This window comes from Ochotona curzoniae, unplaced genomic scaffold (assembly GCF_017591425.1).
Source record: "Ochotona curzoniae isolate NIBS_2020 unplaced genomic scaffold, NIBS_Ocur_1.0 scaffold_4701, whole genome shotgun sequence".
Taxonomy (NCBI): domain Eukaryota; kingdom Metazoa; phylum Chordata; class Mammalia; order Lagomorpha; family Ochotonidae; genus Ochotona; species Ochotona curzoniae.
The window spans coordinates 58,411,214-58,699,571 of NW_024467122.1; the positions used below are offsets into that span (position 1 = coordinate 58,411,214).

Here is a 288,358-nt window from a genome sequence, read left to right on the forward strand (position 1 = left end):
ATTCCAGTTAGATCTATTGAATTTAGAGTAATACAGTGGGTCAGAATTCACAGCACTCATTCTTGTTTTTACTCAACCTTTTATAGCAGAGGGCTCTTACAAGTTTATTTCCTATGGAATGTCCAAGAAGTTTTAGCATTGTCTTTTATGACAATTAAGAATTAGTGGGAAGCAAGACATTCACGTATTCCCAAGTACCTGGCTGCTCTCTGTATTCTCCCCAGCATCCATTCACTCTTTTGTGCTAGAGTCCCCACTCAGGAACACTCTCAAAACTGATACTTCATCGGTTCTGAGATGGTTGTTACCCTCTAGTTCTAAACCCTGTTTGAAAACACTGGAAAGAAAAGGCAGGAGAAAGTAAGGCGGTGGGGGAAAGGGGTCATGCAGAAAGGGCAGAAGGCCACACCGAACCAAAACCCTTATGAAACCTTACAAACCAGCCAGATGTCCTCTCTAGGCAAGATAACCCTATGGAGGAGGAGTTCTGGAGAACTTAAGGCAGCTCTAGAAGGGGGTGGGGTAAGGGTTAAGGCGGCCCTCACAGCACAGCCTGAGAACAAACTGCAATGCACTTATCCATGAACAGAGGCCGTGGCAACACACAGAGCCTCAAACACACATGCAAACAGCACATCTCCTAGCTCCAAAGTAGACACTCATAGCATGCACACACTGTGGTATCCAGACACACATGGCTTGCACATTGTCTGTGTGCCAGATAGCCCCCAGCAGAGCTCCAGGGGCCTGGGTCCTTTGTGTTGAAGACCTAAATTGGGGACAGTGGCCTCCCCACAGCTTACCTCTGACTGCAGCAGGGATGCCAAGCACCGGGAGGTGGGTGACCTTCATCTTCACTTTGCAGCAGCTTTCACTGCTTCCCGTCTCTCTGGCCTAGCAATCTGCTACTAATGAATGCCATGCTGAAATGCAGAGTCCCAAAGAGCGCTGATTCACCACAAAGCCAGGTCCAGCTATGGCACCGAGTTAGGATTAAAGGGCAAACCACCTGCCAGGGGGCATTTGGTCTTGTTGGTACTCAGCCCTTGCTCAATTCCCTGATGCCCAGCTGGCACTCCATTTAAGGAAAAGGCCGGGGCAATTCCTGGGTAGGAGGAGGGAGAGCATGGGAACCTTATAACTCTCCAAGCCTACTTCCTGGCATCTAACCCCACTTCCCCTGCTTCACTCGGGAGAGCAGAATCATCAGAGTGGGCTGAGGACAAGTCACTGACCTGTCTGTGTCAGGCTATCTGTGAACAATCACGGAAACCATCCTATACCACCCCTGCTGCTGGGAGGAGGAAGTGCGCAAGACAAGAACACATCCAGACCCAGGGCCTGCTTCCGTGCCACCTTCCCCGTGACCTGTCACCTGCACGCTCTAGCTCCTGCCTCATGCCAAGCAGTCAACACTGCCAAGAGGTCCCCTGATTATGCCTCTGGAGGAGCTCTGAACTGGTGCCTTCCTTCACTGGTGCCGGAAGAGAGAGTAAGAGGGGTGAGCGAGAATGTGAGGACTTTCTCGGAGGCTGGCAGGTGCTCATCTTCCTCTAAGGGTTATTAAGAAGATAATTTTTCACCTGCAATCACCACATTAAATTCTGGTAACATATTTTCACAGGCTGCTCTACTATGATTAGTGAAAGATTTGATCTATGTTACACATTACTCACCCAGAAAGGGACAACATTCAAGTGAATGAAATAAATGAAGGCAGTGAAAAAAATGACAAAACAAAATATCCAAAGGGATTCATATGCCTGAATTTCCTATTAGTTGCTTTGGAAAATATTGCTGACGTAAAAAGAAGAGTCAGGGCCATGGGGAGCTCTGCTCGGTGGATTTTAGGCCACGCCCACCTTCTCCCCAGTTCTGGTTAGTCTCTGGCAAGGACAGCCTCAATCTAAGACAAGCCACAAAAAGTGAACCTGATGGTGAGACAGTCTGGGTGTGTGCTGAGGGAAGGGACCAACTGGGAAAGGACAAGAAACACCATGTACAGCTGTGGTGTCCAACACCTCTTCCTCTGAATTCCTATTGGTGTGTCACAGAGAAATGAGGAAAAAAGTTGATTTGTGATAACACTGCAGACCTATTGTAGACAAGGGAGGGCAGCGAGATTTATGCAAACACTGAACCCAGGGAAGGCCAGCACAACCAATTGAGGACCGACCCAACCCATCTGCCTGCAATACACAACAGCAGCCGAGTTGGCAGGGGAAGGGATGGATAATTGGGTGGAGGGAACGGGATAACAGAAAGCCTGGTAGAGATGTGTGTGTGTGAAGCTGGGTGAGAAAGCATGGATGCCAAAGGATGCCCATGTTCTACAGAGTCTTAAAAGTAGAGTCAGAGTCAGGAAAGTAGCGTATGAGGTCATTGATTAGGTCTTGGGGCTGGGGAGGGGGGTCCCTGGTTGTAAGGTGTATTGATCATCATGATGACTAAAAATCCTCAGGTCACAATGAGAAGTTAATTCTGATCCTCATCTGGGAAGGCCCTGCGGGAAGGTGGAAGCCTGGAGCAGCTCTGAGCCACTACTGCTGAAACACAAGTATTGGGGTGACCAGGGGCTCTCAGCCAGGTGTGGGAGAGTGGCTGCAGCTCTGCACAGCAAAGACAGGATGGACGGAGAGGCCCAGGGCAGACAGGCTTCAGGACACGAGCCACCTGGAGTAAGAGGGACAGCTGTAATGGCTTTGGAAATTACCATATGATCCCGAATCCTGGACAAGGTGTTGGAGTGGTGCTGGTGGAGAATGTCTTGCCTCATGGGACTAAGCTGGCCATAGGCCCACTGCCTGTACCAAGGCTGCAGTTCCTCAGACTTGGAGACATTCAGCACTCGCTAAATGGGAGTAAGAGTTCACTGTTCACTGAAAACTACCTTGACAACCAGGAAAAAAAGAGAATCTGATTGAATTAGTAGTGTTTTTTGTTAACATTACAAATAAATAAATGAGGTCAACTGAAGAAAGTAGCACGTGATATAACAAATTAAATGAATTTTCAAGTAATACAAATATAGGTTTTTTATGATGTATGTTCATGACTCATGTACATTAAGAACCTGTGATTTTATGTTTTGTTAAAGGGATGGACAGGCACTGTACACAAGTCCTCCCATCAGAGGAAGGATTTAGTGAGCAACTGCAGCTCTTTTCTCGAGGAGCCAAGCACTCAAGAGAATTCTAAACACGGGAGGGACAGCCAGGTTCAGTTGTCCAACCCTTTTATTTTATAAACAAGGAAACTGAGGTCCAAATAAGTTAGCAGACAATATTTATCATTTAATAACAACCTTTGTCATGGGTGTGAAACTGACTTCCATAAATAATATTGCACATATTTCAATAAGATATGTCATTTTTATAGACCATGTAGCGGTTAGATCATATAAATCTATGCTTGTATTTGAGAATCAGGGTTTCTAGTGAATGCTAAGAATTTGCTTTTTGTACAACCTGAACAGTTTATTGTATAACACTTCTAGAAAAAAAAAAAGAAAAGCATATTTAATTAGAATTTCAGAATGAAACCTTACAGAATCTGGGTCTTACTGAACCAAATCCTCTGTAAAACTCAACAGTCTTGTTATGCTTCTTATTTAAGTCTTCTTAAGCTAATTCTACTACGATGCTCTGTAAAGTATCTAGTGGTATCTGAGGACATTTACAGAAGTTGCAAAGCCTAAAGAAAAAACCTGAATCCTAACTAAATACCTATTATATACCTTCTTTTGCATAATTCATAATCGAAGTTTCAACACTTGAATAATAAAATTCTGATAATTCATTCTTGATAGTGACTGAGATTAAGTCTTAATAAGTCAAAACAGAAAACCCGTCCAGGTTGAAAACATAGAGTGCAGTAATCAGATCTGATAACTGAAGTCACTTCACAAACAACGCAGCCTGATGAGCCTGATGAGCCTGATGCACTGTCCACCCAGGGCAACTAGCAAGCACATCAAGGTAACACATCCGGAGTAAGCCACAACACCAACAATAGCACTCTGCCCACTCCTACCCCTAAATGTCAAGTATTTTGTCATATTAATACATGACATCCAGTGTCTGCTACTTGTGCAGGTCAATCTGTAGAACATTTGCATATAATCCAGTTAAAACTGTGAATTGATGGAATTGTAAACAGTAAAAGATAAGCTTATTATTGTAGCATCTAATATCGCTTACATTTTAAGAAGACAGCATGTAGCAGCAATGTAAAAATGCTCAGTAAACTACAGTACCAATGGACATCTATGTTCTATAGCAAACCAACATTCTTTAATATCTCTATATCATAGCGACATGAATAAGGAAGCTACTTTACCAATGACTTTTCATATTTCCAGTTTACTTTTCTCACCCAGTTTGACGGTATCCACACAGCTGATTTCTAAACTGGTAAGATTTGTATACAATGGCAAGTTTTCTTTCCATTCTCGTGTTCTTGGCTGGTACTTGCCTCTTAACAGCTCATATCTTGAATTCATGCTTTTTAGACCACTTAAGCACACTGTTGAGGATTTCCAATAAATGCTGGCAGCTAAAGACACACTTCTGCCTTCTTTCGTTTCCTTCCTCCCTGTTTCTCTCTTCTTTCCTTCTTCACTCACTCACCTGCACATAAACTCAGGCTACCTAACTGATCAGGGATGGGTGTTGCTCCAAAGGTGACACAATATGCAGGAGCCTAACTTTCTTTGCAGGGTGATGATGACAGTGTTCTAGGGGAGGTTTCCAGTTAACAGCTTCTTGTTCGAGAATCAGTACTTCCTCTTTCACAATGTTACTTGCAGTAGCTGATTGGAACGAACGTGTTCTTATTCCAGACAAGAGATGCGCTGTCCACATTTGCCTGGCCGTCACGTTCAGACACGTGAAATGAAGCCCAGGCCCAGGCTGGCTGGGATTTGGATGGTTTCCAGCGCGAGGGAGGATGGATTGAAGGGGAACGTGACAGGGAAGATGTGTTTAGCATCCATGAGCAGCTGAGGAGAGTCTTTCCTGTCCCGCAAACGCATCTGAGAAGATTAGGAGAGGAAAACGCCAAGAGACCATCAGTTCTCTGCATCTCAAAATTTCTAATGAAAGTTTCTCAACTGATACAGAAAAGTTATCACCTTTATTATAAAATTGCCTCATTTTCCCAACACATTATTATTAAAAAAAAAAACCTAAGCACTGTAAAATAGGTTTAAACAATATAATCCAAGATAGAAACATGTTTTCTTTCAATAAATTAATTGTAAAATGTCCATTCAAAGAACTGATTTGGTGAATCAAAGACAAGGAAAGCCATGGCATGCTTACCTGTATAGTACGAATGAATGACACGGAGACTCTTTCTTCAAACTCATTAACGGGAGTGTACAGATTCAACACTTTGACGATCTGTGAGGAAAGCAATGGTTAACATTTTTGGTATCTTATCAAGTGCACATTGGAAACCTACAATCTGAAAATGCAAAGGACCTGTTTTCTATTCTACCTGGGTGTGTGGTGTGGGGACAGGAACCAGCAGGAGCACAGCTACCCTTGCCATTCGAATTTTCACAGCAAGAATGTACTGGCATATATTTACATGGACTTGGAGAAACATCCAGAAGCACTCTCCCTCACACCCACCCAGTCCCCCAGAGCAGCAGCTGTGTTCAGTGGCCATCCAGCTGTTTCCTAGACATTCTAGGTTGAGTCACTTTAATATACATGGAGTTCACTCTTTTAATACTATTCTAAAATTTACTCTCTTCACATAAAAATATAGCTGGCCATTTAAAAAACAACAGGACTAAGTATCATTTCTTCTTTTCTGGTAACAATTGTATTTTGACAAAAGCTGTTATTATAAATGAATAACGACAAAGCCTTCTAAAGAAATGTTCTGGTTATAAGGGTACGGAGTTCTTTAAAAATGTCAAATTAGTTTATTTTGTAAAATTTTCAAAACTGTTTTCCAATGAAGATGAGTCTTTTCATAGACAAGAAGGAAGTATGGGACAGTAGGCCTGTTTATCAGGTCTCAGTGAGTCAGGGGTCAGCCCGCCATCAAAGGCAATCACTAGAACTCTGTGAAGTATGACTGCTTTATTAAATATAATTTGTTAAGTCAATGAATGATCATTTTATCTCACTCTACAAAATATATGTCTGCGGTAAAGTATATTAAAGTATATTCTTTTAGCGTCTGATAACAGAAAGATTCTCTATAGTCAGGCTATGCCCCAATACAGCCTTATTTTCTACTTGGCAGAAATGGTGGAAACCTTTCAAGTTATCATTCAGTAGCTTGTAATTTCTTTGTTCTTCACAAAAATCATGTAAATATGAATTTAGTAGTAAGAAGTTGTAAATGTAGAGGCCAGCACAATAGCTCAACTGGTTAATCCTTTGCTTTCAAGCACCAGCATCTCATATGGGCTCCAGTTTGTACCAGCTGTTCCACTTCTCATTTAGTTCTCTGGTTATTTCTGGGAAAGCAATAGAGTCTTGGGCCTTAAAATTAAATACATTTTAAACATTTAATAAAAAAATTTAAAAAGAAGAAACTGCAAATATTGACTCCAATTAATTACTGTGTTTTTTTTTGTAAGATGGATTTATTTTTTATTGGAAAGGCAGATTTACAGAGAACAGGAGAGACAGAGAGGAAGATCTTCTGTCTGTTGGTTCACTCCCCAAGTGGCCGCAATGACCAGAGCTGAGCAGATCTGAAGACAGGAGCCAGGAAATTCTTCCTAGTCTCCCATGTGGATGCAGGGTCCCATGGCTTTGGGCCATTCTCCACTGCTTTCCCAGGCCACAAGTAGGAGGCTGGATGAGAAGTGGAGCAGTAGGGACATGAACTGGCACCCATATGGGATCCTAGCAGTTGCAAGGCAAGGAGTTAGCCACTGAGCCACTGCGATGGGCCCCTAACTACTGAGTTTAATTGCATCGTATGAAAATGAAAATTCTTGTGTTATGAGATACCTGAAAGTGTTATATGATGAAAATGAAGAAAGTCCAAGCACTGGCAAAAGAAAATTAAAATAACTAAGAAAAAGCCAAATGGGCAGGTGCATGTCCATAGCTCATCTCATGCTGTTGCTGTTGAGCTCCAATGATCTCCTCGCCCTTTCATTTCCTTAAATCCGATGCCCAGGTACAGGGGACCTGCCCTGAACAGTCACCATCCTTCAACACTTTCTGTAGGCCTCTTAGCACAGAATTTGCTGAAACCTCCATGGTAATCAGCTGGATACAACTGCTTATCTGTCTTCCCTATTAAATAAAAACTCCTGAAAGGGATTTTCCTTACTTATTAAACTCTTTCCACCAGGAGTAAGTATGGTACCTGGAGATGGGTGCTTAATTAGCTATTTTTGAATTGAAGGAATGAAGGTAATCTATCTTTAAACAATCTAAAAAGAAAAAGTCAACCAGTGCCACAGGGCATGGGCAAGTATGCTGTGGCATGTAATACCCTGAGAGCACGGGCTGCTCCCCTCATATCTCCCTCAGCACCTGCAGGCATCCAACAAAGACTTACTGTGTGCTCAGACAACTGCTGTGGCCAGTACCAAAATGTATCAATTCCCGGTAAAAATCTCCTTTCTTCAACGTACATATACACATGAGAGGTCTTGAAAAAGCTCATGGAAAATGCATATTATGAAAACTCTGTGCATGACTTTCAAAATTCCTTTTTAACAAAATAAATGTATCTTTCAACTTTCTTTTCCCTACACTGTTTTTTAATGTTAGACACTCTTTTCTACCATAAGGAAAGTCAGCTCAGACACCACAGCAAGGACCAGACTTATCTGCTTCCCTAGAGCTCATCCTGGAGGAACGTTAAATGACTTCCTAACGGGGAAGGCCACATCACCTGTGCAGTGGTCAAAGCATTGCACATGGAACAAATGGCTTCTGCATCATCGTCTGTCTTCTTTTTCACTTGCAGGAGCTGAGCAGCCTGAATGAGAGGTTCCAGAGTTTCTTTGGCCCCGCTGTTCATCAGATTCTTGTCACGCAGCCATTCTTCCAGTTGACTGACATTGTACCTGTGCCAAGGGAGAGACAGCGATGGAGAGAAGTGGAAGAGAATGCAAATTTACTGCATGTCATCATAAATGTCATAATTTTGTGTGTGTGGCCTTGTCAGTTAAAATGACAGGCAGTATTTTCATTGCTTTTTAAAACTCTCACCAGCTGTGCTTAAAAAGTATCATTATAAATAGTCATGAGATTGAAAAATCATAATTATATAAGATTAAGTGACATGAGAATATAATTCTTATTAATGGAAATAAAAATGGAGTCAATATAGCAAAAGTTGTAGGACTTTCTAATAAACAGGAACATGACATGGCTTTGTCCCCCCTGAAAGCTGACCAGAAAATGAATTTCTCTCAGTTTCAGAGGTCGGCTCATTTTGCTGTGTGGACTTGATCAGCGTTTCAAATCCCTGTCTTCCTGATAGCAAATTCAAAACTGGGTAACTGAACGAACCGCCTCTCTCTCCCACCTCGTATAGTTTGTGCTCAGGCCTCTTTCCAAAGGGCAGAGGCTGGGCAATGGAGACAACGGATGTTCAAGGATAGACATTCAAGGACAGACAGTGGACGGTCAAGGACAAGTGGGAGCCCTTGGAAGAGACTGAGAAGCTCTACCAACCTTGAAGCGTCGGGAAGTAGCCGGCCAAGGGACAGTGGTTCTCAAACCAACACTGACACAATGAACACATGATGAGAACTTAGTAATCGGGCCAGGAGGAGCTGCGACTGTAACTCCACCCTCATAAGCAAAGCTAACGGAGAAAGAGTTCTGCAACCTGAATGGAAGATGTTTTCCACTACTGTCTTCCAATACAGTCTCCAATTTCAAGTTAATTACAGATGATTACATATGGCTTGGCATGAAAATATCTGGAAAGAACACTAAGGTTTCCTGTGATTGAGTACAAAGACTTTGGTAGGAGAAGCCCCTCTCCCCTTGGCAAATGTACCAGCTATTTAAAGGCAACTACTGTCCTCCTTCCCCCCAGAATTCGATCACAGTAAGGAGGTTGTGCTCAAGACCAGTAGGACATAAATGAGTGTGGCTTTTCTTAAAATACAGAGGGGACCTGTTTCAAATGTCAGTGAAAGATAAATTAGATCTTTCGTCATAGGTACAAAAAGCTTATTTTGCTAACAAATGTTTCTAAGATCCAACATTATAATATTTAGTATTTTCTTCTTGTACTCATGCACACACATACACACAGAGCAGGAAAAAGTCGTTAGTCTTCGTGTATTTTTGCATCATCTCTCTCCCTCAAATAAGTCAGCCTCACAGTGAAGCAAGGTTTCCCATCAAGCAATAAGAAGACCCTGCTGGCCAGGCAGAGCCAAGGAGATCTGCAGAAATCTGGTCAGGTAAGAGAGGGTGGCTCCCTGCCAGTTTGCTGCCTGTGGCTTGGCCACGTGGCACCAGATGTCAGGTGTGCGGACTGCAAACAAACCGTGGACTCTCCACAGCTGTCCCAGGGCTGGCCCTGGCTCACCTGATCTGCATGCCTTTACTCCAGGAGCACATGTCCTTTCGCAACAGGAGGTTGTTCAGGGTGATGGCCCCCACGATGTAGAACATCTGCTTGACCACCTGCTTGATCAGCTCTGGGTCCATGCCGTGTTGACACATGACTGAATGGAAGGAGTTGAGCTGCCGGAGAATTGAGTCCAGTGTGTAGGTGCCCTCGTCGGCGATACTGGAGGTTCGTTTTCTCAGCCCCGTGGGCTTCACACCAGACACACCCTGAATGGTTTCATGCTCCAGCATACCTGAGACTGCAGGAACATTTCAACTGTTAGAAGGCAAGGTTTACAAAGAACTTGTTTCCTGTGCACCTGTTCATGTGGGTGCCTATGGGCATGCATGGTACATGACTTCAGTTCAGGAAAAATGATCAGAGTATCAAAATAGAAGGAAAAGAAGTTTTACCAAAAAAGGGGCATCTGGATTTTAAACTTTAATGAAGGAATATTTTTGAATTGCAAAAGCTTATCATGAACTTAAGTAATCCTGAAAATATATTTTTAAACCTAAGAAGCCATGGCTTGGTGATAGCCCAAAGTGTGTGATGTTTTGGGGAGGTTTCTAAGAGAGTTAGGTAGCTGTCAGAGGTAGGATAAACAATAATATCCCAGACATTTCAGCTCCAAAGGTAAACAAACAGTGAGGAAGGCAGGACACTGGGAAGTGGTCATGTGGAAGACTACGGACAAGGCCAGAAGACCAAAGCCCCATCTGGGTCTCCTGTGTGGGTGCTCAGGGGCCCAAGCACGTGGACCATTTACTGCTGTCTTTCCAGGTGCATTACCTGGGAGCTGGATTAAAGTGGAACACCTGAAATTTGAATTGCAAATGGCTGCTTCCCCTGCTGTGTTACACTGTCAAGCCCAACTTAGACTGCTTTAAATTCATAATCTTTTAGGGGGCAGATGAATAATTACTGCTATCTTCTGTGGCTTTCACAGTCTTTCACATCTCTGACTAACTATGGGCCATGAGAGAAAAACAGTCTACTATGAGCTCACAGAGGGGAATGAAGTGGTAGAGTGTGAAAGATGCAGTGGGCAGGGAGAAAGGGCAGCCGGGAATACATCTAGCAGTCCGTTGATAATTTGCTTGAAATAATTATGTTTCCTAACTTAAAAAAACATTTAAAATAAAATCCATGCATTTGGGGTTGGTGAGGTGGCATTGCAAGGTAATCTCCCATGTGGTGCTGACATCCTATATGGGCACTAGTTTCGAGTCCTGGCTGTTCCACTTCCAATCCAGCTTTGCTTATGGCCTGGGAAAGCAGTGGAGGATGGTCCAAGGTCTTGGGCTCCTGCATGGGAGCCCTGGAGAAAGCTCCTGGATTTCCCAGCTTTGAGCAGGCTCAAGTCTGGTAAATACAGCCATTTGGGTATTATACCAGGAGATGAAAATCTTTCTCTCTCCCTCTCTGTAATAATAATTTTCAAGTAAAATGAATAAATCTTTAATCCCATACATTCAAAATTATCAGTCTGCAATTTATACCTGCCTCCTACTTCCTATGCCCACATACTACACATTCTCAAGGAATCGAGGTATCATAATATAGATGATAAACACTATGTGAGGACGTACATACAAATTATGAACTGCCTTTAATGGTTCCACAAGAACCATGAGATGTACAACTCAACATGCAATGCATGAGATGAACCTGTTCTTGTTGCCACAGTATCATCCTAGTCATTCACTGTGGCCTATTAGGCTAAGTGAAAGCCCTCCCCAGGCTCCACGGAAACCATCTGTCACAGTGTCCTAGTCCAGAGTTTAAAGGGTTCCTAAAAACTAGATCATGGCGCCCAGTGGTGTGGCCTAGTGGCTAAAATCCTTGCCTTGAACATGCCAGGATACCATATGGGCGCCGGTTCTATCCCGGCAGCTCCACTTCCTATCCAGCTCCCTGCTTGTGGCCTGGGAAAGCAATTGAGGATGGCCCAAAGCTTTGGGACCCTGCACCTGTGTGGGATACCCGGAAGAAGTTCCTGGATCCTGGCTTTGGATCAGTATAGCATTGGCCGTTGCGTTCACTTGGGGAGTGAATCATCGGACAGAAGATCTTCCTCTCTGTCTCTCCTCCTCTCTGTGTATCTGACTTTCCAGTAAATAATTAAATCTTTAAAAAAAAAAAAAACCAAAACTAGATCATGATGAGACCTCTTGCTGGATCTAAAACATCACTTGGTCACAGGGGAGATGCCCCAAGGACTGGGGAAGGAAACCAGATGCCAGTATTTGGATCCTGAGCAAGCAGTTAGCCAGGGCTGGGTTTCTGGGATCCCTTGATCCCAGTCAGGCTGCTACCCTTACTTCTTGCTTTGTACATGGATAAGTGCCCTGAAACGGGCCTCTGCTGGGCATCTGGCGATGGGCACGTGGCAGAGACAGGTGGGGATGCTCTGGCCTTACCAATCATGGGCTGCAGGATGTTCTCTAACACCCTCACAAGCTGCTGGTAGATCTGAATAGCCAAGTCACTGAGCACCTGCCGATACTCAGCCAAGTCGAAGTTGGTGAGGCAGTGTTCATTTTGGCGGGTTGTGTTGTGCTTCATAAAACCCTGGAATTGGAAAGCAGATGACATGAGACACCTCTCCCATCTCACCAGCTATCTCCAGTTTGGTCTCCATTTTCTCCTCTCCAGGGAGTTTATCCACCCCACCCCATGCCAGGATAGACATTCTTAAATGCTGTTGTGTGTTCCTTGGCTTCTATCTCTTCTATATTCAATGTCTGACTAGCTTCAAGATAGGTAAACATTGCAACCTAGTATCTAAGCTTTACTAATAGCCACAACAATGAGACCATTTGGGGTCATCCAGTAAAGAAAAAACGAAAGGAAGGGAAGGAGGGAAGGAGGGAAGGAGAGAAGGAAGGAAGGAAGGAAGGAGGGAAGGAGGGAAGGAAGGAAGGGGAAGAAAGAAAAAAGAAAGAAAGAAAAGAAAAGATGAGTGTTTTTATTATAAAACAGCAGGTTTACTGTCAAACACTAAATTGTCCAAAGTACTAATCTTGAAATTTCAGTTCATTAAGTATAAACACCGTGCCTAAAAGGGCAATGTACAATCTTCTTTAAATAGACTAATTACTACAGACTTGTAAACAAACAAGCACAACCCTCTTTCTTTCATTATATATTTCATGCTACCTACATTGTGAGTTTTAGTGAAAACTTTTAATAAAAGCTTTCAGAGGCTTTTCTGTTAACACGGAAAGCTAACTGCCAGGCAGGTGCTTATCGCAGGCGTTCTGCATTTTGACATGCTGCCTGCTTGACACTGCTTAATAAAGGCAACTGCTCACTTGATGGATTCTGCCCACAGATGAACATCTGCCTCCTTACAACCCACAATGTCTGAAAGTGGGGACTGACACAATGCAATTACGGTCTTCTAGGGGATTCTGGTCTCTCCATCACACCTTCTTAAGGATCGCGTCTTGCTCATTTTGCAGCTTCCAGCACTGGCCAGGCCAGCATTCTGCCACTGGGGGCTTGGAGAGTGGCACTGACCAGTATCACTGCTTGCCTTCCTGCAGGGCAGCGGCTCAGATCAGCAGACCGTACCCTCAGCTCTGCTCCTATGACCAACGGCACTTGGGAAAACTCACTAACTTCACTGAGCTGCCAGGTCCTTGTATGTAAGACTGAGTTATAATTCCTGCTGCATAGAGATGTAAAAATTAATACTATCATGCCCAGCAAGTGCTGCCTGATGTGTGACTAAGCAGCTCAAAATAGAAATTCATACATTACATATTCTGAAACATACATAAATCTATCAAACAACTAATCACTATGAACAAAAGCAATACAGAATCAAGAGAAATGATGTGATCTTGTATTTTTTTGGTAGTTGCGATACAGTAGCTGAAATTGCTACATTTCTTTTAATAGTCAACCTTCTGATATCAGTGTTTGAAAAGGCCACTTGAACATATTGACAAAAAGTCAGATTTCTAAGTGACTGTTTGTAGGCTGCTGCCTGTCGACTTGGGCTGTGCTGTCTCTCCGAGGGGAGACATCCCTACAGCTCCTCTGGGCGCTGTGTCAGAGGCATGAGTGCTCAACAAAGGGCCACGCCTCTAAGCTACCTCTGAATCTGTGCTTTAAAAATCCTCCTTAAAAAGGCCAGAGAAAATAGAGCTTGCTGGTTTCATAATCAGAGCTTTCTCACCTCTTCTCCGCTGTACTGTTTCAAGCAGTGCAAAAACCGGCATGTGTTAGAGAGCCAGAAGGAGACGGTTTCAAAATCATCACCTCTTTTCTGAAAGAGAGAACAGAAGTCTCAACCTTTTTCTCAGGGAAATGACGACTTGAAAAGGACTGCACAGACTCTAAAAGGCCCATTCTTCCTCCTGGCCGCTGTGAAGACTTCAGGTATAAACCACACGGTCATCTCTCCCCCATCAGTGCGAGCAGCTCTCAACACTGGCTCATGCGCTGTTAGTTGCTTTGTCATGCATCCATTCTCATTAGCAAAGTGTTCTACTCCGTTGATATTAACATAGCTGTCACTTTCAGCAGAAAAACTTCACCAAGACAAAGCTGACCCAAACTCACTCTTGAAGGAGTTAATGAAGGGAACAAGAAACAGATAAAACCACAGATGGGAACAGCAAACATTGTAATGAAGAATGAATCTGAGGCAAGGTAAAGCATCGTGCTCAGCACTCCGATCAGATGGCAAATACTGTAAACTGGAAGATAACATTTCTGAGCAGTGAGCAGAGATGACCAAGAAGTTTGTACTGAGCAGTGGTACAGCCTGCGGTAACCACTGGCCCCTTGGACGGGGGACAAAGGGGATGGAGACAACGCTCATTGCCTCGGAGAGACGCTGGGGTGGGGCATGTTTCCGGGGGGCCAAATGGCAGACCTACGGGAGCACCGGGCATCTGCGAGCTGGGCCACTGGCTTGTTGGGATTCCGGAATTCACAGCGCTACCAGTGTTCGCCTGAAGCTCGCCTACATGGCTGGATGCAGGAAAACCCCAAGTGGTCTACAGTTTATGCCGCAACAAGTGTCCAGCATGAGAGAGCTGGGTTTGAACTTAGAACTCTGTGTGTGTGTGTGTGAGAGAGACCTCCTATTGTAATAATGCTACATCACCACAAAACCCGGGCTCTCAAAGGTTTGGTTCCTTGGTAATGGTTAAGGTAGTGAAAACATGACAAACAATTCTTTTTTTGCATACATTAAATTCACTTCCTTAAGCAAATGCAAAACAGCTCTTAAATTTTTGAGACTATTTTCCCAGGGAGACTTTAAGAAAAAAAAAATCAGAGGCTATCCAATGTATTTTCAGGTGAAACTGGACAACTGCATTCATGTCTGACTCTTCTACTGGGTAACCATCTGAGACTTGGTTGTCATCTTGCAGCTTTAGGAAGGCTGTGGAAAGTAGATACAATTTTATCACACTTCCAAATATAGCAATCATCCTGTGGCTTCAGTAAAAATAGCCACGTCCCTTCCAACAATCCTGATCACAAGTGCGCCTAGTGGAGGCTCCGGCTGTGTTGACCAAGCCAAACAGACTAACAGACTGCGAGGCAGTGCTGGCCTGGGGAGGAGGACCAGTGAGGCCCTGGGCACTGTCTGCATCCTCAGAACAGCTCTGGCCCAGAACTGCTCACTGAGCCTGCATCAGAGGCAGTGCTTCATCAGGCTGATGAAAACCTAAAGAAGAGATTTCATTCCACAATTAATTCAGCATCTGTGCTCACAAGGAGGTTTCAATCTTTACTAAATTATGTTTAAAACAAATCCATTCTACAAACACAGTATCTTCTGGTATGAATGCTAAGGGTGCCCTCTATTCTCAATATAATAAAGAAATCCACATTACTTAAGGGTATTTACTTCTGGTCCAGCTCGGTAGCCTAATGACTAAAGTCCTCGCTTTGTACCCACCAGGATCCCATATGGGCACTGGTACGTGTCCCGGCAGCCCAGCTTCCCACGTAGTTCTCTGCCTTCGGCTTGGGAAAGCCCCAAAGCCTTGGGACCCTGTACCCACATGGACGACCCAAAAGAAACTCCTGGATCTTGGCTTTGGATCAGCACAGTTCTGGCCACTGCAGCCAGTTGGGGAGTGAATCAGCAGATTGAATTTCTTTGTCTCTCCTCCTCTCTGTATATCTGATTTTCCAATTTAAAAAGTTCTTTTAAAAAAAGTATTTATTTCTTTGGAAATTTTAAAAGAGTAAAACTGTTACCTTGGCACATTATGGTGTTTGTGGCTGGAGTTTTTCAAAAGGATATTTTTACTATGAACAAATCATATCTGGCCAAACTGGAATGTTAGTTGTATCTATCATAGGAGAAACAATTTATATGAACTCAAAACTATTTGCCGTCTCTGAATTACTACATAAAAATGAACTAAGAACTTACTCATATATGTCTTTGACTAAACTGCAGATCAAAAAAGCAGTTGCTAAAATCAAAACAGGGCCGCCAGACAAATACATTTCAATTTAAAACAAAGACATGAGACAAACACACATCACTATTACATGGCATCTAAAGGATATTACACTGTAGTACTCATTGCTTTTTATATTTCAATTTACTACAATAATTACTCCAAGTAGATAAATGTCTTCTAACAACCTAGATGAGGGTGAAAACTTCATGATTTGGTTGTTTCTTTGTGTTGATAGTTGTAAGAAGTAGCAAACTTCGTAGTTTAAGTACATTATGGCACTAATATACTAAAATGACATAAGCTATGTTCAGAAGATACTGATGAAGTTTTAAATATTAACTTTTTAGAAGCTCACAGCTTTTATAACCACTGTAGAGTGTAGGGTAACTGTACAATACTCCCTGAGAACCTGCATTTAGCAGAAGTCCTTCTCTTGCGGCTGGAGGAGGAAAGAGGAGTCAGAGCTTACTAGAGGGGAAATGGTACCAAGCTTGATGTGAATGCACTTAGTGACACAAAACTGCACACTTCAAAATGGCTAAAATGGCAAATTTTCTATTATGCATAATGGCTCTTCAAAAAGTTAATGGAAAATGCACATTATGAAAAAGCTACACTTGGACTTTTTGAAGCATCCCATTGCTTTATATCATAATTTTTAAAAATTCACTAAAGACATATTGGATTTTTTTGTAAGATAGCTTTAGGGGCTGGCACGTGGCAGAGTGGGCTAAGTGCCTGCCTGTCACGCTGGCATCCCACATGAGCGCAGTTTGCGTTGTAGTTGCTCCGCTTGTGATCCAGCTCTCTGCTAACGACCTGAGAAAGCAGTCAAATATTTCTTTCTGCCTATTCCTCTCTTTCTGTAACTCTGCCTTTGAAATAAGTAAATCTTAAGAATAAAAAAAAAAGATCATTTTATTTGAAAGGCAGAGAGACAGAAGGCGAGTTATTTTCCAACCACTGCTTCACTCACCAAATGTCTACAACAGCAAGGTTTGGTCCAGGCTCAAGCCAGGAAGCCAGGAGCTTCCTCCTGGCCTCCCACACGGCTGGCAGGGGCCTACGCGCTTGGGTCACCTTTTACTACTTTCCCTCGCTCGTTCACAAGAAGCCACATTAGAAGTGAGGCAGCCAGGACTCAAATTGTCTCTCCAACATGGAATGCCAATGTTGCAGATGGAGCACCACAATGCCAGATCCAGACCCCTCAGACTCGACCAAGTCCCCTCGGCATCCTCCTGAAAGTTCCTGGCATGGTAGACAAGTGGAAGGCAGAGCAGCCGGCTGGAGCACTTCGTCTTAGTTTCTCAAAGAAACACTGGAGTTAAAACGAAGCGTGAGGTTCGCTGTTTCTCTAGAGAGCCTGGAGGAGGATTATGCAAGGTGACTCATGATTGCTAAGTTATGCAGGGTTGCGTTCTGCTCGATTACATAATGCGGCTGCCCTTTCCAAGCCTTTCCTTTCTGTTCAGCATCTGCTTATTGCTTCTCACATGGAACCAGGCATTTTATGTAACAGTACAAATCATGACATGAGCTGAAGTACATGAGAATAAAAGTTTACAGAAAAATGTAATGTTTTAGCATTTTGAAATTATGAACTATGCATTACTGAATGTATTTATCATCTATTTTAACTTCAATATCCTTTTCCTTGCATGTATGCAATTCATGAAATACTTCTAATTTAGCTCTAAGTAAAATCTCAAGGCAGACATGAAGAAATCCAATTTACTCCACAAATAAATATAATTATATAAAAGTAATTTTGCTTATTTTCCAACCTGAGCCCTGTTTTGAAAGTAGGCATGTAAATACGTTGAAAAGAATGTTTCCTTCAAAGAAGGTTTTAAGTTAAGACTGGACAGTAGGGGCTGACATTTGACCTGGTGGTTAAAATGCTATGTGTTACTCCTGCACCCTGTGTCTATGCCTGATTATAGCTGCCTGCTAGTACAGACCCGGGGAGGCAGCAGGCGATGGCTCAAGGACTTAGATGCATGACACTGATGTGGGAGAGCAGGGCTGAGTTCTAGGCTCCTGGCTTCAGTCTGGCTCAGCCCCAGGATTTCAGGAGTAAGTCAGCAGATAGAAGGTCTCTGCTTTAAAAAATTAAAAAAAAGACTAAACAGTGTTTAGAATTAGCACCAACAACACAGCTCAAGTCTAAGGTAGTAACATTTCTCTGGGCAGGTTCTGTCATTAACACTTATCCTGAGAATTCTGCTCAATATGCACTGACCTTCAGCACTTTCTTGATGCTGTTAATTGTTGATGTTAGCAAAGACCTTACTTTCTGATCATCATTTAAGTAGTCAGCATGTCTGACACACATGAACAGGATATATGCTGGCAAGCCCGGAATCAAATTAACTGCTACGCCACGAGGTTTCAGTTCTGGGAAAGAAAAAAAAAAAGGAAAAATCACCTTTTACAATACTGGAAGTCTCTGTGGGGAATGCATTGTGAGCTACAAAAGTATAGTTGTTGTGGAACAGTAATTCAGGGTAAGTAGAACATATAAAAAGGGCATTTTGATGCTTCCTGAAGCGGAGAGATTTTTGAGTGTGGGGACATGTTTGCACAATGAAAACGCCCAGGTTTCCTTGCTGCCCTGTTTTCCTTGAACTCCAGTCTCATGTTTCAGGTGCCTTCCTTATGTGCATCTCTGCTTGGGCACATCCAACTGAGCCTCTCCCAAACCAAATTCTTCAGTTCCCATGGAATCTGCTTTTCTGAGAGCTCTCCCTATCTCAGTCAAGGGTGGCTCCAGTAGTCCAGTTTCTCAATCTTTGGTTCCTTTCTTTTTCTTCTACCACATGTTGAATCCAACAATGGATCCATCTATAAAATACAGCCAGAATCCAACCACCTGCTGCCTGCTCTAGCCAGGATGCTCACTGAGATCGCCATCAACTTCTGCTGCTGCAGCTTCCTAACAGGCCCCTCTCCCCAGCAGCAGTCCTTTCTCCACACAACAACCACAGGTCAATCTTTGGCTGTCAATTGCTGTCATGTGGTTCTGAGAGTCCTCTGAGAGGCTTTTTTTTGGCTCTCATTTATAACATCAGAAACCTTCCGCCTGGTCTTTGTGATCTGTCTCACTGTCTCTCCCACGCCCAGCTCCCCAGCTCACTCTAGTCAAATGGCTCTCCTTCTTTCTCAGGTAACAGCATGACTTGTTCCTTTACTTGCTAGGCTTCTGTCCAATGATCAACTTATCAAACAAAACCCCAAGAATGTCAACCAGGTGTAACTGTCCATCACACTGCTGTCACCTAGACATCTGGAGAGGAATGCTTATGCACAGGCTGGAAGCCAGAATTTTTAGGTTTTCAGCTCATCCTTTCCAGGTGTGTCTTTTCTCTCAGCACCTAGTGCCACCCCCTAAAGAGGCTCCTTGCAGAAGCAGGGGGCCCATTCAACCTCCGCTGAGCTCAGGCTGTTCTGAACTGCTTCTGCCACTCCCTCCTCCTGGTCCTGTGCTTTCCTTCCTCAGCTAAATCTTTTCCTTAATTCTTTTGTTTCTTCCCCATGGCTGAGCTGATATCTGCAATTTACTTAGTTGAAAATCTTTTAAGGAAAGTAAGGGAAAATAGACATTCAGGAGGCAAAATGGCCTAGAACAGGGTGTGTTTGGGGTATCCTTTAAAGCTTCAGAAAAGTGCTAGTCCTAGTACCTACCCTTTTCCCCGTAGACACTGAGATTTAATCCTTTTGGTATTGGGGGGAGACATTAGCACTTCTCAAAGCCTTACAGGAGACCCTAAGAAGCAGTAGGACTGAGGAGTCCGACCTCAGGCATCCTTACACGAGTGCCTTCACTTCAGCTAAGGTAGCACACTGGGACGGGGCCACTACTGGGCCACCACATAGCAGCGCCTTCTGGTGATTGAAGAGCTTAGGTGCTGACTGAGTAGGGTTTTCTATCATTGACACATACATAAGGAAGACCTCTTCTCCCACGCAGAAAATACTTGCCCAGAATCAGATTCTTCACAAGTTTCTGCTCATCCTCCTTCTTGTACTCCAGCATTCCTTGGAAGTCCTTTTCTTTCCTGGGAATGTTGACAGGACGGATGGGCTCATCAATGATCTGTCCTGGAGATATGTTCTCCATCTGGCCCACTTCACGAGAAACCAAAAAGGAGAAGAAAAGGTTTTCCAGAGAAAAAAGATGAGAGGGAGGCCTGATCCCATGACTTTAAGTGATCTTTATGAGAACAGAAGCCGTTGTCTTGGTTGTGCTTGTCCCCTCTTAAAGCATTTTATTCTACTAAAATTAGGTGGCTGGATGGCAAAATTATGTCACTCTAACAACCACCGGTCACTGATTACTATTAACATTAAACAAACTTACCTGATATAAACCTGATAAAGTTTATATTTATAATGAGGCTTATTTTATAATAAGATTAAATGTCCCAAAGCATGCAGTATAACGGTAGCTAATCTATATGAATCACAAATGATATTTAGACTTGAGCTCTATGAATCACATCATTAAAGGCAAATTTTTTACTTTAAATGTATCATTAGTCAGTGCAAATCACACCAAGATTGATAGAATAACAGTGTTTCCTTGTACTAATTAATGTGAAAATATTTCATAAGGCAAAGACCTAATCTCTCCTGACATTCCTTAAACCCACGAGCAGAGAAAACAATCTTATTTTAATATGACGTCTTAAATATTGCTGATTGTTTGTCTTTAACGGAATGACAAAATTCTGAGTGTGAATTTATAATCAGTAAAGTACAATCACCAGATAATAACCCTTTTAGTTGTTAAAAACAGCCACTATTGCAGAGACAACAGCTAGGAAAGAGTAGTGCTAAGAGCAAAAAAAAAAAAAAAGAAATAAAAGTGTTCACTTTCATCTCAAAATTAAAAACTGAATGGGAATTACAGGGAAGAAAGTCAGGGGATCCTGAGTTGCCACAGTAATTGTGCAGGTAAATGCTAGGAAACAGGCATGTTATCCTTCTATTTACAGGAAGGGGGCGCAATTAAGAAATCTATTTCAGAGCAGATTAAGATTTCTGATTGCTGACAAACAGAAGGCAGGTCAATGCAAAAACATTAGAAAGATTTAATGTGGCTGGCTGCATGAGGCATCAGCAATGCTTCCTTGTGTCACTCTGGACAGCTTCCTGTGTTAGTTCTGAGAAGCCTGTTGCATAGGAGGATGTTATCACGGAGAACAGGAATACCTGCTGATGGATGCTGTTGCTTACAAGGCACGGAGCCTGAGCACACACCGTCCACCTTGTGCTGCAGCCTCACACACGGGACTATCGGTGCTGAAAACCTGGCTTAGGTGAGGCCACCACCATCCGTCCACGCTAGGATATCTACAGAGTGATCAGATGGTGATTGGACACATCAGGGCTATGGCCAGCTCTAACAGTCTTGACATGCCTACGCATGGTGCACCCTGAAAGCCTGGGACTAACTGTGCAATACATGCTTTTCTGCAAAAGATTGGGAGACTTAAATAGTTTTGCATTTATTACTATTGGAGTCAACTTAAATCAAGTGCAATGAGGACCACTGCAGCAGATATTGGTCTACACAGCACATGGGCCTGTTCCTGTGAGCGGAGCAATCAAACTCCTGCCACTATAAGCCACAAAAAAAGAGGAGAAACTGGGAGGAGACAAATCTACAAAATTAGGTTTCTCATTATATGCACATGTTTGGACTCCATGTAACCAAAAGAAGACTAGAATATTTTTTTCCTTAAAAGATTTAAATGTTTCTTCGAAAAGCAGAGTGAGAGACAGAGGAAGAGAGCGAGAACGCTTTCATTTGCTGGTTCACATCTCATATCAAACAAGTACGAGAGCCAAGTCTGGACCAGGCCGAAGCCAGGATTCAGGAATTCCTCAGCCTCCCACGTAGAGGATGGGCCCAGGCACCAGGGTCATCTTCCATCATCTCCCTGAGCACATCAGCAAGGGGGGGCTGGATGGGAAGTGGGGCGTCAGGAACTTAGAGGGCATGCTGCATCGCAGCTGGAGGATAAACTTGTTGTACCACAGTGCCGGCTTCCCAAAGAGGAGGTTTCAAACCTACCAAATTTACCAAATTTAAGATGCTATTGCTTGTAAGTACATACCTTTCATACAACACTATCAAAGGGAAAATGCTACCAACGAAACTATAGCCTATCACTTGTAAAATATACTCTAATTTCAGCGATGCACCTCAGGATTTATGAAACATGGTGAATATTTTTTTGCTCAGAGAGCTCATTAAAAAGAAACAACTTGAGTTTCCTTTTACAAAATTTCTAGCAAATATATTTTTCATTCTGTATAAAATGGAGAGACAAAATTTACGACATGCTCAGGAAAAACTTTCTACCTCTGCATTTTCCCTAGAGACTTAAGTCTCTATACAAACTGAGAAGAAATACAGATGTCAGCTCAACAGAATCCTGGTTTGTTTTCCAAAATCACCCACTAATGGAAGTGTCACTTCAACGTAGCATCAAGGAAGTATAGACCTTGAAAGAGATGAGGCAAGTCCATGCTCTGGCTTTCAAAAGCTCAGGGAACCTTGGCAGCTGCTATGAACTGAAACCTTCTGCACAGCACAACAGAGTTAAGAGGTGGAGCATCAGAGGTAGGTGACAAGGCTTTGCAGGCTCTGGCCTCACAACGGGGCGAGTGCATCAGAAAACAGCAAGGGAACTAGCTCATCCTGTTACCTCTAGGTGACTTATGTGACATGGACCTTTATTTTTTGGGGAATAAAGATGCTGACCTGTCCTAGCCCTTCTATTTATCCTGCTGTATCTGTGTTACAGAGAAAGTACTGGCAATTTTATACACTAAAGTGCACAGTGGCCAGCCTCTCATCTTGGAGGCAGAGATGAGGCTCTTAGCAGGTACTGACTCTCTCGGGCCCTCAAGGTTGACTGTCCATTCTCCTGAATGTTGAGAGAGAAACTTCTGTTCTTCATGCACTGCCCAGTGTCAGGCACCTGGCTATGGCAGTACACGTGAGCTGAGTCACTGGTCAAAGTCTGGTAGTCCATCTTACAGACACCTTTGCAGGAAACCTGAAACAATCCATGTTCCTATTTTCTAGGCTCTTAATAGACTTGAAGGGAGAATACTCCCGAACCTTTTTGTCCTGAAAAAATAAAACATACTAGAAAGATGTTTTTAAAATGTCCTTTGCTTACTTTCTTCACCAGGAAGATACTGATCTTAGTTTAACTGAGCAGATAAAAACTGCTCATTAGGATTATTAGAGAAATCCTGTTGGAAAACAGGACACAAAGGAGAGATTGGTGCCCTTGGAAGGACACTGGGTTCTGGTCCTGCCATCTAACTTATTTGCCATCTAATTTATTGAGGTCCTGCATAAGTCATGTATGACTTTTTTTTTTGCTCTTATAAAACACAACTAACTGATTTCTAGAATTTCTTCCCTGTCTAAATGTCTTGCCTATGAGAACTCTTGCACAGCACCCACTCCTGGGTTAAAATTCAAGCACACAGCAGAGCAAATTTTGAAACACTCTCCATTTAGATCTACCATTTCTGCTAAAAATTACACAAGTGTATGTTGGAATTTTTTAACAAGTTTTTGTTAGCTTCCAAAAAAAGTTTCCCTAATTAAATGTAGTCTACAGGAGGATCCAAGGATCATGTTATTTTAAAGCAAAAGATTTTATGTGTGTTGCAATATACTTAAACAACAGCACAAGAAAACTTCTAGCTGTTAGAAGGTGCTTTGTTGTACAAAGTTGCCAGTATTTTTTGTATACCCTAGAGACAACAGGACAAAGAGAAGTGTTAGAACAGATTGGCATCTTTATTTTTTAGAAATAAAGGCAGGGAGCAGAGATAGTACCCTCTGCAAGTGCCTACATCACATAAATGGGTGAAATTGAAAGAGGTTTCAATTGTGAAACTCACAATCATGTATGGAAGGATTATCATAGGAGGGACACTGTACTAGGTGCTGTGAAAATGCAGGGAAGTGAGAGGTGGTTTCCACACTTGGGAAGCTCAGAACCTTAATAACAGTAATTCAAACAAAACTCACAAAAGATGGGAGTCACACTGGCATAGAGAGGGCAGAACTCCAAGATTTGGGTGATCAGGAAAGCTCGCTCTTAAGGACAATATGTGACTTCGGTCTCAAAGAATATGCAAGCTTTGGATAGGAAAAGCAGGGAGACCGAAGAGCAGAGGAGGAGAGGAGAGGAGATTGTTAACCATGGCACAATCTCCTGAACACCCCCAGTGATGGGGAACCTTCAAGCCAAAGAAAAATTATGCAGAATAACGGGGAGTGAATAAAACAGGCTGCTGTGCTTTGTAGGAATCCATCTGGTCAAGGTGATACAGTTCACGGGAGACTGAACGTAATTCAACAGAGCACCTCTAAGATCTCAGGAGCAGCAGATAAAGCATTACTGGAATGAACTTAGAATCTGCCATTAGTCCTGTTCATAGTGAGGTCACTGACACCTGTAACTGTGCCCAGCTTATAGTGAAAACTCCACAAAGACTGAATGAGTAAACACTAATTCCCAAGATGATACAATGACAACTAATATTTAATGGTTTAGCAAGGAGTTTTCTCAACATATATAAATCTGAGATGTTTAAAATATATTATTGCTTTATAATCATAACCCGTGTGTTACTTATGTCTCTTTCCATGTTGTTCTGTGAGCTCTTTGAGAACACAAACTGTGTGTCATCATCACTAATACTACCTGTGACACTAGTGACTAAGGTATATATAACATCCACTATTTGTCAGGAACTATTCTAAATGTATTTTATATGCCACTGCATTTAATCTTTATATGGAATGTCAGATATAACCGTCATTCCCATTTAACAAATGGGAGAATTGAGGAATACAGTTATTGAGTTGCTTGTCCAACATCTTAAAATTAATCAGAAGAGGCAGGATTTCAACCCAAATTAGACTAGTTCTAGGACTCATACTGTTAACACTATATAGGCTTATGATAGTGCCTGGCATACAGGATATACCCATTAGATATTTACTGAATGAATTCTCTCTCTTGGTAGATTATTGTTACCATGAAAAGAATTTCTTTTCCACAGTGGTCACACTTACTGAAACCTATTTAATCATATCTAATATATTTGCATGCAAACTTCTGTGAGGCCAGTAATATCACAGAACAAAATTAAGAATCAGAAACTGTCATGAAAACATATATAAATACCTTCTAGTTCACCAATTTTTTTGGCAAACACTTTCAGTTGTTTTTTCAATTTCCGAACAGTCTTATCCTGTTTTTCAAGTTGTTCCATCAAGTCCTAGAGATTAAAATGAGACATATGACAGATCAAAATAGGTTTTCTGAAATGCACCAAGGGAAAGCAGACACAACATCACAGAAGTAATACTGTTAGTTTTACATAAAAGCTCCAGAAAAGCTTGTTGGTGGAGCCACCACCTGGCTAAAATTGTCAGGCGTGGGAAATGTAGCTACAATAAAAGCCGAATGTTAAATATACCACGAAGTAAATCCCTTACAGGATGATGGACAGCAGGTTCTCTGTGGAGGCTTTTCTAGCAGGCTCCATGTGGGGCAAACAACAGGATACTTATAAAACTTATTGCCTTTTCCCCAGGAGAATGGCTTCTTTTATTTTTAAGAAGATTTTATTTATTTGAAAGGCAGAGTTAGATAGAAAGTAAGAGAGAGAAGAGGAAGAAAAGTGAGAGAGAGAAATCTATTGATTCACTCCCGAAATGGTTACCATGGCTGGAATCAGGCCAGGAGGCCAGAGTTCCATCAGGGTCTCCCATGTGGATGGCAGGGCCCCGAGTACTGGAGCCACCTGCTGTGGCTTTCCCAAGTGCATCAACAAGGAGCTAGATCAGAAGAGAGCAGCTGATACTTTGACAGGTGTTTATATGGGATGTTGGCATCGCAAGAGTAGCTTAACCTGATGTGCCACAATGTCAGCCTGAAATGATTTTTTTCCCTGAAGGTGGACTAGGCAAAACCAAATTCTGATGAAGGCACAAAATGTATGGGGACACTGAAGGGGGACTGGCCTTTGGTGGAGACCAACACTCTATGTGTGAAGGCCTCTGAGACCTTTCTTGGGAGGCTCTGACTTCCTGAAGCCCCAGAAAAGTTAAGCAGTTTGAGACACTAACAAGTTGAAAAATAGTAATGAAGAACAGCAGCAGTCTGCTGTCTTAGCAGGTGGCATGAAACACCCATAAAATTTTGTTGGTGATAAAACTATGTATACATAGAACAAAGAGTGTAATTAGGACTGCTTCACACCAAAGAGGGAAAAAAAGCAGTATTTGGAAAGGGTTGAAAAAAAAACCCCTCTGGTGATGATTGGCTGTCTGATTAATAAAGGGTTCCCTGAAATGTTTAAGACTCAGTCGTTAAGATGAAGATGGACAAGGGCAGACTGAGAAAGGACCTGGAAGAGAGAGGAGCCAGTGATATCTGTGGTTGTTATGCAGGTTGTAGAAAAAGAACATGCCTACAAATATAAATTTTCACTCTCCATTTCAGAGAGTGAAAATGGGGGAAGTGGTGAACTGAGCAGCTTGGATTCATCTCACATTTTGCTTCCATCACACTGTAAGTGGTGTTAATAACAAACTGAACGTGGCCACAGACACAGGACGCTGACAAGGTGACACCAAGGGCACAGCCGTGGGGAGAAACAGGCTTTGTGCAAGTGCTTGGGGAGCAGCAGCAGCAGCGTGCTCTTCAGTTACAAAGGGCTAGAAGGAGCGAGAGACAATTGGCAAGCTCTGTGGTTTTACATACAATCATCCGTTTGTAAAGTGAAATCCGATATGACTGATACTTCTTAGGGTCATCTGCATATAATTCCTCAAAATACTGAAAAAACAGGCACAATGGATGTTTGTTGTTTTTTTTTTCCCCAGTCTTTGAGGGGAATGCCACCTCTCAGTGAAATCAATTTGACAATAGTTCAAAACAACAATATGGAAACTGCATACATCCTAAAGGCTCTCCTCTGCCCAGCAGAGGTGATCCGGACTACATGCACAGACATTCTTGGCATGAGCACGGGGAGCAGGCCGAGGCCAGGAGGCAATCCGTGAGCAGGGAACCAAGCTGTGCACACTGCCCGGAGATGGCTGCCTTTTTGTTCCCAGCCTCCCGTGTACAATGTTCATCATGGCAGCAGTGCTGGGAAGCATAGGGAAGGCGACTTCCACGACAAGGGCAACACTGGCTACTCCGGTGGCCAGGTTGGGCATCAAGAGGCTGGCGAGAGTCTTTCCCCAAAGAGCAGCTCACCTTGCCTGTCCATCAGAGTGGATAAACCACTTCTGTGTTTGTATTGGTGGGTCCAGGAGGGCAGAATTTCAAAGAACACCGAGCCCAGGTCACTGCAGCTTTACTGTTCTGCTCAAGTCTTTCTTAAAGCAATGATTGAGCAAACATGATTTCTAAGACACTACAGCATTATATGCACTTAAATTTACTGATTTACACAGTTAAACACTCACTAGAATCCACCAGCTCAGTTTAGTCTTGATTTAGCTGTGAAGAATTGCCACCCAAGAAATACTGCATGCAAGACTGCCAAGGCAATGCATCGGCCACTTAGTGAAGAACCCCGGGGAACCTGCCACCCGGAAGCATCTTTACGTCACGGTTTCACCTTGTATTTTAAGCTAATCACTCATGAGTAAGGGATTTGTACATAGAGCAATCATTATTTATCATTCAGTGTATTGATTAATTCTTAATCATCAAAGCATTGTTAGTTTAATTTACTGGAGTAATAAAATTATATTTCAAAAATTAGATTCAGAAGATTTCCTCCCAAATTAGTGAGATTTCAGTAAGAGTTCCCCACTCCCACCCCCAATCTGGCATTCCCACCGGTGATCCGCAGGAAATAATTCATTGAAGGCAGTTGCATACAAGATACCAGGAGATGATTTGTAATGTAAATGGTCTTAAGGCAGTAATGGAGGGATGACTGACACTTCCAACCTTCCTAGAAAACTCAATCTTACTACAGGTCATTGAACAAAAATCTTTAAAAAAAAAAAGATAAAGCAGCACTAATCCCAAACAACTTTTCTGAAAAGCTAACAGTACAACATAGATTTTTATATAGTAATATGGAATTAAAACATTTCAATGATTTTTAATATACTTATCAAACTTTTGATTAAAACTGTGCACTAAAATTTAATATAGGACTGTGAAAGAACTGTTTCAAAACTATTTGATAAAAAAAGAAAAAAGAAATCTTAGATTCTATGACAGTACTAGAATCTGGCAAGAGTAAAAAAAAAAAAAACTCCTCCATATTCATCACATAATCTCTGTTCAAAAGAACAAACCAAGTGTGAGCCTGACTTTGCTACTTCTTCCCTCCGACCCGGGAGCTTTACCCAAAGTCAATCAAAATCCTGGGTTGGCTTTTGTCCAGTGTATTCTCTGATCGTGACTCTAGCCCCCTTGTCTGCTGGAGGTGGATGGTATACATGATGGCTTGGGCACCAATGGTGATTATCCGCAGTCTGTAACGACAATCACCTTGTGCTGACAAACCTCTCGGGCAGCCAGAGGACCCGCCAGTGGAGGCAGCAGATTGTGGCACCTGGAATCTGTGAGAACCCCAACATGCTGGCTACCTTCCAGACCTTCAAGGTCGACCTGACAATACTCAGATGCTCAAGAGCCTTCTGTGAGAAGCACAACCTCTCTGTGCCCTTTTCATTTCCAGCAGTATCGTCTTATTTGCCTTACTCTGTCTCTGCTAGAAGAGGTTAACTAACAAGACAGGGTGATGTGGGTTTCCCCCAGAAAGAATAGCTGTGTTGGGTCCAACGGGCACTAGGCTGTACTGCAGGGCCAGGGACAACTCTCCTTACCAGGTTCTCGTTGGTTAGCCGGGTGATCTCGTGCTGCAGGCTGGCCTCAATGCGGGCCTCCGGAGGCAGCTGCAGGTTCTGGGCCAGCAGCTGCTGCTGCCGGTTGTTCTCCTCCTTTAGGCTCTGGATCTCCCCACGCAGGGCCTCCGCCTCGTTCTCGTGGCTCCTCTTTTGCGCCTGGAGCTGGGATTCCAGGAGTCTGCCGAGAAGCCACACAGGTTGGAAGTGGAGAGGATGCCCCGAGGTCCTGTCTAAGAGGGGCAAGGCTTCACCTCTGCAAGCGGATATGCTTTTGCGAATGTGTAGAATGTGTACCTTCTGGGTTGATTAAAAAATCTCAAATAAGGGCTAGTAGTGGAAACCACTGCTTTCACATGTGTGTCTTTCTGAACTGTATAAAGTTCCCAGAGGCACTGAGAAGCTTGGAGTTTTATTTCTTCTGAAAGGTTCACAGAAAATTACTTTCAAAAATCAATTAAAAGACACAGCTCTAATCTGGCATACTGTATTTACACACTAACGTTTCAACTGGCAAAGACTGTTATCTTTGCTGCAGATCAACTCTTCACTACAAAGGGGTGAGATGACCAACTCCCTGTCTAATGAGAGGGGAATGCCACCTCTCAGTGAAATAAATTTGACAATAATTCAAAACAACAATTAGATGTGCCTTTGAACTTTGAGTTACTAATTCCAGGCAGAGGGTGGGACCAGAGTCCCATTTTTACTTCCTATTCTTATCTCTGAATTACAAGCTGGAGAACCACTACAAGATAGAATGGGCTAAATCCAGACAGTTTTTAATTTGCTACATATATTTTAGACTTTTCATTTTCTCTTCTCAACAGCTTACAGAGCAGCAACAGAATCTCAACAAGCCCAGTTTTAGAACTTAACCAACAAAGTGGTTACTGCTTCTCTGACCAAAACACATGGCCAGCTACACCCGGAGAGCAGCCTAGGTCCCCAGTGGCAAGGACACCACAGAGAACGGCCTCCTTCCTTCATTACACACCCCCACTTCTGCACTTACTCCTTTTTCAAATGCAAAGGGAGTGAGGGTTAAAACTGAATGTGAAGAAAGTGAATATTCTAATTCTCTTGGTTGCCAACCACTGCGTCAAACTTATTGAAGCCATTGCGAACTGTTAACAGCAGACTAAAGATAATTCAGCGATCACAAATTTCCAAAGGATTTGAACAAATAATACCCCAAAGTTAATGACAGTGCTTTATGGTTAGAACAAAGCAGAATATGCAGAAGCCCCTGAACAGTAAATTAGGTATTAGTAAAAGTTAATGATGAAAATGAAATTTTCATGATTTTTAAGACACAAATATCACACACCAAATGAGTGACTATGTTAGAAAGTCAGCTGTTTCTTCCCTTTAAACATTTAATTTACTGTTGGCTAATTATCCTGAACTGCACCCATGCAGGGAGCTTTCTGACTTGCTGTTTCACAAATACGAATTCACAATAGAAGCACAGAATGCCTACTCATGGGTTTAACGTTGCTTTGGGCAGTATAATAATGTATAAGACCACAGTCGCATCGCAACAGGCATGCATAACCTGTAAACTGACAAAGTTGCTGTCTTGATTAATAAGTACTAGTCCCTATCACCACCAGTAATCCGTGCTCTTGTTGGAAGGCTGTTTTTCTTTCAACTCCTAGAGAGAGACATTCACAAATATCTGAAGGGAATTCTCGATAGCATCATTCACTTGCAGTGGTGGGAGCCTTTATTCTGCCAAGGGCCATTTGGATATTTGTATCATTTGCAAGTCATACAAAATGATGAACTGGAAAGTGAGCCTGCTCTAGATTGACCGGGTTTCAGGTCTTGCCTGCAGCTGCCTTGGCAGGGCCAGACTAGGTGACTTCATAGGCCTCTGAACCCTACAGCGCTGATGCTCCACGTCCCTGATGTGAGGCGAGCGACTCTCACTTTCATCATCAAATAATTTCTCAGCTTGGTGCAGAAGGTTTTTAAAGTGCTTGGCTGAATATGCTAAGTTTCACTGAAACCAGTTTATCCAGGGAAGATACTTAATGCACAAGAAATGCAAGTGTTAAAGTCAGGAAGCCGGTGTTAGTAAGAAAAACTGCAAATTAACAACATCCCGTGTCAGGAGACAAATATAACCTGTTGGCTTGTTTTAACCCTTCATAAACCAGCCACAGCTCTCCATCCTCATTCAACTCATGGAAATCCATAGCAGACGATCTTCCATGCAAAAGGAACAACAATGCAAAACACAAAGGGATACAGGATGGTAATGAGATGGTGACAATCGAGCAGCACATGTTATTTTAATATCTCATTAAGTGAGTAAGAATATATTAATTACAGATGATTTTAAGACATTACCACAAGAATTATTTTTGGTTTTTTAAATGGTTAACATGAAGCATCACAAGTAAATGAATAGAGATTAAAAAAAATTAAGAACCCACATCTTCAGCTCCTACAAATATAAGAAACGACTGAAAAAGGTGAGAAAGTTCCACTTTATTGTTTTATTCAGCTAGCAGGGTGATTTTATTATACCAGCAACGAGACTAGAGGCTAAGCAGGGTATACACACATAGGATGAACACTTCAGCTACTGTCTTCCTATGATAATCTTCACAATCTCTTTTAAATTGTGCTTTAAGTCTTCTAGGTAGGAATTTGTTTTAGCTTAATAAAAGCTGATATCCCCTTTAAAATTGGCACATAAAACTCTCACAGATGTAACATAAATAAAAACATGTGCAAAGTTCTCAGCACTTATGGCATAATTGTTTAAAGTTTTCTGTGTCGAAAATCAGTTTTAAGGATCAAGTGTTAATTTTAGTGGTTAAGGCACCAGTTAAGGCTCCTAAGCTTTATACCAGAGTATTTGGGTTTGACCCCCAGTTCTGGCTTCAAACTCCAACTCCTTTCTAAAGCAGACCCTTGCAGACAATAGTCATGACTCAAGCAAGTGAGTTCCTGCCACCTGTGTGGCTTTCAGTAGGACTTGATCCTGGATATTGCTGGTAATTTGCTAAATGAATCAGCAGATGGGAGCTCTAGCTCTATGTTTCTCAGATAAATAAGTCAAAATCAATAAAAACAAATAATTGTACTACCTGAAAAAACTAATTTTATTACCTTTGTGTTAAATATATTAATTAACAAACAATGACAAAGTTGGCCTTTCTTTTTCTTCTTCTTCTTTTTTTTTTTTTAACCTAGGACTTAAAAATAATACTTTTTTGGAATACCTGGTAAACGTCAGGACTTTTTCTACCTCCTTTTACTGTGTTCAGTCTCCCAGTAGCCCAATTTCTATCACTTGCCACATTGTGGAGGAAGATACACAGGTTCAGAAGACACCTGCAGAGGGTGGGTGGCTGGCAAGTAGCAGAGCCCACCCAGTGCCAGCTCACTCCACAGGCCAGTTCTCACTCCAGATTCTCCCTCCCTATTTCTACATTTACATAGCACATTTAAGGACTTTCCTTTCTAGTTTTTTTAATCTATCATCTCTCCCTAGAGAGTTCATCTATTACACATTATTTTACTCTAATTACTTTAAAATTTACTTTAGTCCACACATCTCTCCTGACTTGAGACCAATATATGGAACTGCCTAAGGGAATTCTCTCCTTGGATGTCCTCCTGATTTCTTAAACTCAGTCTGTGTAAATTTACTCATGACCCCCACCCAGCACTGTACCACAGCACACCACAGCTCCATGGCTGGAAAACGGCCTTGCCACATCCAACAAGTTTATCAGGAAACTTCCCTGTCCCTTGCAACACACTCAACTCACCGCCAGGCTCACTGGCCTCATCTTCTGACATATCTTTCAAAGTGTTCCATTTCTCTCAATGCAAACAGCCACCAAATAGGCCCAAATTGTCATAATCAGTCACTGGATTACGTGTAGTCACCTCTTAACTGGTCTACATGCCTTCGATAATTGTTCCATGGCAATCTGTTCTCTAATACATCAGGCAGACTAGCTTTCTAAATGTCAACTCTGATCACCTCTTTCTAGTTAAAGCCTTCCAACAGTTCCCACTATTCTTGAAATAAAGTCCAAATCTCCAGTAACTTCAGCCTCTGACATTTTTTTTTTAAGATGTGGTCCAGTATCTGGCATAAAGTGGGCATGGACATCCATGGGCATGTATACAATGACCTGTGGGTCATTGAATACTTGAGTGGACGGACAGTACAACATTCACATAGTTCTTGCTGCACCAACATTTTTTCTTAGATATAAAGGTATGCTTATAGTTTATATTCTTAAACTGAAATTTAAGTTTAACCAAATTATTTTAGAAGTGTTTCTCTATCCTTACCCATAAGAGGGTAGGGAGTACCTTACCTCTATATGGCACTGTTCTTTAATCTGTGAAGTGTTTATACATGCCAATACTGATATGATACATTGATAATGCATCTCTCCAGAATTTTCTTCCTTATCACTTGCCAGGTTGTCTCAAAATGGTCTGGTCTGCAGTTTTGTGAGCTCAATTCATTCGCATTAAGGCTCTGTTGGGAAGGGCTGGGGTAACAGAGCTGAGGGGAAATCCAAATATGAACCCTCATACTGCCCTGCTCAAACTCATTGAACCATTTTAGGGTTACATGGCCAACTCTGAGGCAATTCTAAACACTGCACTTCTCTTCACACTTAATTGCCCCCTACAAAACTTCACAAATAACCATGCGGAGTAACAAATGACAGTGACTATCCAGGGCAGCCCACACTGGATAGATGGGTTTCTTCTCAAGGTCCACCTCAAAGTTAAACTACATACACACCCACTAGCTTCCCTTGATGCAACGAACACTCTCCCTGGTGGCACTCGTCCATAATGCTGCCTTAATACATGAGATTTTAACTGAGACTACATTTGAAATCCTGGATTTTCAATGCATAAACACGTTAGCTTGTTGTACAAAAGCATGGTTCGAAGGCCAAAAAAATCAACACAGCTGTACCACATGCACAAGGGAACTATCAACTTACCTGTTGGTTTCTTTCAAACCAATGTAGGCTTGTGCTATTTCACCTTTATCTTTCATTTTTTGCACATCTTCCAAAAGTATTGTGGAGTCCGTCATTGTATTCTGAAGGGTAAATGATATATTTCACATTAACATCCAATCAAATGCTTTAAACTACATATGATTTCTTTCTTTTCTCCAGTGAGGGAGATTTACGTGCTCTAGGGAGTCACCCCAGGCCCATGTAACTGTGGAGGAAGTTCAAGGTGAAATTATACAAACATATGTGAGTACATGAGGACACTTCAAACTTTTGGAGGCCTTCTGTTTGTCTACAAATGTTTTATATGCAGAGATGTGTGTATACATATATATTTCACATAAAGTATATAGTATGTACTATAGTGATCATAATAGTATCAGGAAAACAACAAACCAACACTTGAACAAAATACATAGAGCTGTTTCTTCTACTATTTTCTCATCAGTTAGAATGAGATAAATGATAAAGGCTTCTAACAAAACACTAAAAATATGATATACAGTACATTTTTAAAAATTAAAGGCCCAGTGCAAAGAAGGTGGTGTTAAGATGATATGTTTTAGCAAAATGTAGGGTTTTTTTTTTCCCCTCACATCTTCAGATATATATAAATGGCAGGGGTTCAGCTTCATGTAAGTATCTACCATCTGCTGTTATTCAAAGCCTTTTTCTGTGATACAGCTTAGCATGCAACATAAGCTTTGGAAACAAACATGTGACAGGTCGGGATTACTAATGTCTGTATAGTTAAAAAGGCCTGTTATGCACATTCTGACTTGCCTGATGTGATTTCAAAATCCTTTTCTACTTAGCCACTATTATGTTGCACCTTTCCGGAGCAGACATGAAGAATCAATGCTCTGTGGTCTTGAAAGGATGATTAGTACGCTCCAAAATCTCACAGCTCATTTTATTCGTGTACATTGTATATACGTGAGCCTCTAGAGCCAGGTCTCACAACACAGCGGACTTAAGAGAATACACTTCAATACAGTGATTGCAGACATGTTCTAGCATGGCTTTGAAACCACAGGCTTAGCAATGTCTGCCCAGATTTCAGTGTGTAAGAAACATTCTTCAAAAATACTCCTTTATATATGCGTTCTTTAATCAGGCTAAATATATAACCTGATATACACTATTAATAAATATAGAGGTTAATTACATTTTAAAGATCTTGTCCATAAATACCACATACATATTTTTTCAAGTATGCTTTCTAAACAGTTAAAACAGATTTCAAAAAAATTTTTTTCTCTGAAAAGAAAAAAAGAACCAATTTTTCTACTCCATAAAGGATCATACTCATTTTTAAAACCCTTATGTAGTACCTTTCAAAGTCTCAAGTAAATAATCCTCGATGTATGCTTTGATATCTAAGACTGACTTATGTGGTTTGAATGTCCATAAAATTAAGCCACTTTATCTAATTATCTGGCCCAAGGGACAGCTGTATGTCTTTAAATGTTGTTGTCCTGGGGTATAAGTAGTGCTCGGTTCCCTTACCCTGTCTGCTCAGGCTAAGGAGTGGGAGCTGCGACATGAGGGTGGCCTCGGCGCAGTAGCAGAAGGCCCTTACTGCTTAGTCTGTCCCCACAAGGCCAGTGACCGGAAGTTCCGAGAGGATAGCACCCTGTGAGGTCAATCCCAGCACTAGCTGTCATGCAACAGGGAGAGTACAGAGCAGTGTGTTCTTCCCAGGCCTCTCCTCATCCTTGCTGAGCCAACAAAGCCACAGATGGAAGAAAAGAGCTCAGCAGCCTATGTGTCTGAGTAGACTCCAAGTCAAGTTTCCCCGACTCCCTGCTTGCGTGTGACCGACCATAACCTATAAAGTGAGTCACAAAGCTGATCCAGAATGGAATCTGTGACAACCACTATTTTCCACTGATTCCAAAAACAGGAAGGAATCAAACAGGAAATTAATCTGTAAACAAATAAAGATCGACTTGATGGATATAAAGTACCAATTGCATATATTTGGGAATACCTGTGTACTAAAGTTAGAAATAAATAGAAGTATTTACTAAAAATCGGAAGAAATCTTATAATTACCTTGTCATCCTGAAAATCAGAAGCCAGCAAGCAAACACACACACAAAAGAAGAAAAAACAATAAACCCTTAGTTCTACAAATCAATTTTTGTAGTCCCTTGCATAACAGGTAAAACTTAATTTAAAAAAAAAACATGAATTGTTCTAAAACTCTGTAAATCACAATACATGACACTGGTATAAAATAGATGCTAATATATATCCTTGTCATAAACCCTTATTAAGAGAAAAAAAAAACTCAAGCTTTTTTGAGTTGTTTGGGTGTCTCTGGCTGTGATATTTCTGGGTTCTTGAGAGAAAATGATCCTCCTGTTAACAAACATGAATAAAGTTTTCATCCCAAGTATGTGGGAGCCCCAGGAATGCCTACTGGTAGGTCTATGCAAGGCCTCCAGAGCCCTCTGGAGGTGGAGCAGATAAACTAGATGGGGCTGGCCCATCCTACCTGAACACTGCCTGCAAAGGAGTTGTAAGAGCTGACCAGTTGCTGAGCAAGACAAACAGCCCCAATGATGTTGGGAAGGCCTCAGTGTCAGGAGAGGACAGGACTGCCCAGGGTAGGCTGAGCTGGGTGAACAAACTTTGGTTAGACAGGGCTAGGCCACTGCAGGTGGGTGAACAGTTGACAAACGTGGCGTGAGGGCTGGGTCAGGCTTTTGATGCTGGTAGCATCATTTTCCTTTTCCATTCTCTTATATTATTCTAAAGTTTCTTGTGAGATTATATTATATCATATATAAATATACAATTACATGTAAATAAATTGTAAAAAGACTAGCAACTTTTCCCAAGGGAATGAGAGACAAGAATCCTGACTTTGGATTCCGTAGATGAGCAGAAACACAGCCTTGTTTCTTTGGCTTCAGGCATGATGGCAGTCTTTGGAATCAATCGAGGACAGGGATGCCTGCTTGGCCAAACCACAGCAGATGGCCTCTTTTCACCCCAGATTTAGTGATTGGTTTTAAAATTTTGAAGCCCGTTTCTTTACATAATCCCACTTGTTACAGGACTTTCCTCTCCCACCCCAGCACAAAATTATTTAGTCAGATATCTTGGATTTGAATTCACTACTTTTCTTTTCAAGATTTATTTATTTATTTGAAGGGTAAAGTGACAGAGAGAGACAGGAGAGAGAAAAACCTTCGATCTCCCATTTGCTGGCTTGCCCCTGAAATGACCACCATAGCTGGGGATGAGCCAGACCAAAGTTAGGAGCCAGGAACTCCATGTAAGTTTTCTAAGTGGGTGGCAGGCACGTAAGTACTTCAGCCACTATCCACTGCCTCCCAGAATGCAATTGCAGGGAGATAGAGCAGAAGTTGAATAGCTGGGAATCAAACTGGCAGTTTGATATTAGATGTAGGGCATTCTAAGCAGCAGCTTAACGAGCTGCACTGAAAACTCATTTTAGAACTGGCTATTTTTCAAAGCAGCGTTGATCCCAGGTGTGAGCTGCCTTAACCAAAACTAACTGTACATTCCAAATAAAGAATCCAAACCACACAGAGAAATAGCATTTCTAAAGGAAGCATACTCATATTTTTCGCAGCATCCAGCTCATTCTGTCATGGACACCTCACATGGTATGTGACCCAGCTGGGGTACTTGATGACTTGGTTCCTATGCCTTTGCTACGCACATGTGGGCAGAGACACAGAGCAGATTTTCAAGCTGATTATTAAGGTTACCTCTGATGGAAAGTGACAAACAGGCCTATTCTCATTAGTACATGGCACTACCAGGTCTCAAAACAGCCTCGGACAGGGAAGACCTCAGTGTGGAAACCCTCACTGCAGAGTCCCCAGTGACAGCCCCTCCCAGTGGGCATGGCTTCCCAGGGGAGCAGGGATCTCCTCCATGCAACTTCCACCCAGTGGTTCATTTCTAGCCTCTTCATATGTTACTTTTCCAGGCTATTTTCAAAAAGTAATTTAAAAGTTGCATTTAATTCCTCCCCAAGCATGACAACTTAAGGCCTTTGTATTAAATAGGATTTTATATCAGATCATAACTTACTATGGCCACATTAATGCAAAAGATTAATTTTTAAAGACTTTGCTCACAAGAGAGCGAGAGATAAAACTTAGGTCATTTAAAATTCATTGCTTTTAAAAATTATTAATTCTCTGAGTAAAAATGCTCATATATATTTGCTTCGTTATAACAGAAAAGAAGAAACAGGGAAGGCCTGGCACAAGATCTCAACTGGCCAATCCTCACCTGCAAGTACCTGCATTCCAAATGGGTGCCAGTTTGAGTCCTGACTGCCCCACTTCCAATCCTAGCTCCCTGCTTTTGGCCTGGGGAAGACCCACAAGTGGGTTCCTGGCTCCTGGCTTTGAATTGGCTCAGCTCCAGCCATTATGGCCATTTGGGGAGTGAACCAATGGATGGAAGATCTTTTTCTCTCTGTCTCCTCTTCTCTCCACAAATCTGCCTTTCCAATAAAAATAAGTCAACTCTTAAAAAAACAGAAGAAGAAGAAGAATTGAGTGTGGTCCCCACACAGCCACTTGAGCCCTGGACACATACTTACCTTGGGTTGGATGGCTTCCTTTTGGCTCACCAGCTGAGACCTCAGGATGAGCACTTCCTCCTTGCGGACATCAAGCTCCTCACTCACAGTGGCCAGCTGCTCCATGAGGACACGGTAAGCAGGTGCACCAGGAGCGGTCACCTCTGGGGCGCTCTTCTCACTAAGGGCCTTGCGTAACTCATTTAGCTCATTTTTCAGTTTTTTGTTTTCTGATTCTAGTTCTTGACGCTGTATGAAGAGATAAGGCAAAGCTCACTGTTGTCATCCTCAGCTTTACGCAGGAATGCTCTTCCCCTAGGCTGGCAGGGAAATTCTGATAGCAAAGATGTTCAGAGCTACAAGGGAATGACTTCCCAGGCCCTACAGCAAGCTCTGCTCACAAATTACTGAAGTCTAGTTTTTCAGCAATCCAGCTTCCACAGTCAAATGTATTCTGGCCTGCCCAGGAATGTTCATAGGTCTGGTGAGGTGAGCCCATCCTCTTGAGTCCAGGTTTTATGGGCACATAAACATGAGGGCAAATAAAAAGATCTATCTGGTTAAAACATCTCCAACAAATTGTGGATCCCTAAAATCTTTAGTAGACCGCTCTTACTTTCTATGTAAAGCAGACCTCTGAGATAAGAATTTAACTTTCAATTTTTTAAAAAAATTACCTTACCATTTAGGCTGATAAAATTCCTTCATGTTTCAATGACAATGCATAATGCAGTTCTCACACTTCCTCCCTGTGTGGCATGCCTGTGAAGTCAGCAGCGAGGCCTTGCTCTGAAGGTGGAAGGAGCGACTGAACACCTCCTTCCCCCAGCAGATGGACACGCACCTCCTTCATCCTCTCCACACTTCCACCAACCACCAGCCACCCTCATGCTGCCAGCTGGCTCTGTCCTCCCCTCATCCTGTTCAAACAACAGCAGTAGGAACCCAGAAAAGAGTGCCAGCGATGCTAAGATCCAGTTATCATAAGATATTGACTGAGAACCACTGAAGTAGATGAGCATTTTAAAGCACTAGGAACCCTATGGTGCCTTCCTTATTTAGCATGTGACGCAAACCTGACGATGATGGACATGACACACACCTGTATAAGGAGCAACTCTTTTATTATTATTTATTTCCAGAGAATCAATCCTGGGCGCCTCTTACCAGACCTATGTGGAATCCTTCCCCTGCTGGTTTAGGAATTATGTAATTCCCCATTCATTAATCTAGTCTTCTGTGACAGTGTGCACTTGGACTCCTACCAACCAGTCGGCATGAATTGCTCTTTTCTGTATTAGAAAACAAATGAATGTCTTTATTGTGATGCCTCAGCTCTGGTATATGTGTGATGTATCCAAACCTTCACTGAGCATCATAATCACCAGTGGTGGGGTCTTGTTACAACACAGATAATTGGTCCCTTCTGCAGATTCTGACTTAATGGGTCCAGGAGCGTGAAGTCTGAAAACCCGCATTTCCAGCAGGTTTGCAGATGATATCTTATAACTGTGAATCTGGCTCATGTACACGACAGAGAATACCTTCACGTGGCTGTTTTTTGAGGGCGTCAAGAGAGGACTCAGAGAGTGGACTTCCACCTCCATGCCCTTGGTCTGTCGCCTCACCCCTAATCGGATTTGGCTTTGTTTTTTAATTTGGAAAGGAGACAGAGAGAGAGAGAGAGAGAGAGAGAGAGAGAGAGAGATTGTGGGTGTGTAGGGAGAGGGTGAGTGAGCTTCCACCTACTGGCTCACTCCCCAAATGCCTGCAAACAGCCAGTGCTAGGAAGGGACACGGCTGGGAAGTAGGAACACAAGCCAGGTTTCCCGTGTGAGTGCCAGGGACTCCCGGGATGTGCATTAGTGGGAAGCTGGTGCTAGGAGCCATAGCTGGGAATTGAGGCTAGGTGCTCCAGTGTGCGATATTTTAACTGCTAGGTGCACACAAGACACCTGTGTTCTAAGTGGCACATGTAGCAGTTGAATGCAGGTAGCCCAGAACCCCTGTCTTTACTACTGCAGTCTCAAATGGCACCTACTTTTCTTGCTCCTGTTTAGACTGAAGTCTAGCTTCTGAGAAACAGAATTTCCGTAATGCCTGAAGAAGGTTTATCTGGGGACTTTTGATCAAACCTCTAGCCCTTAAGGATGTTCTCCGAGACAAAAAAACAAAAAAGCAACTCTGGGCAAGTCTTTTGCCAACGTAAAAGAGTTCAAATCTTGGGCAGAAATTCCCCAGTACCTTGAGTGACTCATATTCCAGTTCTGCACCTCTGACTTGGGGTCTTTCTTCTTCCTGAGGAAAAACATGAAATAAAAATTTTATCTTTTAATTGTCACATGTTCACTTTTAAGAATATGTCCCTGTCCTACAGAAGTTAGCCCTCAGCAGTCTAACCAAACATGGCTTGGCTAAGGTACTTCTGGGCTACATTCTCACTAAAGAAGCCATGGCGGACAGGGAGCCCCAGGCCCGCCTCAGCAGCCGGGTTCACCTCGGGCCAGGAGCGACCACACTGCGCACCTTTGCCTTGCTGCGCAGCACCTGCTCCTCCTTGCGGTCCAGCTCGTCCTGCATCGCCTGCTTCTCCTGCTCCAGCTCCGTGACGCGCTTCTGCAGCTTGAGAAACAATGACATGTCCAGAGGGACCTTCTTCTCACTTGGCTCCTAAACCCCAGGAGGGACACGCACAAGGCAAGGAAAAGATCATGAATAGCTCTGGAGGAAAAGTAATGAAGAATATACATGAAAAAATGCTCATTTCACTAACAACTGCAGAAATGCAAAATAAACAACAGAAAAACACTGCCTCTCTCTTATCAGAGTGACAAAGACTGAAAGATTCACAAGACCCTGTGTGGGCAATCATGTCTCGTGACGTAAGTGGAAATACAAGAAAACTTTCTAAAAAAGCTGTTTCACTGTATTTTTTTTAAAAAATAAATGTATATACCTGCTAACCCAACAAATCTGCATTTAGGAATTAACCCTATAAAAATACTCAGGTAAATATGCAAAACATGTGGGGAAAATGTTTATCGAAGCATTTTTGTAATTTTGCAAAACTTTGACAGGAACTTCAATGCCAGACCAAAAAAAAAAAAAAACCTGTTCAAATTATTGTATTGTCAACCTGAGAAATATTTTACAATTGCTAAAAGATTTACATGAGCAGATAAATATACTTCATCCCAGACAGATGAAGTACTAAATTAACACTGTATATTGTGGTACAGAATATACACTACAATCTAATTTTTGTTTTTTTAAAAAAGGCACATAACGATATGTGACTTCAAAGTTCATACGTAGAATGCGCATACAAAAATCTGAGAGCCCATCAGTGGTTGCCTTGGGGGCTGAGAGATACTTTTTCCTTTGCACATTTCTTTATCTGAATTGTTTACAATAAGCAGACACTAGATTGCAATCACATAGAATGATTTTGGAAAAGGTGAAGAGCCAACAAACACTTATTAAGATCTGCTAGAGGAAAGTGAGAACCCAAAGCAGAGAGCGCCCTTCAACTGAAAGATCCCCTAACAGCATTCAAGGCTTTGCTTTGCTTTTTCTTTTCTTTTTCTTTTTTTTAAACTGGCTATAAAACAGAAGAACTGCTGAGGCTTAACAAAGGCATACTGATTAAAACAGATATGGAAAGAATCAAATATCCTTATGGTACTTCTCAGAGTGTTATAATTGTGCTATCTTGCTTAATTGAGGTTTTAACTTTTAATGAGGTCAGAATGAAAATAACTGCATCATTAGCCTTAATGTAAAGTATATCTGTTGATGGAGAAGATAGAGAGGGAATGGTTAAAATAACATCTAACTACATGAGGCCAAAATACACTACTTCAGTGCTTCGAAAAGCTTATCTTTCCGGCTATTCATAAAACAGGATGCTTAGTTGTGTCTTAGGGACATAGGAGTGGAACAAGCTTTTTAGAAATTCTAGAAAATTGGGCCCAGTGGCGTGGCCTAGCGGCTAAAAGTCCTTGCCTTGAACGCACCGGAATCCCATATGGGCACCGTTTCTAATCCCAGCAGCTCCACTTCCCATCCAGCTCCCTGCTTGTGGCCTGGGAAAGCAGTCGAGGATGGCCCAAAGCCTTGGGCCCTGCACCCATGTGGGATACCCGGAAGAAATTCCTGGATCCTGGCTTCGGATCGGCACAGTACCGGCCGTTGTGGTCACTTGGGGAGTGAATCATCAGACGGAAGATCTTCCTCTCTCTCTCTCTCCTCCTCTCCGTATATCTGACTTTCCAATAAATAAATAAATCTTAAAAAAAAAAGAAATTCTAGAAAATAAGGACAGGCAGGATAAAGAAAAATTTAGGAATAATCTCATATGCAGACAAAACTCCAATTTTATCAGTATTTTTCTCTGCATCTACAGATTTAAAAAATTTGTGTAGTATGTCTTTATAAATTTGATTGCCTTTTAGTCTTAGTGCTACACTATAGTTCTAACTGTATAGTAAGTATAACATCATCTAGCCATTATCTTGCTGATGTATGTTGAGAATGCTTTGCTGTTTTTGCTACTGAATATTGAAATTAATATCCTAGTACATCCATATCTAACATGAACTATTTTAAGTCTCTTACATGGAACCAAAGTACACATTTCCAAATTGAATGGATGCTTGTTTTCATCTCAGCTACTACCTTGTCTGGAATACAAGCAACTGTAGTAATTTGAAAATAAATCAGCTCAGCTGATAGACCCAAAATAGTATTTCACTATTATTTTAGTTTGTATTTCTCTGACTTTTCATAGCATAGAATGAATATTTATTTTGAGGAATTTTGTATTCATTAGCCACTTTTGGTCTTTTTCTGAATTCGGAGTAGTGTCAAGTTCAGTGTTATTCCAAATCTTAAAATAAAACAAAACAAACTAATGGGGAAAAATCAACTAAATTAGAAAGTTGGCATTTATAGGGGGTCAAGGCTATTTGCCCACAAACTAATTATACATGGACTTTGTTAATGTGTAATTTGTAAGATTCAATAGTAAGAAAAGGGTAGCCATATCATCTTTACCATAAAGTCCATCCTGACTCAGAATGAAGACTACGTTGCCACAATGTGAAAATACTATAGAATTTCATTCACATAAAAATTCATTCTTTAGTGCTTGCTTTAGCAGCACATACACTAAAAAAAATCCACTTTTCTGTTTCATATTCACATTTTAGCTTACTTGCAATGTTTAACACTTACCTTATATATTTTTAATATTTGTTCATTTATCAATAATGCATATGTTCTTGAAATTTTAACTATCTTGTATTTTTTATATAACAGAAACCTTTGTCTGACGTATGAATATAATACTTAAGTCATAGTACCTAAAATGTTATGAGTTAGAAATTATTCCTGGGCCTGGTGCTATGGTGTAGTAAGTAAGGAGCTAACTACGGTGTCAGCATCCCATATGGGCACAGGTTCGAGACCTCACTGCTTCACTTCCAACCCAACCCCCTGCTTATGGCCTGGGGAAGCGGCAGAAGGTAGTTCACGTGCTTGGGCCCCTGCATCCATGAGGGAGATTCAGAAGAAGCTCCAGGCTCCTGGCTTCAGACTGGACCACATCTGGCCACTGTGGTCATTTGAGGAGTGAACCAGCAGAATGAACCGCTCGCTGCCTCTGTCTCTCCCTCTATCTCTGTGATTCTGCCTTTCTAAAAAATTAATCTTTTTTTTTTCTAAAAAGATTCTGAAGCAAATTAGCTAAAAACAAACAAAAAGAGAATTATTCCTTTGAACCTTGAATGGCATCTTTAAATTCTTATTAAAAAAGGAATGGGCTATGAACTGATTGCTAAAGAAGAATGAAATTCTATAGGTAGGAATATTAAGACAGAAGAGGGAAGAATACAAAAGATAACTTTTGACAAATGCAAGATATCTTGAGTGACAAAGACTGATCATCATTTCAGAGTGCTCTGAGTGGAGCAAGGACAAGATGGAGCCAATTCTTGTCCTTACTGACACATCTGGTTAAAGAGACCGCTTGTCCACTTTACGTTGCACAAGCGATAAGGACAACTGGACCACCTGCCTCAGGAAAGTTTCTAAAGTTTGGTTTTTGCTTTCCTTCCTTAGTAAGGAAACTAAGTATGGTCAACTAGGGCTTTTGTCACAATAAAGCTCCGAAACTGACCTAAAACAAAAACAAAACAAAATAAAAAAGAAAAACACAACCAGATTCTCAACTGAGAAAAGTCAGAATTATTTGCACAAAATTATCACTGCAGTTTGGCAGTCACTCTGGAATCATTCCTATGAGGAAGTTCCAGAACAAAAGCAGAGTTGGGGTACTCAGCCAAAGGCCGTCAGGAAAGGGGCATGACTAAGCAGGAAGCCGTGGTTCCAGAGCAAAGGAAACCCAGCACACCAACAGGCTGAAGTGTGGGAGGCTGCCAAGCAAGCGGAGCCGGGAGGTGGGCGGGAGGTGAGTTCTCCAGAAACAGCAACGGAGGCACCACGGTGACTCATGAAGGAGGAGCCACAGCTTTGGCGAAGGTAGCAGAACACTGAGTCCTTTGTAAATACCCTAAGTTATCTATTCATTTGAGTGGAGGGAGAGAGGAAAGAGGGCAAGGGGGAAGGAGAAAGGAACGAGAGAGAAATCCTCTACCCACTGGTGCATTCCTGCAGTGCCTACAACGGCTGGAACGGGGTCAGGCCAAAGCCTGCATCCCAGAAACCCAATCCAGGGTTCCCACCTGAATGGCAGAGTACTGAAATCATGGCTTGCTGTATCACAGAGTGTGTGTTAACAGGAAACTGAAATCAGGAACGCAGCCAGTACTTAATTTCAGGCATTCTGACTTGGGATGTGAGTGTACAAAATGACATCTTCGCCACTATGCCAAATACCCACCCCTAATTCCCTTTTTATACCAAACTTTGCTGCCGTTGTATGATTAAAGTTGGAATTCTGTTCCCAAAAATGTCAAAAGAATCCTACCTATTTTAACAACAAAAAAGGTCCATTATTTTCTGATACGATTCTTATAGATTTATTTGAGAATATCACATTTTAGGAGCTAAAATGTCTCCTTGGGTTTGGGAGACACAATCTGTAAACCAGGCAACCTTAACCCAAGCCTCACAAGCAACAGAAATAGAGAGACCCAGCCAGGCACAGTCTTGGGCTGGCACCTCTCTCCTGTCCAGCTTCCCTCTGATAATCCATCTCCCTGTTCCTATTATGACTTAGACAAATATACACTTTTAATCCTGAAAACATCCAGTCAGCAAGTGATCATTAGGAAGCTATTTACTACAGCTGTGACATCTATGCATTGAGCAGTTCCTATGTAATAGACACTGTCCCAACTGTTTACTATGAATTAACTCACTTAACCTCAGAACATAAAACAGCAGAAGCATCTCTACTTCCTAGCTGAGGAGACTGAGGCTAAGCTAATGAACTGATGCAGGGAGGAGAGCGTCTGTGGTCTATCTCACTGTCAAGACAACACTGGCTCCCCCAGACTCAGCCACATTTCGGGCATATGCAGTTAGTTGTAAGGGACTGTTCACTGGCATGACTTGATCTGGCTGCATGACTCACAGCTGGCATGTCGGTGCCCTTAAAGGGTGGCACTTAACATATCAAGTTCTAACATGTAAAGTGCAAGTCATACTTCATTGTCCAAAAAGAGAAGAGGAATGTCCTGGATTTCACACCTCAGGCAGTCAGTTGACACAGTTGGGATATTTGCTGCCTCAGTGAGTACCCAGGTTTGAGCCCTGTGTGCTTGCTTAGTTCCTGCTTCCTGTCCATTCTGGGAAGTAGCAGGTGATGGCTTGAGTAGCTGGGGTCATGTCATCCACACTGGGGACCTGATTTTGAGTTCCTGGCTCCTGGCTTCAGGCTGGCTTGCCTTTACTGGTGTAAACACTTGGGGAGTGAAGCAGCAGATGCGGGCTGTCTGTCTGTGTCCTTCTCTGTGTCTCTTTCAAGCAAATGACATTAATTCATGTTTTAAAATCCCATTCTAGAATTGGGGCCGGGGGGGAGGTGGGTGGGAAGGGAATCCCAGACTCTACAGAATTGTATCATAAAATTAAATTTGAAATAAAAAATTTTTTTAAAATCCAGTTCTATCTGTTAGCTTCAGCAGAAAGCAGATGAGAAATAGAAACAAAAAGCTTATCCTCCAAGTCTATAATAGTCTGGAGGAAATTTGACAGAGAATTTGACAAACACTATTATTAATAAAAATTGGGTAAAGTCCATAAGATATTTTTTTTTAGTTTAAAGATGTGATATCCTCAGTCAAAGCCATTGGCAGCAGACCTCTTTGCCCTGAGCTTATTACAGAACAGGTCTCAGCACACATCTCTTCTTCCTGGTTCCCACCTACCACGTAGGGACTGCTTAAACAGCATCAATTGGAGGGGTCAGTCTGTAAATGTACATCACTCTCTACTGCGAGAGGACACTTCACAAAGACCAACCGGATGCAACACTTCACAAAGCTCCCCTCTCCACGAAAGGCTTCTCTGAAGTCCTGCTTTTGAAATCTTCAAAGCCTAACTCTGCAGTAATCTCCAAAGTCGATGACCAATGGTTCCTCCTGATGCACATGGTTCCTCCCTGAATCTGTGAATTGCCTCGACTACAGTGTGGCAGAACTGACACTGGATAAGTTCTTGGTCCAGCCTGAAGAGGCCTGGCATTGTCTACACTCTCAGACACACTTGCCTGCTGCCGAGGAGACAGATCTCGTGTGAATGCAACTGCAAGACATTCCTACGATAATAAAGACAATTTTCCTCAAAACGAATTGACTGAGTTGGCAGAAACTTTGTATTCTTAAAACTAAGACAAGAAATAAAAGCATCACTCAGTTTTCTTCAACTATTATGCCAGAAGCTGGTTATTTCTAATGTGGCCATTTTCAAAGAATAGAATATAAAAATGGAACAACCTGTGCATGAATTACCTATCACTGAAACTAACATTGTATTCAACCAAATCTGAGAACTGGCCAGAAACAAACTTAAAGTTAACTATTCTTTTAGAGCTATAGTAATGTCTGGTTTTCATCTCATATTTTTGTGGAAGAAAATTATTTTGGTTAAAGACTGACATCAAACTAAGGCATTTTTAACTTTGCTAAACTCTTAGGCATCAATATTTATCATTTCAAAAACAGATGACTTAACTTTTTAGACAATTTACCTCAGTCTGAAGTAAATTCCTAAGAGTATATTTTCAGTACAGATCATGTTAAAGTGTAAAAGGAAACTACAAAAGGCAAATCTCATCATCAAATTTACATTAAAAATATAATTAAAATGCAGTCATTAGCACCACCACTGCTCCTGCCCAGGACCAGACTGCAATGAACTCTCTTAGTCTAGAAGCTCAGCCTTTGCCCCCAGAGGGCCACCTGCTCCAACATCATAACTGATGGGATTTTTTCCAGAAATGTACCCATCAGACTCATTGTATCTTAGCTATTCCTGATTCTTTCCAAAAGTGAAAACAAAATACTATTTCAAAAAATACAATTAAAATGTATTTCAAGAAATGCATGTGGTAATTATGTGTACATCCAGCTCATTAGACATCCATTAATCACTTAAAAGAAAAAACAACTCAAAATAAATGTCATATGCGTGGGAACTTAGACTACTCTGTGATGGAAATGAGTCCTGTCACTAATGCAGGGTCACTTTCTCCTTGTGGTAACAGATCTAACACATACCTCCGTCCTCAGTGGAACGTCTTCAGTTTCTGCAATTTCAGAGCTAAAGGTATACTCGGACTCATTGCTGCTGTGGGTAGAGTCTGTCCTCTTGTGTCCGGGCTTAGGCACATTCTGCAAGGTAGCATTAACGCAGCATCATCAAAGTTGGCACAGCTAATACAGTAGATGTATTGGGTGTAATCCCCAAGCCTGTTGTAGTGATTCCCAAATGAGTGATTCCCGTGTTATCTTGACCGCATTGCCATAAAAGGGTCATCTTTTCAATAAAAGAGAAATATGCACTAGTATAGGGTGACAAGAACCTCTGAAAAGTCGAATGCCCAAATGAAAAGTACCTGTTATTTTAGCTGAGTTCATTCTACACTTTTAGTTCTGAGTATAAAACACAAGAGGAGACCAGCATTCAATCAGTGGCCTTAATGTTATTATTAAACAAAACATCTGAACGCTCACAAAATATATTAAATAGTAAACATCTTCACTGCACTACATAATGATTGGGCACGCATAGGTTTTAGAATATGGCAGAGGGTGAGGGCTCACATAGGTAACTCTAATTTCTATTGCATTTATGCATGAAGTAAATCTATAGAATGAATAGTGTGAAAGGCCAGACAGCATAGGGGAGATTTTTAAAAAGCTGCCTGAGAATCCTATTTAGATCCCTAAGTTATTGATTTAGGGGGTGCTGGTGACATTTTGGGAACATTTGTAGGGTGTGTCAGTGAAATCAGTGTTCAGAAAGCTCAGGTGAAACAGAAAAGTTGGGCAACCACGTCCCCTTTGATTCTGAACTGGAAAGACTGGAAAACAACCTGAAGTAAGGAACAGAAAAGCCGGGTTCATGTTCCCCATTCCTGAGTGCCCCTGCAGAAAAGGTCCCTCACTTTCCTTTCAAAAAACCTCGCTCAGAAAGCCCTCAGAACTTTCCGAACCATCCAGTTTCCTTTACCTCTTCCCCTAGCTGTGTGAAGAGCTGGGAGCCACAAGTCCTTTACCTCTTTCCAACATTCAGGTTTACAGAGCGAAGACTCACTCAGGGATAGATAAAAGCCTCTCAGATCAGCTCACGTGTTATTCCAATATTTAGTCCCAAGCCAGGCCCTGATAATCTGAAATATCCAGAGCCAGGGTTGTACACTAAAGGTAGGAATCACCACATGAAAAAAATCTTCTATTTACAAACAGGGGCCTTCATATTAAAATTCTCAGCCCAAGTCCACAGTGATGTGGGATGGAGTCTATTTATATGCTGGATGCAACATTAAGAAACACATGGTGCATGTAAACACCAGCACAAATATTCTTAATATACTTGTTAAAAATGAGATCCCTGTTTTGCTATATTTACTTATCATGCAACACTGATTACCACAAGGTGGACAGAAGCAATACTACTATATGCTTTTCAATGTAACTTTTTTATACATGGAAGTGCTTAAGGCCTGAGAAGTGAGAAGGATGGCTAGGCATTTCAGCTCTGCCATTTACTTGTCCTTACCCAACGCCTCCTGGCTTCAATTCCACCACTGGAAAGAAAGGGATAATATATAGCTCTAGAATGTACGTGAAGAATCAGCAAGAGTGTGCAAACAGAGCTTGTCTTGTGCCTGGCATATAACAAGCACACGCGTGTAACTGCTAGATCCATGGAGTAACTCAGTTACTTCCTTCTTGGTGATTTTTCAGTTCCCTAAATTCCATTTCCCTGTTATGGCATTCAATAATAAGGATACTTGACTCAATCACCATGTTCTTTTCCAACATCCGCACTTCACTCCTTGCCTGTATTCTGTTCTTTATCTGTATTCCTCTCTCTCTCTCTCTCTCTTTTGTTTTTAACAGTTTCTGTTTTATCACCTTTACACACTAATAACCCCACCGCTACATGCTGAATTCTCTCCTTACTCTGGAATTAATTCATCTTTAGATACTTCTCAGACTTGGATTTCCTTGCATTATTATCCTTTCAATGTTGACGTGAAACACCTTACCTCTTGACCAGTCTCTTCTTCATTAGCTTTGCCCTGTCCACACTACCTGAACAACTGTATGTTTCAAAGAAAAATCCTGCAATATTTCTTGTACTTTGGTCAATATCTCCGGATTTGGTACTTGGTGACACTATTAAATCCCTATGTTCTTTGGTCCATGTGTGGCCATATAAATTCCCATAGATGATGAGAGGCCCTTGTGACAGTCTCTTAGTTCTTTTCGCTAAGGTTTCCTCCATCCTTTGAGGAGTTTACTGCAGAATGCCTTATAGCGCTGGGCTGCAACAGGGAGAGCTCCATTTGCCGAATAGTGTTAATGAAATATTGGCCAAATATCTGTTACTTATAAAGTCCTACTAAACCTTATAATAAGATACTACAATTCATATTCTAAGGTTGTCCTAAATTGTAAATATTTAAAATTTAGAAACATTTAAAGTTTAAATTAGGACCAGCGGCATGGCCTAGTGGCTAAAGTCCTAGCCTTGAATGCGCCAGGCTCCCATATGGGCACCAGTTCTAATACTGGCAGCTCCACTTCCCATCCAGCTCCCTGCTTGTGGCCTGGGAAAGCAGTCGAGGATGGCCCAAAGCCTTGAGACCCTGCAACCTGCATGGGAGACCTGGAAGAAGTTCCTGGCTCCTGGCTTTGGATCGGTGCAGCACTGGCCATGGCAGTCACTTGGGGAGTGAATAGATGGACAAAGATCTTCCTCTCTGTCTTTCCTCTTCTCTGTATATCTGACTTTCCAATAAAAATAAATAAAATTTTTTTAAAAATTTAAATTTAAAATATTTTAGTTCTAAATTGTGAAGTCAGATTTTTTAAATTCATAATAGATATTCTCTGAAAAGACTATGATCTGATGGTAGTTGGAGCTTCCTCATTGGTAGAGACCTAACAAGGGCCGAGTAGGAAGCAAGTTCTCTCTGATCTTCCTTTGTCTACTTTTTTCTTTCTTCGTTCTCTGGGCAATTGGTGACCCAGGAGGAACCACAATGAGTCGTAGGCACATGACGGAGACCAATAAGGGCTGAGAAAAAAAAATCCAGTGGATAATGTTCCCTAGGGCAAAGGTGGGAGCAGAGTGGACAACCGGCAAGGTCTCGGTTAGCAAGGAGCTGCTGGAGGCATGCCAGTCCTGGAGAGATGTCTCCAGAGAGAAGGCTCCCTGGCAGGCTGAAGAGAACAGTGACTTCTCAGATGTCTTTTGCACAGGCTACAAAAGTGACATAAACACTGCACATGCTTGTCTTGCTTGTTTTTATGAGCTTTACAAACACATGCTATTAAAAAATTGAAGGTGTTTAAGCACATTTGGATTATTGCACTTATTAGATCTCAAAATCATTTCTTCTGCAACATCATTTATTAACATCGTGAGTAATTAGCAGTACTGAAACCATTCAGTAGGATAAAAAGTCTAGTTCCAAACTAAGTGAAATAGGTTAACTATACCTGTTGGCCTGGTTATCCAGTAAACAGAGTGAATAAAAATACAGTGTAGGATAGACTTCTTGGGAGAGGGAAGTTAGAGAGAAAACTGACTCTAGAGATAGCTGAGGACACGATGTAAAGCAGGAAGGGTTCAATGTGGGGCCTGATGCAGCACGGCGAACAAGGAAGACAAGCCTGAATAAGGTCCTTCAGATTCATCAACTACAGGCATTTTGGTGAACTGTTCCTGCTCTGTCACACACAAATCAAAGTAGAGCAACGAAGTTTGAAACGATTCAATGTGGGAGTCGCATTTGCTTTTTCACCTCTTTGGACTAGATTTTCTGATCTGCAAAGGGGATGGGAACACTTGTTTTGTGTTACATAATCTCTTTCGACTTTTTAAGTGTCACATTCTGAAGAACTCTGTCAACAGATCCAGAAAGAAGCGAAATTCGAAGCAAACACTCTACTTCACAGATAGGATGTTATCTTACGTTGCATAACAGCGATTCCAGGACATTTCTGGTGTTTGTAGCACGAGTTACCTTTAAAGCTGACAGCTGTGGGGAACAAGAGAGCTGGGGGACTCTTTCCTGATGGTGGGACAAGTAGATCGGGGAGAGGGTGCAGAACTACATCAAACAAAGAGGGACACTGGCAAATGTAGACCAGTACTTGAAGTAGGTAAGATAATTTCTTAAAAACAGAGGCTGAGTTTTATTTCTCTAGGAATATATGTTTGGAATCATACTAAAATGCATTCAAGAAAACATTCAATTATATAAGCACGCACTTTATATGCAAATGTTACAGTAAGTCATTCAACATATAAAATTAAATCCTGATGCACTGACATTGTTCCATTTTAGAGCCCAGCCTTTAGTGTTTTGCTTCACTGACGTACTATGACATATATCTGAGGTTTGCTTTATGGTAATCTGAAGAACTGGATGGGGTGGGCAGTGGGATTGGAGGGATAGCCTCGTTGGCATCTGTGGAGGCGAGCTCCACTATTCTTATTTCTGTATATGTTTAAATTTCTTGCTTTAAAAAAGCAACAGTGTTTGACTCACCACCATCAGGCTCATCTCTTCCTTGAGGTCATCATATCGTTCTTCCAGGCGACTGAATTCATTCAGAAGGTTCTGATATCTCAGCCTTTCATCATTAAGGTCAAGTTCCAGTTGTTTCGTTTCTTCTACTAACTTTTTCTCCATAGTTTCTGAAAGAAAAAGAGACAGAGTGAGAGACAGAGAGAGGAAGGAAGGATGAAAGGAAGAAGAATATATATATTCTTCTATATATATCTATATATTCTTCTTCCTTTCATCTATATATATATAGAGAGAGAGATAGATAGATAGATAGATAGATAGATAGATGAAAGAAGGCTCCATCAAAAGCATAGATAATTAACCTGCCATCCAGTTTTTAGGAGATTTCACTTTCATTGCCACTCTGATTTTAGTGTATGTAGGCCAAATGCGACCAGAGACAGGCCTTTAGCCCAGCAGCTAGGACTCGGGTTAAGGTGTTTCTGTTTCTCACTGGAGTGCTGGGGTTTGATACTCAGCTCTGGCTTCCTGCTAATGTAGACCCTGGAGAGCAGCAGTGATGGCTCAAGCGACTGAGTTCCTCCCATCCAAAAGGGAGATCTGGATTAGATTCCTGGTTCCTACCTCTGGCCTCCAGCCTGGTCTGGGGCCACTAAGGGCATTTGAGGCATAACTGGTCGATGAGGGCTTTTTCTGTCTCACTGCTTTTTAAGGAAAATATTCTCCCCCCCAAAAATGACCACAAGTGATATAATTAATTCATAATAAAAGTCATCCTACTGAATTCTTCCGTGTACCACAGCCTTAATTCCACTGGTTTATATACTGGTTACAGCACATCCGTGGTAAACTTCCATTAGCTACTATCTAATAAGTAGAAGTTTTTGTTCTGATGATAGTCTGTTTTAGGGTCTGTCCAAATCAGTGGGCTCTCTCAAGAAGCCCCATGCCTATCTGGAGAAAGCCTTCAGGCCTGGTCCTCTGTGTGCTGGCTGCTTTGCAGGCACCTTCCCACGTGCTGCGGCAGGAACCTGACTTCCGTGTGTCTGCTTCACTCCTCCCTCCCTGCTATCAGTGGCTTGCACTTGCCTAGTCTATGGTCTGCAGGCTGGAGATTAGCCCCTGACCACAGATGCAAAAAACCTCGAGTCTCATTTTCACTCAGAGAGCCAACCAGTCACACTTACAATATCAGTCTTTCTGCTGCCGTTTTGACCATTACAGTTGGAGGCTATCTTGACCTGTCCCACTGCTTTTATTGCCGCTCCATTTCTTTGTTGGTGAGCCCCAGGGGACAACGGCAGCTCTCTAGTGCCCACCACAGTGTTTCTCTAAAGCAGAGCTTTCATCATTTGTGAATAAATGAATGAAAATATTTACCTCTAAGCCAATCTATAAATTGCTTTTAATTCTCACCAGTTTGCAGAAGCAGCTCCAAGGTCACCAACTAATCTCCCCTAGGCAAATACATTGTTATTTCTTGTTGTTATAGGTCAATTGCAAATAACACTGAATATTTCCTCAAAAGCAGTTTCATCCCATGACACTCTGCACTCAGGCAGCCTTCCTTCTGTATCTCTGGTGACTCAGTTCTTTCCTCTCTTTCAGTTCTCTTTCTGAACTCTTCCCTTCATCTTATTCCTTAGTTATGCTCATGAATTCAACTTTTCTCTCTTTCCCTTACTTTGCCCCTACTCTCTTTCCTTCCCCCTCTAACTGGGAAGAAAGCTGTGTAGGGAAAAGCACAGAGGCTTCTGTTCCCAGTCCTATTGGGCATCTTCAGGCTCATTTTCTCTCTCATCTTTAGCTTGAATTTCCTTTCAGACCATTTAATGTTGAGCTCCTAATTCCCATTCCACACTTCGCACTTGAGGTAGCTCATTGTAGGTGTTGCTTTGGACTGGATTAAGGGACACCTAGACTGCTGGTCAAGTGTCACCTCAGGGTGTGTCTGTGAGGTTTTCTGAGAGGCTGGTATTGAGTCTAAGGACTCAGAGGAGAAGATGCAACATGGTGGGCACCATCCAGTTGGCTGGGCCCTGCTGGTACACTACTGCCGAGCAATGGTGAATCCCTGCTCCCTGTGCAGCAAGAACGCCCTCCTTCTGACTTGGTCCTCAGAACTCCAGTGTCTAGTTTTTGGTACTGAAACGTCCCCAGTGCCTGTCCCAGACTCTCAATTCTTTGGCCTTACAGTTAAGCATTCAGCTTCCTTGGTTTGGGGGCCTTCTGACTTGCACTGAGCCATACTCCTGCTTCCCCCCATCCTCCAGCTTGCAGGCACTTACTGTGGGGCTTCTTAGCTTCTGTAGTCACAGGAGCCAATTCCCTCAGTAATGCCCCTCTCATGCAGCTATATCTATAAATCTGTTTCTGCTTCTCTAAAGAACCCTATCAGCTGATCTCATTAATTTACCTGAGAAACAGGTATTTTCCCCCTCAATTTCCTCAATATTTCTAAGAAACTATCATTATCCTTACACTACATCCTAAAATTTTATAATTTTTTGGTCTTTTCTTTTGGATACCACATTGAAAACAACATTCTGCTGGTTATTTCTATACACAGCTTGGTGCCAATCCCTCCCTTTTATTTCTACCAATAATTGATGCTTAGATCTCTGTCCTATGCCATGTTTAATACAATCAGGGTACCTCACAAAGTTCATGGAAAAAATGGAATTAAAATTTCACTTTGTGCAAAAAGGTTTGTGATTCATCTCTACCTTTTTATAATTCTGATTCTTCACAAACTTTTTGAAGATCCCTTGTATATATGAATTCTTACCATTCTAATCAGCAAATAGAAAAAATGGCCACTTTTAGCTAGTTGCTTTATCAAAAAATTGAGTCTTTAGTCTGACAGCAAAGAATGGTTGATATTAGAATAACATCCACTGCTAACAAAATAAATAAAATAATACACATATTATTCATATTAGCTCAGAAGCTCTTACCAAATCAAATGTTAAATCACACTTACAGAACAAATTAATTTTTTGAAAATTACAGATGATTTTGACTGAATAGTAGTTCATATTTAGAATCAAGAAATCAGGTTTACATCTGGAGATCCTGCCTCTCAGAATTTTGTAAACTTACTGATGACAGCTTCAACATTTTAACAGTTAAGCTCAGAGTAGTGCTGACATTGGCAAAATAATGTAACTTGGAAAACTTGCCGTGGAGGGTAGTTAGGGTGCAGTAACTTTGCTCCAAGGCCTTACCTGTCATCTCTTTAGCCTGTTCCACAATACGGTGGTTGAGGGTCTCTTTTTCCTGCTTCAGCAAAGTATTTTCTTCCTTCAGACTTGATACTAGCTGTAAAATGAAACAACAACCTGACATGGCTGCAATAAAGGGAGCCACCCTACCCTGTGAGGAGGTCACACAGCGCTCACTCCCCACGTTCATCATTTTTGAGCCTCACGCCTCCGCCTGGGTGCGTTCAGGCCTCCTCTGATGCTGGCCCAGTGTCAGCCCCTCCAGAAAGTCTTCCTGCAAACTCCCATCATTAGACATCTTTTCTGTGGGCTATTATAAAACTCTAAAAGGTCATTTTATGTTCCATGTTTTGGAATGACTTCCCAAATAGACTAAAAAGTCCCAGAGGACAAGGGTTGTGGTGGGCTTTGTTTTTCTTTGTGCCTTGAACATTTAACAATTGCCTGGCAGCTCGCTAGCGTTCTCTTTTGAAGCAGTCATAATATCTTCGAACCTCAACATCTGGCGCAAAAGTTATGTGTGTTTGTGATTCAAGTGAAGACATCAAGGAGGTAACGAAGGGCATGAACCCTTTACCACTTTTGAAATCATTAGAATCTTTCAAGGCTACTTTCTGCTATTTGTCTTGAGAAAGGGAAAGTCCCCTTCATTGACTTTTGTAGATTGAAGAATGAATCCACCCTTGAAATGAGCACTGACCTTATGCAACTGCACATTTTTTTAAAGGGGGGGATGGGAAATAAACATACATATAAGCACATCTGTAATCACCATTTTTAAAAAGCAGTGAGTCTTTACTTTTTAGTTCCTTATTGGATCAGAATTCCTAGGAAAGAAGCATCAAAACCAAAGGTAACTGCATGGTACATAATTTACCCAGTTCATCATTAGAATAACTGCGTGCTTGCAATCAATGAAATCTGATCTCCTTTCCCTAAGAATAAGTTCAAGGAATTCTCACAGCAAGTGCTTCAATAATAGAGAGAAAGGTGGTATAGAAGCTTTTTGTTGTGCCAGAGTTCAGAGACAGGGAGAGATGGCACTGAGACAAGGGATCCCCAGAGAAAACGAAAGCAGATACAGCTCTGTGCCACAGTGTCAGTCCAGAAAGTGGACTTGTGACCAGCCCGATCTCATCCCTCCATCCCAACATAGGCTTGACGTCCGCTCTCAGGAGACAGGCTGTTCTCTGCAGGAGCCAAGGGAAGCTGTTCTACATCAGGGCATGCAATTAATCACCTGTGATGCTTTTTCAAAATGTACCTACCTGCCCTAAAACAGTCTTTCTAAAAATTCCCCAGTGGGGCCTGGTGTGATAGCCTAGTGGCTAAAGTCCTCACCTTGCAAATGCTGGGATCCCATATGGATGCTGATTCTAATCCTGATGGCCTCACTTCCCTTCCAGCTCTCTGCTTCTGGCCTGGGAAAGCAGTCAAGGACAGTCCAAAGCCTTGGGAGTCTGCACCCACATGGGAGACCCAGAAGAAGCTCCTGGCTCCTGGCTTTGGATTGGCACAGCTGCAGCTGTTGTAGCTAGTTGGGGAGTGAATCAGTGGATGGAAGATCTTCCTCTCTGTTTCTCCTCCTCTATATATTTGACTGTCCAATAAAAATTAATCCTAAAAAAAAAAAAACAACTCCCCAGCAGTTTCTGACATATATTCTTGGCCAAGAGCCATAGCCCCAGTGTCACTTCTGATCTCCTTGACCAGAATGACAGAAAATGGAACTCTCCGACAACAAAGCTGACTGTAAAGTAGAATGTTTGCATTGATTCATTACTACTCTAATCCAGCAAAAGGATTAATGACAGTGCCTACTACTATCCCTATGAATTACAGAAAACAATGAAATAAAAAAAGAAAAGAAATCTGATTCTGTTCACTAGCCTACCAGACTAGAAAAGCAAGGACTTGGCTTTGAAGAAGAAAGGGGATTGTTCCCACAGAGGTTAGATACTCTATTGATCCAGAATTGAGAAAAGTGTCCATAGCTATGGAGATTCCAAGGAGGAGAGGAGAATCTTAAGCACTCAACAGCATCCTTTTGAATGTATATTTGCATTTTGACAGAATAAACTTGCTATGCCAGAACAACATTACATAGTGGCATTGCTGTTTCCATATGCAGAGTCCAGATCCCCATCCCTCAGGGACATAGGAGGAACTGTTTGCTACAGATTCTGCTTTGCAAGCTGACTGGCTAGGCAATGCTACCTGTCGTTACATAGCTCCTGCTGAGGCTCTCACTGCAAATACTCGGCAGCAGGTAGAGAAACACATCGGTATCCGTGCCAGCAGTTATAGCTGATGTAGTCAATTCAGCTTCAGCTTCTAGAGGGTCATCCCAGTGGAATCTCTGAAAATCACTGACATTTTTCTGGTAAGCCTTAAGTAGATGGACTTTCACAAACATCTGAACAATATATGTTACCACTGCTTGAGAACTTGATGTTATTTGTACTTCATGAGATTCTTATGTAGGTTATATACATTTGAAACACAAAAGCACTGACGGGACTGTATGTATGGTATTTTGGTGGGAGGGGCTCAGGGGAGGAAATGGTTGTATCTGCACAGTAGCCCTTGGCTGAGATTACTGTGCAGACATTTGGACTATTTAACACAACCTTAATTCAGGTTTCCACAAGGATGTACAATCATTATTGACAGTCCATGGCTTCATTTATGTCTTAAGAAAAAGAAGCCTACATGTCATCCAGATTTTATTTAAAGAAAAAGACTGCACAGTTATGTATTATGGTTAGAATGGATGCTCCAAGACTCATGTGTTGGAAACATAGTTTGCAAATCATTATGTTAACAGCATTTGGAGGTGGGATTTGGGGGAGGCAACTGGGTTAGGGGAGCTCTGCTCTCACAAATGGATTAATTTGTTCACTGGGTGGTTGAGGAAGAGTGAGTAGAGTGTTATGGATGCAGCTGGCTCTGGCATGCTGGCTTGGGCTCAAAGGCCCTCAGGGGGACAGTGCCATTGCTCTTGACTTCTCAGCCTGTGGAACAGAGTGGGAAATGTCTAGCCCAGAACCATCTGGTCTGGCCCTGTGGAATCAACTGGAGAGAGGGCATTCGAAATTCAATAAATCCTTAGCAGGCTAACTGTTAAGTTGATAATTTCTTGTGGCTCATGAAGGATGTTATGAATATCCAAATGGCCCTTGGTAGAAAGAAAGGTTTCTCACCTCTGGTCTAGAACCACAAGGTAAATAAATAATTTTTAATTAGTCACGCTGGCATTTTGTTACAGCAATAGAACACACCCCACAGTGGTAGGCATTTGGCCATAATACTATGTTTCAAGCAATGCTTTGACTCTGTTGTTGATCATGTGAGAGAAACACTTGGAAAACACAAGTGAAGAGCAATGAGCCAAGTTAAAAAAAAATCCATTATATCCGCATTTAAAGCAAACACCAAACCTCATGGGTCAGATTAACACGACAGCAACTTTCCTATGCGGAAGACACAGAAGGGGACGTGGACTTTAGCTCCCACCTGTTCAGTTTCTTGCTTGTATTTATCTGCACGCTCCTCAATGGACTTTTTCTCTGATTGAGTCTGTTCCAGATCTTTCCGGAGCTTGGCAATTTCTTCCTGCAGACTAAGAACACGTCCAGTGGCAACCTTGGCTTCCTCCTCACTTAGCTGGAGACGCTCTAAGTCATTCCGTAGTTTCTCAGTCTCAGAGTTGTAGACTCCTTCCAGATTGGTCAGTTTCTCCATGAGACATTTGTAGTCTTTGTTCTTCAAACACAGACATAAGTAATAATAAGTAAATAGACACATAGTTATTATATTCACACTATATCATCACAACATTGACAGAGTTCCCAGCCAACATTTATAATACACTTGGCATGGAAACCAACTCTGAGCTGGGTGAACCAGGTCAAGACGATGCACATTCTCTTTGTGGAAGGTGCACGTGGGGATGTGGACATTAGTCCTTGGCCGCTCAACATGTGTAGTATCAACACCAATGCCTTCTCAGTAATCCCAACAGAAAAGAGAACATCACAGCTAACGTTGGTTTAATTTGCACAATTGTCAGCACAGATGTGATTTGCTTATAATTACAAGGTGAGTTACATAATAAATTCTGAATTTCCTGATTCTTAATCCATAGAAGGAATGCATGTTTTTTAAAAAGTATATCATGTACTAGCTAAATAACATGTGGAAATGAAAAAATGACTTGAAATGTGATCAGTTTCTTATAAATATACAGCTCTACTACCTTAAACCCCTCCTGCTTCATTCAAAGAATTTTCCTGATGAATCTTATTTCGTCCTAACCCAATTTATCTTTGTTCTCTTTTGTATTTATATATTCTTAATCACCTATATATAACTTGCATGTGCTAAAATACTGGTTGGAAACTATCTCTAAGCAATCGGATTTTAATCTCTGCAAATAGACTACAAGTTCCTCAGGTACATGGACATCTTTCAGCTTCTCTGGCCCATTCCCATGCCAAATAACTAATCTGTAAAATGAGCAATATACCATATGCAAATTGATTATTATGGTCAAAGAGCTCTGTAAAGTACAATATAACTGTCAATCAAATTTGTTTGGAGCATTAGTAAACCTGGACTTTCAAAAATAATTTATGCCTTAGTCATTGCAATTGTTATCTAACCTATAAGCTCATCACTACTTGTTCATTGCTGTCATTATTTTACATTTTGCTAAGCCTAACAGGTAGAGTCACAGGGAAACAATACTGAAAGGAATCCCAGAGGATTTCTTCAGGCATGGACAACACTCAGGGCTCCTTTATAACACATACCTGCTCATCAACCTTCCGCTGCAGCTGCATGATCTTGTTCTCCATGCCAATGTGAAGCTTCTTATAGCGCTCCACAGAGCGGGCCTCAATCTTGAGCTTCTTCAGCTCCCTCTTGGCCATCATCCTCCGGAAGCAGCACTGAAGGTAGATAATGGCGCGCATGCTCCTCCTGTAGTGTTTGCGAGCCAGCCAGCCCCGGACCCATTTCTGAATGATGACTGCCTTGTGTTCACGGAGTATCTACAGACAAGGTCATGGCAGATAATGTCAGGACCTGGATCAGACTCAAGGTTAAGCCCCATCAACCTGTCACACTGAGAACCCATATGTTACCTAAAAGGAAAGACATACAAGTTGAGCCAACAGTGTATCAAATAGACTATCACACGGAAATATGGAGGAGTTCATTAATTTAAAGTGCAGCCTGTGGCAGTGAGGTGCGTGATCTGAGCACTTGCAGAACATCACAGTCCTGATTGAGCTCCTTGTCTTATGTCAAGGATGACTACACAACTGAATAAGGCTCAGGGACAGGAAGCTGAACACTCAGACTTGAAGTTCAAGCAGCCAAAGTGGTAAGACTTTCAGCTTTCCTGTTCACTTACTTCTTCCTGGTGATTCCTGACAGTGTTGCATTTCTCAGAGTTTAGCCATATGGAAATAGCTTATAATCAGAGCTTCCATTTTTAATCTAATTTCCATTAGTGATTCAGATAAATTAAAGAACACCAGTTCTCCATTTCAATCCCATGTAGGGTAACACTGGATTTGAACTACAGCTAGAAAGAGCACTAATGAGATGGCTCCTGGCCTGTACTGAGCAAGCCACTTCTACCATGTCTAGTTACAATTGAGAATCTGAGCTGGATAGAGAATCTTAGTGCTAACTCAATGGCCTGGAGACCCAGTTCAGATGTTCCTAAGGAGAGTACTGAGGAAAACAGAAATTAACAATTAGCATATCTGAAAAGCCAAGTTTAAAGTTTTCCCTTCCATGGAACCCTCATGTTTACACAGAAAGAGAATAAGACTATGCAGCAGGCATGACCACTGAGAGCTTGGAGTAGCTATCTTCAAATTATCTTCAAGACTCAGCTATTAAAACCACATTAGTTCTGCAAATTTTTTGGACTAAAATAATTTCCAAGTAATATGTGCAATTACTTAATCTCATTATTCACTTACTACCCGTGATTAGAGACTCACCCCCCAAATCCTGCTATTATTGTTCTTTTAACAGTGACACTACAAAGCTAATGTCCAGGCTCTACTGCTGGATTATAGGGAATATATCTGTAGGATATATTCCCTATAATCTTTTCATCAATTGCCACAGAGGATGAGTAAGATTAATCTGACCCAAAATTTACAAGATCATGTTGATTACTGCTAAACAGAAAACCTGCTTGTCAAAAATGTCTGGAGAAAACCAAATTCGTATTATAATTTATTGCCTCTGTAGTATGGCAAGCTCTTCTAGGATTATTTCCTTGAAAAAGTTACCTACCTGTTGGCTGGTTATTCCACGTGTTCTGAGCTCTCTCTGCTCAAGTGATAATGCGACCACTAACTAACTTAGAAAAAGGGTCTCTGTAGAGAGGGTTGAGTAAAAGACCTTGAGATGGGAGATCACCCTGGAGGACGGACGCGTGTGGGACCTGAATCCTATTGCTCTTACAAGAGACAGACAAGAGAAGAGCAGTCAGGAACACAGAAAGGAAGGTGATGTATGAAGACAGGGGCAGAGGCTGGAGGCATGTGTACGTTGTGTAAGCAAATGCTGGCAGCTGTGAGACTGGAAGAGGCAAGGAGCAGATTCTCCTCTCAAAGCACCACAAGGAGTTCAGCCCTGGGAACACTTTGGTTTTGGCCCAGCGGTGCCTGTGAATTTTTGATCTCCAGAACTATGAGAGAATAAACACCTGTTAAGTCATCAAGCCTGTGCTGGTTTATTACAGAAGCCACAGGAAACTAGGATACACATTCGTTTCTTTGGTTCCAAATTCCTAGCCAGGGGGATAAAAGCATTGTAAATTTCATTTCCCATTCCCTTGCTAATAAATGCATGCATCTTGAAACACATTTTGATTGCTGTTTGTCTCCACATAGCTCCTATATTTATACCAGTCACTGTGGCACTTTGTTTAAATGTGATATTTGTTTAACATTAATGGAATGGCAAAGTGAAGTTGAAAATGATGCCTCACCTTGCGATACCTGTTTCTAGCCAAGTAGCCTCGCCAATAAGACTGAAGCACGACAGTGGCGGCTCGTGTGATCTTGTACCTCCTGCGGACCACATACATGCGCCAGTGCTTCTGGATGGTGATTGCTGCCCTGGTTCTGCGCAAAAACTTGGCATAGCTGATGAGAGAAAACAGGGGCACACTATCAGTCATCGGGGAAAATGCAGTACACATCTGACAGAAACTCAAGACTGGTAATATCCTACAATAATGAGTAGTGTGCCCACTGTGTGATTCTAATCATGTGTCGTTTGCGGAATCAACATTCACAGTTGTACATCAGTTTAGAGTTGTTCCAAGTATCTTTGCATGCCTTACCTCATTTAGCCTTCCCTGACTCTGAAATGTGGGATGGCCAAAGTGAAGTTCATAAAGGTCCATTCTCTCCAGGACAGGTTCGCTTGTGAGGTTTTGGACCTTTTACTTTGCATTTATATACATAGGATTATTTACATAGGATTTATACACACAGAAATCCCCCTACTTACCCTCACAAGCTTTCTTAGATCTTCCCATTACTGGCATACCATATTTTCCCTGAATTTATCTGTTTAATTTTTCATTATTAAGTCATTTCTATTTAAACTCCTAAATTACAATTATCCCAATATTTAATCATACTGAAGCATAATTGTCTTCTAGGCAGTCTCCGTTAGCTGTGTCCCCAAAAACTGCACTATTAAGTGGCTCATATCCATGACTATTTTCCTTGACACATGATTTCATCAAATGCCACACAGAAGTATACAAAAATTCTAAGGACTTATATCAGCAGAAATTAATAATTTTCTTGAGGATGAATCTGTATGTTTCACTAGGCTAAGTGAAATTTGATTCTACTTAACTCTTTTTATGGATTAATGTGGTATCTCCTGAAACCAAGAACAGATGAAGTGCTGCCTTCTCAGGTATGGTGACCATATACCATAGTACTAGGCTGGACAAATAGTTAGCAGGTACCCTACCCCTACAGGCCCAGGAGGAACTGGAGTGGACAGGCGCCCAGGAAACCCACCATCGAGCCTGGAAGCCCCGCACGTATCGCTGCACGGTGATGGCTGCTTTTCGCATGCGCAGGTACTTCTTCCTCAGCAGCCACCCTCGGATGGTTTTCTGGATCCGGATGCAGGCGGCCCTCAGTTTGTCTGCCCTCAGCTTTTCTAGGTAGGCCACTTGACCAGCACGGAAAAAGATCTTTGTCTTACCAAACTGGTATTTGTCCTTGTCCTATTTTTGGAAGAAATTGTAATGCTCAGAAACAATGATCATATAAAGTGAGCAAGAGAAGAGGGAAAAAAAAATCTAAAAGCAGAATCAGTAAAGGGATGAATCTATCAGCTAAAACGTGGGCTATGTCACAAATAACTAATGGAGCCAGATTTTTGATCCAATGCAAGCTGAGAAAATAGAAGGAATTTTAAAGGAAAAATTGAGTTTCAAGAGTTATTTTCCAGAATAATTCTACCTGGAATTATTATCTGAGGCCCAACACTTGGTTGTGGGTTATAGGCAGCTATTACTTGCTCGTTTGTATTTTAAACATCTCAAGGAAATGGAGATGCTGACACGCCCTCTGCCTGCCCAGGGCCGTAAGGGTTACATCAGGCTGTGTGTTCCATGAGAAAGCTGAAGGGACAAAAACACCAGGATGAAGAGTAAGGCAGGAAGAAGTGCACAAGAAATAAAAATTTTAAAAGAGAATAAAAAAACAAAAAGTTCTTGGGTATTCATCTTAAGAACTAAGTCTCTAAACAGCTATCTCTTGGCTTTATCAACAGTATCTGAAAACAAACAAAATTGTGTAAGTATGTGTAAAATACTATACATTTCACACTCTTTGCACAAAAACATAATCCTTTATAGTGCTCAGAGACTTCTGATCAGAAGAAAGGTGAGCAACTAAACATAGATGGACAAACTTCTGGAGTGTTACATTGAGATTCCACTTAAAGCATGCAAGATAAAACCATTCTTATAATAACAAGTGTAATTCATGCCTGAATTACATGCCTCATTCAGGCAAGCCTACATACACACATCACTTCTCCTCTCTGGAATTCTAACCACAAGGAAGACAAAAAACAAAAAAACCCACCTGGGAAAACAGTGGAAGATGGTTCCCTTTGTTCTACATTGCCATGTTGGGAATGAACTAGCAGATGGAAGCTTCTCTCACTTTCTTTCTGTCACTCTGCCTTTCATATATAAATAAACCTTTTTAAAAATTGCAAATCATTAGGCCTGTCCCAGAGCAATTAGAAATTCAGAAGTAGGGGCAGCAGTGGGTGATTTCAGCAGCCCTCATAAAGTCTGAGCACTCCTCAGCCTGCAATACCAGATTCACTCTCAATGCCAACCTGTACTTCCTGACTCACTTCCTACTGTCCCAAACGCAAATCTTATCTTACAAAAATGACTTTCCTGGTTTCTGAGCAACTCCTGCTTTCCTATTTATTCACACCTGGCTCCCTCTTAGAATATTATCCTTCCATTTTATGCTATCTAATCGATTCTTCATACAGTGGCTTTCCCTCTACTGATTCTCTTCTCACTCAGAATTCCATGCGGATACTGAGGTAAATGGCATCTATCTTTGAAGTGCATTACTTTCCAAGGCAGGTTGTGTTATCTGAGAATATCACTTCTTTTCTTACTTACAGGGCATCTGGCCTAGTGTCTTCGCTAAGCAAGTCCTAGGTGCATTTTTGCAGATGATGGTCGCATCCTATATAAAAAAGGTCCAACTCTGGCAGTCTGGGTACAGACCCCACAACTCTGTTTCTTATGCATGGACCATCCTCCTCATTGGTTCTTGCAACCACAGGGAGCTTGATCTCCAAAACAATCCACAGAGGTTGCCAGGGTTTTCAGAGACCAGAACCACTTGACTACTGCCAGTATTTGTACAGAGGTAAGTGAAAATCTCTCTCACCAGGATCAGCTTCTCTAACACATTCTTGCATGTTTGCTTTCTGTCACTCAGCACATCCTTTTGCTTCATTAGGACACGGTAGCGGCTGAAAAATTCTTGGTAGGTCCAACTATGGAAAGAAAAGCACTCATGAGCTTCTTTGAAGAACAGTGAATGTCTCTCGTTGGGGTCCCTCCTCTTCCCACACGCCCTGGCTCACCGTGAAGGGAAGCCTGCTGCGCTGATCCGGATGGTCTCCAGCACCCCACACGCCCTCAGTTGCTGCACTGCCCTTTTCTCATCAAACCTACGGAAAAAAACCAAAGTCAGGAAGGCACCAAGAACCCGCTGTAACCACAACCTGCCCTCTTCCACCAACACTGGAGCTCTTAGTGATCCAAGTAGCTGTGACCGAACAGAAAACTCCACGACAGGGTTGAGAGAGGGCAGCAAGCCACAGAAACAATGAACAGTCGCATTCCCTCCAGTACCGCCAGCCCCTAAGGAAAACCATTAAGTCTGTCAGATAAACAACACGAACTCTCCCTGTACTCTCTCCTCCCTCATATATCACTTTGCCCAACTTCAGAGGTGCTTCAAGTTCATGGGACCAGCAAACACATCTCCTCTGTCTCCAGGCCCTGGAGACTTCACGGACCCAAGGACAAATTTACTATTATCCAGCTATTTTAAAGAGACTGTTGTACTAAGCACAAACAGCATTTACAAGGAAAAGTATTATTATTTTGTACTAAATGTTATATTTATTTCATCCTAGGGCAGAGCTGCAGATCCTGTTCTCCACCGAGGCCATCTGGATATTTACAACATCATCCATGGACCATATAAAATTACCAACTTAAAAATTGGACTGCTACAGATTTCTTGAATTTCAAGTGCCATGGAAAATCAGATTGCCCATTTTAGCAAAAAAGCCTCCTAGGAATATTCACTCCCTCCTCAGAAACGATAACTGCAGCAGGAGAGGTTGGAAAAGGCACAACTTCCTGCATGGTTTCAAGACCTGCAAACTATCAGGCAAGCACTCTGCAGCCCGCTCTGGTTTCAACTAATGCCGTAAGCAACAAAAAGCCCAGAATGTCCTTGAATACAGACAAATTCAAAAAGGAAACAGTACTAGAAACGTTAAATTGACCTCATCTTTTCAAAATCTTGGAATACCACCTACTTTGTTCTTACCGTCCCAAAGGATAAGATAAATGGAAAAAAAATCTATTAACTAGTAACTTCTTTCTATAAGATATGAGGATTTGCCCATTTTTTTTTATGTTGGGCTGACAATCTTTATGACATAAGTAGACTTTTGTGCTCAGTAGAGTTAATAAGTACTTACGTGAATGGGAACTTGAAGTCATTAGGTTTAATACAGCGCACATAGTGAGGGGTGGTGGCATTGAGGGTTTCCATAAGCAGGTGGAGGGAGTTTCGGAACTGCATGAAAAAGAACAAAACAGGGTATCGAGGTTTTGCTGATAGTCATGAATTATACAAACAGTTTAAAATTCTCCCCCTATAAAGCTAATGAGGATGACCCTGGGTTGAAATTTGGCTAAGTTCTACCTTTCTTTGTTTACTCTGTAATACACTTGTTCAAATCCCAACATTTCCCTACTCTTGTTGTTGTTACAGGTTTCTGTATCTCAGTTCTACTATGATTTAAATCAAATGTGAGAACCAAAATAACCTTATTATTTATTATTTTTTAAATTAAAAGCAGAATAACAGGAGAGAGGGAAAGAGGGAAGAGAAAGACGAATGAGGGATCTTCCATCTATTGGCTCACTCTCCAAATGGGCCAGGCTGAAGTCTGGAGTCAGGAACTCCATCTGAGTCTCCTGTATTGGTGTCAGGGGTCCAAATACTCCATCTTCTGCTGTCTTCCTAAGTTCATTATTAGGGAGCTGAATTGCAAGTGGAATTGCACTTGAATCAGCACACCAATACGAAATGACGGCATTTCAAGTGGCATTTTAACCCACGACACCACAACGGCCAGCCCTATAACCTAACATCAACAATATTAAGACCGTTCACATAAGGTGAGAACTTTGTTTTCGATGCTACTTTTAGGAGTATGGAAGTAAATAAGTGAGGACAATCAGTGAAAGCTTACCTGTCCTTTAAGAATATGGGATCAGGACTGAGGGCTGAGGACCTGTGTCAGGTCCTGCTCTAATCTACAGTAAGCACAGGCTCCCATGCACAGGAAGACAAATTGATCGGTACTCAGCCTTTCCTGCAAAGCTCCCACACCCAGTTCAGGTAGTAGGCCTGTTGTGGGTAGTGATTTCCACTCTCCACAGAGCATAGAACATCCAAGAAGGAAAAGGACACTGTACTAGAAGCTGGTGCTCTGGAAAAATACACGCAGAAAGCAAAGATGGCTGTGGTCTGAGAGAAAGGATATACACTAGAACTGAAACGTGAAAAACATCATTTTGGGACAGACTTCAGCACTCATGTCTACAGAATTACGAGGTGAGAGTGCCACATGCGACTCAGTGAAAGCCCTGGTCCTTCGTGGCCTATGGAGGCCACCTGGGAAGCTGAGGAAAGAAGACCTGAGGCGTCAGGTGAGGCCAAGAGGGACTGACGTGGCAGCAGGAGCTCCCTGACTCACCTGGTGCCCCACGGTTTTCTTGTGCTCCTTGGCCGTCTGGCCTGGTCTTCCTTTGGTGGGCTTTGCAGGCGTGCGGGAGAGGGGGACGCGCCCTGAAGAGGTGGCGGAGGTCGGACTGATGGCCTTCTCATCATCTTGAAATAGTTCTGGAAGCATCTTAAACTGAGCCAAACACAGTAAAAAGAAAAAAAGAATTACCCTCTAAACCCAAATGTCACAGTAGACACTACCAAGATTTTCAATAAACAGGGACTCCTTTCCTCAGATAACCTCTGTCATGATCATGATGTTTCAGAAATCATTGTGTTTAAAAGTCAAAAAGATGAGAGAAAGCGGAGATAAATGCTACAAAAATGAAGGAGAGAGAATGCAATAATTTTACAACTATGCTTAAGGGAACCGAATTGAAAACTCTTTACACTGACTTGGAAATCCAAATCCAAGGACACCACTACTGATTTTGACCAGAATTATTTTTACGAATCAAATACTAATTGAAAGTCTTGTCTTCTTGACTGTTTCACAAAATGTTTTATCATCAGAACAGAAAAGCACAGGTCCAAACTTGCAAGTCCTTTACCAAACATCTACTCAGTTGCTTCATTTGTCTGCCCACTGGTGCAGGTGCTGTGCACCAACTCAGAAGTATGACTGACACATCTGGCACAGGAAGACAAATAACGAAGTTCTCTGTTACGTGTGGAAGTTAAATACTGATAGCAGAGAAGTGGAGAACCACCCAGAGCTTACCAGAGGCTGGCAGGCTGTCTGGGGCTGGGTGCTGCTGAGAGCAGGGTACCCAGGTAAACCTGCACTGCAGAAGCAACTCCCAATGTTGTACAGCACAGAGGACTAGCTAAGTTGGCAGCTGCTGAAACATACAAAGCCACTAACCCAGAGGACGTGAATGAATTACACACTGCACATGTGAAATTAAATGGCACATTTTAACCCATAAATATTTACAAGCTACTAAGTGCTAGTTAAAAAGAAAAATATTAAAAGCTGCTGAAAAGCTCCAAAGGAAGAGAGTAATAAATTATTTCTCAGTATTATAAGATTGTCATAATGATTTTAAGAAAAGATGTTGGGGCCCGGCACGGTGGGGCAGTGGTTAAGGTCCTCGCCTTACACGCCCGGGATCCCATATGGGTGCTGGTTCTATCCCGGCAGCTCCGCTTCCCTTCCAGCTCCCTGCCTGTGGCCCGGGAAAGCAGTCGAGGATGGCCCAAAGCTTTGGGACCCTGAACCCATGAGGGAGACCAGGAAGAGGCTCCTGGCTTCGGACCGGCGCAGCACCGGCTGTTGCGCTCACTTGGGGAGTGAATCATCGGAAGGAAGATCTTCCTCTCTGTCTCTCCTCTCTGTATATCCGCCTTTCCAATAAAAAAATAATAAAAATAAATCTTTAAAAAAAAAAAGAAAAGATGTTGGATTGTAGAAAAACATGTAAAAAAGACTGTGGCCTTATTCTATAAGTTTTTATATTTGTTTCTTTTGTAAAGATTTTTAAAATTTATTTTTATTGGAAAGTCAAATCCATAGAAAGGAAGAGAGACAGAGAGGAAGATCTTCCATCCACTGATTCACTCCCAATAAGTGCCTGCAGTGACCAGAGCTAAGCTGATTGAGCTGAGCAGAGCTGAAGCCAGGTGCCAGGAGCCAGGAGCTTCTTCCGGGTCTCCCATGTGGGTGCAGGGTCCCAAGGCTTTGGGCCATCCTCCACTGCCCTCCCAGGCCACAGGCAGGGAGCTGGAGGGGAAACATAGATGCCAGGACATGATCCAGGGTCCATATGGGATCTCAGCATACTCAAGGCAAGCACATTAGCCACTATCACGCAGGGTCCTTTATATTTGTTTCTAAGTGATCTTAATATATGTAAAAGATTCATTTATTTTCATTAGAAAGGCAAATTTATAGAGGAGAGACAGAAAAATCTTCCATGTGCTGGTTTACTTCCCAAATGGCCACAATGGCTAGAGCTGAGCCAATCCAAAGCCAGGACTTAGGAGCCTCTTCCAGGTCTCCCACATGGGTGCAGAGTTTCAAGAATCTGAGACATTCTCTACGGCTTTCCCAGGCCACAAGCAGAGAGTGGAGTGGGAACTAGAACAGTTGGGACACAAACAGGTGCCCATGTGGGATGCCAGAACTGGAAAATGGAGGATTATCCTGTTTGAACCATGGTGCAAGCCCTTCCGAGTGATTTGTAATTTATATAAATCCTATAATCAAGTTGTTATTCTACCAAATTATGAAAGACTATTGAATAAGGTTGCTGTCCCCCATCTCATGGAAATGAAGTTGAGTCTTCCTGTAAGAGTCATTTTGAATTTGTAACTACTAAGAACTTAACTGAAAATGTCAAAATATCTCCAGGAAAAACCCAACTTTCTTAATGAGAGTTCATTCAATGAAACACCAAATTATACAATTTCAGTTGCTATTAAAGTATCTATTAATTCTAAGTGTAAATTTAGAAAATAATTTGTGGTATGTATGCATATTAATAATGGTTGCTAGCTACATATAAATATATTCTTGGAGACAATGAATAAATAAAATATGCTGGCTTTGTTTATTATAAAGAAGAAAATAAATATTTTTTAAATGTATCATATTATACCATTAAGATTGTGTTTAAAAGAAAAAATAAAATTTCCCAATAGATTTGAATACTCAGCATGAAGCACAGATGCTGGCATATGCAGCAACGGGCAATGTACCCACAAATCTTTTTTCTTTTTTAAGATTCATTTTATTTTTATTGGAAAGGCAGATATAGAGAGGAGAGACAGAGAGGAAGATCTTCCTTCCGATGATTCACTCCCCAAGTGACTGCAACAGCCGGTGCTGCACCGATCCGAAGCCAGGAGCCTCTTTCTGGTCTCCCACATATGTGCAGGGTCCCAAAGCTTTGGGCCGTCCTCGACTGCTTTCCCGGGCCACAGACAGGGAGCTGGATGGGAAGTGGGGCTGCGGGATTAGAACCGGCACCCATATGGAATCCCGGGCATGCAAGGCGAGGACCTTAACCACTGCGCCATCGCGCCGGGCCCTGTACCCACAAATCTTACCTGCTATTGTATCATTCTCACCTAAATTGCTCCCTGTACATTCTAGCATGATGGCTCAATGGCTAAATCCTTGCCTTGTAAGTGCCGGGATCCCATAAAGGCACAGATTCATGTCCTGACTACTACATTTTCTATCTTGTCCTCTAATTATCACCTGGAAAAACACAAGGCCTTTGGGACTGCACCCTCATAGCAGACCTGGAAGACGCTTCTGACTCCTGGATTCTGGCTTCGGGTTGGCTCAGCTTGAGCTATTGCAGCCACTTGGGGAGTGAACCAGTGGATGGAAGACCTTTCTCTCTGTCTTTCCTTCTCTGTAACTCTGATCTGCTTTTCCAATAAAAATAAATAAATCTTAAAAAAAATTGCTCACTCGAAACTGGCAACTGTTTAAACTTTGTTTTTCTTTTTTCTATGCGAAATAGTTAGGAGAACTGGGTTCCAGTATCACATTCAACACTTAAATGATAACTATTTAATTGAGTATCTATATAACATCTACCAGAAAGTAACTTAGTTTTCAGAGTTTAGAACAGACACACAGATAAAGACACATACACTTAGCACATGTGTCTTCCTCTAGAGTATAAATTTAAAATTCTGATTGATTTCCTTTAAAAAATACATCTTATTTGTTTTTATTTTATTTGAAAGAGGAGAAAGAAAGATAAAGAGAAATCTCCCAACCCTTGGTTCACTTCCCAAATGCTTCCAACAGCTGAGGCTGTGTCAGGCTGAAGGCAGCAGCCTGGAACCAATCTGAGCTTCCCACGTGGGTGGTGGAGACCCAAGCATTTCAGTTTTTATGTGCTGTGTCCCAGGATTTGCATCAGTAAGAAGGTAAATAATAAGCAGGAACAACCTAAACTTGAACTAGGCACTCTGATTTGGGATGAAGGTGTCTCAAACAATGTCTTAATCTTTGTACCAAACACCTGCTTTCCCCAAAAGTTATATTTTAAATTGTATTAGAAACTGCTTTACAGTATCTTCTTTAGGCCATGTCCCTGAATCCTCACAGGCCATTTATCTCACACCTGTTTTCCATGATCTCGTCTCCTGTCTGTCTCTAAAAGACAATGCCTAAAGACTGACTTGGCTCTATTTTTTTTTTTAATTCTACATGCTCTCTCTAGGCAATCTCATTAGTCTCATTGCTTTAAACACCATCTAGCCAAGACTACCAAACATCCATCACTTGCCTTGGCTTTTCCCAAATCTGCTTTTATTTCCAACATTCTATGTAATGTGCTCACTTATTTCGCCATCCTTTGTAAAATCTGCAATTGAACTTTCCAAATCCGCCCCCTTGCTGTCCGGTGTCAGATCACTTGCCAGCCTTCACCCTAGCAAATAGCACTGTCATTCATCCAGCGCCCAAGGCTAAAATGCAACAGTCATCCTTGGGTCCTTTCTTCCTTCCATTCTCCACACCCAAGCCAACAGGACCTGCTGACACTAACTTGCTGCCATCTCGCCTGCTGCAACCGTGGCATCTCAGTCCGCCATCCTTCCTTGATCACAAATGCTCCATCTCCACCCATGCCAAACCCAGCTCCATCAACACCAATCTTTCCTGACCAGAACACTTGCTAGACTTTCTACTGCACAGGAATAAAATCCACACTCTAAAGTCTGTAAGGCACTCTCTCCATGAAGCAGATTCTGGATACCTGCCCTACACATCCTGTCCATCTACCAGGCTGCACATTAGCCTTCCCTTGGACCTTGATCACAACTCACTTATCAGGTCTCAGTTCTCCCTCTGGATTTCTGTTTCCCACTTGCAGGTTTCATATCAAAGGTCACTTCTTCAGGGAAGCCTTCCTTGATTTATCCTAGCTAATGCTGCAACTTGCCTCTGTTCAACTGGCACATTGTTTTACCTTCTTTGTTTTTAAAATGTATTTACTTAAATGTATTTGTTTTAAAATGCATTTGTTAATTTGAAAGGCAAAGTTACAGATAAGGAGGGAGAAAGGAAGGGAGAGCCATGGAACTATCTGGTGGGTTGTAGCCCAGGTGGGGCTGGACCAGGCTGAAGCCAGCCGAGAAGTCCATCTCAACCTCCCACAGTAGGTGGCAGGACTCAAACATTCAGGGGATCATCACTGCCTTCCCAGGTGCGACTGCAGGGAGCTGAGTCTGAAGTGGCATAGCCTGTGCTCGTATGGGATGCTGGTGTCCTGGGAAGTAGTTCAACCCACTGAGTCCCAGCACCAGGCTATTTTACTTTCTTGATAGCATTTACTACTCTACAATGTCACATCCAAATATTTGATAGATTGCCACCTAACTCCCCATAAACACTGGGACCTCTGTCTATCTCATTTACCATGCTCACCTTGCTAAATCTTCAGTTTTCTTAAATTATTTATTGAAAAATGCATCCATTTCCCACTGAGAGGCCATCCTAATTAAAGGTAGAGAGATTAGTAATAGATAAGTCTGGACAGTCCACCTTGTTCTTTGAACAATATTTTAAACAGTATTTTAAAAACATTTTTAAGAAAACATTTACTTATTTTTATTTGAAAGGCAGATTTTATGGAGAAAGTAGAATATATATATGTATATATGTAAAGATATATACATATATATATTGACAGATAGATAGATCGAGAGATATCTTCTCATTCACTGGTTCACTTCTCAAATGCCACAATGGCCAGAGCTGAGCCAATCTGAAGCCAGGAGCCAGGAGCTTCTTTGGGTCTCCCACACTGCTTCAGGATCCTAAGGACTTGGGCCATCCTCCACTGCTTTCTCTGGCCAGAAGCAGAGAGTTAGATCAGAAGTGGGACAGCCAGGAGATAAACCAGCACCCAAACAGGATGCTTGCATGGCAAGACAAAAGATTAGCCTGCCACAATACAAAGCTAGCCCCTCGTCTCTCTGTTCTTAAGGTAAGGTTCTGAACTACTTTAAGACTGAAGTTTTATGTCTAATAAACAGTGCAAAAAAATATATATCAGAACCCAAGAACAGCTTCAGGAGAATGCGATAAAATCTCATAAACAGTAACATTATTCCCTAAGAGTAAGTGTGTGTGTGTGTGTGTGTGTGTGTGTGTGTGTAGCACTGTTTGAAGGGCTTAGCACACCTATTTAATTTTCACAAACCCCAAAGAGTAGATAATTCTTATGATTCTATTTTATAGATGGGAATTCTGAGAAATAAAATCAGTAGCTGAACTGTGCTTCAGCCAATAGCAATTCAGAAAGTAGGGACTGAAAGTAGAGGGCAGTAGATGCCTGAAGTACAGGCATCCCGTAAGGGCCTTTCCTTGTCTGGGCCTTTTTGCTTCTGATCCCGCCCCCTGCTAATGGCCTAAGAAAGTAGCGGAAGATGACTCAAGTTCCGGGGCCCCTGCACTCATGTAGAAAACCCCAGAAAAGCTCCTGGCTCCTGGTTTCAGATCTGCTCAGTACTGGTCGGTACAGCCATTTGAGGAGTAAATTAACAGACAGATTTCTCTCTTTGTCTCTGCTTCTCTCTGTGAACTTACCCTTCCAATTAAAAAAAAAAGTAGGGATTGAAACTCATCTTAATGGTATTTGGTAGAACTGGTATTTAGTAATACTTAGTGCAGTTATTCCAATTAATAGAGTTTACTTATGTACTTCCTCATGGCAACAAAAGATTTCTTTTATGGTAAAAAAAATCAACATACATATACGCTCTGTTGAATTTATAATTCCATTTCAAGTTGTAAGTTTGGGTAAGGTTGCAAAATTCAAAAAAAGAATGACATAGAACATACATGCAAACAGACCCTATCCTGTGTTACCACATTAAGAAGTCTGTTAAAATATATATAAACATGAACTTTCTAAAACAAGTACTTCCAAGACAACAAATTAATGCTACATCATACTTGCTATCAGACTCCCCTAGCCTGGATTTGTGCAAAGGCTGGGACGGGGAGGCCTGTAAGCTAAATTAGGGGAGCGATACACATTCCCTACTCTGGCTTCACAATGTTAACACAGACTAATGCAGGATTCATCAGAACACAGAGCTGTCTTTGGACCACCAGGGGCCCAGCAGCCAAAGTCACACTGATCGTGGATGCCCGGAGAATGACAGCCTGCCAGGGTTCTGCTTCTGTGAGCTGGCAAACGGGAAGCACACACCATTTTCCCATGGTTTCTATCACTATCCACAACCCAGAATAACTTCAACTGAATAATGCTTAGAGATTGGCACCAGGAGAATTTTCTTCTACGCCTCAATCCCATAAGCTACAAAGTGCTAATGCTCAATGCATGATAGGTGAAGGGGAAACAATTTTTTCCTATAGACATTTTGACTCATTTTCTCAGCTTACAATTGGAATTTGATCTTTATGCAAACTTTACACATTCAAAATAACTGAAAATAAAAGCATTTGTTACAGAAACAAGAGACATATACTATAATGAATATATGTCTACAGGTATTTTCTTATTATTATTACTAGAAAAACAAAGACTGTCAGCCAGGAATCTGGAAGAATCCACAGGAAAGTTTTTAGCTTTTTAAACAAAGATGCATTTATTTGAAAGGCAGTGTGACTGAGAGGGAGAACGCACGTGTGCACTCTCTCCCTTCCTCTGATTCACTCTGCAAATGGTCGCAAGCCCTGCGGGTAATCCAGGGCAAAGCCAGGGGTCAACAACTCCACGTGGGTATGTTATGTGGATGGCAGGCACTCAAGCATTTGAGTTCTAACCTGCTGCTCTCCTGGGACGTTAGCCGGGAGCCTGAATGAAAGCAGAGTACCCAGGAGCTGAATCAGCACTCCCATACATGAGTTGTGGGAATCCCAAGAGGCAGCTTAATCTAACTGTGCCACAATGCCAGCCCCAAGGTTTTACGTTTTTTACTGGACATTTCAATATTCATTTTGTCAACCCACTCCAGGTCTCCCACATTCTTGTTCTCTCCAAAGAAAATGCTCTGGGGCAATGCTTTCATATAAAACTGAAAGATACCGCTGCACAGTGGTAGGGGGTATAGATACTAGGCAAGACAGCCCGGGCCTTCATTTGGCTTGAGCCTTGCCAAGGCATGAAGTGGCTCTGCCTCAGGTGTCTCCTACGTACAGTGAGAGAAATGGAAATACCATCTTATAAGAAGTAGATGAGCTGACATTTATACGGTATTTAGAACAGGACCAGATGTACAGTGAGTATAACCTATCTGATTATTAAAAACTAAATGTAAAATAGAATTTTATCAGAGAAGACATTATTATTGTTAAAAAGCTAAAGCTTAGGTAATTGGCATTTTATTGAGCATATTCCGATTCCAGTAAGTCATCCTTGGTTACCTTGCTCGATTTAAGAACTTTAATTTGTTCTTCAAAAACAGTATCTTTGTTCTTTTCCAGAAAGCCTTCACACTGATATTCCACCTGTAAACACATGGAGAAACTTCCCTTAATCAATAAACTGTTCAACACACGCTATCACTATCAACAACAGAAATATTTACTAGGCTCAGGATGTATGGCTAGCTCTCAGCAAACTGGTGTCTTTAGTCTTCTGGAAGAAACCAGAACCATCCTCGGTAAGTATGTCAATGCTGAAGGAGAACACCCTAGTATCGTTTTCCCTTGGGAACATGGTAGGGCTGATCAAGTGTGCACTACAAGATCCAATTCATGTGCAGGCAGATTCCCAACACACTGACCCCCTTCTCCCATGGTGGCCAGAGACACAACTTCCAAGGCTGATCCAACACACTGCATCTCTAAACTAATTCCTTTACAGAAGAAGTGTTTTCTCTTGAGAGAGAAGAGATTTGAGAAGATGACCAAAAAGAACAAATGTCTGCCTGACACAAAGGCCGAGGAGGAGGTTGGGGAAATATTGCATGATTCAAGGAAGCCATACTGTGTGAGAATGGTTTGTTCCTCTTCCCAAGCTGCAGCAGGATCATTCAAGTACTACTCCATGGGCTCCACAGTCTGCAGCGCAGAACACTTCGGTGTTATTCTGAGGCTTCCCAAAGGCTCACCCAAGAAGTTCTCAATCCCTGAAGCAAACTCAGGGATCCTAAGCCAAAGCCGATCTCATGGCTTCCTTGCAAGATAAATTAGTTTCTCGGCTCCTTATTTTCTAAGTAGATTACAGAACTTGTGAAGTAGCAAGTCAACATGTCTTGTGGGAGGGACCCAATGAATCAGTCCCAAGGTGGCACAAGTCCACACTCTCTGCTGTGAATCCCTTGATTCAGAATACACTATGCTCTCGAACTCAGAATGCATTTCGGATGTCTAGATGCAGCATATGCACACATCATTCTTTAATTCCTCCAGCAGAGTTCAAGGCAGTCATCTGGAGCCAGCACAATAATATTTCTAGACTAAAATAAGTAAATAACAAACCCAATTGGTATAAAAAAGACTATAAATAACATCATGGTGAGTGGAGGTCAAGATCAGGTTTAGCCACTGAATAATTTACGGTTTTTCATTGTCTCAGATTTCACATTTGTAGATAGAACACTATGGGCCCATATTTATTGCATATACAATTCAAATTAGGTTAAAGGAGGAGAGAAACAACAAGCCAACACTGTAAACTGTTCTTCCTTGCAAGGTCCAAAGGATGCAGGCATCAGCAAAGAATAAAAAAATACCTCTCGACTATTGACTTTCCCCCTCATTAACTTAAGTATATAAAAAAAAAAAGACATAGAACTTCTTACTTTGTCAGCAAAATGCTGGATGATGAAAGCTTTATTTGATAGGCGAGGTTTTTCAAAGAGTGCACATTTGTTCAAATGTGTGTTGTACAATTTCTGGGCCCAGGTGTCATCTGTACCTTTAGGCATCTATATTAAGGGAACAAGGGAAGGAAAAAAGAAAAAAGGCAATCATTGAGAAACTTCCAACGTATCAGCTGACAAGAAGCCAGCTTTTTGGTTAACCTAACAACTAGTTATATTCAGCTTAGAAACTCACTTCTTTCACATTTCACACTTTATTTCATACCTACTAAGGAAGGGCATGGTTGAGACTTCCCCAGCGGGCATCCCTGCCCAATCTCACATGACTCAATCTGCCTATCCCACAACTATCAAGCAAATATTTGATCTACATTTGCAACAGAAGCCCCACAGATTACAGATGAAATAGTACAGTTGTCATGTACAGGTTTTTTTTGTTACATTTTTATTTTGAATTTTATGGTACAATTTTGTAGAGACTGAGATTCTGCTCCCCCTCAAATCCTACCCTCGACAGATTTTCCCCATGTTGCTACAATAGTATAGTCCTTCATAAGAAATCATGATTCCATCAGTCTGCTATTTAAGTGTGCCCCGACAGTGCTGGTAGAGACAATGTTAGACAGTCCAGCATTCCACTGTCTACACATTTCCAACAGTTTCATTGGGAGTACATCTTTGATTTGGAAGCAGGGATCCATATTGCATTGTATCCCCACATCTGGATTAAGCCATCACTCACGTATATTTTTAATATTCTGTTCAGTAAAGATATCATTAGCACAGTGAACTATTTCTATAATTCAGAAAGGTGTAAAATGGAGAGTAGTCTCACCATTTCCTCACATCTCATTACCTCCTCCTGTCTTTCAAAATAGGCACAACTGTATTCTCCATGTAGTTCCTCCTGCTCCTAGCATCCCAGGCAGCAGCTTTACCTGCTCCAAAACAACACTGACCCACTACTTCCTACATCTCTCTAAAAACATTCTATCAGTAAAAAATTTACTAAATATAAACAAGTTGATAACAAAAGTGGCTAAAATGGGTAAGTATTGTATCTAATGTCATTTAGGATCAGTTGAGGATGGAAATTTTCTGAGGTTCTGTAGTGATTAGTACGCTAAGTATCCTTTCAGAATGAAAGTCACAGCAATGCCTTCTTATTACCCTGATGATTACACAACAGCGTCTCATGGTGTACAAATACATCTTTACCTGAAGTTAATATATTTGACTGTGATACCTCTATTTTAATAGACAAAGTACTGTAGAAAATCAAACCCACCTTACATTCCTCATCCAGCAGATCTAGAATCCCCATTTTAGACTCTATAAGATTAATACAAGGTTGATTATCATAAAAATCTATGAGTGTCCATGGAATTTGTTCTTTCATATACTCTTCTTGTTCCAACTTGAAGACATGCTAAAATGAGAAAGAAAAAAATCAGTCATTACAAGACTGTTTCATAAAGAATGCAGTTAGGAAACAACATTCACATAAAATACTAAGAGGATTTCGATAAAACTAGAGACAGCCCATGGCTTCTAGCAACAACCCCAGAGGAAAAGGAGGGGATTACATGCAGGGAAAGTAAATAAAAATCAGAGACAGTGAAACCTCAGCTACAGGCAGTTCCTGGCGAACAAGTAAATCAGGGCACAAGCATGTTTTCAGTAACTGATTAAGTAGAACAGTTCGTGATTTCCTGATTATGCATATTCCCAATACTTCAGTGTGTACGTCTGGCTTCTTAACTTTTTACACAGTGCTGCCAAGAGGGACAGGAAAGCTCTACTAAGCTGGTACTCAACAACTAGGTGGAGTAGATGCCTCTACTGAACCACGTGGCACAATATTTTCAGCATAACAAAATAATTAACAGCATTTTTAAAAGGTGCGGCCCATTATTTTGGGATTCCAACCCAGGCAGTTCACCACTGGGGTCTGCACCTGTCATTACCACAATCTTCTGTTGCCCTGTGCTATAATATTTTCTCTCAATTTTCATTAATTAGAAGCTGAAAGAGAGAGAGATCCCTCACCTGCTACTTCATTTTCCAAATGCTCATAATACTCATAGAGTAAAACCAGAACTAAGAATGGAGTTCAAGTGTCCCATTTTAGTTGGCAGGAACCCAACTACCAAGCTATTACCGCTTTGTGGAACCCCGGTTCTCATGTGGGATGCAGGTATTTTTTACCAGTGTCTTCACTGCTAAGTCAAACGGCTGCCCCATTGTCCTGCATAAGCACCTCCAAACTTGCTAATGCCATGATAACTTCCTAAGGTTGTTGATACTACTGCTTCATGAGAGACTCTCAAAGTATTCCTTGTTCTGTAGTCTCAGTGAACGTCTCAGACTGTCAAAAAGAAGGTACGTGAAGTTCTGATTTTGAGTTGTCATCTTACAAATACAGCAAGTAAGGGTGAAGACCATCCTTAACTCCACATACAATGAGCTCCAAACTAACAAACTGAAGGATATACCTGGGCTCAACTCTTCCTATTCCCTTTTCTATGACCTAAAAACTTCACGCTTTGCTCACTCAATTTATCAGCCCCAAATGATCACTATTCCTGAAGAGCAATCCAAGATTGACGAATTCTTCCTAGACTGTAAAATAATTTTCTAATGTTGCACATTTACTGATCAACAGTTTTTCAGGCATTTAGGCTGTTCTGTCACATAATGACTATAATCAGGACTTCATTTCAGGAATCAAGGTTTAAACAAAAGCTAGGAGTTCAAAAGAATAATTTATAGCAGAATATTATTCAACAAACAAAATTCTTACCATATTGAATTGTTGTTGCAGTTTTTCATTTGCATAATTTATGCAAAACTGTTCAAAACTATTTATCTCAAATGTTTCAAACCTGTAATACCAAAAATAAAGAAAATGATTCAGGTTTTAAAATATTTAAAGGGAGCATTTTAGCAAGAAATGGGAAATCCTCCAACACTGGGACTTACTTTCCACCTCCGTGAATACAAATGCCTATGAGTCAGAAACATGGAGTAAGGACTCAGCAGGTGAGCCCCAGCCAGGTGGGAGAAAGATTGCTTTATAAGTCATGTGGGGACATTCTGAGTTTTCAAGAGCTTTCTTACCCCTAAGTGGAAAGCTTCAGAATTATGGTAAAGTCACTGTGCTTAACAGGTTATCTACACACTGTGATACATGCACATAAAGGGAAATAAGAAAAGAAACTTTGCAGGTTCTTTGGAAAAACAAGCATAAAATGAAAAATTAGATATCAGAGAAGCCCAACGTACAGGGAGGCAAACTAGTAAATGGAATTACATTTTCAGAAATCTCAGTAATAATTTACTATATGAAAGTCTAAAGAAATCAATTAGTTTCCACCATCTTAGCAAACTAGCTCAGAATCTGAGCTTTTTTTTTTTTTTTAAATAAAGTCAGATACGGACGGAACCCCGCAGGGGTCTCGGCCACAGTCCCCACCGCAAGGCGGGGTCAGAGACCCCAGCCTTGGGCGGCCAGTGCACCAAGTGGTGCCAGGCTCTGCCTGCTGGCCACCCAGCGGCAAGCTCTGGGGTTTTGATGATATGAAATAGCTGCTTAGGGACACACATAATAAGACCACGTTAGCGTATGAGACACTAATCTGGTGACTCCCGACCCGGGACATGAAATCTTAATGCAAGTGTGTGACTGAGACCAAATGGTTCGGAGTAACAACCTTAGTCCACAAACATGACTGAACACAGGGTGCAGCTCAGGACATGCCAGCTTTGTTTGGGCTCCAACTGGTCCACATTAAAAGCACAGAGTTGAGGCCACTGTGTCCTAAGGCAGGGTTGTGACAGTGGTGGGCTGCGGTCGGTCGATACAGTTTCGTCTCCCTTGGCACAAATGTGGACTGGAAAAAAACGCACCGGGCCCGTCCAGGCCGCAACACCGTCGGCGCTTGGAGTACAGGGTAGATGCGGGCCAGACTAGCTAGGTCCCAACCCAACTGAGCCAGATACCGATCTAGATGGGCGTGGACGACCGTGGCTGCGAAACATCCTACAGCAAGAACCAGAATGGGATGATGCCATTAGGAAAGGTCACTGTTCTGCGAGACAGGAGGCCGACTGGCACATGGACCACTGGCATGCACGAAACCTGGCACATGGAGGGGTTCTGATGGAGGGCCCGGCAACCCTCTGGCAGGACACAGAACCCGAGGTTAGCGCACGAAACAGGGAAGTAACAGCCAAGAGGTCATGGAAAGTGTCCCACTGGCAGCATTTGGCATGGGTTCGGGGCACCCAGGCTAATCCTGTTTCATGTCATCCACTGGTAAATCCGTATGCCAGAACAGAGCCGTGGGTCGAACCAGGTCCGGTCGTGACAAAAGCAACACACAGTTTGGAATGCCAGGTGAGTAGCCCTGAGCCGATGCAGCGGCACACATGAGAACCAGGGAAGGAGAGGCAGAGCTTGACAGGGGACTAAGATGGTTCCCCCTAGCTGAACCGCAAGTTACATTGAGGAACGTGAGCTGGGTAGGGTAGACCAACCAGCAGGACACTGCCCTGCGCAACGCAGTGGACCAGATTGGTGAAAGCCAAGGCTGGGCTGACTATTCCCCCTGGGCAAGCTACAATCAGAGTAGGAGAGGGTTGTTGGGCTTGTCCGGACCTCAGCTGGCGGAAGCTTGGTACAAAGGGTTTAACGTCAAGTTGAACCACAGGCCAACTGGAGAGGGCACAACATGGAATGGGACGACCTGGGAGGGAAATAGTGGGCTCCTCCCTCTTGTCATCACCCTTCCCACGGGAGGGCATGGGAACTAGGACAGGGCTGGGTGGCTAGACAGACCCCCAACAACATCCGTTAGGACCTGGGGGGGGGGGTTGGGATGATGGTTGGATGGAGTAGTTGCAACACCGTTGGCAAGTATATAAACAGAAGGGTATTTGGACAGACCGACTAAAATGCCATACATATTGCAAGCCAGGGTAGGGTGGGCTGGTTGGGGTTACGGTGGGCCGCCCTGACTGGCTCTTGCAGCTCCACTGTATGTGCGAGGCCAAGGGTCCCGGGACCAGCCAGACTACAAGAGGACACGGGTGGAGACAGAACGACCCAGCAACTGCAAACCACCACTGATCGGGGCAATGGACGTGCGGCCCGAGGCTTCTGAACATGAGAATCTGGACTGGGAATACCTCAAAATTGCTTTTGAATCGCCCAGTCAGACACACTTCCAGATCCTAACCAAGAACAGGACAGAACCAGTCAAGCACAACTCAGCTATCTGCTGGCAGCAAAAATTGGCAAATTGAAACTCTATAAAGATGGACTGAGTCAATCAAATGGACTCTTCAACGACCACATGCGGGAGGTGGAGCGGCAGACGGGCAGCGACCCAAGAATGGTGAACTAATTGAACCACCTCAATCGCGTATCGCAGACATGCCTCACATCCGGGACTGAGTGGGTGGGAACTGGGTGGGGCTTCTTCCTCTATATCCCCCTTTAGGCCTTGAACCTTTTTTTACCCCAATTAAATATGTAAAGATTGTCAAAAAAAAAAGTTTGCAGGAGGCAAAAAAGAAAAAAAATAAAGTCAGATACACAGAGAGGAGGAGAGACAGAGAAAATCTTCTGCTGATTCACTCCCCAAGTGACCACAGTGGTTGGAGCTGAGCTGATCCAAAGCCAGGAGCCAGGAGCCTCTTTTGGTCTCCCATACAGGGGCAGGGTCCCAAGGCTTTAGGCCATCCTCAACTGCTTTCCCAGGTCACAAGTAGGGAGTTGGATGGGAAGTGGGGCCACAGAGATTAGAACCAGTGTCCATATGGAATCCTGGCGCATGCAAAGTGAGGACTTTAGCCACTAGGCTACCATGCTGGGCCCAAGCTACTGTTTCTAAGTTTTAAACAACATGCAATTCGAGCACCATCATCAATGCACTCTTGAGTTGTTATAAGGAATTGTTATGGTTAGAGCTTCCCTTCTTATTACCGATAGGAGACAAAAATCAAATGCCCAATGCGTTAGCAGAGAATCTCCATGGAGAAATGCTTTGTGAAAGAACACGAAGCCAAACACACTAACCCGTAAATGTCCAGCACGCCTATGAAGGAGTGCTGCTTGACAGCCGAATGCAGGGCCTGATTGACGTGATCCACAATCCAGTTGAAGAGCTTGGCGTAGATGTGCTTGGCTAAGGCATCGCGGGCGTTTGTCGCCTGAAGCTTGGAGATGGGCTTGATGTACGTCTCTGTGGCGGTAGCCAGCTTACGATGACAGAGCCAGTGACACATCTCCTCGTAGTCCACACCCATGAGATCACAGAAGATGCTGAGCGGTTCATGCTTGGGCTGCCAAAAAAGAAGGGGTTATTTTCTATGACGAGATCAGCTCAGGAAGAATTTCTTAGAAAGTATTAGCAATGAGGTCATGAACAGGGGCTGGCACTGTGGTGCACTGGCTTAAGATGCCACCTGTGATGCCAACATCCCAAATGAACACCAGTTCGAGGCCCAGCTGCTCCACTTCTGATCCAGTCCCCTGCTAATGTGCTTGGAAAAGCAGTGGAAGATAATCTATCTGTTCAGCTCTTTGCCACCCATGTGGTAGACCTGGATGAAGAATCTGGCTCCTGGCTTCAGCTTGGCCAGCTCTGGTTGTTGAAGCTATTTGGAGAATAAACCAGAGGATGAAAACTCTGAGAAAAGCTCTAGGCTCCTCTCCTGGCTTCAGCCTTGTACAGACCAGTCTGTCGGTCATTTGGTGAGTAAACCAACGATGGATGATCCCTTTTTCTGTTTCTCATTTTCTCCTGTAATTCTGCCTTGAGATTAAATTTTAAAAGTAAACGCTAAAAAAAAAAAAAAATTGTACTCTGCCCCTGCCCTTGCCCAGTCATGTGGAAGTGCAGGCCTAATGCATTCAAGAAAAACAGAAACAGTCCTTTTCCCTTGAATCTCCATAAAGATAGTTACAATTCCTTAGGACACACTCATTCACTCAATCAGAAAATCAGTCAACTAGCCACAAATATTGACCAGGTGCCTGTTCTGTGTCAGTACATGACACACACTGTCCCTGTTCTCCGAGAGCTTCCAGTCACTAAAAGCCAAACAACTGCCCCCCAAAGCGTAAAATAGTAGGCAGAAGGGCGCTCTGTTAGGTCCATGTGAGAGGAATGTACTTTATTCATGCAGACGGGGACATTTGCCTCTACACATGCGACTTGAAACCTGAAGCAATGGAAGGTATTAACCGGGTGCAAGGGAGCAGAAAGGGCTTTCCAGGTCAGGGGAAGTGCTGCTAAACATGTTGTGTGGCGAGGAGGAAACCATCAACGGGAGGAGCTGCAGATGAGGGAGGCAGAAAATGTGCCAGAAGAACTCCTGCACGTGGGCGGGGGTGGCACCACGGCTACTCTTCCCTTGAGGCAGAGCTCCGTAACCTGCTACTTCTTTGGGTCACTTCTTGGATTCGTCTCTCCTTCTCTTTTCTTAAGTTTTGTAGTTATTTATTCGAGAGGCAAAGTTACAGAGGGAGAGACATAAGACTTTTTTTTTAAATGATCAGATAGAATGTATTCAAAATATTGTTTGGGTGCTGGTTTGGTGGGTAACTGTAATGACTGATTGTCAGTGGTCATCGATGGGTGATCTTAGGGCACAACAAAGAAATTGCCTTTATTTGTAACCTGTTCTGTTTCTCAAGATGTATTTAATTACTTGATAGGCAAAGAGAGAGAGACACAGAAAGAGAGGGATCTTTCATCCCTTGGTTTATTCCCCCCAAATGGCTGCATAACCAGGGATGGACCAAACTGAAGCCAGGTGTCAGAAACTTTTTGGGGGTCTCCTACATGGATGACAGGGCCCCAAGTACTTGGCCCGTCCTCCACTACTTTCTTGGGCCTTTAGAAGGGGCTAGATTGGAAGGGGAGCAGGCAGAACATGAACCAGCACCTACATGGGATACTGGCTTCACAGGTGACAGTTTTACTTGCTATGGCACAAATGCTAACTTCAGATCTAGAGTTTTCAAATGACCTAAATATTCCAGTATCCCCTAAAATTATATTGAATTTTTGTAGGGCTTTTCTGAGTAGGTGCTTAACAATAATTTGCTTAATTTAATCACTGTTAGTGTTTTGCATTTTCAGCATGTCTGTTTTTCAAGCGTAGCAACTGAATCTGGTAACATTTCTGGGGACAAGGTAGAGCGAACATTGCTGTGTCCAAACAGTAAATGAGGAAGTAAGAACCAAGTAACCAAATTGCAATAAAAAAAAAAGTCACACAAGCCAAATTAGGTCTGGGCTGGCATTAGAACACTGGTTCTAACGCTAATACCTCCTATCTGGACCCTGCTTCTCGCTCCCTCCCTCTAAGTGATCACTTCAGATACAGATCAGCACTGCCACTAACAGCCTGGATCAATTCCCTTAAAGAAGTCACTTTTAACAAAGAAAAGAAAAGAGAGAGAGGTGGGAGGGGGGAAGGGAGAGAGAAAAAAAGGAAGGAAGAAAGGAAGACAGGCAGGCAGAATGAAAGAAAAGAAAGAAGGGAAGAAAAGAAAGGAGGAAGAAAGAAAGAAGATAGCACATACATAAGGGGTCTTTTAAAAAAAATTACAGAAAATGCCTGATTTGAAAAAAATACATGGATTTAAAGAAATTTTAACCAGAATAAACATAATTTAATTCCTGAACTTTCTGGAGCATACTGGACTATTTCTATTTCTCCATAAAATGAATAAAGCACTTATATATGCTAGAGTAGGGGTGGATAGTGAAGGAAGCCAGTCACAAAGGACCACATATTATTTGATTCAGTTTGTGTGACATGTCCAGAACAGGTTCATCTATAGAGGCGAGAAATAGAAACCACTGTTGCTTAGGGCCGGGGCACAGGGAAGCAATAGCTGAAGGGAAAAGAATTTCTTCATGAGATGATGAAAATATTTTAAGTTGAACTATGGAGATGCTTATACCTGTGAATGTATTAAAACATTTAATTATATACTAAATCCATCTATGTATAATAATTTATTACATATAAATTCATTTGTACTATCAATTATATTTCATATATGTAAGATAGTAAAAAACTAATATATCCAGAAAGAAGAGAATAGAATATTTTCTTATAAGAGTAAGGAATCTATTTTTATAAGAGGAATTATAGATCCAGGAAAAAAAAGAAAAAAGAAAACAAGAGTGAGTTAATGCAAGCCATCTAAATTAAGTCTTTTTAGTAACACTAGCATAGGAGCTAGTGCGATGGTGGAGCCGGTTAAGATGCTGCCTGTACTGCTGGCATCCATATGGATGCCGGTTTGAGTTCTCAGATCCCCTACTTCCGGACAAGCTTCCTGAAAATGGTCTGGGAAAGCATCAGAAGTGGCCCAGATGCTCAACCCCTGAAACCAGAGAAGAGGCCCAGATGAAGCTCCCAGCTCCTGGCTTCCACCTGGCTCAGCCCTGGCTGTTGTAGTCATCTAGAGATTGAGCCAGCAGGGGGAAGATCACTTTCTTTCTCTACTTCCTTTCCTCCTCCCCTCCTTCTCTGTAATGAATAGACAGATAATCTTTAAAAAGTCACACAGACATAGCGGTGGGCACTGGTACAGCAATAAGATGTGGCTTAGGATATCTGCATCCCATATTGCTATGCTTGAATTCAATTCCTGATTCTGCTCCCAATCCCAGCCTCTTGCTCATGCATACTCTTGGAGGAAGCAGTGATGGCTCAAGTAATCCCTGCCAACTCAATGTGAAGCTCTTTTTAGCTTCAACCTGGCCGAGCCCCAATGCAGTGGTCATTTAGGGCGTGAGCCAAGGACAGAAGATCTCTGTCTCCCTTCCTCCTCTCTTTCTCTGCCATTCAAATAGTTAAAAGTTTAATATCAAAATGAGTATCTCCATCTACAAAGACTTCACAATCCTAGAGAATAAATGCAAGCAAGGAAGAGTTTCATAGTACGATGGGATTGGAACTACCATAATGGAGATGATATCTAAGAAGACACGTTACCAGATGTGTATGTAACATCTGTTACTAGAAGAGTTGGCCAGAGAAAAGCAGTTAGTCCATCTTAGCAGAATCTACACAACAAAGGGGGCAAGGTAGCTTGGCAAATCAATGGGTTGAATGTGGAGAAGAAATTGTCAGAAATACAAGACTGACAATCTTCCAGGTGTGGAAAAGCACAGAAAGGTATTTGGCCTGTTCCTAAAGACAATGGGGGAGTACTGAAGGACTTAAGCAGGGGCACCACCCTTCACAGCTCTAACTTTTGTGTGCATCAGAGGTTAGAATCCATATTCTTTACTGTCAGTTTAAGATCTTCCTTTGGAAAATATAGCTTTTTGGCAGTCATCTCTCTGATAATGTTAAAATATAATGCTTTTTAGAAAAAAAAAAGTGTAAAAAACTGAAATAGAACGAACTACAGGTATTGAACATACAGGTATTGTGCAGCTGTCTGAATCTCTGGAGGCGAATCCAACATTGCCTAAGTGAAGGATCCCAGCAAGTATTCGGAAAATTCCCATTTGGTAAGATTCACTAATGCCTGCAACAACAGAGCAAATACACAAGCGATTAATTTCAGAATACCAACTAAACAATCTTAGCAGTTTTAAGCATCTTGTCAATTCTTTAATTATTGCCAGATGGTGCACACATTTTAATGTGTCATGGCTAACCACACTTTCATCTTTGTGGACATGAACACATTAGGTCGTTTAGTACCATGATGCATGACAGACCTGGCGTGAGGCCTGGCTCTGCTAACTGCCAGCCATCCCACCTGTGCAAGTGACTTCACTCTCCTATGCTTCCATTTCTTCATTTGAGATATGGAGTTAATGGTGACCACTCTAAACGAAGTTTGTGAGAATCGCATGAGATAACGCAAATACTACTCTTGACATACCATGTGACAGAGGCATGATCATCACCACAGCCAAACCCTGGATTTCAGCACGTTGTAACACTGTCACCATCTCTGCTCGTTGCAGCTGTGCCCTGGCCTCATAAACAGGCATCCACATGGGTCATTTGGGCAGCATTTGAAGAATAAAATAGAATGAGAAACCTGCAGAGCCTAGGCCTTCACCTGATCTGGCTTCATTCTTTCCATAGCATTTCAGAAGAGTAGACTTTCTTACATGGAAATAGTAGTAAAGTTATTTCCAAGTACATATCCTTACAAAGAATAATTAGGAGTCAACCTTATAAGGAATGTTTTTTTCATCTCCGATAATATGGTTTTTGTAAATGCCTAAGTATCTGTCTACAAAGAGACTTAGGTCTAGAAAGAATGTTTTTCAAATGTTGAAATGCATAGAGATCACTAGTAGATCTTGTTAAGATGCAGAGTTTAGGTTTCCAGCAAGCCCCACAGTACCCATGGACCACAGTGGTGATGATCAATGCTTTTAAATTAAATTAATTCATCTGAGAGGACTGCTCAACATTGCAACACATGAATTTGGGCTTGTTAATACTTATATTCTAAGGATTCTTTTAAAAATAATTCACATCTCTTTGGAAGTTGGGAACTACAGTTTCAAAAATTAATACAGTCACAAGTAGATTCAGCAAGAAACAGGAGAGTGATCTCTGAGCTTTTATAAAAATTCTGCCACAAAGTGCATATGACAGACTGCTCTGCCACCCAGCCACGTTGCCTAGCCATAAAAGAACCAAATAAACAGAACAACAGACTCTCTCCTGCCAGGTATGAGCTGCACAAGAACCCATTTCACTTAGGTTTAGAGTCCATAGTTTTGTTAAATTTTAAACAAATAATTACATCTAATCCTACCTCTCCAGATGCCCATAATGTGTTTTAGAACAGCTTTACTCAGGGATAATCACATATAACACAATTCACCATTTTAGTGTGTGATTCAATGACTTTTAGTAAATTTACCATCACAGCAATCTAATTTTAGAACAAGTCAGTGTCCCTGAAAAGATTCCCTGTGGCCATTTACCATGTAAACATTGTCTATAAGGAATACTAGGTCCCCACGCAGTACCCAACACTTCACACAAATCAACTGACGTTCCAAAGAAAGGCTGCCTGAGTCAGAAAGCATTGCTGGTAGGAGCTGGAACGAAATGTCATTACCTAGCAACGTGCAGGCCTGCCTCGTGTGTGCCATCTCCTTGGCATCATCCACTCCTTCTATCACAGGGCTGCCGCCTTGACTGGTATAATGAAAGTTATTTGCATTTCCTGCATTGAGGGAAAAGAAAAGTTTTACAGTCTCCGAAAAATCACTGACTTGTATCCCAATGTCCACTTTCTGAAGCAGTACCAACATAAATGTCCACGGTTTGCAGGTTGAATACCTATGTTTTTCAATTATATTTTATCACTAAACGAGAAGTTAAATAGTGAAGTGGAATGCTGCAGTTTATTTAACTGTGAAATGGACAGGTTCTTTCTAAAGGCTCTGTTAGGATATTTTCCTTAAACATTTTACTCCTCTTGACAGAAACTCTTTATGCAAAAAGGGGTTGTTTTTTTCTTTTTCTTTTTTAATCCAGGCAAAGTTCAAGTACATGCAAAAGTAGAGACTAGTATAACCAAACTCTCTCTAACCATCCGTGTTAAACAAGTATCACCACAAGTCCAAACCTGTCCCATTTATAGCCATTCTGTCTTCCCCACCCCTGCGGCTACACCACCTCGTACACTGCAGGACTTGTACATTTCATGTATCAAGGTTTCAGTATGAAATACACTCCTTTTGAATAAGCAAGTTTGAGAATTCAAACATTAACAGAAGACAACACCAGCAAAATAAAGCTAACCCCAGTTTCATACCTAATCGCAACATTTTAAATTCAGGTATGTTTGCGGAGGCACAAAGTTGATAGAAGATATGATAGTTTCTCTCCTCTTCTGCCTTTGAAATAAGAAGAGTTTTTAATTATGGCATTTTAAAATTCACAAATCTTATCACAAAATAAAAGTTCAATGTGTAGTTATCTCATTTGGTAAGATAGATTGTACTTTCCCAAAGTTCTTAATATTGATGAGTGACTTTATGACTTATAGCTTATGCACATATGTGTAGGTATGTATGTGTTGGTGATATTCAACATATCTACTGCTGATGATTTTTGAACTGGTGAACAACATGGAAACAGCTATAAGATGTGAGTGTTTTGGGAATAATGTAAACCTTTTGCTTTTTTTTTAATACTCAATACTGCTTTCCAATGATACCTCTTAAATTCTTCTTAACAATGCAAATGATAAAGAATAACTATATCTTTGTTTTATTTTACAGTTGACTATCTACTTTTTGTATATGAAATCCACAAAACACTGTATCATATACATCATGATAGCTTATTGCAAAATAAATATTTTATAAAATAGAAAATAAGGCATTTATAATTCTAAAATCACGCCGCAGTCTTTCTCCACATATACCTAAAAAAGCAGTTGCAATAATGTTCAGGATGGGTGCTGTAGTACAATGGATTAAGCCATTGCTTGGGATGCCCACATTCCATACTGGAGTACCAATTCAAACCTTAGATACCCCAGTTGGGATCCAGCTTCCTGCTGATGCATGCTGGAAGGCAGCAGGTAACAGCACAGGTGCTTGGGTTTGTGTCACTCACATGGGACAGCCACACTGGGTTCTAGGTTGCTGGTTTGTCTGACATGACCTGGCCGTGGCTGTTGCAGTTATTTGGGGAGTGAACCAGTGAAACAAACTCTCTTTCTCTCTCTCTCTCTCCTTTAATTTCCTTCTCCTTCTCCCTTAGCTGCTTTGCTTTCAAAGAGATTAAAATAAGCATTTTTGAAGACACTGCTCATATTAAACTAAATTGCAAATTTAGTTTATATATTCTATCATCATATCCTTGAAGTCTGCACTGTTTTTGGTTAGATAAAGAAAAGTATTAATAAAGCTGTCTGTCAGATTTGATGCCTAAAGAGGGCTGATATCTGTCAAAGATAACATATTACAGGAATAGAAGATATTGAACAATTACCAATTTATTAATAATCCAAAGTAACAAGTAATTCAGCACATAGAAATGTAGACAAGCAAGTGGGTATGCACACATGCTCAGGTGTTCTTGTACATAAAGGAAAATATCTTGTACATAAAGGAAAATTTCTGACTATATGATTCATTTCACATAATCAGAAGACTATGTGAAAACCTAAGACCGAGGAACAACTAGAATTGTTTCAGTGTCTCTAGATAAAATAATAAGGATTAGGCCCTACCATTTTGTATTAAGCATCTCTAGCCTTTGGCCAACATACTAGGAACAGCTTTTCCTACCGACTTCATCTTTTCTTGTTTACCAATGAATCAAATCTCTACTGTTGGGATTTGATTTTCTCTCAGGTTTAACTGCACACAGTTTTTCTTCTGGCTATACTACATACTTCAGAAAAAAAAAAAACTACAGAAGTATAACACTGCTCTTTGCGTATCCAGATATTGGAATAACAGTGGCAGATGACTACTGTCTCATTATTTTAATCAAGCACTACATTTGAGGTGGCCAAAACAACTCCAAAAGCAAAGTCAAGGTAGTGGCAGTCTGCTCAAAGCCACAACTTGTGGTATTTCCCAGACACTTTGAAAACAATAATCAAAGACTCTGGCCAATGGAAGCTGTGAACCCACTTCATGGTGCTGTTAAGGGTATCTGACCCTCAGTGCAGTGTACATCCAGTTAAAAGGCCACTGAAACCCCACATCTCAAGCCTGAGGAGTGCAGTGCATCACCAGGGGCTCTATAATGCAAGTTTTCCAATGATAAACCTCTTAGTACGCCTGCTAATGCATAAACGTATCCCAGCTAGTGAGGTAAGTGTATGGTATTTTGTACTTCTACCAAAAAGGACTAGCGGCATTATGTACAAACACAATCCACACTGATGCAGCAGCAGCTGAATGAGGATTCTGACAGCAGTTCACAAGTAGGTTTTGAAGTGTTTTTTTTTTTTAATCTTGGCTATTCCATCTAAATTGTGCCATATTCTGAGTGAGGAGGAGGAAGAAGAGAGGACAAGATATTTTTTTGTTTGTTTACGTTCAAAGCACAATTCACTAAAGGGATAGAGGAATACTTTTTCCATCAACTGGAAAACATGAGAAGCAAGACTAAACTAATAATATCTGAAGTTTTCCAATAAGCACCTGTAGAAAAATGTTATAATTATGAAACCTAACTCAATGCCTAGTCCCAAGGACTGTTAGTCTAGAGGCCATTTCACATGTTCAATCCAGGTGTGGTTAATAGTAGAGAACATACCCAAGGGGATCTGGAACAAAGTGAAAACCAGTAACTGCAATTATATGATAATTTAATACAAGAAGACATGTGTACCTGCCCAGCTTACCTGGAACACCACTCTGGATTTCTCTAAAAGGTAAGTTCTCATATTGGCACCAATAATCCGATATCTCTTGTCAAAACCAATTTCAATATATTTCCCAAAACGACTGCTATTATCATTCCTGGTTGTTTTAGCATTTCCAATTGACTAGGAGGCAAAAGAGAAAGTAAGCTTGTAGAAGTACAATCAATGACATGACACAGAGTTTGGGAAGAAAAAGAACAAAGCAGAATACAATTCCTTGGAACATATTCTTTTAAGAACATAATGAGTTTAACACCGCAAGCACAGGAGTTTGTCTTATCTGCTACACAACTACACAGAAATATTCTCATAGGTATTATTTGTCTTGTTATTTTCACAAAAATTATTTTCAGCAACAGCAAACCTGAGCCCAGCAGATACAACATTTTCACACACCATTTGGCATCTTATCTGGTGCTATTTGGCATCTTATCTGGTGCTATTTGGAGTCCTGGCTACTCTACTTTTGATCCATCTCCCTGCTAATGCACCTTGGAAAGCAAAGGAAGATGACCCAATTTCTCGAGCCTCTGCACCCATGTGAGAGGCTCCTGGCTGTGGTCTGGCCCCTTGCAGCCATTTGAGAAATGAATCAGTGGATGGAAGATCTCTCCCCCTGTTTCACCCCCATGCTCTCTGCCATTCTGTCTTTCAAATAAATAACACATTTAAAAAGATTTATTTACTTTAGAGAAGGAAAGACAGAAAGATCTTCCATCTTAGTTCACTCCCCAAATGGCTACAACTACTGGACCTGAGCTGATCTGAAGTCAGAAGCCAAAACTTCTTCCAGGTCTCCCATACAGATGCATGACCCCAAGGCTTTGGGCCATCCTCAACTGCTTTCCCAGGCCGCAGGCAGGGAGCTGGATGGGAAACAGCAGCTGAGACACAAACCAGCTCTCATCTAGGATCCCAGCGTTTGCAAGGTGAGGATTAGCCAATTAAGCCATCATGCCAGGCTCCAATAAATGAATATTTTAAAAATGTTTGATTCCTTGAAAAAATTAGTGTTTTATGTAAATAAGATGGTTAGCACATATTAGCACTTTTCTGAAATTTTGTTCTGGCATTCAGGATCTCTTTAGCCGGAAGATTGCATCATCTGATTCTGTGGAAACAAGTGTCTAGTGGAACTGCTTATTAGCACATGAATTAGTATTATACAATCAGTTGAAATAGCATTTTCTGAAACCAGAGGAAATAGAATTTGGCTTTGCATTCTGTTATTCACAACTACCTTGGAAAACATCTGTTTCAGGGTGCAGAGAATATAACTTTCTACTAAATTTTTATATATCCTTAAAACTTAAAGTGGCATATATCTTAGTTGTGATTCAGGTAACATACTGCTATACATTTTTCTTTTAATGGAAAGCAAAAAAGATAAGAGTAGTAATATAGCAAGTGTTCACACAATCCATGTATTAAAGTCTGATAAAGTAATTTCATAAAAGATTAATAACTTTCAGGTGGGCAAAGTCTACTCAAGTTAACACAATAAAAATCTAAAAGATAAAATAGTAGTAATGGGGCCTGTGCCATGGTATAGTAGGCTAAACTTCCACCTATGCTGCTGACATCCCACATGGGTGACAGTTTGAGTCCTGGCTGTTCCACTTTCAATCCAGCACCCTGCTTATGGCCTGGGAAAGCAGCAGAAGATGGCTCAAGTTCTTGGACCCCTGCACCCATGTGGGAGACCCAGAAGAAGCTTCTGTCTCCTGGCTTCAGATTGGCTCAGCTCTGGCTATTGAGGCCATTTGGTTAGTAAAGCAGTAGTTGGAAGGCATTCAAATAAAAATAAAATGGGTATTTAAAAAACACAAGAATGAACACATTATATTCTCTGATCAAGCAAAGAAAATGTCTCTTTTATGCAATAGAGGGCAGCTACTCTATTTTGTTTTGTAATTGAACACACTGCTATATTTTAAATTAGTGTTTTTTAAATGATTTTCAAGAACAATAAAGATTATTGGAATCTCTTCCCAGCAAAATTATAGGGCTCTCATATACCCTGAGCTGATTTAACTATTCATTTATATATTTTTATTTTTAATATTATAAATATCATAACAAAGTCTGTATACATCCCCACAATTTTTATGTCTTTTAGAAAATGAAATTAGATACAAACATGGAATTATCTCCCAACACAAGGCACTCTATCAAGAACAGAAGACCATGCAGTAGAAGTAGCAGCAAGAGGGGTATGTGCTAGATGCTGGTCATTGTCTCAGCGCTTTCCTGCCAATAACCAAGCAAGCTGGGGAAGGGCGATCCACAGTTACTTCTACTTCCCACTCAGCCCACCTCCCGGATGCCACCTCTCCTCAACCTCTCAGACTGGAGACAAGAGGGGACAATTTACCAAAACAATACAATTCTGTGAGAAGGGCAGGCAGTAGGCTAGCGTTAAAGTCAATCTTCTCATCACTGAGCAAAAAGTGCTTCTCCATGGAACAGATAAAACAGAAGACTACAAACCTGGGCATCAGAAGAGTCCCTACCACCAATATGCTATCAGTTATGTCTCCAAGAAGCATTTAGTGAACTCAACCACAAATGAACAAGGATGGTTGAGCTCTAGGGTTCAACAGAAGGAAGAAAGATCAGGAAGATGCATGTGGCCCAGCTGTCAGAACACCCACATACCACCAGCAAGTGCCTGGGTCTCATCCCCAGTTCTGCTCTTTACTCCAACTTCTTGCTGTTACGCACACTCTAGGAGGCAGCAAGAATGTCTGAAGGAACTGGGTTCCTGCCATCCACCTGAGAGACCCAGATTGGGTTTCTAGCTGCCAGCTTTGGTTCTGTGAGAGCCACAGTGGGCACTGGGGAGTGAACCAGCAGTACAAGTTAGTTTTTGGATCAGAAGCAGTATAGTTGGGACTCAACACTTTTCACTTCAAAATGGGATGCAGGTGAACCAAGTGGTGGCTACACCACAACACTCAGTCCATAATTAATTAATATTTTTAAATCACCTTACTTTGGGGATGGCATAACGGTATGGCAGGAGCATCTTTGCCAGTGATGCTGGCATCACATAGGAGTGCCAGTTTAGGCATCAACGGTTCCATTTTCTATCCAGCTCTCTGCTAACATGTCTGGGAATTCAGGGGAAGAGGGCCTATGTTTTAGGTCCCTGTCGTCTACTTGGGAGATCTAGTTAAAGTTCCTGGCTCCTTGCTTAGAACTGGACCAGTCCACAGTTGTTGTCACCATTTGCGGAGGGAATCAACAGATGGAAGGTTTCTATCTCTCCCTCTCTCTGTAACTCTGCCTTTCAAACAAATAAACACTTTAAACAATCACATTATTCTAAACAGTGTACCTGACACCAAAAGAAAGTTCTCTAGATGACCAATACCTTTTGTATCTTCCATCCAATTGCTTCTCCTGATTAACAAATACTAAATTCACAAGACACTTTAATGGGATTTTTCATTTCAAACAGTAAGAAACTGCTAAAGAAAGGAAGCTTTGTGATTTTGATCTTACTACTGATTTTAATGAATCATTGCACGAATTACTCTTCTTAATGGAGATAATAATCTTTAACTGCAGTTATTAAAAATAAAAGAACTATTCAGATACACAGTGCCTCCAAACCTTCCCTGTCCCTGTTTTATGGTGAAAATTTCCATGAGAAAAAGGAAATTTGATGGAAATATAACAAAAGTAGTAACTTTTCATACGTTGTTCTTATTTTGGAAAACGAGACCATTTTGAAGAGCAGAAGCTTCCTCTCTAACAGGATAATATGCAAATTCCCCTAACCAGTTAATGACGCAATAAACGTTTCAATAGATTGCCAGAGACTTGGACATTCCAGTTATAAGAAGGGGGAGCTCTGATATGCAGCTGTTTCTGAGGCAGGTCTAAGCTACCAGGCTTCTCAACTGCACCATTCTACACTCAGTTGTTACCTCTGTTTGCTTCTAGGAACTACACTTTTGTCACCATTATTCAGCCCGTATTCCAAACCTGCAAACTGAGATATCCTCTTTCATAGGTGTCAAAAATCATTTTTCAAACTCTTTAGCAGATCCCTTTTTCTTTTTCTGTTTATCCCAGTAATAGAGCAAATTCCTTATAAGTGATTGTTTATAAAGTAACATCTGTGTCCATTCAAAAATTTTTAACCTCATTTCTACTTACAGCTCAAATCTCCATTTGACATTGTGATTAAGATTCTACCTAGGATCGATAGCTTTATTCAAATAAATAAAAATTAAAAAAAAAACTAGTTAGGATGCTTTTCCAAAGACATCATATAATAGGTTATTAAACTTCTGGCATATTCTAAAGGTGCATTCCAGATATAGGTTATCCTCTAGACTTCTTCAAATCCTCTGTATGATGTAGAGCTGGGGGAGGTGAGACTCTCTAATGCCGTTGCATTAAGCCTTTGGGATATTCTAACATCAGGAACTAGAATGGTCTGAACTGTTGCTCAATATCAAGAACACACTGTCATGATTAAAACCAGTACCAACAACGGTAGGAGGCAAAGCCCTGCTTTCTTTCTGACCTCAAACCAAAAGATGCCTCTCAATTAACAGGAACATCCACTATCATATCTGTGATTTAAACTTGTTCAAAATTTTAAAATTTGATTAAGATCTTCACTGTTCTCTTTCAGCACAACCATCTGCTCCTTCCTGACCATGCCATTAAAAAAAAAAAGATTCTCATTTTCTTTCAATAGAACGCTCAGCACAGAATGCCTCTCAACTCCCCCCACCTAGCTTCTGCGGATCCCAAGAATCGCTGTGTTGCTGTAAAAGGCAGCTCTATAGACAAGAGGTCACGGCACTCTCTTGTGAAGTGTCACACACAGCACTGCAAAGCAGGCACAATTACCTCCAGACAGATTATTGCAAAACCACAGGTGCATTATTGTACCACAGGTGCATCAGGCCAGTTTTAACTCCATCTGTGTTTGGATGACAAATAGGGCTTGACGGGGGGAGAAAAGACAGGAATAAAACAATATTCATCTGTGTTGTTAACAAGAAAGTTTCGTTTTTGCATATCCCAACTGATTTCTCTCCATTTAATTAGATGTATTTTCTCTCTATCTAATGAGACTTACTGTAAGACTACCACTTTGGTAAAGTCCTATTAATATACAAATAGTCCTCTAGTTAGAATTCTTAACATCTTCCAGGTCTCCCACAACCAATTTCATTTTGTTTGACACACGCATTTCTACTCTGTTTGTGTATTCAACTTTTGAAAGTGCACCCATGAAGTTCTTTCCCTCTCAGGAATTTTCTCCAAGTTCCTGAATTTGTTATGCTAACCTACAGCTGTTTGATATGTTTGGCAGAAAGAGAAGTTTCTTAAGATCATAGGCTGTTTATAGCTCACATCTGGAAAAATTTTAAACTTAGAGTCAACAAGTTGGATAAGCATTGAGATGTGGGCAAAGGAATAATGAAGATGGTTCATGCTTCGGCATAGTGAATCGATGTTTTGGAAGGAATATAAATGTGAATTCGGGACTGATGGCAGATAAACAAGAAGCACTGACGATACAAGGAGCAGCAGATAGAAAAGCAACTAACAAGGATAGAAAAGCTTTAGAAGATGAGGCACTGCCGCCTGGTATTCAAAGGCAACAATTCAGTTTGTAAGTGAAGAATGCAAGGTTATAGGCTGATTCCTCTCTAGTAGTGCTTTACTCAAAACATCCACTTGAATGAATTTTCATTTTTTCCTAACAAAAAAAGTTTTCTATTCTTAGAGCCCGGGAGACAGATAGCTATCTGATACATGATTTACCAATTAATTTTTTTTTATCTTTCTTAACAAGAGAAATACACTAAGAAGGCCGAGGACGCTGTTTTCTTACCTCCATGATGGGGTTGGAGGCCAAGACCTTCTCTTCCACATTGGCCTCGCTGGCAGAACCACTGACGGTGGCAAAGTAGCGCATGGCGTACTTGGCAGAGACTGTTTTTCCTGCCCCAGACTCTCCGCTGACAATGATGGACTGATTGCGCTCATCTCTGGAAAACAAAGGAGAGTAACTGCTAGTGCTGTGCACTCCGGAATCTGACTCACTACTTCCTTCTGCTCCCATCAGCGAGGCACAGTGCGGCTCTGCTGCTACAAAGATGCAACAATGTGGAAAGCGAAAGAAGAATGAGGCTTCCCACCTACAATAACTACTTGCGAACTAAAAATGAACAGAGAGGAAAAAGGCAAAATCAAGCACTAAATCAAAGAACATCTTATCTAGAGATGAACCTACAATAATGTCTGAAATTTTGGGTGTGTTTATAACTCAAACATATTATTTTATTCCTAAGGACTTACTTGGCTATCTCATGGTACAGCTGTCAACCACATCAGAAGAGAAAGGAGATATTCTTTGGATTGAAACTGACAAAATTACTTGAAGTATTTTAAACTCCCCACTAACAGACCATCTATAAAGTGGTGTCTCCCACAATCTCCAGTTCCTACCAAATACCCTCAGTGCTATAGAAGAAACAGCCCATTTGCAGCTGATTTCATTCAAGCAGATCAGGCACAATTCATGCCTGAAGATGCAGTGTAGGTACAGGGACCACTGTGGGTGCACTTACAGACTTTGCTTCTTAGACCCCAGACTAATATTGGATCTTCAACACATTCACACAATGAGTTAAAAACTCTAAGGAAAATTTCCAAAACTTTCACTTTAATCGTATTTCTTTTTTTTTTTCAAGGTTTATTTATTTTTATTGAAAAGGCGGATATACAGAGAGAAGGAGAGACAGAGAGGAAGATCTTCTGTCCAATGGTTCACTCCCCAAGTGACCACAACAGCCGGAGCTGAGCTGATCCAAAGCCAGGAGCCAGGAACTTCTTCCAGGTCTTCCACATTGGTGCAGGGTCCCAAGTCCTCGACTGCTTTCCCAGGCCATAAGCAGGGAGCTGGATTGGAAGCAGGGCTGCTGGGATTAGAACTGGTGCCCATATAAAATCCTGGCGTGTGCAAGGCAAGGACCTTAACCACTATGCTATCATACCAGGCCCTAATCGTATTTCTAATACCCAGCATTCACTCCACATCCTGACAAATCACAAATGTTTAATCAACATATAATAGTTATACAAGAATAGAACTTTGATAAATCTCTGCTTTGGCTACTAATTCTACTAGGATAGAAGTAGGAAATTTCCTTTTTTTTTCCTTTGAGATAAAATAAGCAGTAACTTTAATTCAGCAGAACAGCTGGACAAGCACATAAAAACAGAATTATCTGTGCCCTAATTTGCAAAGAAAATACATGACTTCAAGGGTAGTTGTGGAACTAGCCCTACAAGGTCACAGATAAGCATTGCAGGAGACGGTCATTCTATTTTTTTTTAAAAGGAGAGTTGCCTAACAAATATTTATTGAACATCTTCTCTGTGCTAAACATTGTGCTAAAAACTACAGATATAAGTGAAATAAGCAGTGATTAATGTCCTTGTTGTGCTTGTTGGTCTATCAGAAGATACAGACCAGTGGAGACAGACCGGTGAACCAGGATTATAATATGTGTGATGGGGCATTTGGAAGAAGAGTGGATTAAGGGGATTCCTAGAAATCTCATCTGATCATGCTAGTAAGAGAAGAAGGAAAAGGGAAGCAGAGAAGGAAGGGAACTTTCCAGCAAAAGCAGATTATAGAAATGAAGGCACAAAATCTTCTTTCTTATAATGTGGGGAAGAACCCCAGCTGTAGGCAATTACCTAGGTTGCCTTGTACCTAGGCAAGAAATTAGAATTTTACCTAACTATCACAGGATGCCATTCCAGAGTTTTACACAGGGAGGAACAAAGCCATCCACTAGTAAAATTGTTCTGGAAGTAATCTGGACATGGATGCAAGAAATCCACATGTAATATTATGAAAATGCAAACAACATTGTAGTTGTCAGCCCTGGGAGAGGGAGATAGATTTGAGACATATCAAAGCAGTACAATCAACAGTACTTGACAATAAATATCCAGAGTACAAACTGAGGACTTCTCTAAAGAAAAATTTCCTTTTTCATTGAGAGTTGTCTTATTTTTCAGTCCCTGAAAAACATAGAGGTACTACCCAGTTCCGTGCCTGATTAAATATATTCACATCAAACTACCAGGGCCACACAGTAGCCTGTTCCTCACTTAGGCTCCTGTATTGCAGGGACAGTTAGCAGGACCAACATGACACTCTAAGAAATGACTATCTCCTATGGAACAAGCTCGCATGTTATTCCTGTTTCTATGGAACACCCTTCAATCTCATGTTTGTATCATCTCTTGTATTTGAGTTTCTACAAGGAACCGCATACTCCCATTGTCACTGTTTGCTCATGGCTAGTTTAAGATAGACCACGTCAGTAAAATAGTTTTCATTATATTGCCAAGGTCTTTTTTAAAAAGTTATTTAAATAACTTAAAGATATATTAAACACCCTAACTTTTCAACACATTAATCAAGGGTCAGTATCAACTGTCTTTGGATTCCCTTCCAGGAAATGGTCAGAGAAAAGAACTTCCCTCATTGCCACCTGATTAATCCATGTCACTACACCCCAGGTGATAACTTGACAAAATTCCCACCCCCACAGCTCTTCCATTAAAAAAATATATTAATGGTAACTGCTATTCTAAACTGTACTGCCTTTGAAAAGCTAGTGTAAGTCCCAAAGACAAACTATTTTATCAAGAAAAAATCTAAACATTTGAGTGTTAATAGTTATTTCTTATAATATGAGGAAGAACCCCAGCTGTAGGCAAGTGTTACACTACACTGTTGAACCTAGGCAAGTTTTACACTGCCTGGGTAAAAAAGTAAGTAATAGTTTGAGGGTATTTGGGGTCTGGCTAATGCCAAGTTTGTGCTAACTATACCAGTGTGGCAGAATAGTTGCCTATTCTATTTATTTGTTTATTTTAAAGATATATGAGGAAGGCAGAGGATGCCACCTTGGTGACCAGGCAGGAGTACTATAGATAGCCCTAGGAAAAGGGTCTGAAGACACACTGAAATGGGAGCAGCTGAAGGCATGTTTGCAGGGAAGTAACAAGATATGTGGTCTGACCTTGAAGACTTCTGTAATCTTCCACAGACTGAGTCCCTGCACTTGCACATGGGCAAGGGAGCTCAGACAGAGGGTTTAGAGCTGGGGGTAGGGAGGTGGAGAACCAGAGGACATGCTAGGCTCAGGCCAAGGCACCCACATGGGAGACATGGGCTGGGCTAAATAACATCACACACTGCCCACTGGCACATGCAAAAACTGGGGATATGCCTGGCTAGCGCAGGCCACAGTATCCACTTACAAATGTGGGAGCAGGAGATGGGCCATGTCAGGCTGGGCCACAGCATCCAAAGGCACATGTGAGATCTGGGGCTGGGAGTAGGCCTGGTAGGGAAACATGGGGAACTCTCCCGCTAGATTGAATCTCTGTTGGTAAGCAAGAAAGCTGGGTTGAGCTGTGGGCTGGGCTGGGACAGTCAACAGCACAAAATGACATGAGCAAGAGCCCAGATGGGACACAGACCAGGTTGAGTTGGATAGTAACATCCACCAGTTCACGAGGTCTGGGGGTGGGTCAAGCCTGGCTAGGCAGCAGCATCCACTGACAAGTGACAGGAGTTGGGCGTCAGTCATGACAGGTCCGAGATCTGGGACTGGGAGTAGGCCTGATAGAAGAACTGGGGACACTCCCTTGCTTGGTTTCAGCTCCTGCTGGTGAACATGAGAACTAGGGCTGGGGATGGGTTAGGCTGGTCAAAGCAGAATCATCAGCCAGCATGTATGTAGGCCAGGTCTGGGGGTGGGTCAGGCTGAGCTAAGCTGCAGTGCCCATGGGTATACACAAGAGCCAGATGAGATATGATGGACTAGGCTGGGTTGCAGCACATACAAAAACTGGGGGTAGGAGGGAGTGGTTGGGGGATTGCCTGATTAGGCTCCAGCACCCGCTGGTGTGTGAGGACTAGGTTTGTGGTGGGCTGGACTGGGTTAGGCCACAGAACCCATCAGTTCACGTGAGCAGTGAGGCCAGGGCAGAAATGACAAGATAGCTGCATTCACCACTATGTGCATTGGCTTGTGCAGGTGATGGAATGAATCTGAGCTTGCACTGGCTGGCACACATGAGAGTCAAGCCTGAAGTTACCCCAGCTGAGATTTCTTGGAGGACACCCCGACTAGACCACTGGACTGAAACTTTGGTCACAGGGAAAAAAACAAGATATGTGGTCTGACTTTGAATTGCATGTGTAAGGACTGGGACTCTTCAGTTGCTGATGCCTGTGCAGTGGGCAACATACCCAGATGCACAACAGGGAACATGACTGCCAGATAATCTAGGCCAGCAAAGGATGCTGAGTGCCTCCTCAGAGGATGGAAAGCAGAACAGGCTGTAACACTCTCCTGGTCAAGCTTTACAAAATATTCCTAGGCCTGTGGATGCACTAAAAGTGCATCTATTGGTCAGCCAATAGATGGAGGAGAGATTTTTTTTTTAACACTGATGCAATGAAATAGACGATGTCTCAGAACTACCAAAGCCACTCAAGTAACATGTTCAAAGTACTCTTCCCCACATCAGGGTCTCTAAGGTGTCATCAAATGACCATTCCCCCATCCCTGGGTGCTTATGGAGTTTGATAGCAAGGAGTAGCTGCCTTCTGTCCCTGCCCCACCCCATCACTCTCTGCAGACACAGAGGAAAAGAATAACTGAAACATTTGTCCTACCCACATTCCTCTATATCTTGACCTCCCTCGCCCTAATTGGAGACCTAGATGGGCATGCATTCCTCTCAACTATGTAAACAATAGTATAAAGAAAAGAAAATGATTGCCACAGTCAGGCAGATGAACATCTCTGTCTCTCACAGTTGCTCCTCATGGATATGTGGTGAGACTACTCAATATTCAGCACAATTATTAACTGTAGCCACTGTGCTACATTTTTGCTCTCCCAAATCTCCTCCTGTTATACCCTTTGAACACCTCTGCATCTCATTCACTCCTTAATCCCTGGGCTACTCTATGAGTTTGATTTTTTCAAATTCTACATATAAGTAGATAATTGAATTGAACAGTTTCAATAAAGCCATAGTAATTACCAATCAAAAAAATATGAGGAAGAAGAAAAAAACCAGAAGTGATAAAACCAAGAACTACTCAAAGCAAATACACATTATTTGTACAATTACACATATATGCGCAATGATATCAAGCACCCAACAGACATATTTTCTTTTCCATGATATACAGATCCTAGATCCATATGATCAGCAATTTTCAAATGTTTTTTTAAGGGATCGTCATTGTATCTTTCACTTCCTTGGCTATCTGGAAGGCAAGTTTTCCTTTTCCTCCAAGCTAGATACAGGTTAAGCTTCCCTAATTCCAAAACCCCAAATCCCAAATGCTGCAAGGAAACTCAAAAAATATCAGAGTTCATAATATTTTTAATTTTTGGATTAGCAATGCTCAATCAGAAACTACACAAACATTCCAAAATCTGAAAAACTAAAAAATCTGACACATTTTCAGCTCTCAAGCATCTGGGATACTTTTATCTGGAGAGTGTTGAAATCTACAAATAAATCCTACTTTTCCATCATGCTCATATAAACCCCTCTGAAGGTTTATTTACTACAATTGATTGTAGTTTTGCACTATATGACTGCTCTGGAACACAGCCTTCTCCTTGTTAAAATTATATGGCACCTAAGCTCCCCTCAATTCCCAAGTACTAGAATCTAAAAGACTCGAAAGACAGAGAATCAAGATGGCAGAATAGGGTAAGGACACGTTTAAACAGATGGAGAAATATTAGCTACTGTAAACCAGAGAGGGCACATTCGAGGAAATAGAAGAGGACAGAACAACAGCAGAGGGGTACCTGGAGACTGACAGACACAAGAAAGCAGCAGACACAATGGTGTGGTGTTGCAGTGACTGATACCCCGGTGACATTCAGCGAGTGGCAATCCAAATTGCACTAGCAACTGAAACTCCACCAGCAACAAGGTGGGAAGGGACTTTCACTGGGAGCTCAGGTGGTGAACCCAGACAAAGAACTGTCCATCCTGCTGGTCTGTTTGATTTGACCAGGAGCAGAAAGAACAGCAGTTCCCAGGCTAGCAGTGCAGGAACAGGGTGGATTTCACAGCCCAGTCTGCTGCCTAGAGCCAAATTAGGTGCTATTTTGTTTAAGGAGGCAAGGGCTATGGACAGTATTGCATATGCACTGAGCTTGGAGTGATCTCATTTCTGGCTCAGCGAACTGCAACAACATAGCATCCTACAGGTTCCATCCAAGACAGGTCCAGGTAGCCCTCATACCTGACACTCAGCAGATTAAAAACTCTAGTAGTGCACATCAGGCGCCACTTTGTACAGTGTGGCAAGGGCTTTGAGACTGTGGGGACACTGCTGAGCTGCACATGTGCTGAGCTGGGAGGGAACTCACTGAGCTCAGTGCATTGCACTGGTCCCACAGGAAAAAAAAAATACCAACTACAGACAGCATTGTGTGGGTCAAATTAGGTCCATGTGGCCCTCAGACCTAACAGCCAACAGGTTCTGGCAAGAGCAGTACCACCAACAACTAGCTATATAGGACACCTGATGTCTCCCTAATCCTGGGACCTGCTCCAACCAGAAGAGGGAAAAAGGTTGTACAGACAATGGTGCAGCCTCAGAACAGTATCACAGAGTGGAGACTGATGATCCAGGAGCTGGGGTTACAGAGACCATGGTGGAAATCTAACATAAGAACCCAGACCTGGAACTTGCTCAAGGGAGTGGCACAAGTGACTACAAACAAAGAGCTGTATACCAACTGTATCTCCCATTTTCTTGATGTCCTCCTCAGTGAACTCTGAGGTTGGCAAAGGGTTTTGCTCCTTTGCAAAGGAATCTTCAGTAATATCTATTGTGCCTCTGTCTCTTCTTTTGGTCTTGGTCATTATACTTCTGGTTATCAGTCTTCTCCTTGGGGCAGATTTCTAAGCTGTGTCACCCACAGGTCTACAGAAGATGAAAGATCTTCCTCTTTGTCCTTCTCTCTGTATATCTGACTTTCCAACAAAAATAAGTAAATATTAAACAAATAGCAAAAATACCTTATAAAATAAATATAATGAAATCTGTAACAAGCGTTTAAATTTTATGTGGTCACAGAAAGAAAAAAATGGGACAAAAAAAGTAGGAGGCAGATGGAAGTGGGGAGCTAAAAACTGAAACAGAATGGAGAAGGAGGACATTTATGTATCAAAAAAAAAGAAGAAGCAGGCAGGTGTGTTCTCAGTCTGCCCTGTCCATTGTGCCCCCTGCCTGCCTGAGTGGCCAGTGGGGGAGTCAGTGCAAAAAGGAGACCCACACACACCTTCCCAAATGTGGCCAGACCATACGGCACACTACACAGATACATGAACATGCAGAGCAAGTTGACTGCTCCTAGGAGAGAAACAAACCCTTTGTATTTAGGATGGGAAACAGGAGATGACCCAAGGCTGGGAAGAAGAGGGTACTAGGTGTGTGTGGATCAGAGAGTCACTGTGACTGCCTCCCTAGATTATGAGTGGAGTGCCACTGAGCACTCAGCCGTCTTAGGTCACATGCAGCTCTTGTCTTTGTCATGGAACTTCTAGCTGGGAATGTAAGGAATGGCCTCCTCCCGTAGCTACCTGGGTGCATGGTTTGGTGCCTCCAGAGACAGAAACATGAATCCATACGAGGCTTCTCCTGTTATTCCACTTCACTCTGCACAACCACCTACTCCAGTTGAACGTGCTAGGCCATTCAGCTTTGCTTCTGATACCTGTTCCTCTTCCCTTACTCCGTGTGAATGTGTGACTACCTAAGCAATGGGCCGGAAACCTCAAACCACTCAACAGATTTTGCTTTCTTTTTGGAGTAAAGATTCAGTTTCAGGCTTTTGAGATCTAGCTTTTCAAGGAGTATGCAGTCAAATATCAACAGCAAAAATGATGCCTTGACTCTAGAAAAGAACTGGTGCAGGGGAAGTGGAGCCTGCAAGAATCTCTATCTGGATGAAAAACATGCCAGTTATACATTAAACATTCTTGCAGCTGCACTGCAAAGCCACAGCAGAGCTTCAGGTGCCTCTGAGGGCTGACTCACTCCTCAGTGCTGAGAGAGAAGATCTTGCATTAAGTAAAAAGTCCTACACAAAGTTCAAGTGGGGACAGTAGTGAGTCTGCGTCCAGCAGCATCACCCTAGCACCTCCTTAAACTCTAGGCTGCTTTTCATTGTAATGCTGGATACCACAGTTACCTGTCCCTGATCATCAGGGCCCAGTGAAGCCTTCTTTGTGCACCTAGATCACTCTTCTTTCCATTCTGTGGTTTTTCTAAGGATTTTCAGGACTTACATAATTTCATAACTATCTTAACTTCAACACTTCCTAAATTTTAAGAACTCTAATCAAAAGTTTAAAATCAAAGGTGTTGCTTGTTGACTTCACACCCAACAAAAGCCCAGCCATCATGACAAATCCCTGAATGTCCCCTTAAAAAACAACACTGGCCACTGTAGCCATAGTATCTCCTTTATTTTGATGCTTCGCTTTTCTCTGCTGATGCTGCTTCCCTAGCTTTTCCTCTGTCAGCCCCTTCTCACTCCTCTGAACACTTGCACAGTGAGTTGCTGGGAGAAAGTATTCCTTCCTCCCCTGGTACCACATACGAGGTTCAAGTTTTCTTACTGTAATAAGAGCCCTTTATGCTGAGCTATCTCTAAAACAATAAGAGTATGATAAAAAAAAAAGAGTAAAAAAAAAACAGCAAAACTATCACAGATAAGTATTTCATGGTTTCAGGTGAATATCACAATTCATTTTCTCGTACTTATGTGAGAGGCAGCTTCAGATCATTACATACATGGAAATAATCGCTTCTTATTTCTTGAAATTTGATAAGTGAAAAATCACAGGTGCTTTGGGGCATTCATGTCCTTACATTACAAGAACCTTCTTCCTATTATGAGGATATAGACAGCACCTTAAAGAGCTGACAAGAACAAGTTACGGAGCAGAAATTCTCCACCCCTCATCAAGAATAGGCTGAACCACAGATTTTTTTTTTTAAGATTTTATTTTATTTTTTATTAGAAAGGCAGATTTACAGAGAGAAGGACAGACAGAGAAAAAGACTTTCCATCTGCTGGCTCACTTCCCAGCTGGCCACCACGGCCAGGAGCTAAGCCAATCCAAAGATAGGAGCCAAAAGCTTCTTTAGGGTCTCCTATGAGGGTGCAGGATCCCAAGGCTTTGGGTCATCCTCTACTGCTTTCCCAAGCCACAAGCAGGGAGCTGGAAGGGAAGTGGAGCAACTGGGACATGAACCATTGCACATACAGGATCCTGGTGCATTCAAGGCAAGGACTTTAGCCACCAGGCTACCGTACAGGGCCCAGAACCACAAATTTACCATTTCTGGACTGGCTAGTCCTTCAAAGGGCACCACGGTGAATACTGAGCTCTACGGAATAGAGATGAGCTATTCAGAGTGGATTCATCAATGACTGTCCCAGAGATAGCAAGGTGAAAAAGCTCCACCTACCATACTTCTCCCCTTTTCCCTTTATCCCCTCCTGAGTTCCTCTCTCCCTCCCTCCATTCTTTGTTCAACAAACAAATAATAAGAAACAACAACATGCTCACTACTTTATGCAGATAAAAGATTCTGGCGTCATTGTCCGTTGAGGGAGACTAAAAAGTGCAAACTTAAACTCCAGATGTAGTGATTAAAATGCAGCTTAGGATACGTATAACCTATGACAGAGTGCCTGATTTAGATCCCAGCTACTCTGCCTCTGATTCCTGATCATGTATAACCTGGGTGGCAGCAGGAGAAGGCTCGAGGACTTAGGCTCCAGCCACCCAATGCGAGACAAGGACTAAGCACACAGCTTCATTGTTCTGAGCTTTGGGAGAGTGAACTAGTGGGTGACAGATCTTTGTCAGTCTGACTGTATATGTTTTTATCTTTTTTGTTCCTACATAATTAGTAAATGATTCATTAAGAATACACCAGGGCGCAACTGTTATAGAAGTGGTCTACTCAAGAGACCACTGAAGTGGGTAGGATCGAGTTGGACTACAACACCCATTGGTTCATGAGGAAGACGGGGCTGGAAACCGAACGGACCCAGCGAGCGCAACGACCAGCATGTGCATAAGCTAACTGATGTGACAAACGGTGTTGGAGTCTGTACTAGCAAACTCACGAAAGAATCAGATCTGGGATCATCTCAGATGAAGTTTCTTTGGATATCTCTCCAACTGAACTGCTGATCTAGGAACCCCAATCATCAAGAGACTGTCAGCCAGTGGACTCTGAATAGGTTTCATTGCGGTTGGGACGGTGAGATTAGCAACAATCCAGAACTGATGAACTATCAAAACTATTTGAGCAGGACCCTCGGAACGCACCTCATGTTTGGGAACGGGGATGGGTGGGAGGTTGGGTGGGGCTTTTCCCTTTGTTACTCCCCTAACCCCAGCTACAGGGAAAAATGATTATATTAGTGTGGAAACAATGTTACTACCCACTTTCACCCTGTAGCCCTTGACCCTTTGTACCCCAATCAACTAAGATTATTAAAATTAAAAAAGAGAGAGAGAGAGAGACCATAAAAGCATTCAAGAACAAGAACCCAGAAGGAACTACAAGGGGAGATAACAAGAAAGGCTTTCTAGGGCAAGGGATGACTGAATTAACTCATTTATGATAATGTGGAGAAAATCAGGCTGTGTGGAAAGAGGAAATGGGAATTAAACTACGCAGACACCTAAAGCCAGGCCTGGGCCAGGGGTGAGAGGAATCATTCAAAAACAGAATATTCAGGGGACCCAATACAATGGTTCAATTGGCTAATCCTCCTCCTTCAAGTACTGGGATCCCATATGGGTGCTGGTTTTTGTCCCAGCTGTTTCACTTCCCATCCATCTCCCTGCTTGTGGCCTGAGAAAACACAGAGGATGACCCAAAGCCTCGGGACCATGTACACCATGTGGGAGACCCAGAAGAGACCCCTGGCTCCTGGCTTCAAATCAGCTCAGCTCTGGCCGTTGTGTCTTGGGGAGTTAACCAACAGACAGATTTTCTGCTCTGTCCCTCCTTCTCTCTGTAAATCTGACTTTTCAATAAGAATAAATAAATATTTTTTTTTTAAAAAAAAGAACATTTAGTATGGGTTGACAGAGAGAGGTATTAAACTTTACTCTAACGCCCGGCACAGCTAAAGTCCTTTCCTTGAACGCACAGGATCCCATACAGTCGCTGTTTCTAATCCCAGCAGCCCTGTTTCCCATCCAGCTCTTTGCTTGCGGGCTGAGAAAGCAGTTGAGGATGGCCCAAAGCCTTGGGACCCTACAACCATGTGGGAAACCTGCAGATACTAGAGGACAGCAATGCTGGCTCAAGTAAGTGGGTCCTTGCCAGCCACATGCAGCACGGGTATTACTCCTCTAGCTCCTGGCTCCAGCCCAGCCCAGACAGTTATTCAGGGAGAGTAAACCAGTAGATGGAAATTCTGACTCTACCTCCGCCTCTTAGATAAAATTTTAAGGTGCAGACACAAAAGCAGGCAATATTAATTGAAGGAACAAATCTATTAGAATAGATCCAGACAACTGAAAGGTTAAAAAAAAAAAACCTAAATGACAAAAGAAAAAAGGCCTTAAAGTCTCAGAACCAGCTTCTAACCTCAGCCCCTGCATGCCATCAACTGGCATCTGGCATCAACAAGTCAATGTCTGCAATTTTCTCATCTGTGAGGCAGTTGTGATGTCTGTTCCAGGAATATAATGAGGATTAGAGATAACGTGCTTGATATCACATGGACACTTAAATATCTAAATATGGTAGTCATCAATTATGGATTCCGGTTACTGCTACTGTCACTGGACAAAAATCCCGCTCAGAAGACTTTCCAGTATTAGCTGTGCCTCGAGGACAGATGTCTAAAGTGCCATTCAAATCACGAAGATCTAGAGTGGAACTCCACTCACTGCCCACCTCCCCCATGCCACACACACCTTCCTGCTCCTCCCGCAACAGTCTCTAGATCGGTAAATGGCAATTCCAACCTGCTAGGTGTTCAGACCAAATTCATGCTGTTGTCGTCAACTCTCTTTCATCTCTCATAAGCCGACTAGGCAAGACTTCACCAATTCGTTTCTTCTTTTCTTTCTCCTTCTTTCCTTCTTTCTTCTTCTCTCTTTTTTCTTTCTCACTCTCTCCCTCTCTTTCATTTATTCTTCTTAAGTTCCGTAGGTTCACATATTTTTCCTTCCACCCTCCCCAATTACCTTCCCCATCACTGCTTTTCCCTGTATAATTATAATGTATACTCTTTCTAAACTCTGCTAACAATGCCTGCTGGTATGCATGTGGGAGCTGGACCGGGAGCAGAGCAGCTGGTGCTCAAACCAGCACTCTCACATGGGACCTGGTATTGCATGTGGTGGCTTAACACATTGTGCCACAATACCAGTCCATGTTTTACTTGTTTTTATAGTTCACCAAGCCTCGTTCAGGGAGCAGGAATTTTTGTCATAACTGTTCACTACTGTTTCCTCTGCAGGGAATACTGCCTGCCATTTGGATGTGCTCAATAGGTCTCTACTGGTCTAATGATGAGTTTGGCCTTCCCTGAATACACAAGGAGACCTCTAGGAACAGCGGCAACATGAAACACCAGAATTCACACCTGGTAAAGATGGCAGCTGAAAAGAGACAAAGGGCCAAAAAGTGACCCTGTAGCTTAGATGTCTACCTATAAACCTAGGCAGGCATGGTCTGCTCAGCTGCTATGGCAAGTTTTATGAGGACATTTATTCATAAATGGTAAATAAACCAGTAAGTTGAAGCATTCTTTAAAACTGCCTTTTAAAAAAGCAAAGATAAAAAGATAAAAATGCTGGGCCCGGCGCGGTGGCGCAAATGGTTAAGTCCTCGCCTTGCACGCCCGGGATCCCATATGGGCGCCGGTTCTAATCCCGGCAGCCCCGCTTCCCTTCCAGCTCCCTGCCTGTGGCCTGGGAAGGCAGTTGAGGACGGCCCAAAGCTTTGGGACCCTGCACCCGCGTGGGAGACCCGGAAGAGGCTCCTGGCTTCGGATCGGCATAGTATCGACCCGTTGCGGCTCACTTGGGGAGTGAATCATCGGATGGAAGATCTTCCTCTCTGTATCTCCTCTCTGTATATCCGCCTTTCCAATAAAAAAATAATAAAAATAAATCTTTAAAAAAAAAAAAAAAAAAAAGATAAAAATGCTTTCAGTTAAGAAACACATTGTATGATAGTCACAGGCATAAAAGCAACAGAGGTTGGATCCAGAAAACTAAATAAATCTAAGAGTAAAATGCCAGAAATTTTCAAAGAATAAATCTGATACCATTTAAAGATACCAATGACAAAGACTGTAAAAGCTAAATATTTAATATTTTCAAAGCAATACACATTTTTTCCTGAGATCATTTTTAGTATTTACAAGTCCCTTTGAAGCTGGCGCAATGGCTCAACTGGCTAATCCTCTGCCTCCAAGTGCTGATATTCCTTATGGGCACTGTTTCATGTCCTGGCTCCTCCACTTCTATCCAGATCCCTGCTTGTAGCCTGGGAAAGTAGCAGAGGATGGCCCAAAGCCTTGGGATCCTGTGCCTACATGGGAAATCTGGAAGAAATTATGCTGGTTCACTCCCCAAATGGCCACAACAGCCACAGCTGAGGCAATCTGAAGCCAGGAGCCAGGAGCTGTTTCTGGGTTTCTTAAAATGGGAGGATTAACCAAGCAAGCCTCAGTGCTGCACTCCAAATAAATAAATCTTTAAAAACGAATTCCATAGCTGAATTTGGTAATTTGGCATATTATGTAAAGCTAAACTATGTTTAGTCATTTTATATTCAATATATCAATTTTTTAAAAATTTATTTATTTTTATTGGAAAGTCACATATACAGAGAGGAGGAGAGACAGAAAGGAAGATCTCCTGTCCGATGGTTCATCCCCAAGTAAGCGCAACGGCTGGAGCTGAGCCAATCCAAAGCCAGGAGCCAGGAACCTCTTTCAGGTCTCCCATGTAGGTGCAGAGTTCCAAGGTTTTGGGCCATCCTCTACTGCTTTCCCAGGCCACAAGCAGGAAACTGAATGGGAAGCGGGGCCGCTGAGATTAGAACCGGCATCCATATGGAATCCCAGTGCGTGCAAGGCTAGAACTTTAGCCACTAGGCTACTACATCAGGCCCAATATATCAATATTTTATAGTATCAGATTAACTGAATTTGATCATTGACCTTCTTGGATAAGAGCGCTATTTGTGATTTGTACAATAAAGACTAAAAATAATGCCAAACTATAGGTTGCCTTCAGGATAAAATTAGCTAATACATTGCAAATCATCAACTAATGCCTTGCAGAGTGAGTATATACTGTTAGCTGCTACTACAAGTATTAGCATTAATATAGTTTCACTATTTAAAAGGGTCAGAATGACTTCTATGGGCTCAGTCATTTGGAACAGTTCTAAAATTCTGTCATATGCTGGTATAACCAACATACACCAGACACACACACACACACTCATACACACTCTCTCTCTCTCTCTCTCTCTCTCTCCTTAGTGGTAAACAATGTCATATTTACAATGAACTGAGTCCTGGTTTGTAGTCTGGAGAACTATATATATTATTTTTCTACGTATTCCAAGGTTCAAATTATATTGTATTATACTAGATTTTCTTATACTGAGAGCATAATCTGGGAGCGGGCATTTCGGCAGTGAGGAATGCTGCTTGGAACACTCCCTACCAGAGCAGCTGGGTTGCAGTCCCTGGAGTCCAGCCACTGTCTCCACTGCTGCTTCCTGTTAGCGCACACCCTGGGAGGCAGCAAGCGATGGGCTCCTGCCATCCAAGCTAGAGGCCTGCACGGAGGTCAGGGCTCCTGGCTGGGGCTTGCTCTAAATACCATAGGAACTTGGGGAGTGATCCAGTAGAGGACCAGAGGTCTCTGAATGTCAATCTTTCTAATGAATAAAATGAGTATAATCTAATTTTACAAGTATTTCTTTTTCTTCCTTTCTTCACCATTGCAACGTCTATGTCCGTGGTTAACATCAGACACAGTTTGAAGATGCTGCTCAACATCACCGGTGTCCTCTGAAATCTGCCATGGCAATATAAACTTTGCTTAAAAGTTCACTCTCTCAGAAATAAAATTTAAAAATGCGAAAAAAAAAGATTTAAAAAAAAAAGAAAGAAAATTCACTCCCTAGCATGCAAACTGGGTTGAGTCTGTCACTCATCAGCTGAGGAACACCTGGCCACACCATTAAACCCTGCCTCTCTCATTTGAAAAATGCAACATTCGTCCTTGCCTTATCACAGGATCACAATGAGATTCCAAACGCAGTTCTTAAAAGCTATATGCCCTTTAATAAATGTGAGGTTATTTCAATATTTAATAGTAATTTAGGCAATCTGAAACAAATTGGTCAAGATTGTTTATTTACTCATGACTCACAATTGGCCACTCACTCTAAAATATCCGAGAAGGCATGATTGCATCTTACAAGAGCCATAGAGTAACAATGACAGCTGACAGCTTCTACTCACCTGGCCATTTGTTTGTAAGCTTCTTCAGCTACTGCAAAGATATGTGGGTCCATATCTCCCATGTTCTGACCGCTGTATGCGTTAATGATATCTTCTCCATAAATGGGCAGTTGTTCATAGGGATTTATAGCTACTAGTACGATACCTGGAAGAAGGAACCAAAGCAATTATTTATTTGTTTGTTTGCTTGTTTATGAAATTCTAATGGGCACTCAAAGCTCGTGAAGTCAGCCAGTAAACATCAAAATAAATAAATATTAAACCAACAAGGTGCTAAGATATAGCCCAGCCTTTGTTTCTGAACCCATTAGATACCATCTGGAAACTGGACCAGAGGGTGGGTAACTGGCCTCGTTTGGATAGCCACCTCCAGCTCCTTCCTGACTCTAGCTTCTTGCTGTTGTGGTCCTTGGGAGGAGGTGGCAAGTGATTGGGTCTGTCACCCACACTGAGACCCTGACTGCTGCTTAGGCCTCAGCCTACCCCAGACATTACCTGCATTCGGGGAGTCAATCAGCAGATAGGAGTGCTATAAAAACTACAAATACTTTTTATAATATTTAATTGAAAAATTCCACTTCTCCCTATAGAATTATACCATAAAATTCAAAAGAAAAGAAAAAGCCCACTTCTAGAAATTCATTCAAATGTATCAATCAGACATTCTTACAAAGGGCTTCTTTTTCAAGATAGTTATCATAAAGGTGTAAGTGGAAATAAACTAAAACTATAATAAAAACAAAATAATTGAGTACAATTTGTTATACTCAAAACAAATTATTTGTTGTAACCATGAATTATGTTTTTAGGGTACAAGAGGTGATATGGAAAAATACAATACAAAACTATATACAGAGGCCCCAGCATTTTGGTGCAGTGAGTAAATTTGCCAGTTGCAATGCCAGCTTCCTGTATCAGAATGCCAGTTTCAGTCCCAGCTATTCCATTTCTGATCCAGCCTCCTGATGATGCAACTGGAAAGGCAGCAGATGATGACCCAGTTACTTGGTTCCTGCTATGTATCTGGTAGAAGACCCAGAGTTCATGGCTCCTGGCTTCAGCCTTGTCCCCACCTGGTTTGTTACAGCCCTTTGGGGAGTGAGTCAGGAGACATAGATCTCCCTCTTTCTCTCTCTCTCTCTCTGGTGCTCTGCCTTTCAAACAGATAAATAGATAAATATATTTTAAAAAACCTCTACCACAACTATAAATACACTGCTTCCAATTTCACATATATTTATAATGCTCTCACTCATGTCCACAGAAAAATAGAAATACAGAATACTGGTAAATTTCCAGAGGTAAATTAAAGTTACTATTCTTCATTTTTTTATACTTTTTTCCTAATTCCTAAAAGTTTTAAAGTGCATATCTGATAACACAAGTTCAACAAATATTGACTCAGTTTCAACCGAGTCCATCAGAGGCTGACTCCTTGGGCAGTAGGTTTCTGATGAATCTGATGTGTGGCTTCCATGGAGCTAGGGGAGCAGGAGGCACAAGGCAGGCCCGGTTCTTTTTATTCTGAATAAAATTATATAAGTTCCAACCTTCACACAGCTTCAAATCCAACTTGGCCTGTTTGTTTCAACAACACATACACCACATTCCCACAGCTGTAGCCCCTGGAGGAGAGTCCACAGCCCTCAGAGAGCAGGACATACTTACCACAATATGTATAAATAAGCTTGGAATCAATGAAGCGGACTCGGAGGTTGTGGAGCACAGCAGGCTCGTGCAGGTAGCTGAGGGCTGTGAGGTCATTCTCACCCACAAGGATGTCAGGGTTCCGTAAGTGAGGCAGCTCCTTTGTCTTCGGATCTAGATGGTATTCCAAATCCTGGAAACACACAAGATGCAATATCTGGATAAGTCGCACCAATGAATGTGAAAGAGGTCCATTAAGTTTGCAGATTTCCTTTTCCTGATTAAATCTATTCTCTTGGCACCTTCCATTATCACAGAAACTGTTGGAAATAGCAAGCATTAAGGAAGAGTTTTCTTTTTTCAAGAGCCACATTAACTTGTATTATCAATGCTTGCTCATATAGTTTGAGAAATTCAAGACTAGAGCTATTTTACCTATCAACTGGACCACAAATTTAATCTTTTACCTAAGCTAAGTGACAAACAATATAAAATAATGGTCAAGAACTTGGTTCTGTGGTCAGTGCTGTGGCACAGTAGGTAAAGTTACTGCTTGTGACACCAATATCCTTTATGGTGCCAGCTAAAATCCCAGATGCTCTACTTTTGATCCAGTTCCCTGCTTATATGTCTAGGAAAGCAGCAGAGAAATGCCCAAGAGGCTGGGCCCCTGCACTCATGTAGGAGACCTGGATGAAGTTCCTGGCTCCCGGTTTAGGCCTGGCCCAGCCCAGGCTGTTACGGCCATTAAAGGAATAGAAAAGCAGATAGATCTCTCAATCTAGTTCGATCTCTCCTCCCATTCCCCCCGCCTTTCAAATAAATAAGTATTGTGGGAGAGAAAGAGAATGAGTGCTTGGTTCTATGGTAAAACTGACCTAAGTTCAAATCATGACACTAGTTCCTACTTTTTACGGGGTTTGGGGTATGATATCTAAACTAAGTCTCTCATTTATAAAATAAGTATAACAGAAACTGCTTAAAAGAGTTGTGGTGATGAGTAAATGAGATGCTTGGCCTGTGCTAAGGACCAGAAACGCCTGACCCTTGGCAGGCTAAGGACTGAAATAACCTACAACACCACACGTGTGTGCAGACATGCACATGATATGCAGATATGTGCTTTCTTGGAAAAGACAGTCCACAGGTTTTGTTAGATGTTGCTGAACTATCTAGCCTCCAAGATTAAAAAGCACTGTGCATTTTCAAGTCCTGGGCATACAACTCTATGACACAGCCAATCATAGAAACTGTTGGCCAAGTATCTACAAGGTACAGATAACAAAGGACAATAGATACATGTATTTTTAATTTTCATTCACAGTTCCTTCTTATAACCCCACCTCCAAGGCAGGATATACAAACTGGATCTCTTTTTGACTTCCCCAAGGCAAGTCAAGATGCTTCTCCTATTCCAGAGGCATTCTGCCACCTCATGTCTCTCAGCCGTGCAGAGAGACCTAGAACACGGACTCCAAAACCTCGCTGGGTCTCTTTATCTGTTTATTACCAAGGATGCCTAGGAAGTGATGTCTTCATAGGCAGAACAGGAAGGTTCCTGGAGGGTGGCCCACCTAGAAAGGGTGTGGTAGATCTGAGCTCCTTCTATGCATCTCTCGCTCTGGATTCCTTGCAATAGCCTATATAACAAAGCAGGAAGTAGCAAGTGTGTCTGTGGATTTCATGAGCTGCTCAAGGCCCTTAAGGGTAGCCACACTGATAGTTAACTGTGCAGTCAGCTCCAGGCAGACAGTGTCAGAACCGAGCTGGTTAGAGGACACCATCTGGGGCCTGTCAGAGACCAGTTGCTTCCTTGCTGGTGGGGAGAAAGTCCCACATTTTCTGCAATCACAGAAGTCATCTTGTGCTGATTGTTGTGTGGGAGCACAGGAGGGGGAAAATGGTTTATTTTTCATGTGGAACAAGTGGAAAGGAAAAGTATGCCAATTAATTATAGGGAGGGGCAATTTTCTTCAAAGCCAGTGTTATCCATGCTAAAGATACATGGTAGCCTATCAATGTGTGCACCAAGCAGGCTGTTCGGGCTGAATGGTGCTGAAGGCGAGAGGCTGGCGGTCTGCTCGCTGCCACTTCCCTCTGCCTGTTTACCAGGTGCAACATCTGTCCCCAGGGCAGGCTGCTCCCTGTGCTGGTCCCACCAATATACAGCTGCTTGTTCCCTTGCTGTCTGCCAGCTGAACACCTTCCCTGCACTTTCTTTGCAATCCTTACTGCGTTCTCCCTTTTGTGCTCCTCTATAATGTTGAGCACTTGGAATGCTCACATAGCATTAGAAAGGGGTGGCAGTGCGCCTCAAGGAATATAGTCGTTAGAGATGTCCAGAGCTTTCATGGATGTTAGCCAGGTCACTCCAGAGGAGCAGAGCTGTTATCAATTTGACTGATAAAATAATGAGGGTAATAAAGAATAAAATATATACTCATGTGATCGCTTATGACATACTGACTGAATCAAATGGGGAGGAGGGACAGACAGCACTTCCATAGAGATTAATTCTAATTAATAAATGGAGAAGGAAGGAAGGATGGAAGTAGAGGCACATCTTGGAACATAACAATGATACCTAGCTCAGGTAAGACACAGCAAAAGACACTAAGATTAGTAGGCAAAGCTCAAGAGAAAAAAACGGGAAATACCGTGCAGCCTCAAAGTATGTCCTGAAAACAATGATACTCATTCATTACAAAGGAAAAAATAGTAACTAGTAACTCTACAGCATGTAGATACAAGATTGCATGGCAGGCAGTAAGGAGATGCATCACATCACCTAGAGGAAACAGCACAATGGGTATTGCTGCGGCCACTTGGAAAATGAACCAGTGGACAGGTCTTTCTCTCTGTATCTGCTTTTCCAACAAAAAGTGCATTTGTTGAACTATAACATACATCTTTCTAAATCTACTCCAGTCAACTTGTTATATTCATTATCTCCATTACATATCTCGATCTTCACAGAGTCTACCCCCTTTTCTTTGTCAGCCCAAATTTCATTTTGCTTTGAAGATCCAGCCAAAACCCATTCTCCACCTTGAAGCCTTCCCTGACAAGGCAGGTCATGATATTTCTCCTGGTTGGGATCCTAAAGTCCTAACCATTATTACAGTACAGCACAGTGGTTATGACCTGAGATAATACACTTTTGTCTTCAAATAATAAACTTAGTCTTTAATGCCTATTAACCCCAAGTAACTTACTGCAACTCATTGAGCCTCAGTTTCTTCATCTGCCAGATGGGAAGAACATCCCGACAGAAAGTCACTTGGCACATGGTACTCATGTTAACTGTTAAAAGACAGTTACTCATGTGGAAGCTAATCATATACATAGTTATTGAAAAATTCAGACTCCTGAGGTTGAACTAATAATCTCTATCTCATTCATTATATTTAGCTTCTCATGTATTTATTTATATCCAGCTTTCCTGAATATACTATATGTCCTTGAAAGGAAATTAAGGTTGCAAAAGTTTTAGTGAAAAGAGGGTGATATCACCCTGGTACACGCAATAGAGAATGAAAGGGAGAGAACTCTGACAGACTCACTTAACACTGTGAATGAGGACAGAAGCGCAGGGATACAACTGGCTTCAAGTTTTTCTGGTCACTAATAAAGTACCTCATACCATAGCAGCAAAGATCCAATCCTGATCAGACAGCTGTTTTACAAGATGTCTTCTTGGCTGACATGAAAGGATTTTAAAACTAGCCCAAACTAAATTCAATGAAACATGCATATTTTTAACAAGCATTAGAAAAATATATAAATCTGATAAGTACAATAAATTCACAGGTCAAGAAAATGGAGTTTTAGAGTACTGCTATTCTCACTAACTTATGTCACTGATTATTTAAAACCATATGTTCTGGGCCTGGCAGCGTGGCCTAGCGGCTAAAGTCCTCGCCTTGAACGCCCCGGGATCCCATATGGGTGCCGGTTCTAATCCCAGCAGCTCCACTTCCCATACAGCTCCCTGCAAACAAACAAACAAAAAAAACCCCATATGTTCTCTCTAATATAAGGAAACCATCATGCAAATTGGAAAGCTTAGTGATGGAGTAATGGAAACTACCATGTCCAGATGTGAAGACACAATGCAGCATGCATCCCTACTGCCAAATTAAAGATGGACTCCCAATGAAAGTGTTGGACAGATCTACACAATGGGATGATGGACTGTCTGACATTTTACCAGCAATGTTGGGGCACACTTAAATAGCAAACTGATGGAATCGTAACTCCTTATGAAGGAATATACTGTTGTGACAATAAAGGGAAAATCAGTCTGGGGGTGGGAATTGTGGGGAGGGGAAATCCCAGATTATAAGAATTGTACCATAAAATTCAAAATTTAAAATAAAAATAGAAAAAAAAACACTTTGAGCTTGCTGATTTTGTAAATTTAGAAAAGAAAAACACTACATTAGTTCAGAATTTAGCATTGAATGGGGAAAGTTAGACCAGCAACTTACACTTTTGAATTCTTCCTGTTTTTGACAAATGACAGCAAATAAAAGTGGAATGTTTACCTTTCCTTCCTCGAGGTGAAGCAGCAGGACTTTATCGCCTGGCTTGTAATCTTTGAGCAGCTCTGCTGACTTCCAAACTTCCTCTGGATCAGGGATCCAAACCCTGGCAAACTAGAAGACCAAAGAGAGAAAAAAAAGCAACTACTTTACAAAGATACATGGCATGATTTTAATTAAAAAAAAATTGAACAATGTACAAGTTACTTTTCAAATTAGTAGACAAAATTTCCTCTAGTCCCAGTAGCACCACCATCCCCTGGTTACATAAAAACTATGTTGTGAAAAAAAATAGTTACAGTTAAAACTTGACTCTGCTTTATATAGCAAATGCCACTAAAAGTGTAATTTTAGGTTAACGTATACATATGAAATCTATTTTTGAAGCTCCGCTTTGAGGGCTCTGCTAGCTTTAGCAGCACAGCCATCTTTTAGCCAGGGTTTACAATGTGACTTTTTTATTGTGGTTTTTATCCTATGCTCTATGTAGGTTCAGTCTGCCCTTTCCCATCCTTCCTACCTCTAAGCTGGAATCCTAACGCATAGGCCCCATTTCAGTTCTTTGGGAACACAAGTTCTTTCCTGTCACTAGAGTTTGGCCTGCAATGCACTTCTCCCGGGAATTCTGATGTCTGTCTTTTGTATATCGGATTTTAGCTCAGACAGATGTCTGCACACAGGCCTTTCAATTTTTTTTTTTTAAGATTTATTCATTTTTATTGCAAAGTCAGATATACAGAGAGGAGGAGAGACAGAGAGGAAGATCTTCCGTCTGACGATTCACTCCCCAAGTGAGCGCAATGGCCGGTGCTGCGCCAATCCAAAGCCGTGAACCTGGAACCTCTTCCGGGTCTCTCATGCGGGTGCAGGGTCCCAAAGCTTTCGGCCATCCTCAACTGCTTTCCCGGGCTTTTTTAGATCCTTCAAACCATGGTCACCCTGAGCTTCCATCCCTGCTTTGTTTCTTACTCTCTTCACATCTCTTATTACTATATAAAATTGCCTAGCTTTATGTTGTTTGCTTTGTTATTATCTTTCTTCCCCCACTAGACCATAAGCTCCACGTCTGTGTTGTTGAACACTCTACCGACTATTGTCTTCTGTAGGACAGTATTACTAATACCATGCATTAAATGTTATTCCCCAAGGAACCCAATCTGTAACATAAATACCTGTACACAGTACTAAAATATTACTCATTTCATATACTTTGCTATGTTTCAACTGCTCCTATCCTAAAGTTCACTTTATTATACTCTGGTTTCTCCTCAGATCGTATAAATCTTTCGCCTTTTACTAAAGTTCACTTTATAAAACCAACATTTTTTTGTGACTTTCTCTGGAAGGATTTGCTGTTTCCAGAAAAGATCTACAAATATAACAGATTCAGAGCTATGAAATGACCTATTAACCATGCTAGTAAAAACTCAAAAAAGTAACATGGATCCAAATGAGGTTGTAGAAATATGAACACATCAGGGCCCGGCACCATGGCCTAGCGGCTAAAGTATTCATCTTGAACGTGCCAGGATCCCGTATGGGCACCACTTCTAGTCCTGGCAGCTGTACTTCCCATCCAGCTCCCTGCTTGTGGCCTGGGAAAGCAGTTGAGGACGGCCCAAAGCTTTGGGACCCTGTACCCATGTGGGAGACCTGGAGGAAGTTCCTGGCTCCTGGTTTCGGATCAGCGCAGCTCTGGCCATTGCAGTCAGTTGGGGAGTGAATAATCAGAGGATTTTCCTGTCTGTGTCTCCTCCTCTCTATATGTATCTCTGACTTTGCAGTAAAAGTAAATAAATCTTAAAAAAAAAAAAAAAGAAAGAAAGAAATATGAACAACTCTCCCTAAACAAGAGACTTCATTTAAATTTTTTTTTTAAGATTTGTTTATTTTTATTGGAAAAGCAGATTTACAGAGAGGAGAGACAGATCTTGCATCCACTGGTTCATTCTCCACGTGGTTGCAATGGCTGAAACTGAGCTAATCTGAAGCCTGGAGCCAGGAGTTTCTTCCAGGATTCCTACATGGGTGCAGGGTCCCAAGACTTTAGGCCTTTCTCTATTGCTTTCCCAGGCTGCAAGCAGGGAGCTAGATGAAAAGTGGAAGAGCTGGGACTTGAACTGGTGCTTACATGGCACTTGAAGTTGGAGAACTAGTTAGTTGAGCCATTGTGCCACACCAACAGGAGAGTTTAACTCTAGGAAGACGTGCCCTTGTGTTCAGTGTTAGTAGCAAGCCCCAGCTCAGACCTCCAGCAGTACTTCGCAATGAGCAGGTACTTAGCCAACAGCTCCATTTCAAAAGGTTAGAAGTTAACAACACTTACAGGTAAGTGGAGAAGGGTTAAGGCCCTCACATTCACCTGAGGCTTGATGTTTAAACACTGCATACCATGCTGATAACCAACTTCCGCTTTTCTTAGCTCTATCTCTTGAGAAAACAGCCAAGGAGATACAGGCCAGAAACCACCCTATTTACCACTGCCTTTGTGTAGTTCTTTTCCACCTTAGCTGATGGGATCTGTGAATTTGCAGAAACAACTGGGGCAATTTTGGAGTACTTGCCTGTTGGAATCTCAGCTAGATAAACCCCTTCTATCCCATCTCCCATTCTTCCTCAGGTCCCAAGGCAAATGCACACAGCAGCCAAGGGAAGAAGATTATCAGAGTGTGGTCACATCAGTGCACTGACTGGGACAGAGAGGCAAGAACCCCACAGTGAGAATCAGGCAGAAACCAGAAACAAGAGTGGACACTTGTCCCTACACCTACTGAGGGCCTTCCTGGTACAACAGGTCAGTTAGGAAAAGATAACCTTGGCCTAAGCGAGTAAGACTTGACAAAGCCTTAGCAAGACAGAGTCCCATGCTGTTATAACTCTGGAACAAAGAATTACACTTTCTTATAAGGCTTTCCATTCCTTATTAAAAAAAAAAAGTTGATTAATTGATTTTTTTAAAGGACAGTTACAGAGAGTGAGGAAGGGATAGCAAACAGAGAGGGATCTTTCATCTGCTGATTCACTCCTCAAATGGCTGCAATAGTCAGGCAGGGCTATGCAGGAGCCAGGAGCTTCCATCAGGTCTACATGGGTGCAGGGGCCTGTGTACCTGGGCCATCCTCTGCTGCTTTCCCAGGTAAGGAGCTGGACTGGAAGTGGATCATCCTGGGACTCAGCCCAAAACGGGAGGTTCAGTCACAGACAGTGGCTTAACCCCTGTAGTACAATACCCTCCCAACTATTCCCAACTCCCTCTTTCCCACTCACAGAACTCTATCTGCTGAATATTCTCACACATTTAGGAAACTTCGGATCTGTTTTAGCTGCTTATGGATGTATCTGTCTCACTATATACTCTCTTTCATAGCAATCTCTCACCCCTCTAAGATTATCAAGTTCTCTGTCCATAGTTGGTTGTGCAGAATGCTTTATTTACATCTGAAGGGAAGGAAGAAAAGGGGAGGGGAGATAAGGGAAGGGAAAAAGAAGGAAATGAATGGAAGGGATGCAGATGGGAGGAAAAGGGGGAGGGGAGAGAAGGGAAGGGGAAAGAAGGGAGATGAGAACATTTGGATGAAAGGGAGCAAAGCGAATTCTACAGGCTGAGCTCAGGGTTTTCCCTGGAGCCACACCAGGGTTTAGGGCCACAAAGCGTGGTTGGCATGGAGCATGAGTCAGAGACTTGGAGAAGAAAGATTCATGAAGTAGTAAGCTAAGAGTGAAAAAAAAAAAAAGGTGTTGGAACTGGCAGGAGAAGGAAAAACAAGGTTTGGGATCTGAGGTTGTGTGATTCATGCCAACACACATACACACCCACACACACCAAAGAAGAATTAAGGAAGGAAAAACCCTTAAAACAGGTAAAATAAAAACACATATCAAAGTAAAGACAAAAGGGAGATGAGCTACATTTTATAATAGTTACACTCAGAGAAAATAATGCTAGCCCAGATTTCAGTTTCATGATAGTTTGCAAGGAAAACAAAAGGCATCTGCCCTTACACAGTACACTCTCCTGAGGCCTGCCTGGCAGTGATGAGGTGGTTCTGATAGTGACAGCATGAGCACTGAAAAGCACTGGCCAGCGCAGGGTACCACATGGGCATCAGCCCAGCCCAGGACAGACAGCCCTCCACCCTTCTCAGGGGTTACACACACCCTGAACACACACAGAGGCACAGTCTCTTCCTCCTTCTGCCCTACCTCAATGACAACACTGAAGAGGTCCTTCATTACCGGAGATGACTCATGGCAAGCTTTGCTAACTTGCATTTGATCGGTCCAGGAACGCTGAGGCGTGGGCACCCAGAGCCGCTGTTGGTGTTGCCACAGACATTTCTGGAACCAGATGACCTCACTCACAGAGTAAACCGACCAGTCCTCGAAACTCAAGAATCCGAGACACGTAATTCTCTCTTCTCTCCCAAAGTTCCATATCCGGGTACCGGATTCCCTTTTCACATAGCACAGATGTGTAGCTTTCCTAGAGTCCCTTTATCTCACAAGCATCCTGGTGATTTAAAATCTGCCTGTGTTCCTCTTTCAGATCCTATTATGAACATTTACAAAAATGAATGCTTTGTGTGGCAATTAAACCTCTTAGAAAATCTGGGTATCTTGGAATACGAGCTGAGGTTAGACAGGAATCTCGAATGATCATCAATCCCTCCTCCGATACTGGACTAAACATTCATATCCCATGGGGCTATTAATTCACAGAAGTGTTTTTCTAAAATGTATTTTTTATTTATTTAAAAGTCAGAGTAACACAGAGGGAGGTGAGGGAGAGAGAGAGAGAGAGAGAGAGAGAGAGAGAGAGAAAGGGGGGGGGAGGGGAGAGAGAATCTCATCCGCTGCTTTACTCTTCAGATGACCACATAGTCAGTGCTAGACCAGACAGGAGCCAGGAGCTTCTCCTGGGTCTCCCACATGGGTGGCAGTGATCCAAGGACCTAGGCCATCTTTTGTTGCCTTTCCCGGCACACGAGCAGAACTCTAAGCCAGGAATGGAACGGTTGGACTTGAATTAGCCCCCTAACAGGAATACCATTGTTACAGGCAATGGCTTAATCTGATATACCATAACACCCCTTTAATGGGCTTTTCAGATCAAAGAAACAAATATTATAGAAAATAAGAAATATAAAAGAACTGTCACTTCTAGCAGGTTTGATTTCATTTTTAAAAAGCTGCTATGACGGTGCTGGTGCAGGGCTTAATAGGGGATTCCTCCTCCTGCCAGCTTCAGCATTCTATATGGCTTTGTGTCCCAGCTGCTCCACTTCCCATCCAGCTCCCTGCTTGTGGCCTGGGAAGGCAGTCAAGGATGGCCCAAAGCTTTGGGACCCCTGCACCCGTGCGGGAGACCCAGAGGAAGTTCCTGGCTCCTGGCTTTGGATCAGCGCAGCATTGGTTGTTGTGGTCACTTGGGAAGTGAATCACTGGACAGAAGATCTTCCTTTCTGTCTCACCTTTTCTCTCTGTATATCTGACTTTGCAATAAAAATAAATAAATCTTTTTTAAAAAAGAATGACAATATTATAGAATGCTAGGATACTAATGGCATTAACTCATGTGTGCCTGTGTGTATATATGCCATCGTATGCATAGGACATTGGCCAATGTGACATACTTCCACAAATCACACACAATACCTAAAGAAGTGGCTTTTATGACCTGCTCGACAATTTAGCAGAATGTGTAAAATAATTCAAAGGATCACAAAGCATGTTTGACAGCATGTGGCCAGTTTTACACAACATGGCTCGTTCTGACATCACTGTGGTTCCTGCTGAGATATCAGGGCTTTTTCTGCCAAAGCTGCTACCATCTTAGCAGCAGGCCCAGGGGTATTTATACTTTCTCTTCCTCTCAGTGGTTCTTCGTTACATCATTTTAGGTATGTTAAGCAGATGTATCTTTTGAAAACCAACTCATTTACGAGATTTTCTTGTCTTTGTTGACAAATTTGTGAATAATTCATGCCTTCTGACACACACACATCAATTATTTAAGTGAGCAAAGACCAACACCATTTTCAACCTTTAACGGAAGTAGAATACTTGAAAACGAACCCAACATGTTTCTCACACCACACTGAAACTATTTTAGGTATGCAACACCTCTGGTTGAAGTACCATTCTTTCTTTTTTCCATTGTTAAACTTTGTCAAGTGATTCTTATGTGTTATAGTCTGTCCCAACAATAATATGTTTATTATCCAACCATTTTACAAAGAGAAATTTATTACTGACTGGTATTGAATCTGCAACCACATGACATAATTGTTTTTCATCAATATTGTCAGTTTCAGAGGATACTTGTTTAGTTTGCTTTCCTTCATGGAAAACACGGTACATGTGGCCTGGAATTCAGTATTTTGAAGGTGTGCCAACAAATCATAACCAATAAACAGACTGTCAAACAACTCAGCTGTGTCACTGTGGATTCAGAATTCTTATTCCCTAGCATGCAACTAGTCAACAAATAACTACAAGTGGCAACATGTTATCAGGGCAGGACATGTATACAGTATACATTGTCCCCGAATCCTACATATAGGATAACTATTTAAGAATATTGATAGGGCCCAGTGTAGTAGCCTAGTGGCTGAAGTTCTCGCCAGGACTTCATATGCTAGGATCCCATATGGGTGCCTATTTGTGTTCCAGCTGCTACACTTCCCACCCATCTTTCTGACTGTGGACTGGGAAAGCAGCTGAGGACAGCCCAAAGCCTTGTGACCTGCAAGTGAGACCTGGAAGAAGCTTCTGGCTCCTGGCTTTGGATCAGCTCATCGCCAGTTGTGGCCACTTGGGGAGTGAACCAATGGACGGAAGATCTTTCTCTCTGTATCTCCTTCTTTCTATGTAAATCTGCCTTTCCAGTAAAAATAAATAAATTTTTCTTTAAAAAAAGAACATTGGTAATTTGAAATACAGTACATTCATCAAAACAAAATGACAATGTAGTTCTGGGTAGTACTTTCACAAATACAATTCTTATACTACATACCAGTCACATAATAATCTTTTGATCAGCTGAACATTTAGTAAAAATAAATTTTATAAAAAAGTAAAAAGTAAATTTTATAAAAAGTAAATTTTAGTAAAAGTAAAGTTTATACCATTTCCACAATGAATTTAAAAATATTGGGCCTTATACAATGACTCAATTGGCTAATCCTTCCCCTTCAAGAACCAGCATCGCATATGGGTGCTGCTTTGTGTCCTGGCCGCTCCACTTTCTATCCAGCTCCCTGCTTATGGCCTGGGAAAGTAGTCGAGGACATGCCAAGGCCTTGGGACCCTGCACCTGTGTGGGAGACCTGGAAAAACTCCTGGCTCCTGGTTTCAGATTAGCTCAGCTCTGGCCATTGTGGCCATTTGGAGAGTGAACCAGCAGACAGTACATCTTTCTCTCAGTTATCTCCTTCTCTGTAAATCTGCATTTCCAAAAATAAACAAATAAATAAATCTTTTAAAAATAAATATTTTTCAAAACTTTAGTCATTCATCTACACCCTTCTTAAAAGAACATAATTCCAAACAACATTTATTTCAAAGTCATTATGTAAGTGGTATATTTGTTACATACTTTACGCTTTTACAAATGTCCTATATAGAGATGGTAGGACATAATATAGTTAATTATCTACAAGCATTAATGAGAAACAGTCCCCCAGCCCCCAGCTTAAAAATACAAGGTTGAGCTGCCCAAATGGAACAGCATTTCACAATAGGAGGCTGCTTTGAAGATGAGGAGCAGAACATGCGTAGACATGAAATGCCTCAAGGTTAGCAAAACGTATTCATGTTTACATCTGACATGCTACCTACCCCTTTGTCCATAACTTGGACAGACTTTTGATCAACAGAAACCTCATAAAACTTGTTCAAACAAAACCTACAATTCCAACTTCGTAGTGTTATTATGTTAAAGTACATATACAGATTAACCTGCTAATAGAGGACTCTGTGCTTATTTGAAATACTGAAGCACAACTAGATACATGCTAAGTAGCAAGGAAGAAAATGTCCCCAAAGTTAGCCTAAAGAAAGGCCACCATGGGGCTCTGCACGATGGCGCAGTGGTTAAGGTCCTCGCCCCGGCAGCTCCGCTTCCCATCCAGCTCCCTGCTTGTGGCCTGGGAAAGCAGTCGAGGACGGCCCAAAGCTTTGGGACCCTGCACCAACAAAGGAGACCTGGAAGAGGCTCCTGGCTTCGGATTGGCTCAGCTCCAGCCGTTGCGGCCGCCTGGGGAGTGAATCATCGGATGGAAGATCTTCCTCTCTGTCTCTCCTCTCTGTATATCCGCCTTTCCAATAAAAATAAAAAATAAATATTAAAAGAAAAAAGAAAGAAAGGCCACCACGGAAGAATGGTGTTAGACCATGGGTTGGCTATGCTGGCATTGCAGTCATGGAGAGATAATTACTACAGAACCAAGTAACAGAAGTAATTAGATACTGAAGCTATTAAATTATGACTCAGCAATTTTCAAACCTCCAGAAAAATCAAGAGTCTATCTACTCTGCTTCTCTCAGCTACAACAGCCATCAAGAGGTAACTGGTATGATGGAATGGACAGAAAGCACCCCAGCTGATGGTCCCGAGTTCTCAGTAGAACTGGGAGGAACTGACAGGGCTAAGGGGATCCTAACAGGAAGACCACAAATGATTGCCAGTCTATTTTAGGCTGTAAAAATAATCCAACTCACAAACTACATAGAGGACATCTGTTGTTGAGCAAGAGTTGCTTCAGTTGTGACTGTAGGGAGAGAATTCTGAAAGAGACATACAGCACAAGCAAGCAGAGGTCCTAAAGAAACCCTGCCTCAGTCTTTTGGACGGATGTTGAGGTTCCATTCCGGAAGCGGCTTGACCACAGCCTTCCAGCAGCTCAAATAAATTCCTCCACATATCATTTCATTTTACCTTGTAGTGATGGTGGAAGGACAACATTCTATTTCATTAGCATTTTAGCATGGAAAAGAAGTTCTCTGCTTTACTAACTTGCTCTGTGGTCTTCATAAAAGCTGATGACTTACTTTCTGTATCTGGGATGACTAGTTCCCACTGTGTAGGGAGAACTCCTTTTCACTTAATTTGTAATTACATCTTTGAAGTCTAAAAGGATGCTCCTGAATTCCTACTTAGATAGTAAATTCAAGTTGCCCTCTTCAGGTGCACCAGAACTTTCTAAACTATTATCACATAACAACTTCATTCTTCATCACTGAAGATTATATTTAATTTCACTAAACTTCAAATTTCTGTACTTACAAGTAAACCGATGAATACAGAATATGCAGACAAGATTAAGACACGGACTTTGGAGGCAGACACATACAGCAGCTTCAATATTTCCCATCTGTGTAACCTTAAACAAATCATCCAATGTCCTTCCTCAGGGTCCTCACCTATGAAACTAGTTGTTACTAATATCTACCCCAATAGAACGATGTGTAGGACAATGGGATAAAGCTAAAAAACCTTTACATTATGTCACCATCCCAACTGCACAACAAACTCACACTGAAGCATTTCACTGTATTTCATCCGAGTTCCTCCACTCTATACTAGAATACTAGAATATACTCTATACAGAATACTCTATACTATGGAATCCTGCCCTTCCCTGGGTTTAAAACCATCTTGCTAGATGGTTGTTGCCTGAGTCCTGGCTCTGCCTGGCTTCTACATTTCTGGAACATGCCAGGTTCTTTGAGATTGCAAGGTCACTGACGCATCTTCTGCCTAACAACGTCCTTCTCTCATTGCCTCACTCTTCTTAGGATTCAATCCCTCTCACTCTTCAAGGCTCAGTTTAGATCTCTCCTTCTCAGAGAAGTTCTCCCTGACTACACTATAGAACATTTTCTTTACTTGGGAGTACCTGTCTTCCCAAGTAGTCCAAAGGCCTGTAAAAGTAGAGACCACCACTAACTGCAGAGCCTAGAACGTCTTTGGTGAGTAGTAGGTATTCAATAATTATGTGTGGAATTGAATGAAGTACTTACATTATTTTGCCTGAAAAAAAAAATGGCTATGACCAAAATGTGAAAAACCTCCTCTGCTATGGGAGGCAGTTTTGCCTTTATAACTACAGAAGGTAAAGAGCATGCTAAGGGTTTTGAGTAGGGCAAGGAATGATCGGATGTTTCTAATGCCCTAGTTTTAAATGCAGTCTTTCAATCACCATCAAAAGCACATCAGGAACAAGTCTTGCTTGTGATGAGTTGTTCGTCCCCAGTGCTGTGTATAATTCTGTCATTACCATTTTATCTGGAGGCAGGGCTTATCTATTATGCACATAATACTTTCATTCATATTAGGCAAATGCAGAGAGCACTGAAGGGGAGGCGGCAGGAGGGATGGGCAAGTGGGGTTGCCTCACTGATGACGGGAGCCAGAAGATTCTTGTCCTGGAAACAAAAGCCCTGGGAGTAGGGTGACTGAGAAGTCAAGTAAGCAAAAGAATCCCATTGGCTTGATTCTAATGGAAATGGCAAACTTCGGACTTCTGGCTTCTTTCTGATTGGCCCCTTCCCTTTCTTACGGTGGCCTTTTAGCTGAATTTTAGCTGGGAAACCAGCTTTCAAAATCAACCTAGGACTATTATTTGGAAGAAAAGACTGCCCCAAAGGTTTTTAAGCAAAATGAAAACTTCCTGGTGACAATATATATCCTAAAAACAAAGTCAAAATATAAATTGACCAAGAAATATATTTTTAAAAGCAAATTGCCTTATTGTTTAAAGAACTCTTACAAGTTATTAAGAAAAAGATAAACTCAGAAGCAAATGGGCAAACAGAAAAAATTAGGCTACTAACAGAAACGCTATTACAAAACAAAATCAGAAAAGATACTGAACCTCACTAACAATTACAAACATATTAAAACATAATGTTAAAATTTTACATATTGGAATTTAAAAATCCTAAAAGACTGAAAATACTGTGTTGGGAAGAAAGCAGACATTTTCATATGTTGGTGACCAGATAGAAGAAATCACTTTTTAAAACAATTCGGCAATTTTTTAAGAGTTATTTATTTTTATTGGAAAGGCAGATCTACAGAAAGATTTTCCATCCACTGATTCACTCCCCAAATAGCTGCAATGGCCAGAGCCGAACTGAGCCAGGAACCAGGAGCCGGGAGCATCTTCTGGATCTCCAACATTGGTATGCAGAGTTCCAAGACTTTGGGCCATCCTCTGCTGGTTTCCTAGCCCATATGTAGGGAGCTGAATGGGAAGTGAAGCAGCATCCATATGGGATCCAGTGCTTGCAAGGAGGGGATAAGCCAATTAAGCCATTATACCAGGCCCAACAATTTGGCAATTTTGTCCAAAACATAAAAATGAATTACTTCAATGAAATATATCAAGCTAGGGGAAAGTCACTTTCAAATTTGTCCTTTAGGTGTTTCCATATTTTATATCATTTGATGATTATTATTTTATAATAAAGAGTTTTAAAACTGTTTCTACTTGATTCAGAAATTCCATATCTAGAAATTTTTCCCATAATTTACTCAAAAATAAATTTTTCCAAAATGTACAGAATTGTTTATAAAAGTAAAGAAATGCACAGAGATTAACATAACAATATGTTAACACATACTTAATTGTGGTTTATCTCTACAATGAAATACTAGCAAACAAATGGATCTGCATTTACTGATATAGAAAATGCTATTGGTCACAAACAGTGATTCAAGAGTTGCAAGGCATCAATTCATTATTATTTAATTTATTGGTAATACATATTTATGCAGCCATATGATACAGTGGCTTAGAATTCACGGGTTATCATTTGAGGTTTCTTTGTGGACATAAGCCCATCACATTCATGTGCCGATTTTTTTCACCCAGGCATAATGAATCACAGCTCTGAGACCTCTCTGGGAGGAGGCCAGAGCCGGAGCACGGGCCTGGCCCGGGACTCCATGTCCATATAACTGTGCTCTCCTCCACCAGTGTGTACAAATGCACTCTTGAAGAGCAGGAAATGTCTCACTGTGGAAGACAGCTGTGAAAGTAAGCCACCTATCTGCGCCCTACACAGGTGAACCCTACATAGAGAGAGGTCTCTGTGTGATTGTTTTAATACTGCTTCCTCTCCCCCAAGCCCCACATCCTCTCCCAGGATCACATCATACACCTTAAATACATACAACTGCTATTTGTCAACTATATAGCATTAAAGTCTAATAAGATATTGCTTCCTTTAATTTTGTATAGCACATCTATTTGCTTCTTCATGTGTGACTAAATACTAAACACCAAAGAAACTTGATGGCTAAGCAACTATGAAGTGTTAAACTAAAACCCAAAGAATCTATTGTCTACAATTTGATTTGCACATACTCAGCTTTTAACTCACCCAGGAAACATCTGTAGAACTCAGGAAAACCCCTGCTGCAATTCTCACCATTGTTAAGAAAGTATGAAGTCTCAGAATCCAAAGGGTGCTCACAGAAGATCTGCCCTAAACACCTCACTGGCAAGGACACCAGAGCTCCAAGAGCAAACCTGGCTGGGAGTAGACCATACACCAGAACCAGGACACCCTGAGGCCTGAGGCCTCCTCTGGATCCCTTAACCCTGCAAAATTAAGCCTGTGGGATCTGTGAGCCTATTTGTACAGCTGCATTCATGACAAGAGAAAGCAAAATCTGGCCTCAACTGAAATTCCATCTCATTTTTGCACAGCTTGGTTTCTCACAGTCTGTTCTCCTAAACAGAGATAGCAGGTGGTACAAGGAGGAGGCCCACAAGCATCATCTCCTGCCTTCAGCCTTTACTTACCAGCAGGATCAAAATCTGCAGAGCTATGAAGTGTCAAACCATAGTTTCCTTTACAAAATGGCTAACTCTATTTACATGTGTGTAGTTATTCACTAAACAAATATTTACTGTGTATCTGGTCTACCAAGTGCAAGTCTAGCTTCTAAGCTGTAACATCTGCATGGTGGTTGGGCTTACAGTTGGGTTCCATTACACCCATCCACTCACAGTACTAGTGGACCAGTTGGGCCCATGGTATTTGGTCATGCCTTAAATTACACTGTATATACCCACAATATTGCCTCTTCATAATCATGTCTACTAATTGGCTTTGGGAGTTAGGACTATCATTTGGCACAAGTACATCTATGCACATTACCAAAATCCTAATCAGCCTTGTATAGTAAAAACCAGGTGGTGTGCCTGTGATTCTGACATATTGCTGTGCAGATGCTAGGGCTGTCCTTGCTAGGGATTGGAGTAAATAATCTTCAAGAATGAAAATGAAAACAGTGCTCAGTGTAGTCACAGACTGCCTAAAGAATCTACAAGATTGTGTACTTTGTATCCCAACTGATTCTGTTTGGATTCACAAGCACTTATGGTGTATACAGTCTATTCTATGTACTAAGAGCTACATAGACAAAAAGGAGTAAGATGTGGTCCCTCTCTTCAAAGGCCTGTTAATGAGACGGACACAGGGACACAGCTGGTACTGCCAACATGATGAAGTGTCATGGAGGAGCCAGGTACAAGGTGCCATGGGAGCCCAGAGGAAATAAGCTCCTTTCAGTCTGGGCAAAGAGATCGGAGAACACAGTGGCTTCCTGGAAGAGAGGTTACGTGGATTGGAGCTAGAAGCATGAACAGGCGTTAGCCAGACAACAGACAATGCCTGTTCAGTAAGTGAAAGCATTAAAGGTGCACAGATATAACTTAGGATAAAATAACAAGTGTGAAAAATAACAAGTAATTAAGAATCTGTAGCAAGGAATGAAAGGAAGCCAGAGAGATTCTCAAAGCTCAGATGATGAAAGGCCCAGAAAATACTAGATCATAAACACGCATTGGTAAAAGAATTAGCTAGAGCTTTCATGAAGGAAAAAGAATAATCAAATGGCTATATATTTGAGGCATATTTTCTGTGTTAATTTTGCTACTAGGAAATATAATGCATCAGATGAGATTGGGCACGTTCAGGGTGGTATGGCCGTAGACTGTAATGGAGACAATCATATCCAGTAACATGTTATTTAACCTCATGATGTTTTTAATTTTTTTTTCTCCCTGTTGTTGATTTTGTATTGTGGCTTTTCATTTAAGGAGACATATAGTAACTGTGTAAAGGAGACTATCATATCTAGTAGCATGCTAGTTAAATTCGTGGTGTTGCAAATTCATATTTTTCTTCCTGTTATAAATTTTGTATTGTAACTTTTCATTGAAGAGGATGTATAATAACTGTGTAAAGGAGACTATCATATCCAGATGTGAGGATACAATGCAGTATGCATCTCTACTTCCAGACAAAGATGGACTCCCAATGAAACTGTTCACTATATCTTGACAATAGAATGCTGGACTCTCTGCCATTGTCCATACCCACAATGATGGACATATGACTGTGTACAAAGAAATATACTTGAGTAATGTCATGGGGGAACTCAGTGAAGGGGGGAAGGAATTGGGAAGGGAATAAAGGAAATCCCAGGACCTATGGAACTGTATCATGAGATGATAATAATAAAAACAAGTTTAAAAAAATATGTATATAAAATGCATCAGTAGTTACGAGAACATGAGTGGGTCAGCAAGAACATAGCTCACTCAGCATGATACTTGGTCACTGAGGCATAAAAAAGAGGAAGGAGATGCTTGTGTCTGATATTCTGGTGACCACAAGAGTAAGAGGAGCTGCAGAGTGATGTCTGTACAGAAGACACAGGTTGAAGACAGGAGAATCAGGGCCTGTGACCTGGAGAACTTCCTGGACATTACAGCATCGCTTCTTTCTCCCACTGGCCTAGATACCATCAAGCATCTGTGTGACTCCATCCTTCCTCGTGGCATCACTGAAAGAAATCTTGAACTGGGGTGGAGTAGAGCTTTATATTGCTCGTTGACTGCTTTGTGGTGGGCAGGAGTCTTTTGCAACTCCCCAGAAGGGAAGCAGACACCCAGAGCAGGAAGAAAGAGGAGTCAGCAGGACTCAGCCTAACAGCTCCATGTTGAACAAGATGAAACACAGGAGTATTGGGTGAGGGTAGGTTTTCTCCAAGTGGAAGAAAACAGATGCCGAGAGGTTAATGAGGGAGGCAGACATCCTAACAACTAGCTATAAATTCTAAGAACTTTTCATCACACTCACATAAAAGCCAACAAGGTGAAATTTATCCTTTTGATAGTCCCTTCCATTGATTTTGTTTGTGGTGCATTTTTTTTTTCATAAACAAGGAGACAGTGGGAGATAGCATCAGTAAATAGGAATTCTCAACAGTTTTCCACTCAAAATTGCTATAAACCTTAAAGCATTCTAAAAAAAAAAAAAAACAAAAACAAAAAAAAAAAACACCTATTTTTTAAGAAGTTAAAAAGAAAACTGGTCTATTAGGACACATAGTAGCCCAAGACAGCCCAAGCATGAGGCTCATGTCCCTCATCCATTGGCCCTACATGGTGACTCTGGCCCCCCTGTGACCTTAGGCCACCTAGCTGTTCTTATCTCTTCTGGGTGTTCAAGGGCTCCATGCTGCAAGACTCCATGACCCTCCTCGTACTCACTCAGATGAAGGCTGAGCAGGGCTCTATCAAGAAAATGCCAAAGAAATAAGCAAATGAGAAGACAAACCCCACAGAGGACAAAGACAAAGTGTTGGTTCAAAAGAAGGCCAGCCATCTCAGGAAAAGGGATTTGTGGCCTTTCTGATGGACCATTGCTAAAAGAAGTCATCACTGTCCGTGTGTCCACACTGTTGTTCTCTGGTTTATCTGTTCTATAGCCCTCAGCTGAAATTCACAAACACAGTATCTGAATGGCTCAGTTAAATACTGCCTCTGTGCCCTTTTGAAATCAAGCCACATCACAAGGCTGTTTGCTCAACTGCAAGCAAGCTGTGCTTGGGTCAGAGCCTCCCCTGGCCCAGTCAGCATGGCTTTCATCCAGACAGCCTTGTTAATTTGCTTTCTCAGCAAAGGTCCTAGGTAAGGGAAGTATAGTTATACAGCTCCTCTTAGAATGGACTAGGGTGTGGCAAACACTAAGGGTTTGTTTATGATACATTGATGGTGGCAATGTCTCAGCAGCTACCGGAATAGGGAATGGAAAAACTGACATCTGGGTAGTAGTGGAGACTGAGTAACAGAAAACGATGACTAGAAGGCTTTAGCAACCAGGACACACCTAAACATTCCTGAAAACCTTTTTTGGAAATGAATCTTCCATCCCATTCATTCCAAACCCGTAATTTAGAGACGCATCTGACCCACTCCCCAACATTTGAGGGAAACAGCAAGTAAGGTTTTAATAAGAAAAGAGTGACAAGGATTTGGACCGATGATTCATCCACAAACTAAACTTTTCCTTAGCTTATGGCTTTGTTTACATCCTTACAGACCTAACTACAGTTCTTGTATTTCTATTATCATAACACAGAGATTTGGAAAAAGCAGATCTATATAGCTGATTCTACAGTGCAGAGCTGAATAATTACAACCCCAATCCTTGCTTTGGCAGAGTTAATTCCTTCTCAAAGCCAGTGCAAGCGGCTCCCCTCAGTCAGGAAAGCCTGCAGCAGCTGTGGCTCTGGAGCCTCCTCAGGAGGTGAAACAGGAAGGAGGCCACTTTTTTCTCTCCTTTGAACCACTTATTAGTGGACACTAATGGCTGTGCCTTGACTCCATAAGTGAGCCAGGAAAAAGGAAACCATGCAGCCTTGCCTCAAGACAGGGATTGGATTCATCTGCTGAATGATGAGCACACCAACAGAATGTACAACATTCTATGACCGTCATAATTACCTGGCCATTACACAGAGATGCCTGGCTGTATAACATACATTACCTCTCCCTAAAAAGTACGCTCTGATTCAAATGCAAAGAAGTAGAACTTGGGAGGCTCTAACTAGTTGGTAGCCATGGTAGAAAATGAAACACGCACTTCCCTTTCTTTCTAGAGAGAGTGTGAATCTGTTCCAGCAGCTGAGGAGGGTGGAGTAGATATTCGGTATGAAGACATCTTGTTCTCCTATTCCTTTTTATTATCAGAAAATGACGGGACAAAAGGAAGAACTCCTCAAACTTAAAAGAGGGAAAATCAACCAGATTTGATCTCTGTTTCACTCTTTACATGACTTTACAAATCTAAGTACTCCAAAGTAATAAAATCCTAAGGAGTACAGAGTACACATTATATTCCTAAATTAGCAAAAACAATTTAGAAACAGAACCAAAAAATGTGGGAATGTATTTGCTTATTTGCTTCAAAAACTTTGATTTCTATATTGTCAGTTTTTTTCACTGAATAAATGGTCTGCTTTTTTGAGTTATAAAAAGCAGAGGCAGAGTTAAATAATTACAAACTTTTTTTTTTTATAGCTAGGAAGTACCCAGTTCCAGTCAGTCTTCAACTGACAGTTGAATGTCACTGAAGTTTTTAACATTTTAAATTACCTCATTCACTACTAATGATCTTTAAACAACAGAACACTCATCTTTTAAAAGGAATAAAGAGCTTACCACGTGAAAAAGAAAGTCAGGTGATGAATCATTTCTGACATCAAAAAAGATGTTTTAGGGTATTGGATGTCCGAGAACATATTCACAAAACACTGTTGGTTCAAGAGGGACAATTAGACTACTAGCAAGTTCAGGTCTTCGGTCACATGAGTTAAGTAGGCTGTTTAGAAGAAGTCAGTTGATCTTGCCATGAGACCTTTGATTAGATCATGAGATACTGGATTCTAAAATAACAAAGTCTCTTTAGAAAATCTTCTACCCTAGCAGGACTAACTACTGTTATTGAAATTCAATGAAAAGAATGGCATAAATCTGCTAAATCATAATTTTTCTTCAGTTTTTGCATTTGTTAAGGAACTTGTCACCTGGATACTAAACTATGCTTGTCTCTACTACACTAATGTAAACTAACACATCATAGCAAGGGAAAAGAATGAAATGTAGGTGGCCCCCAGAACTTTAATAGAAAAAAAACAAGAAAAAATGACAAAATATTATGCTTTTTTAGTATTACAATATCAGATAATTGAGATTCTTACTTTTTTTTATTTAAGAACAAGCAAACCAAATTTACTTGTCTATGCATAACATAGTTCCTGTGAAAAGACTATGTAAATTTTATTAAGTTCCTTGAAAGGTAAATACAGAGAGAGAGAGAGACATCTCCCATCCACTGGTTCCTTCCCCAAATGCCTGCAACATCCAGGGCTGAGCCAGACAGAAGCCAGAAACCAGGCCTCCCAGTGCATGGCAGAGACTCTTGCACTTGAGTCTACTGCCTCGCAGGGAACTTGTTAGCAGGAAGCTGGAATCTGAAATGAAACAAGAAACTAAACCTAGGCACAAGCATAAGAGATACAGGCATCCGAAGTGGCGCCTTATCCTCTATGCAAAACCCACAACACTATGATAAAAATTTTTTAAAGATTTATTTGATTTCATTGGAAAGGCAGATTTTCAGAGAGGAGATATAGAGAGAAAGATCTGGCATCCACTGGTTCACTCCCCAAGAGGAGACAACAGATAGAGCTCTGCCAATTCGAAGGCAGGAACCATGAGCGTCTTCCATGGGCGCAGGGACTCAAGGCTTTGGGGCGACCTCCACTGCTTTCCCAGGCAACAAGGAGGGAGCTGGAAGGGAAGTGGAGCAGGTGGGACACAAAGCATCATCCATATGGGATACAATTGCTCATAAGGTTATGATATAGCCACAGAGCCATTGTACCGTTGCCCTATGTTCAATTTTTTGGCCTAAATCCTACAGATGATTTCAGGAACCTTGCATTAGCAACTATCTAAAATTATTTTAAGGTGCTAATTATCACATATACTTGTGAGAAAAGAATTCAATCAGCATTTACATGACAAATTGCTTTTCATTTACTTGAATTTGTTTGAATCACATTCCTCCTCAATACTCTTCCTGTTTTTAAATCAAGTTAAAACTCAATAGGTTTTCATTGAAATCCTTTCATGAACAAGGCTCTGTATAAAATGGGGGCCCAGGTGGAGCAAGGAGGATGCTAGCATGGACTGTTCTCTGCTGGCCAGCTCCAGGCCTCTCTTCCTTATCTGTGCCAGCCAGCTCGCTCAGCAGTATGTTTCCATCCCAACAGTACCACCACTAAAGACAGACGTCTTCTTTCACAGACAAAAATCTACAGTGAGTTACTGGGTACAGCCAGGATACCACCAAGCACCGCCTCGTCTTGTTCTCATGTTCATTCTTTCTCTACTACATTACACCTTTCTCATTTAAACCTCAACTCAGAGAAGCCAAAAGGTTTACTTTTTTCACATTTTGAAGGACAATGGACCCATCACCAATCTCTGAAAATCACTCTTTCAGTTGAAAACAAACATTTTTTGGCAGATTTTGATTCTTAATTATTATTGATTGATTGATTATTGGAATGTCAGATTTAGAGAGAGAAGGAAAGACAGAGAAAGATCTTCCATCTGCTGGCTCACTCCCTAAGTGGCCGCAACAGCCAGAGCTGAGCTGATTCAAAGCCAGGAGCCTCTTTCAGGTCTCCCACACAGGTGTAGAATCCCAAGGCTTAGGGCCGTCCTCTACTGCTTTCCCAGGCCACAAGCAGGGAGCTGGATGGGAGTGGAACAGCCAGGACACAAACTGGTGCACATATGGGATCCCCCCCACCTCCGGCGCATGCAAAGCAAGGACTTTAGCCACCAGGTTATGGTGCCAAGCTCTTACAGATTTCATTCTCAAAGAGTCACTTAGGTAATATTTTTTCAGAGAGGAGGAAATAAAAGGAAATGACAAGGAAAGGGAGGAAAAATAAGAATGGCACTACCAATAAAAATGACATTACACTTTCTCTGTTGTTGTTCCACTGAAAAGCTAAGAGGAATGGGGCATTTAAAGGACCTCTGTCAAACCCACTGGCTGTATCAATACTTCTAGTCCAGATGGACAAAGACATGCACAGCCTGTAAGCACAGGGGTGAAGTGCAGAGCTCAGTTTGTAATTTTTTAAATTTATTTATTTTTATTGGAAAGTCAGATTTACAGAGAGAAGGAGAGACAGAAAGATCTTCCACCCATTGGTTCATTCCCCACCCAGAGGTAAGCCCATCTGAGGCCAGAGCCAGGGGCGTCTTCCAGGTCCCACATTGGGTACAGGGTCCCAAGACCCTGGACCGTCCTCGACTGCCTTCCCAGGCCACAAGCCAGGAGCTGGGTGGAAAGTAGGGCAGCTGGGACACGAACTGGCACCTATAGGGAATCCCAGTATATGCAAGGTGAGGACTTTAGCCACTAGGCTACTGCACCTGGTAGCCATAGTTCAGTTTGAAATGTCAGAATGGGGAGTGGGCTTCCTATGAAAGTAATGAATCAGCATTTATGTTATGTAGTAATGCTTCTTAAACACAGAGGACAAGTATTTCATATAACCCAAAACTATTTACCCAAGGTGCATATGGACCAGAGTGTCAGAATGCCTTTTACCCTGATTCTTTCGTAGTTCCAGTTTTACGTCATCTCTGATCCTCATTCTTGGCATCCTGAAGACATAATCTGACTATACTTACAAGACTTCCTAGCATCCCTTCCCTCCAGTCTCTCCACATTACCAAACTGCTGTATTTTATTTATTTATTTTTGTAATCTTACATAGTTAATTACGGTACAAAGGGTCAAGGGCTACAGGAAAGTGGGTAAGACCATTGTTTCCACACTAGTATCATCATTTCCCCCCCCCCTCCCGTATCTGGGGTCAGGGGAGAAACAAAGGGAGAAGCCCCACCCGGCCTCCCACCCATCCCAGGTCCCTGATGTGGGGCAGGCTCCGAGGGTCCTGCTCAAGCAGCCAAACAGCCTGCCGAAATCACTTAGGTCTCTGTAGTCTACCCTGCAGGTTCTAACAATACCAGATTATCAGCTGGATAAGACCATAAATACAAGAAGGAAATGTACTAACTCCAGATGTGGCTTCTAGCTATCTCTCATTTTGAAGTTGATGTATTTGTGAAGGCTTAACATCTACACAGAACTTCCTTAGCAAAGGTATCTGTACTTTATTGAACTCTTAACAAATTCTCCAGGGAAAAAAAAATTAAAGGATTGAAAAGATTATGGATCTGACGGGTGCCCCAATAGGCAGTATCCACCAGGACACAAAAGGCAAAAGGAAGGAGTTTTAAAAAAAGGGGGGAGCTTAATTGTGTTGTCTTTCCTCTGAGTTTTTGTTCTGAGCAGTTCATATATATAAATATGCACTAGATATCTGTTAAGACTGAGTTCTTAGAAACCACACTCTAACATGGAGGGTTGTAAAGTAGTACATGTTTTCCCACAAGAGCAAGGTTATAATTTAGGTTTGGATTCCTGAGGCATAGGAAGTATACGGGCATGATCAAAGAAATGCTATAAAGCAAATACATAAAATTATAAGACTCTAGAGCAATTTCAGATTTCAGAATTATGGTGCTGGTCTTGATCCTATAGTTTCAAACAATAAGAACTGATTACACAAGCACTCTACTAGAGTTCACAAAAAGCATACTCATATCCATGTTTGCTCTAGAAACCAGCATGTCACATTAAACATGCAACTGTGAATGAAGTGATAAAATGGGATTTACATTAAAATACTTCAGAAAGAAAAAAGGTGAGAGACTAGATGAAGATGTGCTGGACTCTTTTACTTTTCTTTTTACTTTGTATATTTGTGACACTTCTCATAAGAAGTTGTCATAGTTGAGCCCCATGCAGTAGATCAGTGGCTAAATCCTCATCTTGCATGTGCTATAATACAATATGGGCACCAGCTTGTATCCTGGCTGTTTTACTTCCCATCCAACTCCCTGCTTGGGCCTGGGGAAGCAGTCGGGGATGGCCCAAAGCCTTGGGACGCTGTATCCTCGTGGGAAATCTGGAAGAAGTTCCTGGGATCAAACAGGCTCAGCTCCAGTCACTGCAGCCTCTTGGGGTGTGAACCAATGGGTGGAAGAGCTTTCTCTCTCCTTCTCTCTGTAAATCTGCCTTTCCAATAAAAACAATAATAGTAATAATAAAAAGAAGTCAAAATTCTCAAGTTTTGTAATAAAAGCTGAACTAAAATGCATAAAGAATACTTAATAATTAATACATATGCAACAATTTCCTTTACTTCAACTGTTAGAAAAACTCTTTGAAGATGAAAACACCAGAAAGATGAGCTGGATCAGTAACAACTGCCCATTGCATTAAAGCAAGATGTTCATAGCAAGTAGCTAGCAACAGCATAGCTGCCTCCAGAGCCCTTCCCCACCTTCTAGACGGTATGTTCATGCATTATTAAGTCAAAACGTACAAATATAACTGCAAGGAATAAAAATAGACTCCTACCTAAAACCACATACAAAGACTAATTAAAAAATATATCAGAGATCAACAAGTAAGGGCTAAAACTGTAAGACACTTAGGGGAAATGCTTTATACATTTCCTAGATGTGACACCAAAAGCACAGGTAACAAATAAAAAGATAAATTGGGCTGCATTCGTATAGACATTTCTACAAAGAAGACTTAAAATGACCAATAAGCACATAAAAAGATGCTCAACTTCACTGCAAATCAAATTCATAATGAGATAACATTTCACTCCCATGAGGATGGAAAACAACAAAGTAGTTTCTCAGAAGACTAAAGGGGTGAGTATTGTAGGGCAGCATGTTAAGCAATTACTTGCATCTCACACTGGAGCACTAGTTCAAATCCAGGCTATTCTGCTTCCAATCCAGTTTTTTGCTATCATGTGTTGGAAAATAATAAATTATGTCCCAAGTATTTGGGGCCACTTATGTGGGAGACCAGAATGGAGCTCCTGGCTGCTTACTTCAGACTGGCCCAGAACCAGCTGTTGGGACCATTTGGGGAATAAACCAATAAATGGAAAACGAATCTCTCTCTCTCTCTCTAATTATTACCCTGTCTTTAAGAAACAGAGACAGAAAACTACCACATCACCCAGAAATCCTCCTTTTGAATAAAACTACTCTGTAAGATTAAGAAACATGAACTAACTAAAACCTTTATATTTTACCTTATAAAACAAGAAATTTTGTTGAGAAACCCCCATTCCCGAAGCTGGCTAAAACTCATCAGAATCGTGTAACGCCGTGCTGTGACTGCTGGGTGAATTTAATGTTTTGAGTCCAAAACCTCATCCACTGAACATTCTAAGACTGTCAGTTGTTGAACATACAATGAATGTGTGAAGAGACTAAAAACTTCCATGTTGGTCAGTTAATCAACTCTCACATTTGATATCCACATCCCCTTTTCCCTTCCTAATCAGTGTCTGTTGCAAAAGCTATTCAAAGAGTCCAGTTTGAGCACTACTCTTGGCTCCTTAGCCAGCTGCCTTGTGATAAATTTCATCCCTGCAATAAACTGTGGCTTTAGACAGACTCATATTGACCTAGTAACATGGTATAGACACAACATAAATGACACCTGCATTGGAACCCATGTTGACAAAAGCATTAGTTTACAGTTAGCAAAGAGAGGAAGTAACCCTCATGCCTGTTGTTGCATTAAGGAATTAAATAATATGTTGTGTACCTATACAAAGGAGTATCATTCAGCCTTACAAAGGAAAGACATGACACAGGCAACAACAGAATGCACCTTGATATCATGCGAAGTGGTGTCAGCCAGTGAAGGAAAGAAAAATCCTATATATTTCCTTCTGTACAAAGTATTTATAACCATCAAATTAATACAGACAAAAAGTAGAAAGTGGTTTTGAGGCTGTGGTGACTGAAGGGTGGGATATGGAGAGAAGTTGTTTAATGAATACAAAGTTTTGGAAGATGAGTAAAGTTCTGTCTCTGAATAATGGTGACAGCTGTGCAACAGTGTGAATGCTGAACTGTATGCTGAAAATCATAAATGTGTTATGAGTATGTTCCCAAATGTTTATTAATCACCTAGCAACTGCAAAGGGGCACAACTGCAAAGCTGATAACCATATTGGACGTTTGCTGTTCGATTATTCCTATAAAATTGAATAAAGAGGAGCTTAGTAACACTAATCCAAATGAGTTATTGAGGTACTGAAAGATTTTATTGTATAATAAATTCATGCATGCCAGGGTCTAGAGTTTCCAATACAGTATAGTTTTCTATTAGTAAGCTTTCAATCTTAAAAATTAAGACAGACTTAGAAAAAAATCTCATGTACTTGGCACCTATATTATACTATCTATCTGATCATCATGGTCTGTACCAACCCCAGGTAATTAAAGCCAGTTTTTGTTCGGGAACTCTGCCAGGGTCAGTATCCAAAAGGCAGCTAGTGAACACTAACGTGTTTGATTGGATTCTCTCAAGAACTATGAGTCAGGTTCCAAGTGTTAGAAGATCCAGTCTCACACTAATGAGAACAAACGCCTTTCACCTAAACATCTCAATGCAGTTGGCAAACGTTAATCACGCGGAAAATAAGTCATATCCTCAGGGCACATGAAGGTACTGAGCTTCAAACTCACCCAGGAAACCTCTAGGTTCAACCACCACCTGATAGAGCAACATATTAAAATGCACCATGACAAAATGAGAACAAAAGAAAACAAGAACTACACCATGGTCATATCAGCAAAATCAGACTGTGGGAAAAATTAGCAGGTTTCTTTAATAAAATAAAGACAAAAGAAGTATTAACCAATTTCGGTATCTGAATCTTGATCCATTCTTTTAAAAATGACATTTGTAATGTAACATATAATTGAAACACTAATTTGATATTTTATGAATTTTTTTTTAAAGTCAGAGTTACAGAGAAAGAGATGGGAGAGACAGAGAAAGAGCTCTTCCCATCTGCTGGTTCACTTCCCAAATGGTCACAGCAGCCAGAGTTGGGCTGGTCAGAAACCAGGAGCCAGGAGCTTTTTCCAGGTCTCCCACGTGGGTGCAGGGACCCAAGCACTTGGGCCATCCTCACTGCCTCCCGCGGAGCACCAGCAGGAGCCACACCTGAAGTGGAGGCAGCCGCATCTGGGACTTGAATCAGTACCCATAAGGATGTCAGTACTACAGGCAGCAGCCCTACCCACAGCACCACAGCACTGAACCCAGCATGATAATTTTATCCTTTTCTCTGTTTGAGTAAGTGCCTCTGTTAGATGCTGTACTAGGGGTTCCAAGATCACTCCTAGCTTTGGTGATTTGGCAGGAGAGTTCACAAGACTCAACAGGCCGAGACCTGATACTAGAAATGCATGCACAAAAAAACCAGCAAACACAAAAGAGAAATGGGACAAAGTCTAGATGAAATAAGGTACAAACTTCCAAATATTTTCACCCAGTGAAGTCGTATATGAGATAGGCTTAAACTTTGCCTGTAGTGAGTTGGAGCAATTCTGTCTATCAGAGAAGTTTAGAAGAACTCCAGTATGCAAAAGTTTCACTGGGAGTTGGTTACAGAGGCATATCCTGTTTAGCATACACTGAAAGAAAACAGGTAGTAGGGCCCAGCCTTATGGCAAAGCATGTTAAACCACCACCTATGGCACCAGCACCCCATTGGTCACCAGTTTCTGTTCTGGCAGCTCCACTTCCCAGCCATTTCTTGCTAATCACCCGGGAAACACAATGGAAGATGGCCCAAGTGCTTGGGCCCCTGCCACCCAGGTGGGAACCCCGGATAAAGCTCCTGGCTCCCGGCTTCTGCCTGGCTCAGCCCTGGCAATTGCAAGCATCTGGGAAATGAACGAGTGGGTTGAAGCTCTCTCTCTATCTTTATCTGTCTGTAATTCCAACTTGTAATTTTAAAAATCTTCAAAAAGAAAGCAGGAAATGAGCATAAACCATTTTGTTTGTACATCAAACAGGCACAGAGCCCCAAGCAATCAGGGTGGTGAGAACTCTCCCCAAATTCGAGTTTCCAGACACCAGCCAAGGTCCAACCTTATAAACAGGCCTGCCTTGTGCCTTTCTTCTGCACACCTACCTAAATATTCACGATAAAATGACAGTCCGGATTTGCCTCAAAATCATGAGTGGGTGAAAGTTGACGAGGGTATAAATGACTTAAGACTCACCACAAGCTGATATTGCTGAAGTTAGAGTGTGCGTATATGGATCTTACCATGGTTCTTCCTACTTTGTACATGATTTAGAGTTTTCCATGAGAGAGAGTTGTGTTTGTCTTCAACCATCAAAGGAAAATCAGAATGAGAGCTTAGGCTATGACTCGACAGGGGCTAGAAGCTAATGAGAATGACAGCTAGGGCTTATAGAACCCATGGGTTGGCAGCAAGGTCTGAGGGAAGAAAGGATATCTCAGGCTACTGCAAATAAAGCTTTGAGCCTCTCTGGGAAACACAGAGGGAAAAGGTAGCCGTTTGTCCAGGGCAAATTGTATCTCGAAACCAGAAGTTGAAAGTAATTGAATTAGGATCACAGATTAAGTGGCTGGAGAAATGATTTTTAATATTGCAAATCAGACTTACTATCCTTTGACTCATTAATTGCTGAGCTATAAAGTAATTATGCAGCCACTTTTTCCCATTGCACATTAACAAAGAAAGCAGAATATTCCATTCCCAAATGTGTTCTTCCACGCCAGTACATGCACACACAGTAGCCTTAACACGAGCGAACCCCTGAGATCCGGTTCTACGCAGAGATACTGAGCGCCAGAGAGATGCTAGTCACTAGTCACAGAGATACTAGTCACTGCTGCACAGCATCCCAGACACCATCAACCACAGATGTGCTTACAGGGAGTACACAGAACTGAAGCACATGGGAGAAATACAGGCAAAAGTACGTCCTTCTGGCTAAAACTACAATCTGTATTTAATACTATATTGAGAGACAGATATAATGCAATGTTCTAGCTTATATCAGGGAAAGGCAAAACAAAACAAAAAACTAAAAGCCCATGAGTGAACTACTAGCATAGTAAGCTTTTACTGCTCGGCCCCTCACTCTAACACTGCACAATAAAACAGCTCAATCTGCTGGGGAAAATAAGGAAGGGCCAGACCTCACCAGCAACACAGATGCACACATCTTCCCTTAAACACATAACAAATGCACCATGTTTGTCACCATGTTTGTTTTTTTTGTTCCAAAGAAAGCATGAATGACTCCTCATCAATAAAACATTCCCTACCAGTGGGAATGGCTTTTTATTAATGTATTCACACTTTCTCATCCCATGTGACAAAAAAAAAAAAAAAAAACATAAGATACTATCTAAGGGGTCCAGCACAATGGCTCAATCATTAAATAACCACCTTGCAAGAGCCAGAATCCCATATGGGCACCAGTTTGTGTCCTGGCTGCTCCACTTCCCATCCAGCTCCCTACTTGTGGCCTGGGGAAGCAGTGGAGGACAGCCCAAAGCCTTGGGATCCAGCACCTATGTGGGAGACCCAGAAGAAGCTCCTGGCTCTGGATCAGTTCAGCTCCAGCCACTGCGGCCACTTGGAAGTGAAACAGAGAATGTAAAATATTTCTGTCTCTCCTTCTCTCTGTAAATCTGATCTGCCTTTACAATAAAAATAAATAAATCTTAAGAAAAAAAAAAAGATGCTAGCTCAGGCAAGACTGGCAGCAGAGCCTGAAAGCTTGTCAGTCCCTCTCAGTTCTCACCTCTCCTTTTGTGCATATCTGCATCTTCTGAGCACACAGCTCCTGGGCTTTCATTTTGTATGGTCTAACCACTGGAAGTGAATTTCCTCCTCCAAGAAAAGTCCTACAAATTGGACACAGAATGGCCAAGTAGTCGCCTCTGGCCTAGACACTTGTGGATGAAGTAAGAAAGGATGCCACGATATACAAAATGGTTAGGGATTAAAGGCTGTTCATTTTAATCTAGGAAGACTTTTCTTCCAAAAAGTATCCGCTGCAGAGACTGTGAAAGTACAGCAAAAGAATGAGAGCTTATGGTGTAATAATGAAGGAGTTCCTCCCAAAATTTTGGCAAGAGTTATTTTTTTTCTTTTTATTGCAAAGTTAGATATACAGAGAAAAGGAGAGAGAGAGGAAGATCTTCCATCCATTGATTTACTTCCCAGGCAGCTGCAATGGCCAGAGCTAAGCTGATCCAAAGCTAGAAACCATGAACTTCTTCCAGATCTCCCATGCAGGTACAGGGTCCCAAGGCTTTGGGCCGTCCTCAACTGCTTTCCTAGGCCACAAGCAGGGAGCTAGATAGAAATCAAGGCTGCCAGGATTAGAACCAGGGTCCATATGGGATCCCAGTGCATGCAAGGTGAGGACTTTAGCCGCTACGCTACCACGCTGGGCCTGACTAGAGCTAATTTAGTACATGGGCAAACATCACGTAACAACTCAGCACGTGAGGCTTCATTTAACTACTGACCACCCAGCATTCAGAACAGTTTAAATCATACCAATACACATTTTGAGGAAAACACAGCTCCTCACTCAATCAACCACCCCATGAGGATCTGTGAGATTGGAAAGTTCCTCCGAGTTGCCCTGAGTTGGCACAAGGAGGCTGCATCCATCACTCATTCGACCCGGATTACCTGAAAGAGGGCATGATTTTGAGTGAGATAGCTTTTTTAAACTGCTGAATTTCCAGTAATCTTGCAGCTGTCAGGAGGGAGCGGACAAACCCTTATGAAGGCAGCATATTATTTACAGCAGAGCTCATAACCGAAAATCACCATTGGCTACCTTTTGAAGATTATTTTTTCCTTTGATTTATTTTCTCCACTAGAGCTTCTGTGCTTTCCAATTTAAATACATATATGTATACCTTATTTTTACCAATACATTTTATAAATATTTACACTGAATATATTTATAATTGAAATTCAAATTTGCTTGAAAGGAGAAACAACTAATATATAGAAAATTCAGTGATGGAAAATTATATGTACAACTAAGGTTTGGTTATTTTAAATTTTTAAACAAATTCAAATTTATTTCTAATAACTGCAATTATAAAAATGCAGAAATAATGTTTTTAAAGATTCATTTATTCTTAATTGAAAGGCGGAATTACAGAAAGAGGAAGATAGACAGATCTTTCATCCACTGGTTCACTTCCCAAATAGCCACAGCAGCCTGAGCTGAGCTAATCCTAGATGATCTAAAACCAGGAGCCAGAAGTTCTTCTGTGTCTCCCATGTGAGCGCAAGGGCCGAAGGACTTCGAGCCATCATCTGCTGTCTTCCTAGGCCACTAGCAGGGAGGAGATTCAAAAGTAGAGCAGCCGGAACTCGAACTCATGCTGAGAGGAGAAGAACTAGCCTACTACCTCACTATGTCAGTTCCCAAACAACTTTGTAATAAACATAGGTGGGAATAATAGCGAAAATTTGAGTTTTACTTTGTATATCAAAAACATACACAAAATTGTAGAAATGAGAAACTAAAAGGGACCAATTACTTTTCCAAGCACACAGAGTCAGGTGGTAACATAGGAAGTAATATAAATATTAAGGTAAACATAGGAAGTAATATAAATATTAAATAGCTAACACCCTCAAAATGTGAAATGCCAAAGCATTAGGACGTGAGAGTGGCATGGTGACTCAACAGGCTAATTCTTTGCCTGGTGGCACCATCATCCCACACGGGCACCAGTTTGTCCAGCCGTTCCACTCCCCATCCAGCTTGCTGCATATGGCCTGGGAAGCAGCAGGGGATGGCCCAAAGCCTAGGACTCTGCACTCATGATGGAGACCCATAAGAAGCTCCTGGCTCTCTGCTTTGATCAGCTCAGCTCTGGTAAGGGACAGCCGTTTGGGGAGTGAAAGAGCAAATGGAAGATCTTATCTATCTCTCCTTCTTTATATAGAAAGCTTGCCTTTCAAATAAATTAATTTTTAAAAATAATAGAACAAATTAATTTCTGTTAAAAGTAGAAAGCAATATAAAATTTACCTACAGACATAGACATTTATTAGGTTACACATCTTAAAAATGACTGGAAGGGGGCCTGGCTGCAGTAGCCTAGTGGCTGAGGTCTTCCCCTTGCATGCACTGGAGTCCTATGTGGACACCGATTCTAATCCTGGGAGCCCTGCTTCCCATCCAGCTCTCTGCTTGTGGCCTGGGAAAGCAGTCAAGTATGGACTGAAAGTCTTGGACCCAGCACCCATGAGGGAGACCCAGAAGAGGCTCCTGGCTCTTGGCTTTCGATTACCTCAGCTCTGGCCATTACAGCCAACTGGGAAGTGAATCAATGGGCAGAAGATCTTCCTCTCTGTCTCTCCTTCTCTCTGTATATCTGAATTTCTAATAAAATAAATAAACAAATCCTTAAAAATTTCACTGGAAGGGGCCCGGCAGCGTGGCCCAGCAGCTAAAGTCCTTGCCTTGAACGCGCCAGGATCCCATATGGGCGCTGGTTCTAATCCCAGCAGCTCCACTTCCCATTCAGTTCCCTGCTTGTGGCCTGGGAAAGCAGCTGAGGATGGCCCAAAGCCTTGGGACCCTGCACCCGTGTGGGACACCCAGAAGAAGTTCCTGGATCCTGGCTTCGCATCGGCCGTTGCGGTCACTGTGGGAGTGAATTATTGGACAGAAGATCTTCCTCTCTGTCTCTCCTCCTCTCTGTATATCTGACTTTGTAATAAAAATAAATAAATCTTAAAAAAAAATTTCCTGGAAGGATACCTGAAGTAAAATTTTCATATAGTGTTACTTTACCTAACAGAAATCTTCCTCAAAATGACTTAAAAGGAAGTTTATATTAAACCATCTCAATAATTTCTGCATCTAAATAAAACAATGACTAAAACAGCTATAAAATAACTCCAGATTTCTGCTTCTAGATGTGCTTCAGTAACCTGTATCTGATCAACTTTCTCACCAAGAACTATGAAAGCCAGAATAAAATGTCAAAAAAAAAAAAAACCCTACCATAACCAACAGATTGAAGACTTTCAAGAGTAGCCAAGAATCACAACCTGAGGGGAAAAATCCCCAAGAGAAGCCTGCAGAGGTGGCCCTGCCTTTGCTTGCATTTCCTGCTGAGGCCTTCTGCCCACTCCCCTCCTGGGATGCAGAGGCCGAGTGGATTATCAGCCCAGGATCGTGTACTCTCAGTGGTCTAAGAAGACAAAACCCCGCAGCACCAGGAGCCCTGAATGCCAGGCAAGAGGAGTCCAGACCTCAGAGTAAAAGAAATGGATTTAGTTGTCCTGAATCTGCCCTTCAAGCATCTGTGCTAGTTCCTAAACTCTAGATGTTCGGGGAAAGCGGTTAAGAAGCCAAGCAGAAAGCAAGTACTAAGAAGCTGACGGACTAAGTAGAGATTGTGGCCATGTCACTGCACAAAAGCTAAACTCACAGCCGGCAAGAATGCTGGTGAATATGCTCCAGCCTCTCAATTGGTATCCCTAAAATATTAAGATGCTAAAACAGAGGGTTGGAAGATACTACACAACAGCCTAAGTTGCTGTCTGGGAAGCCCACATCCCATATCAAGAGTTTCCAGCTCAAGTCCCAGCTACTCTGCTTCCTATCCAGCTTCCTGCTAGTGCCTCCTGAGAGGCAGCAGGTGATCAAGCCCTTGCCACCAACATGGGAGACCTAGAGTTCCTGGCTTCAGCACAGCCCTGACTATGGACATCCAGGAGATGAACCAGCAAATTAAAGATGTGTGTGTGTGTGTGTGTGTGTGTGTGTGTGTGTGTGCGCCTTTCAAGAAGATGAGAATAAATGAACATTTAAAAAAAAAAAAAGATTAAGGCTAAGCAGGAAAGAGCTGCTACAAAGCCTGAAGTACAGTGAAGAATCACAGTCCCTCAGGCACTGCCGGAAGAAAATAAAATCATATTTAGAAAAAGATATCATCCAGAGCCTCTATAACTTTATATTCAAATAGGATGTGCTCCACCCAATCAAAATTCAGCAGGCTAGGAAGAGACGCAAACCAAAATCCAAGATAAAATTTTGAGTTCCTGATAGACTTTTGTATTATTAATACTTCGTCAGATTCGTAGATTAAAATTTCTTTTCTTTTTCTCCAATTCTATCAGTTGTATCTTTACTCCACTGATTATTTCCTTTTCTATGCAGGAGCTTCTGTGTTTGAAATAAATCCCAATTCTCTATTTTGCATTTGTGCTTTTGGGGGCTTAGCCAGGAAATTACCGACTACACTGGTGTCTTAAATGTTTCTGTTGCCCATGTTTTCACAGTTTCAAGTCCTACATTTGACTCTTTGATAAATCTTGAGTTGATATGGTGGGAGGTATGGATTTAGTTTCATTCTTCCACAGATTCATCTCCAGTTTGCTATAAAGGCTAGCCTTTCTCCAATATATATAATTGACACCTTGATCAAAAATTAGTTGGTTGTATGTTCAAGGCTAATTTCTGGGTTTTCTATTTTGTTCTACATGAGACAGTAATAATAGGGAAAGCTGGGTGTGGTTTTTATTGTAATAAATCTATCATGCCACTATATATTAGTAACAACAGGGAAGTTGGGTGTGTGGCATATGGGAACTCTGCATTGATATTTAGTAAACTTAAAACTATTCTGAAATAAAAAGCTTACTTTAAAAATCTGCATACCATATGATCCAGCAATAGCACTCCTAGGAATATATCCAAAACACCTGTATCATGAGAAACCAACATGCACCCCTATGTTCATAGCAGCACAATCAGTAATTGTAAAAACATGGAAGCAACCAAAATGCCATCAGTAGAAGACTGGATAAGAAAGCTATGGTTCATCTACTCCATGGAATACTACTCAGCTATTAAAAAAAACAAAATGCAGTTCTTTATGGCCAAATGGGCCCAACTGGAAACCATAATGCTAAGGGAAATGAGCCAATCCCAAAAGGTTAGATACCACGTTTGCCTTAATTTAAGATGAAATGATGTCAATATGAAAAATAGTGCCTGTAAAATGTAATATGATCTCAACCTCAAGCAGCCTATCTCACATGCAATCAGATATTGTGAAGTAACCAACGAACCAACAATCAATGTGAGCCAGACTGTTTATGATCTACATCAAAGGACTGTAAAACCTAATATACTTTTAATTCCCTACGTTATTCCGTAATGGGGTGGGAGAGTTCCATCACCCTAGAAGGTGTGAGGAAGATGTGAAATATTAGTTATTCTTCACTAGGGCATTGAGGATTTATCTGCACTCCCCTTCTAAAACTGTTCCGCAACTAAACTGTTGACATATGTCTTGTTGGAGTGATAAGCCAGTCTAGACTACCCGAAAAAACAGCCAGATTCAGCAAAATTATGCTCCAATGCTATAAAAGGTTAAATATTATAATGAAAATAGACACAAGACAGCTGAACAGTAATCTATACCTATTTCAAGATGTATAGAACCCGTTGTATATAAACTAAAATTGAAATGCCAATGAAGTAGTCACAGGATGTGGTTAAGAACTTGCATTTATTTTTAACATACTGGTTACTCAATACTATGTCAATTAATCCCATAATGTTACAAATTGTTGCTGATGTCATGTTGGAGCTTTTAATTGATCAGGATGATACTCTGCTGGCTCTACCTTCAGACCAGAGAAGGTCTCCCTAAAAAGCTGTTGAACTTATCTGGACAATAGATGCTGGACTCTATACTTGGTATATGCTTGCAATGAAGGAATCTCAACTGACCTTGCACTGTGGTTATGCAACAAGGTGGAGGAATCCACCATGGGGGGAGGGCTAGGGGAGGGGTAGGGAAATCCCAGTGCCTATAAAACTGTCACATAATGCAGTATGTAATTAATTAAATTTTAAAAATGGAAAAAAATAAATAGACCATAGATAAGGATCTGCATGTGATCTAGATACTAGAGAGATCAAAATAACTATGATTAATATACTAAAAATAGGCAAGTATTTTAATAATCTTGTCATACAAGCTGAGTATTTTTTTTAAAAGCAGGCAAAGGAGTGAGAGCACAGGGGTTAGGTTACCAGTCAGGAGGCCTGCAATGCCGGCATCCCATCCTGGAGCATCGGCGCGAGTTCTAATCCAGCTTACTCTCAGTGCACCTAGGAGAGCAGCCAAGACAGCCCATGGACATGGGGACCCGGATGGAGCTACCAGCCCCAGCTGTTGCAACCATTTGGGGAGTAAACCAATGGATGGAAGTAAACCAATGTCTCTTACTCTCTGTTTCTCCTTCAAACAAACTAAACACTAGAAAGAAAGAAAAACAAATATAAAAGATCCAATGCCTTCTGAGTGTCAGCAAATGATAAAATTTAAGAATAATTTGGAAATGCCATAATGCCATAATGCCATCTCCTGAGATGACAAAATTTTCTTAATTTCCCTAACTACCCTTGCCCAAAAAGCTTCTCTGTAATTTTTCAGCTGTATTTCCCTAACTACCCTTGCCCAAAAAGCTTCTCTGTAATTTTTCAGCTGTATTTCCTCATCTAACTGTAACTGAAATGTTCACATCAAATTTCCAAACATCTTACTATTATACAGTGTAAAAAGTAATATGACCAGAATAAACATACAGTTGATATGGCTTTACCATAAGCTTCACACCAGAGTTAGGAAACCAATAGAAAGAGAACCCCCAAAATTCTGCATGGAATTTTTCTAGGTCTTCAAAATGCTGGCACTATTTTTCCCTTGTCTTTTTCATATTTTGTTTTCTTCTCCCTCCCCTCCCCCACCAAGATTCAAGAACACACAGGTACCAAAGAAACAATCCTGGCTGGGAGACTGGTGTGGCCTCCTCACACTCATCCTTTAACCGAAGCGTTCCACCCACTCACTCTTACTCACACCCAGTGTTGCCTGTATTACCGAATCTTCAGGCCTTGCCTGGGACATTCAGGTTTCTAGGCCTGAGTGACTACACTTCTCAGGAAACAGGCAAAGGACCCAGAAATTATGACTAGGACTGGGCTATTAGATATTAGTAGTCATGTTGTATAATGCCCAGATCATAGCTAGAATTAATCTTTCACTTCTGCATGCTGTTATATTCCCATGTTATCTGTACACTGAACAAATCCTCTACGTTGGCACTTCATTTGCATTAAAGCCGCATGCTTTGTTACCACGAACGGAAAGGTCGGATTAGGTGGATTCAACCATGACTCATTTAATTGTGTATTTAACAAGAAGTCCAGAGGACGCAATATCAGGGTCATGCTAACAGCTCACTAACATCTTTAAGACCCCGGACTCTATCTTCCTGTTCTACCACATTAGCTTAAAAAGATTTTTTGCTTTTTCATTCTCAGACTTGTTTCATGATGCAAATTAGCTATGACAACTCCATACATCATATACCATATTTAGGGCTGGAAGGAAAAAGGGGGCATACATTCAGACTGTTCCCATCTTTCTGTTCTTTTATCAGAGATGGGTTTGCTTTTTCCTAAAAAAAAAAAAAAAGGCCCTTCAGAATATTTCTGGTTATATTCCATTGGCCAGCACTGATTCGTCTAGCTTGGCCTACCTGCAGGAACATTAGAAAATGATATATTCGGCTGTCAAACCCTTATAGTGGCAAGAGAACAAGGGTTAAGACAGGCCTTGGGGATTCAAGCAGCAGTTTATGATACATCTATATTATGCATACAAAGTTAGTTATGCTAGTTAATTATAATCAGTTATAGATATAGAACTTCTAAAAAAAAATCCTAGGTTAGTACAGTTCCCTTTACAAGACAAAAATTTGTTAAACTGTTAAAAATGCTGATAGGCCCAGCGTGGTGGCCTAACGGCTAAAATCCTCGCCTTGAACACACTGGGATCCCATATGGGAGTTGGTTCTAATCCTGACGGCTACTCTTCCCATCCAGCTCCCTGCTTGTGGCCTGGGAAAGCAGTCGAGGACGACCCAAAACCTTGGGACCCTGCACCCAAGTGAGAGACCCGGAAGTTCCTGGTTCCTGGTTTCAGAATGACGCAACACTGGCCATGTGGTCACCTGAAGAGTGAATCACTGGACAAAAGATCTTCCACTCTGTCTCTCCTCCTCTCTATATATCTGACTTTCCAATAAAAAAAAATAAATCTTTTTTAAAAAATAAAATTAAGGGCCCCGGCGCGGTGGCGCAGTGGTTAAGGTCCTTGCCTTGCACGCCTGGGATCCCATATGGGAGTTGGTTCTAATCCCGGCAGCCCCGCTTCCCTTCCAGCTCCCTGCCTGTGGCCCAGGAAGGCAGTGGAGGACGGCCCAAGGCTTTGGGACCCTGCACCCGCATGGGAGACCCGGAAGAGGCTCCTGGCTTCGGATCAGCATAGCATCGGCCGTTGCGGCTCACTTGGGGAGTGAATCATCGGACGGGAAGATCTTCCTCTCTGTCTCTCCTCTCTGTATATCCACCTTTCCAATAAAAATAAAATAAATCTTTAAAAAAAAATTAAAGTGCTGATGACAGGACCCTATGTCAGATGGTGCTGAAGTGCTAAGCTGATAGATTATAAATGACAGTGTATCTCCATCCAAGTCTCTGACCTGGAATGAAGACAATATTGTACTAGTGTACAAAACTGACACCCTGAAACCTTCCAAACACTTTAAGGATGTGACAAGTGAAAATTAGGAAACACAATTTTTAAAAATAAACCAATTTTTATGAATTATTTTAAAAAGTCAAGATAATCTTAAGCATTAGTGTGAATGGACTCCAGAATTATGGATCCGGTTCCAAGCTTTACACATATGCGCACACACACACACACACACACACACACACACACACACACACAGAGTGCTCTCCCCTGTCCCAGCCCAGGTAGGCAGGTTAAGTCACTGACTTACTCATGGTCACAGAAGGAAAAACTCAACCTAAATTCTAGAGGTCATGCTTTTTTTTTAAAGATTTATTTATTATCCTTATTGAAAAGGCAGACTGAGAGAATGGAATACACAGAGAAAGATCTTCCATCTACTGGCTCACTCCCCAAGTGGCCACAATGGCCAAAGCTGAGCCAATCCAAAGGCAGAAGCCTGGAGATTCTTCCGGGTCTCCCACAAACAGGTGCAGAGTCCCAAGACTTTGGGCCATCCTTGACTGCCTTCCCAGGCCACAAGCAGGGAGCTGGATGGAAGTGAAACATCTGGGACATGAACCAGCAACCATATGGGATCCTGGAAGATGCAAGGCAAGGATTTAGCCACTAGGCTATCATGCCAGCCCCGGGCTCATGTTCTTAATCATATCCTATTATACTTTATTATTTCAATAATTCTCATTGGTATATCCAAGTCATTTCACACAATTTTTATTAATCATTCAGATTCTTAAAATTTTACTTTTAAAAAACTTGAAAATACTCTGGATTGACCTTTGGCCTAGTGGTTAAGATGCATCCATCCCACTGCAATTGATTCCATTGGTTCCAGCTTCTGAGTTTAGCTTGCTACCAAGATAGCCCTGGGAGGTAGTAGCTGATGGCACAGGCAGTTTTGGATTGAGTGTTGTTTCTGGCACTAGTTCTGCTTTGCCCTTTGCTCTAACTATAGGGTGCAAACTGGTAGATGGGAATGTACTCTGGCTTTTTCTCTCTCTTAAAGATTTATTTTATTTTTAATTTGAAACACAGAATTACAGAGAGAAGGAAGAGTCTTAGAGGCCTTCCATCCACTGTTTCAACCCCCAAATGGCTGTAATAGCTGGAGCTGAGCCAGAAGCTTCTTCTGGGTCTTCCACATGGGGATAGGGACCAAAGGACTGATCCATCTTCTGCTGTTTTCCCAGGCGCAATAACACGGAGCTGGATCAGAAGTGGAACAGCTAGGACTGGAACCAGTATCTATACAGGATATCACAGGGAGAAGCTTAACTTATGATAGCACAGTCCTATAATCTCCGCTTCTAAAACGCCCCTACACACACATTGCAAATTGTCTTCCTCTGCTTTTGCTTTCATAGGACACCTTATGAACACAAATCCCAAAAGAGCAAAACTATTATAATCACATTTTTCAAAAACCTAGAATCAGTTCATCCAGATTTCTCTTTACTAGCTTTAGAAAAACTCAGAAACAAAATACAACTAACCTAGCACCCCCTGCCAAAAAAACACACACCCACCAAAAAAAGACACTATTACATTAAGACAATATACAAATAACAAAAACAAAAACTGTGAAACATCCGCTTCAGTGCCATGTGCTCCAATCCTTCCTGCTTTATCCATTGAGTTGGCTACTCGATAGTAAAATGGCCAACGCTGCCTTAGGTATGCAGCCATTCCCTGAGTTCCTGGAGCCGTTCTCTCCCTCATGGCCCCTGGCACTGGGGTCATTGGTCCTGTTTGTCTCACACATAGCTGGTAACATACATTTGGGCAATTAAACCCTTAGGCCCCAATTTTAAATGACTCTTTTTTCAACTTCTAAAAAATTGTGTTTTTTTAAAACTTTAATTTTCATTAAACATTAATCTAGCTCCTGAACACACACACACAAACCTTTTCAACAATGACTGATACCTTTTTTTTTTAAGGTGTATTTATCTGAAAGTCAGAAGTACACAGTGAAAGGGAGTGACAGAGAGCATGAGAGAGGGAAAAAGAGAGAAATTGCTTGTTCACTCCCTAATTTGCTGCAACAGCCGGAACTCCACAACATGCAGAAACCAGGAGCTACATTTGGGTCTCCCACGTGGATGGCAGACCCAGATATCCAAACTTGGCCCAACTGCTACTGCTTTCCCAGGCCATCAGAACGGAGTTGGATCAGAAGTGGAAAAAGCCAGGCCAGTGCGCATATGTGATGCCTGATTCACGGGTAGCAGCTTAATGTGCATGATGTCACCTCAATTCACTCCTTGTTGTCTGCCCCAAAACTGCAAACCATATGTTATGCATATTTTTGCTGCTGGTCTCTGCTCATCTATTATTAAAATTAGATGTAAACTGAACTACTTTCTGGTTCTCGCAAAGGAAGCCAACAGGATTACATATAGGAAAGGACAGCGTTACTTAAGTCTTTCCCAGACTCGGGCTATCTGTGCCCAGCATGCATCTTTCTGTAACTTCTTGCAAGAAAAAAACCAAATCAAGGTCAACTGGCAGGAGGCAGGATTGGGGAAACAGAGATGGAGACACAAACAGCGTTCTTCCCCCTCCAGCAACCCAGCAGACAATCCCAGCTGGGATTCGCCACTCTACTTGTACACACAACTGTTTGCTTGCTAGGTCAACTGTATACAAACCAACCTTTGACAGCTGTAAAAAAAAAAAAAAAAGATCGTGGCCATTTTTAGATCCTGACAAACCACAGTGCAAGCTCTGATTTTTGGAAAACTGTCACCTAAGGCAGCCAGTGAGCAGCCTCAACAGGGAAGGAGAGGGCCTGGTGCGGTAGCCTAGTGGCTAAATCCTTGCCTTATATGCACTGGGATCCCATAAGGGCGCCAGTTCATGTCCCCAATGCACTACTTTCCATCCAACTCCCTGCTTGTGGCCTGGAAAGGCAATCAAGGATGGCTCAAAGCTTTGGGACCCTGCACCCACACGGGAGACCCAGAAAAAGCACCTGGCTCCTGGCTTTGGATCAGCTCAGCTTTGGCCACTGTGGCCACTTGGGGAGTAAGACAGCGGATGGAAGATTTTTCTCTGTGTATCTCCTTCTCTCTGTATATCTGACTGTCCAATAAGAATAATAAATAAATCTGAAACAAACAAACAAAAAACAGGAAAGGAGAGAAACTTACCACCTGACCTACATGATTCACACTGAAATCAGAACCACCTGAGGAGGAGGGCAGGACAAGCAATAGCTTAAAACACAGTGTGTGCCGCTCTTCCCTGGCTTCTTGGGATAAACGAGGGCGGCGGGAGTGAGGGGGGAGGTTGGGAGAGTAAAAAAGCTCTACAGTCTTTTAACGAGGCTGTTATTCCATTAATAATTTGAAGCAGTTTTTGTTTCGCTAGAATTAATTAACACGATCCTTCTGCCTCATGCTCCAGCTGCATCTGACGTCACTGTGAAGGCAATGCAAAACGGAAACCAGAGGACAACCGTCCATTGATGGAGAAGTTGCTTAGCGTGAAGGGCCGCAGGAGGCAGCGCCCGCGCAGGCGCACTGAAACACCTTTTGTCTTCCTAGAGCCCACATTCTCAACAACTCAGTCTAAAATCTTAAATGCCGCCCAGCTTAAGTCAGTATTCGAACTGGAATCCTGGAGCAAGAACCATTTATCCATCTATTTCACCTATATATATTTTAGACTTCACCTTAGCCAAAAGGCTGAGAAGTGATCATCTATATAGATCGATAGATAAATAGATAGATATAGATACAGATCTATATATAGAGAGAATTATATATATATACATATATATACATATATATATAAATAATTAATTTGGTCTCTTTAGAGGCCTTTCAGAATTTCTTAAATTTCTTCTTAGTCTTCTCGGGAATGTGATTCTCTTGACTCCCCTGCTGTATTTCTCCATGTCTTTAGCCTTCCATCAGTCTCTCTGTTTCTGAAGCCAACAGCATCTCAACAGCCAGGTTTTCCTGCCATTACGTACAGATTCAGAAGCCTAATGAATCCTGAGTGACGTTTTAAGAGATTTTATTTATTAGGGCTGGCACAGTGACACAGCAAGCTAATCCTCTACACTGTAGCGCTGGCATCCCCTATGTTCATGTCCTGGCTCCTCCACTTCCAAAGCAGCTGTTAGTGCACTGGAAGAGCAGCTCCTTGGGCCCTTTGGATCAGCTCAACTCCAGCCGTTGCAGCCGGTCGGGGGACTGAACCAGCAGATGGAAGACCTTCTCTATCTCTCCTTCTTTCTGTAAAATCTATTTTGCTAATGAAAATAAATAATATTTTAATAGTAATTTTATTAAATTTTTTTTTACTTGAAAGGTAGCATTAGAAGGGATCTTTCCTCTTCTAGCTCAATTTCCAATCGGCTACAATATCCAGGGTTGGGGCAGGAGTCTGGAATTGCATCCCATGGGTCATCTTGCTTTTTCCCGGGCCAGGGAGCTGGACAGGGAGTACAGCAGTGGGAACATGAAGCAGAGCCCATACGGGCTGATGACTTAACCTTCTGCAGCACAATGCAAGCCCCAAGAATGGCTTTTCTTATAAGGAAGCAGACATAGTAATGATTCCATGATAATAGAATCCATCCTGCCATGCAGCCTCTACAATACTGTAGGATGAAGCGACCCTTTGATCTGTCCAACGGAAGCCAATCGACAGCTTGATTTGCATGGTGCATCAATTACTAATAGTACTCTGCCATCTGCATGGTCTGCAGAATTTCTTTCTAGTAAGCTGCAGCAACTGATATACCCTGATATCACAAATAGGTAATTATATTTGAGCATTGATTACTGAGGGCTTTAATATTGCTGTGAGTTTTTTAGTGTTCTAAGCTTTAACTAATTAATCTTCTTAACACTGACACCACAATCACCAAGTTCTGGTACCAATACTGTTACTGCAGAAAAAGGGGGATGTTGTGCAATTACAACCAAATTCATAAAATCTATAACTAATCTTTCCTTAAAAAGAATGCAAGTTGTAGTAACCACGAGCAGACTTGAGGAATAACATGATAAATTCACGCAATATTATACTTTGAAGCCATCAAAAAAACATATTGTAAAAGAACATGTACTGGAATGGGAAGGTTTTTTATATTGCACTAAGAAAGCAACCTCGCCACAAAGTAACTTAGATGGACATACATCAAACTACTGAGAATATCTGGACAGGGCTGGGGAGAATGCGATCAGCGCCAAGGCACAGCTGCTGCCTTTGAGCACTGCTTTGAGTCTTGGCTGCTCCTCTTCCAACTCAGCTTCCTGCTAGTGCACCTGGAAAAATAACAAAGACAGTCCCAGTACTTGGGTTCCTGCCACCACGTGGGAGACCCAGATGGAACGCCTAGCTCCTGCCTGTGGCCTGGCTGATCTATCACAACTGTGGGCGTTTGGGGGGGCAATCAGTAATGGGAGATTCTCTCCCTTTCTTTTTCTCTAGCATCTTCCCTCCCTCCATCACAACACTCTGCCTTTCAAATAAGTAATGAATACATATTTTAAAGTTAAGATCTGAGGAGCATAAGAATATCTGCATTTTTTAGATGTCTAAATTTTCTGAGGATTTGCACTGGACATTTACTATTTTCACAGCAGCTTTTTTTTTTTTTAAAAAAAAGAAAAATAGCTCCCAAGGTAATTGTACAAGTCATTTTCTATACTGTTTCACATCTATTATTAGTAAAGGTAATGGAACATCTTTTGCCATAGAAGACACTCAATTATATGTTCATAGAAGAGAGACAGTTTTTTCACTTGCCTTTAAAAATAGCAAAAAGATTACTGGGTCACTCCTATGAGCCAGGACTTTTCACACATTTTGTTAAAAGTGAGGCATTAGGGAGAGCCTCTGTGTGTGTGTGTGTCTGTGTGTGTGTGTCTGTGTTAGAGGAACAACCAAAACCACAGCTGACAATATGTGTAGTGTAATATAACCTTTCAATTCCCCAAAGACTCACTACCACCACTAAATACAGAAGCCAACTCAAGTTGCCTTTACTGTGTGCTTCCTAGGTAGGGGATTCTGGAAAGACCAAAACGTGGTGAACACAGTCAAGAAAACTGGAACTCAGCCTTCAGACGCAAGGCCTGTGTAGTGTCTCAGTGCAGTAGGCCATGGCCTTGCATTAGATCATCTATGAAACTGGCTAAAAATGTAGATTCTGGGCTGGGCTTTTGGTATAGCTTTTAAGATGCTATTTGAGATGCCCACATCCAATACTAGAGTGTCTATATTCTATCCCAGTTCTGATCCTGATTCTAGCTACCTGCTAACGCATACCAGCAAGGCAGGAGATGGCAAGTCCGCTCCCCGCCACCCACATGGGAGACATGGATTGAGTTCCCTGGCATAGCCTTGGCTATTGCAAGCAATTGAGGGAGTGAACCAGGGAATGAGATATCTCTGCCAGTCTGTCCCTCTCTCTGTCTTTTAAATAAATATAAAATGCAGATTCTAGAGGCAGGATGAATAAATTTACATTTTAAAACTTCCTAGGTTATTGCTACATTCAGTAATGTTTGCAAAGCCCCAGTGTCGTGAAAGTTCAAGACAAGATGGCAGGGATGCTGGTGTTGTGGGTAGTGGATTAAGCTGCTGCCTGCAGCACCTGGGCTGCCAGTTAGATTCTCAACTATACCTACATGGGAAACCCAGAAGTTTCTGGCTCCTGGCTTTGGCCTGGACTAGTCCTATCATTTTGGGAGCTAACCAGCAGATAGGAGATTGGTTCTGTATCTCTCTCCTTCAAATAAATTAATATTTTTTTAAAAAAGGGTTAAAAAGATTATGAGTATTGATTAACAGAGTATAAAATAAGCTGATTCTATGGATAAGCAGGGCGTAAGAGGAAGGAACTGTGCATCAGCCAGGACTGTAAGAGAGAGAGGCCAGCAGGTGAAGCTCTGGACTCTGGGTCAGTATAGTTCATCACAGCACAGGACTGTAAGAGAGAGAGAGGCCAGCAGGTGAAGCTCTGGACTCTGGGTCAGTACAGTTCATCACAGCACAGGACTGTAAGAGAGAGAGGCCAGCAGGTGAAGCTCTGGACTCTGGGTCAGTACAGTTCATCACAGCACAGGACTGTAAGAGAGAGAGGCCAGCAGGTGAAGCTCTGGACTCTGGGTCAGTATAGTTCATCACAGCACAGGTTGAAAAAAGAGAACGATTGGAAGTACTGGAGAACTGATGAGGAGAGCAGGGAATTTTTCTTCCCTGGGACCACCCTGACTGTGAGACAGGAAACCCAGGAAGTTACTGAAGCACGAAGTCATCTGAATGCTGAAATGTTAAAAATCAGAAATGTGGAGAAAACTTTGCAAGGATACTTGAATGTCATTTCATTCAGTCAGTCATTCAATCTTTGACTTGGCACTTGCTAGGTGCCAAATGATGCTCTAAATGGTGAGTTTTTAAAAAAAAATCACTAAATTACATTTTGGGTGAACTGTATGATATATGAATTATATCTCAAATAAAGATCTCATTCAAGCAAAATAAACATTTTCCCTTATCTTTAAGGTGCTCAGAGGGAACACAGTGGACTGCAATGCAGTCTCTGAGTGTCGGGGCAGAGGTTTACAGGGATACAAGGTTGCAGCCGTTCCCAGCATGTCAGGCCCCATACAATCAGGCTTCACCTACCTGCAAGGCTGCTGTACACACCATGACCGAAAGGCTTCAGAAACCCCTACACTTCTGAGTGTTACAAAGATCCCGTTCTAAGTTGCTGCCTTTAGCTCCAGGTATATTTCACTCCTTTCTAATGGGTTTTTTTTAATATTAATTTTTTCATTTTTATTGAAAAACCAGATACATAGAGACGGGGAGAGACAGAGAGGAAGATTGTCCATTTATTGATATACTCTCCAAGTGGACGAAACAGTCGGAGCTGAGCTGATCCACAGCCAGGAGCCCGGAGTTTCTTATGGGTCTCCCATGCGGGTGCAGGGTCCCAAGGCTTTGGGGCATCCTCGACTGTTTTCCCAGGCCACAAGCAGAGAGCTGGATGGGAAACAGGGCTGCTGGGATTAGAACCAGAACCTATATAGGATCCCAGTGCGTGCACCAGGTTACCAGGTTAGCCACCAGGTTAGCCACCAGGTTACCGCACCAGCCCCATCCTAATGTTTTAAAGCAGGTAGTAATAGAGTTCAGGGTTCTCATCATTCCCTTGAAGGCAAAATATATCCATTGCCTGCTCTAGACAAATGTGTGTTCCAATGGCATGCTGTCCGCAAGAAAATGATGAATTGCCAATATTTTTTTAACATTTGCTTATTTATCTACTTAACTGAAAGGAAGAGACAAAGAAAAGGAGAGATCTTCTATCCAGTGGCTCACTTACTCAAGTGGCTGCAATGGCCGCCAGGGCTGGGCCAAGCCACAGCCACAAGCCTGGAATTTCTTTGAGGTCTCCCTCGTGGGCAGCAGGGTCCAGGTTCTTACTTGGACCATCCTTCACTGCCTTTTAACGCGCATTAACGGGGAACTGGATTGGACATGGAGCAGTTGGAATTTGAACTGGAGCTCCAACATGAGATGCTGGCGTTGCAAGTGGCAGCTTAACCCCTTGTATCACAACAAGGCCACCAGCACATTTCAGCAAATTACAATTACTTTAACAATACTCTTAAGACAAGAATACCACAGTTCTTTCTCTTTTAACTGAATCATTCTCTCTGGCCCATTTTCTTCCAAGATCAAGGAGAAAGAGTGAATAGCATTGAAAATAGAAAAAGAAACTCTTCTGGATTTCCAAAAGGTTAACTTTTTTTGCAATAACTATATGTATTTCTACTGTAAGAAGATTTCTCAAAACAGAATAAAAATACTGAATGGCAGAAAGCAGCTTCCAGAAGTAGGACATCTGGTCACCCTAGCCCTGTGGCAATGCACATTAAAAGTGCTATTTTTAAAATGAAACGAATGTGAATGCCCCACACTGCATAAACAAATATGCAATTTCTTGCCAAAGAGAGGTAGATTTTGACTAAAACAGATCAATTCAAACAAGGATTTTGCACAAAGTTCTAACAGTGAAAAAGTCCAATAGCATAACCAGGCAACAGAATATTAAAATATTTTCAACAAATTTTGTAATAATAAAAAAATCCTCACTCTGATCCTTACACATTGTATCATAAAGTCATTATTATGCACCCTTATAAAATTACAAATTGCATATCAATTAAAATTCTTTTTTAAGATTATTTAAGAGCATTACGATTACAGATAAAAATCTTAACAAAATTAACAGTTGATTCTTATTTCAGTGTGGGTGTACACAAATATGTTGGGCATAATAGCAAAGTACAATAGAGCTTAAGGGTGGGGAGATAATGTGAAACAACTGGAGGTTAAATAGGATGATAGGGTGGGCAGACTAGTGTCAAAGGCAGAACATCTCCAAATATGAACAAGGGGTGCTACGGACAGTTAAAAAGATGGAAAAAGAAACTGCACGACCTATCTATCACTGGGCAAGAGAATAAGACATGGAAGTGACCATGTGAAGAAAATACAATAAAATAGGATGGTGGAGAAATACTGCAGGAACAAACCAGTAGCAAAGATGACATTAGGACCCCCCTAATCAACTAAGATTGAATAGAACAGCCTTCAAATCTTCTATCTCTGATGTGCTATTCATATCAATAATATTTGCTGTACAGTTCTCTTTGGATTTTTTTTATAAAGATTTATTTATTTTTGGAAAGGCAGAGAGGAGAGACAGAGAGGAATATCTTCTGTCCAATGATTCCCTCCCCAAGTGAGCGCAACGGCCGATGCTATACCCATCCGAAGCCAGGATCCAGGAACTTCTTCGGGTCTCCCACGCGGGTGCAGGGTCCCAAGGCTTTGGGCCGTCCTCGACTGCTTTCCCAGGCCACAAGCAGGAAGCTGGATGGCAAGTGGAGCGGCCGGGATTAGAACCGGCGCCCATATGGGATCCCGGGGCGTTCAAGGCAAGGACTTTAGCCGCTAGGCCACACCGCCAGGCCCTCTATGGATGTTTTTTAACTCAAAATTATTTTGGGGGAGAAAGACACATACAATCCTCATGGTCACGCATAACACTCCCATTCTGCTCTCCGGTCACAGAGGGGTAGAACAGCATCTCCTGTCACTTCTGCAGCAGTGGGTGTCAACTCCAGGAAGTGATTTCACTTCATCTATCCAGCATTATTGCTTTTGACAGGGACAGCTCTCAGCCAAGCCACAAGTGAGCCCTGACTTCTCATGGTATTCCTCCCCCACTGCCTACTGGGCACAGACAGAGAGCACATGACTCCTAGCAAGGACAGTGGAAGTCCTCTCTCAGGCTGTCTTCTTCCGTGGCCATGTCTGTAAGATCATGCTGTCTGCAGGTGCTACCTACCATCCTTCCACCTCAAAAAGAACTATTCGAAGGATAGAACTAATGTCAGACAGTGCAGGAGTCACTGACACAGCACCCCTGGCCCAAAGAAAACACGTCTGAGCCTTGAATCCAGCCATGCCAGCCTTGAGGGGAATACAAGCAATGGAAATCCTCTGTGACTTTAGTCTCTGCTACAAGCAACTGAAGCAGCTTTGGCTGACTAACTGTAACACGTCAGAGAGAACTTAAGTTGGTGTGTCAGAACTGCCATGCCTGGTTACACAGGTCCTCTTTATTTGCATACCACATCTCTGGTCACACCATAACTTCAGGCACTAGATTTCATACATGTAAAACTTAACATTTAATGTAGAAATTAATTTTAAATGACATACATTTATCTATGTTAAGATCTAACAAGGAATCTAAAATCTCAGATTTAATGTATAACCTTCTACTATTCTTGGTATCAGATACGTCACCATTTTTCCAGCTTAGTTTTATCTTTATAAACAAGAACATTCTATCGCTTTAACCCTTCTACAATCTTCCCTGCTCTCTTCATTCTATGTCTCCTATTCTGAAATTTCTCTAGTTTCACTATGTCCACATGCACAGGATTCCTGGAAAGACAAAGCAGGCTCTTGTTTCAAGTGGTCAAGGACAGTCAAGTTTATCTTTTGTATATTGAATCTCCCTCCAATGACTTTATTTTGAAATCAAAGCACAATCACATCACTAATAATATCTATAATTGGCAAAAGTCTCTGTTGGAAAAGAAATGTTTACTGCTAATATCTGTTGGGTTAGGCAAATTCCAAGTGAGGAGGATTCAGAGAGAGATACAGAAAGTCCGAGGTATGAAGAAGTCAGGAATAAGTTTGTGCAAAGCTTAAATTATAGTCACGCAAACTCACACTGATGTTGCAACCAAGGTAGATGGGGAAGGGGAACCATTAAAGGAAAAACCTGACCAAAACACATTTCAGAAAGTTAAAAAAAAAAAAACTAATGAAATGAGGCATCAAAGGCATGCAATTTGAATACAGGCAGAAGGGCAAATGTGTGAAGGAAAGATGAGGTAACAGCTAAATCTCGGCTCCACCTCTTCCCTTCTCTCCCTGAAAACACACCCTCGCCAGAGTGGTGACCAAGGCTAGGCCTTCGTATAAGGCTAAGCTGGAATCACAACATTAATTTTACAAAAACAAGTCCCTTTCTTCTGCCCTGATAGGCAATTACAACTCATTTCAATTGGCTGAATTAGTTCCGGGGAAGAAACTGCCAAACACAAGAAGACTTTGAGGGTGATGGACAAGTCCAATATGTTGTTAGTACAGGTGGTAGTGGTTACATGACTGAATCTATCAATTAAAATTCAGCAAGCTATACACTTAAAATGCCTTTTCTTGTATGCATATTATACCTCAATAAAACTAATGAGAGAGTGAGTGCGGAGAAAGGAGTTCTGGAGAGAACGGGATAAACTGAGTAGGGAAGTCAGTGAGAAAAGTCTGGAAAAGGCCTGTCCAGCTGGGTGGAAGAAGAGAAGCTAGGATCCCTTACCTAGGGAAAGACCTTGCTTCACAGACCAGCCAGAAATGTAAACTGTAATAACACCCTGTACTTCACTAGGAACTACTGAAATGGAAAATACTAAGTTCAAGTCTACTCTACAATTAACCAAGTGCATCTAAATTCTTCCTGAAGGTCAAATTGATCACAGAATGAAAAATAGGAAAGATAAAACACTTTTACGGTAAGAAGTAAGATGGGGTGGGAATTTGGTGCAGCACATGGGACACCCACATCCCATATCCAAGTATCTGATTCAAGTTCCGGCTCCTCCACTTCCTATTCAGCTTCCTATGAAACAGAAGCAGCAGATGATGGCCCAAATATACTTAGGTCCCCGCTAGCCATACGGGAGATCTGGACTGGATTCTGGGCTCCTGGCTTCAACCTGGCCCAGCCCCGGCTGTTGCAGGCAAATGGGAAACAAGCTTGCAGGTGGAAAATATCTTTGTCTTGGGCCCGGTACAGTAGCCTAATGCCTAAAGATCCTCACCTTGAATGCACTGGGATCCCATATGGGCGCCAGTTCTAATTCCAGCAGCTCCACTTCCCATCCAGCTCCCTGATTGTGGGCTGGGAAGGCAGTCGAGAATGACACAAAGCCTTGGGACGCTGCACCCGCATGGGAGACTCGAAAGAGCTCCTGGCTTCTGGCTTCAGATTGGCACACCTCTGGCCATTGCAGTCACTTGGGGAGTGAATCGTTGGACGGAAGATCTTCCTCTCTGTCTCTTCTCCTCTCTGTATATCTGACTTTGCAATAAAAATAAATAAATCTTTAAAAAAAATCTGTGTCTCTCTGCCTTTCAAATATGTAAGTAAATCTAAACTTGTTTCTTAAGAAGGGAGATGATCTCTTTCCATTCTCACCCTCCCCACAGTCCTTCCTTGGAGACTGTGGGTCAATCCCACAGCCCAGACCTTCCTCCAAGTTTCCCTCTACTTTACAAAGCCAAAAGCACCAGGACTATTTAAATTATTTGTCTGTAGGTTGCAAATCTGTCTAGAACTAGAACCTCTTGGCAATCTTTTAACCTATGGGCAGTACATGAAACTTTCACCCTTCAAGATCAAGTACAGAAGTCCAGGGGAAATCATTAGCATTGAGCCAATCTTGCTCAAGCAGCTAAAAGTATTTCCAAGTAAGATCTCAAGTTCGAGTCAGTAAAAAATCATTATGAACTAGTAATTAACTGCCAATTTCCAACACCAGAGACACCAGGATTATCTTACCCTGTTCTCTCTCTCCCCTCATTCTGTACAGAATTTATCTTGGAGATGTGTCTCCCACATTTTCCCACGTTTTCCGCCTGCACCTCTGTCTTCCAGACTTCCATAGCTTCACAGTTTAGTCCCTGAGACGGCCTCCTTGGTCTCCCTGGCCTCCGGCTCTCCTCTTACTCATCCTTGTTCAACATGCCTGAAAGTGTGTTTACTTGTTTAACCACTTCGTACTCTGCCTTGTCCCTACAAGGGGACTAATCATCCCAAACCAGTATTTTCCATCTGCGCTTCTTCTGCTCGCATGCTAATTCAGTCAACAAATATTTGTTCTTTTTAAGACACTGTGTTAGGCCCCACGACAAACAAACAAGGCATTCTTTCAGAGGGTTTAGAGCCTTGTGGGAGCTGTCAATACACGTACAAACCATAGTAAGACAGAAATGGTTCCGGGTCATTCAGACAGAACGAAATGCAGATGGTGGTTCAGAATCTGAGCTGTCCATGGGCCACGACTGAGTCGGGACTGACAGAGAAGTAGAGGATAAGGGCAACAAAGGAAACAACACAGAGGTTTCCTGTCTGAGGAACCAGGATGGCAGTGCTGATCGCAGGCCTCAGGACATCGGCAAGAAACCCAAATCAAAGGGGCATGCCAGAAGACTTGAGGTTACTGAGTGCACTTGCCAAATCCCAATCAGCACATGATCAGACATGAGACTCTGTTCTTCGTTAAGATGCTGAAAGCACTCTGAAGTATAAGAAAATACTAAACTGCTAGAAGTGATAGCTGAAGGACAACAGCAAAGAATACACAAGTGAGACTATCACAGAAAAGGATGCCATGTGGCTTCAGCAGCTATGGGAAATACAGTGCAAAAGGAAGGTCATGGCATGCAATACTGGCCTGGCAGATGCGTTTCATTTGGAAAAATTCACACGGTATTGCACACAACACTCAGCATCTTAGCACACACAGGAACTCCTAATGAAACACCCTCAGGTCGCCCAAGTGCTATCTTTGGTGTTGGGAACTTCCTGTGAGAAGAACTAGCAGGCTAGCACAATTACTAGGACTGGTGATCCTTTCCAAGTCGAACTGATGAGCCTTGCTCCACAAGGCTGCATCCTTTGTAGTTGCACAAAGAACCTGTGGTGATGCTATGTTGCAGACTTCCAACAGCAAGTCAAGATTAGCAAGCATTTTCCAAATCAGAGGCAATGGGATCTCACAGCTGCCTCTAGCTCTCTGGGGAGCAAGGCAAGTGGCCCTAAGAACAGCTCAACACACAACTGTAACACTACGCGGAAAGTCGCCCAACTGCACACCCTGTGCCTTCAGTAGTACACTTTGCATTGGTAAATTGTACAATGTGAATTGCATCTCAAGAAAGCTGTTTGTTTGTTTTTTTTTTAATCAAGAAACATTTTGACCAAAAGGTGAACTTCTAGAAATCATTATATCCCCAGAATCCAATCATTACCCTTTAAAGATGTATACTCCCGAGAAATGTTACAAAATGGAAGTCCTGCTAAATTACTATGACAAAACTATTTCCTTTCTAGCTAGGAAAAAGAAAAAAAGAAAACTGAACAGTGTCTAGCCCATCGCCCCTCACCGTTAACAGAAGCTGATCTGTATCACTCATCAAAATCAATCTGCCTGTGAACGCTGGGTGACATTTTTTAAAGGGCACTTTTCAGATTGAACCACAACGCTGAATACTGTAATTATGGCATGTCACCAATACATCATTCCTTGTAATTTATCCCAGAACTTCCTTCTCTATTATCCTCTGCAAAGGAAAGACCCCTATGTTTATCCACTGATAACTAATTCTAATCGTTTCCTCCTTCTTCCCTAATAATCACCAGCCCTGGACTCATTCCAACTTTCCCCACATCCCAAACCTCTATCCTCTACTAATACGCCAGCTGTCTATCTGTTGTTATGGCAACAGTGGGTTATGTGTGTCCTTGGAAACTCAAAATGAGGAAGGGTATAAGAATCACTCTGTGCTGAGGCTGGCAAGGCAGCACAGCATCTGTGATGCTGGCACCCATTGTGAGCACTTGCTCAAAGCCCAGCTATTGGGTCTACCGCAACAGCCTACTGGCTAAATCCTTGCCTTGCATGCAACAGGAACCCATGTGGGTGCCAGTTTAAGACCCAACTACTCTCTTTCCCATCCAGCTCCCTGCTTGTGGCCTGGGAAAAGCAGTAGAGAATGGTCCAAAGCCTTGTAACTACTCTTTCATGGGAGACCCAGAGGAAACTCCTGGCTCCTGGCTTTGGATTGGCTCAGCTCTGGTCTTGTGGGCACTTGGGAGTGAATCAGCAGAAAGAAGTTCTTTCTCTCTGTATATCTGCCTTTCCAATAAAAATAAGTAAATCTTACAAAACAAAACAAATCCCAGCCGTTCCACTTATAATCTAGCTCCGCGCTAATGCACCTTGGAAAACAGCCAATACAGCACAAGCACTTGGGGCCCTCCGACCCATGTAGAAGACCAGGTTGGAGCTCCTGCCTCCTGGTTCCTGACTGGCTATTGCAGCCATTTGGGGAGTCAATCAGCAGATGGAATCTCTTCTCCCCTCCTTTCCTTTCTTCCTCACTCTCTGTAGAACTGCCTTTCAAGTGAGTAAATAAATCTTAAAAACACCACCAACAACAACAAAACAGCAGCACATGAGTGCTCCTTGAGCGAAAGGACTTCCTCTTACTTGTTGGAATCTTCCAACAGTCGCACAGGCTGTCCCATAAAGATCTCGACCTATCATTAAGCAAAGGCCCATTCACAAAAAGCAGGAGCCAATGAAAATCCAAGGGACAAGAACACTCTGGGGCATAAGTATATTTAGTCAGTTTAAGCTCCAGCTTCAGAGTCAATGTCTGTATCAAACTATCTTTATGACTAAAAAAATGAATTTTATTTTTTTTAAAAAAAGCATTTATTTAGAAAGAATTACAAAGAGAGAAGGAGAGACAGTGAGGAGTCTTCCATTCGCTGGTTCACAGGACTGAGGCAGGCTGAAGCCAGGGGCAAGAAGCTTCAGCAGGGTCTTCCCAGTGGGTGGCAGGGGGCCAAGCACTCAGGCCATTTTAACTGGCAGGGAGCTGGATTGGAGTGGAGCAGCTGGGATTAGAACAAGCACCCATGAGATGCAGGCATCACACATAAGCATCTCATTATTAGTGGTGGTTCAAAGATGGCCTTTTTGGGATAGGCATTTGGTCTAGTGGTTCAGAGATCAGCAACCATGTCAGAACTCCTGGGTTCAACTCCCAACTCCTGTTCCTGGCTCCGCTTCTTGCCAGTGCAGATCCCAGAGGAAGCAGGTGATGGATCCAGGAGCTAGGTCCCTGCCAGCCGTTGGGGAGACTCGGATTAATTTCTTGTCTTCTAGCTCCAGTGTAACCCAGCTTCAGTCAGTGTGGGCATTTCACAGGGTGAACCAGCAGAAAGGGAGGTCTCTCAGTCTGTTTCTCAAATAAGTAAATAAAGTTCACTATAGAGCAAGGGCATGGATGGAGGCTACACAGAGTAACTATGGAATGTTGACAGACTGGTGTCTTTTTATTGAAAAATGACTCAGGCTGGCACTGTAGTGTAACCTATAAAGTGACTGCCTATGACACTCTCATCCTGTATGGATGCAGGCTTACATCCTGGCTCCTCCAGCAAAGCAGCAGAAGACAGCCCAATGGGTTGTGCCCTGCCACTCATGTGGGAGACTCAGATGAAGTTGCTGGCTCCTGGTTTTAGCCTGGCTTAGGCCTGACCATTGTGGCTACTTGAAGAATGAACCAGTGGTAGGAAAACTTTGACTTACAAAATAAGTAATCTTTTTTTTTAAGTGACTCTGGGGTGGTTGGCACCTCTGTCTGGGACACTGGCATCCGATGTGGGCACTGGGTCTAGTCCCAGCTGCTCCACCTCCATCTAGCTCCCTGCTTATCACCTGGGAATGCAGCAGAGGATAGCTCAAGTCCTTGGGCCCCTGCAACCATGTGGGAGACCCAGAAGAAGCTCCTGGCTCTTGACTTATGATGGGTCCAGTTCTGGCCTTTGCAGCCATTTGAGGAATGAGCCAGCAGATGAAAGATTTCTATCTACGTCTCTCTTTCTCTCTGCAACTGACTTAGAAGTAAAAATAGACAATAAATTAAAAAAAAGTTGGTATTTCCTTGTGTCCAGCTCATTTATTCAACATGAGGATTAAATGCTGAAATCTGTAAAACAGAACCTGATATGGTATACACTGAACACTGTGTATTTGTTAATAAAGTAAATTATAATCAGCTAATCAGTTTTGGGTAGCATTTACTTATACACTAGAAAAAAATATATATATATAGCTTGACTTCCAAAATCAGAGGCAATGGGACCTCACAGCTGCCTTCAGTTCTCTGAGGAGAGCTGAGAAAAACAAAACAAAACAAAACAAAAATATATATATATAAATACACCTATATGTATATATGTGTGTGTATCTTTGTGTATATATGTGTGTGTGTGTATATATATATAAAGAATTAACCAGATTTAGAGAAGTTCCACTTCTGCAGTTGTTAACTCTGAGGTCAGAAAGAGGTCCCAGACAGGCTTTATGGTGCAGTGGTTTAGAATGTCACCTGTGGCAGTGGCCTCTCAAAAGAGTAACAGTTCAAGTCCCAGCTGCTCCACTTCCAATCCAGCTCCCTACTAATGTGCCTCAGAAAATAGCAGATGGCCTAGGGACTTTTGGTCCTATCCCCTATGTGACATCTAGATGAAATTTCAGGTTCCTGGCTTTAGCTTGGTCCATCCCCAACCACTGTGATCATTTGGGAAGTCTACCAACTGATGGAAGATCCCTCTCTGTCTCTGTAAGTCTGCCTTTCAAAAACTGTGGTAAATCTTTAAAGAAGAAAAAAAAAAAGAGAGAAGGAGGAGGAGGAGAAAGAGAAAGAGAAAGAAAAGAAAAGAAAGAAAGAAAGAAAGAAAGAAAGAAAGAAAGAAAGAAAGAAAGAAAGAAAGAAAGAAAGAAAGAAAGAGAAAGAAAGAAAAAGAAAAGGAGGAAGGGAAGGAGGAAGGGAGGACAGAAGGAAGGACAGACGGACGGACGGACATACGTCCCAGAAAATGTCTCATAGCAGCTCCTCATTTCCATGGAGGGAACTGATCATCTGCTTCCTCACAAGGGCAGAGATCCACAAGATACAAAGAGTTCGCACAGCTACTAAGTCTGACCTTAACAAAATCAGGGAAGGGTTGAGGAGTAGGTACAACAAACTCCTTTCGCCTGTGAGAAAGGATTAGGCGACTTGCCAGAGATCACAAGGTGAGTAAAGAGATCCCAGTTAAAATCCAGGGGTCCTGCAGCTCACACCTCCTTCCCCCCATAAATGTGTTACAACTTGGATCCTGGGCTTCCTTGGGTCACATTTGGAAGCAATGATTCCTACAGCGTAAATGTTGACTCAGCTGCAAATGCAAATCTGAAAAGTTAGCACAATTCCCTTGACTGGAATTAGGTAATCTATGACTGTCACATCTACTTCCACGGGAATTACAGCGTACGAGGCCGTAACCACAAACATCCACACAGGGCACTCACACCATCCGAAGCAAACGCTCAGGACAGCCTTTCAATGGGACAGCTCTCCAAAAGATGTCAGAGATGCCCAGATTCGAGAACAGCCTAAGAAGAAAGGGCTGCCTCTTGCCTTCACTTAATCCCAGAAGCAAAAAGGCTCCCCAGAGAAGGCTAAGACACAGAGCCTAACAAGGCTCTAGGGATTCCGTGCCAGCTGCGAACCAAGACTGGAGGACAAGGCCACAGTCCAGTCAGCTGGCACTCCTGGGGCAGCATCCTCCTCTGAAGGGCTGGCTGCTCCAGGGTAGCCATCGGAAACAGGGCCGCTAAAGGTGACAATCAACTAGCCACTGCGAGCAGGGTTGCAAAGCACCTCCCAGGAAGTCTGGTCGGTGGCACGAGCAGCTCTGCAGCAGCCACACCACGCGTTATTTTGAGCTACAGTCCCCACGAGGGTGACCATTGGAGCAACCCTAGCCAGCATCTCCCAGCAGCCGGACTCCTCCCCAAGCAAAAGCGGAAGGCAAGGCGGCCCTGGCCCGCTCCCGCTTTTCCACTCAAAACCTCGTGCCCCTTTGCTCTCCCCCTCCCCCCCCCCACACCCCGAGCAGCCTGGCAAGGGATGGCCAGGTGACCCCCACGACAGGCCTCCCAACGCCGACCCCCTAACATCAACGCCGGAAAGCGGAAGGTGCCGCTGCAGGCCAGGGGCAGGCAGGGCCGGGGGTTTGGAAACGCTGGCCAGCGGGGCGAGTGGCGAAGGGGATGCTGGCCGCCTCCGCCGGGCCCTGGTGCCCCTGCCCGGCCGCTCCTGGCAGCCTGCGGCCCGGGCCTGCCCAGAGGCCCCTCCCCAGGGCGCGTTACCTTTGTGTAGAGCTCGGACGCGGCCATGGCTGGGCCCTGCGCACCGACGCCCCCACGGCCTCCTGCGCCGAGGCCGCACCTCGCCCGGGCCGCCGGCCGCGCCGACTAGGAAGCACCGGGGCCAGCGGGCAGCAGGGCGCGCGGGGCAGGGCCGGGCGAGGCGGACCACGCGGAGCCGGGCGGGGCGGGCCGGGGCGGGGCGCGGCGCCTCAGGCGCGGGCGGCGCGCGGGGGCCTCGCCATCACTCCCGGACTCGGCGCGAGCTACCGCGAGCGCCTCGCGTGCCCAGGCTGCTCGGGGTGGGTGCCGCCGCAGCCAGCCTCCTCGGCAGCCGGCGATGCAGCGGCCGCCGCCTCCCTGTGCATTGTGGGAGCGGGAGGAGGCTGCGCTCCAGCGCGCTGCCTCCGCGGCTACCCCGGGCTCTCTCGGGCTCAGGCTGCCTCCCATCGGCTGCGGGCATCCTGCATCCCTCAGAACCCGCGCCGGACCGCGGCCCAGCCCCGCGCAGCAGGGGTTGCCTCCTCGTCCAGGTAGAAGGCCAGCCAGACTGCTTCTTGCTGTGCCGGCGTGCATTTAGGGGAAGTCTTCTAGAAAGGTTGGAGTAACCTACAACTCCCCCCCCGCCCCCCGAACCTTGATAAGCGCAGTATACCCGGGAATCTGAGGCAAAGGATCTGCAAGGTCAATAGGAACACCTCGGTGGCCACTGCAGGGTGGTGTCAAGGTGCCAGAGAATGGCACCGTCCTAGGCTCGAGAGAATTAAGGGAGCCTTAAAGAAAGGGCCCCTCACAGCACAGCCCGGATACCTCCAACCTAGACCTGTGCATTTGCAAGGTATGACAGCCTCAGCCCCGGCCCCCCTGCCCGGGCCTGTTTAACCTCTGGGGATTATCAGCTCCATGGTGCCCCTTGAAGCTGACCCAGATGCCCCTTCCCAGGGGCAGAGGATTTCTTATGGAGTGTACCTGCAGTCTAACTATGTCACAAGGTCAAAGTCCTCAGCCTAACGGTTTCCTTGCACAGGAAGTGCGGGCACGTGATCCTCCCAAGCCCCTCTCCATGCAGACTTCTCCCCTCCCACGCTTTGGTTCCTGATTAAACCATCTGAGGTTTTCTTTTCTTTTTATCACGGCCACGCTCAAGACTGGGGCCGCTGGTTCTATGTGTGATGGGAGATTTGTTGAAGGAAAGCCATGCGCCAAAGGAAGGGGCAAGTAAGCAGCGCTCATGCCTGCTCGCTGGCCTCCAGTCTGCAGAAATGCCAGAGGATGCAAAGTCCAAAGCCCCCCCAGGTGGTCTGTGAGCTCCGGCTCTAACACCCCAATCTCTTCCTGGTTCCCGAGCCCCACCCTTCTCCCCAGCAGTGATAACCACAGGACGAAAGAAGCGCTGTGTGGAGACTGGCGGAGGCCTGGCTTCCAGCTCCTCATGAGCTCATTGTGCAGCCCCATTTCTCACCCTCCGGCCTCCAGGACTACTGAGAAATGCGGAGTGGGAAGACTTAAAAACCTGTGTCTCATGGGTGTGTCGTACTTCGCTAGTCAGAAGTGGCCCCATCCACTTCTGCTTCTGGAAAAAAAAATGGAAACATTCCTCTCACCCACCTTCCTCCATACCTCAACCCTCCCCACGTTAATAGGAGACCCATGTAGGCATACAGGCCTCTCAACTATGTAAACAATGCTAACTTAAAAAAAAAAACTTAGGGGTCAGCAGTGTGACACAGTAGGTTGTCACCACCTGCAGTTCTGGCATCACATGGGTGTTGGCTCCAGTCCCAGCTATTCCAGCCTAGCTCCCTGCTAATGTGCCTGGGAAGGCAGCAGATGATGGCTCAAGGGGCCTGTCATCCACCGGGGAGATTCAGATAAAGCTCTTGGCTTCCATCTGGGTGTTGCAGCCATTTGAGGAGTGAGCCAGGAGATGGAAGATCTCTGTGTCTAACTCTGCCTTTCAAATGAATAAATAAATCTGTATAAGTTTAACCTGCTGTGACACATTACTCATTTGGTAGCATGCTATTTAACTTCATGGCATTGTAAATTTCAATTTTTCTTTCCATTTTTTATTTTATTTTATGGCTTTTCACTTAAGGGGATGTGTAGTAATTGTGTAATAGAAACTGACATATCCAGATGTGAGGATACAATGCAGTATGCATCTCTACTTCCAGATCAAAGATGGACTCCCAATAAAACTCTGAAATGTATCTTAACAATAGGATGCTGGACTCTGCCATTGTCCATGCCTGCAATGTCAGGATACATTTAAATAGCAGAATGACGGACTTACGTCTGTTTATGAAGAACTCTACTATTGTAATAATATAGGGGAAATCAGAGGGTGTGGGGAGTGAAGCAAGGGAAATCCCAGAGCCTATGGAACTATATCATAAAGTAATGAAAAAAAAATTAACCTGGTGCATGGCAATACCAGCCTCCACAACTGGCATCTTTGACCACTATGCCAGATACCCATTCCTAGGATTTTTTTCAACTGAAAATGTTGTCCAGGTTCATGTGAAAAAAAAAAAATCCTTTCCTCCAAAGTGCTGTATCTATGAATATTACTTTTCTCAACAAATATCTATGATGTGTCAGACATTATTTTTTTAAAGATCTATTTTTATTGCAAAGTCAGATATACAGGAGAGACAGAGAGGAAGATCTTCCATTAATCACTGCACAAGCAGCCGCAACACCTGGAGCTGAGCTGATTCGAAGCCAGGAGCCAGGAGTTTCTTCCAGGTCTCCCACACTGATGCAGGGTCCAAAGGCTTTGGGCCGTCCTCGACTGCTTTCCCAATATGGGAAAGCACTGGCACCCATATGAGATCCTGGTGCGTTCAAGGTGAGGGCTTTAACCACTAGGCTACTGCACACTAATTTTTTTTTTAAGATTTATTCATTTTCATTGGAAAGTCAGATGTACAGAGAGAAGAGGCAGAGAAAGATCTTCTGTCCCCTGTTTCACACCCCAAGTGACTGCAATGACCAGGAGCTGAGCTGATCCAAAGCCAGGAGCCAGGAACCTGTTCTGCATCTCCCACACAGGTACAGGAACCCAAGGCTTTGGACCATCCTATACAGCCTTCCCAGGACACAGGCAGGAAGCTGGAATGGAAATTGAGCATCAGGGACATTAACTGGCACCAACATGGGATCCTAGCAGCATGTGCAAGGTTAGGACTTTAGCCACATCGCTTCTGGGCCTTTTGGCTAAGATCAAGTGTAGGACTTTAGCCACTACATTACCATGCATGGCCATCACACACTATATTTAGATAATGAAGATTCATACATAAACTAGAAAAGGTCCTGCCCTCAGGGTGCTTACATTTTAGCCCAGGAGACTGAGTTATACAGAAGTAACAGTGACCAAATGTAGCCATCAGCTCACTAGGGCTACATCAGTGCTAAAGCCTGAGCTTAACCAACAGCAATGTATCATCCTACTTACAGAGCCTAGAAACTGGAAAGCTGGCCTTTTGGGCACTTGGGGAGTCTCCCTCCTGACTTCTGGTGATTTCCTGGCAATCTTGGCATTCTTTGGTTCCTGCTGTCGTCCCTTCTGTCTGCCTCCATATCCCATAGCATCCTCCATGTGTGCCTGTCGCTGCATGCAGCTTCCCTTTGTTGATAAGGGCACAGTGACACTGGAAGAGCTCACCCTGATGCTTTCATCTTTACTTGGTCTTCTGCAAGGACAGTATTTCCAAATAAAGTCAGATTCATAGCTCCTAGGGGTAGGATTTCAACAGAGTTGAGACAGGCACTTGGCACAGCAGGTGAGCCTCTTGGGATACCTGCATTGCGCACACTCATCTTATTGCAGGTACTTCCATCTACTAATTCACTCCCCACATGCCCACAACAACCTTGGCTGAGCCAGACTGCAGGCAAGAGCCTGAAACTCACTCTGCGTCTGCCCCCATGGGTAACAAGCACTCAGGTACTAGGACCATCATCTGCCACCCGGCCCCCACCCCTAGGTGTGCATAAGCAGGAAACTAGACCAGAAAAAGAGGCCTTGAGACTTCAGACACTCTAATACCGGATCTGGATTTGACTTAGGTAAGCAAAGTGACTTGCCTCAAACACCCATCCTGAACTTTTTTTTTTTTACTGCAGACAGCAGATTTAAGTCCCAACATGATAGCTGTACATCAGATAAGAAAGCAACAAGCTCAGATTAAAGCAGAGAAGTAGCTTCTAGAGGAATTGGCTGAAACAAAAGCAGGGCGATAGCTCCAGCGCTCAAGCAGTTAGGTCGCTGACACTCATGTGGGAGACCCAGAGAATGAATTTGTAGCTTTTAACGTTGATTTGACCCCATCCCCGTGGCTGTAGGCATTTAGGGAGTGAACTAACAGATGACAACTTTAGCTTTGGGTCTCTCGAAATAAATTTTAAAAACAGTATTTTAGAAAATCTATTTTTATTTATTGATAGGGAGAGAATGAATATCTTCCATCTGCTAGTTCACTCCCTAAATGCATGCAATAGCCAGGATGGATGTCTGAAGCCAGGGTCCAGGGACCCCATCAGGGTCTCCCACATGGGTGGCAGGTACCCAAGACCCTGGACCATCTGCTGCCTCTCAAGTGCATTAGTAGGAAGGCAGAAGCTAGGACTGGAGCCCTGCACGCTGATGTGGGCTGTGAGTACCCCAAGCTGTGGTTTAACCTGCTTCCCACAGCACGTGCCCCATCTTTATAGATCTTAGTTGATATACAGAGCTGCTTTTATAGAACTACCAAGACCCTGTGTACCACACTTCTTAAACTTGTTTCTTTCCTTCCTCCAGGCAGAGGACCAAGGTCATTTAGTGGGCACTCTCCTTCATGGTTGCAATGATCTCAGGCTCACTCTTTGAAATTACCCTAAGGTTGGGCCCGGCGCGGTGGCGCAAGTGGTTAAAGGTCCTCGCCTTGCACCCCCGGGATCCCATATGGGCGCCGGTTCTAATCCCGGCAGCCCCACTTCCCTTCCAGCTCCCTGCCTGTGGCCTGGGAAAGCAGTCCAGGACGGCCCAAAGCTTTGGGAACCTGCACCCGCGTGGGAGACCCGGAAGAGGCTCCTGGCTTCGGATCGGCATAGTATCGGCCCGTTGCGCTCACTTGGGGAGTGAATCATTGGACGGAAGATCTTCCTCTCTGTCTCTCCTCTCTGTATATCCGCCTTTCCAATGAAAAAATAATAAAAATAAATCTTTAAAAAAAAAAAAAAAAAAAAGAAATTACCCCAAGGTGGAGTTCCGTCCCAAGTCTTGCCTTCTTTGCATCTTTCATTTCTGGCCCACACTTTCGTCTCGCTATACTCTAAATGTTTCCTAAGTTGAAAGCAAAATAAAGGATTTCCTACCAAAATCCATGTCCTCACCACTTTATCTTTAGGTGCCTGCCATTCATCTTCCTGTGGCCCATGCCCATACTCACCTCCACGTGATCAGGTGTACAAACTTGCAAGTCCATGGGCCTTTTTTCATGTCTCCTTCTCCTCACACAGACACCCTCCACGCTGCCATCCTCTGGAAACCATTTCTTCCCATTGCTTCTGACATTCGTGAGAATGAGAATTCTCTCATGAGAACGTAAAAACCAGTATATTACCATCAGTTGGCACTACTGAAACAGACTACACACAATGATAAACATGTGAAACAAGTAGAATTTTTTAAAGTTTACATAGGAGAATAAAAACTTAGTTGGAATACAATGTATAAGTGGGCTTCAAAAACAAAAGTGGAAATGAAGGATATGGGATCTGTCCATGAACTTTCTAAAGCCCTCTCCTGACCATTCTCAAACCACCAGGACTAGCAGACACTTGAACCGCATACAAAATTTGAATCAGGCATAGTTTAATCAGTGGTGATTGTCTGCCAACTCTTTTAGCCACTGCATTCCCAGGGAATGCAGCTTCTCCTTAATACTGCTATTGAAATAGTTGACAGTTAAGGATGACACGAGGTTTGTCTTCTGCAATTGCAGACATGGTGCCCACTGGTGTTGACCTGAGGTATTTATCCTTAAACTCAAACATGGCTGCTCTATAGTGGTCATTTACACAGTAACTCAAGCAACTGATTATCATATTTATAGAAGTGTTACATAATCCCCTGTACATACGCAAAATGGTGGGGGGGGGTGGATCAGCCTTATTCTCCAACATCAGATACAGAATTGCTTCCAAGGTTAGCTCTTTCAAAAGCAGGGACGTAGGGAATCTGGTGTCCTTGCAGTAGAAAATCAGCTGTCACTTTCAGCACTGTGAGGTTTGAGGAAATGATCAGGGATATTTCCTCATGGAGACCATGTAAGGGCCTAGACCTAGAATCAGTCCCTCTGCCCAAATCTTCAACGTGATTGTTCACTTGCACTTTGAACCCAATATTCATTTCACTTTATTCTATAAGCAGTTGAGTATGTACTTCAAAAAGTTGGTGTTGAAAGCTATTTGATTGGTATGCAAATTTTTGATATCCTTATATAAATTTTTTTCCACCACTCTCATGAAGCTTTTTGAAGATCTCTTGTTTTCTAGGAGTGCAACAGTAACACCTAGACAATTAATATGGCCAGCACAGTGGCTCAATTGGTTAATCCTTGCCTGCAAGCACTGACTTCCCCTATGTGTCTCAGCTGCTCCACTTCCCATCCAGCCTTCTGCACGTGGCTTGAGAAAGCAGTATAGGATGGTTCAGGTCCTTGGAATCCTGCATCCGTATGGAGACCAAGAAGCTCCTAGCTTTGGATCAGCTCAGCTCCAACTGTTGTGGTCATTTGGGGAGTGAACCAGCAAGATTTGTATTGGAAAGGCAGATCTATGGAGAGGATAGAAAGATCCTCCATTTGCTGGTTCACTTCTTAAGCTCCATAATGGCTAGAGATAAGCTAATCCAAAGCCAGGAGCCAGGATCTTCTTCTGGGTCTCCCAGACAGATGCAGAGTCCCAAGGTTTTGGCTCACCCCCAACCCCCACCACCACCACACACACACAGCTTTCCCAGGCCAGGGGCAGGGAGCTGGGAGCTAGAATGGCAAGTGGAGATGCCAACACAAATCAGTGTCCATATGAGATCCTGACAATTGCAAGGTAAAGATCTAGCTATTGAGCCATTATGCTGGGCCTGACATGATTTAATTTTTAAAAGCTTACTACTATAGTAAGAATGGAAGTGGCAAAGAGGGGAGGAAAAAACAAACAGGAGTAGAAAGTGATGTTAGGTAGAAGTTACGGCAGTTGCCCAGGGAAGTATTAATGGCTTTGGGTATAGTGCCGGTAGCAAAGGATGTGAGCCACTGCACGGCATGCTCCTGAGAAAGGACTGAGTGGAAAAATGCAGGGCTATCATTACTGATTTGAAGGCTGCAGGAAAGCACATGTTTAACAGAGGGCCGACGCAGCAGTTACCACATCAGGATGCCCCAATTCTATATTGTAATGCTTGGGTTTGAGCCCCAGCTCTGCCATTAAGCTTCCTGGTACTGGGTACCCTGGTAGACAACAGATGACCCAGTCTCTCACACCTATGTAGACTCAAATTGAATTCCAGGCTCCTGGCTTTTTCTTTGACTCTGCCTGGGCTGTGGCTGTTATAAGCGACTGGAGTGAACCAGCAAACAGAATCTTTAACAACAACAACAAAAAATTTTTTTTTTTAAAGGCTTAAGGGAGAAATACAGAAAAATCAGGATTTATATGCTGTGTTTAACTATGTTTCCATATACGGGGTCCCATTTCCCCCACTTGCTTCTCTTCTGGAAAGGATCATTCCCTGTGTCTGAGATGCTTTCTTCCAGGTGTTCCCCATCCATCCCTGCAGCATTCCATCTCTCAGAGCCACCTTTGAGGTCCTCACCTGATCTAGCACCCATCCTGTTTATGAAGGTTAAATGATTCATCTCTTCATCCTTCTCAACCCAAGCCATCTCATTCACACTTTTACACCCAACAGCATTTGTACCAATGTTTTATATGGGATGAAAAAAACCCAGATTATAAACATTTAGTCCTACATTAATTGAAAAGCCTTTACAAATAAGACTGTAAGAACATCATCTGACACATAAGGAAAAATAGAATCTAAGTCTACAAGCTTTAATTTCTTTCTGTATATAATATTTGAAATCTAAAGGGATCAATTTTCAACACATAGTAAAAACAACACTAACATTTAAATAAGACAAAAACTGCAAATTAAATCAAGAGAAATTAGATAGGTTGATTTATTTTTTTAGTATTTCACAAGTATAATTTTGGAAGGGCTACTTGAAAACTTTCAGCAATAACTGCCAACTTATAGACATGTTAAACAAAAACAACATTCACTTATGGCCCTTTCAATACAGGTGAAGCGTCCTATTGCTTTACAAATACTGGAGATGGTAGTAACAGATTTCCAGGGCATGATATTAAAGGAATAATATTTCCTTTCAACTTCTACTTAGCCAATAAATAACATAATACACATTAATAACTATCATGACCACCACCTGAAACTAATAAGAGTATTCAAATCAGTGGCTTTATCCTTAGATTAACAACCAGAGATTTGCTCCCAATATTACAAGGGGTGTAATGGGGAATCAGGGCAGAGATACAGGAGAAGACTGGCAGTGCACGCTGAACAACAGAGTTGGGGCAGTCACTCCTGTTGGTTGTTATCCACACCAGGATGGTGCTTCAGAAAAATGTCCTCAATGTGACAAAATACGGTGTGTACTAAGGACTGAAAATCTATCAGTCCTAAATCCCATTTCATGAGAGCCAACAATGGGAATCAGTAATACAAAGTAAGTGAAACCAACTCTCAAAGAAGGGAAACACAAAGTGGACGTTGGAGAACAGGAAAAGGTTACCAGAAACACTGGTTTGGTTCCTACTCAGCAGCGCTCTTCTGTATAGGTGGTTCCTTGTTTCTGATCACCAAACTTTGATCTCACAGCATAACTTAAGCAGGTGGCATATTTGGACTTCCATAAACCTTTGCTGTTTTGAACACAGAAAGAATGCAAGTCTGATTCTGTAAAGGTTATCAATAAATATTCAGGGTCCAGTTTTGTAACATCAAGTAATAAAGCAACAAATTTCAAATGCTGAAAAGCATGTAGAGGTCTGACCAGGCTTTCTTTGATGAGTAGTCAAAACACATTTTTTGGGGTCTGCAGCAAAAAGCCATTGAGTAAGTAGTTAACTGCAAACACGCTACTTCCAAGTCATCAAGATCCACAGTCCTTACTATTGTTATTTGCCAAGAAATATAATATAGTCAGATGCTTGGGGGAAAAAAAATTCCTCAGAACCATACTAACCAAAGTAGGTTATAAAGTAACATCAGTCTTTTGTCCATAAAGTATGTCTCCAACTTTAGTGTACTTTAACATTCATTTGTGAAAGACAGTGACCGACTTCAATGTTAAAATCAAAGAAATGGCCAGCTCGGCTCATATAGCCAAACTCTTCATTCAAGTGATGCCAAATAGTCTATAAAAATATCTAAAAGAAACTGACCTTTGAGGTAACACACACAAAAATAGAAAAATGTAAAACCTCTCTATTATTTGAAGCACCAATGGAGATCAGCAATACGACAGAGATCCTTGATGACAGGTCTTTCCCACTGGAAAATCTTGAGACTGTAAGTCCTGCAACTTGACACAAGTCAGGTTGGGTTAATGCAGAAAATTACTTGTAATATAAAGACAATCAACACTATTTTATTTTGGACACTTAACATTTCACAGATCCTCGTCAAGTTTTGAGGTAGGTTAAAATATTAGCACTGCATTTTACAAATTTAAAAAGCAGATGCCATGTCACCTGTTGCATACTTCAGGAATATTATCATGGTCAGGAATAACATGGATTCATCTTGTATGATGTGTGAATTTAATGATAATCTGTAAATAGTCATAGAAAAATAAGAAGTAGATGTAATAGAAATTCTAGTTTGGAATATTTCAAAATTCTCAAGTCAATACTAGAAGTATACATATTACAGAATAACCTACTTGTATTTATACAGAACTGATCCTTAAGATCACAATGAACACAGCACTGATTTTGCTTTTCCGCCTTTTGGCTTGGGTCCAGTAGGAAGATCATCAACGTTTAAGTGTAGCAGCTGTGTCTGAGGCATCATCTACTAACGGTCGGGATCACAGAAAAGCAGGTATGCAGATGGAACCAAGATCCACAAAAGATGTCTAAATCTAAGTCAAGATAAAAATAACATCACCTTAGGCCACCAACCCTCATTTATCCTTCTACAGCATTACAATTGTTGGCAAGAGCTAAGAGTGGTGAATGCTGTTCCAGTAAAGTCTGCTGAAGTTCTAAGTAAACTATAAGTAAAATTACTTGACATTTTGCTGTGGTGACATGGACAGAGCAAATGTCTAAATAATTTAAACATGAATTAATTTATTTGCCATGTGAAATACTCTGTCACAAGTCTTACCTATTAACTGAGCATAATCATTCACCAGAATTAAGCTGACACAGGTTGCTGGGCCAATGTATTCAACTATTTGTTTCCTTGTATTTAAACAATTATCAATTATGGATAAAAATAAAGGATCTCTTAAGAGTGATTAATTAGCAACTGAGAATTTAGACAGCAAATGTCATTATTGTGTTATAATACATACAGCAAAGCATATTTCATATAGCGTGAAGATTAGAAACCTGTACTTCCACAGCCTGAAGAGCCCTAGACCATCTGAATCAAAGAAGATGGGGTAGGGAATAGGGGGAGGACAGAGGGCCAAGTAAGAAAGCCTCTACTCGTAGCATCCCCGAAGCTGAGTATGAAAGTAAAAGTATCTGCATTTAAAAAGTTTATGTAAATTATATGACCTGTTATTTTCAGGCAAGTTCTGAAAATGCAATATTCTGCATAGGACCAAAGATACGCCTAAGCAATATCTCACACCTGGACAAGGCCACTGAAAGTCATGGATATTGGAAACAAACACACAACATAGCTAAGTCTATGATAGACTGAGCAGATTTCAGTTTGGTACTCCATGAGCCCAAGATTGTAAACTGTTAGAAAGGCTGTAATGAGAGGGTTTTGTGTATAACTCTTGTGCTTCTGGTTGGCACATTAACTCCATTTTAATTTGTGAAATTAATACAGACATTTGTGAAAGGTTGTGCAAAACTATTATATTTACAAAAAATGGCACAAAAGTGAATTCAACAGTCAATGCACATGCATACGTCATTCACATCTTCAACAACAAAAGGGATTCTAACATTACAGGACTGTGTTAGAACACTAGCTCCGACGGCAGCTGTTAAGCACTGAGTCACACAGGAAACAACAGAATGGGCAAATATTGCCCAAGTCAAATTCTACTGTTAAAGCTGAAACAGGTTTAAGGCCGTTCAAGTTTAAGCACAGAAATACAAATCTTTCGAAATCCATCTAATTGTGTTTGAATTATCTGACTTTTCTTACCACTTGTGGTCTTAAACTTCTGTTTTACAAAATCCAAAAGGGAAATACAGAAGAAATACAATAGAGGTTATGTTAAATTAGAGTAACATACAAAGCTGTACTTAAGATGAAGTAAGTAAAGCCAAACCGTTACAACTGTAAAACTTGTTACTTGTTGGGTGCTACACTGGGAGTTAGGTAATATATACAATTATTTTCAAGTAGATTATGTTGCTCTAACGTGTCTTTGTCATCAGTGCACTGTTTAACTAATCAAAAACTCTACACATGTATATTCCCTTACAATAGCAGCAAAAGCTACCACTACCTGCAAAGCTGTCAGTTTCAAATGACTTAGAGAACAAAAGGAAGTAAGGTGTGGATAGGTGATACAGTAAGGAGAAAACACGGGAATCAGGAGATTCATGCAGTTCAGCTCTTTTAATCAGCCAGCCAGCTTGCTAGCAACAAGGGAGGGTTTCCGCTGAGGAAGGTCCTGAGGAGTGGGAATGTGATCGCCAGTGACCTCCGTTTTATCCGGGGCTGCAGCAGGAAGTTGCTTGTTCTTCATTTTTGCTTTTGCCATGTTGTAATCCCCAGAATCAAAATATTTTTGCTATAAATTGAAAACAAAAATCAGATTAGATTTTGAAAGCTTTCATGTTCAATTTTGCTTATTTTAGGTGTAGATGGGACCCTACACTGACAGAATAAATAAGCAGTAGCTAAACTGGCTAAGTCTCCCCCTTCAAGAGATGGGACTCCATGTGGGCACTGGTTGTGTCAGCTGCTTCACTTCCTATCCAGCTCCCTGCTTGTGGCCTGGGAAAGCAGCGCAGCATGGCCCAAAGCCTCGGGACCCTGTACCCACATATTAGACCCAGAAGAAGCTCTCGGTTGCAGATAGGCTCAGCTTTGTTGTGCCACTTGCAGAGTGATCCAGCAGATGGAAAATCCTTCTGTCTATCCTCCTCTCTGTAAATCTGTCTTTCCAATAAGAACAAATGTAATGAAAAACAAAACAAAACAAACTTCACACTTAATATTTGCTAAATGAAATAGCCAGGCTGAAATTCTTATATCACTGATTTTGAAAATAAAACCATTCGCCAATTTGTAATTTAGGATTTGCCACTCACCCCCACTCAACCTTACAGTTACTGAAACTATTACTTTTCAGTTATTAGTTCTCTATCATTTGGGACGAACATCTTCTCAAGAATTTACAACATTAATTTGAGCATGAGCACTGGGTAAGAATACAGGTAAACACAAGTGCCAAAATGAAAGAAAGAAATTTGCTGGAAATCATAGCAAATACGACAAAACATAGGAACAGAGGGTCCCAGCAGCAGATTAGAGGGTCAGCATGTCAGACAGCATGGGTTAACATCAAGTACTGGGAACTCACAGATCACTGTCAGATCACATGGCCTGGAGAAAATGTCTCCATGGCTGCCTCCTTCAGGGACCATTTTGGCAAGCCAAAGAGCCTATGCTTAGAAATTGCTTTTCTGGGATCAGGCAGAGTGTGCTCAGATGAAGATCCTGGTTCCTAGCTTTGTTCTGGCCATTTGGGGAATAAAAGAGCAAACGGAAGATTTCTCTATCTCCAACTGTAACGCTGGTTTTTAAATAAATACATAAATCTCAGGACCAGCCTTCTTACACTTCATTTCTGCCTTTTGTTTTCAAATGGGTACAGAAAAAGAAATTTAGGAATTTTTGCTGTAATATATTATATTGTATTTATATACTGTACTAGAGCTGTTTGAGTTCAGTGGACTCAAGAACAAAGCAACCTGAAAAGTGCAAATTTTAGCAGACTTCCCCAAGTGTAATAAACTCAGTTTTAAGAGAAGTAAGCAAAACTTCATGATAAGGTGATTTCATTGAAATGCAGATTAGACTACTCTGCTTGGGCAAAAGAAATCAAATTCATTTTTTGTGGCAACAGAAATACACTAAAATCAATGACTAATAATTAGAACTTCCCTAAAAAGAAACCAGTTGCTGCCAAAGGCATCAAGTCTGCATGACATGATCAGTGAAGGCAGAGACCTGACAAGGCTGGCAGAGTCCAGCTTCCGAGGAGGAGGAGTGAAGCGGTTTGTTTCTCAGATTAGGACTCACGGAGACTGGAGCTGTCCATATTGTCCAGATAATCTGGATGATGATCCTACAAGCATCCTTCCCCCTAGACTTAGAGGCTGCGCATAACAAGGTACTGACATTCGTCTCGATGTCACATGGGCATCTGAAGTCAGGCTTAAAGCCTCTTGAGACGGAACCCTTGGGATTTCACCAATTCCACAAACAAGAAAACAGGCTGGACTGCTTCTTGCTGCCCCTTCTAGCCTGACAGGCTGCTGAAAGGCTACGAAAAATATAAATAATGTGAGTGAGTACAGGACAGAAAGGGACCTAAGCTGATAGTACTATATAATCTGTGACAAGGAAACTCAAGATTTTAAAGTAACTTGCCAATCTTGCTAGCTATTCTGACAGAAGAAAATTTAAACACAGGACTCTCATTGAATTCAATTCATCAAAATATTTTACTGCTATAACTTAAGTCAAAACCTTATTTCCATAATATAAAAGGATTGATATTTCAAATTCTATATATTTCACAATGAAATTGGCACTGTCTTCATTGCCAATTATTTACATCAACACCATCATTTCTTTTTTTTTTTAAGATTTATTTAATTTTATTGGAACATCAGATATACAGAGGAAGATCTTTCATCTGCTGACTCACTCTCTAAGTGGCCACAATGACTGGAGCTGAGCCAAGCTGAAGCCAGGAGCCAGGAGTTTCTTCCAGGTCTCCCACACCGGTGCAGGGTGCCAAGGCTTTGGGCCGTCCTCGACTGCTTTCCCAGGCCACAATCAGAGAGCTAACAACACCACTTCTAAGATATTATAAATTCTGATTTTAAGAATACTTTTAGGAAGTTACAAATAGTTAAAGCTGGAGAAAAATTACAATAATAGCTCCACTCCTGGAAGAAAGGCTATTAACCTAAGTTATGCTAGATTAGCAAAGAGTTTCCAAAACATTAATAAATCAGAAATCCAATATGTTAATAGTCAAGATTATATAATTTATTTCATAACTGGTACATTCACACCTACGTAGCTAGTTTTACTTATCCCTTTTATTTTTGTTAGCTATAAAAATGTTTAAAATCTTCAAACTCAAAAATTTCTCTTCATACTTATATCTTTTTAGAGAATGTGAACATTTATGTGGATTTGTTCCACATCCCTTTTGAAAATAAAAGTAGTAAATTTAAATGTTTAAACACAACAAAGAATTTGCCAATGTCATTATTTCAGCCTCAACAGATATTAAAAAAAAAAATCCTTTATCCAGGGGCACTGTGTTTCTTGTACATTTCAAAGTTTTCTTTCATTTTCATAAATATTAACATTGATTATTATCATATTAACCTTCCAGATCACATCTCATGACACACAGGCTTACATATTTATATATTTGGTACAATTTCTCCCTGCCATTACTTCAAAGGTCTGAATGTTATTTTTTCACGTAAGAGAAAAACACCATCCACTCTATTATTTGCCAATTTAAAGATCTGTTAAAATCTTTTTTGATTTGGGAAAGCAATTTATACATAACCATGGATAACACACATTTTTTAAAGCAAGCAGGGGATACTTGCATTTTTAAGATCTCATGTAAGGGCAAATCTGATTTGGCTTCTTAGTCAATAATTATCTTTCCTAAATAACATTTAGGAAATGTTCCCTAGCTGGTAAGTAATTTAACTGTGATTAAGCTCAAGACGGAGCCCTCCCAATTTCACAGAACAGAGGAAAGGGAAGAGGCAAGCAACAATCCCTCAATCCAATGGCACTGAGAAAGGATACTGTACACCTGACAAAGCATGACTAATTTTGAATAAAATGTTTCCAGTAATCTGAACTAGTAAAACTACAATGAATTAACCACATCAGAGTAACTGTGAAACATATTACCTGAAGGATAAAGTAACCTGTACTTTAGTTTACCATTTCTTCCAAGTAAAATTCATTTTAAGCCTTTGAATGCTCTGTAGGTCTCACCTCTAAAATTTTTAAACATTAAAATTATGGGCAAAAGGATAATAGATTATAGGCAAAAGTAAAACAAAAGGATAGGGGATATTTTTTCAGTGGGGAAGGGGTAAATGTACACAGGTTTTAACTGTATCTACCCACGTTTTCTTTCTTACAATGATAAAACTGAAGAAATATCATGAAAATATTAACACATTCACTCTAGGTGAGGACATTGGGTTTGTATCACATTATTCCTGCCTTATTGTACATGCTTAAAATTGTTCATAATTTAAGACATCAGAGATTTCTATTGACATTTATGGAATGACCAATATGAAACAGAAAATAATACACATACACAGAGACAGACATATGACACAGTTATTTTCCAATCTCTGATGGTAACTGAGTTTACAGAACTTAAACCCTGAGGATCATACACAACAACTTACCCCTTTCTGCAATCGTTTTCTTAAGAAATCTGAACCTCCAGGCTTTTGTCCCAGATGAGGATATCTTGCTTTTAATTTTGCTTCTTCAGCTTTCTCTGGACTAGTCACTTTATCTTCCATTTCCTGGGGGAAAAAAATTTAAATGATTACTTCTCTGTTAAAATCAGCTATTTCCAATAAGTCAGATACTGACTTGACTGTCAGATACCAAGAAGCACAGCAGCTGCCTGAGAACCCCGGCACAGCAGCCTTTAAGTCATCTCTGGCTTCCAATGATCCATGTGATAGGTCCATTATAGCTGTGATGCATGTGCGACACCCCACACACCGGATAAAAATACCCAGAGCTCAGCTCTGAAGCCTTGCTTTCCAGTCATGTATGACACATCTACAGTTAGTCACCTTCTATGGAACTCTTCAGCTCCTGGGCTATATTTAGACAACCATCCAAAACACTGTAAAGATCTGAAAGGTCTGATTATCCATTTATTCAAAATTATGCATGATTTGACGCTCCTTACATTATCTACTAGAAACTAACAACTTATTTACTGCATGTTTTCCTTGAATATTTATAAAGATACATCATCTTAACAAAGTCTTCACATATGTATATTTTATTGTTTAGAATGACAAATTCTGATCGTGTCAAAGACTCCATTCTCTAAAGTATCAAAAGTCTATTTTCTCATCAGACTGTCGATATCATAACCCTGTTCATTTTTAACACTATTCTTGACTTACACTATTTTCCCTCAAAGTGCCACATAGCACAGGTAAGCAGAATATTTTATGTAAGTATGTAATTGCAATACTTTATGTAAGTACTGCAGATGAGTGAAAGGAAGAGGAAGCTATCCTGTAAGGGCAAGGCTGGGCATTTGGCAAGGCACACTTCCCAGCTAAAGGATCAGCAAAGTCACACAGCTTTACCTATCTTGATTCTTTATTCTAGGTTATTCATACATAGTGCAAAGCAGCATTGTTATATCCATCCATGTCAAAATGTTTTGTGCATTAAGTAAATAATCTAGAAACTGAAAAAAAATTTGCATACTTTTTAGATTTCCCTTAAAATGGTATTCAAACATGCTGCATAACTGGCTTTATCCCTTTATATAGTGTCAACACTTTTCTCATCTTAACACAACTTCCTCATCTGTTGCTGTCTCTCTTTTGAAAAATACCTATCTACATATTTGAGCACAGAGAGGTAGGCACACAGAGCAAGCTTCCATCGACTCCCCTAAATGCCTGTGACAGCCAGGGCTCGGCCGGTCAGCAATGGAATCAGAAAGATCTTCCATCTGCTGGTGAACTCAAGTGGCCACATGGTTGGAGCTGAGCTGATCTATGGCCAGGAGCCAGGAGCTTCTTCCAGGTCACCCATGCATGTACGGGGTCCCAAAGCTTCATCCTATCCTCTACTGCTTTACCTGGCCACAAGCAGGGGGCCGGATAAGTGGAGCAGCTGGGACACAAACTGGTGCCCATATGGAATCCCAATAGTTGCAAGGTGAGGATTTAGCCACTGAGCCATCTCACTGAGCCCAGGACAGAGGCATCTAGATGCCAGGTCAAATTCCTGCCCAAGACTCTCATTTTCAATCTTAGAGGGCTGGGGTGAGAACAGAGGGAGGGTGTGCTGCTGCTGTTCTCCTGTTTTTATGTATGTTCTATTTAAGTATTCTTCCCACAACCACACTGTAACTTCATACATCAGTCTTTCTATATATAGTGATCATATCATTCACTTGACATATGCAAAATTCAACTGTGTGCTGTCAGAGTTAACAGAAATGATCGAAGCCAACAACAAGGCACAGTAGCTGAAGCCTCTCTGCTGTGACACCAGTGTCCCACACAGGCACCGATTTGTGTATCCCAGCTGCTTCACCTCCAGATCCAGCTTCCTGTTATTGTGCCTGGAAAAGTAGCAGAAGGTGGACCAGCTCCTTGGGCTGCTGCATCCACATGGGACACCCGGCAGAAACTCCAGGCTCTCTCCTGGCTGTGGACCAGCCCAGCTCCGGCCATTTTGGCCATCTGGGGAGTAAATCAGTAAATGTGAGATCTCTTTCCTTTTCTCACTGTAAATCTGCCTTTCAAGTAAAATAATAACAATAATCATTGTTATTATGATAATAAGATAAATAAATTTTTTTTATTATTATTTTTTAAAAAGATTTAATTATTTATTGGAAAGTCAGATATACAGACAGGAGGAGAGACAGAGAGGAAGATCCTCCGTCCGATGATTCACTCCCCAAGTGAGCACAACGGCCAGTGCTGCGCGGATCCGAACCCAGGATCCAGGAACTTCTTCCAGGTATCCCACACAGGTGCAGGGTCCCAAGGCTTTGGGCTGTCCTCTTCTGCTTTCCCAGGCCACAAGCAGGGAGCTGGATGGGAAGTAGAGCTGTTGGGATTAGAACTGGTGCCCATCTGGGATCCCGGTGCGTTCAAGGCTAGGACTCCAGCCACTAGGCCACGCCGCTGGGCCCTATTATTATTATTATTAAGCCACCACCACCACCACCAAAGAGATGGGATTCTGCCAGTAATTCAAGAACAGTAGGCCCCAAAGACAAGTGAACTGTCAGGTATGTAAGGCAAACCATTGGTCTCGTTCTTCGGTATCTTCGGGAGTATAAGCAGAACAAATACTAACCATCATTATAACATTTTAAATGCAAACTCAACCCCAACAACAAGTCTACTACTTGATTTGCCACTCCACTGAAGAATCATCTTATTCATCCTTTGAAATAAAAAGTGGCTCCGTAAACTACCAAGAACTGGTGGAGTAGTCACCAGTATGATTATGCCTTCTCTAGCATTATGCCTACTAAACAACCCAATCTCATGAAAGATAAGTTTATACTATATTCATCACAAAAGCCAGAGAAATAAGATAAATCCAAGGCTACCAATTCAGTGGAAGGTGGGTAACCTCATGTCACAGTTGATCTGCACAGTGCTTCTAGTGTTGTAAGTGCAACTGTGAGGAGGGACCTAATGTTGGATTTCCTGTAATTATTTTAAAGATTTATTTATTTTCATTGCAAAGTCAGATATACAGAGAGGAGCAGAGACAGAGGAAGATCTTCTGTCTGATGATTCACTCTCCAAGTGACCGCAATGGCTAGAGCTGAGCTGATCTGAAGCCAGGAGCCAGGAAGCTGTTCCAGTCTCCCACGCGGATACAGGGTCCCAAGGCTTTGGGTCATCCTTGACTGCTTTCCCAAGCCACAAGCAGGTAGCTGGATGGGAAGCAGAGCATCTGGGACAGGAACCAGCATCCATATGGGATCCTGGCATGTGCAAGGTGAGGACTTTAGCCACTAGGCCATGCCGCCAGGCCCACCTTTAAATATTCTATACCCAGCATATGGCTTAGCACTTTATCAGTGTTAAGTATGAGCAGTTATTATGAGTTATATATGATCCACACATCCAAATAATTAAAGATTGCTTTGTAGAGGCTGGTGCGGTGACTCAACAGGCTATTCTTCCACCTTCAGGGACCAACATCCCATATGGGTACCAGTGGTGTCCCAGCTGCTCCACTTCCCATCCAGCTCCCTGCTTGTGGCCTGGAAAAAAATGGAGGATGGCCCAAAGCTTGGGACCCTGTACCCAGGTGGGAGACCCAGAGGAAGCTCCTGGTTCCAGATCAGCTCTGCTGGCTGTGGCCATTTGAGGAGTGAACCAGTGGACGGAAGACCTCTCTGTTCTACCTCTCCTCCACCTGTGAAGTATAGAAAAAAAATTTTTTTTTTAAATAAAGAGGGTTGTTTTGTAGTCAGCTATGGTCTGATGGCAATGATGTCTGAGTGGCCATCTTTCAGCCTACAGAAGTTACACAACATCAGCAGTAAAAATCTAACCACTGTAAGCACATTCTCCCTCTGCTCAGCAGGACATCACTGCTGCATTCACTGGTGAACAAGCCGAGGATTAATGAAAGTCAACCAATCTTCTGGGAGGTACTGTCAGAAGAGTTGAAAATGCTATTCACCTCCACGGAAAATTACTGCTGTCTTATTAAGTCCTTGCTGTTTGCCCCGTGCCTGGCAATTAAGGAATGTTTAGTCCACTGAATGGGTAAATACAATGTACTTCAACTGTCTCCATGAAGTTGAGAAATTTTAAACATCTAATACATCATTAGCTTATCTTTGAGACTTCATGTAATCCTAACTACTGTAGACAACTTTTCAGATCTAAGAGAAGCATTTGACCTCTACTGCACTAAGAAGCAGTAGCTGCACACTGAGCAAAGTCCTGCTCACTCTGACCAGAAACAGAACACACTGGAAAGGTGTTTAGTGCAGCAATTAAGGCCCCATTTAGGACACCCATATCTTACATCTGAGTGCTGGGGTTTGAGTACCAGCTCAGTTCTGAAGTCCCAGATTCATGCCAATAGGCACACCCAGAGAGCCTACTTTGGCTCACAAGAGTCCTGGATTAAATTCCAAACCCTTGGGACCAGGCTGCTCTAGCCCCAGAGGCCCAGGCACTTGGGGTCTAAACCAGATGCCCCAACCAGCCATCCCCTCTGTCTTTCAAATTAAGTATTTTTTAAAATCTTCACATTAAGATTAACAGAAAATGCTGAGTCTTTTAGTGATCTGGGGCTGAAAAGTCAAACATTAAATGCAATCAGAAAAGTCAAACATTAAATGCAATCTCTATACACAGGACATACAGGGAAATAATGAACAGCCAAACCAACAACATGTGAAAGCATAGTTCCACATTGTCCAATGGTGGGACATGTCACGAAGTCAGGGAAGCTGTCATGTAAACATCTCAGTGTTCTGGCACAATCTAGGATGGTAAAGATATTACTAGAAGATAAAAATCTTAGGGAAAACCATCATGTATGTGATCAGTTATTAAGTAAAACCTTTACCTAGGACATGCCCCTTCTTTTTTCAAAGGCAGAGAAACAAAGATATGGAAAGATCTTGCATCTGTTTCATTGCCCAATTTGCACCCTATCAGCCAGGCCTAGAGCAAAGCCAGGTCCGCCAGGAGTGGCAGGTCACCACCTGCTCTCTTAGGGCCTGTACCACTGGGAAGCTAGAAGCAGAGGTAGAGCAGAACACAAACCCAGACACTGCAATATGAGATGCAGGTACTCCAAATGGCAACTTAATCACTGTGCCAAACACCTGACCTGTGACTTCAGAGTTCTGCAGTGAACTTTCAACCTCGCAGCTGAGATGCCTGCACTCCGTGTTGTACTATCTGGGTTCAATTCCCACCTCTACCTCCTGACTCCATCTTTCCCGTAACACATCCCCTGAGAGGCAGGGGAGTGGCTCACAGGACTGCAGATTGCTCCCCCAGCTCTCGGCGTCAGCCCCGGTCTCAGACCTGGCTGCAGCAGGTATCTGGGCAGATGGGGCTCTCTGCTTCTCAAATTGAAAACTACTAAGATTTAAATAACGGTTCCGTTCCTTTTCTACCACTCACAAAGTTATCAAGTGTATTTTTTCAAATAAATATTTTAGTAAACAGATCTACTTTGGTTATCCTTTCCAAAATATCTTTAACTGACTAGTGTATACCCTCTAGAAAACATGGTACTGAGATCTTTACAAAATCTTAGCAGTTTAGTATGCTAATTCTCTACTTGCAAGTGCTGGTGTATCATATGGGTGCCGGCTCATGTCCTGGCTGTGCCAATTATCCAGCTCCCTGCTCATGGCATGGAAAAGCAGCAGAGAATGGCTCAAGTCCTTGGGCACCTGCACCCACATGGGAGGCCAGGAAGTGACTCCGGGCTTGGGTCAGCTCAGCTCCAGCTGTTTTGACCATCTGAGAAGTGAACCAGCAGATGCAAGACTGACCTTGCTCTTTCTCTCTGTAAATCTGCCTTTAAATTAAAAAAAAAAAAAGCCTATATATACATGATGATGACAGACACATTCCCCTGTAGTCTGGTCATTTTTGGGGTGCGTATAGATTAAAGTTTGATACTGTCCTCCCACTGTTGAATCCTAACTACTAGCACTGCCATTTGTAATTCTTTGGAAAGCACTCAGTGGAAAAGTTATGAGAAAAAAGAATTAACCCAAAAATTTATGAATAATGTCGAGCTCTGTGCTGGCTGTAGGGGCGAAAGAGATACAGATATAATTCAGGGGCCCTGGGCTCAAACTGCCAGCAATGATATTAGGATGATTTTTAATTTTCCAGGTGCCTCTTCTACCCCACAGCACCAGTGTGCCTACATCCCTCATGATTAGTGTTATTAAAAATGGAATTCAAAGATGACAGATTAATGAGGTCTCTATAAAAACATTCAAAACAGAAACCAAGTGTATTCTGGGGCTGCTGAATTGCCATGTCATATCTAACTAAAGCTGGGTGACTTCCTGTCTGGATTTCCAACAGACAGATGCTCAACAGACTACTCCACAGAGCAATGATAACAGAACGATATTACATTTAAAATGTAAATTTGGAGCCCAGCACAGTGGCCTAGCAGCTAAAGTCCTCGTCTTGAACACACCAGGATCCCATATGGGCACTGGTTCTAATGGCTGCCCTGCTTCCCATCCAGCTCCCTGCCTGTGGCCCGGGAAAGCAGTCGAGGACGGCCCAAAGCCTTGGCACCCTGCACCCGTGTAGGACACCCAGAAGAAGCTCTTGGCTCCTAGCTTCGGATCAGCTCAGCTCCGGCCGTTGCGGTCACTGTGGGAGTGAATTATTGGACAGAAGATCTTCCTCTGTCTCTCCTCCTCTCTGTATGTCTGACTTTGCAATAAAAATAAATAATGCTTTAAAAAAATATAAACCCATCCAGGGCTTTGGTATGTCACATGGCCTCACCACTTATTCCTAAGAGGGAATGATGGCTACTATCAGAGAAACAGGACAATCAATACAGGCAAGGACACACAGACAAGCAGGATTCTAATCTGCTGCTGGTGGGAACGTAAATTAGAATGCAGCTGGGGCTGGGGCGAGGATTCAACTAGCTAATCCTCCACCTTCAAGCACTGGCATCCCATATGGGTACAGGTTCATGTCCTGGCTGCTTCACTTCCCATCCATCTCTCTGATTATGTCTGGGAAAGCAACAGAGAATGGCCCAATGAGAAACCTGGGAGTGGCTCTTGGCTTAGGATGGGCTCAGCTCCAGCTGTTGCAATTATTTGGGGAGTGAACCAGCAGATGGAAGATCTTTTGTAAATCTGCCTTTCAAATTAAAAAATATATATATGCGTGTGTGTGTGTATCTATATATCTATATATCTACAGCCATTATGAAAAATAGTTTGAAAATTCCACAAACAAAACAAAACAAAACAAACAACAGAAACAGAACTACATGTGAGTCATCGATCCCAGCAACAGAACAGAAGCCACGGAATCTAAATCAGTATGCTGAAGAGACATTTACATGCGACTGCTTCCAAACACTAACTCACAACAGCCAAGAGACAGTGTGTACACCTAGGTAGCCGAGCACAGCTGAACGGATCAACAAAATGGATAAAGACACAATGGAACACTGCACAGTCACAAGCAAAGAGTTCAATTCTGTGACTTGCAGCCACGCACATGGAACCAGAGGCCAGTGTTAATAAATAAATAAGCCTAGCACAAAAAGACAAGTTTTCAGAGGTTCTCCCTTACACACAGGTACTTTAAAAAGTTTACAGGGAATTGTATTATGAAAACAAACAGCCACACCTGGCTTTTGAAATTTTCTTGCAACAAAATAAACTTATCTTCTAATCCATTTCTCATAAATTTTCTAAGTACCTCCACCTATGGAAGCTTAAGCTGCTCTCCAATGAGTAGAGAATGGAATGGTGGTTATCAGAACTGGAAGGCAGGAAGAGAAGGGAATGAGAAAATGACTTATGATTGGGGAGGGGGCAGCTGGATAGAAGAATCTAGGCCGGACATCCTACAGCACAGGACAGACAGTAATTAACCGAGTGCTTTCAAAGCAGCCAGCAGGATTCCGTTTCCAATCTAGGAAAGATGATAAATGTCCAAGAGCTTGGATACACCAATCACCTGCTCCTGGGACACCGCACAGTAACTGTGTCAATCCTGGAGACATGAAAAACATACGGCAGTGGCTGGCACTGTGGCACCTCAGGCAAAGTGCCACCTGTGACCCTGGCATCCCACATGAGTCCAGGTTGTGTCCTGGCTGCTCCGCTTCCCATACGGCTCCCTGCTAACGGCCTGAGAAAAGCAGCAGCAGATGGTCCAAGCTTGTGGGCCCCTGTAACCATAAAGGAGACCCAGAAGAAACTCCTGGCTCCAGCCTGGCTCCGGCCTGGCTGCTAGCTCATCTGGGGAGTGAACTAGTGAATGGAAAATGCATAGCTGTCTCATTCTCACTCGATAAAAATAAACAAATCTTAAAAAAAAAAAAAAGGTTGAAAGAGAGTGGGAAAGACAGATCCATTTTCATCCACTGATTCACACCCAAATGGTTTCAACAATCAGAGCTAACCTGAAGCCGTGAGCCAACAGCCTCCTCAGGATCTCCCACATGGGTGCAGGGTCCCAAGGACCTGGGTCATCCTCTCCTGCTTTCCCAGGCCACAAGCATGGAGCTGGATCACAAGTGGAGCAGCCAGGATATTAACTGGTGTACATATGGGATGCTGGCACTTACAGGTGGATGATTAGCCCGTTGAACCACCACAAAAGTCCCCAACAAATACATTCTTTAAAATAATTAAATGACTGAGGGGAGTTAATTTGCCATCCCCCCAAAAAAGTCCTGAGGTTTAACAATTGTTACAACCTATTCTCAATATTTCACATTACATTAAAAATTTAAACTGGGGCCCAGCATGGTAGCCTAGTAGCTAAAATCCTCGCCTTTCAAGTTCAGGCTACTTGGGGAGTGAATCAGTGGATGGAAGATCTTTCTCTGTCTCTCCTTCATTTTGTAAATCTGACTTTCCGATAAAAATAAATAAGTCTTAAAAAAAATTTTTTTTTAAATAGACCCAGCAGCATGGCCTAGCAGCTAAAGTCCTCGCCTTGAAAGCACTGGGATCCCATATGGGCACCTGTTCTAATCCCGGCCACTCCACTTCCCATCCAGCTCCCTGCTTGTGGCCTGGGAAAGCAGTAGAGGATGGCCCAAAGCCTTGGGACCCTGTTCCCATGTGGGAGACCTAGAAACTCTTGCCTCCTGGGTTCGGATTGGCGCCAGCACCGGCCATTGGACGGAAGATCTTCCTCTCTGTATATCTGACTTTTCAATAAAAATAAATAAATCTTTAAAAAAAATTTAAACTACCTTTGTCTGCACCTACTAGTTTTTACACAGTACAAATGTCAAGAGACAGGAGTTTATAACTTATTTTTTAAAGATTTTTATTTTTATTATTTTTTCATTGGAAAGGCGGATATACAGAGAGGAGAGACAGAGAGGAAGATCTTCCGTCCGATGATTCACTCCCCAAGTGAGCGCGACGGGCCGATACTATGCCGATCCGAAGCCAGGAGCCTCTTCCGGGTCTCCCACGTGGGTGCAGGTTCCCAAAGCTTTGGGCCGTCCTCTGCTGCTTTCCCAGGCCACAGGCAGGGAGCTGGAAGGGAAGCGGGGCTGCCGGGATTAGAACCGGCGCCCATATGGGATCCCGGGCGTGCAAGGCGAGGACCTTTAACCACTTGCGCCACTGCGCCGGGCCCTATAACTTATTTTTATATTTGCACATCTAATATCCCAATCAAAAAAATAGTATTCAGATTTCTTCACTGCACAAGATGGAGAAATAACGCCTTGGTTCTTACTCCATGCAGAGCCCCACTATCTACCTTAATTTTTCAGGCAACAGGTTAACCTACTAACAAACTACAAAAGTATCAACACAGTATTCTTGCATTCACTGAAGGGTCAGTTGGAGCACAGAGAGAACGCAGTGTTTCCAGGCCATCTAAGTGTTCTCCTAAGCAGCAGCAACAGGTGACAGGCTCCCAGGCAGTGACTCTGCATTCTCCTCCCATCCACGCCAGGAGCCCGACATGTACAGCCAGCCATACGTTCAAGAAGCTAGGGTCTAGTACGAACACAGCTGGCGTGTGCATTAATCACCGCAGCTAAAGCCAAAGAAAATGAAGTACATTTTAAACAGGGACACTCATTAAAAGGCTGTCGCCCAGGACATCCTCAATTAGGCTGTTCCGAGTCAAAGCATTTACACTCTAGCAATCAACACGTGAACAAATCCAACGAAGAAAACAAGGCCTGTAATTGTGCACCAGGTGTGAAGCCAGCGGTAAGACACCCCGGCCAGGCCTCTGTCTCCGTTCCGAACTTCCTGAAGACTAAGGGAACGATTTCACAATCGTCACCCCGGGACAGTCCCCCGAAAAAGGCAGTACCTGACCTGCCTTCTCACTGATCTTACTGCTTCCTTTTCTTAAGCTATTTCACACATCACAGAACCATCGCACTCAGGAAAGGTGAATATGGGTAAGACCATATGGAAACATTAGAAGGCATGCCCAGTGTCCAGTGGGTGCCCCTTGAGGCAGCAACCCTTTCACAGCTGTTTCATGGGAATACAGTGTGGTTTTTAAAGAAAAACTGTTGGTAACTCTCCATAAACAATTTAGGGAACAAACCCCGAACCTTTCTCCTTTCTCGCTCGGCCACACGTACCCCAGAAAGTGGCGGAAATAATAGTTAAAATAAGGACCAAGCACAAGCCTTCATGAATGAAGAAGCTACATTTTCCATCTGAAACATACTGACCTTTCCCAGCACATATTCCTACACTAGGGAGTACAGAAACACTCCGATGTTTCTGAGAAAAGTCTGATCAAACAAAGAAACTTTCTAAAAATTCCAACTTTTCGCATTTCAGTGTGGCACACACGGATCTGGAGCCCTGGTAAGCCACCCGATCTTCGCCCCGCGTAGGCCTCCCAACCGCGCCAGGCAGCAGTGACCAACTTTACAAACCGGACAATGAAACAACTATGGTGGCACCCGCATTTTCAAGTCGGCTCTGTAGAGCCGCCACCACCACCGTCCCCCGTCCCCAGGAGACAGCCTCTGGAGTCAACGGTACGCTTACAAAGAGTTGGGAAGCTTCAGGGAACAAATCAAACTTGGCAGGAAGCGTGGAGCTCCCAGAACAAGGACTGCGCCCAGGGCTCTCGCGAACATGAACGTGACTCAGGGCCAGGGGTGGAGCTGGCCTCCACTCGGCCGGCCGGGGCGCAGGTGCCGCCGCAGGCCCAGGCCCGGCGACTCCCGCCCCGCGGCCCGGGCGCACGGCTCCAGGCGCGTCCCCTGCGCACGCTGCCGGAGCGGGCCGTCTGCCAGGCCCCAGCCGGGCCCTGCCCCGTCCGCCACTCACCTTCTGCTCCTCCGCGGAGGCTGTCTCGGGGGCTTCCGCGGACATACTGCTCCCTGTGCAGACGAGACACCGGGGAAAGACGCGATTACCGGGTGGCCCAGGCCGCCCGCCCGGCCACCGCCTGAGGCCCGCCCGTCGCCCGGTTCCCCCCGCGCCCCGGCTCTCCCGACGCCCGCCGGGGCCGCCGCCGCCCGCGGAAATGGCCGTCGCCTTGTGACGACAGCGAGTCTCGGGGCGCTCGGCCGGCGGCCACGGCTGCTGCCCACCGATGGCCACCCGGGGCTCCCGGGAGCGCCGCGCCCCTACCTTCCCAACAACGCCTCTCCGGCTCTCAGACGCCCAGGCACTTCCTTTTTCCCTTCAAAGGTCGCGGCTCGCGCCTTACCTCACATCCGTCTAAGCTGCCGATGCTTGCTGGGAATAGTAGTTTCCAAATGGAGCGCTTTCTTACAACTCCTTCTGACCCATCCTTTTTCAGGACCCTAACTAACTATTTGCACCGCTTCCCCGGGCTTGCTTAGTCTCCGTGTCCTCCGCGCCCCCTGCACGGCAGCCTCGCAGGCTTAGGGGCGTGCTAAGAGAGCGCCGAAGCTGCATGCTGTCTCGTCCCATAGATCTCGCCCCTTCTGCTTTGCTTAAATATCCCATTCACCCCTTCACATCCCTGTGCACCCTTCACACTCCTAGAGCAACGTTGTTTCCGAGCCTCCGCACCAAGTCAGATCCACCTCTTCAAGGCAAGTGCATCTCTGTATGATTCTTCAACAATACAGCTCTCATGCGACAATAATTGATGAGATTATTAATGTCACACGTCCTGTTCTAATAAGCCTTATCCAAGCAAGGAGCTCGTCTGTATTCACTCAAGTTACAATCCGAGGCCTTGGCACTTCCTATATATTCAGTAAATATCTCACAGAGGAATTCAACTTCCATTCTTTTGTCTACCCTTCTTGTAACTTTACTGAAACTGTTTGCTCCTCCAAGGATTTTCACTGACAAGTCCCATACCTGCATATTTAATACTTTACATCTAAATAGCTACTGGCAATACTTGGGGGTTTCAAGGAAGCATCCCTCAGAAACTTGGAAATAAACTGGTCCTCTAACAGTCAAAATGCTCCCTCCCCTGCCAAAAAAATCCAATAATGAATGCTATTCTGGAGAGGAAAGGAGAAAGCCCCTAAATGGCCGGATAAAGAATTTAGGAAACCAACACCCTTCAATCAGGGTGAAAATCTCAGGAACAATTGAACTGAGGTTGAAACTTGAAAAATAAATAAATAAATAAAATACACTGCTGGCACAGTCTTGCTCACTGAACTCCTTTTGCAGAAAGGAAGGAAGGAGTTGGCCAGCCAAGGACGTATTTACAACAAAAGGGATCAAGACAGAGATATTCCTGGAGAATGTCTCCAGCTGGCCTGCTGAGACACTGCATTGGGCCAAGACAGAGGAGATAACTTCCAAAAGATCAGGGAAAAGTGCAACGCAAAGCACAGGTTTCTTTTGGTACTTTTTTTTTTTCAAAGTACCACACACACAAAAACCACATACTTTCACGACAGACACTGCGTGTGGATTTCTTCTGCTCCGGTTTTGGTTTGACTTTCAGCTTTCACTCCACTTCCTTGAAAGTTTTTGAAGTAGCCTCTCATTGTTTTCATTACACAGTCACAAAGTAACATTAGGTAAATGCGCCCTTCTTTCTCCCCTTTTCTTTTTTGACTTTTCACAATGCAGAGCCCTAGGCCCAGGGATCTCCCTCTCTGCCCTCCCCATTTATTCTCTCCCCCCCCCACTGTTCCCTCCCCCCCTGTATTATTACCAAAATGCAGTCCTTCAGCAACTGTGACAAGTCTGTCATTGTACTAGGTAAGTGTATCACTGACATTGTAGGAATGGTAGAAAAGCCAGCATCCCATTGTCAACATGTATTTAACAGTTTCATTGGGAATCCATCTTTTATTTGGGCAGTAGAGCTGCAATGTATCTTCACTTTACGGTATGCTGGTCTCTGTTATGCAGTTCTGCTAGAGGACTGTATCTATGTTCATGTTTACCTGTATATCTAGTGATCCTGTATTTTGCATGAAGGTTGCCTTATATCAGAGAGAACATATGGTATTTCTCCTTTTGGTATTGGCTTATTTCACTGAGATTATAGTCTCTAGTTGGGATCATTTTGTTAAGTGTGCCTTTTCTTTAAGTAAAACTGCAGAGAAGACAAATGCACTGTTCGTTGAAACATCAAGTTGTTGTTTTTGTTAATAAATTAGCATTCACATACGTATGTATTTGTGTACTTGGACTGAAACTCCTTTCACACATATAAATATACAATATGTTTGGGTCCTGGCTGCTCTGCTTTGAAACCAACTGCTGCTAATGCTCTTGAGAAAGCAGTGAAAGAAGTGAAAGACAAATGGATCAAGTACTTGGGCCCTTGCCTCCCATGTGGGAGTCCTGGTTTCTGGTTTCAGCCCGGTCCAGACTTGGCTGTTGATGCCATTTAGAAAGCAAAAATCTGGGGCCCGGAATGGTAGCCTACTGGCTAACGTCCTTGCCTTGCATGCACTGGGGTCCCATACAGGTGCCTGTTTGTGTGCCGGCTGCTTCACTTCCCTTCCAGCTCCCTGCCTGTGACCTGGGAGAGCAGCAGTCCCAAAACCTTGGGACCCTGCACCCGTGTGGGAGACCCAGAGGAGGTTCCTGGATCCTGGCTTCAGATAGTTCAGCTCCAGTTGTTGCAGCCACTTGGAGAGAAAACCAGCTGATGGAAAATATTTCTGTCTCTCCTTCTCTCTATAAATCTGCCTTTCCAATAAAAATACATAAATCTTTTTTTTAAAAAAAGTAAAAATCTCTGTTACTCTTCCTTTCAAACACATAAACATATTATTAAAGAAGGAAAGAAAACTTTGTTTCTGAAAAATAGTGACCCAGGGCCTAGTGCTGTGGCCCACTTGGCTAACTCCCCCTCTAAGCGCCAGTAATCCTATATGCCTGGCTCCTGGCTTGGGATCAGTGCAGCGCCAGCCATTGCGGCTCTTTGGGAAGTGAGCCAGCTGATGGAATATCTTTCCCTGTGTCTCTCCTCTCTATTAATCTTCCATCCCAATAAAAACAGATAAAACTGGGGAAAAAATAGTGACTCTCAGATAAGGGCTGGTTTGAATTTCTGGAAGGCTGGCTTTGGTCACATGGAAACCTGCACCCGTGGCAATGCCCTATTGGGGAGACATCTAGGAAGCCACCTCTGCCTTAGCAGTACCCTCTGCATTAGCTAGGTTTAAACTGCATGCTGGTTCTCAGCAGCTCATTTGCAGAAATTATATTGAGCTCTAGGATTCTATCTTATGTTTTCTTCTCTACTTCACTCTGGCTGTTGCTTCCTCACACCCTTTACTGAATCTTTATCTGTCCTTCTTATGTTAGTTTAAAGAAAAATTAAATCTTTACCTGCCTCTTGATGGGAGGAGTCTAGTAGTTCTGTCCATGGACCCCCTCCTCTTCCAGTTTGACACTTGCTCTGGGCCAGAGTCTAGCTCATCCCTGCTGACTGCCTTCCATGTGGTCTGGACTATGGCTGGCCTATAGCACTTCCTCTGACAGTGTAAACACTTTGTATCCATGCTATGCCACACAGTAGCCATTTATGGCTGTTGCACATTTAAATATCTTCAACAACAAGCTGAATCTTAATTTTAACTAATTCAAGTAGCTACAAGGATTAGAGTCAGAATTATCCATAACATAAATTTCCATTAGGTTTGGGACAAGGTCCAGGAATTGATGTTTAATCAGCACTCCCCCTAGCGACTGTGATGCATACATGCAAGAAAGGTGTTTTGATTTTTTTCTTAGAATTTGGTAGACAATAAGTTCTGAACAGATTTTTAAAAAAAAATGTTTAGTTGTTCAAAGTCAGGTTTCCGGGAATAAATAATGAATGTGGGATAATGTCCCATACCATCCATGACTGAAACAACTGGAGAGCAACACTACCTTATACCACCAGTGTATAGCAACCGGAGAACAGAATGCACTTTTAACATTACCTTTTTTTTTGATGATGATGTTTACATAGTTGATCAGAGTGGGAAGGGTCGAGGGTTAGGGGAAAGTGGGTGAAACCATTGTTCCCAAATTTTCTTTTTCTTCTTTCTGTATCTGAGGGAAGGGGGAAAAATAAGCAGAGAAGCCACACCCAGCTTCCAAAATGGGAAGGGATGAGAAACAGCCACCCGATGTCTACCAAGGGCCCCATACTAGTTTGAATGAAAGCCAGGAATGGGGTGCAGGCTAGGCAACTCAAGGCTGTAGTACCCAGCAGTGAGAGTTGGGACTGTGGGTTCAGACCAAACCAGGCCACACGCAGCAGCTGATGGCAAAGGCCAAGCTGGGTGATGGGTTATGCTGGGCTGTGTTGGAGCAACCACTAGCATGTGCAAGGTCTGTGGCTGGAAGTGGGCCTGGTTGGATAGCAAAGGGGACACCCCAGTGAGGCTGGTTCCCACTAATGAGTGTGAGCGCAGGAACAGGGGTGGTGAACTGGGATGGACATGACTGCAGCATCCCTTGGTATGGATGTGAGCTGGGTCTGGGACATGCCAGACTGGACTAGGCACCAGCACCCTGGGTCCTTGCAGGAGCCAAGGCGGGTGTGTGAAGGGCTGGGATAGGTCTCTGCACTTGCTGAACCACATGAGAGCTGAGTCTGGGGATAGGCCAGGCAGGGTTGGAGTCTAGCACCCAACAGTGAGAACCAGAATCGGTATAGGCTGGTTGGGCAAGGCCACTGTTCCTGCCAGGACAGCAGGTAGGCCAGGTCAGGCTGGGCCAAGAACCCACTGTTGTGCCCAAGCTCTGTCACTGGAAGGCAACCTGATAGAGGAATTTGGGGAACTCTGTCAAGATGCAGTCCCTGTAGGTGAGTGCAACAACCAAAGTTGGGAGCAGCCCACACCAGGCCAGGTTATGGAAGCTGCCGGCATACATGTGGGTCAGGTCTGGGAGCAGGCCCAGATAGGCCACTTCATATCACCCACTGGCAGATCTGAGAACCACGATGGGGTGCAGGACAGGTTGGGTTGGGCTATAATACCAGCCAGTTCACAGTTCCCTGTGACCTGGGAAAGCAGTCGAGGACGGCCCAAAGCCTTGGGACCCTGCACCCACGTGGGAGACCCAGAAGACCTGGCTCCTGGCTTCGGATCAGCTCAGCTCCAGCTGTTGCGGCTGCTTGAGGAATAAACCATCGGGCAGAAGATCTTCCTTTCTGTTTCTGCCTCTGTATATCTGCCTTCCCAACAAAAATAAATCTTTAAAAAAAATACTGATGAGGGCTCAGCCCAGTGGCCTAGCGGTTAAAGTCCTCACCTTAAATGCACCGGGATCCCAGATGGTCGCCAGTTACAATCCCAGCAGCTCCACTTCCCATCCAGCTCCCTGCTTGTGGCCTGGGAAAGCAGTCAAGGACAGCCCAAAGCCCTGGGACCCTGCACCCGTGTGGCAGACCCAGAGGAGGTTCCTGGTTCCCGACCATGGATTGGCACAGTACCAGCCGTTGTGCTCACTTGGGGAGTGAATCATCGGATGGAGGATCTTCCTCTCTGTCTCTCCTCCTCTCTGTATATCTGACTTTGTAATGAAAATAAATCTTTAAAAAAAAATACTAATGAAAAGTATATCTCTGGTGGAAAAAATTAAAGGAGGCGAAATGCCACTGGCGGAGTAAAAAAATGAAAATTTTTTTATAAAAAATTTATTTTTATTGCAAAGTCAGATATACAGAGAGGAGGAGAGACAGAGTGGAAGATCTTTCGTCCAATGACTCACTCCCCAAGTGAGCGCAACGGCCGGTGCTGTGCGGATTCGAAGCCAGGAATCAGGAACCTCCTCTAGGTCTCCCACATGGGTGCAGGGTCCCAAGGCTTTGGGCTGTCCTCGACTGCTTTCCCAGGCCACAGGCAGGGAGCTAGATGGGAAGTGGAGCAGCCAGGACTAGAACTGGCGCCCATATGGGATCCTGGCACTCTCAAGGCGAAGACTTTAGCCAGTAGGCCATGGCGCTGGGCCCAAAAAATGGAAAATTTAATCTAGATTTTGAATCCTGTCTGCTTAGGCAAACTTCAAGCTTTGGTTAAATGTGGGATAGTCATACTGTCTCTGAAGCACGAATTTAATAGCAAGCTGCCTGCAATGACTAGCACATAGTAGGTATTCATATTTTCTCAGCAGAATTTATGATTAAACTTCTAGATAACTTGTGATTGAGTAGACAAGGCTGACTTATTGCGATATAGGGTGTCATTTTCCTCTAGACTGATCCTGTGTTCCCAGTCTAGACCACAGTGGGTCATAGGCCTATTTTTAACAGGAACAACCCCTGTAAAGTGGGAGCTGGAATGGTAGGGAGCTTTTACATTCACTTCTCTATATGAATGCCAGTATCATGTAATTTTTGAAAATTTAAAATCACTGCTTTCTTCACAAAATTAAGGAAGACTGATCATCCCAAAGATGGAGCCAGTCAAGGAAAACAATGCCTCTTGCTTCATCCTCATTTCTGGTGGGTGACAAACGGTAGACAGGATCACTGCTGCTTACTTTCCAGTTGTCCACATCTGTTAATTTTTTTTTCCCAGTCAGGGGCTAGTTGGATGGCTCAACTGGCTAATCCTTTACCTGCGAGAGTCAGCATCTCATTTGGGTACTGGTTCATGTACTGGCTGTTTTTTTTTGCCTGGGAAAGCAGCAGAGGATTGCCCAAAGACTTGCTACCCAACATCTACTTGGGGAGACCTGGAGAAGGCACCTGGCATTAGATTGGCTTGGCTTGGCTTTGGCCATTGTGGACACTCAAGGAGTGAACCAGCAGATGGAAAATCTTTGTCTCTCCTTCTCTCTGTAGGTCTGCCTCTCCAACGAAAGTAAATCTTTTAAAAATGTTTTCTCACCGAACAAATTTTAACATTAATTTCTGAAAAGAAAATCTCCAAAGGCCATGCAGATCATTTGATTCCTTGTTAAAGAGAATAACCTATGAGCCCGGTGCAAGCATAGTGGCTCAAGTCCTCGCCTTGAACATGCCGGGATCCCATATGGGTGCCGGTTCTAATTCCGGCAGCCCTGCTTCCCATCCAGCTCCCTGCTTGTGGCCTGGGAAAGCAGTGGAGGATGGCCCCAAGGCCTTGGGACCCTGCACCGGTGTGGGAGACCTGGAAGAGCTCTTGGCTTCGAATTGGCTCAGCTCTAGCCATTGCGCTCACTTGGGGAGTGAACCATCGGACGGAAGATCCTCTTCTCCATGTCTCCTCCTCTCTGTATATCTGCCTTTCCAATAAAAATAATAAATAAATCTTAAAGAGAATAACCTGTGACTCAATTGAGCTATGACTCAACTAACTCACCTGTGAACCTGCAGGGAGATCTCTATTATTTACTAAAGGCAGCAATGTTGGTCTTCAACAGACCGACTTGAAAGGCAGAGCAGCAGGGAGAGGGAGAGACAGACAGCAATCTTCCATCTGCTGGTTCATTCCCCAACTGGCTGTGACACCCAGGTCTGGGCCTGGTCAATATCAGGAGACGGGGCACTACTCTCCCTCCCCTCGTGGGTGGGGTGGGCTCAAACAGTTGAAGCATTCTCTGCCAACTTCCTAGGTGCTTTAGGTCTGCCAATAAATGAACACAAATACTTACCTGTGGTATACCATACCGACAACGTCCTTTATACTATAACCCCGTGACATAGAAGCTGTAATATATATGGACTAACCAGCGTGGTAAGAGATAATGGCAGGTCAGGAGTCATCAGGAAGGCACTGGGTGACTATACTTAAGGAGGAAAAACAGACCAAAACAAAAAACAAAAAAACCGGCCCTACAGAGCAGAGAGGCCATGAGCACATGTTTCCAGTGAACACATTTGCAAGGAAAAGCATAGAGCTACACCGAGACGCTTCAGTAAACTTCTTTAAAAAAAATGCTAATGCTCAGAAAGGTTAAGAGACAATATACTAAAAACAATTCCAGAAATACTATAGTGTAGTACTAATACAAGAAGGTCTCTGTACAAATAATGATATTCTGGGGTATATTTTACTGGAGAAGTCAAAGAATCACTAGCAGTTTTGACATTTAAAAACACTTTTGATGCTTTAACGATGCTATGGCTTGAAATGGTTTTGGTTCCCCAATCTGAATATTTAAACTCAAAGTCTTGTCTTAACAATGAATAGATTAATAGCAGTTGACAAATTAAGGATGGAGATTTGATCTATTTAGGACCTCTGGGAGGAAAGCCTAGTACACTCTACCAAAGGCCTCTGGGATGCAGGACTAGGAAACCTAATCATCTACCAGGCAGGCCTAAGTGGGAGGCCTGCGAGGCACTGGAGCATGCCCTCAGATGGCTGTTCCTGTGACAGTGCTGTTATGTACACAGAACAACTTCCTCTCCCCCTCTGTGCTTCCTGGCTTGCAATATGATCTTCTCTTCACACACCCTACCATGCACCATCCTCATCACATGGAACTAATGCGGCCACTAGATCCTGGACTATGAACTTCTGAAACTGTAAACTGAACTATTACAGAAAGCTGCAAACAGGGCCCAGTGTGGCAGCCTAGAGGCTAAAGTCCTCACCTTGCATGCACTGGGATCCCATATGGGCACTGGTTCATGTTCTGGTGGCCCTATTTCCCACTCAGCTCCCTGCTTGTGGCCTGGGATAGCAGTCGAGGACGGCCCAAAGCCTTGGGATCCTGCTCCCACAAGGGAGACCCAGAAGAAGCTCTTGGTTCCTGGCTTAGGATCAGCACAGCTCCAGCCATTGCAGCCACTTGGGGAGTGAGTCATTGGACGCAAGATCTTCCTCTCTGTCTCTCTTCCTCTCTAAATACCTTACTTTCCAATAAAAAAAAAATCTTTAAAAAGCAGAAAATAAAACATGATTTGGCGTTTTCCACAATCAAAATGATCAATCTCGACTTTTGTCAAATGTTTAGTGATGCACTGGAGTACGAACTGTATTACAGAATGTATGATTATAAGCACACTGCACATGTTCGTTTCATTTTCTCAACCAACAGCCCTAGAAAGGTTAGAGAAACCCTGGAGTTGGTTCCACTAAACACCAGTAGAGCTAAGACTATATTTAAGCCAAACTCCTGAGTGCTTGCTTCATACAGGCTGAAGATGAACAAAAAATCCTTATAAATTTATACTACAGAAAACAATTCCTTCTAAGGAATACAAATAACATTTTGACTGGGATTTTTAAAATAATTTATTTAAGGCTTCTGCTCGTCACTCCCTAGCCTGCAGCCACAAACTCATGATCTGACCAAATCCTCTTATGTAGTCTATTAGCTGGATTCTCAGGGAATGGACTTCCTAGCTCAATTCTCACTGCTTACCTGGTTCTAGACATATCGGTCTGCTGAGTCTAGCGTAGCTTAGTGGTATATATATTATATTTTATATTTAAGTTGCAGCCAAAAGATTTGTTTCTTTTTATTGGAAAGCCAGATATTCAGAGAGGAGAGACAGATCTTCCACCTGCTGGTTCACTCCCCAAATGGCTGCAACAGTCAAACTGAGCCGATTCAAAGACAGGGGCCAGAAGTTTCTTCCAGGTCTTTCATGTGGGCACAGGGGCCCAAGGTTTTGGGTCATCTTTCACTGCTTTCCCAGACATTGAGCAGGGAGCTGGATGGGAAGTGGAGTGGCTGGGACACAAATAGGTACACATATGTGGCACCTGTAAGGGAAGATTAACCAATTGAACCATCATGCCAGGCCTCTGCAGACATAGAGTTCTATCAACAGTTTTAATATTTGTGCCTTATCATCTAATGTGCAGTTGCCCATGGTGCCAATGCAAATATCCAAAGCTATTCTGTTATTTCTAAGGACATATTTAGAAAGACTTGAGGCAACCAGTCTAGTGCCCCTGGTTGGTGGCGTTTCCAGTTGCCAAATGCCTTGCACTGTGACTTCAACAAGGAAGTGATAAATTGAGACAAGGCCCAAGACATCGTCCCCCTCCTCTTGGAAGCTTTAGAGCCAGAATGGAAACTTCCTGGTGGTTAATCCACTCAATCATATAAACCACTCATCTGAAAACAAAAGTCAAATACACGTTTCTTAGTTTTTTTGGTATATATTTACAATATAAATACTAATTTCTTTTCAAAGTACATACTCTTAACAATTTGAGAAAATTATCTAGCATGGGACAGAATTAAAATGTAAAGCCTCTATAAGAGTGATCAAGGAAAAGTAGAACTGCTTTGGGGACGAGGAATCCTTGAGTCATGTGAGCGGGCATGATGACCTGACCTGACAGGAGGAATGTGAAGCAGCTTAAGTCTGCATTGCACTGCCAATACAGCATGTTCTGAGATAGCAACCTTGATGGTGTGTTATAAAAACTAAACTTGATAGATAGAAAAAGTACACATGCTTGCATAGTGCGTTAATCTTAAAGAAGCTCAACATTTCATTCTTTTTCAATAACTTAAAATGAATAGCACTTAAAACACATCACACAAAATTAAAGACTTGTGCATATATTTCAGATTTCAACATTAATGTCAAAAATACATAGTATGATTTTACATAGGAATTGTGCTACATTAGAAGACTAGAGACAAACATCACTTGAGTATTAAGGAAAACATTAAATATTAAATAACTGAGAAATAAAATGTGTAAACACTAATCTAACCGGGGGATGGGGTTTGCTATCACAACATGTCCAATGAAGTGGTTTCAACAGGACAGAAAGGATTAGGACATGAGTGCTTCCAGTCTACTTGGAATATGCAGATCCTGTTTCAGGAATCCTTTGATAGAAACTGGTCCAGGATGGGAGAAGAGCCACTCTCCTGATCGTTAATTTGGTACACTCCATTCTATGCTAATTTTTACTTCCAAACTTTGATACTGAACCAACACCTCGCACTGTCATTCCTTATCAACATCTTGGTGAAAACTGAGGGTTTGTTGGTGATTCAGTGTAAGATTTGAGTTCATACGCAGCACCGCTGTCAACCTCCATTGACTTTCTAGAGAAGAGGAGCCGTACATCTCTATGGAGGTAGATCTTTCCAGATTTAGAACTCTGGAACCTAAACAAACAAAAGAGAAGAGTCATGTCGGAATCAAAGTCATTCAAAACGTGAAAGCAGTAAGAATTGACATATTGGTGAACACTAACATATACCTCAATTCTTTACTACTTGCTAACCACTCCATGCCCTTTCATGCTTACCATGTTTGAAATGCACCCTCCAGTGAGTCTAGGTTTCAGATAAAAACTTCCTTTTCTTCCATGAGTACATATACCTTTCCTCACCTGCGGTTCTATCAGTTAATAACACTATGTTTAGGTTCTGCAGCTCCAGGACAAATTAACTGACCCATTTTGCACAATTTAGCCTCCTATTATTTGGTGTAGGTTAAAATGGATTTCCCCACTTTAAAAAAAGTCAATATAGAACACAACCAAGTTTAGGGGCAATCACAGGATGAGAAAGAATTGCTATCAGCAGCAGTAATAACTATCTAAATAAAACTAAATGCTAAGAGAAAAGTCAGCAATACCTATTACAAACATAAATGCAACTTTTTACCCCGATCCTATCTGAAATGCACAGTGACAGATAAAGAAAAGACTAATAGAAGAATCTTCTATTCACTAATTCACTTCCCAAATGGATACGATAGCTAGGTCTAGGTCTGGTCAATGCCAGGAAAAAGAAACTCCATCTTGGATTCTGCGTGGGTTGCAGGGGCCAAAGCATTCGAGCCATAGTCCCAAGTGTGTCAGAAGAGAGACAGATCAAACATGTACTAGCTGGAACTTGAACTGGCACTGAGATAAGGGAAGCAGGCATTGTAAGCAGCAACTTAAAACCCACTTCCCCACAATTTCAGCCTCAGCTCTGTTGTATGTATTAAACATCTCACATGCTCACTCTATTTCTCATTAGGAAGTTTCCACCTTCGAGGAGAACATGGAAAGGTTTGGAGAATATGCCATTTCCATAAGAAGGTGTCTTTACAACATTTAAAATATTTAGATATTATGTGCAGATTTATAAAAGCTGAGAAAAATGATGCCAAACAGAAGTTTAACCAGAGCTCAATCTTCTCCTAGGTAAGACAAGGGAAATGGTATTATAGTCTTCTGTTTCAATATTCCTCTTTTTAAAAACCTGCCAATATGTTTTCTGGTAGCATTTTCATTCCCACAATCTGTGTAACATTTCCCATGATGTATATCAGACAGTGTTAGGTTGGGTTTAATACACTGCACTGGTTCAGCATGTCTTTTGAATGCAAAATGACAACCAGAGATGAAGGGAACCAATTAAACAGGATTGGGGGCAAACAATTAAAACATGCTTTCAAAATGTGATATGAATACAAAATTTTTCATTCCAGATCACTATTCCAAGGAAGACAGACTGAAGGACAGCTAGTGGTTCCCAATGGTAACATATTAAAGACAGCTGTGTCCGGGCCCTGGATGAAAGGTCTGATGAATGGGGCTCCTGACTCATCTAAGACCATTATCACTGATGAGACCAAGGACCTCCCGTGGAAGGGACCAGAAAATGCTCAATATCAGATTACTGAACCCTTAATTAATTGACTCCCTGATCCTGATTCATACTTCAGGTTTTCAGAGCTGATCTTACCCTAAGATACTAGCCACTGGGATTTCAAGAGAAAACAAATGCTTTCTCAAAGCCTAGAGCTCTGAGCTAGGTAGTGGAAGTCAGAGGAAGAGACAGCTCTGATGAAACCACTAGCATGTAAGATATAAGACAAACGAGAGTTTGTCATTACTGTTTCCCTAGTGTTTGGAAGCACGCATAGCTCACAAATATTTGCTGAGCAAGTGAATAAAGTTTAAGAATTTCCCTATAAAACACAGAAGCCACGTGTGACCATGAGTGCTTCAAATGTGCTCACTGCAAATTGATTTAAGCATAAAACTACACTTGCTTTTTAAGGCCTTAGCAAAACAAAAGAATGTAATCATCTCATTGGTAATTCTTACATTGTTTATATATATTTGGGTTTACTGGGATATATAACATATATCAGTCATACAGACCTTTTTTTAAATGTGGTGATTGGGAAATATAGAACTAAATGTGTGGCTTATACTAAACTCCTATTGGATATCACAGGTTTAGAAAATGTTATCTCACTATCCCAAACATAGTAACACTTTAAAACACAATGCATTTTAAACAGCAATAACTGAAAACTCTCTTAACTCAAGAAGTTACAATGCCCAAAGGAAAATATGCCATGTGCTTTCTGTATTTTGGCCATTATCAAGAATATCTGAGGCCTGGCACTTTGGTGTCGTGAATAAAGCTACGACAACTCCTAGCTGCTCCACTTCCAATTCAACTTCCTGCTTATGTGCTTGGGAAAGCAGCAGAGGACAGTCCAAATGCTTGGGCCTCTGCACTCATGTGGGAGACCAGGAAGAAGCTCCTGACTCCTGGTGCAATCTACCCCAACTCCAGCCAGTGCAGTCATTTCAGGGAGTGAACCAGTGGGTGGAAGATTTCTGTTATTCTGGCTTTCATATAAAATGAATAAATCTTTAAATCCAAGCTAGGCAACATCCAACGGGCACTGGCTAACCTAGAGTTACACTTTTTTTTAACTAAAAATTGGAGTTATTTTTGAGTAACTTATTTTCATAATTATTTGCAATATTACCTCAGATGAATGAGGTAGCGTAATAACCGTTCCTCTGTATGTCGGATGTTCTCTTTATTAACACTTCTCTTCATTTCTTGTTTAACAGGAACAGAAAAAGTTCTTTGTCGTAGGAATGTCTGATGATTGGCTGGCATATCTCTCAAGTCATATATCACAACAAACATCTTCACCACAGTCTTATTAGGATTAAATAAGGTCTGAAGAAACAATATAGAATTATGCTTTAAAAAACAGTGATTTGTTGACATGAATCAGAACAGACTATGCCAATAATTAAGTAGGTCTTTTAATAACAAGATAATCCCACTGGGTATAATCAATTCATTGATAAAGAAAATACAATTCCAAAAGTTTACAAAATATTCAGTTTTTTAAAGATTCAATTTAATTTTTTTGTTTCACAATAAAAAAAAATCCTGTAACAAAATTTGTGGTCAGCAATTCCATATAATAACAAGCAACATGTAATTTTTACTCCTTGCTCAGATTTTAAGAAACAATTCTATTAGCTTAAGCAAAAATATACCTTTACTGGCTTAAGATATTTCAGTTCAATTATTTTACATTATTATTACATTAGCTTTGCTAAAGAGTATCAACTGCAAAATTCTCAAGATGAAGTTTTCATTTTTCCTCATATTTTACTTGTCAATAAGCAGAACTTTAGTTCACTGCTATTAGAACCAAAGTATTCAGGTTCTCACAAAATTGTTAATCATTTCAAAATTTGCATTGACATGAGGATTTTATTTTTAACCATTAATACCATTATAGAGCAAAATATGCATCCTCAAGTGTATATTGAATTGAATTCAACTTATAACTGGTCATGAGTAATTGAATGAACATTTTTAAAAACAGTAATTAGAAAAAAAAAAACCCCAAGTTGTTCATCTAACTTTAACCAAATTACCAACACATCAGTAGGTAACTTGGTGCCCATGCTTTCAGAAGCTCATCCGTGGCACTGGACATCACTCACTGAATCAAAATGAGAAATATATCAATATTATGATCCAATTTTTGCAATCTAGTGACTCTTAAGGTTAAGGCTAACACATTCAGGGACCACAACACCAAGCATGCCAGGAGTTCAAATCATGTTCACAAATTATTAAATTAGATAAAGAATAAAACATGTACTCAAATTTAAAATTAATTATTAATATTGGCAGTCACCAAACAAAAGTTGAATGTGCTACTCCTAGGATTATCCCGCATTGTTACAACACTGACAGTTAGCTTTCCAGTGACCTATGCTTTCTCACGAGTTATAGAGCCAGGGACAAGAGAACAGCAGATTACCATTCTTATAGTTCAAGCAAACGATTCAACATAAAAATACATCACTATGCAGTGACACTTCTTTATTAAGAAAACATTATAATATGCACATATACACTGACTGCACAGTGCTATGCTTCAGTCAGGTCTAATACAGAATAAGCAGAGGCACAGATTACTTCCAGTACTGAAACAACAATGATACACACAATAAAGCTCAAGTTAATCAAAAGACTTGTTGGGCTGCCAGATATTTGGTCTGCTCGTTGGGATTCCAGTAGGAGCAGCTGGCCTCATGCCTGACTCTGGCTCCTGACTCCAGTTTCCTGCTGGTGTAGACCCTGAGTGGTGTGGTAAGGACCCCAGGGACTGGGTTGCTGTTACCCGTATTGGAGAACTGGAATTAGTAACCAGTCATATGCTTTGGTTTGACCCAGGCTTGTGTCATTGTGGGATTTTGGAGAGTGGGCAGGCTATTTCCTTGAGTTACCAATAAATAAAAATTAAAATAAAAAGACTGGCAGAACTAAAACAGGTATTAAATGTGAAGACTCAGTTAGGTTTCTTTATTTCTCTTTGAGATTGCTTTTCAGTTTACAAACTTGGTAAAGATTATGGGCTTGCAGGGTGATACTGGGTCAGACTTGGATATGAACTCAAATGCAAACTGGCCTTGATATTAAGTTGTAAGAGTAACTGCTCTGGGCTACAAATGAGATTAACGCCTAGACATTCATCTGACACTATCCTAACATCTGTAACACTACATTTGTGTTTTATATGATCATCTCATTAGATCAAATTAGGAAGTATTGCACAAGGGATAGTATTATTTACAGAGTATTCTTGATAAAGCAGTAACAATATTTAGGTTTCAATCTCAATCTGGCTCCCTATATTAAACAGAAGGAACCAGTAATGCTAGCCTCTGATTGCACTAGCAAAAGCTCATTTAAGTCATATAAATATTCATATATTGTTTTTCTAAAGCATTCACCTTGATTAGCTTATTACTGCTTTCCTTTTATGGAGGACCCAAATGGTCATTCCTGGGGCAGAGCAGGGAAACTCCAAACAAAGCTGCAGCCCCACTGTTACTTACCAAAGTTGTTGCAGCAGCAGTAGCAGGAGAAAGGGCTAAGTTCTATATGTATGTGAGAGAATGATTATTGCAATTGTAGACTATAAAACACATACCACTTGTATTGTTCCTGAAGGAGGTACTCGATAACCCCTTTTACCAAGGGACTCTAAAGTAATCACACCCTTGAAATAAAAGAAGACAAAATTGAGTACAAACTGATGCATGTGTACAGGAAATATTAAAACAATAAATCATAATTACTAAAATTTCATAATCATATCTCTAAAAATATTAAAATTAACAAAGCTATCTTCCATGAATATGAAACACTAAGGATTTCTCTCTAAGGAGAAACACTGTTTTTCCTGGAGATGCTGCAATAACACATAATACCACAGGCAAGCCTGCTTAAAATTTTTATTAAAGTGTATGATATAAAAATAAGAAGTTCGCTAAAGTTTTTAAAAAGGAGCAATATAGGGCTATTCCTATATATCATGGAAGAAAGGAGGAATGAATAAACCAAACAATTTATTATTCTTTAGACAAGAAAAAAAGTCACGAGTGTGGAAGGATCTAAGTCTTAAACAAAAACAGTCAACTCTTTAGTGAGAGAACTGAAGTAAGCTAGATATCTAAATTTGACTATTTGACTACATATAGAAAGCAAAATAGAAAAGAAAGTTGGAATTTTTTGATCCTTGCCTGACAATGAATTTATAGGAGACATTTGAGACAAAGTAGAAAATGAAGCTTCAATCAGAAACTTGCAAGACTGTGGTTCGTTCCATATACAGAGGCTACAAAATCCAACTTTTCAAGATGAAATACTTGTTCATAAATGATCATGTGTCATGCTGTGCCTTAACCAAAAATGTTATTGGGTATCTTATTTTTAGCCATTTACTTATTAACAAAGCAAAGAATCTAAATTGATTATATATAAATCAAAACACAACCGATTGAAGGGCTAACATGTAAGTTAAGGTCAAATCTCAATTAGGTTCATTGCAAGAGTTGCCTAAGGCATCCTCAGATTAGTGGGAGACTCAAACAATGGTGGGCAGACTGGCACCGCTGCCATCGCTTGTAGACTGAACTAGGAATGCAGAATATCTGGCCTCTCCCTAGAACCACCAAGCCAAATCTACATTTTAACAAGGTTCCCCTATAACATCTGCGCATCAGCACCTGAGAGAAACTGCTCTAGGATAGGATATTATTTTTATGAGAAGAATGCTCTAATCAGTACAGAAGTCCAAACAGTGGAAATTAAGTATTACCTGTTACAACAAAAGTTCAAATTGCAAGTGTAAAAGAATCTCAATAATCAGGATGACATGTAGTAACTGTGATACTTAATTCTCAGTTTTTCAAAAGCAGTGATTCACTTGTTTTAGCTAAAGTTAATTTTTTTTCCCAAAGAGTTAAGTAGAATGCATGTACTACATGTAATGCGATCATTACATGATTCCTTCATTACATATTTGCAGTCCAACCTCATATAAAAGTACACAGAATACGGGACTGCCCCATCAGTTTCAAAGTCAGTCCAAGGTTGTGAGATAAAAAGGAGGGCCAGGTTTTGCCATACGGATACCTTAGTTCCCAGTAAAAAACATTTGGCATCAGGCAATTCAATTAGCATAATAGTGGATAATGTCTATGGACATTGGCACCGAAGAGGCAGACATGGTCTGGACAAATGCATCACATGGTCATTTAAAGTGTGACAACAGCACATGAACAACACACATTCTTAACCTGCTCTACAGAGGTCTCCTGAGGTGGTACACATACCAAGCAGAGAGTGGATATTTACCCTGTGAGAAAAACTGATCTAAATTGACATAGAATATCCCACTTCTTCCAAGTTCCAGGATGAAAAAAAAAAAAAAAAAAGTAAAACATGCCCAAGTAACAGCTATTTTTTTATAATCATATGCTTACACTGTTCTTTACCCACCTCTACCCACAATCACAAACAGGGAAAAAGGTAAGACAAAGCTACTGCTAACACTATATTTATTTCCTTTAACACATTCAACTAATAGATTTTAGAACACAAGATAATACTAACTGAAACAACTTATGAAGAATAAGTATGCCCTAGCTGTTAAGTCAGCAATTTAAGAGAACAGTTTCTAAGTGAGGTGACAGCACTAGAAGGCTAGAAATTTTAGAAGGGATTAAGACATCATTGAGAATTTTAACAATATTGTATTTGGCATTTCTTATTTTGATGATTTCACTAACTGATCAGCATTTAATATTTACAGCTAGAGAAAGCTGTAATGTTTAGCAAAAAAAAAAAATGCATTTTCTTCTGGCACTTTAAGATGCAACAGTAAAGGTAAGATAAATTAACTTCATGCAAATTTTTAACAATACAACTCCTTTAGGGTAGGCAAAAATAAATGAAAAACTGAGGGAAGTCTGTCTTGATTTGGTTGACTAACACTAGGCATCATTTCCAGCACTGACCATGTGAAAATCCCACCTGTGTCAGTCTAAACCTGCCATTCTCACACCTACGTTAGCTTTTTGCCTGATGTCACCACACAATAGTTTTTAAACAGCTAAATGTTGCCATACAGCAATACTTTTACTACTCATTCTCAACTGAAAAAAGAAATTACATAGCTTTGAGTTAATATATTTAATCAAGTTTCTGATAAAAGTCCTATATTAGCTTTACATCACAAAAAATTATCTTGGCTAAACTTTTACCTTTGTTAGTTATATAATTCGTGATGTGTGTTATCATTTGAGAAACAGGTTATTATTACAGTAATAAATACAAATTTGTGTCTCAGTTCAACTGATCTATGAATCATCTTATGAAAACATAATCAGGCCTTTGAAAATAGACTAAACTACCCAGATATACAGTCAGATATACAGAGAGGAGGAGAGACAGAGAGGAAGATCTTCCGTCCGATGATTCACTTCCCAAGTGACTACAATAGCCGGTGCTGCGCCAATTTGGAGCCAGGAGCCAGGAACTTCCTCCAAGTCTCCCACACGGGTGCAGGGTCCCAAGGCTTTGGGCCATCCTTGTTCGCTCTCAGACCACAAGCAGGGAGCTGGATAGGAAGTGGAGCAGCCAGGACTAGACAGTGCCCATATAGGATCCCGGCGCGTTCAAGGCGAACACTTTAGCTGCTAGGCCACTGTGCCAGGCCCAAAAAGTATCATTTTTAAAAAGATTTATTTATTTTTATTATAAAGTCAGATTTACACAGAGGAGAAAAAGAGAAAGATCTTCTACCTGCTAGTTCTCTACCCAGGTGGCCTCAAGGACTGGAACTAAGCTGACTCAAAGCCAGGAGCCAGGAGCTTCTTCCAGGTCTCCCACATGGGTGTAGGGCCCCAAGGCTTTGGGCAATCCTGCATTGCTTTCCAAGCCACAAACAAAGAGCTGGAAGGAAAGCAGTGCAGCAGGGACACAAAACAGTGCCCATATGGGATTCTGGAACATGCAAGGTGAGGACTTTAGCCACTAGGCCACCCTGTTGGGTCCTGTGGTCTAAGATCTGAAATGGAGAGCTGACATTATGGCTAAGTGGACTAAGCCACTGCTTGCAATGCCTGCCATCTCACATCTGAGCATGGTGTGAGATCCAGCTGTTCCACTCTGATTCAGAAAAGCAGAAGATGGCTCAAGTACTTAGACCCACGAAACCCATGTTGGAGACCTGGATGGAGATCTGGGCCCCTGGCTTCCCGCCTGGACCAGCTGCAGTTATTGCGGCCATTTGGAGAGCGACTCAGGAGTTAGAGGACCTCTCTTTCTCCCTCCCTCCCCCTCCCTCTCAAGAAAAGATTTTGACAAGGTCACTTACAAAAGAGAAGAAGTGAACAATGTAGAAAAACACTGTGCAAAAACAAGGCAGAAAAAAAACAATAGCGAAGAACAGCTGACTGAAGAATGTTATAAGAGTAAAGAATGCATGGAACTATCCTCTTGTTCTTGAAAATAGATGGACTAAAAAAAAGTTACCTCATTTATATTCTTTCCAGTATTTACTCAAATTAGATAATAATATATGTATATTCTTATATTTCCTAAATATTTAATGGCAAAATATTTTGTCTTCTAATACTTCATTTTAAAAAAATAATGATTTTTAATCATTTTTAATCTTTTGACCACCATGGTCAAAGATTAATGATGTGTTGCTATTTTTTCATGTGTAGTTCAATTTATTTCTTGGTCATGAATTTCACTCAAAAATATTTGAGTTGGTTTTAACACAAGCTATTCTTTTACCCTATTTCTCAGCTATTCTAACAGTCATTAGGGACTCTACTGAGTAATGACAGATTATATAGCATTAAAGATTTTATTTTTCCATAGTATTTTACTACATGGCAATATAATATGCGAAAGCAACTTCCAGGTATCTAAGTAAAAAAAAAAAAATGGTATCTTTATAGCTTATGTATCCCAGTATAACAGGCATTTATTTATTCTAGTATTTAACTTATCAAAGTGGCAAATTCTAGTTTACTAATTATCTGAAATTAGCAGTAATTTTTCTAAAAGGATTTTGAAGTTAGGGGTATTTTTCTACAACACATGAATAAGAGCTGGTGCATGAGATAACTGACTCAAAGTTTCACATTTAAAATGGAGACCACTTGAAATAATAATGTAGTTTCTAAAAGTTAGTTTCACGTAAGATGCTATCACTGTAAACTTTTTACATTTCCATCCTAGTCACTTATTCTCCTTTGGAAAATGGATAATACTTAATTATACATTCAGAATTATATATCACTTTTGCATTAGAGCACTTATTTTACCTACAGCACACTGGAATAAAACATGGGAAAGGTGAAATAGGACTGATCTTAATGTTCAAAACTATGCTCTAATTCTCTTTACCTCTCTGTCCATTATTAAGACACTGATTTGAGTCAGAAACAGATAACGTTTTTTTCTTTCTTTTTTGAAAAAGATGGACATATTTGAGAGAGTTACAGAAAGAGACAGATTTTCCATCCATTTCCCCAGATGGCTGCAATGCCCTGTGCTGGGCCAAGTCCAAGCTAGGAGCCAACAGCACGATCTGGGTCTCTGTATGGATGTAGGGACCATCTTCTGCTACTTTCCCCAGGTCATTATTAGAGAATTGGATCATAAATGCAGCAGTTGGGATCTTAACTTGCACATGGAATGAAGGCAGCAGTTTTATCTTTTATGCCACAATGCTATCTCCAGAAATAGCTAGCACACTAAAAGAACTTTAGGATTAGAAAGGAATGAGCCAAAGACAAACCACACAGGAGAACAGGGACTAGAGGGGCCTTACATGAGCCATAGGTCACCCAACTCTCACTGAACTACACCTAGAAAAGGCAACTCATCGGTTTAGGGTGCACAGTAAGCACACAAAAATCTGTATGAAACCAGTGAAATGGAATTACAGTGTCAATAATCAATTTTTAAAATTTGTGTATTTATTCTTGAGTCAGAGAGAGGGGGAGATTTTCTAATCAGTGGGCTTCCCATGTGGACGCAGAGGCCCAAGTGCTTGGGCTGTCCTCGGCTGATTTCCCAGGTGCATTTGCAGGGAGGTGGGTTGAAAGGGAAACAACGAGGACTTGAATTAGAGTCCACGCGGACACCGGCACTGCAGATGCTGCTTTGATCTGCTGTGTCACAACTGGCCCTCACTCACCAATTAGTACCTCTTTTTCCCAATCACATGGAAAACAGTAAATTTTTAGGACCACTCTCAAATACAAAAGAGGCAATCCAATATTTGAGCTGAGAAAAAAATTGTGAGGCGTTATTTTGGTAGATTATTCTGTATTCAATTTACAATTTTTCCTTTGGGAATACATTATCCTTTCAATAACTGTACAAAAATATTTACCAAGTAGATTCATTTCAGTGGGAAGAGACAAGTTTAAAAATACTTGCCATATAAGGAGAGGGAGCATTGTCATCTGAAACACTGTAGAATGACACTTCAACTGGAAGAGTCAAATGTGTCGGGCAGAAAACACCACTTGCTCCAACCTCAGCAGTGAAACCATCAACAATGCCGAGAGGATCTAAGCGATAGTTCAAGACAGATTCCTGGAAGAATAAACACTTTATTAAGAAACATAAAAGTTAATGCTGTTTTTCTCTATTGAAGTAAACATGAGCGTATCACCATGTTTTATAGCATTAGAATAACACTTGTTACCAGCTGTGCCTTGTTCCCTTAGTTCATCTATCTTGAAATCAACCCCAACTCCTATAAATCTTCTACTATACTATAAAGTTTGGTCTCCTCTAACTATTTCAAGCAGAAAGAACTCTCCTAAAACTGCACCAGTGGTCAGATTTGTTAATGTTATTTTTAGGAGTATATAAATTAAAACAACAACATGTTCTACTAGACCAGGCATTTATTTCTCACAGTGCCCATTCATGATACTAGGTATAGAAAAAAATCACTGGAACTTAAGACGTCACATGCAGAAATTCCATTAAAAAGAGAAAGCCAAGCACTTATCACTTCAACCAAGAAATGCTTCGTTTATAAATGTTAATTGTATGTGATCTGTGTATAAATGTACAGTAGAAAAATAAGAATTCAAAAATGCAAATGACTTATAACACAATTTATGTAACTACAAAAATATGTCAAAATTCAGTACACTGAAAACTATAAATCACTGATGAGAGAAATCAAATGTTTAAATGAATGTATTTAATGGTTTGGAAGATCTAGCAATTCCAGATAATCTCCTCAATTTGTTCTCTATTCATGCAATTCATAAAATCTCAGCAGAGTATTTTACAGAAATATAAAAGCCAATTTGTACTAAAAGATAAAGGAACCAAACCAGTTCAAGTAATTTTGAGAAACAACAACAAAGTACTCACACTGCTGATTTCCAGACTAGAAATTTAGGCACCCATATGCATAAAAATGAACGCTGACCAGATACCTCATATCATATAGAAACTGAAAAAGATCAAAGATTGAAATGTAGGAAGTAAAACACACTTCCAGGAAGTCCTGGCGACCTTGGTTAGGTCAGTGGTTCTCAACAAGGGGATGAGTGGCAGTGTTGGGAACACCTTTCTGGTTGCTACAACCATGGATATGCTGAAGGGATAAGGTACTGCTCGACATTCTGCAATGCTGACAGTCCCCTCCTTACAAACAAATACCTAGCCTAAATAGAAATAGTTCCACAGTAGACTAAGAATGGAAAAGACTTTTCAAAAAACGCAAGATCCAAAGGAAGACTCAGTAAGGGAAACATTAATAAATTACACCTCCAGAGCAACCACTGGCACGCATGTGATCTGTGGCTGGGAACAGGCCTGGTTGGGGAGCTAAGGGGATAACCCTAGCTGGGTTGAGGTTCCCACCAAGGGGCGTGTGACCTGGAATGGGGGCTGTGTTCTGATCGGGAAATGGTTGTAGTCTCCCTCGGCACAAGTGTGGACTGGGATTGGATGCACCGAGCCAGGCCAGACCCCAACACCCTCTAGTGTCCTGGAGGACCAGGATAGATGTGGGACGGACTAGGCTAGGTCTCAACCCCCTACTGAGCCATGTGTGAGCCATATGTGAGTATGGACAAACCATGGCTGGGCTGAAATATCCAACAACAGGAACCAGCTTGAGTCAAAGGCCAGTCAGGAAAAGCCACTGTTCCTGCTAGGGCAGGAGGTGGACTGACACTGAGTGGCTCATGGATCCACTGGTAAGCGTGAAACCTGGCATTGGGAGGGGTTCTGAAGGAAGAGCCTGGGCAACTCCTCTGGCAGGACACAGACCCTGCAGGTAAGTGCAAGAAGCATTATAGGAAACAGCCCAGAACAGGCCATGGAAAGCTACCCATACATTTGGCATGGGTCGGGGGAAGACCAGGCTGAATCTGTCCACATCATCCACTGGCAAATCCAAACACCAGAACAGTGTGGGTCGAGCCAGGTTCAGCAGCAACAAAGACTAGTGCACAATATAGAATGCCAAGGTGAGGTTGCCTGAGCCGAAAGTGACTGCAGCGTCCAACCAGCAAGCGTGAGAACAAGGGGGCAGTGCCAGCAGGGGAATAAGGCGTGGTTCCTTTGCTGGGCAGCTACTCCCACTGGAGAGCATGGGCTGGGTAGGGGCAGACCAGACTCGGCAGGGCTATAACACCTGTATGCCTCATGTGGACTAGATCGGGAAAAGCCAGGCTGGGCTGATTATTCCTACTGGTGGAAACAAAATTAGAGTGGGTGAGGGTTGTTTGGGCATAGCCACAGCATCAGCAGCAAGAAGCTGGCACTGGGGGCTAGTTCTGTCAAGTAAACCACAGAACTACCTGGAGAGTGCATAATCTGGGAGTGGGAGAGGCCTGGGAGGGAAATAGTGGGCTCCTCCCTCTTGGGTTACCTCTTCCACGGGAGGGCATAAAACCAGGACAGTGACTGGGGTGGAATGGGGTATGGGACAGACTGGACTATTGCTACACATACTGGCGAACCAGGATAGGAGGCGGGCCTGGTGGGGGTTACTGCGGGTCACTCCAACTAGGCTGCAGCTCCCACCGGTTTCTGCAAGGGCCGAGTATGTGCTGGGCAGAACCAGGCTGGACTGCAACACCCATTGATTTCAGTGGAAGTCGGGGGTGAAAACAGAACCAACCCAGCAATTGCAAATACTAGCTGATCAGGCCGATGGACTGTGCCGGGCCCTGTACTTGCTAGCACATACAAGAATCTGGTTTGAGAACACCTCAGACAAAGTTTCTTTCGAGATCTCCCCAATCAAAATGCTGGACTCAGAACCCGAACCAAGAAAAGACAGAAGACAGAACAGGTCAACCAACCATCTCAGCTATATCTTAGCAGCGAAATATGGGGCAGAGACTCTATGATGGACTATGTCAACCAGTGGATTCTTCAAAGACCTCATAGTGCTTGGAGTGGCAAGATTGGCAGCGATTCATAACTATTGAAATATCAAACCATCTGAGCAAGAACCTCAGAGCATGCCCTACATCCGGGACCTGGGGAGGGTGGGAAATTGGGTGGGCCTTCTCCCTTAATACCCCCCTTTAAACATGAAGGAAACTATATGGAAAAAATAATAATCTTACCCACTTTCCTGTAGCCCTTGAACCTTTTTACCCTAAATAACTATGTAAAGATTGTCAAAATATTTTTTTTAAAGATTTATTTTTATTATTTTTTCATTGGAAAGGCGGATATACAGAGAGGAGAGACAGAGAGGAAGATCTTCCGTCCGATGATTCACTCCCCAAGTGAGCGCAACGGCCGATACTATGCCGATCCGAAGCCAGGAGCCTCTTCTGGGTCTCCCACGTGGGTGCAGGTTCCCAAAGCTTTGGGCTGTCCTTGACTGCTTTCCCAGGCCACAGGCAGGGAGCTGGAAGGGAAGCGGGGCTGCCGGGATTAGAACCGGCGCCCATATGGGATCCCGGGCGTGCAAGGCGAGGACCTTTAACCACTTGCGTACTGCGCCGGGCCTGATTGTCAAAATATTAAAAAAAAAATAGATTATTTTTTAAAAAAAATTACACCTCAGAAAAACAAAAATTCTTCATTGTTCAAAAGACACTGTTCCAAAAACGTAAAGCTAAACTTCAGACTTACAGAAAATATTTAGACAAGACTGGACTTGAACTGTAATACTGTAATAAGGTGGAATAATCCACCATGGGGGAAGAACATGGGGAGGGGTTTGGGGAACCTCAGAGCCTATGAAACGATGCTGTAAAATGAAATGCAATTAAAAAAAGAAGAAAGAAAATATTTTGAAAACATATGTGCCTTTATGGCAAAGAAGTATAGAAAAAAAAAGGCTCAATGTACTTCTTCATTAGGCAAATACAAATTAAAATCATGATAATTAAGATGAAACAACAATGGGTGCCGGTTCTAAACCCGGCAGCCCCGCTTCCCTTCCAGCTCCCTGCTTGTGGCCTGGGAAAGCAGTCGAGGACGGCCCAAAGCTTTGGGACCCTGCACCTGTGTGGGAGACCCGGAAGAGGCTCCTGGCTTTGGATCGGCATAGTATCGGCTGTTGTGCTCACTTGGGCAGTGAATCATCGAACGGAAGATCTTCCTCTCTGTATATCCGCCTTTCCAATAAAAATAAAATAAATCTTTAAAAAAAAAAAGATGAAACAACTGCCAGGAGGTAGAGGGACTTTGAACTTTCATATATTGCTGATGAGAAATACAGCAAACCCACTTTGGAAAACAGTCTTGTAGCTTCTGGAAGAGCTACACGTGCTACACACACACACACACACACACATATCAATTCCACTGTCTAGACTTCCTATTCTTTTAAGATGTATTCATTTTGGGCCAGGCAGCATGGCCTAGCGGCTAAAGTCCTCGCTTTGATCATGCCAGGATCCCATATGGGCCCCGGTTATAATCCCAGCAGCTCCACTTCCCATCCAGCTCCCTGCTTGTTGCCTGGGAAAGCAGTTGAGGACGGCCCAAAGCCTTGGAATCCTGTACCCACGTGGGATACCTGGAAGAAGTTCCTGGATCGGCATAGCACTGGCCATTGCGCTCACCTGGGGAGTGAATCATTGGATGAAGATCTTCTTCTCTATCTCTCCTCCTCTCTGTATATCTGACTTTCCAATAAATAAATAAATCTTTAAAAAAAGATTTATTCATTTTTATTTGAAAGGCAGATTTACAGAGAGAAGGAGAGACAGATAGAAAGATGTTCTACCCACTGGTTCACTATTCAAATGGCTACAATGGCTAGAGCTCAGCAGATTGGAACCCAGGAACCAGGAGCTTCTTCTGTGTCTGCCATGTGCATACAGGATCTCAAGGCTTTGGGCCATCCTGCATTGCTTTCCCAGGGCACAAACAGAGAACTGGAAGGGAAATGGAGAAGTTGGGGTATGAACCAGTGCCCAGATGGTATGTTGGTGCTTACAGGTAGATTAGTCAATCAGCTCCAACTTCCTATTCTTTTCAAAATGAAAACTTATGTCCACACAAAAATTAATATATGAATTTAACTGTAGCTCTATTTGTGCCACTCAAGAACTAGAGATAATCTAAATAATCCCCCTTGGGACCCTGCACCCTTGTGGGAGACCTGGAAGAAGTTCCTGGCTCCTGGCTCCAGATCAGCACAACATCAGCCGTTGTGGTCACTTGGGCAGTGAATCATCAGACGGATGATCTTCCTCTCTGTCTCCCCTCCTCTCTGTATATCTCTGACTTTGCAATAAAAATAAATATGAATCTTTTTTTTTAAAGATTTATTTTTATTATTTTTTTATTGGAAAGGCGGATATACAGAGAGGAGAGACAGAGAGGAAGATCTTCCGTCCGATGATTCACTCCCCAAGTGAGCGCAACGGCCGATACTATGCCGATCCGAAGCCAGGAGCCTCTTCTGGGTCTCCCACGTGGGTGCAGGTTCCCAAAGCCGTGGGCGGTCCTCAACTGCTTTCCCAGGCCACAGGCAGGGAGCTGGAGGGGAAGCGGGGCTGCTGGGATTAGAACCGGCACCCATATGGGATCCCGGGCGTGCAAGGTCAGGACCTTTAACCACTTGCGCCACCGCGCCGGGCCCAAATATGAATCTTTAAAAAAAAATAAAAAAAAAAAAAAGAATCCACTGAAAACAGGATTTTCACACAACAGCCCTTTTTTGCTGAGCACCTGGCCCATATAATAACCTTTGCAAATCTAACTATGACAAAGAATGGGAAGTTTCCAATTTTAGTATATGTGCTGCCGAAGCAAGCACAGAATGGAAACTTTAAAAGCTCTGAACTAACAACTTTAAAATGACACGGTAAAGGAATAAACTTTTCACAAAATAACTTTTTATTTCTATGAAAACTGTAAAAGATATCCTAAAAATTAAAACAGCTATAAACATACTATTGATACATAAAACAACTCTTTTTATTATTTACTTTGACTTACAAAGAGTTATTTATATGAATGGTAGAAAGACAGTGAAGGAAGGAAAAAAAGAGATCTTCCATCTGTTGATTCACTCTCCCGATAGCTACAACAGCTAAGGTAGGGTCAGTCCAAAGTCAGAAACTTCATTTGGGACTCAAATGTGAGGAAGAGGTCCCAAGATTTTGAGAATCATCTGCTGCTTCTCAGAGGTACTGGCAAGAAGTAGGATTGGTAGCGGAGGAGCCAAGACCTAATTCCAGGCACTTCAATGAGATGCTGGTGTCCCAAGCAGCACCCTAACACACTGTGCTGTAACACATGGCCTTTGTGTGTGTGTGTGTGTGTGTGTACGTTAATTACTATAAGATTCAAAATTTAAACTCTTTTCTCCTAGGAAACTGACCAATTAGAATCATTAAAAAAATGTTCTTTCCAAGTTTACCTTTAAAGCTAACCTGATTCAGAAGTAAAGACAACTAAATACATGACACAGCTAATCCCAAGTAGAAACACTCACACTAGATACAACAGTACATCTATCTAAGATCTTTATCTGTTGATTTTTTAAAAATAATTTATATAGCAGATTTAGCTTTACAGAAAAAGTACAAATAGAATAAACACAAAAATGTGATTTTGGAAATCAACCTTCTTCGTCATTCAGGGCCACTGCTTTCCAATTTTATAAAATATGGTCAATTCAAACCTCCTGGCTAACGTGTCAGATGCCTCCATCCCACCTGACGTTGCCCAAGTCTATCTCCTTTACTAGATAACCCTGTTCTAAAGACGCCGACAATTACTCCAACTTCTCTCCTCACAAAAACAAAAAATTAAAGAGTTTCAAGGCTGTGGAAAAAGACAATGTATTTGTTCCCTTTTACAAAGTTAAAGATATGACTCTCCAGACCTAGGTAAAATCAAGAAAGTTCTGATCATAACATAGTGTCAAACATATTACCTCAAAATTTCCCAGGAGACTAAGACTTGTAATGGGTGGGGCACTAGAACTCAAAAATGGTCTTTCCTGGGTATCTGGATCATCTTCAATGTTTAAACATGGTTGAGTACTATTAAAAACAAAAAAGAAAAAGCAGAAGAACACATTAGCCACAACACTTTCTTACTCACATTTGTTGATGTTATTTTTTATCTGGGAGGCTGACAAACTGAAAGCTCCCATCCACTATTTGCTATCCAATTGCTCCTATGGCTGAGTCTGGGAATTCAAAACAAGTTTCCCAGTTCAGAGGCAGAGGCCCAGCTATTTGAGCCAGTCCTGGCTGCCTCTCAGTTTATGCAATAGCAAGAATCCAGAGTGAGCAGTGGGGTTGGGACTTTAAACTCTGTACTACTGTAAGAGACAGGTGTGCCAACCTGTGAGGGTGGTGTCCCAAGCACTAGGTCAAAAGGCCTGTCACCCAACCTAACTGGAACAATGCTACCCAAGATAACCCTAATTAAACTAATGGCATCGGACATTAAAATCCCAAAAATTTGAACTTTAAAATTATTGCTGTTTTTTTATAAAGAACACATATTGCATATATATGTCTAAATTATAATAAAAAGTTACAGGGTAAAGTTTATAATATAGTTATAGAAGTCTTCTGTATCAATCCATTTTCAGCTAAAATTACAAAAGCAGGATTACATGATTAAAGAATACAGGTCAGGACATATTATATTTTACAATGTGGAAAAAATGCCAATGCTGTTTTTTTTTTAATTTTGTTTTTGCAAACAATAAAAGGTAGAGGATAATGATCAGAAATAATACTGATTCACTTAAATATTATACACAATATATGCAATCAATATATGTAATCAATATACATTTCTTACTCAATATTTTCATTTCTTTCCTCAATCATTTTTAATAACCATGTGTGGATAATATACCAAAAATAAGATTCTTATTAAAATTTTTACTGTTAGAGTGAATGTTATCTATTGTGAAAGACCAAAATTTAGAAATTCCATTTCCTATGTAGAAATGAATTTAAAGCTACATACCTTCTAGACGATAAGTTTTTCAGATGCAGTAAGGAAGAATCCAGATCAAAGCAACCTGACTGTGTTTTCCTTTGAGGAACCTAAGGACAAAATGATCATTAAAGACTATAATTTTTTTTCTTGTGTTAATAAAACATGTATCAAATGTAAGTTAAGCATATCATACTCCTCCCCAAACAGTTCACCCAAAACAATACTATTACATGTTTCTCTTTATGTTCTTATTAACCAGTAGAAAAACAGATGGCTGACAAAAGTAGTTTCATTAGGTTTGAGCTTTTTTTGGAAGCAAAACCACTCTTTCATCAAACCAAATTATTGCAACAGGCCTTTCTAAATAAACAGGTCTTTCATTTGAAAGACTCAAAATGTAGGCTAAACATTAAGTAATATACACTATGCAAATCAGACAAGTTTGTTTCTAGAATAATTAATATGAGTTCTTCAAAAAATATTATGAAAATGGAATTAAAATGTAATTTACTTGGTGCAAAAATTGTTAAAAATTCAAAAATAAGTAAGTTCTTGCAAATTCATAAAAAATAGGGTTCATCAAAAACTGCATGCATCTAACTTTGGAACAAGACTAGACATATTATAAACATTCAGGACAGCATGATGGCTCAATTAACCAATCCTCCACCTGCAAGTACTGGCATCCATACAGACACTGGTTCATGTACCAGCTGCTCCACTTTCCATTCAGCTCCCTGCTTATGGTCTGGGAAAGCAATGAAGGAAGGTACAAGGCCTTGGGTCCCTGTATACATGTTGGGAGACCTGGAAGAAGCTCCTGGCTCCTGGCTTCAGATTGGTTTAGCTCTAGATGGAGGATCTGATCTTTCTTTTAGCCTATTCTTCCCTCTGTAAATCTGTCTTTCCAATTAAAATAAATCTTCAAATAAAAAAAAAATGGCCAGAGCTGAAGCCAGGATCTTCTTTGGGTCTCCCATATAGGTACAAAGGCTCAAGGTTTTGGGCCATCCTCTGTTGCTTTCCCAGATATATGAGCAGGAAAATGGACTGGAAGTGAAGCAGCTAGGACACGAACCAGTACCTGTATGGGATCCCAGCATTTGCAGGGAGAGGCTTAGTCAGTTGAGTCACAGCGCCCTAGGCAATATAAATTTAAAACCCCTACAATTATACCTTAGGTTTCAACCCTATTTTTTTCCACCTAGTCCACATGTTACTCATTGATGCACACTTGAATCAACAGGGAAATTTTTTTCTCATCTTCCATTTAGAGAAGGCCAGTCCTCCTTAATTATGGCCTGGAAGAGTTTGGATTCAGAATCCGGACATGACTGGCACTGACTTGTGGCCTTCTCTCCTATCCCAGCAGAAGCATTAAACCCTAGTAAGGTGTTAGAGTCAGACAGTCTAGTATGGGCAATGAAATTTTATTCTGCCAAGGAGATATTTGCAACATCGTTTGTAGGCCATACAAAACAACCAGCTTAAAAATTAGCCTGTTATACATTTACTGAATTTCAAGTCCTGCCTATAGGACTTGGAAACCAAATGATTTCACTGGCCATTTATACTGTGTAGGCCCGAAATTACCCACCCCTGGTCTAAAGGGAAGTAATTTCCCCTGAGGTAACATCTTGGAAATTTGCTATTTTATGTGTTAAAAATTATTATATTTCACTTAGGACTCTGTTTTTGAGAAGGATGGGTCTACCAACATCAATTCTCAGCTCACTATATTGACCAGAAGCCTAAAGTGGGATATGATTCTTTTTTAAAAGATCTCATAGGTAGTTCAAACATTTGAAGTTGTTTTAATTTGTAATCCAACTTCTCTAAGATAAACACCCCTGGTCCAAGTTGTAAATTTAATTTCTAGATCTCTTGCTATTTTTTGAACACATGCCAGGTATTATGTTCTTGAGTATTCTAAAAAACACATCAACAAATATGCAGATTTTTAGCTGTGCAATAATATTGTCTGCTCACTTCACGTTGAACAAAAATGGCAGTCACCACAATTAACCAATCAGTGTTTTCTGTGTGCCAGATTACACTAATCACTGCCACAATCCTGAGGTAGAAGTTATCACTCTCACTTAGAGATGAGGAGCCCAAGGCTCGAGAGATTGTGATACCTGTTTAATGTCACAGCTACAGTCAACTCAATGTGTCTGCAAAGTGATGTTTTTTATCACTGGATTCAGATCTATACATCTGTGAACATATAACAGGGATATTTACATGTCAAGAAATAAGAGGATTAGGGGCCCCGAGCCATGGCTCAGTGGATAAATCTGTGCCTTGCATGTACCAGGATCCTATATGGGTGCTGCTTTGTGTCCTGGCTGCTCCACTTCCCACCCAGCTCCCTGTTTGTGGGAAGCAGTCCAGGATGGCCCAAAACCTTGGGACCCTGCACCCACTTGAAAGACCTGGAAGAAGCTCCTGGCTTTTATCTTCAGATTGGCTCAATTCCAACTGTTGTAGACACTTGGGGAGTGAACCAGCAGATGGAAGATCTGTCTCTCCATCTTTACACAAATGCGACTTTCCAATAAAAATAAACAACGTATGAAAGAACAGAAACAAGAGGATTAAATGGATGAGTTTCAAGCCAAAGTGTCATGATTTCTTCCCCACTTGATGTGCTTGGTACTATCACTATGTAGTTAGATAACAATCTGTTTTTACAATGAAAGTTTCCACTAAAGAACTTGAGAAATTTCATATCTCTAATAGAACCAATTTCACTACTATTCACTTTCAGTCTTTTCCAATGTTACCATCAAGCTGTTACATATGCTACAAAATATTTTTCAATTGAAAAATTTAAAGATATTTAAGCCGTGCTTACAGGACTTGAAAGGAGAGGCAATCCAGTTCGAGGGTGAAAGGCTCTAGTTGAAGTTCCATCCAACGAGTGGAAAGTGTGTTTTCGCCAGACACTTGAACGTTTCGGTATATTTCTCTGTTAGGATAATTATTCTATTTTAATTGTAATATTTAAAGACCATTAAATTCCTAATACATTCTGAATTAATATATCCCTGGTTGTGACATCTATAGTCATAGAAAACAGTATCTAAAATTTGGGGATGCCATTTAGTAAGCTAGTATTTGATTTAAATTTGCATAAAAACTATTCACAGGTAGAAAAAATAGCATAATGTTCTAAAATGTAAAGCTATATTGGGATCAAAAGCTATTTTCATAAGATGCAATTTGAATAGGGCCTGATAAACAAACATAATACTATGAATTCAAAGTTATATACAACCAATTCACAATATTTTTTCCCTTGCAGTAGATGTGGGGGGAGCAGCATAATACAAGAAGTAAAGTAATTATTAAGAATTGCATGCTGCCCCAACTTAAGTTTAATTTCAAATTCCTATTTACTTTCCAGCAATTATTCTAAGTACTGAAATAAGCAAAGGACAATAGGAAGAACTCAAATGAACCAAGGATTTGTATCATCTACGAATGTGAGGCAGAATAAACCCTAGGATTGCGAATCAAGACAAGGGGCCAGGGCAGTTAAGCCATTTAAGGATTTGCAAGCTACTGGGATCTCAGTTATTCTGTTCGAGTCCTGATTTCCTTCTGTCATGCCTGTCATACGGTGAAACAGCATAAAGAATCAAATGTTCTATAGTCATGTGACATAAACAAAAGTAATTTACAAGGAACACTGAATTCAAAGTATTATTTTTTGCATATTAGCATTTGTTCTCCTGAATCCACATAGTAAGACCTGGATGCCTCTGAGAATACAGAATAATGTGTCTATTAGAAAAGAAGGGGAAGAAAAAAAAACAGATTTGAAAGATGCAAAAGACAGAATAGTGAAAAAAAAATATTGCCTTTTAGCAATTTAAAAAACCACTATTATTTAAAACCATATCATCTTTAAAACCACATTCATCTCCCAATGAAACTGTTAAATGTACCATAGGATGCTGGACTCCCTGCGATTGTCCATGCCCACAATGTTAGGATACACTTACCTAGCAGAATGGTGGATTTATGACTGCTTATGGAGGACTACACTACCGTAACAATACAGGGGATATCAGTGGGCAGATGGCATGTGGGGAAGGGATATGGGAAATCCCAGAGCCTATGGAATTGTATCATAAAATGAAATTTTAAAAACCACATCATTTTACTTCTATTAGTTTATGATTTGCTCTTAAGAGAGTATCTGTGGCCTGGTGCAGTAGCCTAGTGGCTAAAGTCCCCACCTTGCAAGGGACAGGATCCCATATGGGTGCCAGTTTGTATCCCAGCTGTTCCACTTCTCATCCAGTTCCCTGCTTGTGGCCTGGGAAAGCAGTTGACGACAGCCCAAAGCATTGGGACCCTGCACCCATGTGGGAGACCTGGAGGAGGCTCCTGGCTCCTGCTTTGGATGGGTTCAGCTCTGGCCTTGAAGCCACTTGGGGAGTGAATCACCAGATGGAAGATCTTCCTCTCTGTCTCTCCTCCTCTCTGTATATCTGACTTTCCCATAAAAAATAAATATTTTAAAAAAGAGAGTATTTGCAAGAATGCTTATAGTTTTGCATAAAACTTACACCAGATTGAGTTCTATACGTAACAGGCACTTTGAATTTTCTAGCTCTATCTCTCGTGAACAAGTCAAACACTTGAGAATCGTATTTCAAATATTAGGTATTATTTGCAGTTATTACCTACCAACGCCTCTGTATTTTTCAGTCGTTCACAGGGGGAGACACAGTCCTTTAAACTTTTTCTCTGAGAAGAGGTTTGAGATTTTTCATTCACTGCGTCTTCTTTCTTATCATAATCATTTTTGAACTGGTCTAATTTTTTACAATGAGAGCCTTCATTACCTTTGTTGAGATAATCTTCTACGCTATTAAGGTGGAAATTTTGCTCACATGTCTTAGGTCTTATTGAGTCTTTATTTGAGCACTCATTTTCATGGTTCTCCAAATATTCTGACACTCCCAACATGGTAACTTTAACTGCTGGATCAACGTTTTTTGAGTCATCAAGTTGGAGATTGGCAAGAGATTCTGGATTATAATTCTCGCTTTTTATTACTTTTTCCTTGTATTTATTTGTGCAGAACTGTTTGTCAATACTGTTGCAACTTGAGTACTGTTTATCAATTCCATTGCCCAAGTCTTGTTCCTTAAACCGGGACTCAGAAAGTTTATTTTCCAATCTATTTATTAAATCTACATTATTTTCTTCACATTGAGATATACTTGAGGAAGTTAATAAACTGTCATCTTTGTTCTGTGTCTTTTGATAAGCACTTTGGACAGTTTCACTAGAAATGTTTTGACACTGATTTCCTATTTGAGGTTTCAAAAACTTTCCTTTACTATTGCATTGGAAAGAAGTAAAACATGTATTAGGTACTGAGTCACTGCTGTCTCCTAACAAGGAAAATTTTGTATGAGAAATGGAAATGGAAGCATCATTTTTAATTTTCTTCAACAAATTTTTGTCTTCATATGAACTCCTAAACACTTTAGAAGGTCCCAAATTGGAACTGTGCAGGTTGCAGGACTGCCGGGGTGGGACAGGTGATGTTGGATCAATATGTTCCAAATGTTGAGCAATTCTCGCAATCACATCTTGTCGTTCCTGGAGTAGACAGCCTATCAAAGGATTCGTTTCTCCAACAGACTGACGAGAAAAAATGCCATTAGAAATGCAGGTTTCACTTGGAGGAATTTCTGATTTTACTCGAATTTTCCCCTCGTTTGTGTCTTCTGAGGAGGTAAACTCTGGACTACCAAAGGATATAGGGAAAGTTTCTTTACATTTTCTCACATTTTCATTTTCCTGTGAAGCCCGGAAAAGTTTAGGGTTAGGTGAAGCAGACTCTTGAGTATGAAATGGGTGCCCAGAACCGTGTGAAGTGCTTGGATCACAATGAATCAAATGCTGAGCAATTCTTGCAATAACTTCTTGTCGATCTTGAATTAAAGAGCCGATTAAAGGGTTAGTCTCACCAACTGAATTCCAGGAACTCTGCCTGCTAGAGACACTGGAATCAATCATTGAAAATGATTTTAAAGTTCTCCCTGATGTTTCATGTGCTTTTATCTCTCCTAACCCACTAAAGCCCCGAATATTGGCTTGAGATGTCCCATAGTCACATTTACTGCCAGCGCTTGGACACAGTTTGACATTTTTGACAGATGAAGTGTATTCTGGAGTTGTGCCATTTTTAACATGCAATACACTTTCAGGTGCCGGGGTCCAAGTGTGTTTGCTACACAGCCGAGGTGAGCTGCTTCTACTACACTGTTCTTCATTAGAACTGTGGTGCTGAGGAGTTTTCAGTTCACGGTCTTGAATTCTCTTCTCATAAAGTCTAATATTAGTGTGAATACTACACGTCAAAACTGGATAATTCGATTGTCTGGGCAAGGACTGAACGCTGACTTTCAAGGCCACATTGTGGGACACATTAGGAACAGGAAACACATGTTCAATTGGAGTCTGTGAAAAATTCCACTGTAGGTCTACATCAGCGGCACTGATTCTAGAGTCATACAAACAACACTGAATCAGAAGATCATAAAAATTGCATCTTTATAATTGCACATTATTTTAAAAATGTAATGGAGTAACTATCTTACCTTTATTTACATTAATTATCACTGAGGAGTATATTTAGTCATTTTACCACAGTATTATTTTCATAAAATCAATGTAAGTGGTCCAACAGAATACTCAGACAAGATGGTCTTTTTAAGGATGTCAGGCCACTTAAACAGTATTAAGAATATGAACATTCAAGAATACTATAACTTAAAAATATCTGTCAACAGAAAAAAGGACTTCACATTGTCTACTGAGAGGTGAACTCAATTCTAACAGACACAATCTCACCGCCACCCAGCCTAAGGAGAAAACTACCTGTTGATCAGCAAATATCTTTCAAGATACGGAAAGTAATGAGTAGAGTCACAGAAATTTGACATCTCAGAAAACACACTTTTGGATATGGCAGTTTCATGTCAATTCTTGGTTCTCTAAAGCAAGCTTATGTTTTCTGAATACCATTCTAGATCAAATTTAACCCAATAAGTAAAGTTTATATTGTTACAATCTAAATTTCTTGATCTTATTTTACCAAAAATCTCAAATTTTATCCAATTATATCCAGAAATCCAATTATATCTAGAAATTATACCTAAATTTTATCCAATTCTATCAACTATTTAAAAGATACAATATCATTGAGTAACTAACCAACCTGCTTGAAAACGCATTGTGCTTTTCTTGCTCTGAACATACCTGTAGAGAATGTTCCGTGGAATAGCACCATGAGAAACACTGAGCCAAGCACTTAACTGAGAAAAAAACACAAATGAGCGGACAGCCAACAGGAGAGTCTTCTCTTCAATAAATCGATCACCACTCCTAAGGGAGGTAACAAAGCACAATCCAATGTAGGCAAGTACAACCACATGAAGTTCAGAAAGGTGAAAAACTGAAGTAGATACATGGCTCAGGATGAGTGTTTTCATTTGTAAGGTCATAATTCATATATTTTATGCACATATATATATACATATATACACACACACACACGCATACATACACTGAGTATCTTAGTTTTACTAATGTAAATAGGGGAACTCAAAGACATGACATATCATTCAACCAGTTCATGGGAAGCAACAGAAAACTTGAAGTTCAACAACTTACTGTCGAGGAACTGGTTCCAAGATCCATCTTTCTAATAATAATGCATCTTGCTTAATTGCAGGATCATTTAGATCAATTCCTTCTGTGGTGGGCCCATCATCACTATAGCAGCAGTCTGGTAACAACATCACTTCCACCATGATTGGAAGGTTATTCTTCCACAACAATGTGACCTCAGACCTGGTTCGTCTGGCTTGGCGACACTTGAGAAAATTAACATAAACAAAAAGTCTCATTGACACTCCAAATTTTGTATTTAAACTTAACAACAATTGTAAAGTTAACAACTGTATACGACATAAGTCATCTATCACAGAACTTTCCTCAGATGTAATGTGGCTCTTCAGATTTCTCCACTAAATAATGCAGTCATGAGCTGAGCTTTAGAGCATAGGACTGAGTGGGTTTTTAAATTTTTTTTTTAAGATTTATTTATTTTATTGGAAAGGCAGATATACAGAGAGGAGGAGAGACAGAGAGGAATATCGTTCGTCCGAAGATTCACTCCCCAAATGAGCGCAATGGCCGATGCTATGCCGATCCAAAGCCAGGAGCCAGGAACTTCTTTCCTCCAGGTCTCCCACAGGAGTGCAGGGTCCCAAGGCTTTGAGCCATCCGTGACTGCTTTCCCAGGCCACAAGCAGGGAGCTGGATGGGAAGTGGAGCTGCTGGGATTAGAACCAGCGCCCATATGGGTTCCTGGCGTGTTCAAGGTGAGGACCTTAACCATTATGCTGTCGCGCCAGGCCCAGGACTGAGTTTTGAAATTAATGATGAAGTGTTCTTGGGGAAGATATATTTTTGCTACCTTGTGGATGAAGAAGTACCATTCTCAATGTCTGGCAGTTTCTGAGTTGTCACAATCTTACCTAACTTGTAAATAGAAATTCTTAAATCTGAAAACCCAAATGAGAAAATTCTTACTAGACATTCAAAAATAGGTGAGATTGTTTCTTTTTAAGTTAAACATTTTGGACTACATTTATGAAACTAATAACTAGAAGAAAAAAAAAGCAAATAATATGCTAACCATCCACAAATATTTGTCAGGGTTACACAAAAACATAATAGCAAAAAGCATCTTCCCATTAAAAAAAGAATGAACACAAGCTGAAAATTGGTTAATGTAGGAAATATAATCATTATGTCTAAGTATTAGGTGAGCAAGGACATAATATGAATGCACCAGGGTTGAGATGTTAAAATTAAGGAATACTAGCATAGAGCAGCAAAGAAAATGTATAAGGCAGAGTATAAAAAGGCAGGTATGAAATTGGCTGCCATCTCCCAGCTTCCTTTTGAACCTTCAACAGCCTTGATTAAGACAATGTTTCAGCTACGGTCTGGGATTAGACTTGTTTTCCTACATAATTATGACCAGTTATTTTAAAATGAAAAATTTAATTGTTATATAGTAAAAGTGATGAAAGAATTTAAACTGGGGCCTGTGTTGTGGCATAGCTACTAAAGCTGCTTCCTGCGACACTGGCATCCCATATGGGTAACAGTTTCAACCATGGCGGCTCCACTTCTGATTCAGCTCCCTGCTAATGTGCCTGGGAAATCCACAGATGATAGCTCAAGTGCATAGACTTCTGTACCCACATGCAGACTCAGATGAAGCTCCTGGTGCCTGGCAGTCTGACCATGAAAGGGCTCTCTTTTTCTCTCTTATTCTGCCATTCAAACAAATTGCAAAAAAAAAAAAAAAAAAGTAAACAACTTTGCATAAAAGATAAAAAACATGCAACACTTAATTCTCACCTGTGCCAGCTTGTCACTGCACTCATGTTTGGTAGTTACTGGGTAACCAGACTGTGCCGGAGGGCAGTGGAAACTTTCTGCACGGCCTTTCACAGAACATTCAGGTGTCCGTCCTTCTGTTATTAGCAAGGCCAAAGAGACCAAGAACTCCTCTGCATCATATTCAAAATATTCATCTAGAGTATCTGGTAATTAAGAAAAAAAAGTAAAGAAGGATTCTCACTTTAACGTATTTTGAATAAGAAATCATTTGTCACACTTAAACCAACTGTCATATTCCATACTTACTAAAGAGAATAAAAATGAACAAATACTCTAAAACTTCAAATATCTCAGAAAGCATACAGAAGGGTAATGATGAATTCCAGTTGAACAGAATTGTTTAAAATTGTGGCATAAAATTGTCTATGTCAATTTCGGTTAAAATACCAAATATTTAGGAATATATCTATCACCCTAAAGATAATCATCATCCTTTAAATAGTCAGATTTTTGGATGTCAAGTATGATGACTTTTGCACACAAAATATCATTAATAGCCAGAAGTTTAAAGTAGCTTATGTCATACTTTTAGCTAAAATGCATTACTGCTATTATATATCAGAAAATAAAATGAAATCCAACTGCAAGTTTCTCCCTATCTCTCCCCTCAGCTTTCCTCAGAAAGTTTATCCTATGGTGTAGACCTTTCCCACAGCTACAGGGTCCTCTCAGTTCTTACTCCAGGACAGTAAGAGTGGCAGGAGAATATTCTAGTTATTCAGCAGGAAACTCATTTTGCAAACATGGAGCATGGCATTTTGGTTATTATATAGTTCCAAACAATTAACCTGCAGATATTCTCACGCGGTCATGGTAATCTCAAAATTGTTCACAAGTGATCATTTTTTTTAAAGATTTATTTTTATAGCAAAGTCAGATACATATAGACAGGAGGAGAGACAGAGAGGAAGATCTTCAATGATCTTCAATGATTCATTCCAAGTGACCACAATGGCTGGAGCTGTGCTGACCCGAAGCTAGGAACGTCTTCCAGGTCTCCTATGTGGGTTCAGGACCCTAAAACCTTGAGTTGTCATCGACTGCCTTCCCAGGCCACAAGGATGGAAACTGGATGGGAAGCGGGGCTACTGGGATTAAATCTGGTACCCATATGAGATCCTGGTGGCACGTGCAAGGTTAGGACTTCAGCTACTACGCCACTGTTCTGGGACTGCAATCTTACTTTAAAAAATTTTAACCTGCAGGGCCAGCACTGTGGCATAGTAGGCATCCCCATACAGATGCTGGTTTGTGTCTTGGCTGCTCCACTTTTGATCCAGCTCCCTGCTTCTGCACTGGGAAAACATCAAGAGGCCAGCTCAAGTTCTTGGGTCCCATATCCATGTGGGAGACCCAGAGGAGGCTCCTGGCTCCAAGCTTCAGATCAGTCCAGTTTCAGCCATGTGGCCATTTAGGGAGAGAGTCAGTGAATGGAAGACTTCTTTCTATCTTCCTAACTCTGCCTTTTAAATAAAAATAATTAAATCTTTCAAAAGAAACTTTTGGCCTGCCACACAGGTTGAATATTTGAAAAAGCTGCTCTTATCTCTACCAATGAACAAACAAATATCTCAAGTGTTAGCTGCATTGAATTAGGTGGAAACGGCACAGAGTTGGAAAGCAGGAAGTTGCTCTGATTCAAACTGGGCACCTGACCTATAGTGGGTCAAAGTTTTTTTTCCAGTGCACAGGAGGAAGGATCCAGGGAAATGAGTTGGTGGCTGCCACTATGACCTGAACTGAGGTAAGGTATACCCAGGAGCCATGCAAGGCCCACAGCCTGCAAAGAGAATGAAACAACCTAGAGGCTGAGTAGAAACTAAAGACTCCAATGACACAGAAACCCCCCAAAAAGTCGCCGCCTGATTCCTAACAGTGTCTGAGTCCTTCACAAGGCCTAAGAGAGAGAACTCTGCATTCCTATTAATCAATTACCTAAGCTTTGTAATAATTTATCATGAAAAGCACATTAGCTAATAACTAAAGTTTCGTAGGAAATCATAGGTGCTTGCCAAAACAAAAAGCATTTGTTACTGTATCAGTAAGAATTATTGAATGATAGAGACTAAATTATATTCCCCCAAAATTCCTGTGTTGTAACCCTATTGCCCCAACCTGACTATGCTGGGAGATAAAGCTTTTAGAAGGTAATAAGGTCATATGGGTGAGGTCTTGATACAACAAGAAAAAATATCTCTTTCCCTCTTTTTGGTAGTGAGGGGCCAAGTGAACCCACGAGGCAAAGGTGGCCTTCCGCCTACAAACCAGAAAACTCTCACCAGGAGCTGACCATGCCAGCACCCTAAGCTTGAACTTCCAGCCTTCAGAATTTCAGAGATATAAATTCCTGGTGTTTAAAACACTCAAATCTATAATATTTTTATGGCAGAACTTTAAATAGTTGTTTTCTAATTAAATAAAACAAATTTGCTGAATAATGCACAAAATTCAGAGCATTCAAACAAAAAGCAATTTATAATCTTTATCCAGATTATCATTAACCATGCAGCTTTATTTTAAATATACTCACACAACAGAAACTATAGTTCACACTGTTTAGCTTTTAAAATACATACATATATTCACTTATTTTCAACTGAACACTGTACATACTTATGGGGTGTACTATGAAGTTTCAATACATATATAATGCCTAATAAATAATAATGCATAATTTTCTATGTATCATCTATTATCATTTCTTTGTATATATCTTATGGCATTTACACTATTTTTAAGTAAAATACACTTATACAGTTAAAACTTTACAATTATTAAGCAGTCTTTAAAAATGTGAAATTTATGTTGTAACACAGTCTGTAATTTTTTTTTTTTTAAAGATTTGAGCACTTGAGCAGGGCTCTTGGGAGCATGTTCCACATCAGGGACCCTAGGATGACATCGGATGGCTGTTCCCTATACTGGGTACTGAGGTGGTTGGGAGGCTGGGTATGGCTTCTCTCCTTATCCCTCCTTTCTCCCAGATACAGGAAGAAGAAAAAGAAAATTTGGAACAATGGTCTCAACCACTTTCCCCTAATCCTCTACCCTTCCCACCCTAATCAATTGTGTAAACATCACCCAAAAAATTAAAATAAAAAAAGCATTATCCAGTATCACATATAAATAATTAGGATTATTACTTTTCCTAACTGCTACTACCTCTTAAAGTAGGTCACAGTTTGGCTACGTATTGCGGGCTGTTTTAAAGAAACGCATAGGTAATCACTTATTGGCTCTAATGTTTAGAAACTGGAACTTTGCAGTGTGAAACCTGTGCTATTATTGTTTTTAAAAATATACTTAAAAAGTCAATTAGGAATTAGAATATAGTGATATTGATAAAAAGTGAAAGAGATACATGGATATGAGTTGAGGCATCTGAGAATAGAATTCTAATGAGTAATAAAAGAGATGATGCTGGGCCCAGCGGCATGGCCTAGTGGCTAAAGTCCTCGCCTTGCACGCCCGGGATCCCATATGGGCGCCGGTTCTAATCCCGGCAGCTCTGCTTCCCTTCCAGCTCCCTGCTTGTGGCCTGGGAAAGCAGCTGAGGACGGCCCAATGCTTTGGGACCCTGCACCTGTGTGGGATGCCCGGAAGAAGTTCCTGGATCCTGGCTCTGGATCGGCATAGCATCAGCCGTTGCGCTCAGATGGGGCGTGAATCATTGGACAGCAGATGTTCCTCTCTGTCTCTCCTCCTCTCTGTATATCTGACTTTCCAATAAATAAATAAATCTTTAAAAAAAAAACCATAAAAGGAAGAGATGATGCCTACAGAATTAAGCTCCTAGGTAAGATATCCAGCATGTAGGTAATAAGATTTCATTCATTCAACAAATACTATAAAACTACCACATGCTAGGCACTTTTCCTAGGCACTTGGACTCACAGTACATATTCTAATGTTGCTTGGAGTAGAGGAGAGGGGAACCTAGCAAGAAAAATTACAGATGCTAAATGCTGTGCCATTACTGGAAAAAACAGAGTTATGGGAAAACTTTAGATAGGGAAATGATATTTGATTTAGATTATGATCAGCATGGGTAAAACAATCATAGTAGGTAGGTATACTACGTAGAAGCTTGTTGTAATTGTTCAGGGTCAAGGATGCACTGTGGGTAACTGGCCTTTGGATACAGAAGCTTGGAAGTATGGAAAATGATACTGGGCAACTCATGACACAGTCTTGAAACTCCAAAAAGTAGGATCTGGTGGAATAATATGAGCCAGGAAACTATCTGTCAGGTATAATACAGTGGAAGCCACAAGAAAAAAAAAAAGGCATGGACCATGGTTTCAAACACTGGTAAAGGTTAATAAAATACATGGCGGGCAGATGTGACACACTGTCATTTATTCTGAGGATTACAAATGGGTAAGTACAAAGGCCACTTTCCTGAAATCTTCTCAGCATAAGAGCCTTGCATACATCACATTAGCTTTTTCTAGAAGGCAAGTATAAATAAATGAGATCACCACTCACAAAATTATTTGATCCCCAAAACAGGAGTAAACAAAAGCTCAATATGCCTCCCCTTGTAAGTCTAATGGATGAGAGGCAAGAGATTCTCCTTCTTTACGATCTTAAAATTCAGTCACTAAATCCTACTACTCTTTTAAACTTTCTTGGAATAAACACCTCTACTTCAAAATGACAACCTTAACTAGAGTCTTGCTATTTTGCATCTGTTTACTACAGCAATTCCCTAGCCGTTGTCTAGTCCTCCAGTCTATTCTGCTTCTATCTTCTACCTTAATGCAGATTGATCTTCCTGGAAAGTCAGTATATCACAGTTCTCTCAGCTTAAAATTGCTTTGTTGTTTATTTCCTGGCACCATTGTGCAACCAGTGAAACCAGGTTTAAGTTCTTAAACCTGACATTAGCGTAAAATCCACTAGACAGCAAGCTACTCTGTGCATAGCCAGATTTTGACATGGATGCTTTTTTTTCTGGAGTTATACACAGAATCACAGCTGCTCATGGCCCATCATTCGTTGATTTCAACTTTGCTTCCTCAGCTCAGCTTTTACTGACCAACACAGTCTGTCCTAGCCAAAGTGCTACCCACATAGTACTGTATTCCCACCATGTGCTGTTGCTCAGTATTCCTTCTGGCTCACTTTGCAGCCAAACCCAGAGCTTTCTACAGCTTTCCCATCTTTCACAACAGGCTTTCCCAATTCTTTTTAAACACTGAACTTTCACTTGTTTTGCACTCCTCTGCAGCATTTATGTAAGCCACCTAAAGTATGAATCCAGTGCAGGCACACAATTATTTTTCTTTCTTCTTCTTTTTTTAAGGTTCATTTATTTTTATTGGGAAGATGGATTTACAGAGAGGAGGCAGAAAAACCTTCCATCCGCTGTTTCACTTCCCAAATGGATGGAACAGCTAGTAAAAAGGTAAAGATTTACACGATCTGAAGAGAAACCAGAGTATGCTGCAACAGCTCGAGCTGAGCTGATCTGAAGCCAGGAGCCAGGAACTACTTCTGGGTCTCCCATGTGGGTGCAGAGTTTCAAGGCTATCCTCTGTTGCTTTCCCAGACCACAGGCAGGAAAGCAACAGAGGATGGTTGGTAAGTGGAGAAGCTGGGACATGAACTGGCACTCATATGGGATCCCAGCACTTGCAGGTGGAAGCTAGTTGAGCCTCCATGCCAGCCCTTGGCACACTAAAGTCATCAGAGTCTCAGCTCTGCATGGACAAGTTCTGCTGTGATCTATGGACAGGATGTATTGATTACTCCAGCCAATATTCTCCAAAAAAGTTGGTCAGTGATCATCAACGTGACCATGAAAACGGAAAGGACAAATCGATGCAAGTCAACCTTAACCTTCAATTCAGGTGAAATTGAGAACTAGCTGGATAGCTCTACAGTTGCACCAACACATCCATTCATTATTAACATTTCATCCACTAACAAGTTAAATCTTACAATAACTGAAATATTTTTGGTTTCTCTCAAGTTCCAATCTATAGGTCATATATTACATAATTTGAGAATTAAAAGAAACATTGGAAAATATCTGGTCTAATCTACTTTACTTTCAAATGAGAAAAACAGGCATAAAAACATCTTTCCTGCTCAAAGGATTTCAATGCCTTCTCTTCCAAGAATTCAACAAATGATAGAACATGAATTAGACTATCTTTTTTTGATCCGCATGGGTGCCAGTAGCCAGGCATGTGGCTGCCTTGGGGAGGGGCGCTCATGGTAGGCCTTTAGGACCCTCAGCTTTGAGGCTTTTCAAACCAGTGCAGGTACATACAGCTGAGCACACTGGCTCCCTGTGGGGGAGGGATGCTCAGCAAGCTTCTGGGACCACCTCATCCTGTAAGTTATTTTTCTTTTTTATCTGCACGGGTGCATGTAGCTGGGCTGTGTGCCACCCACCCCTCTGCCACCCACCCCTCTGCCACCCATGAAGCTCCTAGGGCCACCTAGTGGCGCACCCTCATGATTTGAAGGGTCTTGATTTACAGGGGAATGACAGGTAGTGAGAGTAGTGAGAGATGACCTGTGGTTTTTATGCCCAGGTTAGGAATTACAGCTGAGAGGCTTCCGCAGACAAGTCCGCGACATGTATATGTAAGCCGGGGACTGACAGCAAATTGGTTTGGAGGGGAGAACAAGAAAGAAGTGGGTCTGATAGCAGAATCTGTAGGGGAAATGTGGGCTCACCCCTGTGGAACTACAGTCTCTGCTGGCTCACCCAAGAACTGCAGATGGGGTCAGGCCTTGCTGGGGAGCTAATGTGGCAACCCAGTTGGATTGGGGTTCCCACTGGTGAGCATGAGAGTAGGATTGGGGGCTGCACCCTTGGCTGGACATGCCTACAGCCTGCACTGGTGTGGGTGTGCACTTGGACTGTGGAGTGTCAGATTGGGCTAGACATCAGCCTCCACTGGTATTCCTGAGAGCCAGGTTGGGTGTAGAACAGGCCAGACTAGGTCTTGATTCCCGCTGAAATACGTGAAAGCTGTGTCTGGGCACAGACCAGGTAGCGCTGGGCTGCAACAATCGACAAGAACCAGAATGGGTGTGGCCGGTTGAACAAGGCCACTGTTCTTGTCAGGACAGAAGGTGGACAAAGTCAGCCTGGGCCAATGACCCACTGGTGTGTTGAGAACTGCCACTGGGAGGAAACACAATGGAGGAGCTTGGGAAACTCCTTCATTAGGACACAGCCCCAGCACGTGAGCGCAAGAAGCAAGACAAGGAACAGCCCAGATCACGCCAGGTTATAGTACCTGCCGGCATACATGTGGGATATGTGGGTCAGATCTGGCTGGGGACAGACCATTCTGGGCCAGCACACAACACTGCTGGCAGATCTGAGAGTCAGGGCAGGAGGCAGGAGGAGCCAGATCAGGCCACAACATCAGCCAGTTCACATTAGGACTGGGACAGCAAATAAGGCTAGGCTGGGATAGGCTGAAGCACCCACCAGCAAGAGCTGGAACAGGGGGCAGGCTAGACTAGGCCAGGCTGTGCAGTAAGATTGAGGAAACTGAGCTGAGGTGAGTCATGTCAGCCTGGACCCAGTGGGAGCTGGAATCATGAGTCCCAGGGACGAGCGCTCTGACAGGGATTGGGTAACTTGGCTCAGGTCCTGGGATCCACTTGAGTGGTGAGGGATGGTTTCCTGAGCCCCAGGGATGAACCAATGGGGTTTAGGTTGCCTGGCCCACATCCTGAGGCCTGCCTTTTATGTGGGTGTCAGGTTCATGAGCCCCAGGGGTGGGGGGGGTGGGACTTGTGTTGCTGAGCTTGGGTCTTGGGGTCTACTAGGTGGGTGTTGGATTTGTGAGCCCCAGGGGTAGGGGATCTGGCGGGGCTTGGGTTGCTTAGCTCAGGTCCTGGGGTTCACCTACTAGGTGAGTTTCAGGTTTGTGAGCCCCAAGGGTGTGGGATCCGGTGATGCTTGGGACACGTGGTCTGGGTCTTTGGACACACCTGCAAGAACATGTCCTACTTAATGAAAAAGGTGGAGCAGTGGACACAGGCCCTGTTGTAAAAGGAGAATATGGCAGCTCATTTCGTGTTGTAGCAGAATAGAACTGGACAGCTACCCCAAACAAATGATGATAGCAAAAAATATCTCAGCGAATGGAGTCAGCGGACATTGGGAGGGTGACATCACCCTCGAATCAGTGAAATCGGCAGCATTTCAGAACTATCCAAACCACTTGGACAGAACCCTCAGAATAGGTATACACTGAGACTCTGGATTGATATAAGGTGGTGATTCCTCATCCCTGGGTACTGGGACATGTGGAAAGTCATGAGAGGTTTCCTCCTTTGTCTCTCTCCTCCCTCCAGGAACAATAAGAAATAGCAAATTTGGAGGCAATGAGTTCACCCAATTTTCCCTAAACCTTGATCCTTCTGATCCTGATCCACCATGCAATCACTGTTAAAGAATAAAATTTATATATATAAATAAATATGTATATATATAATGTATATATATACATAAAAGAAACCAACAATGTCTCAGAACTCTCAAAACCACTCAGGTAACACCGTTGGAACACTCTTCCCCACATCAGGGTCCCTAAGATGTCATCAAAGGACTATCCCCCATCCGTGAGTGCTGAAGTAATTGGACAGCAAGGAGAGGCTATGCTCCTATGCTCCCCTGTGAACACAGCAGAAAAAGCCTGAAACGTTCCGCCAACCTTCCTCCATCCACATCCCTCCCCACCCTAAATCAGAGGCTCACATGGACAGGCATTCCTCTCAACTGTGTAAATAATATTTAAAAATAAAATAAACTAGACAGCCCTTTTCATTTCTGATTATGTGACTTCTACCTAAGCCAATTTTGGAAGTAACAAAACCTCACCATCCCATTTGTTATGAGTACCCTTGGACCACAAAGGCCGATTTTCTTAAATATATAGAACCTACCACAACTAAAAATAAACAAGGTGGTTTTGGTCAGAGTACAAAACTTGTAACAACCACAGCTGTTTTCCTTTTTATGACCTGCAATCTTATACCTTCTCCCTGCTTCTTTTGTCCACAGAAGCCTTCAGCAGCAAAATCCAACTGCTTCTAATTCATTTGCCATGTCTGATCTCTTACCACTCCTAGGTTGACCAAAACACTGGATGCATTAAAGGGAGTGATGGGAAACGAAAAATCTTGAAAAACGTTATCTGTCATCAAGTCCCCTTCATGCCTCCAAAGCTTCAGCCAAACTCACTATCACCCCAGAACAACCTCAAAATGCCACACCCTCTGTATTCCACTGAATCACTACAATTCTTCCTGTTCCAGTTCCCCCCTTCAGGCTGGCCTCACCAGAAAGCTGGAAAAACTTTGTGGTTAAGAAATGATTCATCTTTTTATGCAACACGATGTCAACTTCGATTCTTTTAACACTCTGATTTCCAATCTTCAGATATCTTACAAATATAGCAGTAGTTCACAAAAATATAGCTAGCTAGTGACTAAAAAACCACTTCTACCATTAAATAAAAAGGCTTTTCTAAAGTTTAAATCTCACCATTTACAAAGGTCTTTAAAATTATATTATTCCAAATTAGATGTATACTAATTGCTCTTGTGAAAGAATTTTTCCATTTTCTAATCCAATTTCCACTCACAGGAAGCAAAATATTTGACTTTACCACATGATCCATTTGTAGACTAAAAAATATAGTATGAAACAATTAGATCTCTGTGTTTATATACATAATTCTTTAAAGTTTCTCTATTTCCTGATTTCATTACCCTCTTCCATATTTTTTTAAATTACAGCTCATGCACCTTTAACTTGTTCTAAAACCTATCAAATAAATTTAAGTCATACTTGTAGTTTCATGAAAACAAGATCAATTCTCACTATAGCTCAGCATAGTGCAAACCAACACTGAGGCCAATATTCAATGTTTCATCTTTTCTCCCTATTTTCAGCTTTTCTTTTCTAATTAAAGTAAAAAAAAAGCCAGCTATTACCTCTTCCAGATAATTATTTCTTTAGTCTTTTGAATTTCATATTTTCATTGCCAACTGTTTTCATTCTTACCAATGTAATTGTCTTGTACAGGACAAGCAAATATTTTAAAAGCATGAAATTGCATTATACAATCATTCATGACATCCATAGCCCAAGGGCAAAAATGTTCAAGCCAAAAAACATCATCAAAAATAAAAAAGCATAAAAATACTTCTCAATTCTAGTTTTAATACTGATTATTAGAATTCCTAGCCTTGGTAGGCATGTAAGGAATTACAGGTCAAATTCATGGTAGCAGGTATCTTGTTGCAGCACACCCAGTGCCCGTACTGCTCCACTTCTGATCCAGTTACCTGCTAACGGGCCTGGGAAAGCAGCAGAAGATCCTCAAGTCTTAAACCCTGCCACCCAGATGGGAGACCAGGATGGAGTTCCAGGCCTAGTGCAGCCCTGGCCACTTCAATCATTTGAGGACTGAACCAGTGAATGGAAGATCTCTCAGTCTCTTATAACTTTTCCTTTCAAATAAATAAGTTTTTGGAAAAAAAAAATCAGTACACTAACTTATGTGAGGAGTTGGGGCCAACTCCCCTCCTCCCAAAATCCAAAGACTAGTCAGAAAGCTAAGTGTGGAAAAAGAGTAGTATTTGATATTTGTTCAAAATTAGTCAAGGAAATGCAGTTCTTCTCCACAAAGCAATGGCGAATAAGCTCTTATCATCTTCAAGTAGGTAATAGCTGTATTAAGCAGATACATAATAGCTTATTTATGTTGTCATAAATGACACAGGGAGGGGTTGGCTTCATGGGTTATAGGTTAAGCCTCCACCTGCAGCACTGACATAGGTGCCAGTTTAAGTCCCGGCAGCTCCACTTCTAATCCAGTTCACGTTAATGTGCTGGGGAAAGCAGTAAAACAGAGCCCAAGTCCATGGGCGCATGCTTCCACATGGGCGATTTGGAAGAGGCTTTAGGCTTTGGACAGGCCAGCTTTGGCCACTGAGGCCATTTGGGGAAAGAGCTAGTGAATGGAAGATTCGTCACTTTTCTCTCAGTAAATCTGCCTTTCAAATGAAGATAAATAAATCTTTTGTCTTTTTTTTTTAAATAGAGGAAATAGGAGAGGCCAAGCTTCTATGGGGATTCCTAAGAGGGAGCTTCATCTTGGACATCAGATAAAGTTCCCAAAAGATGACATTTAAGATCTAAGAATTACTAGTTAGTTACCAAGGAACTTGACTAGTGCCCTTTGGTTTTCAAGACTTAAATTTAAGGCTGCCAGATTATGCTTTCAGTCATACATAACAGATGAATGGGAACAAACTTGAAGCTACAGATTTTATTCATTCCTTCTTATCTTCACTAACCTAATTCCTCTGTGCTTGGTGTGCGACATCGGACCTAACTCACCATTGCCACAGAACTTGAAAATCTTCACCCAGATAAAATTTTCTTTCTCATTGTGTTCTGTAAGAGGATTCCTGATTATATGGGTGTTAGCACTCCAGACTGTATACAGAAAGCACTATGGGTCAAAGAGCTGCGAAAACAGTGACACAGAAGGAAACAGATTCCTGCCCCTCACAACTCCTAGATTTAGGCATATACTCAAAAGAATACGCTGTGCCACAAAGGCAGCCATCCTCTAGTGCTGGTTTACTTTGCTCAGCTCTACTAATCTCAGATAGCTGGCACAGTCCTCTCCAAAATTATCCTTAAACTGACCCTAATTTAATTCCCTCAAGAGGGTATGGTGGCAACATAGACTGGTATCAAAAAAAAAAGTGTAAATTTCATCCGAACTCCCTCTTTCTCTCTACCATCTGCATGAACCCCACCTGGAAGAACTCTACACATTCACATTTTCCATAAATGTTCCGATGTGTGAAACTCTCAGAAATATAAAACATGGATAGAGGACAGAGTTGCTTTTAATCATGAGTTGAGACACTTAAGCACATTCAGTAAGATCAGTTCTATTCTTTTCCTTTTAAGATGGAACTGGGCCAAGCAAGGTGGAGTAACAGCCTAATCCTCTGCCTGCCAGTGGTGCCAGCATCCCCTACTGCTGGTTCACGTCTTGGCAGCTCCACTTCCTGATCCTGACCCAGCTGCCTGCTTACAGCCCTTACAAGCATGGAGGATGGCCCAAGTCCTGCGGCCCCTGAACCTACGTGGGAAACCAGGAGAAGGTTTCCTTTTTACATGGAGTAACTTTAAATGGGAAAATCTGACTTTTTATTGAACATTAACATTGGGTCATTCATCTGTGTAAGCGTCTACACATGCAGTCATTTAAACACAATTATCCCTAAAATTTCATTATACTGATGAGGGAATTAAGGCTCACAAAGTAAAACCACACTCAATATCTCACAATCAAAAAGTAAATCAGGACAAGGCACCCAAAACCCTGAATCTCAAAGCACACTCTAAAGTATCAAGACACAAAGTCCAACTTATATTTTAGTGCCACACATTTACCCTATAATGCTGAAAGACAGGAATATATATAATTAATAGGCAGATTTTTTCTTTCATATGCTGAATGACATGGAACTGATGAGAAAACCTCAGTTCCATCTATGTATGAGCCTTAGGGCTTGCATACTTTTAATACCCCATCCTTGACCACTTTCCAGTATTGAAGATTATATTATACTTGTGCTTATCGCAAACCTTCTCATTCAAGTCCCTGTGTAAAACTCTGGATACCAGTAAAGAAACAACAAGACAGTCACAGTACTACAACTCACAGTTCTCATTTTGCCATTTTATACTTGGGAGCCAGCGCTGTGGCTTAACAGCCAAAGCTGCAGCATCGGCATTCCATATGGCCGACAGTTTAAGAACTGGCTGCTCTACTTCCTATCCACCTCCCTGCTGTGTGCCTAGGAAAGCAGTGAGGAAGGCCCAAGTACTTGAGGCCCTGTACCCACATGGGAGACGCGGAAGAAGCTCTCAGCGTCTAGCTTCTGTTAGGCCCAGCTCTAGCCATTGCAGTTATTCGTGGCAGCAGGTGGAAGACTGTCTCTTCATAACTCTGACTTCCAAATAAATAAATCATTAAAAAGGTAGAGTATATAATCAGCATGAAGGAAGATTGTATACAGCTATATTTTCAAACCTCAGATCTCTGAGTTTAGGTGTTGTCACATGAGAATTTTTTAAAGTGACTACATCTTTGCCAAAGCAACACAGTTTATGCAACAGCATCACAAGTGATGTTGGGCAAAGCTTGTCAAGATGAAGCTACCAGAGAGAGAGATTGGAAGAGAGGGAAAAGGAAAGGAAGAGACAGGAAAGTTTCTTCTAACTGCTGGTTCACTCCTCAAATGGCTGTCACAGCCGGTTTGGGCCAGGTGAAGCCAAGAGCCTAGAACTCCATCCTGGTCTTCACATGGGTGCCAGAACCATGAACTTGCGTCATCTGCTGCTGCCTTCCCTGGCACATCAGCAGGGAGCTGGATCAGAAGCCAAGTAGCTGATTCTTCTTTTTTTAAGACTGATTTATTTTTATTCCAAACTCAGATATATAAAGAGGAGGAGAGACAGAGAGGAAGATCTGTCCGTTGATTCACTCACAAGTGATCGCAACAGCCTCAGCTGAGCTGATCCCAAGCGAGGAGCCAGGAGTCTCTTCCGGGTCTCCCATGTGGATGCAGGGTCCCAAGGCTTTGGGCCTTTTTCCACTGCTTTCCCAGGCCACAAGCAGGGAGCTGCATGGGAAGCGGGGTCACCGAGACACGAAGTGCCCATATAGGATTCAGGAGCGTGCAAAGTGAGGATTTTAGCTGCCAGCCTACAGTGCCAGGACCCAAGTATCAGATTTTGTCCCACTCTGCTACAGCAGGTTGATGTTGCAAGTAGCAGCTAAATCCACTACGCTACAGTGCCTTTCCCAAAGCAAATCTTGGTTTCAGGCTAAACAAGAATTTCTGGGAGGAACAGTCTAAGAAACATTGTATCACATGGCATCTTTTTTTTTCTTTAATCATATAGCGTCTTAAGACATACACAGGATCCAGCATGATGGTGTAGCAGCTAAAGTCCTCACCATGAACACACACACCAGGATCCCATATGGGCGCCGGTTCTAATCCTGGCAGCCCCACTTCCCATCCAGCTCCCTGCTTGTGGCCTGGGAAAGCAGTAGAGGACAGCCCAAAGCCTTGGGGCCCTGAACCCACATGGGAGACCTGGAAGAGGCTGCGGGCTCCTGGTTTTGGATTGGCTTAGCTCAGCTGTTGCAGCCACTGAGAGAGTGAACCATCGGATGAAAGATTTTCCTTTCTGTCTCTCCTCCTCTCTGTATATTTGCCTTTCCAATAAAAATAATTTTTTTTAAAAAAGGTACATATATAGGAATCAAATACTTGATGATAGTACCCAATACAGAAAAGGTTAGAGGAAGATTTCAAAGCCAGTTATCAGGCCTACTGGGATTAAGACATCTTTGTTCCACATTGGAGTGCCTGGGTTTGAAAGCCTGGTTTCAGCTCCTAACTCCAGCTGCTTGCTAAGATAAATTCTGGGAGACAGGCTTGAAGAACTGGGTTTGGGTGATCTAGATTAGTTTCTGCTTCCATTAGGTATTTGGGCGAATGGACCAGTAATGGGAGTGTTCTTTTTCCTTTTCTCTCAAATTAAAAAAGATTTCAGAGAAAACTTAAAATAAAACTCAAATTACTCATTTCTATCCTGAGGTCTTAAATTTCAGATTTAAAGCAAAATAAAAAATGAGATAATATTAGATGTTATGGTCAAATGATTTCTGAATACATGTGTCTCACTTAAAATCGGTTATAGCAATCAGTGCACCTGACAGAATTTTCATTTGCTACTTTAATCAAGAAATCAATATAAAAAAAAAAAATAAATCACTGTTTTTGAGACCTAAAATATTTTTCTAAAAATGAGTACAGACAACATACAAATCTGACATGGAAAAGGGTAATGAAAATTCTTCTGTTATATAATACATTCAAACAACTGAAATATGCTAACAATGTAACTATAGTTGACCTGGGTTCCAGTGCTAACTTTATTCCTAACTGCAATTTCCTGCTTATGTGTACTCCAGGGGAGACACAAGGTAATGGCTCAAGTACTCCTGGGTCTCTGGCACATAGTGGGAGACCTGGATTCAGTTCCTGGCTCATGATTGCAGCCTGGCTCCATCTGTGATGTTGGTGGGAACCGGGGAAATGAACCAGAAGCCTTGAGATGGGAAATCTCTGTCTGTCCCTTTGTCTTTCAAAGATATTGAGTAAGTAAAGAAGAAGCCAGGGGAGGAAGGGTAGCAAGCAAGTTGAGCAATACTCTGTGTGATTCTACAATTAGAAAATATTAGTAACTGGTGAGAAAAATAGTTCCTAAAATGACAATGACTAGACTGACCTTTATGTGGTTAGAGTTGCAGTTGAGGAACCTGGATTTCCTATGTAACGTATACCTTGAACCCCTAACACACGGAGCCTCTTCCAACTGTGGAGGTCACTAACACCAAAGAACATAATCTTACTTTTACTGCAACAATTTTATGCTAGAAAAACAAATATAGAGCCTTTAGTTTAACAGCATGTAGGTCCACATGAAAAATTTTAAATGTCTTAGGACCAACCTCATTTGTAAATTTGCACCTATTATTTGAAAGCTTCTTACCTTTACAGAAATAAAAAGCACATATGATTTTTTTTTTTTTTAGAAATCAGAAAAGAACAAACATAGCTATATTCAGACTTGTTTTTATGTAAAAGAAGTATATGGCCTCATTTGTCAAAAAATCAGCTAACATTGACTGCTAATACTTTCCAATGACAGGTACTTTCTGAAAACAACAAAGCCAATTCTATTCTAAAATGTATAATTTTTAAAGATAAAAAAAAATAAAGCCTTTGTATTACCTTTCAACTTATTTTGGTTTTATGCAGCAGACATAAATCCCTGAGCAAACTTAGAAAGAATTAGATAACCATAATTAAGTCAATTAAAAAACCTGGTTATTAGTCCACTATCAGTTGTTCACAAAATGGGCAATAGGCTAGCCACTCTGCCCTGCTTAAACTAGTTTAAAATAATAATTGGCTAAACTAGATAAACTCTAATTTTATCATATTTGACAAAACGTAAAAAAAGAAAAGCCTTCTGTTTTTCTGAAATGTTTTTAAACTTTTATATAATCCGTTCAACAAACCATCTTTTCCAGATCTCATATAAACAAACTGCAACTTATATTCTATTATTGACAAATATTGAATTACTTTAAGGTTATACTATATTCGCAGTTTTGACTAAGGCAGATGTGGAATTAACACATTTTAGAGGCATTTAACTTTAAATACTAAATGATTTGAGGTATGTTCCCTTCAAAATCTTTTAATTTTCACTTTTCTTCATAGACATTTTAATAAGACTACACGGAATGAGCTGTGGCATATTACTTTTTGTTTATCCAAACTGCATAGAATTAGTCAATCGTTTGAATAACTAAGACTGCATAATTTGAGATAACATCTTCAGAGACACTTTAGAAAAAGCACAATAATCCTTAACCATGTAAAAAAATTCCATTTCTGACATCGTTTTCAAATCTAGAAACAATGAATTCAATTAAGAATGTACAATGCACTTTAAACACATTCTTAAGATCTTTTACTTTAAAAACATCTCCTGCCTGCTCCCCCCCCCACCCCCATACAGTCCATGCTTCTGGCTAACTTACACTGCCCTCCCAGTATTCTCATTTCTGTCACATTCCCCCCCTGCCCCCCGCATCCTCATTAAAGTGAGCACACTGTATTTGGTTTCTTTTCTTCCTATTCATTGTTTAGATTAGCATTTTAATAATCTTTTCAGCAATGCTGTTTTATAAAACGTATATAGGAAGCAAAAGAAAATTTCTTAAGTTCAATGTTTTCCTTAGCAAGATAATTTCCTTAGTCTTATTTGCTACAAATTCATGCAAAGCAAGCACCAAAACTGGTAAGCAGCTACAGAAAATTGGAAGCTTAAAAATAAAGCCGTTAAAAACACTTCATTACACACCTTCTCGGGGAAGCCCTTTGTTTCCACTGAAAACCATACTGGAATCCTTGTGGAAAAGAAGTTGCCTTCTGGCTGTCAACAGCTCTACTGTCAGTTACTGAAGGATCCAGATGTCTGCAGCGGTTAAAACAAATGTTCAGTGTGGGGTGCTGACTCGGTTGCCCTCCGTGGAAGGCTTTTCACAAAGGCAGCAGAGTAAGAGCGCACATAGCAACAGCACTCACAGCTGATTGGATGGAGGGTGTGCTCAAGCTCCCCAGCTCACTAGGTCCACTACAGCTTCCTGTCTACTTGGCAGCACTGTCATGTTTTCTTTGCTCCTCTTAGGAACTCAGCTGTGTCTAGGCAACTTGAAAGGAAAGAACGGTAGACCCGTAATGACAAAATATTCCATTGAAGGGCAGGTCTGCAGTTGTTTTTTTTAAAAGAGAAATCCGTAAGACAAAAATTTATTTGTTAGTGTTTCACAGAAAACTGAGGACAAAAGGGTAATGGAAGGGACCAGTTTATTACTTCACATTTCAAGTAAATCAGGTTTTACCAAGTGAAACCAGCAAAAAAAAAAAAAAAAAAAAAAAAAGCCATGGAAATAAAAATTTACAACAATTAGAACAAAGCATCAACCTCCATCTACCTGGATCTAAGACTGACTTTACAACAAGCTTTACGAACTCCTAAAAAAGCCAGTTAAATATTTAAAATAAGATAGGGCTTAAGATAGTCCCTTTGCAAAAATATATATTAGCCTTTCAGAGAGCAAGAAAAACAATCTAAAAAGATTAAAAATTCAAAAAGGAGAAACAGTTACTTAGCAAACTGACAACAAAAAATCTAACTAGTTTTTTCCTTAAACTCTTTTTACTTAACCACATTTATACTAAGCTCATTCTTATGGTAAAATTACCTAGAGGTATGAAGATACATATTTTCTTTCAGGATTCAAGTACTGGACTTCAATGTTTGAATCTAGACCTTTTCCACACATTTTAACAATAGAAAGCCTTCCCAAAGTCATACAACTGAGAATATGAATGCATGTGGCAGGAGATGAACTGGTACAGATCAGAAAAATCCCTCATTTCATAAACATTTAACCTGAACATCAGAACAGTAGTGGTTTCTGAAATTTTAAGGCGCCCCTTTTTATACGCATTTGAAGAAAAAAAGCCCTTTCAGTGGCAGCACTAGCATTTCTCCGAGAGCTTCACGGGAGTAGGCTGCAGCAGAACCATGCTGCTCGTCACACAGATCCCTGTTCATCTGGAATGTCTTGGGTCGCGGGGGGGTGGGGAGAGGCTGATGGAAATGCTGGCACCACCAAAGCACCCCATGAATATCATGTGGCTATTTTTAACCGAGAAACCACAAACAACACTGCAGTTTTGTAACAGTCCCAGAATCTACAAGATTTCTCCCACCTCTAAGGAAGCTTCTACAATAGCTGACAAAAGCTCATTTTTAAAGCTTCCCGTGATCTAACACTACTGTCCGGCCCCCTATCCTTTTACATTAGCAGTCAGTTCATAGAATGTCAAATAATTACTTATAAAGAGCCTAGTTACATGACATTCTCCTCCACCATATGGTATGTGCTTTAAGTAGGGGTACCATGTCTGTACACTTCACTGCCCATCCAGCACCAAACTTGATTTATACCCTATACATATGATTCGATTTCACCATGGGATATACATAAACTCTCATTAACTTCGTTGTTAAGGTAAGAAAAAAAAATTTTTAAGATTTATTTAGTTTTACTGGAAAGTCAAATATATAGAGAGGAAGAAAGAGAGGAAGATCTTCTGTCCGCTAATTCACTCCCCAAGAGACTGCAACAGCCGGAGCTGCACTGATCTGAAGCCAGGAGCCAGGAGCCTCCTCCAGGTCTCCCACGCAGGTGCAGGGTCCCAAGTCTTTGGAATTAGAACCAACACCCATATGGGATCCTAGTGTGTGCAAGAGGAGGACCCCAGCTGCCAGGCTACAGCGCCAGGCCTAGAAATATTTACTAGACATTTATTTATTCTCAAGACCCTAGAAGTTATAGGAAACTAAATTTTAAAAATTTGGATTAGTGGACTTCTACAAAATTAAAATTTCCTCATATTTTTGAAATAATTAATGCCTGGGTTGTCTTACAACATTTAATTAAGGGGAACAGCATTGTGGAGTAGTGGACTGAGTCTCCTCCTGCAACAATGACATCCTATGTAGGCACCAGTTCAAGATCCGGCTACTCCAGTTACAATCCAGCTCTCTGCTAATGCACCCCGGAAGGCAGGAGAAGAGGGCCCAAGCACCTGCAACCACACAGAAGACCAGGAAGAAGGTCCAAGCTTTGGACCAGCCCAACTCCAGCCATTGTAGCCATCTGGGGAGTGAAGCAGCAGCAGGATAACTAGTCAATCTTGATGTCTCTCACACACTCTACCTCCTTCTTTTTAATTTGTTGTTCAAACAAACCTTTAGAAAATCATGTTTCAAGTCATTTGTTTTCTCTCTTACAAGAAGTAACAGGTCTCACCTATAGACAATCATGTTTGTTTAGGATACTTTCTAAACAAAAAGAATTTTGGCTGGCAGAAAAAGAAACCCTTTAAAAGCAATGACTGTCACCACATTTATTAAGTGGCTATTACCACTTACAAGGATGCTGCAGAAGATTCAGAGGGGCAGGTGCTGTGGTGCACAGGTTAAGCTGTGGCCTACCATGCCAACATCTCAATATGGTCACTAGTTTGAATCCTAGTCCAATTCCCTATTTCTTCATATACATTTTTATGTGAAACAGAGTTACTGAGGTGACAGATATCTTCCATCTCAGGGATCACTCCCCAAATGGCCTCGACAGCTGGGCTTGGACCAAGATGAAGCCATAAGCCAGGAGCCAGGAGCTTCATCCTGTGGGTGCGGAGGCTCCAGGCTTTGGGCCACTGCTGCTTCCTCAGGCGCATTAACAGGAAACTAGATCAGAAGTAGAATAGCTGAGATTCCAACCAGTGCCCATATGGATGTCTGCATTGTAGGCAGTAGCTTAACTCACTAAGCCACAACACCAGTCCTTCAAACAGTATTCTAACAAGCTTTGTGAAATTAAGCACTTCTTCGCAATGTCTTTTTTTTTTTCTATAATGTTGTTACAGTCTAAGAGATCAACTATAATAAACTTACTTGAAAATCAGCATGTGCTTGCAAACATGATCTTGCCACCATCTATGACGGTCCTTTGGCGAGGTGGGGGGTGGGGTGTATCTAGATGTGGGCAGTATAAACTTGTTTGAACAAAATTCAATCTCATCACTGGAAAAGTCTCTTAAAATGCACAATGGAGGACAGTCAGGCATTCTGAAGGCTCCAGTTCTCTTCATTCAGAAGTTATACTATCAATTTTTTTAAGCTTACCTGCTCCTATTTCTTCATCTATAAAATAGAAACAATTTCTCTAAATGCTATAATTCACCTGGACTACTATTTGGCTCACAAATCATCCAAGCTTCTTCTTTTCCGTTGATCTCATTCTTGCACGTTATTAATAAAGGATAGCACAGACATAGCATTTCACAGACAAAACTGACATGAGAAACCTTCAAAAAGTTTGTGAGAAATGTGCATTCTTTGAATACCATTTTCCATGAACTTTTTGAAGTTCATGCATAATAGCCTGTATTGATAAAAAATGGACATGAAATTTAAACCTTGCTACTAAAAAAGGCTTCTTTAGTGCTGTTATTTTTAAAAAGCTCAACAGCATGCATGCTTAACAGACCAATCTGTAAGAAAGACTACTCATACATCAGCTAAAATTCAACACTATCAGCAGTTGTGGAAAACAGAGGAATCTGTAATCTCACTAAACTCAGATTTTATTGGAAAAGTTCAGGAGTCAATGTTGTGGCATAGAGATCAAAGTCACTTCTTGCAATGTTGACATCCCAAGGAATACCAGTTCTCAATCTATATGGGTTCACCTTGGCTGTTTACCTTCAATTCAGATCCCTGCTAATAGTCTGGGAAAAGCAGTGAAAGATGGCCCAAATGTTTGGGTGCCTGCTCTCCACATGGAAACGTGAAGGAACTTCCTGACTCCTACCTTCAGCCTCATTCAGCCCTAGCCAGTGTGACCCTATGGGGAATGAGCCAGCAGATGGAAGATCTGTCTGTCTCTCCATCTGTAATGCACACTTTCAAATAAATAAATATTTTTGGAACATGGAATTCTCAGTTAATTTCTCACACAGGGAAATTCCTAACAATCACATCAGCAAAAATGATTACCTAGTGGTTTTTTTTTAAATTATGACATGGAAAAAAAAAAAGCCAAATGGTCTAGCAGACATCCAAAAAATATTGGGGTTTTAAGAGATATAACAATTTCTTAAAATATTGAAAAGTATCTGAAACACTTAATTAGGGTACTCGACCTTCAGAAGATTTGGGGTTATGATGACCTAAATTAGTTCCAGGAGCAGTGCCTTCAGAGTCTTGTTTACAAAATCTAAAATCTTGCAGAGAAGAAAATGTTCTAGCCTGCTTTTTGGCATCATTCATACTACATTGTTTAAAATGAGTTAGACCAGGAGTTATTTATAATCTAAGCTACTGGACAAACACTTTGTCTAATAATATCTTGTATACACACGGAGTCGGTGTAACAAGTATCTACAACAGGCAAAAGAATTCACTTTTATTATTCTACAACATTTCATCTGTATAAGCTGCCATCATTATTACATAAATTTGTGCCAGGATGCACATGGTTTTCCCTTTCCCCATGTTTTTTCTCCAACTCAACTGCTTTAACTTGTTTATTTTAAAGGAAGAGACAGACAAGTCTCTCTTCTGGTGGCTCACTCCCAGAATTCCGCAACTGAGTTCCACATAGCTTCCTTTACTTCAGGTGACATAATCTTGTTTAGACGGCCCTGGGGGTTCAGAACACAAAAATTCTCTAACCACTGGGGCTGGGATTGAGGTATAGTAGGTAAACCTGCAAAACTGGCATCCCATATGGGTGCCAGTTCCTGTCCTGGTTGCTCTACTTCTGCCCCAGTTCCCTGCTAAGGGCCTTGGCAAAGCAGCAGCAGATGGAGTGACTGGAGCTCAGTGACTGGAGCCGTGCCCCCAGTGTGGGAGACGGGGATGAAGTTCCTGGCTCCTGCTGTCCACAAGCCTCAGCCAATACAGAGTGAAATTGTGGATAGAAGACCTGTCTCTCCCTTTTTCTCTGTAACTCTGACTTTGAAATAAATAAAAATATCTGGAAAAATGTAATATATCTTGCTGAATAGAAGCAGACAAGAGATATTTTTAATACATAAATGCTAGAGTTAACCTTTTCTATCAAAGCTCTCCATTTATAACTTCAGTTTATAAAATAAACTTGGGGAATGAATCAGCAGACAGATCGTTCTGTGTCTCCTCCTCTCTGTATATCTGACTTTTAACAAAAATAAAATAAATCTTAAAATATATATATATTTCTCATTAGAATATCTCAACAGTTTTAACATTGTAGGCAATGAAAGTCTTGGCTGCTTCACCTACAAGAGAATATCTACAGTCTCATAAATTGAACATTTAAGCTATTGTGAATGAATTTCCCGTTCTCATTCTCAAAAACAAATTAACATCCAACATACATATACAAATGCACATATGTGTGCACACACACAACTTAAAAATAACTGAAAGTCACCACAAACAGAAAGGAGTGGAAAAGTTTAGGAATTCTTTCAGTTTGTGCAAGCCATCCAAAAATTTCTTCTTGATCAGTTTTTTTTTTTAAAGATTTATTTATTTTATTGCAAAATCAGATATACAGAGAGGAGGGGAGACAGAGAGAAAGATCTTCCCTCTGCTGATTTACTCCCCAAGTGGCCGCAACAGCTGGAGCTGAGCCAATCCAAAGTCAGGAGCCTGGAGCCTCTTCTAATTCTCCTGCATAAGAACATGGTCCCAAGGCTTTGTCTGTCCTCTCAGGCTTTCCCAGGTCACAAGCAGGGAGCTTGATGGGAAACGGGACCACTGGGATTAGAACTAGCACCCATAAGGGATCCCGGCGTGTGCAAGGCAAAGACTTCAGCCACAGGCTAGCGCACCGGGCCGTTGATCAATTTTCTTAGCTCCAACTCTCATCTCTTCCGAGACAGCACACAGGCAATAAGCTCAGCTCCTGATCTGTATGTTGACTCTAGAAGCATGTCAGTACCTTTTTCTTTTGTCAAATTACAAGTTCCTGAGGACAGAAGACATGCTAGTTCTTGTTCCTCATTGCGTTTCTGGCATACATTTGCAAGAACATGAGAAGTGCTCAAGAAATATTTGTTTCAGAGAAAAAGAGGGAAAAGAATCCAAACAGCTTAAGCTTTACCAGATATAAGAGTGAATTCTCAAAAAAAAAGTGAATTCTAATAATGCATTTATATATCACTACTTGTTGCAGGAGGAACTATTTCTAACATAGTTTTAGTGAGAATAAAATACATATTTATGGAAACATTACACTGTACCCTGTAAATGTGCAATAATTAAGTATTAATAGCACTCTTAAATGTTTAAGAAGACAGAAATGCTAACTAACTTAATTTGATCAAACACTCAATTTATGCATGGAATACCATTCTGTATCTCATAAATAAGAACTGAAACTTAAAATTCAGATCACTTTGAAAATGATTTTACATATGTTTGGTAGAAACATTTTAGAAACAGCATGTCTGCAAATAGAAATGATTTGTATCAAATCAGAACAAGTATTCCATATTATCAATCACGTGGTTTCATGGAAGGGTCCATGTAGATTATAAAACATTATATGCTACACCCTATACAACAAAGCTGGGTCAATTTACCTATTAATTAATATTTAAGTTATTTAAGTACAGAATGAGACACCAGTTACTAGAAGATTAAATATCCTAGCAGATAGCAAAATGGCTAATAATTAAGGTGATCATAAAATTCACTGTTAAAGAGTGATACATTTAAAGTAAAATACAATTTAGAACCGTGGATTGGACACAGGGGAAATGGGCATAAATAAGTTCCATCCCAGGTAGTATTTAATACATTCTACCACCACTCCCAGATACCAAAAACCAAATGTGAATGTTTTATTCTGTGACTATGACTATGATAATATTTATTTACAAATGTGCATCCTTTTTTTCTTTTCAACTATGCTTTATATTAAGTAGCCATATGCCCTCACTGCTTTCTGGCATGTTCGTTTAAAAGGCAGGAAAGGAAAATCCTCATTCACAAGCCACTAGCAGCTGTTGAGCATTAGGCATTTGAGGGTTGTTTTTTTTTTCCCTCAAAAACATCCAATAAATATCAGTTTTATGCCAACAGGAGACAGGTGTGAAGAATGGAGCAGACAAGAAGTCAAATGCAGTTTTGCCCTTAGAGAACAAATATTTCAGTGAACAAAACGGTCTAAGGGGAGGAGATGAAGGAAAGGCAGCACAAATTGTGGCCCAGGGTCTGATTTTTCCAGTTCCAAAGACAGCCCAGACTATTTCTTAATTCAGGACCTTTGTGTGTATTACTATCTGGAATGTTGTTGTCTTGCTCCTCACACAGCCGACTCGTTTCATCCTCTTCAATTTCTGAGTCTGTATCTAGGGATCAACACAAGAAGGTGTTTCCCTCATTACAGTAAACCTCTTAGCCTTTCGGTTTTCCCTTCAAAAAAACTTGGGAAATGTGCTCATTATACTTACAGAAATGTGCTACTATACTTATTACTAAAATATTACCAATAACAACAGCCTATGCTTAATATGTTTATGTTCACCAACATCATTGCAAGAACTATATAGTGCTAATTCGATCAGCCTTGACAGCCCTATTTAAGTAGGTACCATCACTAGCTTCCTTAATCGCACAATAAAACCAGAAGCAAGTATTCTCTGCATTTCTCAACAACAAATCTACAGTATTTCTTCATTTTAGAACTTCAGACATCAGGGCCAATGCTATGGTGCGGTGGGTAAAACTGTTGTCTATGATGCCATAGGGGCACTGGTTCAAGTCCTGGCTGCTCTACTTCTGGTCCCGCTCCCTGCTAACAGCCTGGCCCAGCCCTCACCACTGCAGCCAGCCTGGGGAGTGAACCAGTAGATGGAATATGTCTCTCTCCATCTTCTTCTGTAACAGATTTTAAATAAATCATGATATATTACTTTAGATGTTATCTCTAATTTCCTTATATTCATCTTTTTCCTAACACCCTTTTCTGAATAAAATACATGTCTAATTTTGAGCCTACTTGTTACTGTTTCTTAAAGTATGTATTATACTGAAAACACTGCGAAAACACAGCCACCCTGTCTTTGGTTAAGTTCCTGGAAAAAGATCCAGAAGATCACTATTTCATTTCTGGTGACAGAATTTTGAAGCAATTATGTTCTTACCAGACACTAGAGACAGTACCGTGCAGAAAATATTCATAGCAGGAAATTTGAGTTTTTTTCTTCTGTAGCTTTATTTCTCAGTAAAAATTAAAAAGATTCATACTCACTAAGGACCCTTCCAGCTTAGATTTTAAGAAATAGAATGATTTTAAGAGCAATTTCAGAACAACAAAAGCAATTTCCATGTTCTGAGCTCTTCAGAATGAAATATAACCTGTACTACATGCAACTTCATTTTTTTTTTTAGTTGGTAGCTATCCTGAATTTCCTTACAGACTCCAGAGCTCTTCAACATAAGCTATAAGGAAAGGGACAGGCCAGAGTTAGATCACAACCTTTGGAACTGTAGAAATGTACCTCCAAGAACAGTCTTCAGTCAACACAATAAATACTGAACTGTGACTATAATCCCTCAGAGACAAAAATATGTTCCTTATGCCAGCTTCTGGACAACACACTTGACTAGAGAAATAAAAGTCGACAAGGCAATTTCGAATAACAAAATCCCAGACCTAGAAAGCACCTCTACGATCATTAACTGAGTCTATTACCAGATGAGGCAAAGGATGGTCAAACAAGCTGATGCCTCAACAGAGTGGCAATATTGAAAATCGGAAATTTTCTGCTCACAGTTCCTTCCGGCACAATATACTGAACAACCCCCACCTACAATGAATTTATCCCTGTAGAAAACACACAAACTACATCACCTTAACTATTCAACTGTTTTGGTGTAATCTTAAATAACTGAGAGGATATCAGATTTATGTGTAAATACATATCCATACATAAATCCAGACTAATCACACAGAAAATGCAAATTCTACCCAAACAGGGAAGGCAAAGGGTTTCTCTTCACCCTAAATTCGGGCAAGCTAACACACTATTCAATCAACCAAGGTGATCAATACCAGAGCTCACGTTCACAGAAGGCCACTCTTCCTGAGCTCAGTTCTTCCTAGAGGAAAAAGTCAAGAACCAACAGAGCCCTGCAGTTGACCACAACATTCCTGAAAGCAATTCTCATAACATCATATCACAAGTGGGGCTGGCACAATGGCTCAAAAGGCTAATCCTCTCTCTGCAAAAAAGCCAGCATCCCATATGGACACTGGTTTGTATCCCGGCTGCTCCACTTACAATCCAGCTCCCTTCTGATGCCTGGGAAAAAGCAGCAGAGGATGTCACAAATGCTTGAGCCTCTGTCATCCACTGGGAGACTTGGAAGAAGCTCCTGGCTTTGGCATGGCCCAGCCTTAACCACTGCTACCACTAGGGACACGAACCAGCAGGTGGATGATCTCTCTCCTCTCCCCTCACCCCATGCTCTTTCAAATAAATGCGTAAGTCTTTAAACAAAAAGGGGGTGGGGGGGAATAATCTGAAGAAACAAATATCAGAATCTAGTGTTGTAAAACAAAGGAAAAATAAGCTATTGCTCCTATGTACTATTTGTGGGACTATAAATTTACAAAGATGTTGCTGAAAGCCATTTTTCAATAATCAAAATTTAATTCTGCAAACATTTTTCTCAATTCCTTTTATGTGGAAAAAATTAAATTACAAAAATTTAAATATAATGCTTTCTAAATAGTAAAAAATTTGATACAACTTAAATATCTAAAAAGACTGGACACTTAAAAATGGCAAATATCATATATTTTACAATCCAAACTTAAAATAGATTGAATGACACTAGTATACAACAATTAGCATTATAACTATCAAAGATTACTATAAAATAATTGATGTGAAAATGCATTTCACAAAGTAAAAAAGTTACTCTAACACACTTTCAAAAACATGTAATGTTTACATACATATAGACCAGGATTTATATCAAATTGTGAAATGTCCAACTATATTGTAGTAGAATTATTCTCCCATTTTCTTTTGACTTATTTGAACTTTGTACTTCTTTGACAAATTCATATTATCAATGTGATTTCTAAAAAGCAGGATAAAATTTATAAACAAGACAGGAATCTGAAGGGTATTAATGTCCTTGTTTAACGTACCATGAGTCTCCAAACCACAAACATCATAACAACATTAACAACAAAACATTTCCAGAGAAGTCCAGAAGTTTCCTTGAAAACTGACCACTTGCAATGCCAGCTTCCCATACATGCTCTCTGTAAGTACACCTGGGAAGGTTGTAGATGTGTGCTGAATTTCTTTAGAGCAATAAGGGTATTTGGGTAGACAGATGATCATTTTTTATATTTAGGAAATAAATGTTGTGATGTGATGGTAAATATTTAAAAACTAGTTTCTGAGGGGGAATAAAAGTCCTGGCCTGTAGCACTGCCAATATCCAGGAGGTAAATACTGCCACCATGGCTGTTTTTAAGCAAGCAAGTAGATGGAGTATTTGGAAGAAAAGTAAACAAGCAGCCTTTACAAGATGGTATCAGCCAGCTCCGGTATACCACCAGATGCAAGCTGAAGCACACGTGTGTACAGAACGCCTGTGTCCGTCTCCTCTGTCTCCGATTTACTTCCACTTTCTTCATCCATTCCCTCGATCATATTTACACAAAGATAAAACAAAAATGATGGTAAAATGTTTACTATCAATCAAGCTATTAAAGTGCATACGGATTTTAATACTAATCCAACTTTTTTATGTGCTCGGAATTTTTAAAAACTAGATGTAAGCACCGGCTCAACTGGCTAGTCCTCCACCTCCAAGCACTGCATCCCATATGCGCACAGATTTGTGTCCTGGCTACTCTGCTTCCCATCCACAATAAGGTGTTTAAAAGAAAATTTACAATCAATCCTTCTTTAAAACAAACACATCATAATTTTTATGTATCAGTATCATGAAGTTTACAAAACTGACAAAGATTTCTAGCCTAAACTTAAAGAACAAAACATTAAAAAAAAAAAAAGGAAGTGGCACTGAGGTATAAGTTAAGCTGCTGCCTCCAACATCAGCATTCCTTGTGGGAGTGCTGGTTTAAGTCCCGGCTCCTCCACTTACTATACCTGAGAAAGCAACGAAAGATGGCCCTAAGCCTGAGATCCTGCATCCATGCAGGAGCCCTAGAAGAGGCTCCTGGCTTCAGACTAGCTCGCTCCAATGGTTGTGGCTATTTGGGGTAATGAAACAGTAGATGGAAGATCTTTCTCTGTCTCCCCTTCTTTCTGTAAATCTACCTTTCCAATACATTACATAAATCTTGAAAAAAAAAGTGTGGGGTAGGGGGCAATACCTTACCACTCTACATATCCCATCAACATCCTCTTGGTGTTCACCCATGCCTCAATTTCTTTGCCCTAAGCCACTACTTAACTGCTCCTTACAAGCTATCATCATCTAGAAATGGCTGGCCATGATTCAAATTACCTGCTTTTCCTCTGTTATTGCATTCACATTAAAAATGCTGCTGCTTTTTTTTTCCTACTTGTATATTGCAGAAAACTAGACTGACCGTGATGTAATATGGGTCTGTTGATCTCCTGTACTTGTTACAACTTGTTTTTACAACAGAGTACTGAGACATTCGTTTCCTGGATGCAGCCATTCCACATGAGTATCCATAGAAGTTAAGGAAATCATTTACCAGCCAAACCTGTGCCAGGCACATGCTAGATAGATGCCAAACCATCTGTTCTCAGTTTACCTTTCCCAGAAGGCTTAGGGTTGATAAGGTTAGAGGGAAAAATACTATTATTCAGAAAAGCTATGTATTTTTCTCAAGATCACTTGACTTTTAACTGCCAAAGTTAGAATTTCAATCTCAGTGTGACCCACAGCCTCAGGGGTCTTAACAATTCTTGCATTATGGTATGTTGCTCAAGAGGAACTAACCAAAATGTAATCATCATTCCAGTAGTTTCTGAAAAATGTACAATATCAACTTACTAACACAAATGACTGACTGATACAAGTCCACTCAGGATAACAAGGAAGAATTTTTAAAATAGTAAAATTCTGATAGTATGTGAATGACTATTTTTTGAGTGCCCTCAGAACACCTGGCCCTTTATTCATCTACACAAATGATCCCAGCTGTAAGATGTATTTGTCAGTATTTGTATAGCATTTCACAGTCTACAAAGTTCTTGCACTCAGACACTCAGACCCAACACTGGACTGGGGTGGGATTTACAGATAAGAAAACAGGTTTGGGGTTTGATCCTAGCCACAAAACTGTTGGCAGAATGAGTTCCCCATCCAAAGTCTATATCCTTTGAATCCTTTTCCTCAGATTCTGTTCTACTTTCTTGTACTTATAAGTCTGGGATCTGCCAACACACACACACACACACATTCTCTCTCTGAGAAAAAGCAATGGGAACAAATTCTTCATGGTGAATGGAGGTCAGAGAGCTTGTAGTAAAAGTTTGTGCACAGATCATCTGTTAACCAAACATTCATAAAGTAAAGATCACTGATAAGCAGGTTTTGCCTCCTTAGCCATTTTACAGGGCTTTAGTTCTATTCTAAATGACCAATGGAAAAATACAATTTTTAAGTTGTAATCAAATTTTTTAAATGTAAGCAAATTTTTAAAATGCATTTCAGAAAGAACTGTTAATGGTCTAATAACTACTAAATCCCTAAATTCGCCAAGTTTCACTGAGTCATTAGTGATTGCTAGCCATCTGTTCCTACTCTGCACCACAAACATGGGCATACAGAGGTTGTGAATTTCTTCAACAAATCCACAATGAGCATCTCCTAATTATCTACAATGCACTCCTTACGTGCAAGACCACAAGGTGACGGAAACACAGCTATGAGGAAAAGGCAAGGTTTCTGACCTTGAGAAACTTAAAATGCAGTTTGTAGAAACAGATGATAACCAAGGTAAGAGATTATGAAATTTGTTAATGAGCTGAAGGAAATACAAGCTGCTGAACCACCGAATAAAAAAGGACATTTAATTTAATGGATATTATTAACTATAGTGGTTCACATTAATTAAGTGATCTACAAAAACATGCCAGAGAAAATATCTTTAAAAAAAATCACATTTATGTCTAGAACAGAAAAATGACAGAGCTACCCATGAGGAAAAAGGACGTAAAGCAGAAAAAACATTGACCACAAGGCCCTGAATGGTAAGTAAAAATCTAAAAGGCAGTTGGTAGGACTGGACTGGGTATGGTCAACAATGAGATGAAAAAGTTTTGTTAGAATTTTACTATATGAGTATCTCTTACACACAAAGGAAAACAGGAGAACATTCAACTCAGATTACTGGGAGTTTTGGTATTAATATAGACTTTAACATTTTGATTATCTACTGTATTTTTATTTAGTCCATTATCTTTCTGCTCAGTAAGAAATTTCAACATAGGGCCCATTGTGGCAGCCTAGTGGCTGAAGTCCTCACTTTACATGCACTGGGATCCCATGTGGGCACCATTCAGGATCCTAGCGACTCCATTTCCTATCCAGCTCCCTGCTCGTGGTCTGGGAAAACAGTCAAAGGCGGCCCAAATCTTGGGGACCCTGTGGGAGACCTGGAAGAAGCTCCTAGCTTCGGATTAGCTCAGCTCCAGCTATTGCAGCCACTTGGAGACGAATGAGTGGATGTTTGACCTTTCCTCTCTCCTTCTCTCTATAAATTTGACTTTGAAATAAAAATATTAAAAATGTTATTTTTAAAAAATTCCAACATAATTAAGGGACTATTCTGATTTTTCAGTCATTTCAGGAAAAGAATATCCACTAAAAGACTTCTACCAGGTACAGCAATTGTGCTTTTTCATGAACAAAACAAGCCATTAAATTATTTTAAGTTTAAAACCCCTAGTTTTACACATCTTCATCCTCAGAAGAAGAAGCACTACCACACTTAGGTACAAAGTTGAAATGATTAAAGTGAATAAACATAAATGTGTTTTAATAATTAAATGCTCTCGTGTTTACTCACAACGCACAAGATTCAGATCTTTGAGTTTCTCCATTTCTAAAGAAGAAATCAGTTTTTAAGTCACTCTCAATTCTAACTTTTTTAAAAAGTTGTATATTTTTATTGGAAAGGCAGCTTTACAGAGAGGAGAGACAGATCTTCCATCTGCTGGTTCACTCCCCGAATGATCAGAACCACCAGAGCTGAGCCGATCCAAAGCCAGGAACCAGGAGCTTCTTGCAGTTCTCCTGCCTAAGTGCAGGAGCCTGAGCACTGGGCTGTCCTCTGCTGCTTGCCCAGGTCACAACAGGGAACTGGATGTGAACAGAGTAGCAGGGTCATGAACCAGCATCCGTATGCGATCCCAGCGCGTGCAAGGCAGGGATTTAGCCACTGAGTCATCAGCTCTGGACCCTCAATTCTAACTTCTAATTATCTTTTTTTCTCATCATTCAAAAAGATGACATTGGGCAAGTCCCTGACTTATTTTCTTAGAGGATGATAGCAAAAACAAACAAGATGTTATTATGTTAACCCTGTAGTATCAGAATCTCACAGGCTGTACCAAGCCAACAATTATTTGAGTTACCGATGTGTCATCAACATAAATGGATGATATGAGCCAACAATAGTCAGCTTTTAACTTGAGATCACAGTGCAGCTGAGCACAAAGCATGCAGCTGAATTGGCCTCTTCATTCAGCTTTCACAAAGTAATAGGCATCTTCTTAATAAAATGTCTAAAAATAACAAAGGCAGTTCACAAATGAATGTCGTCGCCAGTCACTTCTTGAAGTCCATTATGTATGTACATAAGTTATTCGATCTTCAGAATAACCATCAGCCAAGATACTGTTATTCCCACCATGAAGAAGGTGAGGCAAATGGACCAATATACCACAGTGCTTACCAAATCTGTTTTGAATTTTCACCAAGAATATTTTTAAACCAGATTCATCATAATATTTTATCATATTTTAGCCTAACTTTCTACTCACAATAAGGGGTCAAGAGCATTTACTTCAGCTCACTTGAAATTTGGCCTTGTCCTCTTATTAATCATGAAACCTTGGAAAAGTTATTAAAATTCTGTTACTCAGTTGCACTTATCTATAAATGATGACAGCATACACTTCTTTCAGTAATTTGGAGTACATGAATGATAAAGCATTCAGAACCTGGTCGAATGCACAGCAGGCACTGGAGTTAGTTGTTATTAACCTATCACTACCATCACCTCCAGCACAAAGGTTAGCACGATACTGTTCAATATGAACAATCTTTTATTTCTTTTTAGCAAACAGCTGTCATTCTTACTGTTTCATTTACTGTGGCTGACAAGGAACGATTCTTAGCAAGGAAGCAAAGCACCTAATTCCTTCGCTACTTTTTCTCAGTCTTTATCAATTCTTTTGTCCTGTTTAAGCTACTCAGGAAAGGAACTGTTTGAGGTTAACAGGATTGTATTATGCTATAGGTACATTTTTAAGTCACTACAGTACTAAGTCCAAATTTTGTTATATAATCAAGGTGGGGAGGGATCTAAGATGTCAGCCCTCCTAACATCAAATTTTGTTTGGAATTTTGTTTATGAGCCAGGTTTTGCACAAATAGGTTTGACTTAACAATCACAAATGGCCTACAATGTTTAAATATGAATTGAAATAACATGTGTTAAGTCTTAATCTTTCATAAGTCCTGACAAATTCAGGTATCATTTAAAAATGAAGTTAGATATAGATTTGTAACACAGTATAAAATGTTTTAATTTTATCCACACAAAGTCATGACTTTGGTTTCTCTTGACACACTCGAAATTATATATAAAGGACATATTATACATAGGATTATGTCCAAGGTTGTACATCCTCGAGTCTAAGGTAGGACAGCACGGTTCAACCTCTCCAATGGCCCAACTCTCATCAGTGGTTAATACCATTTAAAATCAATTCCTAGTTAGCCCTCATCCACTCATCTCATCTAAATAAATCAAGCTGTAACTGCAATTACAAATGACAGTATGAAGAGGTAATACACAGGCATCAAATACCCTTTTGCAGCTTTTTATTTTCTCAGATAATTAGATATTAAAAGCCTCTTAAATCTGCTTAAGCCTTGGCAAGTTGAACACTAAGAAGGCAAAACAAAGCAAAGTGACTGTTTCCTTACCTCTGCTCAGTATATTTTGCAACTGATCAATGTATAAGCATCTCTAAAGCTTTACTTAACCAAAGACTTATTTCATATGCACTAGGTACCACTGCCATTATTTCTAATTGTGACAAACTGACGTTTCCCCCCATTTTACAGACAAGTAAACTGAGACTCCTAGAGATTAAGTAATGTGATGAAGATTACATAACAAGTAAGGGAACACACACATAAACACAGGTCTGATTCCAAAGCCCATGTTGATAACATCTAAAACTCATCTTTGCCAACACAACACAGCAAATGTTACATAACTACTGGAACTCTGCTTAGAACATTCTTTATCTAAAATATGCTAGACTACTGTTCAATATTGTGAAATAACATTCACTGTGCTTTACAATATATATTCAATGTATAATTAAGAAAGAATATACTTTCTTAACCAACTAGCAGGAATGACCAACATATATCCTCCCCCCAAAATGACACCAATACTGCTAACATTGAAAATCAATGGCTAATAGGGTATTTTTTATAAACTGCAGTGCAAAAAAAAAAAAATTATTTCTGTGAAAAATTGAGTATTTTGCATGTAAACATAGTTCTCAAGAACATAAATTGTCTCTTTTTCCAAAGAAATTCCTGAACTACGTACACAGATATCTATCAAATTAAGAGTAATTTGTGACTTTTCAGTTTATTAAAAACGTAGGATTCTACCCTCAGATTACTCTGAAATTTTGAAAGAAACCAAAACTAAAAATTTCAAATATACATTAATGCTATATGGTTTACACAAGAAAGATTACAAACAACTCCAAAAACATATCTTGCCCACAGAACAACCTATGGTTCTGTTTCAAAAGATAGGTAGAAAAATTAAAATATTTTCCTGCTTCTCAACTTAACTTTTTTCTATTAGCCAATCAACTACCACAAACAATTATGTAAGACAAAAGGCCTCTAAGAGCTTATCCAGAAACTTGAACACTGTGAGGCATAGCTGAATACCATTAAGGAAATACTGAGTCTCTATATAATCCACACTTGGATTCTGAATATCTGAGAGGTTTTCTTAGGGACTCTCATTGTATATAAAAAAACTCAAAGTTTTCCAGTTCTCCAAACAAGACTAAAAACAGTAAAATCAAAGTAAGGCAAGAATACACTTATCAACAATAGAGACTGCTGACAGCAAAGAACAATGAACAAAAAATCAAATATGTCACATACACACACACAATAGCCCTGGAGTCTTTTAAACTAGAGGAAAAAAAAAACACCTCACAAACTTAAATATGTTTTGTAGGATATTTTTAGGTTGTGAGAGAGTACAAAATTGAAACTCACAAGCCTTCCCTTTATCATGAACAGAGAGCTTGACTGCTCATTTTCTTTTCTTAAAAAGCAGAAGCATTAACAATCTTGAAAACTCTCCAGACACGATTAAAAATATTTTGGTATTTAAAGTCATATCAATTCTCCAGAAAATTCACCAAGTTTAGAATGGCTTCTTAAACATTACTGTGGAAGAAAAAGTATCCTGCCTGCTAGGTAAGTTTTGTCCATAACTGCTTTCAAACTGCAGGTAAGCATAACCCATTAAGAAATCAATTCACTGGATTATCACAGCAGTTTTTTAAAAAGTGAAACAAGATCAGAAAATACAAGACGACATCACACAGAGTAACGCTAAGGGTATTTGTGAAAACCTTGTTTTAGTATTTCTGTACTAGTTTGCTAAGTGAAAAAATTAATCTGGAAAAGGGTTTAAACAAAAAAGCAGTGAGCAGCATGTTTTTATGGAATACAATCATACCACTAAACTTGCAATCCCAAGGTTTCACTCAAGAATGCTATAATTTTTAAAGAAAAAAACCTGTTTTGGAAATTTTGATTAATAAATTATTTTCCTTATAAATATATAGCTTTTCCTTATCAGTGTATCACTTAACATTTTGTTGTGTTTAGTATTAATTTTGGCTTAAAGACATAGTGTACAAAGAATATTTTTTAAATTACTGCGACTTTAAAAAACAATCTAAAACAAAAGTGACTTTGATTTTTATTTGCTTGTTTATTTTAAGATGCAATTACTGACCTTGTTGCTATTTTTCCAAAGTCACTAATGTAATCTAAAAATCTAAACTTAGTGTTGTACACAGCAACCTGCTCAACAGCAATAAACTTAATACCTAATACATATATGGCTGTTACCTGCCTGATGTTAGATAACAGGCAAACGTTTAAAACAGTAAGTATAGCCTTTTCTATTTCTCTCTCACATTTTAATAGATACTATGACCAAAGGCACACTTGAATTCCAAATATGTAGTTCTAATATGGTAGAAATACGGACAAGTTTAATACATATTTTTAAAAAACAAACCTCTAATTCATAGGGAAAATAGCATTTCCAAGTATAGGGTCTCAACACTTAGAAGGCACTTTGCCATCTAGCCGTATAGCCCCCCACAGATTACAATAATCCCCCCTTCAATGTTCTCTGTAATCACTCATATCTGACTTTCAGTCTTCAGTACTCCTAGCTAAATGAAAATTTTCCAACATAGTCGAGAAGTGGAACAATTTCTCTGAGGTTTTTGGAAAGGCTGGAAGTACAGGTGCAGAACCAGAAGCCACATTTACTTCCCATCAGGTGGCTCAGTAGCCCTCACTGCCCATATATTGATTTATGGGGTGCTGGGGTATTATGCAAACTAGAGCACTTGGCTTACAGCAAAAAAAAAAAAACAACTAAAGAGAGCAGTAATGTAATAAAATAACTGTCAACTCAATCTGAAATTTTCAACTTGCCAATCTCAAACTCTCAAGTTTCAAGAACTTAGCCATGCCTTTGAAGTTGAACTCTGATTTTACCTAAACAGACCAAGTATTGTGGCAACAGATGCAAACACTGTTCTTAAAGATTTCATTTTGAAATACACTGGATTTCTCTCTTATCAGCACTTTTTTTTCCCCACTTACACCCTAAACCTCTCTTCCCATATGTCTTTTCTTACCTCACCAGCTGGAACAAAACACATAATCACATAGCAGGCAGAAATTGCAGTACAACTGGATTAACACTTCTAAAATGGAGTACAGAGGGTTGGTTTTACAAAACATTCGTACTTCAAGCAATCGTTTACCTCGGTCTGGCTTCATTTTCACATCCAGTTTCCACCTACAGAGGTGTGAAACACACACGAGTGAGTTCTTTCAACAGGCTCACCGCTCAATGGCTTCTGCTTCGTTTTCAAAATGCTGGAAAAAAAATGAAAAACAAAGTTAATCTGGTCCTGCTCTACCACCAGGATCTTGTAAAAACAACAACAACAACAAACTACTGTTACGTTAGGCCTCTTCCTGGCACGAACTGCGGGTGACAGCACCAGGCCAGGTCTGAAAAAAAGCTCAGCTCCCTGGGTACCGCCTCCCCCATGTCCTCCAGGCCCGAGCACCCCTCTTCCCCGCCCCCAGGGCTCGGCCGGCCAATGTGTCCTTCTCTGACACAGCGTCTCGGAACCAAAGCAGGATCTATTTATAACCTGCAGGGAGGTACAGGCAAGAAGCAGCAAAAGATTCAAGCAACACGAGCTAACTAACCACTTGGTGGGAAAACGCCTGTGGGAACAGCTGCACCTCTGCAATGGCTGGTAGGGAAAATTCTTCCACCTGGTGCCTGTGCTTAGCAAACTTCCAGCCCCCACCCCTGCACCCCCGCCCGCCTGGCCTCCGGGCCTCACCTGTGTAATTACCCCCTGGCTAGCCTTCCTGTGGCAACCGCGGCCAAGTTTACACAACCGGAGGGTCAGGAAGAAACCCGAGTCATCTCCTCACGCCCAGCCCCCAGCTCCAAAAGAACTCTTCCCAGGCTGTCCCGGGTCGCCCCCTGCTAACTCCCAGCGCTCCGCGGCCCGACCCGAGGTCGCCTTTGCCAACGGGACGGCCGGCCCCTGCTCGGCGGCGCAGACGACCCGCCGCGGCCCCCCTTCCGTCCCGCCGCAGCCCCCGGATTTCCTTCAGCCGCGCCGCACCGAGCGCTGCGCCTGCCCCTCTCCCCTCTGGAGAGTTGTTTTCATGGCGCTCTCGGACTGGCCCACTCCTCGGCTCTCTCGGCCGACCTCTGCTGACTAACTTGCTCTCCTCCCCGCGTCCTATCCCTCCTCCTCTTGGCACTGGCCTCCACCGCTCGCCCAGCGGCTCACATCACACTCGCGCCTCAGACCCGAGGCTCCCGACCGGCGCAGGGCTGACGCGGGCTGAGGGTGGCGCGCCGCGGGCCCCGGGACTGCACTAGGGGACCATGGGGGCGCACGACGACCAGCCCGACGTGGCTCCCTGAGGCCATCCACCCCCAACCCCCCGCCTCGCTCCACTCCCTGCCCGACTCGCACCGAGCCCTGTGGCCCCCGGGCTTAGCCCGCCCGTCTCCTCGGCCGGCCCGCCTGCCCCGCGACTCTGCCAGCTTCTCGCCCGCCCGCTGTCTCTAGCCTGGGCGCCCCGGCTCCCGGTCCCTCTCGCTCGCCTAGTTCTTTCTCTGCTGTTTGCCCTGTCAAAACACTGCCCGGGTCACGTGTCCCAACAACAGCCAACCCACCGCTCGTCACTTCCTCCCCGGCGGCCTCCAGGGTGCGGATGCCCTGTTGTTATAGCAACGCGGCTGTGCGACCCGAGACGCGCTACTCGTTGTTTTAGGATGGGGGAGCCAAACCTCTGTGTAGGTCCCTGATGGGCGCGAAAGCGCTGGGAGGGCCCGGGCAAGCCCACAGAGGGTGGGTGGCTAAAGCGCGCTCGCCTCCTACAGCTCCTACGGGAGCTGGCTGTCCTGAGTCCAGGAACCCGAGCTGCACTATTAGCGCACAGGGTCACTGGGGAGATGTCATCCCAGGGCCTGCCCCAGACGTGGAAGATAATTATAGTTCCCTCCTCCAACACACTGGATGCTGACCCGGGGCTGTGATCCAGCCCCAGGAGACTGCGGCACAAGGCGGGATAGGAATTTCATGTGGCCCTACGCGGGAAGGGGTAGTTTCAAAACAGCAACCCCCTCCTCTCACCCAGATGTTCCCAGATCCCTAGGGGATTTAGTAACATTTAGAACCCACTCTTTGGAAGCACAGGCTGTGCTAAAAATAACTTTTATAACTTCTAACACCCTGACTCATGGGCAAGAGGACACTTTTGACACCATGTTATTGTTAGCAGTTGTAATTGTGTTGTTGTGCTAGAACAATGTGACTCGATGACATTTCATGTTGTGATGTTGTGTCATCACTTCAACACAAACAGATGACAAAGATCTGCTGTAGTTTAAAAAAGCAGTCCTAACAAGGGCTACAGCCATTAACTACTCAGTTTATAGACAAAACACACTCGTGGTTATGGAGCCCAGAGCCAAGAAGTACAAAATTTGCAAAACTCTGACTTCATTAGAAAACACACACACATTTTAGAGATCATTTTGCAGGCAAGTGAACAGGAAAGTGCTAGGATAAGTCTAAAAGTGATTCACCCCTCCCTTTTTTTTTTTTTTTTTTTTACTATTGCTGTTTATCCAATTTTACATTGAGTATGGATTTCACTTACATCAGAAAACTTTGTCAACTCCAAGGTTAGCAATTGAATTTTTTTTGCTTCAGTTCAAATACATGAAATTTCTATTACGAAAAAAATCACTAGATTTTTATATGCACAGCAAAATAACTTGTGTTGTGGCAGTTATTAATGCTTAAGAACAGGTCAGAACATGCAGCAGAGTATATTTCATTCTCACAAAACGTTCTAGCATCTTGAAAATTCTGACAAATGGTGACCATAAAGGTTGGATGCTGTATTTTGTAGGGTTTTTTTTTTAATTAGCTGAAGTTTTACTTGTTCTACAGTCTTTGCTCAATTTACCCTTGTACTAGGAGACAAGAAAGAAGAGTTTCAGATAATCCAAAATCCTAAATTTAGCACAACAGCTGGAGCCAGATAACAGCTATTGTAAAAGGCTTACTGAGTGAATAGGCAGCAGATCTGTCATTAAACTCCTCTCTCTCTGCCTAATTTGCAAGAGATACAAAGATCAGAAAAATGTTGGGTACAGAAGTCAAGACTATGGGATGATCTGGAACACAGATAATTCTCTTTAAGTAAGTTTTAACCACTCATGGATTAACAATGATGTCTGAACATTTGTGAGACTACAAATTTTTAAAAAGCGTTTTTAAAAAGTGCATTTCTCTTTCATTATTACAAATTACTGCTTCATTCATGGGACACACATTTACTAAGCACTACCTGTTAGGCACACATGAAGGTACCTCAAAAACTTGGTGGGGAACACTGGTTTAAGATGCTCATGTATTGGGCAGCACTCCATCCATGGTGCCAGCATCCCATGTGAGTGCTAGTTTGAGTCCCAACTGCTCCACTTCAGATCCAACTTCTTGCTAATGTGCCTGAGGAAGCAATAGAGGATGGCTCAAGTCCTGCCCTGCATGCAAATGAGAGGCCTTAAGAAGCTCTTGGCTCCTGGCTCCAGACCAGTCCAGTTTTGGCAGTCAGGACCATTTGGGGACTGAATCAGTGAATGAAAGATTTTTCTGTCTCTCTTCCTCTCTCTGTAATGCTTTCAAATAAAAACAAGTATATCTCTAAATAAGTGTCCACATATCACACAGAAGCACCTGAGTTTGTTGGGTACCCCCAGTTCCTGACTGCAGCTCTGCCTGGACAGCCTCTGGGAAGTCGTGATGATTCAAGCAGTCAGGCTTCTGACATCAATGTGGGACATGCAGATTGTGTTCCTGGCTCCTGGTTGTAGTCCCAGTGCAGCACCAGCATTTTTGGGCATTTGGGGAAGGAAACACTTGATGAAAGTATTCTCTCTTTTCATTCTCATTCACTCAGTAAAATAAATCAAAAAAAAAAAAAAAAAAGACAGCTGGCAGGAACCTTTTCCCAGCTGAACTGGTTTCTATTTTGTTTTTCCCTCATCTTCAAGTCATTGCCCAACTTTTAGACAGAGAGAAAGAGCTTCCATCCACGGTTCACTCCCCAAGTGACCGCAACAGAGCTGAGTCGATCCAAAGTCAGGAGCCAGGAGCTTCTTCGGGTCTCCCATGTTTGTGCAGGGTTCCAAGGCTTTGGCCCATCCTTGAATGCTTTCCCAGGCCACAAGCAGGGAACTGGATGAGAAGTAGAACAGCTGGGATACAAACTGGCACCCATACGGGATCCTGACCCATGCAAGGTGAGGACTTTAGCCACTAGGCTACAGTGCCAGGCCCTAAAAATAAATCTTATTAAAAAAAGAAGTTACAGTAACTGATTTTAAAGTGTTTAGAAAATATCTTGAATTTCACAGAAAAACAACTATGACCTTTGCTAAAATATGATCAGGAATAAGTGGTTGAGAGTCATCAAAATGAACATACTCCATTTTAGGAGCAGGCCTGGTGAGTGGGTGAGGCCAGAGCTTGACACAGTGCCATATCAGAGTTCCAATTCAAGTTCCAGCTACTACGCTTCTGATTCAGCTTCCTGCCAATATGCTTGGGAGGTAACAGATAATGGCCTGAATACTTGCGTTCCTGCAACCCTAATGGGAAGGACAGATGGAGTGCCTGGCCTGTGGCCCAGACCTTGCTATTTGTGAACATTTGGAAGACGTACCAGTGGATTGAAGACTCTCATTTTCTTTCTTCCTCTGCCTTTCTTTCTCTTTCTCTGCCTTTCAAAAAACTGGAACATATATGCTATTTAAATCATGGCCATCAGTGAATTTTTTTTCCATCTTCAAGTATTATGAAAATAAAGGCTATAGAATTAATTAGAATACAAGGATCAATCTAGTCTGGCTTAGTAATAAAAATATTAGACTGCAGTAAAACACATTTTACCTTGAAAAACACAGCAAGGAGCCAGCGTTGTATGACAGCAAATTAAGCCACTGCCCCCTTCCTGCACCTCATCTGAGTACCTATTGGCCTGTTTGGCCTTTTGCAAGGCTACCTTTACATCACAAGGAAATGAAAAATGATTTCACTGTGGTTCCCGCCTGCAAAGTAACTGCAATGGCTACAAACACAAAGACCTGCAAAGTTCAAGCCATAAACATACTTAATTACATGTTGGCTGAGCTGCTGAAGGCATCTGAACCACTAAGACTTAAGACATTTTTTTAAAAAAGAATGCTTTGTTGATTGATTGAAAGTTGGGGTGTTTCATTCTCCAAATGGCCATGAAATCCCTATCTGGACCAAGTGGAATTAGGAGCCAGACACTCCATCCTGGTATCCTATGTGAGTGGCTGTGGCCCAAGTGCTTGAATCATCGTCCACTGCCTTCCCAGGTGCATTACCAGGAAGCAAGATTAGAAGCAGAGCATTTGGATCTGAAACTGGCTCTCGGATTTAGGGTTCTGTGGTTGCAAGTGGCAGCTTAACGTGTTGTACCATAATGCAGGCCCTCGAGAACTAGTAATTTCTCTTTTGTGACAGTAATTATGCTCATTGCTTTACCTACATGATATATTTGATCTTAAGAGGGTGATACTATCTCCCAAATTAGGGAGAAGTTAGTGCCTAACAGAATGTTTCCTGACTCGGTCCATTTAATTTCCTTTACAGGATTTTCAAGCAAGTTAAATAACCCCCTAATTTATGTTTTTTTAAGCAAGGAAACTAAGGCTCGGAAAAAATTAGAACTGGTTGCACATTTATAATTTAAATTGGTTCATAAAAACTTAGGCTTATTGCTCTGAGATAAGAGTTCTAAATAGAATGGCTCCAATTTGATATACATACCTCCCAAGAGCCAACAGTCACAGTCAGATAATAAACAGCACCTGAAAGTTCTGGAATACTGAAACAGTGAGCACTAACCTACAACTGTATTTGTCCATGTAACCCTCACAACATCCTTATATTATTACACATATTTTAAAGCTAAATACACAGGAAGAGTGAAGCTAAATAACTTGGCTAAGGTCAAGCACTTGGGTCAGACCCAAAGAATATGACTTCAGAGTAAAAATTCTTCAACCATTCCCTGATACTAATCTCTTAGTTGGTTTTCCCCAAACCCTACCCCTTCTTGCCATGGGATTTTTGACGTTTCCCTGTGTACATCCCTTCCTAACTCCAATCTAAAATATTCTAGTCTTTCAGGACCCAAAGTCTCACCTTATGATAACTTCAGCCATACTCAAACTTTTTTTTGAATACATCTAACTTTTTTCTGAATACATAATGTATATATGACTTTACAAATCACAAATTTTGTTTCTCCTTCCCAGGGCAGAAATGGATTGTGAATTCTAATTTCTTTCTAGTTCCTGTTTTAAGTGGTATTAGCCTGGATACAGAATGTCAAGTAATTGCTGAATTTCCCAGGCCATCTCTATACTTCAGAGCTGGTCTGGCCAATACAGTAGCCATGAGTCACCTGTGGTTCTTGAGCACCTGAAATGTGACTACAGAGTAAATTTTTTTAAAAGATTTATTTTTATTGCAAAGTCATATATACAGAGAGGAGGAGAGACAGAGAAGATCTTCTGTCCGATGGTTCACTCCCAAAGCGGCTGCAACAGCCGTAGCTGAGCCAATCTGAAGCCAGGAGCTTCTTCCTGGTCTCCCACACAGGTGCAGGGTCCCAAGGCTTTGGGCCATCCTCAACTGCTTTCCCAGGCCACAGTGACTGAATTTTTAAATACAAATTTCTAATAACCAAATTGGATTCAGGAACTGACACTGTGGTGCAACAGGCTAAGCTGCCCCTTATGTTAGAATCAAATGTCAGAGTGCTGGATCAAGCCTCCAAATACTCTGTGATCCAGCTTCTTGCTAATTCGCCTAGGAATGCAGTAGAAGACAGCCAAGGTCCCTGCCTCTTTTATGGGAGATCAGGATAGCATTCCTGGCTCCTGGCTTTCACCTGGTCCAGACCTAACTTCTGCAGCCATTTGGGAAGTGAACCAATAGACAGAAGATATTTCTGTCTTTCCCTCTGCATGTCATGCCCCTGACTTTCAAATAAGTAATTATTTTCTGCAAAAGCCTGAATTCATTTTTAAAGCCAAGTATATTTGGCACGATTTCAGTATGTGAATTGTTTTAACTGTTAATTTTAGAAAATCTAACTCTAGCAGATATTTCTACTAAAAACCTAATCTCCAAATTGAAGCATATTTTAAGTGTAAAACTTATACCAGATTTCAAA

The 288,358-nt window shown here is 41.7% G+C and overlaps 3 protein-coding genes across 6 annotated transcripts; all 3 read right to left on the reverse strand.

Moving 5' to 3' along the window:
- Positions 1–3,223: 3,223 nt before the first annotated feature.
- MYO5A (myosin VA) lies at positions 3,224–177,842 on the reverse strand. Its single transcript, XM_040969826.1, has 42 exons — positions 177,779–177,842; positions 121,661–121,771; positions 117,135–117,306; positions 115,467–115,611; positions 99,680–99,836; positions 93,793–93,936; positions 91,237–91,318; positions 90,535–90,642; positions 88,862–88,968; positions 84,484–84,749; positions 81,205–81,286; positions 79,690–79,830; positions 78,381–78,506; positions 76,999–77,082; positions 68,605–68,766; positions 67,318–67,415; positions 66,184–66,270; positions 65,985–66,093; positions 64,068–64,279; positions 63,014–63,170; positions 60,807–61,046; positions 59,509–59,757; positions 55,996–56,089; positions 52,787–52,935; positions 48,276–48,389; positions 41,059–41,202; positions 40,777–40,830; positions 38,554–38,781; positions 36,015–36,023; positions 33,939–34,039; positions 31,072–31,152; positions 28,921–29,119; positions 26,825–26,899; positions 25,241–25,334; positions 19,992–20,138; positions 18,253–18,407; positions 13,751–13,840; positions 11,985–12,135; positions 9,538–9,820; positions 7,879–8,053; positions 5,322–5,402; positions 3,224–5,032 (listed from the first exon to the last, which is right to left on the reverse strand). The coding sequence occupies exons 1-42, from the start codon at positions 177,803–177,805 to the stop codon at positions 4,880–4,882; spliced, it is 5,643 nt and encodes a 1,880-aa protein (XP_040825760.1). The 5' UTR covers positions 177,806–177,842; the 3' UTR covers positions 3,224–4,879.
- Positions 177,843–188,933: 11,091 nt separating this feature from the next.
- On the reverse strand, positions 188,934–205,504 carry ARPP19 (cAMP regulated phosphoprotein 19). Of its 2 annotated transcripts, XM_040968718.1 has the most exons (4): positions 205,426–205,504; positions 205,120–205,172; positions 193,751–193,873; positions 188,934–189,843 (listed from the first exon to the last, which is right to left on the reverse strand). In XM_040968718.1, the coding sequence occupies exons 2-4, from the start codon at positions 205,162–205,164 to the stop codon at positions 189,673–189,675; spliced, it is 339 nt and encodes a 112-aa protein (XP_040824652.1). In that variant the 5' UTR covers positions 205,165–205,172; positions 205,426–205,504; the 3' UTR covers positions 188,934–189,672. The 2 variants fall into 2 exon arrangements, with proteins under 2 accessions (XP_040824652.1, XP_040824653.1); XM_040968719.1 differs by lacking the exons at positions 205,120–205,172; positions 205,426–205,504 and adding an exon at positions 193,959–194,330.
- A 10,180-nt stretch (positions 205,505–215,684) lies between these two features.
- Positions 215,685–282,650, reverse strand: FAM214A (family with sequence similarity 214 member A). 3 transcript variants are annotated; one of them, XM_040969984.1, is made up of 13 exons: positions 282,547–282,650; positions 281,299–281,413; positions 244,636–244,820; positions 242,872–243,074; positions 242,458–242,583; positions 239,869–241,699; positions 238,025–238,138; positions 235,195–235,274; positions 234,140–234,248; positions 227,185–227,343; positions 221,366–221,434; positions 218,882–219,081; positions 215,685–216,261 (listed from the first exon to the last, which is right to left on the reverse strand). In XM_040969984.1, the coding sequence occupies exons 2-13, from the start codon at positions 281,312–281,314 to the stop codon at positions 216,108–216,110; spliced, it is 3,246 nt and encodes a 1,081-aa protein (XP_040825918.1). In that variant the 5' UTR covers positions 281,315–281,413; positions 282,547–282,650; the 3' UTR covers positions 215,685–216,107. The 3 variants fall into 3 exon arrangements, with proteins under 3 accessions (XP_040825918.1, XP_040825917.1, XP_040825919.1); XM_040969983.1 differs by lacking the exon at positions 282,547–282,650 and adding an exon at positions 281,896–282,261; XM_040969985.1 differs by lacking the exon at positions 282,547–282,650 and adding an exon at positions 281,756–281,790.
- Between the last annotated feature and the right edge of the window lie 5,708 nt (positions 282,651–288,358).

Coding starts and splice junctions, on each gene's coding strand:
- ARPP19 (XM_040968718.1), bottom strand. CDS start 205,164: ATGTCCGCGGAAGCCCCCGAGACAGCCTCCGCGGAGGAGCAGAAG. Junction 193,874..205,119: donor CCTCCGCGGAGGAGCAGAAG/GTGAGTGGCGGA, acceptor TTTTTCCCCCAG/GAAATGGAAGATAAAGTGAC. Junction 189,844..193,750: donor GAAAACGATTGCAGAAAGGG/GTAAGTTGTTGT, acceptor TTCAATTTATAG/CAAAAATATTTTGATTCTGG.
- FAM214A (XM_040969984.1), bottom strand. Junction 242,584..242,871: donor TTGGAACCAGTTCCTCGACA/GTAAGTTGTTGA, acceptor TACCTCCCTTAG/GAGTGGTGATCGATTTATTG. Junction 235,275..238,024: donor TGCCTCTCCTTTCAAGTCCT/GTAAGCACGGCT, acceptor TTTTGTCCTTAG/GTTCCTCAAAGGAAAACACA.
- MYO5A (XM_040969826.1), bottom strand. CDS start 177,805: ATGGCCGCGTCCGAGCTCTACACAAAG. Junction 40,831..41,058: donor TGCTGCGCAGCAAGGCAAAG/GTGCGCAGTGTG, acceptor GTTTTTCCTCAG/GAAGAAGAAAGACCCCAAGT. Junction 8,054..9,537: donor AGTAAAGGCATGCAGATCAG/GTGAGCCAGGGC, acceptor CCCTTGGCACAG/GTACAATGTCAGTCAACTGG.